The following is a 221,658-nucleotide window of genomic DNA, read 5'->3' as shown; positions in this document are numbered from 1 at the left end:
TCATCCTGCTCACGTGCAAAGAATCTCCTTCCCTCCCAAACACTGCCCCCCGCAGCCCCAGCAACACTCTCAGTCCCCCCTTGCACATTGCTTTCCCCAGCAGAATAAACGACATTTTTTCCTTCCCCTCCCCCCTCAGTCACACACGTTGCATTACCTGCAATCACCTGCACCTCAGCTGCACCACTCCCAGCCGCTTGCACCTCAGCTGCCCCAGCACTCACTGCCCCTCCCCCCTCACTCACACACATTGCATTACCTGCAATCACTTGCACCTCAGCCCTCATCCCACTCATGGCAGCTGCACACACACCATCAGTATTGGAAAGACCGTTACTATGCACAGTATCAGTAGCAACGCTACATTCTGCAACAGTTTTTGAAACCTCAGTCTCTTTGAGCAGTTCAGTGACTTTAAGCAGTCTCTCAGTAGTCACATTGCCTTCTTTCATCTGCTCAAACCTCTGCTTGTTGCCATACAGCTCCCTCCATGGCTCTATAACAGCCAGAATGTCTTTAATATAGATCTCAGTCTCTTCCAGCTCCTTATTGAGGAAAGTCACCTCTCTGATAAACCGAGTTCTCCTCTCTCCTTTCAGCGAATCCTCACTCTTTATCAGTCTGTCAATGTCTCTGTTTAACTTACTTTGTTTTTCCTCCAAACACCGCAGTTCTTTCAAGGCATTAATAATTGTATCATACTGTATAACAGTCTCAGTCCCTTTGTGCACTTCCCCAGCCTTCCCCAGGGGGCCGGCAGCCATTACCTGCTCACTGTCCTGGGCCACACGGCTTCCATGCACCTCACAGGCAGCAGCCATTTCCTGGTCACTCAGAGCGCTCTCTGCAACCTCCAGGGCCACACAGCTTCCATGTTCCCCATTGGCAGCAGCCATCTCCTGGTTGGTCAGAACACTTTCTGCAACCACCATTGCCATATGGCTTCCATGCCCCTCAATGCCAGCAGCCATTTTGCATCCATTAGACTCTCCTCTCACCTCCTGGTCTGCCTCTGTTGTAGCTCCGCAGCTCCCTGCAGTTACTCCAACACCGGCGTCCAGGTCCTCAGAGTCACTCTCCATGCCACTTTTGGAACAGCTTTTGCCTTTCTTTTCCTTTCCTTTATCAGAGCAGGAAACATTGCCCTCTGCAGTGCGCTCCACTGTCACCATGATGTTGGACTCAGTGGCCTTCCTGCTGCTTCTCAAACGGGTCTCAACTACCCGGCTAAATGGTTTCGCCTTCTTCCCCATTGAGTAGGGAAAAACAGTAAAAAACACAGAAAAAGTACCCACAAAACTAACCCCCAGACCCAGCCAGGCCTGGGAGAAAGTCACAACTCCACAGAGCACCTCCACTCAGTAGCAACAGCAATGAGCAAATGGCCTCTGGGAAGGGGGTGTGGCTGTGGGATAGCAGGTATAGTAGGGAGAGATGGTGCCTATAGTAGCAGTGGTGGGATAATAGCCTCTGGGAAGGGACTGGGGCTGGGGGATAGTAGGTATAGTAGGGAGAGATGGTGCCTATAGTAGCAGTGGGGGGATAATAGCCTCTGGGAAGGGACTGGGGCTGTGGGATAGCAGGTATAGTAGGGAGAGATGGTGCCTATAGTAGCAGTGGGATAATAGCCTCTGGGAAGGGACTGGGGCTGTGGGATAGCAGGTATAGTAGGGAGAGATGGTGCCTATAGTAGCAGTGGGGGGATAATAGCCTCTGGGAAGGGACTGGGACTGTGGGATAGCAGGTATAGTAGGGAGAGATGGTGCCTATAGTAGTAGTGGGGGGATAATAGCCTCTGGGAAGGGACTGGGGCTGTGGGATAGCAGGTATAGTAGGGAGAGATGGTGCCTATAGTAGCAGTGGGATAATAGCCTCTGGGAAGGGACTGGGGCTGTGGGATAGCAGGTATAGTAGGGAGAGATGGTGCCTATAGTAGCAGTGGGGGGATAATAGCCTCTGGGAAGGGACTGGGACTGTGGGATAGCAGGTATAGTAGGGAGAGATGGTGCCTATAGTAGTAGTGGGGGGATAATAGCCTCTGGGAAGGGACTGGGACTGTGGGATAGCAGGTATAGTAGGGAGAGATGGTGCCTATAGTAGCAGTGGGGGGATAATAGCCTCTGGGAAGGGACTGGGGCTGTGGGATAGCAGGTATAGTAGGGAGAGATGGTGCCTATAGTAGCAGTGGGGGGATAATAGCCTCTGGGAAGGGACAGGGGCTGTGGGATAGCAGGTATAGTAGGGAGAGATGGTGCCTATAGTAGCAGTGGGGGGATAATAGCCTCTGGGAAGGGACTGGGGCTGTGGGATAGCAGGTATAGTAGGGAGAGATGGTGCCTATAGTAGCAGTGTGGGATAATAGTCTCTGGGAAGGGACTGGGGCTGTGGGATAGCAGGTATAGTAGGGAGAGATGGTGCCTATAGTAGCAGTGGGGGGATAATAGCCTCTGGGAAGGGACTGGGGCTGTGGGATAGCAGGTATAGTAGGGAGAGATGGTGCCTATAGTAGCAGTGGGGGGATAATAGCCTTTGGGAAGGGACTGGGGCTGTGGGATAGCAGGTATAGTAGGGAGAGATGGTGCCTATAGTAGCAGTGTGGGATAATAGTCTCTGGGAAGGGACTGGGGCTGTGGTATAGCAGGTATAGTATAGGGGACATTGAGTTATTGCCATACCAACTTTCAGAAGTTCAGTGCTTGGCACCAGTGAGCCCAAATGAAAGCAGTAACACATTTGTTTTCATACGCTGAAGTGCCGCAGATACATAATTAATGGAAGTCTCATTTCTGAGCGGAGAATACATGCAAATGTACTCTATAAATGCATTCACTCATCTATAACTGCCGGAATGTGAGTGAGTGGCAGCCCCGCGTCCCTGTAACACAGAGTCATTGTCCCGGCGCTCATGACAAACAGCGGCGCCTCCGTTCACCTTGATGAGAGCAGAAAAGGAGCGAAATCGCAGAAATCCTCATTGAAATTCATAAATAATTTGCTGACCCCATTATCTTCCCTGTAGAGCCATTTAGAGAGCCCAGCGCGGCGTATTCATTATAAAGCAGCTCTTTAATTCCTCCCCAGATTGACTTGTAATCAGTCTGTTAAAAATGGATTTCCCTTATCGGTTAATGGAGGAAATTTTAAGGACATTGTCATTTTCTTTGTCCCCCATTTACATTTGTAATTCATGGCGCCGGCGGGTCTCGCTACACCGTAAATAGGTTTGTGCGAGTCCCTCGGAGCCGGTACTTATCCGAGCCGGAGATCTCATGGTGAATTTAGGTCTCAGCGTCGGGGGTAAATGTGTGGGTAGATAGCACAGGGTTTGTTTAAGTGGCACGAAAGGGATGGGCAGGGGGTGCAGGGTGGGCACAGCTCTATTAAAGAACTTGGGGCTCATTGCTCGAAAGAAAACCCTGTAGGGAATAAGATTATCCTGAAGGACAGGGGGGCTGGGGGACCTTTCTGGCTGCCAAACAAATAAGGCGATTGGGTCATTTGTTACAGCCTGTACGAACAGCGCCCCTGCATTTGGTCATGCCATTGTAGGGATCCCAAGATTTGGGCCCCTTTAGTTTGGGTTCCCCTTTAGACAGGCACCAAAGGGTGGCCTTATGGGATATGGACACCTAAGGGTGGTCCTAGCTGTTTGTGTGTAAAAAGGGAGTTTCCCTGTAGTTCTAACAGCAACCACTAGATGGGGGTGTGCTGCAGTATAAAAAGGGATGACACCCATTTTGTGTAAGGTCTTTTGTCCTGGGACCCAACCTATGTAAGAGGCTAGCTACAGGCTCCAGTTATAGAGTAAAGAGAGATCTGTTATAGTCACTCTAGGAGTGAGAGACTAGACAAAGATATCTAGAAAGGGCAGTCTAAAGCCACAGCAGGAGATAAATGCGGTTAAGATAGCGGTTCAGGTACACTAAGTGGCCAGCTCAGGTGGTAGCTAGGGACCACAGAAAGGAGATTGCCTAAGCAAAGGGTATTCTTGGTGTGAGTACCGGGGAGAGTCTGAAGGGAGTGTCTCTTGGGAACACCGGGGAGAGTCCGAAGGGAGTGTCTCTTGGGAGTATCGGGGAGAGTCTGAAGGGAGTGTCTCTTGGGAACACCGGGGAGAGTCCGAAGGGAGTGTCTCTTGGGAGTATCGGGGAGAGTCCGAAGGGAGTGTCTCTTGGGAGTACCGGGGAGAGCCCTAAGAGAGGGTCTCTTGGTGGGAGTACCGGGGGATACAATAAACAAGTTCATCTGGTTAATCAGCACTTCCAGTCTCCTGGTCAATTCCTCTAGGATTGGATCCTCAACTGCCTGGTAAGCAGCCACCCCAAGGGTGGCAAGGTCCTGGGAGTTGCAGAGAGTTTCCCAGGGAGGGGTGTTACAGATCAACCTGTCTCTACCCTGGGGGGAGGCACGCCAGCAATATTGTACCTGCCCCCCATAGTAAGCGGGGACACGGGGCTCCTGTTAGCGCCACACGCAAGGGACTTCGTGTTAGAAGTAAAACAGTAGCCAAAATTGGGTTACACCATTATCAGGCATATTGGCCCCAGTCAGGTACAGCACATATATATATATATATATATATATATATATATATATATATATACATTATATGGCCAGGGCTGTATTTTCTATATAGGAGCACAGGGGTCCAGCAACTTTGGGGGGGAGAAGTGGCCCTCAGGGTGCCTATATAGAAACAAAATGCTTTGCAAAAAATAAAATTTCCCCAGCGTGCCGCCGGACACTTTAGGGAAACCCAGCAGCGGAAATGAGGAGCAGTCACCGGGGAAATGGGCTGACGTTTGGGGCCAACACACAAAGCACAAAGGCTCGGGCCTAGGGTGGCAAAGATTGGGGGGGGGGGCATACGGCCCACTGGCGGCATCTCCACTGGGCAGGAAGTGACTGTGCTGACACAGCGGCAGGGGGCGGGACTAGCGGATTGGTGGGAGGGGTGCAAGGGGCAGAGGCAGTCCTAACCCAGACAGCCCGGTTTTTAGAAGGGTTTTTGTTTTAAATCAGCAGAATTCACAAAAGCCCCTTTGTATTACAGAACTTTCAAGCCTTACTGTGACAACCTAAGAAGATGGCAAAGCTCACTTACCTTAACGTTTAGTAAGTTATAGAATGTCCTATCCCTAGCAACTTTGCAACTGGTCTTCACTGTTTTATTTACTTAGGAATTCTGCCTCTTTCCAGCTGTCAGATGGGGGTCTCTGACTCCGGCAGCCAGAAACCTATTGCTCTGTGAGGTTATGATTTTCCTTACAGGCCCCTCTCCAGTTCATATTTCAGTCTCTCTTTCAAACCACTGCCTGGTTACTAGGGTAAATAAAGCCATAGCAACCAGGTAGCTGCTGAACTTCTAAGGGAGAAGACACACAGAGCTACTAGTAGCAGCTACTTGCCGTGGCTACTAAAATAGACAATGCTGATCATTTACTGATAATTGTCTCTATGTGAGGCAATTCTCAGTATTGTCTGTGGCAGGGGATTTTCTGGTGTTTAGTAGCTGTGAAAAAGTAGCTGCTACTAAGTAGCTCTGTGTGTCTTTATACTAAATCTAAGAGCTGCTGGCCAAAAAGGCTAAATAACTAAATAACCACCATTTTTAAAAAAAAAATAAAGACCAATAAAAAATTGTCTTAGAATATCACTGTTTATATTAATATCATGCTCCCTGTTAATTTAAAGGTGAACTACCCCTTAAACTCTCTGACATGACCAGAGGTGGGAAGCTGGGTCAAATGCTTTCAGATCCCCCAAGTGCCCAACCCCTTGGACTCCAGAAAGGAATGGGACCAATGCTGGCCCGGACTGGCAATCTGTGGGTCTGGCAAATGCCAGAGGGGCTGCTGTAAGGTGCCATAGACACTCACTATTTATTGGGCTGGGGGGCTGTTTGGGCCTCTGTGTACTTGGAATGCCAGGGGCTATTTTGAATCCCAGCCCAGACCTGGACCAATGAATATTATATATATATATATATATGTTATATCATTTAAGGGATTTCTAAAGAAACCACTAACTATGGAGACCCCTGTAATGGCTGCCATGAGTGAGTTACTATATGAAGGAGTTAAAAACCCCAAACACTTTGCTAATTTAGTGAGTTTGATCAAACAGAGAACCCAGGGGACACAGTGTGCATATGGATTGGGGCTCCCCAGGTTTGGAAACCTAAAAACAAAAGCATAACGTTATTAAAAGTCACTTTTGATCGGCATGGCAACCGAACATGACTTCCATTCACGGCTTTGGTTCTGTGCTGACAAAAAGCACATTGTGCCGCTCAGACATTTCTATTGCTGTACGGTGGGAGCCGGTGTGCGTCCAGCTGCTTACACTCTCCTTGCCGCTTTCTTCCACACGCCGACAAAAGAAATAAAAAACAGAAAGCCAGAAAGGGATGGGGGGGGGGGGGGAGAAACACGGGTTTGTTCCTCAAGCAGAAATCACAGGTTATTGAGATTCTGATTCAGTGACTTATAGTGTGAGCCCCCCCTGTATCTGTGCGGTGCATTGGTACTGGCGTATTGGTACTGGCGCATTGGTACTGGCCCATTGGTACTGGCGCATTGGTACTGGCGCATTGGTACTGGCGCATTGGTACTGGCGTATTGGTACTGGCGTATTGGTACTGGCGCATTGGTACTGGCGCATGGGTACTGGCGCATGGGTACTGGCGTATTGGTACTGGCGCATGGGTACTGGCGCATTGGTACTGGCGCATGGGTACTGGCGCATTGGTACTGGCGCAATGGTACTGGCGCATTGGTACGGGCGCATTGGTACTGGCGCATTGGTACTGGCGCAATGGTACTGGCGCATTGGTACGGGCGCATTGGTACGGGCGCATTGGTGCTGGCGCATTGGTACTGGCGCATTGGTACTGGCGCAATGGTACTGGCGCATTGGTACTGGCGCATTGGTACGGGCGCATTGGTACGGGCGCATTGGTGCTGGCGCACTGGTACTGGCGCATTGGTACTGGCGCAATGGTGCTGGCGCATTGGTACTGGCGCATAGGTACTGGCGCAATGGTGCTGGCGCATTGGTACTGGCGCATTGGTACTGGCGCATTGGTACTGGCGCAATGGTGCTGGCGCATAGGTACTGGCGCATTGGTCCTGGTGCATTGGTACTGGTGCATTAGTACTGGCACATAGGTACTGGCGCATTAGTACTGGCACATAGGTACTGGCGCATTAGTACTGGCACATAGGTACTGGCGCATTAGTACTGGCACATAGGTACTGGCGCATTAGTACTGGCACATAGGTACTGGCGCATTAGTACTGGCACATAGATACTGGCGCATAGGTACTGGCCCCCCACTGCCCCCCTCCAATGTCATTGCACATACACATGAGATTGCACACTGGGGGAGGCAGGGTAGGGGCCAAGATGGCGGCCAGGTTGACTAGGGTACCAGGTTGCCTTGGCCCTGTGTTACAGGACCCCTGGCCAGTGTTCTATATAAACTGTACACAAACTTATTTAGGTAAAATCTGATTCAGGGCACATATCCTTTAGCAATTAGAGTGGGCTCCTAAGCTCCTATGTCCTAAGTCTTTTTAGGGTGAAGACACACAGAGCTATTAGTAGCAGCTACTTGTCGTGGCTACTAAAACAGACAATGCTGATCATTTACTGATAATTGTCTCTATGTGAGTTTTAGCAGAGGCAATTCTCAGTATTGTCTATGGCAGGGGATTTTCTGGAGTTTAGTAGCCTTCAAAAAGTAGCTGCTACTAGTAACCCAGTGTGTCTTCACCCTTAGGCTCAAATAAAATATAACAATAGTCGCCTGTCCTCAGCCTGCCTTCAGCCTGCATCCTCCCAATCCCACAATTCCTTGCACACGTGATGTCAATAAGGAAAGGAACATCACAGTGCAATGCATTGTGGGTTATGTAGTTCCTGCACGCTGTGTGTAAGCTGTAGCCAGTGCAGACTCAGTGCCGATGCAGTCCCCACTTCAGATCATGTCGGGGGCCCATCATTAGCGCAGAGAGCGTTACTGGGATCTCTGCAATAGCAGAGCCTAATTTTTGTTTTAAAAATTGAAATTTAAAGTTACCAGAGGCAGCTATTAACTGGCCGCTCTTGCCACAGAATTTGCCACAGAATTCTCCCCTTGCCCCATGGCAGGAGCAGCCCTGGTTGTGGAGAAGTTGTTACAATTTGCCCCCTCAGGTGTAGCTCAGTGGGCAGGGGCCAAACTGCTTTATATCTTACCCCCTTGACATGAATGGAGTGCAAACTGAGTCTGTCTGCCCCTCCCACAGCGCTACAAACTGACCGGATGAAAAAATGAACAGTTGTGCCCCTTTGTGCAGAATTCCCCCTTTATTTCTATCCTAAAACTCTCAGAGCAGCTTTTCCAAATGAGCCGGGGACCAGCGCGTCTCCTGTTATTTTCATTTCTATTAAGCCTGATGCTAAAGCCATCGCACAAATCCCAGAGCAATAGAGATGATTAAGCGCTGACTGGTGGCCAAACAAGCCGTATTACAGCGTGCCAAGTCGGACCAACACACACACACAGGGGTGGCCCGGACTTGTACTGCTCCATTTATTGAAAAAATGTTTAATGTCGGTCTCATTAAAATATTCCTGCTGGATTGCGCTGGCCCAGTTCTGTCACTGCTTAATTAGGGCAGCAACAGGTGGGGGGGGAAGGGGGACCTGATAGCCATTTATCTGAATATGTTTGTAATATCTCCGGAACCCTGTTTCATTTGTGCTGGGGTGTGTCTCTTATAAAGGGAACAGCATTAAAGGTACAGGGGGGATAGGGAATTGGGCCAGACATGAAACAGAACAGGCATGGCCCCCCAGAATGCGGAACATGGAACAGTCCAGCTCGCTCACCTCCCCAAAGACACCTATGGGTGACTGCACTAAGGAGAGGTAAGTATAGGGGGGAGTTCCCAGCACTTCCCTACTGATGCCCCAAGCGGCCTCAATACAACACAAAGTGTGAGAGATATTCCTTGTCACACTGTGTATCCTCCCAGCAGCTTCTTCCCCAAAAGGCAGCAAGAGGTACCGGTAGCAGGTACAGTACTTCGCATAAAGTTTTGGGCTACTGGTCAGGATCTAAGAAGGGAATATATATGATCATGGTGCCATAACAACAACATTTGTCCCTTTTGGGCAAGCTGAGAAATCTCCCCTATGTAATACTAATCATATTGGAACAGGTGCCTGGAACAGGGATTCCAAATAGACCCTGGCATTCCCAGTACCCAGAGGCCCAAACAGCCCCCCCAGCCCAATAAATAGTGACTGTCTATGGCACCTTACAGCAGCCCCCCTGGCATTTCAAGTACACAGAGGCCCAAACAGCCCCCCCAGCCCAATAAATAGTGACTGTCTATGGCACCTTACAGCAGCCCCTCTGGCATTCCAAGTACACAGAGGCCCAAACAGCCCCCCCAGCCCAATAAATAGTGACTGTCTATGGCACCTTACAGCAGCCCCTCTGGCATTTCAAGTACACAGAGGCCCAAACAGCCCCCCCAGCCCAATAAATAGTGACTGTCTGTGGCATCTTACAGCAGCCCCTCTGGCATTCCCAGTACACAGAGGCCCAAACAGCCCCCCAGCCCAATAAATAGTGACTGTCTGTGGCACCTTACAGCAGCCCCTCTGGCATTCCCAGTACACAGAGGCCCAAACAGCCCCCCAGCCCAATAAATAGTGACTGTCTACACAGGCCCGGCTTTGTGGCAAGGCCAAAAAGGCCCGGGCCTAGAGCGGCAATGAAATTTTGAAATTTCTCACCTGCCAGAATCCAAGGATTGCCAGTCTGGGCTTTTATTGGAATGTGGGGTTTACTCTATTTCTTCCCCTTGAAATTACTTATAGGTCCTACTGTTGCAAAATGTGTTGCAGACCTGTTATGGTAGAGCTAGTCAGACACTCAATATAAATCATTTATTATATGGGTTAATGCATCCTCTACTGTAAATGATAAGGATATTAGAAGTCACTGAGTATCACTCATGTATTATAAGGGATAATGTACCCCCTACTGTAAATGATAAGGATATTAGCAGTCACTGAGGGGTTCTGTGCCCATATAAAGGCACAAGGCTGCAGGCTGAGTTATACAGGGAACTCTGAGTATCACTCATGTATTATAAGGGATAATGTACCCCCTACTGTAAATGATAAGGATATTAGAAGTCACTGAGTATCACTCATGTTTTATAAGGGCTCTGGTACACGGGGAAATTAGTTGCCCGCGACAAATCTCCCTTGTTGCGGGCGACTAATCTCCCCGATATGACATCCTACAGGCAAAAATGTAAATCGCTGGTGGGATGGCATAGGCGGCGGCATGATAGAGGCAACTTCGGAGATTTCCTCAAATTGCACCGCCGCGTATGCCATCCCCCCAGCGATTTACATTTTTGCCAGTGGGATGTCATATCGGGGAGATTAGTCGCCTGCAACAAGGGAGATTTGTCGTGGGCGACTAATCTCCCTGTGTACTAGAGCCCTAAGGTATAATGTACCCCCTACTGTAAATGATAAGGATATTAGCAGTCACTGAGGGGTTCTGTGTCCATATAAAGGCACAAGGCTGCAGGCTGAGTTATACAGGGAACTCTGAATATCACTCATGTATTATAAGGGATAATGTACCCCCTACTGTAAATGATAAGGATATTAGAAGTCACTGAGGGGTTCTGTGCCCATATAAAGGCACAAGGCTGCAGGCTGAGTTATACAGGGAACTCTGAGTATCACTCATATATTATAAGGGATAATGTACCCCCTACTGTAAATGATAAGGATATTAGCAGTCACTGAGGGGTTCTGTGTCCATATAAAGGCACAAGGCTGCAGGCTGAGTTATACAGGGAACTCTGAATATCACTCATGTATTATAAGGGATAATGTACCCCCTACTGTAAATGATAAGGATATTAGAAGTCACTGAGGGGTTCTGTGCCCATATAAAGGCACAAGGCTGCAGGCTGAGTTATACAGGGAACTCTGAGTATCACTCATGTATTATAAGGGATAATGTACCCCCTACTGTAAATGATAAGGATATTAGCAGTCACTGAGGGGTTCTGTGTCCATATAAAGGCACAAGGCTGCAGGCTGAGTTATACAGGGAACTCTGAATATCACTCATGTATTATAAGGGATAATGTACCCCCTACTGTAAATGATAAGGATATTAGAAGTCACTGAGGGGTTCTGTGCCCATATAAAGGCACAAGGCTGCAGGCTGAGTTATACAGGGAACTCTGAGTATCACTCATGTATTATAAGGGATAATGTACCCCCTACTGTAAATGATAAGGATATTAGCAGTCACTGAGGGGTTCTGTGCCCATATAAAGGCACAAGGCTGCAGGCTGAGTTATACAGGGAACTCTGAGTATCACTCATGTATTATAAGGGATAATGTACCCCCTACTGTAAATGATAAGGATATTAGCAGTCACTGAGGGATTCTGTGCCCATATAAAGGCACAAGGCTGCAGGCTGAGTTATACAGGGAACTCTGAGTATCACTCATGTATTATAAGGGATAATGTACCCCCTACTGTAAATGATAAGGATATTAGCAGTCACTGAGGGGTTCTGTGCCCATATAAAGGCACAAGGCTGCAGGCTGAGTTATCCTCATATTTTACAACAGGGGAACATTATTTTCTAGGCAGTACAATTTCTGGCAAGTGACATTATTAAGCACTTGATATACTGTATATTACAGATGCTTCATGGTTTTTGCATATTAAATTCATACCAAATAAATTTTCACCAATTTGAAAGCTTATTATAAAGCGCACAGTATACCTGCTTGTTCAGCATTAGTTCCGTGAGTGTTGCTATTTATGAAGGCTCCTATTATTTTAATTAAGAATCATATGTATTTTAATTAATTCACTAAACAGGTGATTATTGGGCCCATGTTGTATATAGAGGTATACTGGCACTTTAAGCACCACTAGCAGTCTCTCTCTATCTCTCTCTCTGTCTCTCTCTCTGTCTCTCTCTCACTCTCTCTGTCTGTCTCTCTCTCTGTCTCTCAAATCAAATCAAATCAAATGAGCTTTATTGGCAGGACCAAATACATTTAGCATTGCCAAAGCAGGTAGAGGGTGTAATGGGTGGGGTGAGGGGGACATTATATGGGAATGGGGGGGTTTAAGGGGTGGGGATATGGGGGTCAGTATATGGGGATGGGGGGGGTTTAAGGGGTGGGGATATGGGGTCGGTATATGGGGACAGGGGAAAGTCCTGTCTCTCGCAGTCTATGACAGTCAGTTATGTATTGTGCTGCCATTGTTGCTGTCGGTGCCTCTTCTCCCAGTAGGATGCGGAGTTTTCTCTTTTCTTCTATAGATGGGAAGTCTGGGATGTGATGGGAGAGTCTCTGGCAGTGGGTGTCTCTAATTGCTGAGTATTTGGGGCAGTGTAGCAGGAAGTGGGTCTCATCCTCTACTGCCCCCTGGTCACAACGCTGGCACAGCCGGCTCTCCCTGGGCCTGTAGGTCTGTCGGTGCCGACCCAGTTCAATCTCCAGGCTGTGGGCACTCAGTCTGTACTGGCTCAGGATCTGTCTGTCTTTGGGGTTATTTAGCCTTTCCAGGTATGGGGCCAGTTTGTATTCCCTCCCTAGTGATTGGTAGATCGTAAGCTTCTAGGAGTTTGCTATTTCTTTCCTCCAATCACAGATATATTGCTCTTTTGACTGGTTTGTTGTTTGTTTTACTTGGCCTTTAGTCAGTGGGTGGGAGGCTTGGGTGGGCAGGGTACTGATGAGTTGTTTCAGGGCACAAGGCTTTCCCTGGGTCTCATTGTGCAACATGGCTTTATGATGGTAGGTCCTGGGGTTGCTGTTGTGTAGGTGTGCCCAGTATGAGAGCACCCTCTGCTGGATGGCAAACAGTAGGGGGAATCTGCCCAGCTCAGCCCGACAGGCACTGTTTGGGGTGCTGCGGTGGACCTGGAGAAGGTGCTTGCAGAATTCCAGGTGGAATATTTCTGTTGGGCTAGAGTCCCATTTGGGTGGGTCTGGGTAGGTGATCGGACCCCACACTTTGCTGCCATAGAGAAGGATTGGGGCAATGACACTGTCGAAGATTTTAAGCCAGACTCATACTGGGGGTTTAAGGTGGTACAGATGTTTCCTGATGGCATGGAAGGTTCTGCACGCCTTGTCTTTTAGAGCAGCTACTGCTCTCTCTCTCTCTCTCGCTCTCTGTCTCTCTCTCGCGCTCTGTCTCTCTCTCGCTCTCTTGCTCTCTCTCTCTCGCTCTCTCTGTCTCTCTCTCTCCTGTCATATTTGAGAACCAGCTTGAAAAATATTCATAGAGATTTGATGCAGAATGAGGCGGAATTGGTGCGGCGGTTACAAAGTTTTCAGAGCGCCCAGGTTTGGTGAATAATAATTGTGCGTGTGAGTTCCCATCTGTACATTCTGGGGAAGGTGCCCCTTGTTTGATAAATGTAATTACTTACTGCACCCCGCTGGGATTTGGATTAGGTTAGTGAATATAGGGACTCACAGCAATGAAACACAAACACAATGAGGAGGGCAGGTACCATGTATGTAATACTGTGTATCATGTAGATGATATCGGGGGGGGGGGCACTCTAAGGGGTTGGAGAAGATTTTATATGTTTGGTTTTAAAAAATCATATGTACCTACAAAACCCCCACTATGTCTGGCTTAGGATAGAATTAAAAGGACATTTGCCCCAAGCATCAGAAGGGCTCTTTGGCATCAAACTGGGAAAGCGTAGATTTTGGCGAACTACAATTCTCAGCCTTCCTCCTCTGTCAGTGACCCTTTCCTGAGCTGCCTGTCGGACTGAACAGATAGGGGCAACCGCACTCACCCCACTCACCCCTGAAGGGGGATAAACTAATAAAATCTCTATGCTGCCCCACAGATTTACCTATATTGCAATAATAGGCAGTGAGTGTGGGATGATGTGTATTGTAAGGTACAATGGCATAAGGGGAATAGTGTGGGATAGTGTGTATAATAAGGCAAAAGGTTGAAAGAGCAGAGGCTGTATTTGTTACAAAAAGGCAAGTGGAGCATCCCTTTAATATGAGCAGCATGAATGTCCGCTCTCCTATCTCCACACACAGCAATGACCGACTAACCCCGTCCTGCATTTACATAGACAGCGCAGAAGTGCCGCCAATCTAGGCCAATTCATTTGTCCTGTCCCAATTTAGCAATTTCTTTCTTGTCCTTGCTCAGAACTAACAAGTATAAAATCCAGGCTACACGCTCAGGCAAACACTTCCAACCTCTGGCCACTAGGGGGCCTGTTGGGCAAGGCTTAGAGAAGCTCTCTGTTCCAACTCGCCCTCTCTCTCTCTGTATAAGATATTGAGGGATGAAGGCAGGTTCCCTCTCCTCTCCCCTCTCTGCAACTTACCAGCAAGGTGGGAGAATGGCAGTTCTATAAGGGCAGAGAAGTCTTCCAGGGCTCATCTCAAACACAAGGTCCAGCAACATCATTCTGCAAGTTCCCAAGGTAAGTACCATAGATGGTGACTCCACACCTTAGGAAGAAATCCCTTCCCTGTATTGGCTTTTCGTTGGATTCACATAAGTATCTCCATTGTAGGAAAGCTTAAGGAAAAACTTTCATTAATCAGCTCCCACTTTCTATAGAAGTCATTGGCACGGACAGGGTGGGATACTGAGGGGGGCTTGGGTTACCAATCATGGATATAAAATAGCTAAAAACAAGGACAGATGTATCTTCAATTCTTTCAGATGGAATTTAATTCCCTGGTACATCTGTGCTGGTTTAATCCCAGTATGGCACTGGTCTCGCAGCAGAGATTTCCATTACAAAGACCAGGCAGATTTACAACATAAGGCTGAATAGGGGGCTTTTTATGATATACCTGAAGAACAGTCCAGGGAAGAGATGAGGAAGGGCATATTGTAGGGGTATCAATGATGCTAAAAAAGCCCCAGCAGGGATGGAATGGAAATACAATCATCTTATGACTAAATCTGCCTTAGTAAGTGAATGTAGTCCAGCAGCTACAGGGTTAATGTGCCGTTAGGGACAACGAGGTGGAGGGACTTTGATAAAGCAGAGCATTACTCCAGAAAAGCTGCCCCCTGGAGATTAGAAGCCTGGAGATATCTACGGAAATAGCCCCTCACTTTGTTAAAGGGAAACCAGCAGCTCACACAATAAAGGGGCAGCTCTGTCCCCTTCTGTCTTGCAGCCTTTATGGACCCCTGTGCCGGACCCTCTGTGGATGTGTTGATGGCCGCTGGGTGTATTCTTCCCTGAGCTGAAGTGCTGAACTGCCTGCTGGAACTGGGAGAACCGAGGAGCATCGAGAACTTGAGCAGCAGCTCGGCAGCCTGGACCTCAGGACAATGGCGTCCATTGGAGACTTTGACCCTGTGCACAGCAGCGTTCCAGCAACTAAAATAGAGATCACCGTCTCTTGCAGGTAGGTTGGGGGTCTCTGAGCTCCGGCTTGGGTTGTTCTGGAGGGGGGGGGGGAGAAGTGCGGAGATTAATCTACAGGTGCAACCAACTTCCAGAGTCTCTCATTGAGATGGTGATTAAGAGTGTGGGGAACAGTCTAGAACAGTCTAAAGGATCAACTAGTTTATTGGATAATCCATGAAGCACCTTTTGTCCATACAGGGGGCAATTTTACACCCATAGGTTCCCATTTCATTCCATTTTCATGATCTGTGTTTAAGTCAAAATGGGGCCCTCCAGCTGCAGGTGAACTACAACTTCCAGCACCCACCCACACCTAAGCCTAGACGGCTAGACGGGAGTTGTAGTCCAACAACACACAGGTCACAATGGCTCCATGGTTATATGAACAAAGTTGTTGTGAGGAGTGGATGTCTCTTTAAGGGAGCTCGTCCATGTGTGTGTTGGCCGTAACAAGATTAATTACATGAAGGGAAAAGCAAAAAAACACCATGTTAATCGAATTAATGTCAATTGAGGAACCGTGAAAGGGATGAGTCTGAAGAGCTTGCAATCTAATGCCTATTCAGCCGGCACTTGCCCTTTATTTTCTCGAGTTAATCAGCGGAGCCACTCAGAGAGGGATCATTGCTGGGTTCCTTTTAATTACTTCCCTTGGCATCTGCACTCAGCGGCTCCTCATCCAATTAACCCTGCTCGGAGCACTCAGCAAGCGCTGGAGGAGAAAATAACCCCTGTATAGGGATGCTTATAAAGGGGGTTAAAGGTCACTAAATGGAGCTGACAATTAGATCTGAGGCAGCCGACAGTTGTGTGTGGGGGGGGAGCCGGGAGTTCCCATTAATTTCATTTCTGTTTTGCACAACATCATTGTGCTAACCCTTTGGGGGAGACTCAGGGAATGGCTGCTCAGGTGTCGGAAGGGTTAAACAATGACTTTTACTCGCTCGTACCCGGGAAGCAGCAGAGAGCAGCGCATTTTGCTTCACAAAGAGCTCAGCGAGTCGCTAGTGGGGGCACAGGGAGAAGCATATGGAGGGGCTCCCAGAGATCAGTCACATTGTATTAGTGGGAATAGACTGTCAGGCCACTCACTGCCGGAATGAATGGCACATAAAGGAATTCCCATCTCCCTCTTTTGTCCATAATTGTGTGTATCTGTCTGTATCCATGCCATGAAAGCGCCGGGCAGGGTACATAGATGATAGATGGCAGGCAGGTAGCTGGGGCCGGAATAAGCACGGGGCTGATGGGTAGGTACATAGATTAGAGAGAGAGATTGGGGGAGAGAGAAGGGAGATTGGAAAGAGAGAGAGACATAGAAAGATAGAAATAGAGAGACAGATTCATATGTACAGGGAGAGCTAGATGAAAGAATAGATAGATAGATAGACAGATAGATAGATAGATAGATAGATAGATAGATAGATACAGTATATAGTTGATAGGTATAAAGAAAGAGAGACAGACCGATTCATATGTATAGGGAAAGCTAGATGAAAGAATAGATAGATGATAGATAGATAGATAGATAGATAGATAGATAGTAGATACATAGATAGATATATAGTAGATATATGATAGATGATAGATAGATAGATAGATAGATAGATAGATAGATAGATAGATAGATAGATAGATAGTAGATACATAGATAGATATATAGTAGATATATGATAGATAGATAGATAGACACACACAGTATATAGATGATAGATATAAAGAAAGAGAGACAGACAGATTCATATGTACAGGGAGAGCTAGATGAAAGAATAAATAGATGGATAGATAGAAAGTAGATATATGATATATAGATATATAGATAGATAGATAGATAGATAGATAGACACACACACAGTATATAGATGATGGATATAAAGAAAGAGAGACAGACAGATTTAGAAGAGAGAGCTCACATCTGTAGTGGAACAATGCTGTATGACTTATGTATGAGCACCGTGGGTAACACGTATATAATGTATATATTATGTATGCATGCATGTACAGTGTATGTGTGTGTGGAAGAGACGGGGGGAGTGGGAAGGAATGGGCACACACACGTGTAGTACAGTAATGCCATATGACTTATGTATGAGCACCGTGGGTAACACGTATATAATGTATATATTATGGGTAACACGTATCTGCACATCACACACATGACAGCTCTAACATGTTGGGGAAATGATAAAGTGATGTCGGCTTTCTCTCTCTCACTGAATAGACGAGGGATAAGTGCTCATCCCACAAGCAAATGTGCGTAATTGGTGTGAAAGGAAAAACTTGTTACAGGGGGGCTCGGATTAAACTGCAAATCTGCAGATAAAGGGGGGCTCTAGAGAGGCCATTTAGGCACCACTGGCCACTACTTGGCTCCTGGGCCCTTCCTTGCAGGTAGCCCTTTATGAGGGATATTGAACCAACCCTAAGCCGTCTGTCTTCATTTTTAATTTTGTATTAGTGTTATTAGTGTTTCCAACCTGCAACTCAACATGCTGTTTGGTCGTCAGGGTCACTGACCCAACAACCGCAGAAAACAAATTCACTGCACGGCTTACATATTAATATTATAAGGGATGCTGGGATGGCTGGATATCTCTAGGGCTGGGGTTAGGGATGAAGTGCTCCCTGGCAATGCAGGTCCCATCTCAATGGGAAAGAAACATAAACCGGATAAGTCCAGCCTGTTGAACTACAACTCCCCGCCAACCCCCTTTGCAACTGCAGCGCGCTACACTCTTTGCCTCCTGTCTGTACCTCCCAGAGTGCGGCTGCATTACACCCCTATATACACCCATATACATATATATATATATACCTTCTGTAAATAATACACTGCACTGCAAGGTCCATTACAAAATCTACAAAGCCAGAGGCCTTTACAGAGCGGGCGCTAATGCTTTGCCAATTTGCATGTAAATGATTCAAATCATCGTTACAGTTGGTTTACAAAAGTAGCAATTATCCTTTTATTGGAGAATAAAGCTGTGGCTCCAGGCACCAGTTAGCATTGCATCATTAATCCAAACTGTTCTCTGTTTCCCAATGGCCAATTCTGTATCCATCCCTTTGCACAGGGCTCGGGGCAGGGGGCCTGGTGTAGCCCCCCAAAGCTCTGCGGGGAAGGGACCTCATTATCACCGTCTAACCTGTTATAACTGTACCCCTTGTGTGTTTATGCCTTGTATAGGTGTATTGGTGGTGCTATATACATATAAATACATACATATACACACACATACACACACACATACTGTACATTCATATACACACATACAAACATATATACATACACACATACATGCATACATACATACATACATACATTCACACATACATACATACATACATACATACACACATGCATGCATATATATATATATATACATACATACATACACACACATACATACATATAAACATACATACAAAGGCATTTCAATGCCCCACAATCTTCCCCGAGGCTCTGTAGTAGCACTTTAATAGGAGCTGGCCCCATCAAAAAATCAACCAATAACATGGTAATATGTAGAAGATTGACATTTAACACAGCAATAAACATTACCCAGAGGGTAAAATCAGACCCAGTGGCTGCCTGGGGGGAAGGGCAAGCGTAAGAGGTCTTTATCTATCTTTTATATATTATATTATTATATATTGTACCACCTATGGTGCTCAGTGAGGCCTTAAATAATAATAACTTAAATAATAATACATACAAGTAGTATTTTGTCATATAAAATGGTCAAGCTTTATAGAAAGGAGACAGGATTTTCAAAAGTGCTGACTTGGGCACAAGTGCTCTGAGTAGAGTCAATAGGCACAAGTGCTCTGAGTAGGGGCACTAAGGAACCCTTAGTATCTCTTTAACCTCTAAACCAGGGGTCCCCCAAGCTTTCTTACTCGTGAGCCACAGTCAAATATAAAAAGACTTGGGAGCAACACAAGCACCATAAAAGTTCATGGAGGAGCCAAATAAGGGCTGTGATTGGCTATTAGGGGCCTCTATGCACCCTATCAGCTTACAGGGGCTTTATTTGGTAGGAAATCGTGTTTTTATTCAACCAAAACTTGCCCCCAAGTCAGGAATTCAATAATAACTCCCTGGTTTGGGGGCACTGAGAGCAACACCCAAGGGGTTGGGGAGCAACATGTTGCCCCCGAGCCACTGGTTGGGGGTCACTGCCCTAAACCATGTCTTATTGACATTACTAGAACATGTGTTTGTGACTATGGGATATGGGGGTTTGTATCTCTATCACAGTCTGTTGTGCGGTGCCCATTGGCAAAGAGGACACACCACTCTCCTGGTGGCCCTGTGACCCTCATCTGTGCAATCTGGCCATACTGTGTATATGCTCGTCAGCCAATCCAGTAGTAAGAGAACTGGCTTGAGAGTGGTCAGGTTAAGAATAATAGTTAGTGGCATGGCTTATATTGATGTATCATAGTAACAACTCATCTGAGGCTGAATAAAGTCACGTGTTGCAAGTTTGGGGGTGGGGGTGATCCCTGGTGACCCACCCAAGTAACCCATTTATTTACAGGGGGGAGCATATACTTTTAATAAGTAGGAACGTGTGCCTATGGGGCCACAGCAGCAGCAGCAATAAAATGACCTTATGTTCCACACTGCGCTGCTGCTCCCCGGGGAACCTACTGTGATTAGGATATAAATACATTGGCAGCTATAACCTCATATATGATAAGATCATAAATTTCCTGCTGGGAGCTCGCGCTCTATTCAGGTGAGTCAGGCCGGCTGTAGCTTTAATGCAGGGACAGCAGATCCACGTCCCCTCCCCCCCTCCCAGTATAGAAAGCATCGCTACCACTTAAGGGGTTAATATCGCCAACTGTGCTTCATCTTAAAGGGACTTTACACCCAAGATACTCGTTTCTTCCAAAGGAATATTATATGATTCTGTGTAATTAAACTGTTAGCTAAAGTCCATTGAGCATTCAGGGGGTTATGTAATAAAAGGCATTAAGTTTGCCCAGGAGCAGTAACCCATAGCAACCAATCAGCAGGTAGAATTTACTGGTCACCTGTTTAAAAGCAAACATCTAATTGGTTGCTATGGGTTACTGTTGCAGGGCAAACTTAATGCTTTTAATTATATAAGGGGGTATAATGATAATATTTCCATGGCCTGCAGCCCTATTCCATTTGGGTCAGACCCCAATTCAATTGTCCTACCAAACCAGGAGAAGGAGAATAGCTACACCGAAGGAATTTCAGGGGGGAACGTGAGCCATAGCAGGGGTTCTCCTTAACATTGTACAGGTATGGGATCCCTTATCTGGTAACCCATTATCCAGAAAGTTCCGAATTACGGAAAAGCCATCTCCCATAGTCTCCATTATAAGTAAATAATTCTAATTTTTAAAAATGATTTCCTTTTTCTCTGTAATAATAAAACAGTACCTGTACTTGATCCCAACTAAGATATAATTACCCCTTATTGGGGGCAGAACAGCCCTATTGGGTTTATTTAATGGTTAAATGATTCCCTTTTCTCTGTAATAATAAAACAGTACCTGTACTTGATCCCAACTAAGATATAATTACCCCTTATTGGGGGCAGAACAGCCCTATTGGGTTTATTTAATGGTTAAATGATTCCCTTTTCTCTGTAATAATAAAACAGTACCTGTACTTGATCCCAACTAAGATATAATTACCCCTTATTGGGGGCAGAACAGCCCTATTGGGTTTATTTAATGGTTAAATGATTCCCTTTTCTCTGTAATAATAAAACAGTACCTGTACTTGATCCCAACTAAGATATAATTACCCCTTATTGGGGCAGAATAGCCCTATTGGGTTTATTTAATGGTTAAATGATTCCCTTTTCTCTGTAATAATAAAACAGTACCTGTACTTGATCCCAACTAAGATATAAGTACCCCTTATTGGGGCAGAACTGCCCTATTGGGTTTATTTCATGGTTAAATGATTCCCTTTTCTCTGTAATAATAAAACAGTACCTGTACTTGATCCCAACTAAGATATAATTACCCCTTATTGGGGGCAAAACAATCCTATTATTTTTATTTAATATTTAAATGATTTTTATCAGACTATCCAGAAAACCCCAGGTACCGGGCATTCTGGATAACAGGTCCCATACCCGTATAGGGTTGCTGGCTGTAAGGAGCTTTAGTTACCCTTTAACTGCTATGTTACTCTGTATTGTCCAGGATTTTGGTCACAAATTAGAAACAGCTTTTAAAATGCCCTGTTAATATTAGTTATTATTAGTTATCAGTTTAGTACAAAGTTCCACAGTAATAAGCAGTTGGGTGAGTAAATTGGCTGAGTTTATTGTGGAGGCTTTCAGTATCACTTGGTACCTGTCTGGGCCGGCATTATAAACCCAACCAGTTAGTCAGTCCCACCACTGCTGCTGTAAGGCCTATTCCCCGATTTACCCATAGGGGGAGCAAAAGCCTACGGGCAGTAATGCTGAGTGTGAGAGCTCTCCGTGGTGCTGAAGGGACAACTTGCTTCTAGATCATTTGATTTTCATGCACAATAGAATAGGATTGTACTTTCCCTTAAATGCAGTGTTACTAAGTTAAGTTTTAGTATGTTATAGAATGACCAGTTCTTTTCAATTGGTCTTCATTATTTACTTCTTATAGCTTTTGAATTATGTGCCTTCTGCTTCTAACCTTTTGCAGCTTCCAAATGGGGGTCACTAACTGCAGCAGCCAAAAACTATTGCTCTGTAAGGCTACAATTTCCCTGTTAATGATAAACATATTTTTCTATTCAGACCCTCTCCTATTCATATATCAGTCTCTCATTCAAATTGCTCCCCGGTTGCTAAGGTAATTTGGACCCTAGCAATCAGATAGCTGCTGGAACTCCAAACTGGAGAGCTGCTGAATAAAAACTGAAATAATTAAAACTACAAATAATAAAAAAACAAAGACCAATCACAAATGGTCTAACAATATAACTCTCTATCATACTAAAAGTTAACTCATAGGTTAAACAACCCATTTAATGTCTGACATTAGCACCCAAGTGCCACCTACTTCCCACCCCAGCACCTACAGAGAGATGCACAACTGTTTGAGAATTGCACTGGTGCTTTGAGCCTGTTTTTCGCACTTTGGACCTTGCCTGGGGGCCCCCCATGGGCCTTAAAAATTGAGATGCCCTGAACCTCTGTTTGGATATTAGGCGGAATCCCTGGATCTTTGGGTATGGATTCTGCAAGTACCAAATCTGAACCTGGAAGGGAAAAATCATAGTTTTGGCAAATTCTAATTTTTTTCATTATATAGGGATTGGATTGAATTTGACACAGATGTGTCTGCCCACAGCCCCCTGCAGATGTATCCCCTTAAGGTGCCCATACACAATGCCGATTCGGCAGCTTATCAACCCGTGTATGGGCACTACTAACAGTCATACCCGACCGATATCTGGTCTGAAATTGGGCAGATATTGATTGGGCAGGTTAAAAGATTCAGTCGGTTTGGGGACCGCATTGGCCCGAACCGACTGCCCCATTGCCGCCATTATAATTCGATCGCTTGGCCCCAGGGCCAAATGATTGAATTAGCCTACATGTTCCCCGATATTCCCCGTTGGCGACCTCGCCAAGTGAGCGAATCTTCACATGTATGGGGACCTTTACTCCCACTGGCTGCTCAGGGCAGATTCCCTGTAACTCCCAGCATTCTGGCCCATATGCTTTCCCCATTGGGATGCTGTGATATTTATCAGCTCCAAAATATATCTGCCACCCACTAATGTCATTCAAAGATGCCCAAGCTGCAACCTTTTACCTGTTGTTGGCCTCCATTTCCCAACAACCTATGGGTGTCAGATGCTGGGAGCTGCAATTCAGCATCAAGCAGAAAGCTGCAGGATGGGTATTCCTACCCAGCATTATAGACTATCAGTATAATATGTCCATTCTGCTTTATGTATGTATGTATAACTTTATTTATAAAGCGCCACAGGGGTACGCAGTGCTGTACAATCTTACAATATACAGAATTACACACAGGGAGGACAAGTGTTATAATAAATACAATAAATAAGTATAAATACACAGGGAGTAAGTGCCATGTGGTATGAGACACAGTAGAAAGGAGGTCCCTGCCCCGTAGAGCTTACAATCTATTTAAGATTTTCACCTGGAGTCCCTTGGTGTCCAAGTCCAAATCCCAACTTGGCCCTACCCCAGAAGCAGGCCCACCCGTGGGGTGCAGAGTATAACTGCTGATCTATTATCTACATAGTTACATAGGGTTGAAAAAAGACCAGAGTCCATCAAGTTCAACCCATCCAAGTAAACCCAGCACCCACAAACCTATGTTGGCACTTTATAAAAAAATGTTATAAGAATAATAATAACTGTGACCGTATATTGGCTGCGCCCCACACTTGCCCAGAGTTTCTCTCTGTACCCACTGGCCCCTCTAATAAGTGCTGACAAACAGCGAATCATTAGGCATTGCTGGCATAACATCTCATCAAGTGCTTGGGTATTCACGGCAGGGGCCCCATTACTAGGAGATAATTACCCCCTACGGACGTATATAATCCCCGGGGGGTATTTATCTGATGGTAAAATAATTTCTGCTGCCGCCATCTGCCCGTTTGGCCTCTAATCATAAGTGCCTTTATACTAATGTGTTAACTGTGTGATTTCCATGGAGCTCTGCGCCAGGCAGTCTCTATCAGCTCCCTGAATTGTTAGCGAGTGTCAGATTCACCACTGGGAACGTTATAACTATTATATATATAGGGCCCCGGGGTATTTTATAGCGCAGCTGTACAGGGAAAGAGAGGGTGGGAAGGACAATACAAATGTACATATGCCGGAACACAACATACAGACCCTTCTTGTCTCTTGGCTATGGCAGAGCGCACTGCTGCTGTACTACAAGTCCCAGCATCCTCCACCACACACTTATAGTCAGCTGCCTGGCGAGACAAGTCATGTTTTAATCAACTGATAGGGTATTGGTTTGCTTGGCTCAGCGGGTATTCCTTTCATCATGGAGAGGGGGTAAAACAGTATGGGGCCATTATGGAACTAGTTCCAGAGAGAACCTGCATTAGTATCCAATAAGCCCTCCTTCTCAGTTAAGAGCTTATTGCTCTAAAAGGCCCTCCTTATGGCTTATGTACCAACCTACACAGCCTATAACTAATGACAACCAATTAGACTGCTTAATGCTGTTTGGCTGCTATTGTAATAATGAGCGCAGAACTGGGTCTTCTTGTTTCCCTGTGTATACTTCAAGGGGATCGACACTGAAAATAGAATTGATGGAAAAATACTTCTCTGGGCATTTTTGCAATTTACATTCTTTTTCTGTTTTGAGCAGTTTCTGAGATATGTGCAGTTTTACACTGCCATTTGCAGGTCTGTAGTACAGCAGCTCTCTCTGAGAGTCAGTGTTAGCCACCCTAACTGACAATGGACTACTCTGCTAACCCTACGGTCACTCACACTCTCTAGACTCTGAAAGGTCAGGTATGTGCAGATAAAACTGCAAATATCTCAGAAGCAGATAGCATGTCCCGCCCCCTTTCATAATAGGTGCTGAATAAACCGCAGGTTTCTAGCCTGTGGGCAGTGGCGTTACTGTATATACAGTAGACCCCACGGTCGTGAGGGGGCCAGGGCAGCAGGGGGTTCTGGGCTGTGGGGTCTGCTGTATCTTAGTCCCCTCTCCCTACCTTAAATATAGCGGTGTGCTCAGGGCCGGGAGGGGACTGAGGATGAGGGAACAAGTTACGCCGCTGGCTGTGGGGTGCACACTAACACCTTCCTCTTTATTCTCTGTCACACTAACACATTGCTTTTTATTCTGTAGGGAGCACACTAACACACTGCTCTTTATTCTGAAGGGAGCACACTAACACACTGCTCTTTATTCTGAAGGGAGCACACTAACACCTTCCTCTTTATTCTCAGTCACACTAACACATTGCTTTTTATTCTGTAGGGAGCACACTAACACACTGCTCTTTATTCTGAAGGGAGCACTAAAGACCAGAAACCACACCCTGCATTAAAAGTGTCAGATTTGTGGTGCACTTCGGAATAATATTTTTGATAGCTGCACAACTTAGTTACAGTTTTATGTCAGAAATTCAATGTCGTCATTAGATCATAAGTCCCAGAATCACTGTAATTGTCCCATTGTTTTTAGGGACCATATTTGAGCATTTTATTTGAATGATTTTAATGACCTGCAGTAGGTGTGTGTCTGTGTGTGTGTGTGTGGGGGGGGGGGGGGGGTGACAATGACAAATATAACATGTCTTTAGCTCCAATGAGAATTGGATAATCTGGTCTGAGAGCCGAGTGGACAGTCTCAGTGGGTCACTTAGTCCTTATCTACCCTGAAACTGTCTCCCTGTGATTAATACGTTTGGTGCATCCACCCAAGGGGTCAGTGCCCTCATACTCATCGCTAGTGGCCCCTTCATCACTCTCCTACAGATCCTTATCTTTTTAACTCTGATGTCCTTTTTCTTCTATATCTTTTTTCCCTCCAACCCCCCCCCCCCCCACTCTGATTCATTTCTGAATCCTCATTGAAATCCCTGCTGCCCCCTTAGTGATGCTTCTTTCCCTCCTATAAATGTGTAATAGCTGCTCATAAATTAGTGAACTTCCTGGTCAGAATTTCATCTCCTGGTTGGTCGCCTGTCAAATGCAATCAGCGTTTGCTTGAGAGCGTCTCGGCTTTACCTCCACCTGCAGCTCTGGGAGCCGTGTGTTATGTGAATCCCTCTAGCGCTGCCTTCTTACCCCCTGCCTCCTCGCCGCTGCCCGGGCCGCACTTGCACATCTGCCTTACTTACACCACTGACTCATCTCCGATTGGGCCACTAGGGAGGAGGCTCTCTCGTTTCTAAGGGCCCTGTCTGAATTCTGTGAGCTGAGTCACTACATGATAACCCTCTTTCTCTCTGTATGGTGAAGAATTAAACAATATAAGCGGCTATCTATGTGCAGACTGGTGCCTGTACTAGGGGATAAGCAGTGTGGGATGCCCCAGACCTCCCCATAATGCAGCACTGTAGGCAGCAGGGGAGCAAGTAAACTCAGCTGAGTTCTGTGGGTTCCCCTAGATAGTGAGAAGCTATGCAGGCCATTGTACTGACTAAAGGTGGCCAGACACAGGCAGATTCTAGCAGCTGATCTGATCTGCCCCTTTGACCGTTTCGGCAGCTAATCGGCCCGTGTAGGGGCACCAACGATGGGCCTGCCTGACCGATATCTGGCCTGAAATCGGCCAGATATCGATCGGGCAGGTTAATACATTTAGTCAGATCAGGGACCGCATCGGCTTGTTGATTTAGTCCCCAGACCGACTGCGCCCATTACCGTTGTTTTAATTTGATTGGCCCTGGGGCCAAGCGACCGAATTAGCCTAAATTCCCCCGATGTCGCCCACCCGTAGGTGGGGATTTTGCAAGAAGATCCGCTCGCTTGAAGACCTCGCCAAACGAGCGGATCTTGACGACCTTGCCAAACGAGCGGATCTTGACGTGTATGGCTACCTTTAAGGAGGCCATACATGGCCAGATTTTAGCTGTTGGTTCGGCCCCTTCAGTCCAAGTCGGCAGCTTATCTGCCCGTGTATGGGCATTCCAGTGGGCCCACCCAACCAATATCTGATCAAAAATCTTTCCCACCTTGCCCATCACGAGATCTTCCAATGTATGGCCAGCTTACTATCTCTAGCCTATCTACCACCCCTGCTCCCTCCCATGCCTTACCCTTGCCCACCAGCTTACACTTTTATAGCTCCAGAGAGTTACTGTGATCCTCTATATTCAGAAATGTCAACCACCTTTTTTACCCCACCTCACACCCTGCCTCCCTCAGTGATAGCCTAGTAACCCACTACCAGTAATTTGCACCAAATCTCCACCATTGAAATGCATGGATAAGTCACCCAAATCATCAAAGAGCTCTGGGAGGGAGGGGCATGAACTGGGTGGAAAAGGGCATAAATAGGGAAGAATGGGCAGGTCCAAGATGCATCTGAAGGGCCCTGGGATGGCATGTTTGTATATGTATCAGTATAAGCTTCAGCCAGTATTGCTTTCAACCCCCCCATATCGCAGATATACAACTCTGAAAGTGTGTATAGTAATTCAAGATGGTTTTAGAGCAGTGATCCCCGACTAGTGGCTCGGGGGCAACATGTTGCTCACCAACCCCTCTGATGTAGGTGCCCATTTTTACTTTTCTGGCTTGGAGAGAAGTTTTGGAAGCACAGAGACCCAGTTGTATTCCAAGCAGAGCTTCCTGCAGGCCTACAGTCCCCATGGGGCTACCAAATAGCCAATCACAGCCCTTATTTGGCACCCCCAAATAACTTTTCATCCTTGTATGGCTCACCCCTTTGCAAATACACAGAAACTACACAGAAAACGTACAAATATTGACCTAGTCACGATGGAACCCCACTTCCCAGCAGGACATAGTTAAAGAAGTAGCCACTTTGACACAATTCCAGGCTGCAGAATCAGTGAGTCAGTAGCCGGCCATATTAGGTGCCTAAATGTGATGCCACCATCATCATCTGATATTTATGACTTTAATAATATCAAAACAAAGCACAAAGGATAATATTAAGCCGCCCTCGAGCCTGTCGTGCCACTGCGCTTAAACCAACAAAATAAGGAGTTAATCCCAGTTTATATACCAGCATCTGTGTGCGGCCCAGATTTTCTATACAATCTGTTTCCTTCTATTAAATTTGCTGCAGGATTATGTAAACCTTTACTGCGGAGGGATCAGATCTCTGCACTAATTAAAAAAAAGGCACAGAATGAGATTCACTGGGGGGAGCTGGGATATTACTTGGTTCCACAAAATAGATTGGCCCTGTGGCTTCAAATTAAAAGTAATAAGAATTCAAGTTGCAGGGAACTCCCGGCTCCATAGGATGTACAGGGAACCTCTCAAGGAAAGTCAACTCTGCTGAAAAGCCTGTATCTGGGGAGCTCTTACACACTTTTTGCACTTTTTGTATATCTTGCCAGGGTGTTCTAAACACTAGCAGCTCAGGACTCTCCACCACTCCTTCCTTATTCTAAGAAAGAGGGTATTTAAGTTGAGTTTATTGCCTACTCTTAACCTCAGCTTTGGTCATGATCTGCTGAGCCCCAGTTGCCTGTAGAAAAATAAGAAACTCAGTTCTGCACCCCAAGATTTCCTTTTTCAAGATGGAGCTAGAATGATGGCTTTGGTGGAATCTCTCCATGAGAGACGGAGTTCAGTAATAACTGGTTATGGCTTTGGTGGAATCTCTCCATGAGAGATGGAGTTCAGTAATAACTGGTTATGGCTTTGGTGGAATCTCTCTATGAGAGACGGAGTTCAGTAATAACTGGTTATGGCTTTTGTGGAATCTCTCCATGAGAGACGGAGTTCAGTAATAACTGGTTATGGCTTTTGTGGAATCTCTCCATGAGAGACGGAGTTCAGTAATAACTGATTATGGCTTTGGTGGAATCTCTCCATGAGAGATGGAGTTCAGTAATAACTGGTTATGGCTTTGGTGGAATCTCTCCATGAGAGATGGAGTTCAGTAATAACTGGTTATGGCTTTGGTGGAATCTCTCCATGAGAGATGGAGTTCAGTAATAACTGGTTATGGCTTTGGTGGAATCTCTCCATGAGAGACGGAGTTTAGTAATAGCTGGTTATGGCTTTGGTGGAATCTCTCCATGAGAGACGGAGTTCAGTAATAGCTGGTTATGGCTTTGGTGGAATCTCTCCATGAGAGACGGAGTTCAGTAATAGCTGGTTATGGCTTTGGTGGAATCTCTCCATGAGAGACGGAGTTCAGTAATAACTGGTTATGGCTTTGGTGGAATCTCTCCATGAGAGACGGAGTTCAGTAATAACTGGTTATGGCTTTGGTGGAATCTCTCCATGAGAGACGGAGTTCAGTAATAACTGGTTATGGCTTTGGTGGAATCTCTCCATGAGAGACGGAGTTCAGTAATAACTGGTTATGGCTTTGGTGGAATCTCTCCATGAGAGACGGAGTTCAGTAATAACTGGTTATGGCTTTGGTGGAATCTCTCCATGAGAGACGGAGTTCAGTAATAACTGGTTATGGCTTTGGTGGAATCTCTCCATGAGAGACGGAGTTCAGTAATAACTGGTTATGGCTTTGGTGGAATCTCTCCATGAGAGACGGAGTTCAGTAATAACTGGTTATGGCTTTGGTGGAATCTCTCCATGAGAGACGGAGTTCAGTAATAACTGGTTATGGCTTTGGTGGAATCCCTCCATGAGAGACGGAGTTCAGTAATAACTGGTTATGGCTTTGGTGGAATCTCTCCATGAGAGACGGAGTTCAGTAATAACTGGTTATGGCTTTGGTGGAATCTCTCCATGAGAGATGGAGTTCAGTAATAACTGGTTATGGCTTTGGTGGAATATCTCCATGAGAGATGGAGTTCAGTAATAACTGGTTATGGCTTTGGTGGAATATCTCCATGAGAGATGGAGTTCAGTAATAACTGGTTATGGCTTTGGTGGAATATCTCCATGAGAGATGGAGTTCAGTAATAACTGGTTATGGCTTTGGTGGATATTGTGATGTTTATCTAATTTGTCCACTGAAACTTAGGCCAGAGAGCAGAGAAAAGAACCAGATTTACTCCCAACAGAGCCTCCTTAAGGCTAAAAGCCCACACGGGGCTATCAAATAGCCTCTCATTTTGCATCTCCAGAGAACTTTTTCATGCTTGTGCGGCTCCTCAACACTTATTACATCTGAGTGTGAATCCCTGCCTTAGGCTAACAATCGGATCATGTGAGGCCATGGACTATATCCGCTGCTCAATGTTTACCTCAGCTGAAGGGAGTTTCCTGCCTTAACGATCAATATTTAAACAAGTTCTGATCAGATACAGATTGGCAAGGCCATCATTTTGATCCAATACATAAGCCAGAAGTTTAATGATGGATAAGTATGATCTGAAGGTCCTAACGTTCTACAGAAGAAGAATCTCTATATCCCAATATAATGGTCATAATGATGTTATCTCTATTTTTAGTGTTCTCTCTTGGGGACGCTAACAAGAATCTTCTGGTAGGACATTGTGACCAAATGAATGGGTAACTCAAGATCCATCTGTAGATGAGGACATTGTGGGTGTTTGGGAATGGCAGCTTCTGAATCTGTACGTGTCCATCAGCAGGCGTGTGCGGCGCTACATGATCAGCGCTGGTGATAACACACAAGTGTCGGATTAAATGAGATGTTGTGTCTGTCTTTGCACCAAAGCTGAAGCGCAAAGCTTTTATAATGATACAAGGTGTCTTTATACGTATAATGATTCTCCTAGATTGCTCTGTGCTGTCAGCCGTACGCGCTCACTGACAACTGGGAAAGCTTCTCTGTTATAACACTTTATACCCTGTCATGATGGTATGAGCCACTTTAATTGGCAGCGGGTCTGCTTGTAGCTTGGCACCCAGTCACAGAATCCAACGCTAACAAGCACAGTCAACCAGCCTGAGAGTCAAAAAAAATGAAGCTGTCAACTGAAGGGATCATATTGACTGAGGCACAGCCAGATATCAATCAGGACGGCTGCAAAACCCCCATTGGGTGAGGACCACGTTGGACTATGAATAAGGTCCTCTCCTGACACAGGGCCCCTATGTGATCTGCTTGTTGGTTTGGGAAACAACAACATTCAACAAATGAAATCATCTGGCAACTGGTCCAAGAAAGGCCAACTGCAGTGGTCAGATAATGCACCAATCAGAAGCACAGCACGGCCAACTGCAGTGATCAGATAATGCACCAATCAGAAGCACAGTACGGCCAACTGCAGTGGTCAGATAATGCACCAATCAGAAGCACAGCACGGCCAACTGCAGTGATCAGATAATGCACCAATCAGAAGCACAGCACGGCCAACTGCAGTGATCAGATAATGCATCAATCAGAAGCACAGCACGGCCAACTGCAGTGATCAGATAATGCACCAATCAGAAGCTCAGCACGGCCAACTGCAGTGATCAGATAATGCACCAATCAGAAGCACAGCACGGCCAACTGCAGTGATCAGATAATGCACCAATCAGAAGCACAGCACGGCCAACTGCAGTGATCAGATAATGCACCAATCAGAAGCACAGCACGGCCAACTGCAGTGATCAGATAATGCACCAATCAGAAGCACAGCACGGCCAACTGCAGTGATCAGATAATGCACCAATCAGAAGCACAGTACGGCCAACAGGTATCTCCTAACCAGCTGCAAGTGCTTTTGGATCTTGAAGCAAATAAGCGATGAAAGGAAATGGTAGGGGGGGCAGTGCCTGTTCTTTGGTCTAATAGCATCGTGAGTGAGAGGCTGGAAAGTGAAGGTGGCAGGTGTTAATGTAGCATGTACAAATGCTGAAATTGCCCATTTTTAAGCGCTCACCCTTAAATGAGTTACATACGCTCGTATATACCAGGCTCGCTGTCGCACTCACTGTAAAACACAGGAACACAAATAACTTATATCATGGGACTTCGACTTGTATTACCTGCTCCCAACTGAAAAATTGGCGTCTACTAGCATCATTTGTCATTGGGGTGGTACCACTTACCCATGTTACTGGGGTGGTAAGATCCAACCCTACACCCTAACTCCAATTCACTCAATGGACGTATACTAGAAGATCTGCCTGCATGGGGAGGTCTTAACCTGATTTGGCCACCAACATGCTGGGCCAAAATCGAACAATATGATTGCATGGCCAGCAGGCCAATTAGCAGATCATATGGGAGGCTTGTGGGAAGAGAACCACATCAAGCGCCAATGCTCTCCTCGCCCAATGGGGTTTGAAAACCCGCCTGATAGATATCTGCCTGATTTTCTGCCAGATATTGGTTGTACAGGATATCAGCGTCCTCTGCAAGCGACAAAAAACTGCTGACTTGGTTTGAATAGGCAAAACTGGAAGCTTCTATCTGCCCCTTATCAACTAGTAAATGAAGGTCTCAAAAATGCCTGGAGTGACCAATATCCAGTGGCATTACTATAGAGAAAGCAGCCCCTGTGGTCACAATGGGGCCCATTGGGCCTTTAACTGTTTCCTCTATAGTTTTTAAAACCTCCCCTCCCCAGCCACATTCTTACCTACCCTGGCCCAAGTGGTGGGGGGCGCAAGTGGGTGGTGGGTCGAGGGAGGGCTGGGAATAGGCTGCTGTGCACACACGACCCCTCCAAAAAAATATTTGCTGGAGGGGGGGCACTATTGTTCCGCCACTGCCATTATCACCCAAATGGCATAGGATTAAATGAGCAGCATTATACTGCGTTAAAAGTGGGCAAATAAACAAACCACAAAACAATTTGGCAGCACAATAGCATCATGGGTAGCAGCACAGGGTCCCTTGGTTTGATTCCAGCCAGGGCACTACCTGCAAGGAGTTGTAATATTCTTCCAGTGCTTGTGAGAGTTTCCCTCCCACACTCCAAATACATGCAGTTAATTGGCTCCTGATATGACTGACCCTAGCGTGTATGAATGTGATAAGGACCTTGTATTGTTTTTAAGCCCTAGGCCATTCTGCAGCCTCCGACTGCAACTCCCAACAGCCCACCAGTAGCCGAAGGGAAGAGTGTATTCCATAACACAGATGGAGCACGGCCCATAACAGTGTAGGTTATCCCCTTGCACGGAAAATGTGCTTTAGCAAAGTGCAAAGTGACCTATGTAATTCTGCAGAACTGAATTGGGCCACGGAAACCAAAAAGTCTCAGGTTCCCAATTAGTTAAAAGATTCTACGCTCGGAATTTCACTTTCTTGTGTCAATATCACATGCTTCCCTTATTTAATTTGCTCTGAAAAGCCTTCGGAATTTAATTTGTGTGCTTATTAAGAGGGGATTGGAGGAATCCCTGTCTGCTAATCACTTATAGCCAGGCGAACGCTATTTTTAAAACCGGTTTTGCATTTTTATGAGCAGAGCAATGGGGCAGGAATGAACGGGTCTCTTTATATGCGCCCGATAAGCACAAATGCAACTTATCTTGGATTTTTTTAAACATAATTTATTGTTGGACTTTATTAATCCAGTGAATGTAACTATTATTATTATTATTTATTTATAAAGCGCCAACATATTCCGCAGCACTGTACAATAAGTGGGTTACATACATTGGACATACAGAGTAACATATAAAGCAACCAATAACCGATACAAGAGGTGAAGAGGGCCCTGCCCAAAAGAGCTTACACTCTACAAACTATATAAAGTAGCCACTTCAGCCACTACAGTTCCCAGAATTCCCTGAAAGGCTAAAACTCATATAATCCTCATTTGGTGCCCCTTTGCTTTGGCACGGGAATCAGTATGGCAGTGCCAACTCTGATCTAAAGAAGGCAGTAAATAAGGCCCATCTGTCTGTCATGGTGGCCCAGTGGTTAGTAGTGCTGCCTGGCATAGCTGGGATCCTGAGCCTGGGGCCGCCCCGGGCACTGCCTGTATAGATTGATCTTCTCCCAGTGTCTGAGGCAGGTTAATTGGCTCCTGATAAGCAACGGACCCTAGTGAATGTTATAGGGACATTAGGTTGGTGCCCTCCAGTGATCAGCTGCAGCCCCCAGGCTTGTTGCACAAAGGAAAAATTGAGTATGTTTTGTTAATGAAAAGATATTATACTGCATTATCACTATTAGTTATGCCACAAAATCTCAAATGTTGCCCATCACTTAGATTGTAGATTCCACTGGGGCAGGGACTAATGGGAATAATCTCTGTAAAGATGAATATGCTGAATATGTCAGTACTATATAAATAAAGGATAATGTTCTGTCTACTGTTCCATCTGTCCAGATATGTCTCTCTGTGTACTTATTAGTGATGGGCACAGTGGTGGGCCCAGGGGTCAGTGGGCCCTTCTGCTCCTGACCATTTGGCCTGTTTCATGGCCATTCCCTATTTCTGAATGGGAAGGAAGAGTAGAAATAGATGGAAGAATAGAGGCTAGCATGTAAATAAAAGAGACTAGGAGAATAAAGATGTTGGGTGAGGAAAAATAGTTTGGAGAGTGGGCCCATGGTCTAATGTTTTCTGGTGGGCCCCTGGGGTCCCAGTTCAACACTGGATGGGCAGACCAGCCCATAAACCTGCAGGACTAGGGGGGCCACTACCTTGGGATTGAGTCAGCATTGCCCACTGTAGTTCACAGAACCTGTTAGTTTTCCCTTGGTGGGATAGTGTTCCCAGAGCCCACACCCCCAAGACGTGAGAGAGGCTTTGGTCCCATAAATCCTTCAAGCGGCGGGTTTGGCACATCTCTAGTACCTCTATAAGATTAAATAATATTAGAGTTTGAAGTTATTAAATATTATTAATAAATGTATTATTATAGTAATAATATTTTCATAATAACCCCCAAAATTAGAAAAAAATCCTCAAAAGAAAAATTCGCAAAATTCTTTTGAGAATTAGTTTTCTCTTTTTGGTGGGCATCACATGATGCCCAACCAAGCTCTGTTATTCTCTGGCCTTGCCCCTTTTATGCCCCTGAGCCCACCCAGTATTTAGATTCAGATTACTTAGGATAATCTGAGTGGGTTGCTAGGGGCACTTTACAGAGCTGGTACATCACCATTAAAGAAAATGCCCGTGGAGATACCGTGACATAATAGTGAAGCCCCTAGGGCTCCATCTGTAGTTATTTCCCAGCACATTGCTGAAGGGCTGCTGCATCTCCTCCATTCACAAAGCAGAGGACATTGGACATAAAAGGTTATATAACCCAGAGATAATCTTGGAGCTGCGCGCTTTGCCTGAGTTAGAATGGATTTTACCCGGAATGGGAGAATATGTCGCAAAAGCAAAGAATGTGGGCTAGGGAGGGCTGATTGTATAACCCCACGCTCCGAGGCTCACTGATCTCTGCACGGCGGCGGATATTCAATACAATCCCTCTGTTTAACATGAGTTAACAGTAGCATTAGTGCACAGAGTAGGTCACAGGGTTCTCCTAGTTCTGCCTTCTCTCTGCCGGAGAAATGATGGATAATAAATAGCACCGAGGGTGGGGGTGGACGACAGGTAGGGTTGGTTGCAGGGTAAGGCAGAAAGGGCATTTGCCTACCCTCCAAGATAATGGGTCCCATGAGGGGTTCAAATAGAAGTGAAAAGATAGTTTTTGCATAAACAGGTATTATATCCATTGTCCAGAAACCCCAGTGTCGGACTGGCCCACCAGGATATCAGGAAAACTCCCAATGGGCCCAGGTGTCAGTGGCCCCTCTTGCTTCTAATTACTTAGCCTATTTCTTGGTCATTCCCTATTTCTGTATGGGAAAAAGAAAGCTTGATAGATGGAAGAATAGAGTATAGTATGTAGAGAAAAGAGACGAGGATAATAAAGAGGTTGAGGGAGGAGAAAAGGTATTAAAGTTATGAGAGTGGGCCCATAGTCTAGGGTTTTCTGGTGGTCCCCTGGCATCTCAGTCCGACACTGAGAAACCCATTATATAGAAAGTTCTGAATTACAAAAAGGCCATCTCCCATAGACTCCATTTTAATCAAATGATTCAAATTTGTCCATATTATTTCATTTTTCTCTGTAATAATAAAACAGTACCTGTACTTGATCCCAACTAAGATATAATTACCCCTTATTGGGGGCAGAACAGCCCTATTGGGTTTATTTCATGGTTAAATGATTCCCTTTTCTCTGTAATAATAAAACAGTACCTGTACTTGATCCCAACTAAGATATAATTACCCCTTATTGGGGGCAGAACAGCCCTATTGGGTTTATTTAATGGTTAAATGATTCCCTTTTCTCTGTAATAATAAAACAGTACCTGTACTTGATCCCAACTAAGATATAATTACCCCTTATTGGGGGCAGAACAGCCCTATTGGGTTTATTTCATGGTTAAATGATTCCCTTTTCTCTGTAATAATAAAACAGTACCTGTACTTGATCCCAACTAAGATATAATTAATCCTTATTGGGGGCAGAACAATCCTATTGTGTTATTGTTTATCCTATGGTTTATTTAATGTTTAAATTATTTTTTAGTAGATTTAAGGCACGGAGATCCCTTATCTGGAAAACCCAAGGCCCTAAGCATTCAGGAAAACAGGTCCCATACCTGTACAAAATAGGGAGGTCCAGCCCACATTGTTCCATTTGTTTTTGGAATTTTCTTTTTGGGCAACACTCTCTGAGAAACGCACATTATCCAATAGCCTTGGATATTATTTTCATGTTGGCCACTATACTTCCATTTAAAGGTATAATGTGGTCAAGCCAAGTTAGCCTGCCGCCATTTTCCTGATAATGTGCCGACAGGGGGAGCTCTATACTAACGGCAAGTTAGCTACTCATAAACTACAATGATGAGTGCAAACTGTTACACGTGCAGTTGCCAGTAGCAACCAGTCAGCAGAAAAAGCTATGGGTAACTACACTGGGACAATTTAGAACCTACATTTGTAAATCAACCTCATAGTCTTTTTTAATTGGCAGGTATTTTATTGCCCCCTCCCCAACTCCCTGTCCATGAAGTGCAAATAGTTGCACCCTCTCCCCACACCCACCTACTTGCTGCTGAAAAACTGCAACTTGGTTCCAAGTACATTGCCCCCAATCTGCTAGTGTAATGGTTTAGCCCTGTTTAGTAACTCTTACGTGGATAGTAGAACTACATACGCACAGATTCTCAGTGGCCTCTGAGGGCTTTATAAGGCATATTAATATGTGAATAGACAAACAGCTCTTGATCTTGGACTTCATAGGAACGAGGGCCCAGCTTCTATAGGATTTAATTTTGTCTACATAAAAGGCAGCCGGTGCATAAAGCCAGCGTGTGAAGAATGGAGTGTGAAGCTCCGAGTCGGCTCTGTGAGGAATAGACGGCGAGAGCGGCAGCAGGCAGTGCCCTTGTAAAGAACCAGGGAGGACAGACGGAGCAGCCGAGCGATTCCCACAGACACTGAAGCCTATTGAAGTCTTTCACCGAGCAAGAAATACCCCCCTCTTTTCTTGGGCAAAGTCACTAAAAAGTCATTGAGAGATTTCAATACTCTACAGGTGGGGGATGAGACAGAATATTAACCCCTTCACTTCTGGGAGACACCGAGCATAATCATCCATCATGGACCGTTTGCCCCTCGGAGCACAGAAATGCTCGGATGCTGCCCCAGACATGTGTGTACATTACAACCCTACGGATATATTTTATTATATGTATCCTGTATAATCAGGGTCGGACTGGGAGGTGAAGGGGCCCTGCAGGTGCCCCCGCCGGCCATGCACCCTTACCCCCCCCGCAGGGGTCCCTCTAACCCCCCTCGCAGGGCCCCCCACCCAACGTCCTACCCCAAGCGTGTAAATTTAATGCGTCAGGGGAGGAGCGGTCGGGCAGGGGGAGCGCCGGCATGGGTCGGGTCTGGGCCGCCGGGGCCCACTAGAGGTGGCCGGCGTCCCAGTCCGACCCTGTATATAATCGTATAACATTGTACACGGTGCCAGTAGAGTCCAGGAGTACAGGCAGTACAGACAGGAGAGCTGGTTACACTTTGCACTGGAGAAGGGACTAAAGTCAGGAACATAACCAGGGGCGCTTCTGCCATTAGGCAAAAAGCCGCTCCTGGTAACTTTAAGAGCCGAATTTCCGGTTTTTAAACCGGAAATTCGGCTCTTCTAGTGCAGAGAGTGCAATTGCGCTCTCTGCATGTAACGAAACACTTACCAGCGCGGCGGGGACGCCCACCGCGCTGCCATCGGCGGGGACGCCCGCCGCGCCGTTCTCCTCCTGTGCCGGCTCCTTCCTAAGTGTGCGCGCGCATTTTCGCAATTTAAAGGCGCACGCACGCTCATGACGTCATCGCACAATGGCGCGAAATTCAAACTATTTAAAGGGACTTTTGCTTACATTCATTGCCCGTGATAGGACTCGATTTCCTGGTGCCTTCCTGAGCCTTGTGCATTCTTGTTCCTGTATTCTGTAATTCTCCTGTTTTGACCCGGCTTGCTCCTGACTATTCTGATTATCCATATCTGACCTCGGCTTATACTTTGACTACGATTTCGCCTCATCCTGCTGTATTGATTACCCGGTTTGACCCTTGCCTGTCTGACTATCCTTGATTGCTGCCCGCCCCGACCTAGCCTGCCTGAAGACGACCTTGTTTAACCCTATTTGTACCGTGATCTTTGGCCTAACTGACTTTCTACAGTCGTGCCCCATTGCTTGCCAGAACTCCTGCTTTGCACCTCTCGTATAAGTCCAGGTGGCATCCGAGTAGCTGAGGGCTCCTCCCGAAGCCAAAGGCGGTCACGCTACTGGTGAAGCACGAGCCGAGACCAGGGTGCTTGGCACTAGCTCTGGTATTGGGTGCCGACCGTGACACTGCACTAGCGATCTAACCGCCCCCGGACCCGCTCCTGCGCTCAGAAGGTAAGCGCTGGGGAGCGGGCGGATATGTCTAGAATCGCCCCTGAACATAACTAGATGTCCATAAGTAGCGATGGGCGAAATGTTTCACCAGGCATGGATTTGCGGCGAATTTACACGTTTTGCCATTGGCGGATTGTTACACGAAACGGATGAAAAAAATTTGCCGTAGAAAAATTTGCTGCGCGTCCCAAAATTGTTGCAAGCATCAAAAGAATTGTCGTGGCATCAAAATAAATAGTTGTGGTGTCAAAATAAATAATTGTGGCGTCAGAATTAATAGTCGCGGCGTCAAAGAATAGTCATGGCATCAAAATAAATAGTCGCGGCGTCAAAATAAATAGTTGTGCATCAAAATAAATAGTTGCGGCGTCAGAATAAATAGTCGCAGCATCAAAGAATAGTCGTGGCGTCAAATTAAATAGTTGTGCATCAAATTAAATAGTTGCTGCGTCAAAATAAATAGTCACGCATCAAAATAAATAGTTGCAGTGTCAAAATAAATAGTCGTGGCGTCAAAATAAATAGTCGCGGCGTCAAAATAAATAGTCGCGGCGTCAAAGAATAGTTGTGGTGTCAAAATAAATAGTCGAGATTTTCACCGTTTCGCAAATCTTTTGAAAGATTCGTGAATTTTTTATCCATAAACCCTTTGGACCTTTCCCCTTCACAAAAGACCTGCAGCGTCCATAATGCCAACCAAAAAGGCTGTTAGGGGCACCAAATGCCCAATTGGGCTCATTTAAGCAGGATACAATCTACACCACTGTCCCAAATGAACGCTCAAACCGAGCCCTGGCAGATATTCAAGGTTAAGTTCATGCTAACACTGCAGTCTATCCTGAATGGGTCCCACTGATCTTGGGTTCCTAGGCTGGGGAATGTCAACATCTAACACAGAAGATGGGTTGTCCCGTAAGATAACCTCTCCCATCCTTTTGCCCCAGGGAACCCTCACTGACAGGCTCCATAACCCACGTTTCTGAGAGGAACTAACAAAGGTGACACATATACAGAGGTAATGGCTTCCCATCCCTACAATTGTGTGCCATTTAGCAAATGAGACATTCACTAATAGAGTAAGTGTTGGGGAGCAAGTCCGCTGCCTTTAGAGCAGTAATTTTTAATCATCTGGAATGAAACAGGAGTGGAAGGAGCTTATGTAATGTCAGAATGTATTAATGTTCTTTTTTCTGTCCGACTGCAGCTCCCCAATGACCTTGCTTGAGTAGTGAGAGAGGAAAGACTGACTTTATGGCCAACGCAGCACGCACATTGGCTTTAATATACAGCTCTGCCAGATCTATATTTTGGGTAGGGCAGAAACAGCATTTGCCCCGGGGCCCGGCATCAAAGGGGCTTCTCTGGGGGAAAAATGCATAAACTAAAGGGGAAATCTCTTAAGTCTTATATACATATAGATCTTTCTAGAGGACCTTAGGGCCCCCTTGAGATTAGAAGAAAGGAGGTTCCATCATAAGGTGCACAAAGTCTTTTTTTTCTACATTTAGAGACAATGGGGAATTCTCTCCTTAAAATGGTTGTTCTAGAAGATACATTAGTTCCTAAATAGGGTTGGCTGCCATTTTAGAAAGGGAGACAATATACGGTTCCTCAACCTATAAAGCTGATTCAGGAAATGGTCTGATTGCCCTTTTGGTGTCAGGAAGGAATGCCCCCCCCCAGGCAAAATGTGTCCTTCCTCTGGATCAATAGGATTTACATGGATAAAGGGTTGGACTTGATAGACATGGCCATTTTTCAAGCTTAACTACTATGTAACGATATGTATTTAACAATCTTTTCCCATATACATTAGGGATGTCCAGCGCATGGCCCTCCAGCTATTATTGATCTGCAGTTCCCCAACATTGCACCAAAAGCATATGGCTGTCAGACTGATACTAGAAGTGTTAGTTCAGCAATGGCTGGAGGGTTGCAGGTTGGCCATCCCTGATTAAAGCATAAGAAAACCTTTTTTAAATCTATAAAATTACTCTGTACATACCCCAAAATAACATACCTTTCTCCCTGCATTTGGATTTAGTTTGTTTTTCTATTACAGCCAGGTAAACTACAGCTCTTTCACTGACTTCCTTGTCTAGCATGAAGCCCCCACCCCTTTTTCTTTCTGAGCCCTCCTTCTTTTTCAAACTATGATGACATGTAAGAGGTGCCTACTGTGCACGTCTGATTGATTTTGATTGGAGCAAAGGCAGTGAGCATGCTCAGTAGGCACCTCTTTGAGGGCTTCATAGTAGGAAAGAGGAGGGCTCAGAAAGCAAAAAGGGTCGGGGCTTTGCGCTAGACAAGGAAGTCAGCAAAAGAGCTGTAGTTGAACTGGCTGTAATAGAGAAATGAAATATATCTGCATGCAGGGAGAAAGGTATGTTATTATCGGGGATGATTAGAGTTATTTATAAAATAAAGGCTTACTTATCCTTTAATTCGATTCCCTGTCTCCTTAGACAGAGTCCAAACTTCCATGCTTTTCCGTGGGCCTCATCTACTGTAATGTTAATCTTTCTGTGGCTTCAGAACCTGCCGGCCTATAGTCTTATCTGAAAGCAGATCAAGGTAACTTTGCCAGCTGTGACTTTGTATTCTCTCCAGTACCAAAAAAAAAAAAATAAATAAAATCTCCCGAAGAGTCAAAAAAGGCTTAATGTGTAGAAAGGATTGAGGGAGATTAGCTGTGCGGCTGAATACAAAGCAGGCCTCTTTGCGGGGAAGTCTGTTTGCGAGCACATGCTCAGCCCCGGAACGCAGATCAGCTCATCCAATTGAGATCCAGAACATGAAATCTCCGGGATGAAGCACAAAGCACAATATACTGGAGCCTGATTAGAAGAGTTTGGGATTAGGAACGCGGAGAACAGTTACTTCTTGTATTGTCGCCGGGGGGAATGTTAAAGGGAAATAGGGGGAATAATAACCGTACGGAGAGGATGGGGATCAGCAGATCAATGATCGCCGGTGCCTGCGATGTATTCCATGATGATCGGATACGGCTACAATGCTGCACTTGTCTCATCACTTAGGGAAGCAGACAAGGATGGTTTTATAAAATTGGGGCAATTATTATTAAATAGGAATGCTGGGTCGGACTGGGTCAGTGGGACTTTGGCAGGGTCGGACTGGGGGGTGAAGGGCCCACTGGGGCTCCTGACCCAGGGGCCCCCGCCGGTTGCATCCCCTAATTGTCCCCCCAGGGGCCCCCCTGACCCCACTCGCAGGGCCCCCACCCGACATCTTCCCCCGAGTAATTTAACGCGTCAGTGTAGGAGCGGTCCGGGCAGGGGGAGCGCAGGCAAGGGTCGGGTCTGGGCCGCCAGGGCCCACTAGAGCTGGATTTTTCCCGGTGTCCCAGTAGCCCAGTCTGACCCTGGACTTTGGGAGAAAACTTGATGGACCCTGGCCCTTGTGGGCCCCACTGACCCAATCCTGCCCCTTGTCCCCGCTGGGAACTGTCTGTGGGCACTCCCTGGTGCTCCCCACTCCACCTTTGATCATGTCAATAAAATAGGCATATGTGTGGGGGGGTGGGGCAGGGGGCAGGATTAGCGCTGATCTTTCCCTGAGGAAAAGTTTGTGAATGGGGTGGGGGGCCCCTTAAGTGGCAGCCCCGGTGGCCTTGCGCACCCCAGTCCAACACTGTAGGAATGCAACTGGGATTTGAAAGTATTTTGAACCAATCCCTAATGTGCGGCAAAAAAAAAAACGCGCATCGAATTTTTTCGCGGAAAATTTTCACGGAAGTTTTGCGAAACAATTCACCAGTGGCAACATGGGGAAATTAGCTGCGAATCCATGATTATACAATAAATTAACCCTTGATCCACAAAACGGCCCCATTGATATTGTGGAGTCAGAAAGAAACTTTCTTGGATCAAATAGAAGGCAAAAAAGAAGAACTTTTCCAGCCTCAAAAGTCATCGGCTCTGGGACTATGATGCTGGGTGGGTGGGGAGCACGCTGGCCGCTAGCTTAGTTGGACCCAGCACTTTCCGGTGTATGTAACTCAATTAGAAGTTCAATTTCTCCACGTTTCATTAGCTTGCTTGGCTTGTAGCTTATTAGTAAGCAGGTAGGCGCAGATACCCCCCTGTAACCCCCCCCCACTGACAGGATGCACGTGGCGCCTCTGAGGGGAGATTCCACTCTGCCTCTTTATCAAGTGATCAATATTTTACTCTTGGCGAGTTTTACATCCCATTAGTGAGATGGGGCCTGTCAATCTGACTCCTCTCAGCGGAGAGCCCTGCCGACAGCCAATCTCTCTCTGTATCCATTAGAGAGTAACCCCCCCCCCAAACGAGTGCTTTAAGCAACAATTACCTTCTTCTCTTTATCACATTTGCTGCCATCTTTCTGCCCACGTGGTACATTGTGTGGCTCAGATAAACACCCCAGTCCCTTTGTGCCACATCACATCAAATTATCTCCCCCCGTTATTTCAACAGTTGAATCCCCCTGGCAGTTAAAGCGTAAATGCATATATTAAGTTTACCTGAAGTGTTAAAGGCAGAACCTTTAAAGCAATATGTGGCTACGGCTAAAAATATCTCTATTTTTAATAAGTAATTGGTTTTACGTGAAGAAATGGAGTCAATAAAATAAACATGAATATGCTTTAGCTCTGTGGTGCGGTAAATACATGTATGAAAGGGACGGGAGATGCCTTAAAGGCACACTGACTTTAATTCTCTACTTTGCTTCATTGTGCTCAGTGAAGGGTAATGTATGTGCCAGATGTACATCTATGTTCTCTCTCTGTCTCTCTCTGGGCAGCTTTTGCCTAAAATAGCACAGGTATATGGGATTCCTTATACAGAAACCCATTATCCAGAGAGTTTCAAATTACGGGAAGGTCATCTCCCATAGACTCCATTTTAATCAAATTTCCTTTCTCTCTGTAATAATAAAACAGTACCTGTACTTGATCCCAACTAAGATATAATTACCCCTTATTGGGGCAGAACAGCCCTATTGGGTTTATTTAATGGTTAAATGATTCCCTTTTCTCTGTAATAATAAAACAGTACCTGTACTTGATCCCAACTAAGATATAATTACCCCTTATTGGGGGCAGAACAGCCCTATTGGGTTTAATTAATGGTTAAATGATTCCCCTTTCTCTGTAATAATAAAACAGTTCCTTGTACTTGATCCCAACTAAGATATAATTACCCCTTATTGGGGCAGAACAGCCCTATTGGGTTTATTTAATGGTTAAATGATTCCCTTTTCTCTGTAATAATAAAACAGTACCTGTACTTGATCCCAACTAAGATATAATTACCCCTTATTGGGGCAGAACAGCCCTATTGGGTTTATTTAATGGTTAAATGATTCCCTTTTCTCTGTAATAATAAAACAGTACCTGTACTTGATCCCAACTAAGATATAATTACCCCTTATTGGGGGCAGAACAGCCCTATTGGGTTTATTTAAAGTTTAAATGGAGATCCAAATTATGAAAAGAACCATTATCTGGAAAACCCCAGGTCCCGAGCATTCTGTATAACAGGTCCCATACCTGTATATAGTTCTATTTAGGTTACGATGCCAGGTATTCAGGCTTATTTTTATGTCCCTTTCATGCACATCATACACATCAGTAAAAATTGCCCATTTACATCCTTTCCCTTGAGCCGCCATTTAGTGATGGGCTGTGTGCTCCCTCAGAGATCAGCTGACAGGAAGTGGCGGCCCTTAGTACTTAAAATGGCGATTTTTATTTAGGATTACCAAATGGCACATACTGCTAAAAAAGTAGTGAAAATATTTAGATGAAGCAGGGTTTTACACATGAGCTGTTATATGTATATATCCAGATGGTCCAAATCTGTGCAACTTTTTAATGGATTTTTTTTGTATTTTTTTGTACTTACAACCCCTACGCACAGCCAGGGCTGGATCAACATACTACATGGAGTACAACAGAGTTATAATAGATGTATTTGCATTTACTTGCCGTTCATTCACAGACTTTTTTTTCTCTCCATAGGAGCCTACTGGATATGGACACCTTCTCTAAATCTGACCCAGGTGAGTTTGATGCCACAGGATTCTTCTTGGGTCACGGAACTGAGGAAAAAGGAATTCTGGGACATTTCTTGGGTTTAGGAAACCACTGTAAGCCAAGACTGTAGCCGTTTAATAGCACAGGATTGCTTTTTATAAAAAGGATACTCCCCCAGCAATGGAGAAGAATTCCCCACCCTATGCCACCCCCAGTCAGGGTTGCCACCGGTAAATTTGTAATGCCCTATATATCCCTCCCTTCCTGACCCTCTCACTCTTTATAACCATGGGCCACCCTCTGCTCCGCCTATAACGCTGCCCATTTCCCCACCCATTTCCTGGCCCCAAACACCTTTGCCCCACCCCTTACATCATAGCCCCCCCAATGACATCACACCCCATCCCCAACCGGTATTATTGGCAGAAAAAGGTGGCCACCCTAGTCCCAGTCTGATACTGATGCCAACTAACTGACAGAGTGGTACCTACCCATTTTTTCTATCTATTCTATTTTCCTAGTACCCTAGATGTGAGCAATCCAGCCTGTACTGTGTTATGATGACAAAGTATTTAATATAAGAAGGAAGACAAACACAGAGAAATGAAGCAAGAGATTAGCAGCAGCAATGTGCAAGTCTGTATCTCCTGTGAACTCTCGGGGGGGGGGGATGGGGGTGTTAGAAAATAAAGTGATTATGGGACCCCAGAGCAGGTGATTATTCTGACTGTGCATTTACTTTAGCTGCCTATTGAAATATCTTCTGTCTTTTCCAGTGGTTGTTCTGTATGTGCAAGGAGTTGGCAACAAGGAATGGACAGAGGTAAGAGAACGAGCCTCTAATAGATGCACAATGTATGACAATGTACAAAGGTAGGGCCTTATTAGAATAAGCAACGGTCTGGCGTTTTATTGCCCTGTTTGAATTATTTGTGAGCAGGATGCAACGGTGCATTAGGGCTCGCCATGGCGCAGCAACAACGGCCATTATTTTCTCAGTAGGTGCTCATCAACACGCCTGGCGTGGGAGAGGCAGGGGTTATACAGTACATAATGGAAAAAAAACTAAAAAAGAATATGGATAGAAATGCTGTATTTTATACACTGCGTCTACTGTACCAGCCCAGTGGTGTAGCAGCCCTATAACAGTAATGAATGAGGGCTCCTCATCTTCTGATCTTGTTATGCTATCTACTGAGTGTCAGTGGCACTGCCCATGCTCAGTGGGCTCTGGGCTGCTGTTGAGAAGCTAAGCTTAGGGGTAGTCAAAAAAACAATCCTCAAATGTGTGGCTGCTGCTAATGCAAAATGCACTCGTTTTTAAGCTGCCATGTAATGTGTGAATCTAAATGAATTAGACTTGTGTCAGGAATATTATAGTGAATATAGTTTGGGTATTGTGGGTCAGCCCCCAAGGCTTATGGCGCTATATGTTTTCTCTTCTGGTATTGACATGGCACAATGACATGGGTGAAGCAGCCTGTAACTGAGCATGTGGGCAGAAAGTCCACACTTACTGGGGGTCATTTACAAACTCCGGGCAAATATGCACAAGGGCAGTTGCCCGTGGCAACCAATCAGATTTTTGCTTTCATTGTTTTACTTGAAGCTGGTGATGAAAAGCTAATCACTGACTGGTTGCCATGAGTTACTGCCCAGGTGCAAATTTGCCCCGTGTTTATAAATGAGCCCCCACTATGTGTCATAGTCGTTGGGTCCTTGGGCCCAGAGCATGTGCTGTGAACTGTTTCCAAATGCTGGTGAAACAATTACCATAAAGATAGATGACTACTCAGCCCCACATTTGGGGAAACCCTGTATCTATTTCCTGCTGGATTATATGTATTTGTTTGGTGCCGTGTATCAGCATATTTGTGGGGGCATTCTTCAGTAGGCTGCTTTGTAATTCAGTACAGTATATTAATATATATACATGCTGAAAGTGTGTATTACAACGATGGGAAGGATGCAGGCACACCAAAGCTGTAGGGTGCTCATTTACTGTCAAAATCAGCAAAATGGTGGTTTGCCAAAGGTCATGTTTAGCCTCATAGGCCACTACATGGAAGGGGATCAGGTGCTGTGTCTGGATTTAGTAGCCCCAGGCTTGATAATATCTCCAGTTCCAGTCTTTCCACCCTGCCCAACTCATATCTGAACCATGAACAGCTGAGAAGGGTTTTTGCCACCTCACCCCTTTAATACCAGCCGCATATTGAATCCATATCCTACATAACTAACTCCTTCCATTCCCCCCGTCCCGCAACCTTAAGGTCCCCATACACGTGAAGATTCGCTCGCTTGGTGACCATCTACGGGTGGGCCATATCGGGAACGTGTAGGCTAATTCAATCGTTTGGCCCCAAGCAAAGTCGGTTCGGGGACCGCATCAACAAGTCGATGCGGTCCCCGATCTGCCTAGATTTTTTAACCTGCCCGAATTATATCTGCCCAATTTCAGGCCAGATATCGGTCAGGTATGACTGTCGGTAGTGCCCATACACGGGCCGATAAGCAGCCGAATTGGTCCAAGGGACCGATATCGACAGCTACAATCGGCCCGTGTATGGGGACCTTTAGACTGCCAGCTTCCGGCCTCCTCATTTTATAGACGTGGGCCTGCCCCACCCCTTTCATGATGTCAGAGATGGGCGGGTCAGGCATGTATCTATTAATAGAGGGGTTGAGTAGGGCTGGGGCTGGGAGAGGGCAGGTTAGACCCCTTAGGTCAAAGACACGCAGGGCGATTGGTCGCCGCAAATTTTAAAAAACACAGTCGCGGCGACCAATCGCAACAATTCCCTCTTCCTTCACTAATGTACAAATTGCTATCTATAAGGGTTGGGTGCGGGTTGACTTTTAGTGGCCAGTATTACAGGGGTAAGGTGGCAACCCTAGTTTGGCCCCATTAGTATGGGCACATTTAACATAATAGGGCTTTCTGCTCAAAGCATTGCAGAGATTCTTTGCTAGACATGCCTAGTAGGAGCTAAAAAGGGGTTGTTAACCTTTAAAGTAACTTTTAGTATGATGTGGGGTGCTATTCTGAGACAGTTTGCAATTGGTCCTTATTTTGTACTATTTGCCATTTTTAAAGTACAGGTATAGGACCCATTATCCAGAATGCTGAGGACCAAAGGTATTCCGGAAAAGGGGTTTTTCCATAATTTGGATCTCCATACCTTAAGTCTATTAAAAAATCAATAAAACATGAAATAAACCCAATAGGCTTGTTTTGCATCCAATAAGGATTAATTATATCTTAGTTGGGATCAAGTACAGGTACTGTTTTATTATTACAGAGAAAAGGGAATCATTTAACCATTAAATAAACCCAATAGGATTGTTCTGCCCCCAATAAGGGGTAATTATATCTTAGTTGGGATCAAGTACAGGTACTGTTTTATTATTACAGAGAAAAGGGAATCATTTAACCATTAAATAAACCCAATAGGGCTGTTCTGCCCCAATAAGGGGTAATTATATCTTAGTTGGGATCAAGTACGGGTACTGTTTTATTATTACAGAGAAAAGGGACTCATTTAACCATTAAATAAACCCAATAGGGCTGTTCTGCCCCCAATAAGGGGTAATTATATCTTAGTTGGGATCAAGTACAGGTACTGTTTTATTATTACAGAGAAAAGGGACTCATTTAACCATTAAATAAACCCAATAGGGCTGTTCTGCCCCAATAAGGGGTAATTATATCTTAGTTGGGATCAAGTACGGGTACTGTTTTATTATTACAGAGAAAAGGGAATCATTTAACCATTAAATAAACCCAATAGGGCTGTTCTGCCCCAATAAGGGGTAATTATATCTTAGTTGGGATCAAGTACAGGTACTGTTTTATTACTACAAAGAAAAAGGAAATAATGTTTAAAATTCTGAATTATTTGATTAAAATGGAGTCTATGTGAGACAGGCTTTCCGTAATTCGGAGCTTTCTGGATAACGGGTTTCCGGATAAGGGATCCCATACCTATATTTAACCTTTTGGTCAGCAACACTCCGGTTTGGATTTAGGCAGCTATCCAGTTTAACCTAGTAACTAGGCAATGGTTTGAAAGAGAGACAGGAATATGAATAGAGGAGGGCCTAAATAGAAAGAAAATCAATAAAAAGTAAGAATTACAATACATTTGTAGCCTCACAGAGCAATTAATTTTTGGCTGTTGGGGTCAGTGACCCCCATTTAAAACCTGGAAAGAGTCAGTAGAAGATGGTAAATATTCATTCTATTACACACTAAAAGTTAACCTGAAGGTGAACCACCCGTTTAATGTCTGTGAATGTTGTTGTATGGAGGTGCTATGGGTTACGGCTCAGTGTCAGTGTCAGTGATAACAGCTGGGCAAGCACCTCCGAGCAGCTTCGGGTTGGGAAACGGGTCAAGACACCCCGAGCCCCTAATAGGATCTAATAAAGTTGAGCTGAAGACGTGGAAAGGAGGAGATAAGATGAGTGGTGCGTCCACTGGGAAATCTGACTGCGGTCACGCCAGCACAAACCAAATTGATGCATTTCTGCCTCACTCCTCTCCAGCCTGATTCAATTAATTAGCTGTCTTTTCCCATCTCTCTTCATTCACAGCGGCTTATATAAATATACTGCAGGGCGGCCGCCTTTTCTACCTTCTGATTGGACAGTCATGGCTCGTTTATGGTTAATTGGTTGCACAGGTAGGACTAGAAATTGGGACTGCATTCTGGATCTCCAAGGTTAACAAGCGCTAAAGTGCACGTCAATGAGGCTCAACTTGAGGCCGCTTGATAAGATCCAGCCAGTCAGTGTCATTAAGATGATGGGAATTGTAGTTTAGCAACAGCTAGAGAGTCACAAGGGGGTCACTGCGAGTCACTGCCCTATGTGCGTCATTAGTACATTCAGTAAAGGGGGTGTGCACCTTTGAGTCAACCTTTAGTATCATGTAGAGAGTAATATTCTGAGACGATTTGCAGTTGGCCTTCATGTTTTATTATATGTAGTGATGAGCGAATCTGTTCCGTTTCGCTTCGCCAAAAAATTTGCGAATCTTTCAAAAGATCCGCAAAATGGCGAAAAATTCGCGAAACGGCGAAAAAGTTGTGCGACAAAAAAAATTGTTGCCAATGGCTATTATTTTGTCGTGCGGCTATTATTTTGTCGTGCGGCTATTATTTCATCGCCAATGGCTATTATTTTGTCGCGCGGCTATTATTTCATCGCCAATGGCTATTATTTTGTCGTGCGGCTATTATTTCATCGCCAATGGCTATTATTTTGTCGCGCGGCTATTATTTTGTCGTGCGGCTATTATTTCATCGCCAATGGCTATTATTTTGTCGTGCGGCTATTATTTTGTCGTGCGGCTATTATTTCATCGCCAATGGCTATTATTTTGTCGCGCGGCTATTATTTCATCGCCAATGGCTATTATTTTGTCGCGCGGCTATTATTTTGTCGTGTGCGGCTATTGTTTCGTCGCACAGCTATTATTTTGTTGCCCACGACTATTCTTTTTTTACGCCAGCGACAATTTTTGGACGTGCGGCGAATTTTTTCATCCGTTTCGCGAAACAATCCGCCAATGGCGAAACGCGGAAATTCGCCGCGAATCCATGCCTGGCGAAACATTTCGCCCATCACTAATTATATGCAAGTTTTTAATGTAGGTTTATGTTCAGCAGCTCTTAAGTTCAGAGTTTCAGCAGTTATCTGGTTGCTAGGGTCCAAGTTACCTTAGCAACCAGGGAGTGATTTGAACAAGAACCTGGTAGAAGAATAGGAGAGGACTATTAAAAGGTATAAAAAGTGACAAATAAAAGGTATAAAAAGTGACTATAACAGTAAAACTATAGCATCTCAGAGGAATAGGTTTTTTTGCTGCCGGGGTCAGTGATCGCCATTGGAAAGCTGCAAGGAGTTAGAAGAAGAAGGCAAATAAACTATAAAACTATATAAAATAAATACTAAAGACCAAATTAAAAGTTGCCAAGAATTGGTCATTTTACAACATCCTAAAAGTTAACATAAAGGTGAACCACCCCTATACTACTATACTATATAGGGCTACTATAGTTTTTAAATTATTATTTGTCCTTTGTATTTGTCAGGTGGAAATATTAGGGTGGGGGTTTGGGTTTCTCTGGTGCATTATAAATGCTTGACCCAAACTTATGACTGTTTTAAAAATCTAGGCCAAATTGCACTAAAATTATTAGTGTATAGGGTAACTGACCTTAAGTGGCCTAGTGCTTGTATTGGTAAATAATCCCTAGATTTACCACATACCATACAGCTCTAAGGTGACATCAAATATTTACTTGCTCCTTGGTGCCCCCCATCCCTCATAATGTGCCAGATGTGGAGGGGTGATATCTATAGAATTTCAAGCACATAGAGAAACTATTACATCAATCTGTTTGGGTCTAGTAACCCATAGCAACTGACTGTGTCAAACAGAAGACCTGTAAATGCAAACTGCCCATTGATTGCTATGGGTTACTGTACCTGGAGCAAGATTAGCTCTTGTTATTCCTGCCTGGGCATTCATAAAATGTGTGCGGCATTGGACAAAGCCCAATAAGGCATCCAACGTGAATTTGTGCAACTGTGTCCACCTTAGAATTTATCATGTGGGGGAACAGGTCAGGCTATGATGCATAAACAGTTGTCTATGAAATTCAACTCCATCAAATAGTGTTGCCATTTTGAACACTATCCAACCAATGGTTCAGATTTGCCAAAAATCATCCTATGTGTCTCCAGCTTTTCTGTTGCTTCCATCCGACTAAAAGACTATTTTATGGTTGACTTCCCCTTTACATTTAACAGCTTTGCGTAGAAATGTGTTTATTCTTTGGTTTCCACGGAGTTAAAAGAAAATGAAACATATCAGAGAAACCCTTTTTGCTTTGAGCTGAAATATTTGGTTGGAATGAGTTGCACTCCAGAGAACCCGGGGGAGCACGTCCCTGTTACTGTCTGTTCTCCAAAGCTGGTGTATTGCGCAGAGCCTAGTCCTCCCCGCCATCTGCTCCGGAGTATGTCTCTCTGTTTTTCTCGGTGGCGCTTCCATTTCCTAAAGCTTGTGACTATGAATAGCCAACCAGTAAGCTGGATTTATTGGACGGGATTTCCTCCCTTCTGGGATTTCCCTGTATATTAATATAGCAAAGCAGACCCTGGCCGGCTGCGGAGATTTATTACATCTCGCTCACAAAGCTATAAAGCCATGGCAGTGCCGGGAAGCAGAGATACAAAATGTTATGTTCTGGATTTGAACAGCAACTGATAGTAACTTAATACCTTTACGGGGCAACTTGTTTTATTAGAAGGGAATAAGCTCCTAAGGGTTTGTTTCTCTGGAAACTCTCACTGGATCCGCATAACATTTAGGGGGGCATTTATTAACATTCCGATTTTTGTTGTTTTATATTTATTGAAACCCACAACTAAGCTCGTTTCCACGAACAGTGTCGGACTGGCTCACTAGGATACCAGGAGATCTCCCGGTGGGCCCAGGGGTCAGTGGGCCCTCCTGCTCACCCAACCATTTGCCTTGTACTGTATGCCTATACTATAACCATTACTCAATTCTATATGAGAAGAAATGGAGGAAAGGATAGATAATAGTATGATAAAAGAAGTAATTAAGAGACTAAAGAAAGTAAGTGAACAGAGAAGGGGAGAGTGGGCCTACGGTTTAATGCTTCCTGGTGGGCCCTTGGCACCCCAGTCCGACACTGTCCATGTCCATGTCAGTCATTTATCAAAAGATCCAAATAGAAAAAGCACAAAAACCACAATTTTTTTGTATTGTAGCACACAAGCCAGTGTAAATAAACTTGAAAACCACAAAGCAAAGGAAGATCTTCCAGTTGTAAAAGGGACGTCTGCCACTGATTCCTATATGGTCTCATCAGGTTTAAGATATCGTATTTGTGAATTTCTATTTGTCATGGTTTTGTCTCAGGGGAGGCAGGGGGCAATGCCAGGGTATCTGAAGGTAAAGTGACATGTTCCTATTAAAACTGGAACGTGTCGCTGTTGTTAGTGACACCTATTTGATAGAGGCAGAAGAAAAAATCAAATTGTAAAAAAAAAACAAAGACCAATTGAAATGTTGCTAAGAATTGGCCATCACATGCTTCAAATTAACTTAAAGGTAAACTAACCCTTTAAACCACACACCGTAACTGTGGGTTTCAATTACACTTTAGTCAATCTCTAAAAAAGGCGCAGGTTACATGATAAAAGTTCAGTAACAGTTTTCTGTTGTAGGAAGAAATGACACTGAATGAATTGGGATCATGGAGACCCACCCTAGACAGTTTGGGGTTCCATTGTGGATTCCGGCAAATAAATTAGGAATGTCTGGTCATTAAAAGTAACCGTAGGAGTAATTAAGCTATTGACCTTTCTGCCAACAGGAGAGAGAGGCTTATTCTCAAGCTTGTTCATACTTTAGACCAGAGTCGGACTGGGGGATGCTAATGCTCCAGGGGCCCCCACACCCCCTCAGCAGCGCCCCACCGCCTGTCCAACCCTCTCCCCCAAGCACATGTACAATATAGTTACCTTAGGACTCACTGGGGGAGGGAGATCAGTGGCCCAGGGGAGTGCAGTGGGATTTTCCCCCATTCCAACCCCCCTTTACACTCATATCTGAATTTTTTGCGTAATGAAGGCATATGCAGTCACTGAATTAATTCAATAGTCACTGATCTGAAGAGAAATCTAATTGCTATTTTATAGGTCAGGGAGGATTTGAACCTGGGAAGTTAAATCGGGATCAGCGTAGAGATAAATAGAGTAAATGATTTGTTTTTGTGTTTAGCCCCACAAAAGGGCTCATTTACCGAGTCAGTGCAAAGTGCAAAATATTAGTGCAAATTGCTTCATTTTTTTTATCAGCACAGCGAGTTTCACTTAGCGACTGACTGTATTGTTGTATTGCAAGCAAGTTTCTTCCTAAAATCTGTACAAAGCATCAATCTATTCACTAGACAGCTGCTTGTGTAGGCTTTCGTATTTTCATGGGCTAAAACTCCATTTTTTTGAGATCTAAAAACCACGAAAACCACTAATACAAAACTTTGCCATCTAAAAGCTGTCCTAGGCAAATTGAAACAATCTTACTTTGGGCTTTTAGAGTTTATCTGGGGAGGGGGGGATTCATTTGAAAGCAAAAATGGACAGGGGTAGGGCACTCTGGTGATCCAAAAGCAGGCCATTCCAATAGTTAAAAAGAAAAAGATGTATAGTCCTCTCCCTCTTTTTTCTCCTATTGGTCCTTTAAGCCTATGATTAAGTGTTGGATGGACACGAAACGCGTCAGGCTATTTGACATGAGTATATAATCAAGTCTTTTTCTTTTTAACTATTGGAATGGCCGGCTTTTGGATCACCAGAGTGCCCTTCCCCTGTCCATTTTTGTTTTGATGTCTAGCGGTTTGTCCGTTCCCTGGAGCTGGGGGTTTGGAGCACCGGGACCATTTGGTTTAGTTTGTTTAGCTTTTTACTGTCTATGGGTGCCGTTTTACCTAAAATATTCATGTATATGAGTTTTGTTTCATTTTTATTCGTTTGTGCTTTTTCAATTTGTATCCTAAATGACTAGGCATGGAAATAAATTTAGTCATGGTTTCAAGAGAACCTCTAAAACCACAAAAATGAGAATGTTGATAGATGGGCCTATCCAGGAACACTGACTGATGCCTCAAGGCAGAGGCAATACCAGAGGGACTCTTGTATCTATGCACTCTGGGCACAACAACACATTATATAAGGACCATGTATAGACACCAGTATCTGTATTAATAGTGTTAAAATGCACACAAAATTCAATGTTAATGTTATTACTCATGCTGGAGACATCTGAGATATTGTTTAATATGCACAGAAGGGTCGCTCTCTGCAAACAATAAGCTCTGCCCTCATACTGTCTAATAAAAGACAAATAAATGCTGCTTATATACACAGAATTAGTCAAATAATGAGCTGATTGGGATTCTCTCTCTCCTTAAACTCATCCTGACACGTTTCTGGCAATGATCACAATCACAAGTGAGTAGGGATTGCAGAGCGGGCTGGGATTATTACATTTTTATCTAGTCTTACTCAGCCCTTACCAGCAGCAGCAGAGGCCTCCAAAATGTCTCAAAGAGCCCATTCTGTCAGCAGGGCTGCCACTTGCTACCCAGCCACGGCTGAAGCCAATAAAACACAAGCCACGTTTTACAAATGTACTCGCAATTTAATTGCAATCTCTATCGTTCTGAACCTGGCCTGCCAGATGTAGCTCTAAAGCATACCACTCCCTGCTATTTTAGGCATCTTAGGGCCTCTCTGCTGGCCCTGCACCCAATCCATTTCATTTTTACCAAATGACCCGCCCCTTATGTCACTGCACCAGCCCCTAACATCATTGTGCTACCTCCTTATGTCATGTTAGCACCCCCTTATATCACCAACTGCCCCCCTACTACATCCTGATTACTGATGTGCTGGTCAAGAAATCCTCGACCCGCACCCAACCCTAACCCGCCCGCTCTCAACCCTAACCCTACCCGACCTGTCTCCCTTCCTCTATTTATAGACCCGCGTCCACCCAGCAATGATGTCACAAAAGGGGCGGGGCATGCTTGGCGCACACCTATAAATTAGAGAGCCGGAAGAGGAAGCTGACAATGTAAGGTTGCAGGTGGGGAGGGTGAGCAGAAGAGCTCAACCCGAACCCGGCTGCAACCCGCCATGGGCGTTTCTGACCTCAAAGCCACCTTAAGGGAGTTCCTGCAATGCTGCTTCCCGCCCACTTACCTTTTCTTGCACCAGAGGGGATTCAGGGGGAGAGAGGGGTATTTCCAGTTTAAACACTGAATATTCAGCTCTTAAAGCTACTTGGAGCTGCTTTTGGCCACCCCTGGTAATTTGGGGGGGCGCCTTCATGGCAGCAGTGCCCTTGCCCATATACTGATATCTATAACCATTCTTGTACCTATAAATGTCCATAGATATTATTTGATACATATAAACATTATAGATAATGTTTTTTGTGCCCATGACAACTTATTATGTAGTATTTCCCTTTACTATTAATGTTGTTTGGGGTTTCTCTATTATTATTTAGAATATACAAGTATTTCGTAAAAGGTTTTATGTGTTCCGGCCACTCGCTTGTCACATCTTGAGTTGACGTATTTACTCATTATTCAGTTTCAAATTTAGCGTCTCTTTTTCTGCTTGAATGGAGCCGTTTCCTTTCCGTGAAGCATGTGACTCATGAGCATTCTGACCCAGTCGCGCCCAGCAATCTGATTAAGGTTTCAAGCTTCCCCTATAGACCTCTCTGACCTGCACCGTTAGCATCTGACCTGTGTGCAAGAGAAAGACAAAGCCTAGTCCCAGTTATTTGAACATTAGAGCCGGAAGATAAGGCACACTGTTGAATTATGCAGCAGGTCTGAAAGCCAAATCGATAAAACACGTGCTAAATATTTATAAACAACATCATATTTAAGACTTAAACGAAAGGAAAAGTAAATAGGATTTTTAACGATGTTCTCTTGCACCAAATTCATTTAAGGAGATTGATGGTTTCAATATCTGCTAATTAAACGTTATTTAATAGAATCGGTGACCGGAATTGTTTTTGGTATGCGCAAAGATTTAAGGAGATGAGGCAAAGACAGGGAGTAATTTATATGTGGGGGGCAGATCTGAGCACTGGAGGCAGACAGGGGCGAGAGGCTAGATACAGACACGCAGATGGGTAGGGAGCGGATTTACAATGTGGATGAGGATTATAAAGAAACACGACTAAAATAAATAAACAGACAGCAACATGGAAAATAGAAATCATTACGTGTATTGTGGTTCCACATCCTACTCGCTTATCAGGGATCCATGTGCAAGATTTAGGGGCAGAATCTCTGGCTGGGATAGGCAGTAGGGTTCTTAGTTCTGAGGCGGAGTGCCCACTTGGACGGCTGAAGGGACTGGACTGGAGAGAGAAGTTTGAGGTCTTCATAGTCAGAGAGAAGTTTGAGTCTTCATAGTCAGAGAGAGAAGTTTGAGTCTTCATAGTCAGAGAGAGAAGTTTGAGGTCTTCATAGTCAGAGAGAGAAGTTTGAGGTCTTTATAGTCAGAGAGAGAAGTTTGAGTCTTCATAGTCAGAGAGAGAAGTTTGAGTCTTCATAGTCAGAGAGAGAAGTTTGAGGTCTTTATAGTCAGAGAGAGAAGTTTGAGTCTTCATAGTCAGAGAGAGAAGTTTGAGTCTTCATAGTCAGGGAGAGAAGTTTAAGGTCTTCATAGTCAGGGAGAGAAGTTTGAGATCTTCATAGTCAGAGAGAGAAGTTTGAGATCTTCATAGTCAGGGAGAGAAGTTTGAGATCTTCATAGTCAGAGAGAGAAGTTTGAGGTCTTTATAGTCAGAGAGAGAGAAGTTTTAGGTCTTCATAGTCAGGGAGAGAAGTTTGAGGTCTTCATAGTCAGGGAGAGAAGTTTGAGATCTTCATAGTCAGAGAGAGAAGTTTGAGTCTTCATAGTCAGGGAAAGAAGTGTGAGGTCTTCATTGTCAGAGAGAGAAGTTTGAGGTCTTCATAGTCAGGGAGAGAAGTTTGAGATCTTCATAGTCAGAGAGAGAAGTTTGAGTCTTCATAGTCAGGGAGAGACGTTTGAGGTCTTCATTGTCAGAGAGAGAAGTTTGAGGTCTTCATAGTCAGGGAGAGAAGTTTGAGATCTTCATAGTCAGAGAGAGAAGTTTGAGGTCTTCATAGTCAGGGAGAGAAGTTTGAGATCTTCATAGTCAGAGAGAGAAGTTTGAGGTCTTCATAGTCAGGGAGAGAAGTTTGAGATCTTCATAGTCAGAGAGAGAAGTTTGAGGTCTTCATAGTCAGGGAGAGAAGTTTGAGATCTTCATAGTCAGAGAGAGAAGTTTGAGGTCTTCATAGTCAGGGAGAGAAGTTTGAGATCTTCATAGTCAGGGAGAGAAGTTTGAGGTCTTCATAGTCAGGGAGAGAAGTTAGAGATCTTCATAGTCAGAGAGAGAAGTTTGAGGTCTTCATAGTCAGGGAGAGAAGTTTGAGATCTTCATAGTCAGAGAGAGAAGTTTGAGGTCTTCATAGTCAGAGATAAAGTTTTAGGTCTTCATAGTCGAAAATGTATCAGGTAGCAGGTAGGTAATAAAGACTAAACTGACAAGCATTAAAAGACAAGTAAACTCTCCCCAAAAACATGTAATCAGTGAACAGCCTTTTTGAAACCTTTAAACACCTGCCATTCCTGTTGTTCAAAGGTTAATAGTAATCCAGAAGCATTCTGGATAACAGGTCCCATACCTGTATAGATAGGAATAGGCACAGACGGTTTGTTTTCTGCGTCAGGTGATTTCCAATAAACGAGAATCCCCTCAAATTGCAACGTTTATTGCAGACATTGAGGTGAGCCCTAAATATTAAAAGGCTCGGTTTCCCCAGAGTGTAGTCAGTACAGCAGTATATTTCATTTTAACTGACCAGTAAAGGGGAGAAAGATCGAATATTCCATTTTTCTTTTTGCATCCCATCATAAATCATGAGCTCAGCCTATTCTGCCCGTGTCACATTGGCTTTGGGCAATTAATATTTAACAGGGGATGCAACTTTGATGTCTGACAGTGACATACAGTGCGATCGGCGAAACGGTATTCTAGCTGTCTCTATTATTTATGCCTTTGCCAGATGGTCTGTGTGCAGTTCATTGTGACAATAGTGGGGTGCTGCTGTACGTATGGGTGCTGTCACCCACTTGAGCCCTATTATCTGATATATACAGGTATGGGATCCATTATCTGGAAACCCATTATCTAGAAAGCTCCATATTAGCGAAGCCCTGACTCCATTTTAACCAAATAATCCTATTTTTGTTTTATAAATGTTTTCTTTTTTCTCTGTAATAATAAAACAGTACCTGTACTTGATCCCAACTAAGATATAATTACCCCTTATTGGGGCAGAACAGCCCTATTGGGTTTATTTAATGGTTAAATGATTCCCTTTTCTCTGTAATAATAAAACAGTACCTGTACTTGATCCCAACTAAGATATAATTACCCCTTATTGGGGGGCAGAACAGTCCTATTGGGTTTAATTAATGTTTTGGTGATTCAAATTATGGATAAACCCTTTATCCAGACTACCCCTGGTCCCGAGCATTCTAGATCAGTGCTGTCCAACTTCTACGGTGCCGAGGGCCGGAATTTCTCTAGCATACATGGTGGAGGGCCGCTAATGGAAGCCAATTTTGACCACTCCCCTTTTTGAAACCACACCCACTTCAAACCACACCTATTTTATCACAATGGTGGTAGCACAGCAAAATCCGAAATGCTTGGTCCTTACTGTGGGGATATCAACCATCATTCATATGTGAAAGAATTATGTCATATTAAGATATACCCTTAAATTCCATATGCCTCCTCCTCCCCTGTGGATAGCAGAGCAACCCCCAGTACATAATTACACACCTTAGGGACCAACTGCTAACAAACTCCCACAACAAACCCCTGCCAAGTTCACCTCCCACAAGCAGCATAGGGCAAGCAGAGTATGGCACACACAGGCAGCACTCTGCCTGTCCTATGCTGTCTGTGTGTGCCATACTCTGCCTGTCCTACCCTGCCTGTGTGTGCCATACTCTGCCTGTCCTACCCTGCCTGTGTGTGCCATACTCTGCCTTCCCTATGCTGCCTCTGTGTGCCATACTCTGCCTGCCCTACCCTTCCTGTGTGTGCCATACCCTCCCTGACCTATGCTGCCTGTGTGTGCAATACTCTACCTGCCCTATGCTGGCTGTATGTGCCATACTCTGCCTACAGTACCTATGTCTGAGGTGTGAAGAAATGAACAATGGGGGTGATTACAGTCTGAGCCTGAGGTGGGAACACTGCAGGGGGGAACAATGCAGGTATTAAAAGGTGTGAAAAACACAGGGGATTACATATTTAAACAATACAGGGGGATTACAGCCTGAATCTGAGGTGGAACCATGCAGGGGGGCCACACATTTAATGCTTACTCAAAGGTAATCCATCAAAGAAGCCAGACAGGTGGGGGGCCACACAGAGGGGGGTCGCGGGCCGCATGCGGCCCGCGGGCCGCCAGTTGGACAGCACTGTTCTAGATAATGGATCCTATACCTATATATATATATTGTTTGAACAATTTCCTCTTTCTTTCCAAACTTTTGGATAATTGACAGCTAAGTAAGCAACAAGCCCTTCACCTAATACTATTAGATTTTCTTTATTGTTTGCTTTATTTTTCTTTTTATATTTCTTTTTATTTATGTTTAGATATTTTTTTATTTAGTTTTACATTCCTTTTTATATTTCTTTTCTAATTTACAACCCAAAAAACGGTTCTGAATCAGTTATACGCCTTGTTTTATATTTAAGGAGGAATTTTCCGTACAATATGGAGGTGCATGGGGATTTTTGCACCCTGGCCTATATGTTAAGCATAACTTGCATATCTGCAAGGGCAAAAAGCTCAGTTGGAGGAACCACAGGAAGACATATAAGAACCAATAAGACCCAGAGCTGTCGAGGAGGGCTGTGATTCCTCCAGTTAAGGTTTTACAATGCAGTTCCATGACAAACAATGGTGATTGATGGGGTTGCATCCATAAAGGACTCTAAAGCTGCTTTGGGCTTATAGGAACTGGCGTTTAGTGCTACGTACTATAAATCAGACAGCAGAGTGATGGTACAGTGGTTAGCATTGATGGGCTGTAGCACGTGGGTGCTGGGTTCAGTTCTAACCCACCCAACTGGTGGATTAATTGGCTCCTGATGAAAGTGCTGAAGAACAGGTTAAAGATGATTTAATAATTAGAGACCTGTGTCCCTCCGGAATCCCCCAGCAGCCAATCATTGCTAGTATTATAGTTTGGTCCAATGCAGTTCAAAGGACATATTAGGGGTCATTTACTTTACACAATACAGTGTGCATTGGGCAGGGCCGGAACTAGGGGTAGGCAGAGGAGGCAGCTGCCTAGGGCGCAACGATTGAGGGGTGCCAGACAGGAGCCTCTCCTGCCTACCCCTAGTGCTACTTTGTCATTGCCTCCGCCGCTTGTCATTAGCGGCGGAGGCAATGACCGATCTAATCGCCCCGCCCCCCCTGCACCGCCTCCTGTGCTTTGGCGCACATGCACTGTTGGGGGGGGGAGGCGGGGAGGTGGGCGGAGTTGGCCGACTGGGTTGCCCAGGGTGCCCGGTCGGCTTGGCCCGCCCCTGGCATTGGGCATTTACGGAGTGGCGGTGGTGGGGTCTGTTCCTCTTGCTGAGCAGGGCACGGCTTACCCCAGGGTGCAAGTGCTCAATAAGTGAGCATTTAGGGGGCGCCCTTGTGCCCCTTAGCACTCTAGCACTAATCTCCTTCATATGCCTTCCCTCTGGCAATAATGTAAATCGCCGATGGGAAAACATTTGCATCACTTAGACTTTCTGAAGTCGCCCGAAGTTTCCTCTTGAGGCAACTTAGGGTGAGTTTAGAAACCCGAAGCAACGCAAATGTATTCCTGCCAGCGATTTAAATTATTGCCGGTGGAAAGGCATTTAGAGAAGATTATTAGCCCGCAATAGAGGAGATTTGTCATGGAGGACTAATCTCCTTGTTTGCTATAGCCCTAAAACAAATCTACTTTCCAGAAGGCATTGGGTGGGAGTGGGGGGTTATTGATCCCTAGCAACCAGATGTTATGATACAATTTGAAGCTGACTAACAAAAAATCAAACTATTCAAATAACACAAAAAATGTACACATTCCTAGGTGAATTTCCCCTTTAAATGTTTTAGGGGAGTATTAAGCAGGCAGAACTGAAGGCAAGATGGTTAATAAACAAGGAAAGAAGCAGTAGCAGCAATTACTTTCCCTGAATGAGGGAAAGAGGTGGCCGCCTCTTATGTAATGGGTCTTTATGACAATGAAACCAGATCGGGCCCATATGTCCCCCCAGCGCTTACACAGTAATGATCTCTGACTTCACTGACCTGCGCTGCTGCCGCTTCAACTGCCTCTTCTTAATCTTCCGCACATCCAGATTAGAGGCGAGTGGGTACAATTAAAAGCAGGCTCTGAATTAGAGGCTTTACTCATGATTAATTGCAGCCTGAGCAATAACAGCAAGCAATAACAACATGGCTGCCGCTTCGACTGTGTATCTGATCTGGATCTGGGAGATGTTGGACTTTTGGGGGAAAAAGTGCATTTTTTTTTTTTGCTTTATTCAAAATAATTCCCATCTGACCTGAAATGCTGCCATGTTTTGGGAAGTGGTGCCCAATGGTTATTTATTGGCCTTCTGACCTGCGTGTTTGTGCCCTGCTTCTCACTCCTTCCCCCAAATTGCCCCCCCCCCCAATTACCCCCAAGGCATGTGCCTCTGCTGCCTCCCCCTAGGTTTGGCCTTGGGGCCCATATTCTCGGAATAGATGGAGACAATGCCAAATGGGATAGGGATTATAAAGTCTTATTAGTTAAAGGATGGATGGGAATTGTCCCAGACTGGAGCCCATTAGGTGAACTGCTCTCTGGGGGTTACAGTGGTCGGGCTTGTGGGGAGTGTGGGAGTTTTTTTTTGATTGTGGGTGGGGTTTAGCATAATTGGGGCCTGGCCAGGGTCAGACTGGGGGGTGCAGGGCCCAACGGGGCTCTCGCCCCAGGGGCCCTGCAGGTGACCCGCCGGCTGTGTTCTCCCCTGAGCGCGCTTAAATATAACGCATCAGAGGAGGAGTGGTCGAGTAGGGGGAGCGCCGCCAAGAGTCGGGTCTGGGATTTGTCCCGGTGTCCCGGAGGCCCAGTCTGACCCTGTCAAAGACAGATCAGGGACATGACTACGTATGCAAGCAGCTTTATTTTTCACTGGGTCTCCACTTGTTGTCAGTGTCAAGTACTTAGGGGGCTAAGTTGACCAATGTGCCCTTTTGAGGGAGGGCCCTGCTAATTTAGTAATGGCAGCCCTGCCCATTAGGGCCTGGCTTTGACTGGTAGTTTCTTTGGTTCTCTGGCAGGTCCCATTGACCCTGGCTGTGCAGGGTGTGCACCTCCCAAGGTACCTCCCCTGAATGCACGTATGTGAACCGCATTAGGGGAGGACATTGGGGGCCAGGGGAAGCTGCAACAGGGTCTGGTCTAGGCTGCTGGGGCCCGCCGGGTACAGGCGACCCAGTCCGACCCTGACAGTATACTGAGTAGGTGAAACAATAGCTTACCTGAAAGCAGTTCTATTGTGTAGTGCTGGATCCTTGTGAAAGCTCAGACTCAATGCACTGAGATGACCAAAAAATACTTTTGTTGGTTGGGTTGCAAACACCTGATTGGCTTCTAGTGCTGGAGAAAGCTTTGTACCTTGTATTACATTAGCCCAAGTATTATCTGCTACTGTATGTGTCATTGATGTACACAGTGCTTTGTACATACATAATACATCTATAGGAACATCCCTTTGTGTTGCTAATAACACTTATTTCTCTGTGCAGTTTGGCCGGACGGAAGTTATTGACAATACCCTGAACCCTGACTTTGTACGCAAGTTTGTTCTGGATTATTTCTTCGAAGAGAAACAGAACCTACGTTTTGACGTGTGAGTATAACAAACCTGCCTATATACCAGGGACCCAGGGCAAAATACTATTCATAGGGCCACATTAACTATATAAAGTAAGAGTAACCAGCCTATGAACCTTTGTTTGTTACTGGTCTTCATCTAACAGTACTGTGAGTAGAAAGACTGAGGAAGAGTGGAGGGATAGTGGAAATAGTAGAGCCAGGTGGCCCTTCCGATGTTATTGCACTTAATTAAGCACCCACAGCTCTTTTACTGGGTGCTTGGTGTAGAAGTGCAACAACATTTGAACAGCCATCTTGTTTTTTGTTACTTCTACGCCCTCCCCACTATTCCTACCTAGAGCTGCTGCTCTGTGGGACCCCACTTTTTGCAATGTCTAGAGCTGTCACACCCCCAAATGAACCTTTTTGAATGAACCTTTTCCTTGCTGCCTGAGTAAATGACCCATGGCTCACAGAACACTACAGAGAACTTGTAGTCTGCCTAATCCAATGATGTTTGCCCACCGTATGCTGTTAATTTGCTCTCTTTGTTTTTTATTGCCTTTAACTTGTATTCTGTTTCTATTCAGTTGCATTGTTTTTGGGTGCTATGGCTCTAAATGGTATAGGTCCACACCGCAGCAGGGAAAGAAGTAACTACAGTATAGTGTGCATTGTATGGCAATAAGGTTTCAGTGATATTAAAGAACAAGTAAACCTTTTAAAAAGGTGCCTACTGGGCATGCTCACTGCCTCTGCTCCAATTAAAATCAATCAGGCATGCACTGTAGGCACCTCTTTGAGGTCATCATAGTTGGAGAGAGAAGGAGTATACTCTGTACTGCCCCCAGAATAACCAGGGCCAGAATGGTGCAACAGTGGGGGGGCGCTAGACATGTTCCTCTATTGCCTACCCTAGCCGAACCCTTATACCCCTCTAGTGTCCGCTTGTCCCCCCACTACCCCCATGACTTCTTGGCCAACCTAAGGAGCCCTAGGCATCCCAGCTGGATTGCCCCCACCCCCCCCTCCGTGGGTGCACAATGGGCCCGCACTAATGAACGCACACGGGGGTTACTGGGCCACTGGAGGGGGGTGATGTGTTGGGGGGAAAGGGCACAGAACTAGGGGTAAGTGAAAGAAGAGGCACCTGCCTGGCGCCCCCCCACCATTGCACCCTAGGCAGTTGCCTCTTCTGCCCACCCCTAGTTCCAGCCCTGGTTGCAGGGAATGGTGAGTAGTCAGGCTGCATCTGCAGGTAACAGAGCATAAGCAGGCCATTTTAAAAATGTGTTTCACAGATATTAGAGATTAATCTTCAAGGGGAAGTATAGTGTCACGGCCTTCCTATAGTTTTTATTTTGTGTCCTATTAAATACATTATCATCAAACATAATATTTACTGGCCAGGCTGGTAGGTGGCAACGTTGGATTCCATGGACTTATTAAGGTCAGAATGTGACCCGAGGGAATCTATGAGAGGTGAATGTGAATAAGAGAGAGCAAGCTGCTGCTATTATATACCTACTGATACCTAGGCAAGCTCACCTCCCTCAAGAAAGAAAACTTTTTTTTTTTAATAAAATTAAATATTAAATATTAATAGTAAGAACATTGTTAAATGTGCCCAATGCTAATCTGTTCTTTATTATAGAAAAGGTGGCACTGCTTATTTTGGTCCTGTTCCCTTGCCTTGGCTTCATACTTTATATAAGATGGCTTTGTATCTTTCTGTATAGCCAGGCATAAGTGGGACATTCGCAAGGAGAACCATTAGCAGATGTTTGTCACTATGGCAACAGCCGCACCGGTTCTGCTGGGAACTGGACTTCTTGCTTACAGTGCTGGAGAGAGACCCACGGGTGCCAATGAGGTTATGGGAAATGCAGAAAAATAAATATAATAACACATTTATTCTCTAACGAAGGAAACCATAACTTATGCAGTAAACTGTTCTCATTGGGTGGAAACTATAAGTATTACAGGAAAGTATTACAGAAAGCCCCAGAAACCTGCATTCATTTACTAAGTGCAAAAAACACCAGAGCAGTGCGCCCTGTTTGCTACCCATAATGCTGCATCATGGGAAAAAAATGTCAATTTAAAGCTAAAAACTGTACTTTGCACATTGCCCCTAATGAATGAATGCCCCTTGCATCCCCAATATAGTGCTACCAGCCCCTGTTATGATAGGGGTAAAACAAATAAAGAGCAGGCAGTAACCCTTCCAACACTTTCCCCTGTCCCTATATATTAGGTACCTACCTAGTGCTACCAACCCCTATTTCTGTAGGGAAATGAGAGCAGGGCAGGCAGTAACCCTTCCAACACTTTCCCCTGTCTCTGCCCCTATATATTAGGTACCTACCTAGTGCTACCAACCCCTATTTCTGTAGGGAAATGAGAGCAGGGCAGGCAGTAACCCTTCCAACACTTTCCCCTGTCTCTGCCCCTATATATTAGGTACCTAACTAGTGCTACCAACCCCTATTTCTGTAGGGAAATGAGAGCAGAGCAGGCAGTAACCCTTCCAACACTTTCCCCTGTCTCTGCCCCTATATATTAGGTACCTACCTAGTGCTACCAACCCCTATTTCTGTAGGGGAATGAGAGCAGGGCAGGCAGTAACCCTTCCAACACTTTCCCCTGTCTCTGCCCCTATATATTAGGTACCTACCTAGTGCTACCAACCCCTATTTCTGTCGGGAAATGAGAGCAGGGCAGGCAGTAGCCCTTCCAACACTTTCCCCTGTCTCTGCCCCTATATATTAGGTACCTACCTACATCTCCCTGGGTTTTACCCTAACCCTAAATTCTAACAGAGGCAGCCCGACCCTAACTAGCATATAATGGCAAATAGGAGGCATTATTAGGAATATAAAATGAAATTCAGAGTTATGTAAAAAAATATATTCTGACTAAAAGTATTTAAAGCAGTGCGTGACTGTATTTATTCACATGGGCATAATATGGCTCGTTGGAAGCATCCCTGCCTTACTGCGTGCCTATTTGCCCATGCTGATAAGGAATGCATTAAATGATTATTAATGGCACCTTTATACACTGAGCCAATGGGGGAAGGGGCTGAATAAGTTCAGAATGTATTTGGCTCAGCAAGAGTGCGAGTTCCTGTTGGAGGCAGAATATAAATATTTAGCAGCGTCTGGGAGGCTAACAAACCGCGGAAGAGTCTCAGCAGCCGCTGAGTGACAGTGCAAGACAATGATCCGACCATTTGAATCAGGCTAAAAGGTCACATTCTCCCTGTCTGCGCCACTGAATGGCCGCCCGCGTGGGACGGGAAGAGCTGACAAATTGTCACTCCATGACTTTCACAGAATTATTTTATATTAGATACAGGAATGGGACCCGTTATCCAGAATGCTTGGGCGGGGTTTTTCCACATAAGGAATTTCAAAGTAATTTAAATATAATTTAAACCCAATAGGGCTGTTCTGCCCCCAATAAGGGGTAATTATATCTTAGTTGGGATCAAGTACAGGTACTGTTTTATTATTACAGAGAAAAGGGAATCATTTAACCATGAAATAAACCCAATAGGGCTGTTCTGCCCCCAATAAGGGGTAATTATATCTTAGTTGGGATCAAGTACAGGTACTGTTTTATTATTACAGAGAAAAGGGAATCATTTAACCATTAAATAAACCCAATAGGACTGTTCTGCCCCAATAAGGGGTAATTATATCTTAGTTGGGATCAAGTACAGGTACTGTTTTATTATTACAGAGAAAAGGGAATCATTTAACCATTAAATAAACCCAATAGGGCTGTTCTGCCCCCAATAAGGGGTAATTATATCTTAGTTGGGATCAACTACAGGTACTGTTTTATTATTACAGAGAAAAGGGAATCATTTAACCATTAAATAAACCCAATAGGGCTGTTCTGCCCCCAATAAGGGGTAATTATATCTTAGTTGGGATCAAGTACAGGTACTGTTTTATTATTACAGAGAAAAGGGAATCATTTAACCATTAAATAAACCCAATAGGGCTGTTCTGCCCCCAATAAGGGGTAATTATATCTTAGTTGGGATCAAGTACAGGTACTGTTTTATTATTACAGAGAAAAAGGAAATATTTATTTAAAATCTGATTTGCTTTAGAATGGAGTCTCGTTGGGGGGTTAGTAATCCCCAGGTGACATTCCCCTTAGTATAAAGACCACATCCCTGATATGACCTGAATGACCTTGAATACTATAGGTAGGGTTGCTACCTGCCCAGTTTTGTACCAGCCCAGCCAATAAAACACATGCCAAGGGTGGGGCCGGTATAGCAAATTTACTGGCAATGTAGTTGTTGATAAATTTGGGATACGCTTAGGATTAGCATCTGGCCCGCCCCCGATTTCTTCCCAGATGCACTCCATTACCCTCCCTCCCTGCCCATTTTACATCATAGCCCCGCCCCCTTTTGTGCCCGAGGGATATCATCCCTATCTATAGGTAAAGTTGATTAAATAATCATTCAAGCCAAGTCTCATCTATTTTGACCTTCATGCAATCCACCATATCTGTGGTATTGTGCCCCCTGGTGGGCCAGGGCAAAATGACAAATAAACACAAAAACTAATTAAGGGCCTTCTAGATTACTCATTAGAGAACCAGCAAGTAGATTGCTCCTGCTGTGAATTTGGAAGCTGAATTGTGTAGTTTGACATTGATAGATTAGTTTGCTTGCTATTATCAGTAGTGAAACTAGAATTACTGGGCCCCACAACAAAAACATTTTAGGGCCCCCCTAAACATTGGGCATAAGAGATTTATCATAAACATATATTGAAACTGATAATCAGTCAGTGCCCCACCGAGCCCCTTATACCTTTTCCTGCTTTCTCTATAGTTGCCTATGATTTATACATATAATAATGATATATATACCTGTTTGGGATCTACAGTGTCTCGCTGCAGAACCTTGTTTTCCTATTGACTGAACTTTTGTCCACTTCAGTACATAATCTCCATAAAATACCATAGTAACAGCAGAGATATTCCTGTATCATACGGAGCCCAGCTTAGTATTTCCATCGGTGAGATAATCCATTAGCAGCCTTAACATTGAGCCGAGAGAATGCTCCAATGGATTTGTGTTTTCTACATATGCAGAAGTCTCATAAATAGAAGCCCTGTTGCTGGGGGGTGGCTGCAGGGATTACTCAGACTGCAGGGAGAGTATTCACTCCAACCCGCCTCGGGTATAGGAAGGGGAGGGGGGCTTGCTTCTATAGGAAAGGTGTTCATTTTTACCTGGAAACAGTGGACATGGTTTACTGGGTGACTGGGGTGTGCCTGCTCTTTTCCAGTCATGTGATTCTAGCTTGGTCTCACCCCAAAAAGTCAGTGGTCTGAAATACCTTTGTTCTCTTGCGACAACACCTGAATAGGGTTGCTGCCATTTTGCAATTAATGAGCAAAAGAGCAGAGTGGGCAGGGAAATGGGTGGGGCATATGCAGGAAATCCTTATTAGGAGGAATCTGGCAGCAGAGGGGGTCAGGGAAGGTAGGAAGCTCTAGCTGTTCAAATACTGGCAGGTTTATAACTTTACACCTTATGCCTTAAGGTCCCCATACACGGGCCGATTCTAACTGCTGATATGGGTCCCTTAGACTGATTCGGCAGCTAATCGGCCTGTGTATGGGCACTAACAACGGGCTTGCCTGATTGATATCTGGCCTGAAATTGGGCAGATAACGATCAGGCAGGTTAAAAAATTTAGTCGTATCGGGGACCGCATTGGCTCGTTGATGCGGTTCCCCGATCCGACTTTGCCTATACCCGTGGTTCTAATTCAAATGTTTGGCCCCAGGGCCAAATGACCGAATTAGCCTGGATTCTCCCGATATCGGCCACCCGTAGGTGGGGATATCGGGAGAAGATCCGCTCGCTTGGTGACATCGCCAAGCGAGCGGATCTGTAGGTGTATGGGCACCTTTAGGCATAGAGGCGGGGCAGACAATTACTTTCACTTTCCATTCAGCACTCAATTTTCTTCCTCCCTCCTCACCATGCAATTGTGTAGCCAGTGCATGGGCTGTGCTTTAGGCCCCTCATTCTGACATATAAACAAGATTTTGGGTTGACACAAAGCTTGCCTCATTACAGTGTCCACAAAATGGCGCCTTCCTGCTTGCTGTGATTGTGTAAACTCCAGGACTGAAGGAAACGATTGATATTATTTATATAGTGTAAGTGAAGTTTATTTTGCCTGATAAACACAAAAGAAAATAATTTGGAATTATTTCTTGGGGTGACAGGTCCTCTTTAATTTTCACAAAAAAAAAAGAGGAATTGGTAGGACTAGCCAGGTGGATCACATGTATATGGAACTAACATTATTTCCACTTTTCACCTGGTTTTGCCAGAGATCATATATGGAATGGCAGCCGGGTCAGACTGGGCTGCCGGGACACCGGGCCCCAGCAACCCAGACCCGATCACTGTTGTCGCTTTCCCTAGCCGCCAATGTCTTCCCCTAACCGCTGATGTCCTCCCCTGATGCATTTCACTTATGCGCTCTCAGGTGAGGACTTTGGGTGGGGGCCCCTGCAGGGGGTTAGAGGGGGGCAGCGGAGGCCCCTGCAGGGGGTGCATGTGACACGGCCAGTGGGGGCATTTTGGGGGGTGCAGGGCCCCGGGAATGTGGGCCCTGCACCCCCCTGTCCAACCCTGAATAGCAGAAATGGTTTTTTCAAGTGTTCACTTATAACTTTAGTTTTGCTGTCTTTTGAGTCAGAACTATAAAGGTTTGGGCTGGCCTTTGAGGCAACCTTGTGACGGGCATTGCTATTGGCTGCAGGGTCAAGTATTTTTCTTATGCTGAACCCATTGTTCCAATGAAAGCGTTTCCCTCGAGGGTCGCGCAATGGCCATGACCTCTGCAGCCCTAAAGCTCTTACATCCCCCAGCGTCTCTTTAAAATCCAAAAATGTATTCAGCCCTGAAAACCCAATAGAATTCAAATGACTGGGAAAAGCCGTGAAACTGTATAAATCCTCAGCCCCGACTTTAATTTGTATCTCTGTAGGAATGGGGATAATGATGTACTAACAGCGGCGTCCGTGGCTCATTCGCGCCAAGTACTGGGGTGGGGGAACCCAGAGTTTGTTTAACAGCCCCGAGATGCTTCCGGCCTCTTTAAAGCTCATTAGAACCGGGGGAGATTACTCCTGTTTGATTCCTGTGTCTCTATGTACCAACATTAATGGGATTTATATAATGGGATGTTTCTTCACAACATATATATTAATATCTCAGCATTTAGATTTGAATGTTTGTTTGCTGTTAAGCCTTAAGGTCCCCATACATGGGCCAATAGTAGCTGCCGATATCAGTCCCTTGGACCGATTCGGCAGCTTATTGGCCCGTGTAGGGGCAGAACCGAGGGGCCTGGCCGACCAATATCTGGCCTAAAATTGCCCAGATATTGATCGGGCAGGTTAGAAAATTCAGTCGGATCGGGGACCGCATCGGCTAGTTAATGCGGTCCGCGAACCGACTGCCCCATTGCCGCCCACATAATCCGATCGTTTGGCCCCAGGGCCAAACAATCAAATTATTTTTTTTTTACCTAAACACTCCCCGATACCGCCCACCCGTAGGTGGGGGTATCGGGAGAAGATCCGCTCGCTTGGGGACATCGCCAAGCGAGCGGATCTGCTCGTGTTTGGGGACCTTTAGTGTACTGCTCGGAGGGAAACATCTAGGTGCCTAATAGGAGTCATACAATTGGTGGTTATTCTGCTTATTTCTGTGGCTAGTAGTGCCCCAGTTAAAACCCTAGGGTTTTGCACTCACATTTGTAAACATTGAAATGCCATAGAGGGCATGCGTGTGTCTTGTCTGTGTTGTACATAGGGTTAACACAATGCCTACTGATGTATCGAGTTATAATTCACCAACGTTAAAGGGGACCTGTCACCCTAAGAAATAATACCAATTTATTTTCTATTGTGTTTGTTCAGAAAACTTAACTTCACATACTATATAAATGATATAAATCTTGTTTCCTTCAGTCTTGGAAATATACAATCACAGCCAGCAGGCAGCTGCCATTTTGTGGGCACTGTTATTAAGGCAAGCTTTGTATCACCCCAAAATCTTGAGTATGTGCCATAATGGGGGACCTGATGCCCAGGCCCATGCACAGGCTACACAATTAGGTTGGTAGAAGGGAGGGGGAATGTGCGTGCTGTATTTTTGGTGCTGCTACTTCTGCCCCTCACTGTATAATGTATTTAGGATCTGAATGCACCATTATTTACAAAAGCATACTGTATATATATCATTTACTGTACAAGCTAACTAGGTAATGGCACATGGGGACATTTATTCACAGTGTATTTTAACTGGCGGAAAAATACCTGAAGCTACCCTAAATTACTTAAAGGCAGTGTAGGCAGTTTTGCCTAATTACCCACTTGCTAACATTCAGGACAGTATCAGTAGTGCTGTTAGCCCATGGTGGCACTGTCAGTTCAGGCAGCTGAATCCTTTAGCACAAGTGTCAGGGAGCTGCTATCTTGTTACCTTTCCACTGTTCTGCTGCTGGGAAGTGGGGATATCACTCATAATTGCAGCTCAGCAGTAAAGTGTGACTGAAGTTTATCAGATCACAAGTCACATGGCTGTGGCCACCTGGAAAAGTAAGGCAATGGCTAGCCTTTTGTCAAATTTCAAAATTAAATATTAAAAAATCGGTTTGCTCTTTAAAAAAATGGATTTCAGCGCAGGATTCTGCTGGTGCAACTCTATTGACTGATGAGATTTGAAAAAAACATGTTTTCCCGTGACAGTATTCCTTTAAGTGATGGATGAAGTGATTGCCTTTGGTTTAAGTCAATACTTTCTTTAGAAAAACACTTGGAAGTTCAAAGCCGTATCCATGCTGCAAAGTCCATCTAACAAGCCGGACATGCTCACTCTCTGTCAGCCTATCACAGCACAGGGGTGGGGACAATAAATACAAACACTTGGGATGCCTGCGGCCAATGGAGGATTCTGCTGCTCATATATATAGCAGGCTACAAAGCCCTATTATGCTTACGGCAAGTCCTTGAAGTGCTGTTATTTAAAGAATTTTTAATAGATCTCAGGTCCAGTGGTCACACTGAAATATTCATTTGGGAGGCGGCTGCTCTCCTGCTGGTGCTGTGGGCACTGGGTCTGTGCTTATCAACAACAATAGCGACCATTATTATAGTGGTGTATAACATGTAATCACACAGGTATTTCCCCTTTAAATTAAATTATAGTCTAATGCCGCTGGGGAGATTCCTATACAGATTTCTAAATTAGTCTTAGTTAGTTTTTATTTTTATTTTTTTGGTTTTTGTATTAAAGGTATGGAATCCCTTATCCGGAAATCTGTTATCAAGAAACTTCCAAATTATGGAAAGGCCATCTCCAATAGACTCCATTATAATAAGCCAATAATTCTAATTTTTAAAATAAAAATGTAATAATAAAACAGTACCTGTACTTGATCCCAACTAAGATATAATTACCCCTTATTGGGGCAGAACAGCCCTATTGGGTTTATTTAATGGTTAAATGATTCCCTTTTCTCTGTAATAATAAAACAGTACCTGTACTTGATCCCAACTAAGATATAATTACCCCTTATTGGGGCAGAACAGCCCTATTGGGTTTATTTAATGGTTAAATGATTCCCTTTTCTCTGTAATAATAAAACAGTACCTGTACTTGATCCCAACTAAGATATAATTACCCCTTATTGGGGCAGAACAGCCCTATTGGGTTTATTTAATGGTTAAATGATTCCCTTTTCTCTGTAATAATAAAACAGTACCTGTAGTTGATCCCAACTAAGATATAATTACCCCTTATTGGGGCAGAACAGCCCTATTGGGTTTATTTAATGGTTAAATGATTCCCTTTTCTCTGTAATAATAAAACAGTACCTGTACTTGATCCCAACTAAGATATAATTACCCCTTATTGGGGGCAGAACAGCCCTATTGGGTTTATTTAATGGTTAAATGATTCCCTTTTCTCTGTAATAATAAAACAGTACCTGTAGTTGATCCCAACTAAGATATAATTACCCCTTATTGGGGGCAAAACAGCCCTATTGGGTTTATTTAATGGTTAAATGATTCCCTTTTCTCTGTAATAATAAAACAGTACCTGTACTTGATCCCAACTAAGATATAATTACCCCTTATTGGGGGCAGAACAGCCCTATTGGGTTTATTTAATGGTTAAATGATTCCCTTTTCTCTGTAATAATAAAACAGTACCTGTACTTGATCCCAACTAAGATATAATTACCCCTTATTGGGGGCAGAACTGTCCTATTGGGTTTATTTAATGGTTAAATGATTCCCTTTTCTCTGTAATAATAAAACAGTACCTGTACTTGATCCCAACTAAGATATAATTACCCCTTATTGGGGGCAGAACAGCCCTATTGGGTTTAATCAATATTTAAATTATTTTTTAGTAGACTTAAGTTATGGAGATCCAAATCACAGAAAGATCCCTTATCCGGAAAACCCCAGGTCCCGAGCATTCTGGATAACAGGTTCCATACCTGTATTTCGTTTTTTCTTCAGCAGATCTGTAGTTTGGAGTTTCAGCAGCTATCTGGCTGCTAGGGTCCGATTTACCCTAGCAACCAGACAGTGGTTGGTATGGCATGAATAGGAAAGGGCTTGAATAGAAAGATATGTAAAAAAAACAAAAATTGTAGCTTCACAGAGCTATTTGAAATCTGGAAAAAGTATAAAAAAGAAATTGCTGCTAAGAAAAGGACAAACCTACCCCTGTATAGTAGATAATTATAGATAAACAGAAAGTCAGGGGAAAGAATATATAATATCTGTCCATTTTCAAACTGCTGGCCCTTTAAGCCTTGTGGGCTACATAGAAAGTGAGCCCACTTACCTACTCTAATGACTGCTGTCTCTATGCTTTGGCTGCCCGGGAAACCAATATTGCGCTGCTTTGCAATGCAAATCAATTTTGCACCATTAACCCCTGCGATGGGGAGGGGGGCGAGAATGGTGCTGCCAGCTCCAATTTAGAATAACGCTGCAATAAATGGTAGGATTAGGGGCTGAGAGGCGAAACTTCACACTCTGCTAATGAATTACAAGGTGAGGACGATTTCACAGTAAATTTGCCAGAAATGTCTCCAGCACTTTTTTCACTGTAATTAATTAGCCAGGGAAAGAGGATTCCGGGTCAGGCAGAGCAGCTGAGTCTGAAAATACCCGCAAGTCCCATTAGTACGGCCTAGGGTAGCAGGCACAGGCACAGTGTAAGGAGTGGAGCTATAGGCCACCGAGATGGGGTTTGGGAATACAGATACTACCTGACTTCCATGGGCAGATTATGTGCTTGCACGGAGGGATTAGCGTACATTACGGCTGTTTGTAAACACTAATTAAAGGGGATCTCAACCCAACAACTGTGAAAGAAAATGTAATTCAAAGCAGATTTCCAATATACATTGTTTGCACATTTCCAAACAGTTTATTTGTTCATTGAATTGCTATTGAAACTATTTTTTCATAATTTTTTTCTGTTTCTTGGTTCTGACTCTGGAAACAATGCAGTAGAAGTCTGCTCTTCTCCAAGTCTAAAGGTGGCCATAGAGGGGGAGATTTCAGCTGCCGATTTGAGTCCTTTAGATAGAATCGGCAGCTTATGTGGCCGTGTATGGGGCCCTCCAACAGCCCTACCCGACCGATATCTGGCCAAAAGTGGGCCAGGTGTCAATTGGGCAGGTTTGATGTGGTCTTCACTCCAACTTTTCATATCCCCTAGATTGTAATATGATCGTTTGGCCCTAGGGCCGAGGTGGGCATATCAGAGAAAAGATCCACTCATCGACTTTTCATATCCCCTACATTGTAAGCACATAAGTACAATATCGCCCACCCAAGGTGGGTATATTAGAGGAAAGATTCGCTCATTTGGTGACCTCCTCAAACAAGCAAATCTTACTGTGTATGGTCACCTTTAGAATCAGCAAGGGGCAATTTTGTATACACATAGCCAGAGTTATGCCACTGCAATGTTGTATCTCTATATCTGCTTCTTATTCCTGCAGCTATTTGCTAAGCTTTAGGCAAAGCTTTAGGAAATGAGTGTATGCCCCCCCCCCACCCCCACACATATTGGGGTTCCTGCAGAACTAGGTGGGTTTCAAGGCATGTGTAATTGCTATATATATATATGCCTATACAGTGCTTATTGTACATGTATTGTATAGCATCTCTGCCTTTTAAAGGGGTTGTTCACCTTTAAATTAACTCTTAGCATGATGTAGTTACTCGTATTCTAAAACACTTTGCAATTGGTATTCATTTTTCATTATGTGTGGTTTTGGAATTATTGAGCTATTTGTTCAGCAGCTATACAGTTTGGAATTTCAGCAGCTATCTGGTTGCTAGCAGGCCTGGATTTGTGGCGAGGCCACAAAGGCCCGGGCCTAGGGCGGCACAATCTTAGGGCGGCATGGTGCCCCTCCGCAGTGAAACTTTGAAGTTTTGCTCCCGTACGGAGGAATCAGGACTTCTCCCCACTGCTCAGGATGGGAGTTTAACCGTGCTGCATGCGCAATCGCGCAGATGGGGGGGACACAGAACCGGGGTGGCCTCGGGGCACCCGGTTTACAAACCGGCACTGGTTGCTAGGATCTAGATTACCCTACCAACCAGCGTTGTGAATATAAATAGGAGAGACCTGAATAAAATGTAACTGTAACACTGACCCCCATGTGAAGGCTGGAAAGACGAAGAAAGCAAATAAGAAAGCAAAGAAGAACTGCTTATTATATAACACACTAAAAGTGAACTTAGAAGTTAACATGAGACTTTATTGCTTTATGAGACTTTATTGCTGACACTTATACATCATAGGGCTAATTTACTAATGGCAGGGCGGGGTGCACCCATAGAAGGGTTGCCACCTTTCTGTGGGCTTAGATCTGAGCAGGGGGCGGAATTGTGGCATCATGGGCGGGGTGTTATGTCGCAGACTAAAGTTGCCCATCTCTGCCCTGCTTAGGAGACAGTGGGTAACCTTGGCACCTCAGCCTTTTTTTTTTTTTTGCTAAGCACAGAGGCTGTTAGGGGATGCTGGGTTTGCAGATGTGTGCCACTGGCTCTCTATTCTCTCTGAACTGACACTGTTTTCTTTTGTCTTCATCAGCTTTAACGTGGATTCCCGGAGCTGCAACATATCAAAGCATGTAAGTGATTGGCTCGTGGCTAATAACCTGCCTGTGCCGCCGTGCCTTCTGGCTTCAGTGCTTCTCTTACTGAATGGTGTAATACGTAGGCTTTTCCCCCCGGAGATAAAGAGAGGATTTATCATTTGTTTATAAGAGATAATAAAAAGCTATGCATTTATATACATAGGTGGGAGATGTCATACTGTTTTCTTTACATGAAACATTGCATATTGTGGGATAGGAGCTGCCATGTTGTAGGGAACTGTGTGTGCGCAACCTTCCTTGTCTGTGTATTTGTATTATACATACAGGTATAGGACCCGTTATCCAGAATGCTCGGGACCAATGGTATTCCGGATAAGGGGTCTTTCCGTAATTTGGATCTCCATACCTTAAGTCTACTAAAAAATCAATAAAACATGAATTAAACCCAAAAGGATTGTTTTGCATCCAATAAGGATTATTTATATCTTAGTTGAGATCAATTACAAGGCACCATTTTATTTCTACAGAGAAAAAGGAAATCAGTTTTAAAATTCTGAATTATTTGATTGAAATGGAGTCTATGGGAGACGGGCTTTCCGTAATTCGGAGCTTTCTGGATAATGGGTTTCCGGATAAGGGATCCAATACCTGTATTTATTAGACCTGAAATACAGTATGAAGATATACCGACTGTTGTGTCAGGCAGCAGTCCCTATCTGTATACTGCGTTCATATACTGTATATCAGGGGGAGTTGCCATAATGATTGTATCCATTGTAACATTCTCCTAGGAAGCTGCTCATTTTGTACTTTAAATATTAACTGTTGCTATGTTTTAGCTACGGCAAGCAATATGGCACCTCCCTGTTCTATGTATAAACAAATATTCAGAGAAGGGGTGTTCTGTTCTCCTCTTCTCCTGAGGGAGACAAAGCACTTGAAAATACCCTGTAATGAAGCGGAATGGGGAGACATAAAACGCTTTACATGTAGCATTCTGGCTTAATTGTGTAAAAATGTGAAGAAAGGAGTTTTGCTATGATTAAGCCGGATGTAAAGTGTCCCCAGTCCTCTGCATTATTGGGTATTTTCTGACACTTTGTCTCAGGAAGGAAATACAATCTCCTGCGGGTAATATTTTTTCTCTTAGGCTCTATGGTTTAAGCAAGGATTCCCTGTGATGTGCCCCATAGGGAACAATAATATAACTGTCGAGCTCTCAAGTAATAATATAACTGTGTAGGTTTTACAAATAATAAGACTGTATAGCTCACTTCTAGTAATATAACTGTATAGCCGTCTACTGATAATGTCCTAGGAGAGCTTTCTACTACTAATATAATTGTATAGCTCTCTATTAATGATATAATTGTATAGCTCTCTACTACTAATATAATTGTATAGCTCTCTATTAATGATATAATTGTATAGCTCTCTACTAATGATATAATTGTATAGCTCTCTATTAATGATATAATTGTATAGTTCTTTAATAATATTATCACTTTATAGGTCTCAAAAAAGAATATAGCTGTATAGCTCTCTAATAGTAATATAACTGTATAACTATACTATTAATATAACTGTATAGCTCTCTGTTAATGATAAAGTTGTATACTGTAGCTCTCTCATAGTAATATAACTGTATAGCTATACTAATAATATCATTGTATAGCTCTCTACTAATAAAAGAATTGTATAGCTCTATATTAATGATATAGTTGTATAGCTTTCTAATAGTAAACACTTCTGATCATATAACTACACTATATAGCTCTCTACTAATTATATAAGTATATGGCTCTCTACTAGTAATATCTTTTTAAAAAAAAGGAGAGTTTAGAAGGTGTCAGGAATCAAATGCCGATTATAATTTACCTCTTTTTGGAAAATGATTTATTGTACAAGATTTGGCGGAGGTTACGTATGAACCTGTTATTCATGTCCCTAAAATAGGGGGATGTATTTTTTTAATTGATCCTTAGTGTTTTTATGTTTTGTTCCCTACTATTAATGCCCCTGTATTGCTCTCTACTAATAATGTCACTAAACAGCTCTCTCTATGGATAATGTACTGCATAGCTCTTTACTAACAATGTTGCTGAATAGCTTACTGCAGTCACAGTATAGCTCTTTACCAATTATATTGCTGTATAGCTGTTTACTAATAATGTCAATGAATAGCTCTCTACTGATATTGTCTCAGTAAATATCTCTTATATCTTTTTCTTCTCTTTTCTTATATGCATCTCTGCAAATGGCAATCACAGAAGGTAAATATTACTTTTGATCTGGAAAATTCATAATTTTGGCGTTAACAAATACCAATACTGAAAATGAACAAACCCTCCTAGCTTATATTCTTTAACTGATGCTTCATAGTTAGGGTAAGATCTGGGCAAGGTCTCTTTTCCTGATATTCCCTCCATTAGGTGAGCTATATTGGGCCTATGTGTTCATTTCATCTATGATCCAATGGGAAAATCAAACCTGCCCAATTGACACCTGGTCGATTTTTTGGTGAGATTTTGATCAGGGCGCCTGTCGGGGGCCCCATACACAGCCAGATAAACTCCCGAATCGGCAGCTTAAATCTGCCCGTGTATGAACTCTTTATATTTCATGACTGAACATGATACACAGTTTACAAATAGGACCTAAATTTCCAATGTTTCGATTGCATTAATGTGTTATTAAAGGGGAACTCAAAAAACACAACCCCCCCCAAACCCCAAACATTTATCCCTGTAATCTGTTCCTTCACAAAGTATGAATAAATATAATTTTTATATGCTGAAATCCAGCTGCATGTCTCTCTTCTCTGTCTGCATCATTTGATATCCTAGCAGGGGAGGAGGGACTAAAACACTGATTTCACTACTATTACATTATTTGAGTCACAAAGTAGTCGGCCAGATCAGCAGGGGATCAGGGGGCGGGGCAAAGTTGCTTGAAATTATGTTTACTTTTCAAAAATCTCAAGTTGTGTTTGGGTGGAGTTCCCCTTTAATATTGGCATGCATACTGATAGCTGGCAGTGTGCGCAAATGTATCTTTGTAAATCAGTGCTTGGGATTGTAGCTGTATAATGTGCCACATTTTGGACTGGTATATTTAGAAGGTCAGCCAGTATAATGACGTGCCCCAGTTTTTTTATAATGACGAGCCACAGTTTTTTATATACAGGTATGGGATACCTTATTCGGAAACCTGTTATCCAGAAAGTTCCGAATTACGGAAAGGTCATCTCCCATAGACTCTATTATAAGCAAATAATTCAAATTTTTAAAAGTGATTTCCTTTTTCTCTGTAATAATAAAACAGTACCTGTACTTGATCCCAACTAAGATATAATTACCCCTTATTGGGGCAGAACAGCCCTATTGGGTTTATTTAATGGTTAAATGATTCCCTTTTCTCTGTAATAATAAAACAGTACCTGTACTTGATCCCAACTAAGATATAATTACCCCTTATTGGGGGCAGAACAGCCCTATTGGGTTTATTTCATGGTTAAATGATTCCCTTTTCTCTGTAATAATAAAACAGTACCTGTACTTGATCCCAACTAAGATATAATTACCCCTTATTGGGGGCAGAACAGCCCTATTGGGTTTATTTCATTTTCCTTATCCGGAAAACCCCAGGTCCCAAGCATTCTGGATAACAGGTCCCATGCCTGTACTAGAATTTTACCCTAAAATATTTAAAAGCAGATGTTGAATAATGTTGTGGTGCCCCCACATCAGTTCAAACCCCACTTGAAGGTTCAACCTTCATCCAGTGCTTCCTTGAAGGTCCAGTCACAGAATACGTAGGACATGCGTATTAGCCCAGCTATCACCCTAACTGACTGGACTTTCAGGGTTCTCTATGGGAACAAAGGACCAGTCTCCCCAGTTCTCACCCAGAGATTTTCCCATGTTTTCATTTTAATCAGCTCTAGTCATTTCTTTTCTACTAAATTGAAAATGCTTAGCACTGCATGGAAACGTTCCACTGTTGCCGACACATTGGGGCACCCAGGGCTGTTTCTCTGGCTCTATAGGGGGATAGCGGTGGGAGTTTTTGGCATAGTTAGCTGGAGATTGCAGGAGTGCAAGAGAAAAGGGCCCTTCCTCATTGATTTTCGGCTATATTTAGTTCAGCCCCAGGGAGCGTAGGAAGTCCGGATCTTGCTGCTGCTATAATCAGGGATTATTAATGCTGCTTTTGGGCAAAGAAAAAAAAAATCTAAATCAAATAAATATTGCTGCCAGCCGCTAGCGCTACATCACTTGTACATGAACCAGGGTGTCATTCAACTTAGGCACGCAGAATTAGGTTTCTCTATTTACATGGTTATTGTTACTAAAATGAGCATGTTGTTGGGTTTTGCAGCCCCCCAAGTGTTGTTGATCTATCACCTTTCCGGCCTGAAAACTGACAGTTTTCTGTAACTGAATTTAATGGCACCTGCTGGTCTCACTAGATGTGCAATAGGCAGTTTTAGGCCTAAAATGGTTAAAAAGTGCATTTTTGGGATAAAAACCCACTTATACCAACTTTGACAAGTGCTTGCAATTAAGCTTGCTATTAAGACAAGTGGCATGGGTGTTGTTGGCAGTTTGCCTGCCGGCATGTAACGTTATCCTTAGGCTTTTGTCTGCTGCTGGAGTAGCTGCTGAATATCAGCTGGACCTGGAGGGCCTCCGATAGGACATCCCTGTACTTTGCCACTTGTTTTTATTTAAGTGCAGTAGTAGGGTTTAACATGAACAGAAACTGAAGCTGTTTTTTGCGTTTGAAAGGCTGTTCAGTAACAAGGCCTTGCTTTTCTGCTTTCCTCTTCCATAGACTCTTTCAGGTCTGATTCTGACCTTAGAAGAGAACTAAAGCCTAACTAAAGAAGTAGGGCAGACAAGTTGTATGTTATGTTTTAAGCTTCTGTACCAGCCCAAGGCACCCACAGCCCTTTAGCAGGGAAGATCTGTGCCCCATCTGTGTTGGGGGCACCTGCAGTGGGGTGTGAAGGCAGCAAGGGTCACTGGGGGTGCAGGGGCCCTGAGGCAGTCCCGGTGGGCCCTGCTCCTTCCAGTTCGACTCATTGATATGCATTGTGAGACCCCCAGTTTATTCTCTAAGATCTCCAAGATCTTTATTCTCCAAGATCTAGATCTCGTCATCTCTGGCCAACAGAAGTGGCCAAGAGAATGGGTAGAGACTAAAAGGAGTCTGCTCTGCCCGGTGGGGGTTACAGAACTGATCAGTAGCTGACTGGATTTACCAACAATTCCAAGCAGACAGCATAAGGAAATGAGCTAAATGGACATGTACACGTGGGAAGATGTCCGCCTCAACTAAGAGCCCCTAGAATTATATATTATTTTCTATTTTTTGCCACGTGTGCCGTTAGCCTCAGGCCTTAATCACCCAGCAGTGTGTGGCAGCAGCATTTCTCAAGCTGAGACGAGGATTAGAGGGGAGGTCAGGGGGACATTTGAGGAGGCCAAGAACATCTTCCTTGGCTACTAAATAGTCAGAATATTGATTGGATAAGAGTTTAACTTGTTCCATTGCCAACATACCTTCACAGAACCATTCCTCTTAAAGGCAAACTAGCATTTTTTAAGTGCTTTGATTTAGTATATCCAGAAAGAAAGTTGTATATACTTATATATTATATTATACTATATTACTGTATATACTATACTATACTTTTATACTATACTATATTATATATTATACTACACTTACTGTATATATATTATACTTATACTATACTTATATACTATACTTATATACTATACTATATTATATGTTATACTATACTTATATATATTATACTTATACTATACTTATATACTATATTATACTTATATACTATACTATACCTATATATTATACTTTACTTATATACTATACTATACTTATTTACTATACTATACCTATATATTATACTATAGTTATATACTATACTATACTTATATACTATACTATACTATATTATATTATACTTATATACTATAGTGGCCTTGCTTATCCGTAAACACAGCAGCTAGGCCACTCTATTCTGCATACCCCTGCCATAATAGACTTCCAGTCATGTTGTGACCTTAATGCAGTATAACCCCTGTTCAATGTCAATGCAATGAATAGGGCTTGTGCTGAATATTCTTTTAGCCTATTGTTTTAATCTATGGCATTTGTTATTTCTTGAGCTAAACAGGGCAACCAGGGAGACTGAGGCTACTCCATATTTGGACAAATAAACTCCCTGTTGGTAACAAACCAGTTCTGTCCACAGTTTCTTTTTCTACTATAGGAGCCATGGAAAGGGATCATGGATGCTTTTCAGACAGTTGGAAAGCCCCCAGTTTTAGCTTAAAAGACATGTAAACCCTACATTATTCTACCATTTGTATTAGCTAGGCCAGCGTTTTTCAACCGCTGTTCCGCCTGGTGTGCCGTAGGCAGGGCCCCAATTTTTACTTTCAAAGGGGGCCCGGCGATGCTACAGTTTTTCTTAGTAGCTCGGGCCTTTAATAAAATCCGGGCCCTGTCATTGGTTGCGCCCCGTGTGTACGGGTGACGTCAGTACGCACGGGGCGCAACGTTATAAAAGGGCCTGTGTGCGGTCGCGTGTAGGCAGAAGTGCAGAGGCGGCGCGCGTGAGGGGAAGATGCTGCTGAAGCCGCCGAAGAGCAGAAGTAAAATGCTGCTGGGCACCAATTAATAGGGGGGGCCACGGGGCACACTGACTTATGGGGGCACTGCTGCTGGGCACCAATGTACTAGGGGGGCTGGCTCTTGGCACCAATGTACCGGGGGGCACTGCTGCTGGGCACCAATGTACTAGGGGGGCACTGCTCTTGGCACCAATGTACTAGGGGGGCACTGCTGCTGGGCACCAATGTACTAGGGGGGCACTGCTCTTGGCACCAGTGTACTAGGGGGGCACTGCTCTTGGCACCAATGTACTAGGGGGGCACTGCTGCTGGGCACAGAGTTAAATTTTTTAACATTTTCTAATGGTGGTGTGCCTCGTGATTTTTTTCATGAAACAAGTGTGCCTTTGCCCAAAAAAGGTTGAAAAACACTGAGCTAGGCATCTCCCCCACCCAGACAGCATCATTTGAACTGCATATACCCCCTCATTAGCCAGCACAATCATATATTCCTAAAACAAATAGCAGCTTTCACCCAGCGGACATTTTTCCCTCTTCATCAGTAACATTTACATTTACATCTACATCTACAAACAGCAATGAAGAATGCAGGCTTACACAGGCAGAACGTACTTTGATATAAACTCCTGCTTAGATTGAATACTATAATGGTTAAGCTGAGCTCAAGCGAGGGGGTTAGAAGAAAAAATAGGAGCAGACAGCTAGAGCAGAGTTTCTATGGAAACCAGCAATGTTAACTCTTCATTGGCTGCTAGACTGGAGGGTGTGTTTAGTAACATAAGTTGAGAAGAACTGAGCATGCTCAGTAGCCAAGAGCCAAAGTCTTTTCCTAAGGGAGGGACTGAGTGGGTCAGAGAAGGAGAAGCAATCCTATGTGATTAAGGGGATGCTGCAGCCTTAATATTAACCTTTTAACAGCCAGAGTGGCAGGTGTTTAAAGATTTCAGGCTGTTTACTGATTCAATGTATTTGTGGAGGGTTTACATGTCCTTTAATGGTAGATTATAAAAAAGCAATAAATGGCTAGCTGATTTGGATGGTGTCGCTTATTTACAGTAAAAAATCTTGTATTATTATCCCTTTACATGATTTGAGCCTATATGAGTGCTAATAAATTGGCGAGCCAGCGAGGTGATAGATTGGCCACTGAGAGAGGCAATTGAGGCTTCTCATTTTGCAGTTATTTCACAGTTAAATAACATAACGTTTTCTAAAATTCTATAAACGCACCTCCCTTTTATTTGCAAAACAATTAGCGAGCTGCCTCCCCCGAGAGTTGATTCCTAATTTGAAATCATAAGCCGCAACTATTCATCTAAAACCGCAGGACGACCCGAATCCCAGGAGGCCGAACCTCAGGGGCCCCAGCGGCAGCCTGATGGGCTATTTTCTGATTCCACAAATGAATTGTTCATCGCCGAGAGATATAAATCGACTGACTGATTCCGTGTAAATCAAGATCTTTAGAAACATCACAGCCGGAGCGTTTTTTTTTTATTTATTTGCATTCGCTGTAATTTTCGGGTTTCTATTTATGGCTCGTCTACCCTGACAGAGTTTGCTCATGGTAAAGCTAATTGTTCTCAAGCGACTGCTTGTTATTTAAATAAGGGAGTTTTCTTCATCTGGCTCCAGTTCATAACAGAGCTTCCAAAACAAGGGACAGCTGGTTTTCCTAATTTAAAAAGATTCTCGCATCCGAAAATAAAATGAGGTCATAGAAATGTTAATTTATTTTGCTGTCACCCACAGTATATTATCATTTACATTCATGACAGTTACCCATAATTGAAGGTTGAATTGGGTTTAGGGCATAATTTCCAACCACCATCTTGTCAGTGGTATCCAACTGATCGGCCCACGGGACCAAGCTATATCAATGGTGCATAAACACCGGGCAGGATCATCTGGCCAGCATATACAGTCTGAAAACTGGTACCTACCTGTATATAACTTGCTTTATTGCCATGTTTCTCTGATCTGAAGACCTCAGGGTGGACAAGGAATTCCTGTAGGGGTCACTGTATGCCCTCCCACCAAGGGATCTTACCTAGATCTAAGGTTGGTTTCTAGTACCAGAGGATCACTCAGTTTTAGAAGGTCCCAGCCAAGAATAATTCCCATCAGCATTTAGCACTCTCTACATCTAATTGTTGTAAGAGTGAGCCCTTAAGTCAGACTCTATAGTGCACCCTCGGAGGCCTGGTCTGGACTGTGGGGAAGGGTAACCCTTTTGTCCCTCTACCACTGTCCTATATGCCTATACCAGTGATCCCCAACCAGTGGCTCGGGGGCAACATGCTGCTCCCCAACCCCTTGGGTGTTGCTCCCAGTGCCCCCAAACCAGGGAGTTATTTTTGAATTCCTGACTTGGTGGCAAGTTTTGGTTGAATAAAAACAAGATTTCCTACCAAATAAAGCCCCTGTAAGCTGATAGGGTGCATAGAGGCCCCTAATAGCCAATCACAGCCCTTATTTGGCTCCTCCATGAACTTTTATGGTGCTTGTGTTGCTCTCCAAGTCTTTTTACATTTGACTGTGGCTCACGAGTAAGAAAGGTTGGGATCCCTGGCCTATAGGGATGCTGCTTCACTGCTTTAAAACCAGTTGCATATTTGATCCAGTATAGGGTTCCCACTTGTGCCAAAATCTGTCTCCAGGTAAGGAGTGGGTGGTGATATCACAAGGGGAGGAGAGGGCTGGTCACCGATATCATGGGTTGGGAAGGTAACGTCACAGGGTTATGACATGGTGATCACCAATTGGACAATCACTGTGAGTCCTGTCTGGTTTTTCTAATTTGGAAAACTGGGCAGGAAGTTTTGGACCGGACAGCCCTTCTGAAAACTGGGCTGTCTGGGTCAAAACCAGGTGGCAACCCTAATCTGGTATCATCATGGCTATAATGATGGCTTATAATAGGATACCCAGCTTACTTATGTCCTGTTTTATATATAATGTATCCAAAAGGGGCAAAATAAAAATAATTAATCACCGAGATTTTAAAATCTAGTCACACCACATGATCGGCACCGATAGAGTAACTGCGACTTGTACCAGAGCGGGTACCTTTGCATGCAGCAACTTGCTGGTTTGAGAACAGAGGCGCCACCATTGGGTTATTAGTTGCCACTACTAGTTTTCATAAAAATTGTGGCGACTAATCTCCCCGTCTCTCTTCGCCCTTCGCCTTATATTGTGTATGATCACAATATGCATTTTGTACCATTAGCAAAATATATTACAGATATTGGGTATTTTATATAGAATGCTTGGAATCTAGGTTATGTGGAACACTGTGCCTCAAGGCAGTGCTTCCCCAACTGTCAGGCAGCCCTCCGGGAGCTGGTGCAGAGCTATGGCTTCGGGGAAGGCCAGAGTGAGGCCATTTAGGGTGAAATGTAGGGAGAAGGACAGTTTTTCCCTATAGATGTATGTATGTATAACTTTATTTATAAAGCGCCACAAGGATACGCAGCGCTGTACAATATACACAATTACACACAGGGAGGACAAGTGTTATAATAAATACAATAAATAAAGATAAAAGTATAAATACACAGGGAGTAAGTGCCATGTGGTATGAGACACAGTAGGAAGGAGGTCCCTGCCCCGTAGAGCTTACAATCTAAGTGGTTGGGTAACATACAGGCACGAATTGGAAGGTAAGAGGCACCAGGTATGGGCATTTGCCCTTAAGCGCAGGACTGGGCAAAATAATGTTTTAGTTCTCCAGAATGTAACAGCTGAGCTTTATCTTAAAGAGAGTGGATGAGTGTTCCCTACGAAGGGATTCAGGGATAGAGTTCCAGAGGGAAGGAGCAGCGAGATAGAAAGGTTTAAGACGAGAAAGCCCAATGGGTGTGGATGGTGTAAGAAGACGGAGGCTCTGAGAGGAGCGGAGGAGACGACCAGGAACGTGCAGAGTGACCAGTGAAGAAATGTAGTGAGGAGCAGAGCAGTGAAGGGCTTTGAATGTTAGCAGAAGGATTTTGTAAGCTACGAGGAGATTGCAGTAATCTAAGAGGGAAAGGATAAGGGCATGGATTAGTTTCTTAGTTGTTACTTGCGAAAGAAAGGGGTGTATCTTGGCAATGTTGCGGAGGAAAAAGCGGCAGGTTTTGGCAGCGTTATTAATATGGTTAGAGAAGGAGAGGGACTGGTTAAAGATGACCCCAAGGCAGCGTGCTGAATTAACAGGGTCAATGGTCATGCCCAGTTTAAAGGTTAATCAGAATGAGATTTGGGGAGAAAACTATGGCTGGTAAAACACTGTGTCCAAATTACTGGAACCTGCCAGGTGGGCCTGTACCAAATCTTGAATTTTAAAACGAAAAACATCTAAAAACGACTGCCTAGGACATATATCAAGCAGTCTAAAGGCCAAGGGAAGATAGAATCAGTGGGGTGCCAATTTGTTAGGTACCCCCAGTCATTCTAGTAGCTCTGCTTTTCCTACAAAAGGGCACCGATCTGGGTGCTCAGCACTACACTTATTTGCAGTACAATATCTGTGAGTGGGACAATATCTACATTTTTAAAGAAAAGCACCCCAGCTGGAGCGTTTTTGGAAGATGAGGAGCGGCAGCTGGAGGGGAAGAAGTAAGCAACCAGAAGCACTGGAGAGAGCCCTAGTACTTGCACCCCCAGCGATCTTTCCTTTACTTGTCTTTAGCATCTGGAGAGGTTGATGCCTCTGTATTAGATCTGCTTCTTCTATGACCAGGGAAAGATTGTGCACGGTGGGCACCTCCAAAGATTTTTTGCGGGGGGCATGCTGGCGTATTGTTATACCACTGAGAGTAGGTTTATGCCAGTCTAGTTGTATCATATTATAGATAAAAAGTAAAACAGCAACTGAAGACTTATTTGTCTAAATGGGACACAATGGGAATAGGCATTGGCGTAATTTAGGCTTCCGGCTTGTATATAAGAGATAATAGATCCCATACCTGCGCTCCTAAAAAGGGCAAATGGCAGAAACAAGAATTGCAGTAAAATTATAGGTTTTTCCTCGAGTACAATATAAGAAACCATTTTATAGCAATCAGACAAAATATCCCAATTACTCAGAACAAGAGTGACCTTCCCATCTCCTCCAAATACCCCGTGTTAACCATTTGCTTCCGTCACACACACGATGGCCTCTGCACTTGTTTGTGCCCGGAGCTGTGAGATATTCACTAAATGGAAATAAAATATATTTTTATTTTTCTCTAATATTTCTACTCTTTCATCCTTCAAATTGTGGGCAGCTAATAGTTGTTGAAGTCTACAATTACCCAGCGCTGTGATACCCATTTCCGCTGACACTCACGGGCAAAAATGGAGTCACCTGTGGTTAAATGTGCAGAAGGCAGCTATTCCCTTGGTACAAGAGGCTTAATAAAAGGGTTTTTAGAAGAGTTTTTAAATGAGCATTTTGAGCATTTCTAGGGTTATTTATTCATGACTAAAAGTAAAAATAACCAAATACGAACAAGTACAAATCGGTGCTGGCTTGGTAATATTTCTGTTCTTTACAATATTGTGTATAAATATGGGCATTGCGTATTAACATGGGCATTGTGTATAAATATGGGCATTGTGTATTAATATGGGCATTATGTATAAATATGGGCATTGTGTATAAATATGGGCATTGTGTATTAATATGGGCATTGTGTATAAAGATGGGCATTGTGTATTAATATGGGCATTATGTATAAATATGGGCATTGTGTATTAATATGGGCATTGTGTATTAATATGGGCATTGTGTATAAATATGGGCATTGTGTATTAATATGGGCATTGTGTATTAATATGGGCATTGTGTATTAATATGGGCATTGTGTATTAATATGGGCATTGTGTATTAATATGGGCATTGTGAATTAATATGGGCATTGTGTATTAATATGGGCATTGTGTATTAATATCGGCATTGTGTATAAATATGGGCATTGTGTATAAATATGGGCATTGTGTATAAATATGGGCATTGTGTATAAAGATGGGCATTGTGTATTAATATTGGCATTGTGTATAAATATGGGCATTGTGTATAAAGATGGGCATTGTGAATTAATATGGGCATTGTGAATTAATATGGGCTTTGCTTTGGATATAGGCTTTATGGGCCACTATACTCTATATAGTCTAAGTACAGGAATATAAACTCTATCTATACTCTATCTATACTGATAGTATAAGTGGTACTATGATATCCCTTTCAGAAATTTATGGACAGACTTGGGGGTTGTTAACCCTCCAAACACCCACAACCCTCACCGATTGGTGCAATATAATCTCTCTCAGCTCTGCCACTGGAAGTGTCCAGCAGTGCCCTGGGGCACCCAATGGTCCCTTTCTTTAGACCTGCCACCCTAGGCATGGACCTTTGGGTGACTGTGTAGCAACTGTGGCCCTGGCTATAGAATTAACATATAATTATTTTTTCTTCTTAACAGGAATTGTTTTTTGTACTCTAGTTAAACGAGAACTCAAATTAACAGGGGATGTGGGAAAGTGAATGTAAATAAATATACTCCATAGGGCGAGCCTAGCCTTCCAAGACAGGGAAGCCAAAGACCTAATAAGAAATAATGACAAACAATAGTAACCAAATGTCTCTGCTGTTCTTTAGGATTTCCTGGGACAGGCATTTTGCACACTCGGAGAGGTGATTGGATCCCCAAGGAGTCGACTGGAGAAGCCGCTAACGTGAGTACCTTATGGAAATCTATAACTCAGGTCCGATTTGTTCCTTCCTACTTAAAAATAATTCAAATAATAATAATTCAGAGAATTTAAAAAACAAGTAAGCCTTTTTATTATAAAATCCCCTAAAATTACTCTGTACAGCCCCCAGAATAGCATACTTCTCTCCCTGCATGCAGATTTATTTTGTTTCTCTGTTACAAGCAGTTGAACTGCAGCTCTTTTACTGACTTCCTTGTCAGCTGAACTGCAGCTCTTTTACTGACTTCCTTGTCTGCTGAACTGCAGCTCTTTAACTGACTTCCTTGTCAGCAGAACTGCAGCTCTTTTACTGACTTCCTTGTCTGCTGAACTGCAGCTCTTTAACTGACTTCCTTGTCTGCTGAACTGCAGCTCTTTTACTGACTTCCTTGTCTGTTGAACTGCAGCTCTTTAACTGACTTCCTTGTCAGCAGAACAGCAACTCTTTTACTGACTTCCTTGTCAGCAGAACTGCAGCTCTTTTACTGACTTCCTTGTCTGCTGATCTGCAGCTCTTTTACTGACTTTCTTTTCATGAAGCTCTGCCCTCTTTTGCTTTCTGAGCCCTCCTTCTCTCTCTGAGTGTTAAGACCTCAAAGAGGTGCCTACTGGGCATGTTCACTTCCTCTGCTCCAATGAAAATCAACCAGGCATGTGTAGTAGGCACCTCTTTTAGGTCATCATAGACGGAAGAAGAATAAGTGCCTGAAAAGCAAGTGGGGAGAAGCTTCATGCTAGACAAGGAAGTCAGTAAAAGAACTGTTATTGAACTGGCTGTAATAGAGAAACAAAATAAATCTGGATGCAGGGAGAAAGGTATGTTATTCTGGAGGATGTACAGAGTAATTTTAGAGATTTTAAAAAAGAAAGGTTTACTTATTCTTTAAACCTACAAATGAATATGACTGGACCTCACTGGACAACCCCTGACCTAAACGCAGTATTGATCCAGGCCTTCAAATTCGTCCACATCAGCTCCCCATTTTGGATCTTTTAGGCCACCTTTGGAGTGTCAGTGGCACTGCACATGCTCAGTGTGCCACAGAGATTTGTAATTGTGTTAATCATCAAACCATTAGAAGAAGTAAGATAACATTTTATGATACACTGGTTTCTATGCTGCCGTGTAATGTGAAACTGTATTAACTGCTAACTGGCCTTGTATTGCGCATTTAATATTGTACTGTATATTGTGTTACCGACAGCATCGCACAGCTGTGAAAGAAGGCCAGTGGGTCCCTGTGCCGTGGGCAGGCTGTGTGGAGCAGCCAGAATGAGTTGGGCAATAATCTACTGTGATAATTATCTGTGCTGGTAGCAGCGGTAATCATCAGGGGAATCGGGGTGTGCAGGAATGGCGGCCCCTTAGCTGGCTGGAAGCAGGGTGTGCAGGAATGGTGGTCCCTTAGCTGGCTGGAAGCAGGGTGTGCAGGAATGGTGGTCCCTTAGCTGGCTGGAAGCAGGGTGTGCAGGAATGGTGGTCCCTTAGCTGGCTGGAAGCAGGGTGTGCAGGAATGGTGGTCCCTTAGCTGGCTGGAAGCAGGGTGTGCAGGAATGGTGGTCCCTTAGCTGGCTGGAAGCAGGGTGTGCAGGAATGGCGGTCCCTTAGCTGGGGGGAGCCAGAAGTTTGGGCCCTTTGCTCAGGTCCTCTGTTGGGGCCCCACCTCTTCCTGTCCAACACTGTGGGTACAGATCTGTACTGCTAAGAGGGTTGGTTAGAACCCCCAGACAAGCTGAGCGTAGCTCCTTATGGCACTCCATTGATCTGCCGGCATGAAAACCCAGGTCAGTGCTGGGATTATACGGAAACGATTGCTCGACAGAGATTGACAGTTGAAACTGCTATATTTCCATGCACATTTTGTCATGATAATTTCCCTGGTGGGCAGTATAAAGAAGGAGCACTGTGTAATTACGCTGTACTTTCATACACACTGTTTTTCTGATTTACTGGGCACGAAGGTGCCACTCTATTTGTAAATCATGACCAGAAAGATCCGAGAACTGTTAATTTGATGCTCACCGGCTGCTTATTTGTTTTAGGCACATGTGCCGGTCTCTGGCCCCACCGTGCTGCCAGTTACTGATTGTAAATCAGTCTGGGAAACCAATGGTGCCGGCAGGGTTTGGCCAGCAATCGCACAATGGAGGCATAAGCCTTACTGGGCAAGGTATTGCCATGTTGTTTGCTGTATATGGATGAAATGATTTGGGATCTTCTTTATCTAGAGCACTCAGCTCCACCAGCTAGTTTTAATATAGGATCTGTTATCCAGAATGCTCAGGACCTTATATTCCTAATAACAGATCTTTACGTAATTTGGATCTCCATATTTTAGTTCTACTAAAAAAATCATAAACCCAATAGGATTGTTCTGCCCCCAATAAGGATTAATTATATCTTAGTTGGGATCAAGTACAGATACTGTTTTATTATTACAGAGAAAAGGGAATCATTTAACCATTAAATAAACCCAATAGGGCTGTTCTGCCCCCAATAAGGGGTAATTATATCTTAGTTGGGATCAAGTACAGGTACTGTTTTATTATTACAGAGAAAAGGGAATCATTTAACCATTAAATAAACCCAATAGGGCTGTTCTGCCCCCAATAAGGGGTAATTATATCTTAGTTGGGATCAAGTACAGGTACTGTTTTATTATTACAGAGAAAAGGGAATCATTTAACCATTAAATAAACCCAATAGGGCTGTTCTGCCCCCAATAAGGGGTAATTATATCTTAGTTGGGATCAAGTACAGGTACTGTTTTATTATTACAGAGAAAAGGGAATCATTTAACCATTAAATAAACCCAATAGGGCTGTTCTGCCCCCCAATAAGGGGTAATTATATCTTAGTTGGGATCAAGTACAGGTACTGTTTTATTATTACAGAGAAAAGGGAATCATTTAACCATTAAATAAACCCAATAGGGCTGTTCTGCCCCAATAAGGGTTAATTATATCTTAGTTGGGATCAAGTACAGGTACTGTTTTATTATTACAGAGAAAAGGGAATCATTTAACCATTAAATAAACCCAATAGGGCTGTTCTGCCCCCAATAAGGGGTAATTATATCTTAGTTGGGATCAAGTACAGGTACTTGAAAAATAAAATTAAAAAAATAAATTATCTGAATAAAATGAAGCTACTGAATAATGGGTTTCCAGATAACAGATCCCATACCTGTACAAAGATAATGTCCATACTGCATAATAAATACACTGTCTATAATACCACCCAGCCCCCCACAAAGGAAATTTCTTGTGTAATATGCCAATTTGAACACGATTCAGGTCACGTATAAATATGCCCTTTTGTGACATTATTTAAGACTGTCACCTCTTCATACAGCGTTGGATATCTCGCGCTCTCTAATGAGCATCCTATAATACATTGCATTCGGAACAGCCTTATATTTATATTTAGTTCCCCTTTAAGGAATGAGCCTACTAATTCCATCTGTCCATTTTTATCCCAGTTTATGTTGCTGTCACTGTTATTAATGAATAATTTAATGATGCACAAAGATGTGGATGTGTTTGAAGCCTCGACTCCCAGGCAGATAAGAGCTACTGGCCTCAGTGCCGGACCCCATACTAATAGCTGCACTGACTGGATTATGCAATAGCTCAAGTCCTATGTGTGACATTGAATTATACATATACAGGTATGGGATCCGTTCTGGAAACCTGTTATCTGGAAAGCTCTGAATTATGGGAAGGCCATAGTTGCTCCCAGATTTTATGGTACTGTATCTCTCTGTACAGGCTATGAGCAAACTTAGGGGGCTGTTCCTGCTGAATTGTGCTTAGTACAGGGGAATCCCTATGTGCCATAGTTTTATGGTATCTCTCTGTACAGGCTATGAGCAAACTTAGGGGGCTGTTCCTGCTGAATTGTGCTTAGTACAGGGGAATCCCTATGTGCCATAGTTTTATGGTATCTCTCTGTACAGGCTATGAGCAAACTTAGGGGGCTGTTCCTGCTGAATTGTGCTTAGTACAGGGGAATCCCTATGCTGCCATAGTTTTATGGTATCTCTCTGTACAGGCTATGAGCAAACTTAGGGGGCTGTTCCTGCTGAATTGTGCTTAGTACAGGGGAATCCCTATGTGCCATAGTTTTATGGTATCTCTCTGTACAGGCTATGAGCAAACTTAGGGGGCTGTTCCTGCTGAATTGTGCTTAGTACAGGGGAATCCCTATGCTGCCATAATTTTATGGGATCTCTCTGTACAGGCTATGAGCAAACTTAGGGGGCTGTTCCTGCTGAATTGTGCTTAGTACAGGGGAATCCCTATGCTGCCATAGTTTTATGGGATCTCTCTGTACAGGCTATGAGCAAACTTAGGGGGCTGTTCCTGCTGAATTGTGCTTAGTACAGGGGAATCCCTATGCTGCCATAGTTTTATGGGATCTCTCTGTACAGGCTATGAGCAAACTTAGGGGGCTGTTCCTGCTGAATTGTGCTTAGTACAGGGGAATCCCTATGCTGCCATAGTTTTATGGTATCTCTCTGTACAGGCTATGAGCAAACTTAGGGGGCTGTTCCTGCTGAATTGTGCTTAGTACAGGGGAATCCCTATGTGCCATAGTTTTATGGTATCTCTCTGTACAGGCTATGAGCAAACTTAGGGGGCTGTTCCTGCTGAATTGTGCTTAGTACAGGGGAATCCCTATGCTGCCATAATTTTATGGGATCTCTCTGTACAGGCTATGAGCAAACTTAGGGGGCTGTTCCTGCTGAATTGTGCTTAGTACAGGGGAATCCCTATGCTGCCATAGTTTTATGGGATCTCTCTGTACAGGCTATGAGCAAACTTAGGGGGCTGTTCCTGCTGAATTGTGCTTAGTACAGGGGAATCCCTATGCTGCCATAGTTTTATGGGATCTCTCTGTACAGGCTATGAGCAAACTTAGGGGGCTGTTCCTGCTGAATTGTGCTTAGTACAGGGGAATCCCTATGCTGCCATAGTTGTATGGAATGTAATTACACACAGTGCATCAGGCCAGTGTGGGTTGAGACGCAGCAGGTTAGGGTCGGTGTGAGTCAAAACATTTTCAACCCGCACATCCCTAATACCCTAGAGTATTGTTATTGCTATATTTCATTTCACTGATAATTTAGCTGTGGCTGTTATTATGCAGGAACCCCCTATCCAGAAAGATTTCTTCCTTATATAACATTCATTAAAAAAAAATATGGGATCTACTGCCCCTTTAAGTAAAGGAAATCCAGCGTGAGCGCAGGGAGTTAAAGCATTTCTGTGAATAAAACTCCCAGCTGTTACTATGGACACAGGGCCCAATCATTCCTGCCTGTGTGTGATTGCCGTTGGAAGCCCAGAATGGCTTTGTGCTTCAGATTACAAGGACATTTGTTCCTTTCTATAGACTCATTGGCTGACATGTGTTAGTAGCCCCGCAGCCGCTATTCCACTGGCAAATACATGGGAAATATTGCCATTTTATCATATGTTTCACGGCTGATCTACCCTTTATTGTGTTGGATTATCCACTGCCTCGTCATTTTCCTTACCCTTTGCGGCAGTTTCAGAGTCCCGGGGGAGCGCACAATTGTATTACACAGGGTGCCGGGCGGGCTCCATTTATAATTAAAGGTGCTATTCAGAGCCATTGCTTATAATGCTGGGAAATGGTGTCGGCTCATAAAATCTCTATTAACAAAATGACACATCTAATTAAGCTGACGAACTTCTCAAATATCCTCGATTGTGCTTGACTGCATTGAGCAGGGCAGTTTATTCCAATTGCAAGTTAGTGCCCGGCGCAGTTAGCACTGGTGTTGGGCATTAACTCTCCTCTGAATTCTTAATGCACATCACATTAAAGGATAAGTTAAACCTTTTAAACAAGTGAATGTAAAATTGATGAGTGTTTTTCTGCAATTTACAAGGTCCTGGACCTTTGTTTACCTTTACATGTTCAAGTCTCTTTTGAATTTCCTCCCGAGTGACCCACGCGTCAGTAGCTAAATTACTAGCACTGGGTATATTACAAGGGAAGCCTTCATTATCTGGCTCCTCAGATGTATAGACAGATGAAAAATAAGAGTTCAAAATTTCTGCTTTTTCCCTGTTCTCATCAACAAATTGATCCCCCTGTAGGTTCCCACCCCACAACAACAAACATTTGTAAAGCGCTTTTCTCCCGTAGGATCCAAAGCGCATACTATCTTTCTTACTTATACTCCTAGCTGCAATATCCCTTTCTATCTCTATTTTGCTGCTTCATTTGCTTCCTTGTACCCAATGAAATTCCCAGCTGTCCTGTAGTGTATCCACAAACACACATGCTCTCTTATAACAGTGACTAGGGAGTTTAACTAGGGGAAGCAGGGCACCATGTTGGGTGTCAAGAGTAGCCTCCTCCCCGTTCTGCCTCACTTTCCAGTGCTCTTTGGGTCTTCCAATCATTTCTGGGGCCTCCTTCTGCCTCCAAAGCAATCTCAATGCATATGAGTTGGTAGCTATAATGGCATCTTATAGGGAACGTAAGACCACTGGCAGCAGCAGTAGTTCCTGCCATCAGGGGAATAAGAAATATGAGTGGGGGCTGCTATATTATTAGTGCCTAATCCAACAACAGACAAAGCACTATATCTTCCTGGCCACCGTGGAGTAAATGTATTAAATTCTCTATAGCACAGGTGCAATTTAGAAGGCTTTAGCCGATATTTATAAACTAGATATCTAGTGAAGCATTGGTGTGCCCCCAGTAACAGTGTTGTCTTCATCTATTTACCATGTATTGCCTTGGGAATAAAACCTACTTACAAACTGGGCATACAGTAAACTGACACTTTCATAGATGACACCCAGTATTCCCAAACCTTGAATAAGGAGCTTCACCCTTTTTAATGTTGCATTTTTATTTTTGTATTAACTTTTTTATCGCATTTAAAGTAAATAGCACAGTGCAGTTTGTGCCGAGCTGCTTGCCATCCCTGCAGGTAACTCACTGACTCCTTGTTCTGTAAGGAGCTGCATACATCCTTCAGTCATAATAAGTATCATTCAGGAACATAACTGCAATGGCAAAGCTTAAGGAGCTTAAAATCTAAATGCCTTGAAAAGCTTGCAACATAATTGTCTAACTGGATGGCTCCTATAACATCCATCGTCCCCAGGCAACAGCCATAAGGAGAAAGCAGGGGTCAAAGCTGAGTATCACTCATGTATTATAAGGGATAATGTACCCCCTACTGTAAATGATAAGGATATTAGCAGTCACTGAGGGGTTCTGTGCCCATATAAAGGCACAAGGCTGCAGGCTGAGTTATACAGGGAACTCTGAGTATCACTCATGTATTATAAGGGATAATGTACCCCCTACTGTAAATGATAAGGATATTAGCAGTCACTGAGGGGTTCTGTGCCCATATAAAGGCACAAGGCTGCAGGCTGAGTTATACAGGGAATTCTGAGTATCACTCATGTATTATAAGGGATAATGTACCCCCTACTGTAAATGATAAGGATATTAGCAGTCACTGAGGGGTTCTGTGCCCATATAAAGGCACAAGGCTGCAGGCTGAGTTATACAGGGAACTCTGAGTATCACTCATGTATTATAAGGGATAATGTACCCCCTACTGTAAATGATAAGGATATTAGCAGTCACTGAGGGGTTCTGTGCCCATATAAAGGCACAAGGCTGCAGGCTGAGTTATACAGGGAACTCTGAGTATCACTCATGTATTATAAGGGATAATGTACCCCCTACTGTAAATGATAAGGATATTAGCAGTCACTGAGGGGTTCTGTGCCCATATAAAGGCACAAGGCTGCAGGCTGAGTTATACATATCATAAGGATCATCATCAAGGTGTATGAAGGCAGTATTATCCTTATACCCCACGCTGTGCCCCTTCAGTTGCTGTTGCAGTAGGTCTCTGGTCACTGATTTCACCCTCCCAGCAGCAAACCCACAGGGCTCGGCCTCTCTGCCGGCTGATGATAAGTTTAATTCTCCCACTCGGTGACTTGCTGTTTCCAATTAATGAATAATTAAAAGGTAGGACGTTTAAGTGTTTCGCGCCTGTATCACTGGCAGTGTTAATTTAAGCTGCCGAGCGACTCTCTCAAGCTGGAGGTGAATCTGCCGAGCTTCAAGTTTGACTATTTCAATTAAAATGAATCTAATTGTGCGATGGCCACGTTGGTCCCATCTGCAGGGAAGGGAAGATGAAGCAATTAGGTGCCGCATTATACCATAGAGCCTGTTCTACCAATCACTCGCATAGCGCAACCCCTGCACTCTATTGGGTGAAAAAAACAGGATTTTTCTTATATCTTTGCTATTTTGCATTAACCCCGAGGGGAATATGTCCCACATTAAATGGTGCAAATGCTTTCCACATAAATTACTACTGTATAGATTATAAAACATTGCTTCCGTGTTGTTGCATATGAGTTGCCATTTTATTTGCCTGCCTGAGACCTTGCCTATAGACTTTACTGCAACGGCTTGTATGCTTCTGGCATTCTAATTGCATTTTTGTATAGCCACATAATGCTGTATCAAACTGTAACATGATCTTAATCTGAATGAATATATATATAGTATGTTGCAAGAAGACAGGCACTCACGTATAAGTAGGTCCAAGGGAGCCTGGGTGCAGTCCCAAAATAATAGATGGAGTAGCTGTAGAGAGAGTCCGCACTCACAGGTCTTAAGAAAATATAGAGGTTTTATTCAAATCAACATCTAACGTTTCGGCTGCATCCACAGCCTTTCTCAAAGACCTTTGAGAAAGGCTGTGGATGCAGCGGAAACGTTAGATGTTGATTTGAATAAAACCTCTATATTTTCTTAAGACCTGTGAGTGCGGACTCTCTCTACAGCTACTCTCTCTATATATATATATATATATATATATATATATATATATACAGGTATAGGATCCCTTATCTGGAAACCCGTTATCCAGAAAGTTCCGAATTACAGAAAGGCCATCTCACAGAACAGCCACATTGGGTTTATTTCATGGTTAAATGATTCCCTTTTCTCTGTAATAATAAAACAGTACCTGTACTTGATCCCAACTAAGATATAATTACCCCTTATTGGGGCAGAACAGCCCTATTGGGTTTATTTAATGGTTAAATGATTCCCTTTTCTCTGTAATAATAAAACAGTACCTGTACTTGATCCCAACTAAGATATAATTACCCCTTATTGGGGGCAGAACAGCCCTATTGGGTTTATTTAATGGTTAAATGATTCCCTTTTCTCTGTAATAATAAAACAGTACCTGTACTTGATCCCAACTAAGATATAATTACCCCTTATTGGGGCAGAACAGCCCTATTGGGTTTATTTAATGGTTAAATGATTCCCTTTTCTCTATAATAATAAAACAGTACCTGTACTTGATCCCAACTAAGATATAATTACCCCTTATTGGGGCAGAACAGTCCTATTGGGTTTATTTAATGGTTAAATGATTCCCTTTTCTCTGTAATAATAAAACAGTACCTGTACTTGATCCCAACTAAGATATAATTACCCCTTATTGGGGCAGAACAGTCCTATTGGGTTTATTTAATGGTTAAATGATTCCATTTTCTCTGTAATAATAAAACAGTACCTGTACTTGATCCCAACTAAGATATAATTACCCCTTATTGGGGGCAGAACAATCCTATTGGGTTTATTTAATGGTTAAATGATTCCCTTTTCTCTGTAATAATAAAACAGTACCTGTACTTGATCCCAACTAAGATATAATTACCCCTTATTGGGGGCAGAACAGCCCTATTGGGTTTATTTCATGGTTAAATGATTCCCTTTTCTCTGTAATAATAAAACAGTACCTGTACTTGATCCCAACTGAGTAGAGTAGAGTGAATTATTTGCTATGTAAACAGTTTAATTTAGTAGTAAAACTATACCATAAAAATCATGACCTTCAAGTTGTCCATGAAAAGTAATTATAACTATAAAACTTTATTTGCAATAACATATATGATGAGTGGTGTTTAGAAAGGACACAAGGGTATTTCTTAAAGCAGAGGATGCCAAGCTGTGGGGCTGCCCAACCCTGGGGTGCTTGTGCGCTGGCAGGAAGGGTGAGATTTGGGTAGAATCCCTGTTTGCTGTACTGGATAAACCTGAATCTCAGCTGAAAGTCAGTCAGTGTAAGGCTATTGCCACATTTGGGCGATGCTGGGACTGTGGATAAACGCAGGCTGAGGATTCGCCCCTACTCACTAATAGCTTTGGGATGGGCCTGCACCCGGAACCATTGCGTCAATCAGGCAAACGGAGTGGGTCAGGGCAGAACTGCATACTTGAGAAATTTCACATTGAAATCTACTTGTGTGTAGAGTTACTAGGGCCCAATACCCTTTCCTTGACCCTCTCTGCTGATGGATTACCCCTTATAAGGCCAGACCCACTTATACTTTGCCCATTTTTCCACCCACTCGGTCCATTCCTTCACCCACACCACCCTTTTCCCCACCCCATGTGACACCCCTGCCTGCTCAGCCAACTCAAGGGCCAATATAAAAGTAAAAAAAAGTGGCAACCCTATCTGTGTGCCTGCGCCAAGGGAGACGCAATGGTGCAGGAACCTCAAGAAGTTTGTAGGAGCGCAGGGGTGGATTCTCGCCAGGCCAAGAATCTCCCACGTGTGGCAGTAGCCTAGGATTTAGTAAGTAAATGTAGTTTGAGATGAGATGTTCTCTGAGATGTTCTTGTAACCATGGCTGAATGACTGGTACAATCTACTGAATGACTGGTACAATCTACTGAATGACTGGTACAATCTATCTCTGTAACCTTGGCCATTGGCGCCCCCCGAGGAAAGATTGGACATCCAAATGGGACTTAAGATAAAAAGAATCCAACAAGCACTACATTAAAGGGTTTCTTGGAAGGGTTTGTGCCGGCAGATAGAGTAGACAGTTTGGGTTGGTTGCCTGATGTGCAACCCAGAAGCACAGAAATGTATGGGTATTGCTGCAAGCTGAGTGTTCTGATGCACAACCTACAATAATCCTTAGTCATATGTATTATTGTTACATGACTCATTTCTCTGCCATAATCCTTGCGCGTAAATTCCCGGATCCGTTGGCCCACTGATGTTCCGTAGAGGCGCGACGCTCTTATTAAGGCTGCCGTATCATTCCCTTGTTTGCCAATTAAACTTGCAGAATGTTAAGAGCCCATTGTGTGCCACTTACCGGCAGTAACAAACTGCAAACCAAATTACGCCGACTTATCGATGACTCCAGAGCTCATCCTTCAGAAGTGGCTCTCTGGCGGCGGCATCATTTGCCCACCCCATTGCATTATCCTGAGCAAAGATCATCCTCTCCACTTGTCCTGGAGAGTGGCTAGGAAATTAACTCTTCTTGTAGGGTTTTTTTTTTTTTTCAATACATTTATTTTTTTAATGTGTGTCTACAACGGTGATTGGGAGATTGTCAGCCTTGGTACCTGATTGGTTTCCATAGAAACTGATTTGCATTCTGTGCCAAACTGCTGCTACTGACTGGGAGTTGTTTTAAAGGGGAACTAAACTTCAGTTTTATTGATACAAACTATTTTTTATAGTTTTCCAATTATTTGCCTTCCACTTCTACATCTTTCCAGCTTTCTAAAGGGGGACCCCGACAGCCAAAAAGGATTACTTTGTGAGGTTACAATTTTATCATTATTGTTACTTTTTATTATTTTTCACTCTATTCATTCCTATTCATATTCCAGTCTCTCATTTAAACCGCTAAGGTAAAGGGAACCCTAGCAACCAGATAGCTGCTGAAATTCCAAACTGCAGAGCTGCTGAACATAAAGCTAAATAATAACAAAACCCACAAATAATACAAAATGAGGACGAGTTGCAAATTGTCTCAGAATATCGCGTCATACGAAAAGTTGTGAATGGCCCCTTTAATGAATGCCATTGATGAAGGAGTTTTCTACTCAGATATCAATCAACATGAATGTCCTTCCATAGGCATCTATAGATAAGTGCTCAGAGCTGTGCTTTATATGCAAGACTCTCTGTAGGGGGCGACAGTTGGTGAAGTTACCACAAAGGTAACCAACCCAGAAAGATGGCAGCAGGGTATATGTAGCCTGCTGGGAGTGAGAGCAAAGAGAGCAGAACATATAGACCAGCGGTTCTCAACCTGTGGGTCGGGACCCCTTTGGGGGTTGAACGACCCTTTCACATGAGACCATTAGAAAACACATATTTCCGATGGTCTTAGGAATAATTTTATGGTTGGGGGTCACCACAACATGAGGAACTGTATTAAAGGGTCACGGCATTAGGAAGGTTGAGACCCACTGATATAGACTGAAATGCCTGGACATAAGGGAGGCTGAGTGATACAGACTGAATAAGTATCAGCAGATGCACCCTGCCCAAATAGCGGGAATGATAAATGATACTTACAGAATAAATAATGGTAGATGCACCCTGTCTAGACAAAGGGCAAGGAGAGCATTTGATATAGAATAAATGATAACAGACGGACTCTGGCAAGACAAGGAGAATGGTACGTACAGAAGGAACCTGCCCAGACTGAGGGAAGGTGAGGGGCGCATACGGAATAAATAACAACAGATGCACCCTGCCCAACTGAGGGAATGGAGAGTGATACCTACAGCATAAGAACTATAGATGTGCCCTGGTCAGACAGAGAGTAAAGTGAGAGTGGTACCGAGAGAATTAATAATCACAGAAGCAACATGCTCAGACAAGGTGAATGTCCAACCACAGCTGTACCTGCCCAGACACAGTGCAAAATCAGTAGTACATACAGAATTAATAAACCCTGATGCACCATGCCCAGACATAGGACTGGTACATACAGACTGAGTAACCACAGATATACCCTACCCAGCCACAGGGTAAGGTGAGTAGCACAAACAGACTGAGTAACCACAGATATACCCTACCCAGCCACAGGGTAAGGTGAGTAGCACAAAAAGACTGAGTAACCACAGATATACCCTACCCAGCCACAGGGTAAGGTGAGTAGTACATACAGACTGAGTAACCACAGATATACCTGCCCAGCCACAGGGTAAGGTGAGTAGTACATACAGACTGAGTAACCACAGATATACCCTACCCAGCCACAGGGTAAAGTTAGTAGTACATACAGACTGAGTAACCACAGATATACCTACCCAGCCACAGGGTAAGGTGAGTGGTACATACAGACTGAGTAACCACAGATATACCCTACCCAGCCACAGGGTAAGGTGAGTGGTACATACAGACTGAGTAACCACAGATATACCCTACCCAGCCACAGGGTAAAGTTAGTAGTACATACAGACTGAGTAACCACAGATATACCCTACCCAACCCCAGGGTAAGGTGAGTGGTACATACAGACTGAGTAACCACAGATATACCCTACCCAGCCACAGGGTAAGGTGAGTAGCACATACAGACTGAGTAACCACAGATGTACCCTACCCAACCCCAGGGTAAGGTGAGTGGTACATACAGACTGAGTAACCACAGATATACCCTACCCAACCCCAGGGTAAGGTGAGTGGTACATACAGACTGAGTAACCACAGATGTACCCTACCCAGCCACAGGGTAAGGTGAGTGGTACATACAGACTGAGTAACCACAGATGTACCCTACCCAACCCCAGGGTAAGGTGAGTGGTACATACAGACTGAGTAACCACAGATATACCCTACCCAACCCCAGGGTAAGGTGAGTGGTACATACAGACTGAGTAACCACAGATGTACCCTACCCAGCCACAGGGTAAGGTGAGTGGTACATACAGACTGAGTAACCACAGATATACCCTACCCAACCCCAGGGTAAGGTGAGTGGTACATACAGACTGAGTAACCACAGATATACCCTACCCAACCCCAGGGTAAGGTGAGTGGTACATACAGACTGAGTAACCACAGATGTACCCTACCCAACCCCAGGGTAAGGTGAGTGGTACATACAGACTGAGTAACCACAGATATACCCTACCCAGCCACAGGGTAAGGTGAGTGGTACATACAGACTGAGTAACCACAGATATACCCTACCCAACCCCAGGGTAAGGTGAGTGGTACATACAGACTGAGTAACCACAGATATACCCTACCCAACCCCAGGGTAAGGTGAGTGGTACATACAGACTGAGTAACCACAGATATACCCTACCCAGCCACAGGGTAAGGTGAGTGGTACATACAGACTGAGTAACCACAGATATACCTGCCCAGCCACAGGGTAAGGTGAGTGGTACATACAGACTGAGTAACCACAGATATACCCTACCCAACCCCAGGGTAAGGTGAGTGGTACATACAGACTGAGTAACCACAGATATACCCTACCCAACCCCAGGGTAAGGTGAGTGGTACATACAGACTGAGTAACCACAGATATACCTGCTTAGACACCTGTAGTAGAGCTCATTTCTAAGGATACTTATTCTGTCATTTAGCAGTTTCATGGGGGGGACAGACAGGCAGACTTACTTACGTTGTGTCTTATTTAGAGCAGGGGGCACGGCCTAGAAAACTAAGATGGCATCTAGCAGGGCATTCATTTAATTTTTTAAAAAGTGTTGTTTTGAGACATGAGAAAAGTTCCCCAGTAAAGCATTTGCATCAGATATAAAAATAAATGTTAGAATTTCGTTCCACATAATTAGGCCTTAATATAATTCGTTCCACATAATTAAGCCTTAATAGAATTAAGGAGTCTGTTGGCAAAAATATAAAGTTTAATTTAAAGGAAATCACTGCACAGTCCATTGGTGCTTTTAAAGGGGAAGGAACACAGAAACCAGTCTAAGCTTTTTTTTCCTTTTTTATTTATTTTACCCCCAGATATTTATTGCACTTTGCTGTGTATTCATCCATTTTGGTTTTGTTATGCTGATAAAGGAGAGTATAATAACATTTACATTTCGGAATACTGTTATTTATGTTGGGTATATGGAAAACACATTTAGGAAGACACCGGGCAGAAGTGCAAAAGCGCTAAGTGGTGCAAAGTGCCAGGGAAATGTAAAAACTGCCTGACAGACTTTGTTTAACTCAAGCCAATGAAGAAAGTCAGTAATTCTAGACTTTTATGTCAGTGATTTTTAAAACCCACCTGATAAAATAGATTTTATTCTCTCAACTTCAATTGAAACATCTGTTTCTCGTGGGTGAAACGGAATTCCTCTGTGCTTTGTTGTTAGTAGATGAATTGTGCACCAAGGATGGTGTCAAACAACAGTTAAAAATAAAAATAACATTTAAGTTTAAAGGAAATTCTAACTAAACAGACACAAATGGTGCCCTTGGGGGCCCGATGGAGCATCTGTTGTAGGTGGGATCAGTCCCCGCTCTTCCTACTTACGGCAGATGTTTCTTATATGTGGGAGTCTGGGCAGTCACTCCTGTTTGGGGCCAATAAAGCGCAGCATAGATGGTGCAGTAGGTAAGTTGGCCTCATTCGTACAACATGAAGACACTGGGGCAAAGTGGGCAGGCCCGGATTTGTGGCATGGCCTGCTGAATGGGGCGGCCTCAAGGCACTGAGAGTGGGATTGAGACAGCAATGCAGGAAATCCTGTATATCAGTGTGGACAGAGATAAGAGGTCCTCTGCACTCACCTATTATCACTATATATATATATAGGACATTAAGGGTGAAGACACATGGAGCTACTAGTAGCATCTACTAAAATAGACATTGCTCTGCACCCAGTAACGGGAGGTAATTGTCTTGGTATAGTTTCGTTAGGTCTGAAGGAATCTTTACCCCTAAGTATTGGCTATTAGAGTTAGACCATTTGAATTGGAAATTCTTTTCAAATAATGTTTGCGAGGGTTTTGGTACATTGATATTTAGTATCTCAGACTTGCTAAAATTCACTTTAAAGTTGAAGAAATTTTCAGCACATTGGGTAGGGACTACTAAACTCCAGAAAATCCCCTGTCATAGACAATACTGAGAATTGCCTCTGCTAAAACACACGTAGAGACAGTTATCAGTAACAGATCAGCAAAGCCTATCTTAGTAGCCATGACAAGTAGCTGCTACTAGTAGCTCTGTGTGTCTTCACCCTAAAGGTGGCCAAAGAGGGGCAGGTAGGGCCGGATTTAACTTGTCGGCGCCCCGAGGCCACTCCCGCCCCACCACGAGTGCGCATGCGCACATTTAAACTCCCATACGGAGCAGTGGGGAGAGGTCCCGACTGCTCCGTATGGGAGCCAAATTTTAAAAAAATGTTGCGGCGGGGCAGCATGCCGCCCCTAAACTTGTGCCGCCCTAGGCCCGGGCCTTTGTGGCCTTTCCACAAATCCGGGCCTGGGGGCAGGGCAGATTTAAAGAAGGAGGAAAAGCACAATTACTGTGCCCCATTCATACCCATTGTAAGCTATTCCGCTCTGGGTCTGTATGTAACAAAAGCAATACAGCTGGCTATACAGTTTTTATTGGGCAAATGTGATGTTTAGTTGGTTGGAGTAGTATTTGAGTTTATGTCCTTTTTATCCTATGCCAGTCTGTTTCTGTCATGGTTTAAAAGTTTCACATACAAATATGTAATAACAGGTGCCTAGCCGGTACAAGAGGTGCTTTCACCCTAGGCAAGGAAGCCCACACCATCACCAAACTGCCCACCCGCTCGCTGTTGCAATGCCCAACAAGAGTGTTTAGGCACCCCCAAGAGTTGGACCCAAGGCACGCACCCCTAGTTTCAGCCTTAGGTGCAAAGGGGTCATTTCATAAAATGTAAAAATGATTTCTCTTCTTGGCACTTTTTTTAAGTTTACTTTTTCAGAATATATATACAGTATATCTTTATAGTATTGCAGTATTTTTATATATTACAGTGGTTTTTGGATGTTTTTGGTTCAAGTCCCTCTTTGTGGTCCAACGTTTGGTCAGGGTCCTTTTCCAGCTCATAACAATGTTACTTATGTATGGAAAAACATACGTTGGGTTTCTAGGAGTGTTAGTAGGAACAGATTCTTCCCAAATCTTACCTGAAATGGTCCTAGGGCTGCCCCCTCTGCCAATGCTCTGACCGGCCCAGCCAGCAAATCACCAGCAATATAATCTATATATATAATCTACCAGTAAATTTGTAAGGATGGCAACCCTACTTATAAATCCCTCCCTTCCCTGACTCTCTCTGTGGCCAATCATCCCCTTTTAAATAGAGGCCAGCCTCTGCTCCATTTCTCAGGCCTCTTCGCCCATTTCCCGGCCCTTTGATGTCTTCACCCGCCACCACTGCCGCCCCCCCAAGCTGAAGGCCGATATTGAAAGCAAAAAAATTTGGCAACCCTACTTATAAATCCCTTCCGTCCCTGACTGTCTCTGTGGCCAATCATCCCCTTTTAAATAGAGGCCAGCCTCTGCTCTGCCCTTTTCCCAGGCCTCTTCGCCCATTTCCCGGCCCTTTGATGTCTGCACCCACCACCAAGTCACGTCACTGCCCCCCCAACCTGAAGGCCAGCATTGAAAGCAAAAATAGTTGGCCACAGTTTGGAAATGGGTATTACTGGCCTGTGTTTTTCTCAGGAGACCTCTAGAGGCCAATAACTTCCAGAGAATCCAAATGGTTCTCAAACTTAACAAAGAACTGAAGCACAATAGTCTGAAGTGCTACAATTATTCACAGCATCCCTCTCGAATGTGCAGACCAAACGCATCCTAAGCCCTCGTTTCCCAATTACCTCGGTGATATAAAAATGATCATTTACGATGCATTTAATTACTGCTCTTCCATCCCACAAAGAAGCTTTTTGATATCCCGGGTAGCTGCTCGCGTGTATTTCTCCAGTGTATGCCGGCGCTAACGTTTCCCCCCCTCCCCTTTAATTGCAACGTGCAGAATTCCTGGGATATAGATACAGCATCAATAATAACATCTCTGAATTGTGATCTCCCCGTGCTGAGTGATTTAATTAGACGGGTGCAGGGGGGCTGGATTCTAATTCAGTACATAAAGCCTTGGTGTTGTCAGGTAAGAATTGCCTTATTCATATAAACCCTTTCTCTCACTCATTTCCCTTGCCTGCGGGGAAGAGCCCCTGAGTCTGTACATTACAAGCCTCGACGTGCACCTCTAGGGCATTTTGTCATATTTGTATTCCTGGGTCCTACTTTTTTTTCCTTTGCATCTTGAATATATTTTCGCTACATATCCAGAGAGCCATACTGAGTATTGTTCTATAAATAGGGCAGCATTAACCATTTTCCTACCTAAGAAACTCGTTTGTTGTCATAAATGTCAATAAAAGGCATCATTTGCAGTAAATACTGGGAATAATCTTGAAGGGATGGGAATAAGAAGCTTACCAGGGAGTATTGTGTGCCCCTAGAGAGGTAAAGGTGTTGGAATTCCTACATGGTAGGAGGATGTTTTAGACCAGGGGTGGGCAGATCTTTTTAATCGGCGATCGACCAATGACTGGGGAATGCGGAAGTGCGGCGTGAATGGGTATGTACGTGACGCAGCATACGGACGCATTCACGCAGCACTTCCGCATCCCCGGCTTCATCACGGTCCACCAGAAATCCACGGGGGATCAATTGGTGGACCGCAATCGGCGTATTGGCCACCCCTGTTTTAGAAGATACTGGGTGAGAATATGGTATGCCCACTATAGTGAGTGGGTTATAGTGCCAGGGTCCATGAGTAGGGTTGCCATCTTTTTTTCCTTAGAATACCGGCTTTGGGTTTGGGGAGGTGGGCAGGGATGTCATTTGGGGGTGGGCAATGACACTAAGGGGTGGGAGAATGGGCGTGTGGGAAATAGGCAGGTGGGGCAGAGAAATGGGCAGAACAGACACTGGGGCTTATTTATCAACAATGGTCACATTTGCCTGTGGGCAAAGTCAGCTGCAGGTAGAACAATGAATGCAACAATTTGATTGGTTTCCATGGGTTTCCATGGGCAATTTTGGCTAGTGTTGATAAATGACCCCCACTGTTTCTATTTAAAAGGGGCTGATCTGTCACAGAGAGAATCAGGGAGGGGGGATGTATAGGTAGGGTTGCCAGCCTGTATAATGCCGGTAAATTTGTAATACTGGCGCCGGCCCTAGCTGCCAATTTGCCAGCTACGCCAGTCAAATACAACCCTAGCCATGAAACATGATTAGGTGGGGGGAAAGCAGGGGTTAGGTTTTTGGGGGGGTGGACCCCTTTCCGACACCTATGTAGAGCACCAACTAATACAGACACCTACTCAGCCAGCCAGGCGAGCACCCATATAAAAGACAGTGAAGCTAATTTAGTCTCTTGGACCCATCAGTGAGGGGGGCAGATGGCCATAGGATGGTGAGATATAGGCCCCTATTCTCGTGGGATGGAAACCCTGTTGGTGTAGCAGCACAAGACAGGGAGAGATACAGAGGGAGCAGCCACTAGGGGGTCCATTTAGAAGGGTTAGAGGTGTCTGTAATCCATTGATTATTATCAGTACAGGGCCCCAAGTATTGAGTAGCGTCTGTTTGGCCCTGGGAACAAAGCCCCCCCCCCCCCCCCCCTATGCCCTGCTATTTCTGCTCTGCCTACTTTTATCTATGGCCAGATAGAACCCATGGAAATCCACCACTGGATACACCCCAGATGGGACAAGGCACTGCATATAAGTATTGTACCAATTGTACCAGTTGTTAAGGTATATTAATATATATGATAATAATTGGACATTTCAAAGAAAATTCTTCTGAATCAGCACGACAGCTTTGGCTCTGGGCTGCTCGGCGGCCCCTGTGTGTATTCTGCGGCCAGAAGCTTATTAATTCTCCTTGGGAGGCTGGCTAATTTCCCTGCAGGCTGCTTCATTATCCTGCAATGTGTAGGTTAACTTACTGGGGAACCAGCAGGCAAAGTATGAAAAGAGCAAAATTGCCTTAAATCTGCTTAATACAATTAGCTGTCTGCCTGGTCCCACACTTTTCAAGGCAAATTGGAATAGTAGTTAAAAAAAATCTATAAAAATCGAATGTAGTCCATAGTGCGAGGTTTTCTAACGTTGCTCATTGGGGGTTGAGGAGGCACACTAATTAACCATTTGTATCTCGGGAACTGTATGAAATCAAATTTGTGAAAAAGATTTATTAAGCGGCCCCTACATGTTGTGTGGATGTTTATATCAGTTCCACTTACCCTTTAATGCCCATTATATGAAGCCAACAAAATGGTGACCTAAGGCAGCTCCAGCTTTCACCATGGCATAATGGAGATTTCCCCTGGGAAATGATACAAAGCTGATTGTCCTTCTTAATATTTGACCCAGACACATTATGGGCCAATAGGCTAACTTTTAGTATGTTATGGAAGAGGCTATTCGTAGCAACTTTTCAACTGGTCTTCATTTTTTATTTTTTCTAGTTTTTGAATGATTCACCTTCCTTTTCTGACTCTTTTCAGCTTTCAAATGGGGGTCACTGACCCCGGCAGCCAAAAACGATTGCTCTGTGAGGCTACAGTTTTATTGTTATTGTCACTTTGTATTACTTATCTTTTTATTAAAGCCCACCTCTATTTATATCCCCGCCTCTCTTTCAACCCACTGCCTGGTTGCCAGGTTAAATTGGACCCTAGCAACCAGATTGTAGCCAAAATACCAAACTGGAGAGCTGCTGAACAAAAATCTAAATAAATCAAAAGCCTCAAATAGTTAAAAATGAAGACCAATTGCAAACTGTTTCAGAATAACACTCTCTACATGAGCTGAACTACCGCTTTAACCTATTGGTCACTACAGCAGTTGTCAGAAGGAAGAGGTTAAACTTTGAGTTATAATTCATTTCAATGTTATTTTACTCTTCAATTTGGGGGGAAAAAACGACATTTCAAACCAAATTTCACACGTTAACATACTTTTTGATATTCACCCAACGGCTTATTAAATCCTCACCTTTTCTTACAAATCAATGAATACATCACAATCCACATTGGACACCGAAGAGCTCGGCACCTTTCATCTCTGAAAGGCTTGTTAAATCCTTAGGAGAAATGTTGGACTGACAGAGCAGGATTTCTGAAATCCCTGTACAATGAGGCGCGCTGCGGTCGGGAAAATTTCCGAGCAAAAATCTTTATTTAATGCTGCTGTAAAGGTTCATTATGAGATCTTAGCCGGGAACAACTCACTCCCATCTGAGTGATAAAAGCCTAGGTGGTAGGGAGAGGTGACAGTTAGTGACAGTGAGGACTGGCCATTAAACATTCACTGCCCAGCCAATAGGCCAGCATTATTATGGGTATAAGGCCTTGTGCCAACTGGCATTTTATGGCATAATATAAGGCTTAATTAGTGATGAGCGAATCTGTTCCTTTCAAAAGATCCGCAAAACAGTGAAAAATTCGCAAAGTGGCGAAAATGTCATGCGGCAAAAAAAAATTGTTTATTCTTTTGTCGCCCATGGCTATTATTTTGTCGCACGGCTATTGTTTTGTCGCACGTTCATCCGTTTCGTGAAACAATCCGCCAATGGCGAAACGCGGAAATTCACCGCAAATCCATGCCTGCCGAAACATTTCGGCCATCACTAGGCTTAATCTGTATGAAGTCGAGGTTGTTTTACCCCTGAGTTGTGATGAGCAAATATTTGTGAATGTACTGAAAAAATTGGGAAATGATGAAAAATTCGCAAAATGCGGCTACTGTGTGACTTTTTTTTACGCAACTGTGACTTATTTGAAATAACCGGGACCACCTCCTTTTTGATGTGGGCACTAGTGATGAGCGAACCTGTTTATCTGCAAAAATGTTCACGCACGTCAAAAAAATGTAGAAAAAAATTAAGCCTGCCAAATTATTTCTTCGGTGAATTCTTGCACCCCTTTCATGAAAAAATCCGCCCCTGGCGAAGCGTTGGAAATTCGCGGGTAGTGATGAGTGAATCTGTCCCATTTGGCTTTGCCATAAAATTCACGAAACGGCGTGAAAATTCGCGAAACGGCAATAAATTCGTGAAACGCATTTGTCGTGAGATTTTCTTTTTTGTCTCCCGCATTTTTTGCCGTGACCACGCCTTTTTTAATGTGACCACGCCCAATTTGATGTGCAACAAAAATTCCACACAACAAATTTTTCTCGCTTAATTTTCTCTGAAGTTTTGCAAAACAATTCACCAATGGAGAAATGCGGAAATTCGCTGCAAATCCATGCCTGCCAAAAAAATTCTCTCATCACTATTCACGGGAAATGTATACCTGGTGAAACATTGTGCTCATCACTAATGAGCACGGAATTTTTGCGGCACTTTCACAAAGAAGTTTGCCAATGACAAAAATGCGGAATTATGCAACGAATCTATGTATGGCTGAAATCACTACCCATGAGCACTGGCGTAACTAGCGGGAATACAGAGCCTAACACTGCAGGGCGACCCAAGGGGAGTGGCGGGTTTGGTAGGGAATGGGTTATTTGTGAGGTTTGGTGATATTCATGTCACCAGGTCAGGGTCGGACTGGGCTGCCGGGACACCAGTTAAAATCCCGGTGGGCCCCGGCCCAGACCCGACCCTTGCCAGCGCTCCCTCTGTGCAACCGTTCCTCCCCAGACACGTTAAATTTACATGCACTCAGGGGAGGACGTCGGGTGGGGGACCCTGCAGGGGGTTAGGGGGGCCCCTGCGGGGTGGGGTTGGTAAGGTGACGCAGCTGGCGGGAACCCCGGTGGGCCCTGCACCCCCCAGTCCGACCCTGCACCAGGCTATTGCAAGAGGTGGAAGGGGACCCAAAATGTTAGTCCTGCTGGGGGGCCACTCGAACCCCTAGTCTACAGGAGAAGTTATGCTTTAAAGGACAACAAAACCCACATTCACTGGGAGGTGCCAGTTTGTTAGAGCGCTGATGCACCACCATCTTCTTCCTATGTTCTGCCCTGGGGTGGCAAATGCAAAGTATAGAAAAGTCAGAAAAATAACTATATTGCCCTATATGGGGGGAAATCAAAGAGGATAGAAAGTACCTTCCCAGTGAGTTTGGGTTTATTTTCTTGTAAGAGGAAAACAGTCTGCCCCCCCCCCCCCCCCCCCGCAGGTGAGAGAATGACTGAAAATACCCTTTCATTGACAAGAATGGTAAATGGGAAGGGTAAATAATAGGGCATTGTAGAGCATACTAAGTTAACCTAATGCTAAAGTACCATAAACGAGACATAACTTGCTATTTATGGTGGGACCTTTAATTGTGAACATTCTAGCCACTATCACGTAAATGGAAGAACAATCACAAGGGCCAGCCCTCCGAACGCTTTCAGAAGTATCTGTTCCATTGAGCTGATTATCCACGTCCCGCTCTTAATGTGCCGGAATAGATGGTACAGTCAATGCAGGGATCAATGGACTGTGCAGAGGGGGAACTTGTAATCCCCTGTCTCCTGGGTAATGGGATTTAATGGGAATCTGTCACCAAAAATGTAATTACATTGCCTTAACTGCCTGGGATAGAATAGTGCATGTGTTAGCTCAATTGTTACTGAATGTGAAATGATTAGACGAATAGGCCTGGAAACCAGTGCAGATCAGCAGCCCAGAGGGCAACCAGTTCACTTCTACGCCTCTCCCTTCCTTAGCTCTTGCATGGCCGTAATGAATTCAATGGGGAACTGTCACGACCATAAATATAAATGCAGATTTTAATTGTAGGCAAACTGCAGACTCGTGCTCGAATCAGCCAATCAGACCTGGGGAAATCTGCCAGTGACTCACAGCATGGTTGTGTGTTGCTTGCAGCTGGAGAAATGGTAGGTTGAGGAATACTTAGATTGTACGCTCTATCGGCAGGGACCTTCTTCCAACTGTGTCTCATACTAAATGGCATTTAGTCTGTGTATTTATACTTATTTCTTGTATTTATTATACTATGTGTCCTGTGTGTAATGTTTATTCTTGTAGCACTTTATAAATAAAGATATACACTTTACTATAAAGTGTCAGGTCATCAGACTGCAATAAAACAATGGGGGCAAATAGAACACTCAGCTAGGAGAGCTGTCCTGTATTTAAAGGGATACTGTCATGATTTTTATGGTGTAGTTTTCACTAAATGACACTGTTTACATAGCAAATAATTCCCTCTACCATTAAAATGTTATTCTTGAACCAACAAATGTATTTGTAGCTGTAATATTGGTGTGTAGGCGCCATCTCAGTGCATTGTGCCTGAGTCTGAGCTTTCAGCCAGCGCTACACATTAGAACTGCTTTCAGCGAATCTATTGTTTCTCCTACTCCCATGTAACTGGAGGAGTCCCAAGCCGGACTTGGATTTCTTACTATTGAGTGCTATTCTGATACCTACTGGGAGCTGCTATCTTGCTCCCTTCCCATTGTTCTGCTGATCAGCTGCTGGGGGCGGATATCACTCCAACTTGCAGCGCAGCAGTAAAGTGTGCCTGAGTCTGAGCTTTCAGAAGGAGCCAGGGCTACACATTAGAACTGCTTTCAGCTAACCTATTGTTTCTCCTACTCCCATGTAACTGGAGGAGTCCCAAGCCGGACTTGGATTTCTTACTATTGAGTGCTTTTCTCATATCTACCACTAGGAGAGCATGGGAGCATTTATTTTTGCAATAGAGGTATCAGTGATCTGCTATCTTGCTCCCTTCCCATTGTTCTGCTGATCAGCTGCTGGGGGGTGGGGAGGTTCATATGACTCCAACTTGTAATGCAACAGTAAAGAGAGACTGAAGTTTATCAGAGCACAAGTCACATGGCTGAGGTTACCTGGGAAACTAAGAATATGTCTAGCCCAACACCAGATTTCAAAATTAAGTATAAAAAAATCTGTTTGCTCTTTTGAAAAACAAATTTCAATGCAGGATTCTGCTGGACGAGTGCTTTTAACTGAGGCATTTTGAAAACAACCTGTTTTTCCATGATAGAATTTGCACATAAAGGACGGTAGTGGGCCATATGGGTTTTTTTGGGTTGTAAGTTTAGCGGTGCAATGGCTACAGAAAGCCCACCTACCTGCCCCCGCGGCTTGCCTGCACCCATACTGTACATCCGTAATGGTTCTGAATACCTTGACTTCTGTATTGTGAGATGTGTAAGGAATTTTATCTGGTTGCCATAACAACTGCCGAGTGTGACTCATTGGGCACAGATCAATAAAATAATAGTCTGTTTATCTGAGCACAATCTTGGTAATAGACGTAGGGCGGGCTGCGCAGAGAAGGGCACGGGGAGAGCAAACTGCTGGTTATCTCTGCCCATACTCGCAATATTATCTTGGAAAAACACCTTCACTTATAGCAACTCATAATAAAACTAGAAAAAGTAACCAATAAACTCGGCATAAATATATAGTTGTACATAGCCCAGTCTGCCAGTTGCCTTACCCTTACTGGGCTGTTTAAATGGCCAAAAACAATTGCTTTCCTGCCCTGTATCTGCACAGGGATCAGCCAGTTATCTATTCGGCTGGGATTGAAATCCCGTTTGGAAGGGGCCCCCTTGGGCTGTGGGTGCAATCCATCTGAATAAGCCCCTGTTGAGATCTTTTGGGGAGCCATGTTATCATATCAGCCCAAGTTGTCCTGCCGCCCCAGGGGTCCCACACCCCCCAAGGTGCCTCCTCCGGCCGCATCCCCCACAGGGGCCCCTGGGGGGCATGTGGCCGGAGGAGGCACCTTGGGGGGGGGTGGGACCCCTGGGGCAGCAGCCCCGGTGGGCCCTGCACCCCCAGTCCGACCCTGCCATTATAGAGTTAACTTAAAGGTGAAGCATCCCTGTAATTTACTCATACATGTAAAGGTCCTTTCATTTAGCGAGGTCCCCGAACAACTCCAATATGGCGGCAGGACAAATTGGGCTGATATGATAACATGGCTCCCAACAGATCACAACAGGGGCTTATTCAGACGGATAGCACCCACAGCCCAAGGGGGCCCCTTCCCAACGGGATTTCAATCCCAGCCGAATAGATAACTGGCTGATCCCTGTGCAGATATTGGTAAGAAATCTAAGTCCGGATTGGGACTCCTCCCTGTCATACGTCCTCCCCTGAACGCGTATGTGAAATGCGTCAGGGGAGGACATCGGAAGCCAGAGAAAGCAGCAATAGGGTCGGGTTTTTTTTTTTTTGCATATCTTTGATACCATTGGCTGACAAGATTTAGCCAATCGGATCCATGAAACACAAATGAAGCAAGTAACCAGTTTAGTGGCAACTTCGCCTTTGGGCAGAATGCAAGTTGGTGTCGGCGATCCCCTCAGGTCTGAAGGTGAACATCTCTTTTAAACTGGAGACTGAACAAAAAGTAAAAACATTTAAAAAACAAATAATAAAAAATGAAGACCAACTGCAAATTGTTTGAGACTATTACTGTTTATATATATTAAAAGTTAACTCAAAGGTATAGAACTCCTTTATATGTCCAGTAGTGATTAGCGAATCTGTCCCGTTTCGCTTCACCATTAAATTTGCGGAAACGGCGGAAAAGTTGTGAAACGCATTTGTCGCAAGATTTTTTTGTAGCTCACGTCTTTTTTTTTTTGTCGCCCGTGTCTAATTTTTGTCGCCTGCGTCTATTTTTTTATCGAACGCGCCTTTTTTGGTGTGACGAGACCGCACCCTTTTTTCCGCGACCGCGCCCAATTTGACCAGACCATTCCCTTTTTTGCCTCAACCGCACCCAATTTGACCAGACCGCGCCATTTTTTGCCTCTACTGCACCCTTTTTTCCGTGACCACGACCAATTTGACCAGACCACGCCCTTTTTTTGCCTCGACCATGTCCAATTTGACACGCGACAAAAAAATTCTGCGCTACAAATTTTTCCGCTGCAAATTTTCACGGAAGTTCAGTGAAACAATTCGCCAATGGCGAAATGCGGAAATTCACTGCGAATCCATGCCTGCCGAAAAAATTCGCTCATCACTAATGTCCAGTCTGTGTTTCCCAAATACCCAGAGGGAATTTCTGGGACATGTAGCCGGTCCAGGTAGGTTTATAACAGGTTTTCCATTCCCCCCCATGGTCAGTGGGGCAGGGAGCTGGAGTTCTTCCGCGGCTGGGGGAGTGAGGACTGGACTCATCTCAGAATCTCACAATGATATAGATGATATATTCGTAACACTCGTTTCTTTCTTTTGCATTTTTTTGTTTTGGTTAGAATTCTCTGTGCTGAATAGCTGTTCCCTAAAGGGCTAAATTAGCCTCCTTGGGACAAGGAGAAGCAAAAGTGCATTTCAAAGAGCTGCAAATGTTCCGGATTGAGGAAGAAATGGATGATAAATGCACAAAATGCATGGAAGTAAAAGCTTCATTTTCAGTAACCACAGGAATGAAAGAGTTGAAATTGCCCTTGAATATCTCCTGTACTATATGTGCAACACTGTTTTATCTCCCTGTACTGTAATCATCTGCTTCCCTGTCCCCCCCCTCTGACTCCCTGCTTCCCTATCCCCCGTCTGACTCCCTGCTTCCCTGTCCCCCCCTCTGACTCCCTGCTTCCCTATCCCCCGTCTGACTCCCTGCTTCCCTGTCCCCCCCTCTGACTCCCTGCTTCCCTATCCCCCGTCTGACTCCCTGCTTCCCTGTCCCCCCCCTCTGACTCCCTGCTTCCCTATCCCCCGTCTGACTCCCTGCTTCCCTGTCCCCCCCTCTGACTCCCTGCTTCCCTATCCCCCGTCTGACTCCCTGCTTCCCTGTCCCCCCCTCTGACTCCCTGCTTCCCTATCCCCCTCTGACTCCCTGCTTCCCTGTCCCCCCCTCTGACTCCCTGCTTCCCTATCCCCCGTCTGACTCCCTGCTTCCCTATCCCCCGTCTGACTCCCTGCTTCCCTATCCCCCGTCTGACTCCCTGCTTCCCTATCCCCCGTCTGACTCCCTGCTTCCCTGTCCCCCCCTCTGACTCCCTGCTTCCCTGTCACCCCCATCTGACTCCCTGCTTCCCTATCCCCCATTTGACTCCCTGCTTCCCTATCCCCCCGTCTGACTCCCTGCTTCCTTGTCCCCCCCATTTGACTCCCTGCTTCCCTATCCCCCCAGTCTGACTCCCTGCTTCCCTATCCCCCCGTCTGACTCCCTGCTTCCCTATCGCCCCAGTCTGACTCCCTGCCTCCCTATTCCCCCATCTGACTCCCTGCTTCCCTATCCCCCCAGTCTTACTCCTTGCCTCCCTATCCCCCCAGTCTGACTCCCTGCTTCCCTATCCCCCATCTGACTCCCTGCTTCCCTATCCCCCCAGTCTGACTCCCTGCTTCCCTATCCCCCATCTGACTCCCTGCTTCCCTATCGCCCCAGTCTGACTCCCTGCCTCCCTATCCCCCCAGTCTGACTCCCTGCTTCCCTATCCCCCATCTGACTCCCTGCTTCCCTATCGCCCCAGTCTGGACTCCCTGCTTCCCTATCCCCCCATCTGACTCCCTGCTTCCCTATCCCCCCATCTGACTCCCTGCTTCCCTATCCCCCATCTGACTCCCTGCTTCCCTATCCCCCATCTGACTCCCTGCTTCCCTATCCCCCCAGTCCTGACTCCCTGCTTCCCTATCCCCCCAGTCTGACTCCCTGCTTCCCTATCGCCCCAGTCTGACTCCCTGCTTCCCTATCCCCCCAGTCTGACTCCCTGCTTCCCTATCCCCCATCTGACTCCCTGCTTCCCTATCGCCCCCAGTCTGACTCCCTGCCTCCCTATCCCCCCAGTCTGACTCCCCTGCTTCCCTATCCCCCATCTGACTCCCTGCTTCCCTATCGCCCCAGTCTGACTCCCTGCCTCCCTATCCCCCCAGTCTGACTCCCTGCTTCCCTATCCCCCATCTGACTCCCTGCTTCCCTATCCCCCATCTGACTCCCTGCTTCCCTATCCCCCATCTGACTCCCTGCTTCCCTATCCCCCATCTGACTCCCTGCTTCCCTATCCCCCAGTCTGACTCCCTGCTTCCCTATCCCCCCAGTCTGACTCCCTGCTTCCCTATCGCCCCAGTCTGACTCCCTGCTTCCCTATCCCCCCAGTCTGACTCCCTGCTTCCCTATCCCCCCAGTCTGACTCCCTGCTTCCCTATCCCCCCCATCTGACTCCCTGCTTCCCTATCCCCCCAGTCTGACTCCCTGCTTCCCTATCCCCCCAGTCTAACTCCCTGCTTCCCTATCCCCCCCAGTCTGACTCCCTGCTTCCCTATCCCCCCATCTGACTCCCTGCTTCCCTATCCCCCCATCTGACTCCCTGCTTCCCTATCCCCCATCTGACTCCCTGCTTCCCTATCCCCCATCTGACTCCCTGCTTCCCTATCCCCCCATCTGACTCCCTGCTTCCCTATCCCCCCAGTCTGACTCCCTGCTTCCCTATCCCCCAGTCTGACTCCCTGCTTCCCTATCCCCCCAGTCTGACTCCCTGCTTCCCTATCCCCCCAGTCTGACTCCCTGCCTCCCTATCCCCCCAGTCTGACTCCCTGCTTCCCTATCCCCCCATCTGACTCCCTGCTTCCCTATCCCCCCATTGACTCCCTGCTTCCCTATCCCCCATCTGACTCCCTGCTTCCCTATCCCCCATCTGACTCCCCTTCCCCCCCAGTTGCTCCCTGCTTCCCTATCCCCCAGTCTGACTCCCTGCTTCCCTATCCCCCCAGTCTGACTCCCTGCTTCCCTATCCCCCCAGTCTGACTCCCTGCTTCCCTATTGCCCCAGTCTGACTCCCTGCTTCCCTATCCCCCCATCTGACTCCCTGCTTCCCTATCCCCCATCTGACTCCCTGCTTCCCTATCCCCCCAGTCTGACTCCCTGCTTCCCTATCCCCCATCTGACTCCCTGCTTGCCTTTCCCCCAGTACTTTGATTTTCTGCTACCTATCCCCTGTACTCTATCTACCAAACTCTTCTTCTTCTTAGTACTGGGGTCTCTACTTCCATACCGCCCCCCATTTGTTTGTTTGTTTATTGCTGTCGTATACCTCTGTACTGTAATTCTCTGCTTCTCTACTGCTGGGTACTTCTAATTCTTTGCCTGTTCTCTGCTTCCCTGCGGCTCTCATCACTTTCCTACACCCCCTGACTGTGCTCTGTATTCTGATTCTCTGCTTTTGTACTCAGATTCGTTGCTACCTGACCCTGCTGTACTGTGATGCAGTGCCTGGCAAAGTCTGCTGGGTGCCATGGGCAGATTGTCAGGTAAAGAAATGGGCGGTGGGGGGACAAGGCCCCAGACTAGAGGTAGGCAACAGGTTCATGCCTAGTGCCCCCCCCACTGTTGTACCCTAGGCCACTTCTGCTCCTAGATCTGGCCCTGATTCGCCGCTACCCTACCCCTACTGTACTGATTCGCCGCTACCCTACCCCTACTGTACTCTGATTCCCTGCTACCCTACCCCTACTGTACTGATTCCCTGCTACCCTACCCCTACTGTACTCTGATTCCCTGCTACCCTACCCCTACTGTACTGATTCCCTGCTACCCTACCCCTACTGTACTCTGATTCCCTGCTACCCTACCCCTACTGTACTGATTCCCTGCTACCCTACCCCTACTGTACTGATTCCCTGCTACCCTACCCCTACTGTACTGATTCCCTGCTACCCTACCCCTACTGTACTGATTCCCTGCTACCCTACCCCTACTGTACTGATTCCCTGCTACCCTACCCCTAACTGTACTCTGATTCCCTGCTACCCTACCCCTACTGTACTCTGATTACCTGCTACCCTACCCCTACTGTACTGATTCCCTGCTACCCCTACCCCTACTGTACTCTGATTACCTGCTACCCTACCCCTACTGTACTGATTCCCTGCTACCCTACCCCTACAGTACTGTGATTCCCTGCTACCCTACCCCTACTGTACTGATTCCCTGCTACCCTACCCATACTGTACTGATTCCCTGCTACCCTACCCCTACTGTACTCTGATTCCCTGCTACCCTACCCCTACTGTACTCTGATTCCCTGCTACCCTACCCCTACTGTACTGATTCCCTGCTACCCTACCCCTACTGTACTGATTCCCTGCTACCCTACCCCTACTGTACTGATTCCCTGCTACCCTACCCCTACTGTACTCTGATTCCCTGCTACCCTACCCTACTGTACTGATTCCCTGCTACCCTACCCCTACTGTACTGATTCCCTGCTACCCTACCCCTACTGTACTGATTCCCTGCTACACTACCCCTACTGTACTCTGATTCCCTACTACCCTACCCCTACTGTACTGATTCCCTGCTACCCTACCCCTACTGTACTGATTCCCTGCTACCCTACCCCTACTGTACTCTGATTCCCTGCTACCCTACCCCTACTGTACTCTGATTCCCTGCTACCCCACCCCTACTGTACTCTGATTCCCTGCTACCCTACCCCTACTGTACTGATTCCCTGCTACCTACCCCTACTGTACTGATTCCCTGCTACCCTACCCCTACTGTACTCTGATTCCCTGCTACCCTACCCCTACTGTACTCTGATTCCCTGCTACCCTACCCCTACTGTACTGATTCCCTGCTACCCTACCCCTACTGTACTGATTCCCTGCTACCCCACCCCTACTGTACTCTGATTCCCTGCTACCCTACCCCTACTGTACTGATTCCCTGCTACCCCACCCCTACTGTACTCTGATTCCCTGCTACCCTACCCCTACTGTACTGATTCCCTGCTACCCTACCCCTACTGTACTGATTCCCTGCTACCCCACCCCTACTGTACTCTGATTCCCTGCTACCCCACCCCTACTGTACTCTGATTCCCTGCTACCCTACCCCTACTGTACTGATTCCCTGCTACCCTACCCCTACTGTACTGATTCCCTGCTACCCCACCCCTACTGTACTCTGATTCCCTGCTACCCTACCCCTACTGTACTCTGATTCCCTGCTAACCCTACCCCTACTGTACTGATTCCCTGCTACCCTACCCCTACTGTACTGATTCCCTGCTACCCTACCCCTACTGTACTGATTCCCTGCTACCCTACCCCTACTGTACTGATTCCCTGCTACCCTACCCCTACTGTACTGATTCCCTGCTACCCTACCCCTACTGTACTCTGATTCCCTGCTACCCTACCCCTACTGTACTGATTCCCTGCTACCCTACCCCTACTGTACTGATTCCCTGCTACCCTACCCATACTGTACTGATTCCCTGTACCCACCCCTACTGTACTGATTCCCTGCTACCCTACCCCTACTGTACTCTGATTCCCTGCTACCCTACCCCTACTGTACTCTGATTCCCTGCTACCCTACCCTACTGTACTGATTCCCTGCTACCCTACCCCTACTGTACTGATTCCCTGCTACCCTACCCCTACTGTACTGATTCCCTGCTACCCTACCCCTACTGTACTGATTCCCTGCTACCCTACCCCTACTGTACTGATTCCCTGCTACCCTACCCCTACTGTACTGATTCCCTGCTACCCTACCCCTACTGTACTGATTCCCTGCTACCCTACCCCTACTGTACTCTGATTCCCTGCTACCCTACCCCTACTGTACTGATTCCCTGCCTACCCTACCCCTACTGTACTGATTCCCTGCTACCTACCCTCTGTACTGATTCCCTGCTACCCTACCCTACTGTACTGATTCCCTCGCTACCCTACCCCTACTGTAACTCTGATTCCCTGCTACCCTACCCCTACTGTACTCTGATTCCTGCTACCCTACCCCTACTGTACTGATTCCCTGCTACCCTACCCCTACTGTACTGATTCCCTGCTACCCTACCCCTACTGTACTGATTCCCTGCTACCCTACCCCTACTGTACTCTGATTCCCTGCTACCCTACCCTACTGTACCTGATTCCCTGCTACCCTACCCCTACTGTACTGAATTCCCTGCTACCCCACCCCTACTGTACTCTGATTCCCTGCTACCCTACCCCTACTGTACTGATTCCCTGCTACCCTACCCCTACTGTACTCTGATTCCCTGCTACCCTAACCCCTACTGTACTCTGATTCCTGCTACCCTACCCCTACTGTACTGATTCCCTGCTACCCTACCCCTACTGTACTGATTCCCTGCTACCCTACCCCTACTGTACTGATTCCCTGCTACCCTACCCCTACTGTACTCTGATTCCCTGCTACCCTACCCCTACTGTACTGATTCCCTGCTACCCTACCCCTACTGTACTCTGATTCCCTGCTACCCTACCCCTACTGTACTGATTCCCTGCTACCCTACCCCTACTGTACTGATTCCCTGCTACCCTACCCATACTGTACTGATTCCCTGCTACCCTACCCCTACTGTACTCTGATTCCCTGCTACCCTACCCCTACTGTACTGATTCCCTGCTACCCTACCCTACTGTACTGATTCCCTGCTACCCTACCCCTACTGTACTCTGATTCCCTGCTACCCTACCCCTACTGTACTCTGATTCCCTGCTACCCTACCCCTACTGTACTGATTCCCTGCTACCCTACCCCTACTGTACTGATTCCCTGCTACCCTACCCCTACCTTACTCTGATTCCCTGCTACACTACCCCTACTGTACTCTGATTCCCTGCTACCCTACCCCTACTGTACTGATTCCCTGCTACCCTACCCATACTGTACTGATTCCCTGCTACCCTACCCCTACTGTACTCTGATTCCCTGCTACCCCTACCCCTACTGTACTGATTCCCTGCTACCCTACCCCTACTGTACTGATTCCCTGCTACCCTACCCCTACTGTACTCTGATTCCCTGCTACCCTACCCCTACTGTACTGATTCCCTGCTACCCTACCCCTACTGTACTGATTCCCTGCTACCCTACCCCTACTGTACTGATTCCCTGCTACACTACCCCTACTGTACTCTGATTCCCTGCTACCCTACCCCTACTGTACTGATTCCCTGCTACCCTACCCCTACTGTACTCTGATTCCCTGCTACCCTACCCCTACTGTACTGATTCCCTGCTACCCTACCCCTACTGTACTGATTCCCTGCTACCCTACCCCTACTGTACTGATTCCCTGCTACCCTACCCCTACTGTACTCTGATTCCCTGCTACCCTACCCCTACTGTACTCTGATTCCCTGCTACCCCACCCCTACTGTACTCTGATTCCCTGCTACCCTACCCCTACTGTACTGATTCCCTGCTACCCTACCCCTACTGTACTGATTCCCTGCTACCCCACCCCTACTGTACTCTGATTCCCTGCTACCCTACCCCTACTGTACTGATTCCCTGCTACCCCACCCCTACTGTACTCTGATTCCCTGCTACCCTACCCCTACTGTACTGATTCCCTGCTACCCTACCCCTACTGTACTGATTCCCTGCTACCCCACCCCTACTGTACTCTGATTCCCTGCTACCCCACCCCTACTGTACTCTGATTCCCTGCTACCCTACCCCTACTGTACTGATTCCCTGCTACCCTACCCCTACTGTACTGATTCCCTGCTACCCTACCCCTACTGTACTCTGATTCCCTGCTACCCTACCCCTACTGTACTCTGATTCCCTGCTACCCTACCCCTACTGTACTGATTCCCTGCTACCCCACCCCTACTGTACTCTGATTCCCTGCTACCCTACCCCTACTGTACTCTGATTCCCTGCTACCCTACCCCTACTGTACTGATTCCCTGCTACCCTACCCCTACTGTACTGATTCCCTGCTACCCTACCCCTACTGTACTCTGATTCCCTGCTACCCTACCCCTACTGTACTCTGATTCCCTGCTACCCTACCCCTACTGTACTGATTCCCTGCTACCCCACCCCTACTGTACTCTGATTCCCTGCTACCCTACCCCTACTGTACTCTGATTCCCTGCTACCCTACCCCTACTGTACTGATTCCCTGCTACCCTACCCCTACTGTACTGATTCCCTGCTACCCTACCCCTACTGTACTGATTTCCCTGCTACCCTACCCCTACTGTACTGATTCCCTGCTACCCTACCCTACTGTACTGATTCCCTGCTACCCTACCCCTACTGTACTCTGATTCCCTGCTACCCTACCCCTACTGTACTGATTCCCTGCTACCCTACCCCTACTGTACTGATTCCCTGCTACCCTACCCATACTGTACTGATTCCCTGCTACCCGCTACCCCTACTGTACTGATTCCCTGCTACCCTACCCCTACTGTACTCTGATTCCCCTGCTACCCTACCCCTACTGTACTCTGATTCCCTGCTACCCTACCCCTACTGTACTCTGATTCCCTGCTACCCTACCCCTACTGTACTGATTCCCTGCTACCCTACCCCTACTGTACTGATTCCCTGCTACCCTACCCCTACTGTATCTGATTCCCTGCTACCCTACCCCTTACTGTACTCCTGATTCCCTGCTAACCCTACCCCTACTGTAACTCTGATTCCCTGCTACCCTACCCCTACTGTACTGATTCCCTGCTACCCTACCCCTACTGTACTGATTCCCTGCTCCCTACCCTACTGTACTGATTCCCTGCTACCCTACCCTCTGTAACTGATCCCTGCTACCCCTACCCCCTACTGTACTGATATCCCTGCTACCTACCCTACTGTACTGATTCCCTGCTACCCTACCCTACTGTACTCTGATTCCCTGCTACCCTACCCCTACTGTACTGATTCCCTGCTACCCCACCCCTACTGTACTCTGATTCCCTGCTACCCTACCCTACTGTACTGATTCCCTGCTACCCTACCCCTACTGTACTGATTCCCTGCTACCCTACCCTACCTACCTACTGTACTGATTCCCTGCTACCCTACCCCTACTGTACTGATTTCCTGCTACCCTACCCCTACTGTACTCTGATTCCCTGCTACCCTACCCCTACTGTACTGATTCCCTGCTACCCTACCCCTACTGTACTCTGATTCCCTGCTACCCTACCCCTACTATTCCCTGCTACCCTACCCCTACTGTACTGATTCCCTGCTACCCTACCCCTACTGTACTTATTCCCTGCTACCCTACCCCTACTGTACTGATTCCCTGCTACCCTACCCCTACTGTACTGATTCCCTGCTACCCTACCCCTACTGTACTGATTCCCTGCTACCCTACCCCTACTGTACTGATTCCCTGCTACCCCACCCCTACTGTACTTATTCCCTGCTACCCTACCCCTACTGTACTCTGATTCCCTGCTACCCTACCCATACTGTACTTATTCCCTGCTACCCTACCCCTACTGTACTGATTCCCTGCTACCCTACCCCTACTGTACTGATTCCCTGCTACCCTACCCCTACTGTACTGATTCCCTGCTACCCTACCCCTACTGTACTGATTCCCTGCTACCCTACCCCTACTGTACTTATTCCCTGCTACCCTACCCCTACTGTACTGATTCCCTGCTACCCTACCCCTACTGTACTGATTCCCTGCTACCCCACCCCTACTGTACTGATTCCCTGCTACCCTACCCCTACTGTACTCTGATTCCCTGCTACCCTACCCATACTGTACTTATTCCCTGCTACCCTACCCCTACTGTACTGATTCCCTGCTACCCTACCCCTACTGTAACTTATTCCCTGCTACCCTACCCCTACTGTACTGATTCCCTGCTACCCTACCCCTACTGTACTGATTCCCTGCTACCCTACCCCTACTGTACTGATTCCCTGCTACCCTACCCCTACTGTACTGATTCCCTGCTACCCTACCCCTACTGTACTGATTCCCTGCTACCCTACCCCTACTGTACTGATTCCCTGCTACCCTACCCCTACTGTACTGATTCCCTGCTACCCTACCCCTACTGTACTGATTCCCTGCTACCCCACCCCTACTGTACTGATTCCTATTTTATTAAATGCTGTTGGACTTTGTGAAGTTGTATATTAGGGAATCCTTGGGTACATATTACGTATGTTAGTGCCCTTCGGCCCCCCAAATACTTCCTATGAGTATGTGAGATACAGCAGAAATGACTCAGGTAGCCATGTGTCTATGAGACCGGCACGTTTCAATTAAATGCTTCTATATTTATGCCTCTCAGACAGGGAACAAATAGTGACAGCCCCTGGATTCTCCTTTCACATATAATGACATCTTATCCCCCCACTGGGAATATTAGGATAAGACCTGGTCATTCTGTGGGTCTGGAAGCTTTTCCTGCCCAGTGATAACCCTCAAGCAATGCCCGGAGCAGCAGCTAATGCGAAGCACAAACGGGGAAACATGGCACTGTATTTGTCTATTTCTGGACTGCTGGTTCTGACTATTAAAACAATTTAGCAAAAGCCATTTCTACTCAAGCCAAGACTCCAGTTTTACAATGCCTTGCATGCTTCTTTACAGGCTTGTAGCTGCTGCTGCTACATTGTTTCAGGAGTCAGAGCCAGAGAATAGAAAGACACAGGCAGACACTGCTTTCAATAGCATTTACATTTACAAATAACTAAATCCACTGCAAATGTGAAATTAATGAATATATAGTGAAAAGGTTGCTTGGAATTATAATTTCTTGTATTATGGCCTGACTTCCACATTGCAGGATAAGTAAACCTTCAAAATAAGTGAATGTAAAGTCGATGAGAGTGTTATTCTAAGCAATTTTGCAATTTACCTTTATTTTTTCAAGATTCCAAGATATTAAGAGAAATATGTACTGTAATATGAATGGATTTTATTGCTACAGCACCACCTGCTGGTCAGTTTCTGACAGAGATCAGAAAGTTACACAAATTGTGTAAGTTAAATATAAAGTTACGTTAGAACTAAAGCAATTTACGTAACTTCCACAAAAGTTGCCCAGAAAACTTGAGAAACTGGCGTAACTTGCCTAGAAACGTAGGTAACTTGCGTACAAGCAAAAGGCAATGTACAGATGGGGCAGAAGGGGCAAACTCCACTCACCACCAATGAATGAAACATTCTACTTCCCTCCCTGACGTATTAGCACATTTATTATTCATTTTAACTATTTATATGAACTGATTATTATTGTGAAAGATCAGATGTTTATTTTGGGAGTTAATTACTGAATTTTATCAGCGTCTCCTACATAAAGTTTCCAGCAGGGGAAAAATTACTGGTTATTGGGCCCCATAGCAACATCATTGGGCCCCTACGCTTACGCAAATTACGTAACTTATGCAAGACTTACGTTACGTTCAAAGAAACCTACATAAGCTTACCGATACACTCCACTGGCCCCCAATTAAAAGACGGTCTTATTACCACATTATTTTTACTACATTTTTACTATTTTTATGAACCACTGCTGACTAGTTATAGCCCCCCTACACTTACGCAGTTTACTTATGCAAAAACTTACGTAACTTTCATATCAAGCAATGGAGCAGGGAAAGGAAGGAGATTAAAATTAGGGCAAACTGACTCCACTGACTGTTAATGAACTGACTGTTAATTAGTGAATTCATTAATGCTTATTATAGGGGATATTAGCTGTTTGTATTGCTTAGACAAGGGGCATGGCCAAACGTTTGTCACTGTGCACTGGAGTTCATGGGGGGCCCTATATAAATAACTGGTATGGGTTCCCCAAAGTTTCTGATGGCGGAATCAATTGGGGACAGTACAAGGGACTATAGAGCAGTGGTTCTCAACCTTCCTAATGCCGCGACCCTTTAATACAGTTCCTCACGTTGTGGTGACCCCCAGCCATAAGAAAATATGTGTTTTCCAATGGTCTTAGGCGGCCCCTGTGAAAGGGTTGTTCGACCCCCAAAGGTTCCGACCCACAGGTTGAGAACCGCTGCTATAGAGGGAACAGAACCTGTGACTTCTGGACATGCTGTGGGGCCTAAAATATCTTCTAGTTACACCAATTGGGTTAATATCCAGAACAGTGACCTCTGTATATAAAGAGCCCCCGCTGGGCAGAAACTCATTGTCAATTTAAAAAAAACTGAAGTGGTGACAAGTAAATAGCGACAAATCCTGTAAGAAGTTCAGGCACAAAGATCAGTATAAATATCATTAAACACCAAGACGCCTGATGCCTTTCCCAAGGTTACAGATCCGGTAACTGGAATCGGCATGTAAACTAGAAAGTCCCTCTCTAGAGACCCTTCAAGAACAAGGCAGCCCCCCCCCCCCCCCCCCCCCCAGCATTTCTAATGTAATACATTGGCAATTATGCATTCTGTAGCAATCAGCCTCGCTTGTCTCTGCGCAAATCATCCGGGATCACTGTCTGAACCCAGTGAAATTGGAAGATATTGATTGGAAGCTCAGTCATTTGCCGCCAACTGATGGGCTGTACCACCGCCGACTTTGATCCCCCCCCCACCCCCCAGCAAAATGTGAAAGTCATTTTTTTGTGTGGACAGGAAAAGATTTTGTAGGCAAGATCTCAGGTGTAACGAATGGAAAAGGTTATTCATAGTACAGGCTGTAATTAGAGGGCATCCGTGCAATAAGAATTTCCGGCTAAAAGTTCTTAACTCTTTGTCTGCCAGCCAGGGATTGCACTTTGCCCAGCAAAGGCCATTGATTTACAAACATTCAGCTCAGGCCCCTGTCTGAAATCCCAACGCTTGGCTGGGGCCCCACTTTGCCCATAACAAGGTTACTAAAACCATCACTGTATCAGCCAGACTTCCAAATATATCTAGGGGGGCAAATAAGTGTTCCCTAACTGATATTGTTGCTGGTATCCTCTGTCTGGCATTGACTGAGCGGGGGTAGTTCACAGGTGAACTACCCCTAAGGCATATGTTTGGTCTGAATTGTTTCATATCTGCTATGCTGGTCTCTACACCATAAGGCTGGCTTGGATTTCCACCAACTACAGACTTTTGAGAGGATGGACATACTACATAGTGGCTGTGATGGCGCCTCTGTATTGACCTGTGTAACCCCTATTTGCCTGTATAATAGTCAAAACCCAGGCTAGAGTGGTTTAGAGCATGGGGTACATGTGACTGGGCCTTCGCTAGGTGGAAGAGACCATGCGGAGCAAGGGTGTAGTTAAACTACAACTTACTGTAGCTGTGTAGTGCAGATTTAGCAAAGATGGACGCCAGAAGGTTCTTGCAGTTGAACTATTGTACAGTTTGTTATCAAAGACAAATGAATTATGCAGGGTTATACTCAAACAAATGGTACAGATGTTAAATGATAGTAGTACTCTGAGGACAACAAGAGAGGATGCTACTGGTTTATCCCTCCTCTGTTAGGAGTCTGGGCGGGGTAAATCCACCTGGTCAGCTTGGCGCCCCTTTGGAAGCAGTCAGGATAGATACCTCGGGTTGATAACCCCTAGCTTGAGAGTCCTACAGCCGACTGTGGAACAGGGTTGAGATACTGCCTGTCTCCTATGTCTTACCCGTGGCCCTATGCTGAGGCAACAGTGCCTGTATGGAAGGATACTTCCAGCTACTTTCCTTGGTGGGGCGTGAAAACTGCCCTTGCTCCGAAACGCTATGAGACCCTTTTTCGAGTGATTTTACAAACCTATTGGAATCGCTGAAAGTAAAACCCACTGAGCGGGAGGTAGCTGCCATTTCCCCATTGGACTGAATGTAATGTCTAATTGTGGGTGGGGAATATGCCACCTGGATTTGTGGGAAATAGAATCACTCCGTTGTGGAAATCTCTAGTAATGGCTTGTTAGGAAAAGACGAGCGTCTTGTCGCTGGATCTCTCTACTAAATCTCCCTGTGGGACATTAGCTTTAGCATTTCTAGCTGAACCTTCCTTTTGGCTTCTGTTTTTCTTGCAGAAACACTTTCTCCGACTCTCGCCAGTCAATGTGTCCAATATAATTCTTACTTTTACCACTGAATTTATACTTGTGCAGGCCTGTCAGTGATACTGCACTCCACATTGCAGCTATACTAATGGAGTGTGTCAGCGCCCAAAGCGTTTCACTCGCCTGTGTCCAAGCCGGTACCTTGATTGGCCCACCTTGTCAGGGCTCTACTTTTCCCTATTGACAGATCTCTATCTGGAAGTGCAGATCCAATCAGAAAATAAGCTTTATGTTCTTCTCGCCGAATGCTCCTCCGAGTCATTAAGGCTTGATGAAAAAAAACAAATCTATTTTTTGATAGGCGACTTTCAAACCCAAGGTCTTTTATTTAAGTGAGACATTTTGTCAGCAGCCCTACCTGTCGCTGTATGAGGGCTGCAGTTATAAATCAGAGACTCGGAGGGACAAAGCTAAGGACTTGGTCATTGCAGAATATTTCCCTTGTTGTCTGGGAGAGAAGAGAAGGGGGCAGTTCATTGATTCAGTCGGAAAGGGGAATCGAGAGGGTATCGGAATGATGGAATGGCATAGGCTGAGGCTAACGTACTGGGGATGGGGAGGGAAAATTATTAGTGTAATGGTAATGGTGGGACAGTACTAAAGATTTGCTTCTATCTGTTACGAATACATTGCAGATAACAATAGGGTGACCCGACCACTTGAAAATGTAATAAATACATGGTGCAGGGCTGCACTGATTGCAATTAACTGAAATTGCAATCAGTGAAGTCCCTTCTAGATGGATTTTCTAGAAGTGTCCCTGAATTTTCAGGTAATCAGGTCACCCTAATACAAAGTCAAAGACTGATCCCCAGAAAACCAGGACAAATGGAGGCCCTATCTCGCTTTTTTAAAACTCTCGTCTCTCCACCCCCCCATCAATTTCTTTTCCTCGACTTCTTTCTCTTTACCTATGTTTTTCATCTCCGTGTGTTTTCTCGTTTGTTCCGGTTTGAACCCTTTTTTCTAAACCCTTTATTGTTCATAAACTGTTCTCTTCTGTTTTGGTTGGCAAAATAGTTGGTTCCAGTTGTAATCTCTCATTTTCAATTGACTTGATACCACTTGTTGTCTTCCCCCATCAGGTCGGTAGCAAAATTATTCTGAAGCTCCTATATGGCACAATTTGGGCAAATGCTAACAACAAAAGCTCTATGGAAAGATAAAATATAGGGTAAGATGGCAAACATAGAGCAAGTCAGTTATAGGAGGGCAAAATTGTGACAGTAAAGCAAGAACAAAGTAAAGTAAGATGCAATAATCCAGAAAAGGTTTCCTGAGGGATATTAACCCATCAAAATAAAAACCAAGGAGTGCAAACAAGGCCCCATCAAAGGGCAACCACAACAAACTCTCAAAAAGTATATAAAACTCTCCGAGGGTAAAATAAAAAATGACATTTATTAATCCATCATCTAAAATGTACAAACCCCACGCTTCTTAGCCTTATGCGTTTCGTGCCCGTATGCTACTTAATCATAGGCAGATGGTCACAATAGGTTCTACCAAGCAGAGCAAGATGATGACAGTATGGCAATACTGGAGGGCAATACAGTGACAGTAGATCCTACCAGGTAGGGAAAGATGGCAACAGTAAGGCAAGATGGTGAGAGAACAAGATGGAAACAAAATAACAAGACGATTGTAGGAGGACAAGTAGAACTTACCAAGCAAGCCAAGGAGGGCAAAACAAGAACAATAAGGTACAATATCAACAGTAGGGAAAATGTTGACAGTAAATTCTACTGAGTAAGATGCAAAAGTAAAGCAAACCAGTAGGGCAAGATGGTGGTAGGAAGGTGATATAGTGATGGTAGACTCTACCGAGTAAAGCAAGATAGTGAAAGCCTAGCAAAAGAGTGACAATAAGGCAAGATGGTAACTGGAGGAAAGATAAGCCAAGATGTCAACAGTAGGACAAGATGCGACACTTTGCATGAGTTTTGCCCAACCTGGTTGGTTCTGATCAAAGGGTATTCTATAGCAGTCAGAAAGCCAGCATACTCTTCCTCACAGTATTCCCCGCTGTACCCTGGGTACAGTATAGAGACACCAGCAAGTACTATGGATCATATACTATAGGCAGAGAGGGTCCCCTGTGCTATTAGAGTTGGAAGATGGGTGAGTAGGAAACATAATAATGAGGCAGCGGAATGAAAGCAATTGGAGAGTGGACTCTGGCTGTTTGGCGCCATGTCGAGTAAGAAATGTAAGATGGGACTCACGCAGGTTTTCAAATTGTACAATGAGCAATAGAGAAGAGTGCCTAACAACTATAATTTCCTGCAGCGTTTCCGTGACCGCAAGGCTCTGTTTGGTCCACACGCCATTAAATAGCTCAGTTCTTTCAACTGCTTCAGAGCACTTTATATCAGAGGCAGAATCGCTGGCGAAGAGGAATGGCTTATCCCATAGTAGTATCGGGTCACTGTGTAAAGTTTCATTGATGGGAATATGCCTTTGTGATCAATGAGAAACTACACCAAGTTAATCTGCTTCACATAAGCCTTTCTGGAAATGCTGGAGTGGGAAGGGGCAGAAAGATGAAGGAAGGACCCAGCAAGACTGGGCAATTGCTAACAACCAGATCTTGGCTTTTACTAGCCCATTTGGCTCACCATTTCTGAAGCCAGAATGGCCTCTGATCTGTCAGCCCATGAGCTTCTCCCCTTTATAAATGATCAGGGAAACCCTCTGTAAATTCAAATATCATTAATACATTAAGAGGTGCATTATATCACTGCTGAGATGGGTTTGGTGGACTCCTTGGTTATTTAAAGCACAGTGTAGCCACTGATGATTTTATGGATTGACGGCTGAAGATGCTGGGAGTTTGAGAGAAGCTGCAGAAAATATAGGGGATGGTGCCCAACCTGTGCCACATTAATGATTACTGGATCATGCTTTCAGCAGTAGCTAGGGATTCTGGGACTTGTAGTTTTGTGGCTGCTGGAGAGCCACTGGTTGTAGATCCCTGTTCTAGTCGGTACTCTGAAATGTTAGAACCTAGGAAAGATATTTGTTATTATTCATATAGTACCTACCTATTCTGCAGCACTTTTATCCCCTGTCCCAGTGGAGCTTACAGTCTAATCCCCATTTTGCATATATTAGTGTCAGTTTTATTAGGAGCCAGCTAAGCTGCCTGTATGTTTATGGAGGGTGGATGGAAATATAGAGACTTCTTGTATATAGCACCCTGGCTGGAATTGAACCTAAGACTACAGTGCTACAAGTAAATAAACTAAATAAACGTCGATAAATAGATTGTTTAACCTATTACATTGCACTTCCAGAGCTAAAAGTGTTGTATCTTCAAGGGTCACAAATGCACAAACAGATCCAGGGACTGGGGCCCAAATGGACCCCCTGGGCACATATAACATTTTGCTTTTGATGTTAAGCTTTTTGTGTTTAAATCTTTTCTCGTAAATATCTTTCAGGCTAAAAGCCATATTGATCTGTTTCTATTAACAAGGAAGTCTTTGCACAACCCTGTGTTAGTTGTGAGTCTCCCTTATTTAAGTCCCTTCCCCCTGATCTCCTCCAGTAGCAGGTAATTTGCACCCAAAACTGACCCGCTCCTTTGAACTGCATATAATCCTCACCCAAAATCCTCCGATACCGTCCAAAGCAGTGGAGCAGGGAACACGTAGGGGCGGGGGGCTCTGTTATCCGGAAATCTGTTATCCAGAAAGTTCTGAAGTACGGGAAGGCCATCTCCCATAAACTCCATTATAATCAAATAATTCTAATTTTTAAAAATAATTCCCTTTTTCTCTGTAATAATAAAACAGTACCTGTACTTGATCCCAACTAAGATATAATTACCCCTTATTGGGGCAGAACAGCCCTATTGGGTTTATTTAATGGTTAAATGATTCCCTTTTCTCTGTAATAATAAAACAGTACCTGTACTTGATCCCAACTAAGATATAATTACCCCTTATTGGGGGCAGAACAGCCCTATTGGGTTTATTTAATGGTTAAATGATTCCCTTTTCTCTGTAATAATAAAACAGTACCTGTACTTGATCCCAACTAAGATATAATTACCCCTTATTGGGGCAGAACAGCCCTATTGGGTTTATTTAATGGTTAAATGATTCCCTTTTCTCTGTAATAATAAAACAGTACCTGTACTTGATCCCAACTAAGATATAATTACCCCTTATTGGGGCAGAACAGCCCTATTGGGTTTATTTAATGGTTAAATGATTCCCTTTTCTCTGTAATAATAAAACAGTACCTGTACTTGATCCCAACTAAGATATAATTACCCCTTATTGGGGGCAGAACAGTCCTATTGGGTTTATTTAATGGTTAAATGATTCCCTTTTCTCTATAATAATAAAACAGTACCTGTACTTGATCCCAACTAAGATATAATTACCCCTTATTGGGGGCAGAACAGCCCTATTGGGTTTATTTAATGGTTAAATGATTCCCTTTTCTCTATAATAATAAAACAGTACCTGTACTTGATCCCAACTAAGATATAATTACCCCTTATTGGGGGCAGAACAGTCCTATTGGGTTTATTTAATGGTTAAATGATTCCCTTTTCTCTGTAATAATAAAACAGTACCTGTACTTGATCCCAACTAAGATATAATTACCCCTTATTGGGGGCAGAACAGCCCTATTGGGTTTATTTAATGGTTAAATGATTCCCTTTTCTCTGTAATAATAAAACAGTACCTGTACTTGATCCCAACTAAGATATAATTACCCTTATTGGGGGCAGAACAGCCCTATTGGGTTTATTTCATGGTTAAATGATTCCCTTTTCTCTGTAATAATAAAACAGTACCTGTACTTGATCCCAACTAAGATATAATTACCCCTTATTGGGGGCAGAACAGCCCTATTGGGTTTATTTAATGGTTAAATGATTCCCTTTTCTCTGTAATAATAAAACAGTACCTGTACTTGATCCCAACTAAGATATAATTACCCCTTATTGGGGGCAGAACAGCCCTATTGGGTTTATTTAATGTTTGAATTATTTTTTTAGTAGACTTTAGAGATCCAAATTATGGAATGATCCCTTATTCAGAACACCCCAAGTCCTGAGCATTCTGGATAGCACTCAACGAATATGTCCCATTTCGCAAAAAAATGTTTGCAAAACTGCTGAAAAATGTACGAACAGCAAAAATTTGCCAAATGCGCTACTGTGTGACTTTTTTTATGTGCGACTTTTTTACGCGACCACAACTTTTTTGACGCAACTGCAACTTTTTTGACGTGACTGCATTTTTTCTCTTCCGCTGGTTGCTGTGACTAGACTTCTCAGTACTACTAAGCAGTATATTAAAGACAGTCTGTTAAAAATAATACTGTATTGGAATATTGTTTATCCTAACAAAATCCCCAATCTTTGTAAGAAGATGCCATAGAATCCATAAGGGACCTCCATCCTCTTGTCTCTTTGATTCTTAACTTATTGCAACCGTACCTTGTATTTATTATCATACTTTGTATTTATTGTATTAACCCCCTGTTGTATTCATTTGTTGTTCTGCTGTACAGCGCTGCGTATATAAATAGCTCTCTATAAATAAAGATATACATACATAGATAAAGGACAGTATTGCTATCCGTTGTTTTTGCAGTTGGTGCAATGTCTATGGTGAGTATCAGGGGGGCAGTCGGAGCACTCAGGGGTTAATGAAAGTGCAATTTAATGAAAGAGCTGCTGAAGTGCCCAAAAGTGCTACAAACACACAACACAGGGGCTGATTATGTTCTCATTGCACAAAAGGGAAACATGAGAAGCGGAAGAATGAGCCCACAGTGTCCAATATAAAATCATAACACAAGATTTCCTCTAAGAAATGGCAGTTTATTGCTTTGGACTTGGGGCACAGTAATATTCTTGCACCTGAGTCCCGTATCTCGGTGCCACCCTACGTACTTGGGGACAATTGCGTGCAGAATTTCTCCACTTGCCGCTTGGCTAACCCTCCCCATCTCCAGCATCTGCTTCCCCCCCCCCATCCTTCTGCTCTACTAATTAATGTCATTCTTAGCCGGAGTTTTCTAATGGAAATTACAAGGTCTAGTCAGGTGTAGAGGGTTCTGAAAGTGCACCGGTAATAGGCTCTTTGATTTGATATAATCATAGGCTGCCCGGAATGCTCCCACTGATTCTGGACTTTAACTCTTTGAATAGTACTAAGCGTAGAATCTATGGCGTTGGTGTATGTATGTATGTTTAACTTTATTTATAAAGCGCCACAAGGGTACGCAGCGCTGTACAATCTTATGGTGTGCAAGTAACAGTGTGCCAATGTTGTAGAGTCCGTATTTCACGTATATAAAGGCAAGCTAATAGCCATTCTGCCTAAATATCACCCTAACTGGCATTCTATAATTAGGGTTGGCACCTATTTCTAATCATAATACTGGCCTTCAGGTCGGGGGGTAGGCCGTGACATAATTTAGGGGAGGAGCTATGATGTAAGGGGCTGGGAAATGTTTGGACTGGGCAGAGAAAAGGCAAATGGGGCTCATATATGGGCAGGCAAATGGATGGACTGGGTGTGGGAATAGGCGGGGCAGAGGTGGATCTGTGATTATAATGTAATAATAGAGTATTACAAATTTACTGGCAACTACATTGATGGTAAATTTGTAATACCCTAGCTGGTGATTTACCAGATATGCTGGTTAAATACCTGCCAGGTGGCAACTCTACCTACAATCCCCCCAGTGGGGGAGGTAAGACCCTCCAGGGGAAACACTCAACAGACAATTGGACCTTGCCATGTATGCTCAGCTTAGCCATAAAGCAGGACAGACAATTGGATCTTGCCATGTATGCTCAGCTTAGCCATAAAGCAGGACAGACAATTGGATCTTGCCATGTATGCTCAGCTTAGCCATAAAGCAGGACAGACATTTGGACCTTGCCATGTATGCTCAGCTTAGCCATAAAGCAGGACAGACAATTGGACCTTGCCATGTATGCTCAGCTTAGCCATAAAGCAGGACAGACAATTGGACCTTGCCATGTATGCTCAGCTTAGCCATAAAGCAGGACAGACATTTGGACCTTGCCATGTATGCTCAACTTAGCCATAAAGCAGGACAGACAATTGGACCGTGGACCTTGCCATGTATGCTCAACTTAGCCATAAAGCAGGACAGACAATTGGACCTTGCCATGTATGCTCAACTTAGCCATAAAGCAGGACAGACAATTGGACCTTGCCATGTATGCTCAACTTAGCCATAAAGCAGGACAGGCAATTGGACCGTGGACCTTGCCATGTATGCTCAACTTAGCCATAAAGCAGGACAGACAATTGGACCGTGGACCTTGCCATGTATGCTCAACTTAGCCATAAAGCAGGACAGACAATTGGACCTTGCCATGTATGCTCAACTTAGCCATAAAGCAGGACAGGCAATTGGATCTTGCCATGTATGCTCAGCTTAGCCATAAAGCAGGACAGACAATTGGATCTTGCCATGTATGCTCAGCTTAGCCATAAAGCAGGACAGACATTTGGACCTTGCCATGTATGCTCAGCTTAGCCATAAAGCAGGACAGACATTTGGACCTTGCCATGTATGCTCAGCTTAGCCATAAAGCAGGACAGACATTTGGACCTTGCCATGTATGCTCAGCTTAGCCATAAAGCAGGACAGACATTTGGACCTTGCCATGTATGCTCAGCTTAGCCATAAAGCAGGACAGAGGTTCTGATTTACAAGACAGAAAGGAAGGAGACATTAACTATTTGATTATATTTCCCTATACAAGCACTAAAGGGTCTGTCACATTTCTAGAATGAAGGCAATCTTTACCATTACAATTACTCAGTGTGTAAAATACATACACTGCCTGTTATAATACAAGCAGAAAACCCTGATCCTTCTGCCCCCAAGCACACTCAGTGTATTCATGTTATTTATTCCATGTATTTCAGAGATGGTCCATGTCTCATCATTTCCATCCAGTCGCTGTCAGGCTGACGTGTTCACTTCTGTACTGAGATTATATATAGGGATTTCCCCAAGGTAGAGACACACCAGTAAATACTGATACTCTGCCCTTAGCAGGGTACTCGCAGAGCGGCCAGAGGAGTAAAGGGTGAAGGAGACTTTAGCTTGCATAGAACAGAAGACAGTAATTTTATATTAAACAATATCGAAATATGCTTGTATTATGTTGGGCCAGTTTTAGGCCAATGGCATTGGGTTTCCAGGAGGCAAAATGAAAATGATATTAAACCAAATGAATTTCAACTTTAACCACTTGCCAAAAGGTCATGTTTAATACCCGCAGGGGTCAGACACACGAGATTCAGTTGCTCACGGTCCCCAAACTAGGTGTCAGCGGGTAAGGCATGTGCCCTGGGCACAGTTGGTAGGAGGCATGAGCGAGGGAATGGAGAGAAGAAGGGCAGTGAGGAGCAAGTGGAGCGTTGCAGGAGTGCCAGACTAATTTCTAACAGCCATGTCTGGACTGGAATTCAAAATAGGTGTTGGCATATCAGGCACAGAGAGGTCCAAACAGTTCCACACAGATCCAATAAATAGTGACTATCAATGGCATCTTACAGCAGCCCCTTTGTCATTTGCCAGAACCCACAAATTGTCAGTCCCAGCCTAGAGCCAGCAGCGGTGGGTTAGGTATGTGGACCGATAGGCGGTGGGTGTTATGTGCAAGTGGCCGGCAGGGCAACCAACTAAGTAGTATTTACCTTGGGATCCAAGGCTCTGCCTGCCCATCTTGGAGTAGGACAATTGTACCAATCTTAGGCAGCTCATGTGAGACACAGGAACACAGTCATGGTATACTGACATATACTAAATTGGCATATCATTCCCAGGATGGCACTGTTTAATTTTTCAAAACGTTCAGTCAATCAAGGGTCAGACTGGCCGGCTAGGATGCCAGGAAATCTCCTGGTTGGCATATCCCTACTGCAAGGCTATTTTCGTCACTGCTTAATATTTTTCAGTGTTTAGCCATGTAAATCCTACACTATTGAGCTTCTGCTTGTAATAATGGGTCCTGGATGTGAGGTGGTGCCTGATGTCTCTAGCGGAGACAGGGGAAAGCAAGTGTCACTACCAGTGCTGGACTGTGATGCCAGGGAGACCACCAGAAAACCTTAGACTGGTGATCCCCAACCAGTGGCTCGGGGGCAACATGTTGTATCGCCAACCCCTTGGGTGTTGGTCCCAGTGGCCTCAAAGCAGGTGCTCATTTTTGAATTCTTGTCTTGGGGGCAAGTGTTGGTTGCATAAAAACCCAGTGTAATGCCAAACAGAGCCTCCTGTAGGCTGCCAGTCATCATTGGGCTACCAAATAACCAATCACAGCCCTTATTTGGTACCCGCAGAACTTTTTTTATGCTCGTGTTGCTCACAAACACTGTTACAATTGGAATGTGGCTCACGTGTATTAAAGGCTGGGGCTTCTGCCTTAGACCAAAGGCCCACTACCCAAACAACTATTTTTCCTCGTCTGAGTATTTTGTTTTTCTAATGTGCCAAGCTGGTTTGGGGAGGCTTAGCCTCCCATAGCCTTGTTGGAAATCCTCCTACGCTCATCACCTGACTCAGCCACCTTATACAGTGAGTCTCCTTCCTTATATGCTAGACTGCATCCCTTCTTCTATTTTGCCTATTTGTTTTTAATCGAGAAATAGGGCATGACCATAAAATAGGCTGAATTGCTGGAAGCAAAAGAGCCACAGACACGTGGGCCCACTGGGAGGTTTCCTGGTAGCCTGGTGGGCCAGTCTGACACTGGTCACTACAACTCCCAGTGCTCCTTGTTGAGTTGGCTGTAGAAGTTCATGTTGCTAAACCCAATTGAGAAACAAACCCCCATATGTAATAAAAGGCACTAATTTTGCCCCGGTGCAGTAACTCATAGCAACTTTTTATTACATAACCCCCAAAAGTGTAATCCCCAGGATATTCGGTCCTGGTGCTGACAAACCAATGATTTAACAAGGAAAAAACTCTCTGTATCCCTTTAAGAGCAGACAGATGGAGATAAAGAAGCCGCACACGGGCAGTGAACCGCGCAGCCCCCTCTCAGGGGACATTCAGAAATACGACATCAGTTTCCTGCTAAAAATCTGTCAGAGTCATTGGAGCGAGCAGAGAAGGAAAAGGCCAGTGGTGATGTTTTAACAAGAGAAACTCATTCCCTTGGGGACTGGTGGTAAAGGACCTGAAAATATGCCACGTCCTAGTGGCTGCCATGAAACCTCTAGCCAGAAAGAGCCTTTCAGGGACAGGACAGTGCCGTGCTAGCAGCCCTAGTCTGACTGGCTGGGCCTGTGTCGGTTCCAAGGAGTGGGTCAGATGACCATAAAGCAGAAAGAAAGGTAAAAACTAAGTAAGCTTTATCAGAAACTCACAGAAACGCTGGACTGAGTCCTCTGTCAAAAGAAACAGGATTTGTTGTCTCTTTGTTTTCCTGTGCCAAAGACACGCAGCTCTCTCCTCTCTCCTGCTCCCCCCTCCCTTAAGAATGCTAAGAACTCACTCCCTCCCCTTAGGAATGTGGATCTGAGCCAATCAGCAGGAAGCTTCCTTATAGTCTTAATAAGTGAGCATGTACAGGGGTCTGGGTCTCGGTGCAGGAGTGAGGCATTATGGGAACTTTCTTTACAGAGCTCAGCGTTTTCTTTCCTATGAGGCTTCTGATCATCTGAACAGGAGAAATATGGGGAGACTTAAGGGCACTATTGAGAGAACTGAAGGTATGCCTGCAGCTTGGGATTAACTCTTTATTAGCCTTTCCTTCTCCCTTAAAGTACCTCTCTGTACAGAAAGCTGCCATTGCTTTCTATACCCACCCAGTACAGTTTGAAATAATCTTAAATACTCCATGTTTTGTCAAAGCAAAAAGCTTGGGGCCTGGGAATAAGAACTTTCTCTAATATATATTTATCTTTTTTTTCTCATTCTTTGAAGTATTCTGATTCTGCTGATATGGAAAATGCTCCCCTTGCGGCAGGGAGTTTGTACTTTCTGGCTCGGAGGCGCTTCGCACTTTTTGCAGGATTTGCTTTTTATATCTTCTTTTTACTACACATTTTGAGTTGGTTCCATGCTGGGAGCAGCGGGATTCGCTCATTAGCAGCGCTTTTGCGTCTCTTGGACAAGTCGTTTATCTGTAGCCTGTGGCCCAGTGAAACAAACTCATGGGACTCATGCAAAATTCTATATACAAATCAGTTGCATCACTGATCAGACACATGAAATAATGTACCCCCTACTGTAAATGATAAGGATATTAGCAGTCACTGAGGGGTTCTGTGCCCATATAAAGGCACAAGGCTGCAGGCTGAGTTATACAGGGAACTCTGAGTATCACTCATGTATTATAAGGGATATTGTACCCCCTACTGTAAATGATAAGGATATTAGCAGTCACTGAGGGGTTCTGTGCCCATATAAAGGCACAAGGCTGCAGGCTGAGTTATACAGGGAACTCTGAGTATCACTCATGTATTATAAGGGATAATGTACCCCCTACTGTAAATGATAAGGATATTAGCAGTCACTGAGGGGTTCTGTACATAAACTAAGATTTCCTACTGACCTTTTAATACCCCAAATGAAGCTGTCAGTTTCAGCCGTTGTGGGGTTTGGAGATTACAACTAGGATAAATACAGATGTGTGTTAAATGCTTCATAACTGATAAACTGAAGAAACTGTGTTTCTAAAGTCATGTAAATTCATTTAACTCATTTAAAAAAGAACTATACCCCCAGAATGAATACGTAACCAACAGACAGTTTATATTATGTTAAGTGGCCTATTAAAGAATCTCCCCAAACTGGAATATATATATCAGTAAATATTGCCCTTTTACATCCTTTCCCTTGAGCCGCCATTTAGTGATGGGCTGTGTGCTCCCTCAGAGATCAGCTGACAGGAAGTGATGCAGCTCTAACTGTAACAGGAAGTAGTGTGGGAGCAAAAGGCAGAACTCTGCCCATTCATTGGCTGATGGGGCCTAGCATGTATGTGTGCCTTGGCTTGTTTGTGTGCACTGTGAATCCTATGATCCCAGGGGCGGCACTTAGTACTTAAAAAGGGAATTTTCTAGTTTAAAATTACCAAATGGCACATTCTACAAAAACAAGTATATTTTTATGAAAATGATGTGTTTATATAAAGCAGGGCTTTACACATTAGCAAGCTAACTAGGTTTAAGTAAGTTAAATAAGTTTAGTTATTCACATGAACCAAAGCGCCGTCACATCTGAGAAAGATATTACAGTAATGTATCCCAATATCCCTTTAAAAGGTAATACATGAGACATAAATCCCAATAGAACAGATTTCCCTGGGGTATATGGAGTGTTACTGGGCTTTTTACTGCACGCTGTTCTCATTATTCTTCTCGTGCGTCCCCTACACCCTGCGTACGAGGCACAAGTGATGCAAGTGGAGCGGCCTGTCTCTGGCACAAGGAATCAAAGCCTCCCCGAGCAGCGTAAGGCACATTGGCACGTTCCGCGCTTCCAGTAGAATAGACGCTGCTGAATCTTCTTCCCAACCGGCTGCGCTACTAATACGCTCATTAGCTGAATCTGAGCAGGCACTTTACACAGAGTCGGCACATTTTGGCTTCTCAAATAAATGCATTGCTTCTCTTCTTGCAAACTATGTATCGGAGCTGATTAAAGGGTAGGGCTGAGAGGGCATTTGTTGTGCCCTCCAGGCCCGGACTGGCAATCTGTGGGTTCAGGCAAATGCCAGAGGGGATGCTGTAAGATGCCATAGACAGTCACTATTTATTGGGCTGGGGGGGCTGTTTGGGCCTCTGTGTACTTGCAATGCCAGAGGGGCTGCTGTAAGATGCCATAGACAGTCACTATTTATTGGGCTGGGGGGGCTGTTTGGGCCTCTGTGTACTTGAAATGCCAGAGGGGCTGCTGTAAGATGCCATAGACAGGGCCACCATCGTGGGGGGCACAGGGAGGACAGTCGTCCCGGGCCCGGGCGGTTTTAACTTTAGCATTTTCTTAGAAGCTCGGGCCCCCTTTAATCAATTCCGGGCCCTGTCATTGGTGGTCAGCAGGTAATCCTACGTTCGTATGGGGCGCAACCATATAAAAATGAGGATGCAGCGGGGAGCCGGGGGACATAGCTAGAGGACGCAGGGGAAGCCAGAGGATGCATCCGGAGAGAACGCAGGGGAAGCCAGAGGAAGTAGAAGGACACTGGCGGGGAGCTAGTGGAGGCTGGGGGGGAGCTGGACGATGTTGGGGAGAGCAGGAGGATGCTGGGGAGGATGCTTGGGGTGAGCTGGAGGATGCTCAGGGTGCAGGAGGATGCTTGGGGGGAGCTGGAGGATGCTGGGGGTGCAGGAGGATGCTTTGGGGGAAGCTGGAGGACGCAGGGGGAGCGGGGAGTAAGCAGCAGGGAGTGGGCCATCATATGAGGGCACTGGGGGAGGACCACCAATGTTTTAGAGGGCACTGGGCTGGCTAACAATGTTTCAGGGGGCCCTGGCCACCAATGTTTTAGGGGGCCCTGGCTAACAATGTCTGTGTGTCCATTGTACTGATGGGAGGGGTCATTGGGGGAAGTGCCATTGGGGGGCAGGGAGATGGGGGGGCCCAGAAAATTTTGCACAGATGGGGTGAAAAGCATGTGGAAAAGTCCATCTCAGATACTGTGTTTACCAAAAGCAACCCTCTGGGCCCAGGGCAGGACATTGCATAGGCAGGACAATATTTCTATTGTTTTTCTGAAGGGTCTCATGTGGGTTTTAGATTGGACGGAACATCTGGGCCTGTTCTGGTGGAATATCCCTCGTACCAGGGAATTGGCTGCTGCTGCTGAAATTGACGCTAATGACTACTAACATACGACTTCCCAGGGTTCCCCCCAGCTGGCTCATTAGCAAGTCTCCAGGCTGCTTGGCACGGCACAATAAAGAGAATATACATCAGTTTGTTTTCCTTTAAATGTATTATTGATCAGATTGCAAGCTCTAAAGGGAAGGGTTCCAGCTCTGTCATTTTAACCGGCAACAAATGTAAAACTTCCCAATGTTAAAGAGACACTCTCATCACATAATTACACATACACATACATAGATATATGGCAGGGGGGTAATTAGCTATACCTACCAGTGGTTTTGTTAGATAGAAGAATGGGTTAGGGTGGGCCCATTGTGGTGTCAGAACTGGAAGTGCCTAGTGTCTCGTGCTACCTACATAATCAGATACAGGGCCAGCGGGTCACTGGGAAAAAACCTGGTGGGCCCCCCCCAACCCAGACCCAATCCCTACCTGTTGCTCCCCTTGTTGCCACAGCCCAAAGTATAACATACACGCCCAGTTTTTCAAATTAGGAAAACCGAGCAAAACTTAGGGGCTGATTTACTAATCCACGAATCCAAATGGGAAAAATTTGGATTGGAAAACGAACATTTTGCGACTTTTTCGTATTTTTTGCGACTTTTTCGTAGCCGTTACGACTGTAACGACTGTCCTTAACAAATTCCATGAATTGTCGCGACTTTTTCATAGCCATTGTGACTTTCGCGAATTGTCGCGACTTTTTCGTATTGAGCACTTGAAAAAGTCGCAAAATACCGATCATTACGAAAAAAACGCATTCGGACGCTTTTCGGACGTTCGTGGATTAGTAAATGTGCCCCTTAGAATGACCATGACATGTCGGCCAATCATGATCGCCATTGCATAACTCCACTCCTGACATCATCTCCCACACCCCTGATGTAACCCATCATGCCCCCATGATGTCATGTTGTGGAGGAAGTTGTCAGGAGAAAGAAAGAGGGCTGGTCTAATGTTCTACTGGTTAAAAAGAAAAGTTACCTGAGTTTGCTAATGTTTTTCCTAAAGAGAAGAACCAGCCCTGTTTTTTTCTTCTGACAACTTCCTCAACAAGATTACAGTCAGAAACTGACCAGCAGGTGGCGCTGATTTAACCATATTCATTCATATGAACAGTTCATATTTCCCTTAATATCTTGGAATCGCAAAAGTGCTTATAATAGCATTCTCATCCGTTTTACTTTCACTTATTTTAAAGGTTTACTTATCCTTTAAGCTGGTTACTTATCCTTTGATGCAGATTAGTTATACCTGCCGTCCCTATAAGCTTTATAAGTTTAGAGTGTGTACAACTCAAGCCCAACCAACTAATTGGTTTCTGCTCTTTATATGCCTGTATACCTACCTGCCCAGTGATATCCCGTTCTCTTTCTCTTTATCATTTCTTTTTAAAAAATAAAGGGACCAGCACTGAACTAATCTTCTTTCTATTTCTTAACTCTACTTTATTTGTCTCCCTATTCTATTTCTTAGTTTCCTACTTTCTACTACTTTATTGCAATTACTGCTTTGGTTAGTGGATAATTGCGAAAAACTCAGAGGTGTTTTTTTTCTTTTCTCTCAACACTATTTTCGGTCTTATACTTTTTTACTATTACTGTATATACTCGAGTATAAGCCTAGTTTTTCAGCACCCAAAATGTGCTGAAAAAGTCACCCTCGGCTTATACTCGAGTCGGGTGCCATGGGTCCCTCTAGACTAGCACCCTCTCTCCTTTGTGTGCAAATTAGGCCCCCCCGCAACCAGACCCTCCAGTGCCCTGGCCTAGGCTCCCACTAGCAATACTTATTTGCCCTTACATCCCTCCGGGACTGGGTCTGCTGCCAGTTTGCCAATGCCCAATGAGCGTGGGGTAGTACTCATATTGTTTTTGTTGACCCTCTTCTCTGCTTACGGAGCTAGTTTATGGTTTTTCTTTGAAATAAATATTAAAAAACATATACCCCACTGATGCCTCAATTAATGTAATTTTATTGGTATTTATTTTGATTAAAACTTAGCAGTAGCTGCTGCATTTCCCACGCTAGGCTTATACTCGAGTCAATAAGTTTTTCCAGTTTTCTTAGGTACCTCGGCTTTTATTCGGATCGGCTTATACTCGAGTATTACGGTATATAAGCAAGGAGTGACAATCCCTACAATGTATATGCTTTTTTTACTTCTCTTTTCCCTGATTTTATGATATTATTATACTGTTGGAACCTCAAGATCAATAAAAATATTATATAAAAAAAAAAAGTTATACCTGCTTGAAACAAAGAGACCCCCCCCCCCCGACAAACTGTAGAGCAGGTCTATTCTCAGATCAGCAGAATCAGATCTTTGGAAGCTTAAATCATTTTTTAACTCAGCTCAGAGTTGTGTATATTTAGGTATCTGACGGAGGAGCTCATTCCTCTCCCAGAATCCCTTGCCCAGAACTGCACTTACATGTGACTGAGCATTTGTGTTCACCACCTCCATTAACGTAGCGAGTGAACCTTTACCCTCCCGGCCTCGGCTGAATGGCCAGAAAGCCTACTTTAGTGCAGAAAGTCTTTTGGGGAAAGAGAAATGTATAAATATTCTTTCAGGGAAAAACCCCCTTTATTGTGCGTAGGGAGGTTTATCAGAGCAGAGCGCTGTTATTACTGACATTTTCTGCTTTGTGCTTTGTCCAGTCTAACGTTCTATTGCTGGAGGCAATAGCACTAGCAGAATCCAACGAGGATTGCCATCTCACCCCTTTAAAGGAGAAGGAAAGGTACAAACTCAGTAAGCTTTATTAGAAAGGTCTATGTAAATACAGCCATAAGCACATAAGAGAGTCCTCTGTCAAAAGAAACAGGATTTCTTGTCTGTTTGTTTTCCTGTGCCACGCAGCTCTCTCCCCTCTCCCCTCTCCTGCTACCCCCGCCTAAAGAATGCTAAGAACTCCCTCCCCCCTTAGGAATGTGGATCTGAGCCAATCAGCAGGAAGCTTCCTCATGGTCTTACACACTGAGCATGTACACCGGATCTTGGTCTTGGTGCAGGAGTGAGGCATTATGGGAATTTTCTTCAGAGTGCAGCGTTTTTTTTTCCTGTGAGGTTTCTGATCATCTGAATGGGAGAAATATGGGGAGACTTAAGGGCACTATTGAGAGAACTGAAGGTATGCCTGCAGCTTGAGATTAACTCTTTATTAGCCTTTCTCCTTTAATACTGGCCACATATTAAATCCAAATCCTGCATGGCTAGTTAGCACTTAAAGGGGTTCTCCACCTTTGTAAAAAGATGTGGTCGGTATTAAAGGGGTGAGGTGGCGACCCTAAGTCCAACCTATGGCAATTCAACAGTTATTGAGCCAGACCAGCCACCCCCCCAACACCCTTTGGGTGCTGGGAGTTGTCTTTCAGCTGTCTTTTCCCTTTGGTGTTATCCGCCCATAATGTCACTATCTGTCCTGTCGATTGTCAGCTGTCACCATCTTGTCCTACAATAATTCCAGTCTATAACCCTTCCTACAACATGTGCTGCTCTCTGGGGAGAGAGAAATGTGCGGTTTAGCACAGTAATGTGAGATGTACTGCGGAAATAAATGAGGGGCTGCATGTCAGGGAGAACTGATAGAGAATGTAACTGCCCCAATATGTCCTACTGTCAGTATCTTGTCTCCCTCCTGGTGCTACTGATGCTGTCTTGTCCTGCTTTTCCCAACTGGCAACTACTGCTTTGCGGGGACCCAGTATATATGGGGAGAAACTGACGTTTTTGCAAATGTACCCTAACATAACCTCTCCGCAACATGACTATAAAGGGCCCCATTTAAAAACCATTGAAGTAGTAGGGTCACCCTACTACTTGTGTTGAGCAGGGAATTGCCTTTTTATAATATATCAAAAAGAACTTGGACAGAAATGTTGCCACTGCCCAGAACTCTATAAATATAGGGGCCTCGCAGAGCAGAAGCTAATATTATTAAGGGCAAGGGTAGCCGTGTTTGTTGGCGTATATCGGCTGTGTATGCCTGTACCCGGGAGGATTCAATGCAGGCACAAGTAGAAGAGTTTTTAAGAGTACGGGGTATTGTCAGTCTGCACTTATCCACTTACCCTGCCCTGTGTGCCCTTATCCTAAGAGTAACAGAGTAACATAATAAGTAAGGATGAAAAAAGACACATGTCCATCAAGCTCAACCTTTTATGTCTTCATAAAAACCTGCCTCACTGCTAGATGATCCAGTTTGGAGGTCTTGTGCGTTATCCATCAATGCACAATTGAGTTGGCTACATGTGGGCCCAAAAAACTGAGGTTCAAAACAGGCCATGGCATTTGAAGTACACAGAGGCCCAAACAGCCCCCCCTGTCTGTGGCACCTTACAGCAGCCCCTCTGGCATTTGCCAGAACCCACAGATTGCCAGTCTGGGTCTGGCTACATAGGAGGGCACCCTTGTGCCAGGGCACACAGCTGCTTGCTCCATGCATTGATTCTCCTGTGTGGGCAAAGCTGGCATTTGGGGAATTTGGCAGGTAGCGCTAGTAGGTGCAAGCACTGGAGTGAAAGCGCTTTTAGCTGTTGCGCTGATTTCTCCGCGCGCTACTAATGAGCCCCCTGTATGTTGTGCCCCAGCCCTACAGACTAAAGGGGGTTACGAGATTTCTGTTGCTTTATTTTCCTCAGCGAAACTCATTTCTCCCGTAATAGCTGCCAGTGCTTCTCATGTACGGGGTGATGGGGCACATATTCCTGCTCGTCTCTCGCTCGGATTCCTTCATTAGGCCAGTGCGCCAGGAAATGCCAGTCTCAGCGCATTGCTCTACCTTCCCTCCCTCTCTCCCATAATGATCTGTCAAAACAATGTATTTGTGTATAGAATGTATAGCCCGGCGATACGGGCACGGAACAGCAATGCTAACGAGCTGCTAATTTAGACAACGTAAGCTAATCCTTCTGATTTGTGCCAAGAGACAAGTCCTTCTATTTCCCCACTCCCTGGGCACCAATCTCATTATTGGGTTTGTTTGCAATTCACTAACAGCTACTATCAGGGGAAAAAATATTGACTTGCACTGCCTTAGGGCCGGTAGGGGCCTCCCCACAGTGGCCAATGAGTGCACTTACAATGCATTGATTCCTATATGATTAATCCACATATGTTGTCTCCTTATGGTGCAACCTGCACCTACACACAGCCAGGTACTCTCTCTACACACCTACACACAGCCAGGTACTCTCTCTACACACCTACACACAGCCAGGTACTCTCTCTACACACCTACACACAGCCAGGTACTCTCTCTACACACCTACACACAGCCAGGTACTCTCTCTACACACCTACACACAGCCAGGTACTCTCTCTACACACCTACACACAGCCAGGTACTCTCTCTACACACCTACACACAGCCAGGTACTCTCTCTACACACCTACACACAGCCAGGTACTCTCTCTACACACCTACACACAGCCAGGTACTCTCTCTACACACCTACACACAGCCAGGTACTCTCTCTACACACCTACACACAGCCAGGTACTCTCTCTACACACCTACACACAGCCAGGTACTCTCTCTACACACCTACACACAGCCAGGTACTCTCTCTACACACCTACACACAGCCAGGTACTCTCTCTACACACCTACACACAGCCAGGTACTCTCTCTACACACCTACACACAGCCAGGTACTCTCTCTACACACCTACACACAGCCAGGTACTCTCTCTACACACCTACACACAGCTAGGAACTCTCTCTACACACCTGTACACGGTCAAGTACTTTCTCTATACACCTGTATGTGACCAAGTACTCTCTCTATACACCTGTACGGGACCAAGTACTCTCTCTACACACCTGTACCTTATGAAGTACTCTCTCTACACACCTGTACCTGATGAAGTACTCTCTCTATACACCTGTACCTGATGAAGTACTCTCTCTACACACCTGTACGTGACTATCCCTCTACCTGCTACTCTGTGAAGTCAATGTCAGCCGCCCATATTAGCACCTCCTATAGACAGCTCTGAGACAGTCTGTGTCTGTATCTTAGGGCATGTGTGTTATTTTTCATTCCAACTGGCAGGAAATGTTGATGCCCCTTACATAAAGTCTAATAATCACACTACAATGCAAAGCTCCTAATGATCTGGGATATTTTTACCTGCATGACTGAAACCATGGTGATGTCTTTATTCTCTTTCCCTTTGCTCCACTTTCTTCATTTCCTCTGTGATGAAAGAAAACGTGGTTTTGTTGGGATCAAGGCAGATAATAATCAAGTTCTTCTGGTGGGATTAGTTGTGTGTAAGGGACTCGCCGTACGTTAGGGACTCGCTGTGGGTGGGGCAGAGGGGGCAGTTGTTTATATATATATATTGATAAGCAGCTGGAAGTTCAGAGGCTGAGTTTTAAATCAACAACAGCTGGAGAGCCATTGGCTGGACATCTTTCCCTTTAATTTGGGGGCCCCAGCCTCCGTGCTGTACCTGAGGAGCCACAGAGCTTAGCAGCCTTACCCATACCCCTTTAATTAATCTACTCTCCAGAAGAAGCCATGGTCATCACCATTCGTTTTTTAATTAAAAGCCCCTTAGTTAACACATTCTTAATAAGGTCAAATGCAATTATCATTTAGAGAAGGTGTCTAGCCTTCAGAGACAGCAGAGCATGTGTTTCCTACCATACAGGCAAGCACTAATGGTTTAATCCATATGAGGACAAAGTCACCCTTGCTATTGACTTGTACGTGTTCTTGTCAGGTGCTAATGATCTGTGCTGTTCAGCCAATAGCCTAAAAGTCTGTAACATACTCAGCCACAGGGGAATCATGATGGGAAAAGCCCTGATCTACAGTTGGAATGAGTAGAAGGGTGAGTCGGACATTTGAAGGTCACGTCTTCAGAACAGCTCAAGGCCCAAAGTGGTCTGACTCTGCCATTGGCTCTCATTAAGGCCTGGCTATGGCATGTCTGCGAAATATGTATTTATATCATGTTATTGTTGCCCCGGAGCTTGTGTGGCTCCAAAAGTCACTAACCAGTAGGCGATTGCCTGGATATAGCGTAGAGTAAATTACTTTTCACTGGGAAAATTATCTTCGATCTTCAACCTTCAAGCTCTCCAACAACTGCTGAACTACAACTCATATTAGGGTTGTTTATGGTGCCACCGGCTGGGTTCTCACATTATCTTGTGATAGCTGCACCCCTAGTTTTATAAGGTAAGGCTTTGCAGACATAAGGGAGAGATTATTCCATGTATTGGGCTGGGGGGGGGGAGGAAAGGCAGATGGGTCTGTTGGCTAATGTAATCCTTTCCCCAGTGATCAAAATCAAAAGGTCACAACGATTTATTCTAGGAGTATGAGTGAGATGTATTTATCCCTTTCAGAGAAATAGGCTAAATGAAGTGTAGATGAAACAGACCATCACGAATGCAATCTAATAGCGAGCCGGAGACGGCTGTGTTTTATCCCCCTGTTCAGTGAGGTCCGGTCCCTGTAGGATCTCTGGAATTGCTATATATTTATTCAACCCGTGTTGTCATTTACCTGTAACAAGTGTTAAAGGGGCAACGGTGAACCTTGTAGGGGCTCCAGTAATTGCATGTCTTCTGCACCCAAACGTGCCTAGCCCTCAATCTGTCACCCTCCCCGTGCATTTATATGGGAGAGAAATCAGCTGTCCTCGGTGATGAATGGCCATGTTTTCAATTTGCCTCTTCTCCTTATTTTGTCTCTCTCTCAGGGGGATTCCGGGAAAGAAATGTGGCACCATTATCTTATCAGCCGAAGAGCTCAGCAATTGTCGGGTTTGTATTAAATACATTTACCAGATCGTATTGCAACATACAAGTAAAGCAAGGATGTTGGGCGGGGGGGGGCCCTGCCTGTGTCTGTGACATCCATCCTATAGGTTAGTCAGCAGGACACAACTTGACCGCCCCATTGAACATCAAGTTTCCAATGAAGATGTCATAGACTATAATGGGATTTCCACTCTCTACATCTACAGCTCTACTATCTACATAACAAAGCAATTGTTGCCAATATGACTATGAAGATTTTCATTCATCCGGGTCATGGTATATCCAGTATAAATAAATCTAAAGCAACTGGACTTGTTTGGTAATCATTGAAGACGTTTCACTACTCATCCGAGCAGCTTCTTCAGTTCATATGAAGAGTTCATTTGCTGAGGGCTTTCCATACCAGTCAGTTGAACTGAAGAAGCTGCTCGGATGAGCAGTGAAACGTCTTCAATGATTACCAAACAAGTCCAGTTGCTTTGGATTTATTTATACTAGACAATTGTTGCCAACTGTCCCTCATTTCCCGGGTCTGTGGGTTGGTTTTGTGCTTCTGTCTATTTCGCTTGTCCATGTCTCTGTTTGAAACTGACCAGCTGCAAAGAAGTATTGGCAATCTTGGAGCAGATGAGCGTCAATGATGATAACTGTTAAGCTATGAACTTGGGATTTAAAATTACTTTGGCTCCAAATGCATTTATTGGGATTAAGTTAGGCAAATCTTTGATGGGGAAGAACTTGGGGAAGCTTGTGGATATTGAACTTGGTTGTAGCAAGCAGTGCCAGCCAGAAGGACCAGCAACGTATTGTCTTGCATTAAAATGGGTATAGACTGGGAGACGATGGTCATCCCCCCCATTCACAAAGCACTGGTAAGGCCCCATCTAGACTATGCAGTGCAGTTTGGGACTCCAGTGCTTAAAAAGCATATTCATGAAATAAGAAGGTCCAAAGAAAAGCATCTAGGCTGATAAGGGAATGGAAATTATGAGAAAAGTCTGGCCAAGTTGGGATTGGTTATACTGTAGAAGAGGAGTTCAGCCTCTTGACTGCCATTGATGTAGAAATGACATTATAGGCAAAAGGTTAATGAGTCCCAGCAACCAAGATTCTACATTTCCACATTTTTATTCTAATCATTGGAAACATGCCAAGTCAGGGGGTTACGGGGGGATATGATCACTAGGTATAAGAATAGGAAAAGACCATACAGTAAACTCTATTGTTCACCAGTAAGTCCATCCCAAATACACTGTCTATATGAAAAGAAATGAGGTTTTATTTTAAAGTAGAGACTGGCACTGATATAACTGGGAGGCCCCATACAATGCGAGATATGCATGGTTTCCATCTTAGAGATAAACAATTTGCTTGAGACTGTAATGTTGGGTGCAGCAGCCCAAGGGAACCACACACCACATCAGCTTGGGTCATCAGTCAACATGGTTTCTATATTTTGGCCAATAAAATTTGTTTAAGTAGCTCAGATACGCAAAGAATCATACTTTTCAGCTGAAAGTTGCCTCACCCTCTACTGAGAACTATTGTCAGGTGCCATTTGTCATCACTGTATCCCATGTTACGTTCACAGCAGGTATGGCCTAAGCCAGCGATGGCAACAGATGGTTAGCAACAAGCCACATCTTGAAAGGCAGGAGAAGAACGGTCAGATGACTCAGTTTTAATTCTTTCCTTCTTTATCAGAAAGATAAAGCCTTAATGTACTAGGAACTCCATAAAGTGATATTTTTACCCCATTTTCCGTTAACATCACTTTTTCTGGTACCCTGTGAAGGCGGAGTGTGTTTATCTGTAATGCAGAATTGGCAAAGCTCTGACTGCCGCTGACTTACTGCTTCCCTCACAAGTGCCGGCAGGGGATAACTGTATAAAAATAATTGAAGTGCAGGATACTGACCCTTGGGAATAATGTAATAACTGGCACAAAAGTGCTTCTACTCTAGTTGCCCACAGCAGCCAATCAGATGTATACTTTCAGAAGGCACCTGCTGATTCGTTTAGTGATTGGGCTACTAGAACTGGAGCCGACTTTGGACCTGTAATTACAGTGGCATAGACTCTCTTCTTAACTTGTGAAACAGGAGATTGGGGTTGTAGATACGTCCCAACACCAGTGCAGTTCACAAGATGCGCACTTATACGCACGCTTACACTGTATCACTCATTGTTCTGCCCTGCAGCCATTGGGTAAAATCCAGGGCCGGCTTTAGACTTGCACAAGAATGGCTTTTACACTGGCATCATGGACCCCCTGTAGGAACAATCTATCGCTGGTAGATATTTTCTGTATGTGCTCCAGCCTGCAGCCCTAGGACTAACCTCTGTTTGGTTCCTTCCGCAGGACATTGTCACTATGCAGCTGTGCGCTAACAAACTGGACAAGAAAGATTTCTTTGGCAAATCTGATCCCTTTCTGGTCTTTTACCGCAGCAACGAGGATGGCACGTAAGTAGAGGTGTAGCAAACACAATACTGAGTGTAAAGGCATTCTGTTCTTTTTTTTTTTTTACAAATAAAAAAAAAACATTAGTTAATAGTGCTTCTTCAGCAGAATTCTATACAGAAATGCATTTAAAAAAAAAAGTTAAAAATATTTGAAAAAAATATTTAATTTTGAAATCTGGCATGAGACTAGCCATTGCCTTACTTTCCCAAATGACCTCAGTCATGTGACTTGAGATCTGTTAAACTTCAGTCTTCCTTTACTGCTGTGTTGCAGCACCAGATCAGCATAACAATGGGCAGGTAACCAGGTGTCCTCTGCTCAAGGATTACTGCATGAACTGATAACACCTCCATGTTTCTATGCTGCTGCCCTTGCTCTGCTCTGGACTAATATCACTGCTGGTACCTTTCTGAATTTTAGTAAATGATAAATATGAGAACAGCACTCAATAGTAAAAATCCAAGTCTGGCTCAGCCAAGTCACAGTTGCACTAAGAGAAACAATAGGTTACCTGAAAGCAGTTCTAATGTGTAGTGCTGGCTCCTTCTGAAAGCTCAGACTCAGGCACACTTTACTGCTGAGCTGCAAGTTGGAGTGATACCACCCCCCCCCCAGCAGCTGATCAGCAGAACAATGGGAAGGGAGCAAGATAGCAGCTCCCAGTAGGTATCAGAATAGCCCTCAATAGTAAGAAATCCAAGTCCGGCTTGGGACGCCTCCAGTTACATGGGAGTAGGAGAAACAATAGGTTAGCTGAAAGCAGTTCTAATGTGTAGCGCTGGCTGAAAGCTCAGACTCAGGCACACTTTACTGCTGCGCTGCAAGTTGGAGTGATATCCGCCCCCCCTCACCCCCAGCAGCCGATCAGCAGAACAATGGGAAGGGAGCAAGATAGCAGCTCCCAGTAGGTATCAGAATAGCACTCAATAGTAAGAAATCCAAGTCCGGCTTGGGACTCCTCCAGTTACATGGGAGTAGGAGAAACAATAGGTTAGCTGAAAGCAGTTCTAATGTGTAGCGCTGGCTGAAAGCTCAGACTCAGGCACAATGCACTGAGATGGCGCCTACACACCAATATTACAGCTACAAATACATTTGTTGGTTCAAGAATAAAATGTTAAATGGCAGAGGGAATTATTAGCTATTTAAACAGTGTCATTTAGAAATAAAATCTACAACATAAAAATCATGACAGAATCTCTTTAAAAAGTCCCTGAATGCAATCTGCCTGGGGTAATTGTTGTTGTGCATAATAAATATCCACTCCACTGCATTATTTATTGAATGTACAATCTATGGGGTGCTAAAACTGCCAGACACCCCTAAAAGAATTTGCGTGCCAAGATGATTGTGTCAGTTCCAGGTCAGAGGAGGCAAAAGGCAGCAGCATTTAGTCCCTAACGTGAGTGCCTGGGGGGTATCTGGAGTACGATTATCCCTAATCCCCTTGTATAGAGGGCACGGTTTCTTTTTATATATGAAGCATAGTGGTAACATGTGGAGTCTGTCAGTATGGCTCAAATATGTACATGAATAAAAGTACTTACATTTGAATTATCAATAAAATCCAGTGATAGGAGCCTATACATTAACTTCTACTTTCTACCTATTTGCTATTATTCCCCGTAATATCATCAGGGGAAAGCGTGTTCCTTTTCTCCATACTGTTTCACTTGGAGCCAACGTGTGTGAGAATATAATCACCTTGCAATGAAAAACCCGTCCCTCATCAGTTCATAGCTTTTTAATACGTTGAATGTAAGATTACAATTCTAATTATAAGCCAGGATTTACTGAGGTTTAGTATTGTAAACTCCTGTTTATTGATTTCTGAAAAAAATACTTAAATAGATTATTCCACGGGTGTCTTTCTCAGAAACCAAAGTATTTGTACCAATGAGTCTCCCCCTATGCGTTACTTAGGAAATATTGATGCTAGTGATTCACACGCGGATAGTTTTAAATGCAGGGCTGGAATTAGGGGTCGTTTGGGCACTACTTGGGGGGCGCAGTTGGAGTGCTTTTGTATCTATCCTGCCTCTTCTAGGGTTGCAACCTCTTCTCAATGTTAATACCGGCCAGAGCAGGGACAGGTCCACAAGTCTGCAGGTCCATTATGTCAGGGGTGGAGCTTTGACATAATTGGGGGCGGGCATTATTTTGGTGAGCCGCATATAAGGGAAATAGCGACGGGAGCAAGCTGGAAAAGGGGCTGGAAGAGGGGGGATGGGAGAGGGGATAGGAGGCGGGTCGGGGGTGGATCAGAGGCGGGCCGGGGGCAAAGGACAAGTTATTACAAATTTACCAGCAGCTACATTGCCAATTTGGAATAACCAGGCCTGCCTGGTATTTTACCAGTTAAGCCAGTGAAATACCGACCAGGTGGCAACACCAACCCTGCTGATAAATGGTGTGCTACTGCGTCTATTGACCCTGGGGTACCCTGGAGCTACTGCCGCCCATTAATGGGGTAAATCAGTAGGCGCTAGAGACTAATGGCATGTTTTACACACTTGCTGGTAGTGACACAATCAGGGCCGTTTTTGGCTGCCTGAGGCGGCTCCTCCAACACCGCTCCCCCCCCCCTCGGCATCACTAATGTAGAGATTGCGCTCTTTGCGCTAGGAAAGCTGAATTTCCGTTTTAGAAACCGGAAATTCAGCTCTTAAAGTTACCAGGAGCGCCTTTTTGTTGCCCCTGGTAACCTCGGGGGGTGCTGCCGCCTGAGGCGAGTTTCTCAACTTGCTTCATGGTAGCAGCGCCCCTGGACACAATCCTGAGTCTGAAAATGCCAGCTGCAACTTCCATCTATTCATCGAAACCTAAATTGTGAGGTGCAGTAACGCAGGAATTCTGGGAACAAATGCTGTATTGTGGAGAAAAAACATGGCATTGCGCCTCTAAACTACACTTTGCACAACCGTACTCATGAGAGGTATCAATTGGCTGGAGTACCTATATTTGTGGGAAGGCCTGGGAATAGGGGCTCTGATCTTTGGGGAAAAAGCTATCCCTAAATATAAAATAAAGAATGTATTTGGGACCCTGCTTATCAAATGATCTAATAATGATCCGATTGGAACAACTGAACCATCCAGTGTAAAGGGGGCCACACACTGACTGATTGTAGCTGCCAATATGGGTCCCTTGGACTGATTCGGCAGCTTATCGGCCCGTGTAGGGGCAGGGACGAGGGGCATGCGCGACTGATATCTGGCCTGAAATTGCCCAGATAACGATCGGGCGGGTTAAAAGATTTAGTCGGAATGGGGACCGCATTGGCTCGTTAAAGCGGTCCCCAAACCGACTGCACCCATGGCCGCCATTATAATTCGATTGTTTGGCCCCAGGGAAAGGGAAATTCACTAGTTCTAAGAGCCTCCAGATCCCTAGTGGTCTCCCCGGCACAAAACCAAACCTGCCCACTATTTACATTACTCAACCAAATCCCCGCGGCCTCTGCTGCACATTTTTTGCAATCACACAATATATAAACATGTCACATTTTAGCTTCTACTTCATATCCCCTTCAGAACATGAGCGGAGATGTCCCAGATTCATTTGAGACTATCTAGCTCACTATAAATGTAGCGCTTATGGGTATATGTATAAAGATGGGTAAAAAAACCATTCAAATATTCTGTTGCTATATGCATGGCCTGTATTAAATGCATTACCAGCCTAGAAAACTTGCATTAAAACTAGGGGTGCAGCAAATCTAGGATTCGGTTCAGGATTCGGCCAAGAAGTAATATTTCTTACTGCATTTTTTTTTTTTTTTTTGCAGATTCACCATTTGCCACAAGACAGAAGTAATAAAGAACACACTGAATCCAGTATGGCAGCCGTTCACCATCCCTGTACGAGCACTGTGCAACGGTGATTATGACAGGTCTGGGAGCCCCAGTATTCATTCTGAAGGTTATTGCCTTGCCGTGAAATTAAAACTTAGAACAGTACTTGTCTGAATTTTTCAAGTCAGGGCCCCATGAGGTTGCAGCTCAGCCATAGTTCCATATGGTTCCATAGTGGCCAACTTATTACATTTGGTGCCCCAGTTGTAACAGAATGTTGCAGGACCAGATTCAATTAAAATGTTCATGTCATATAATAAGGTTGCCTCCTGTCCTGTTTTGACCCAGACAACCCGGTTTTCGGTAGGCCGGTCCGGGTTAAAACTACCTGCCCATTTTTTCCAATTTGGAAAATCAGGCAGGATTCTCTAAGATTGATGCAGTGATTGGCCAATCAGCAATTGCCACGCTATTGCCTGCCCTGTAGCAGTGTGAGCGCCCTGTGACATCATGCCCCTCCCTCCCTGCCCAGAGTCTTTGGGCAGGAGAGGTGACAACCCTATCATATGGTAAAGTCTATGGAGCCTCTGAGCAGTCTGGGGCCATAAAAATCTTTAGGAGGGCCACATTTGGCCCACGGGCCAACAGTTGGACAGCCCTGATCTAGGATATTAAAGAAGTATTCACCTAAAACTAAACAACCCTTGCCTGTGCCTATCCCCTGTGGCACAATGGAAGGGTAGGGGCTTCTGTATGCCTCCCCCCCCCGGCTTTACCCTACTTCTAGCCACTTCTAGCCACACTTTGCCATTTATAGCACCAGCAGCAATAAGTGCAGTCTCTATGTACTGGTTCCCATCATAATAATACTGTAATATTCTCTTCTGCCTGGATTGTATTCTTCTCCCATTAGATATAAAATTCCTGCCACCCATCTCTCCTACAGAATCCAGAGATAGGAGCAAAATCTAAATAAAAACCCAATCCCACCAGAGGGGTCGGCCCACTCTATTGGCTGTTAGATTGGATGGGATAGTCTAAGGCTTGTTTATGTGAGCTCATTGCAGGACTGCATGTAAATTGCCCTGACTAGAACAGGAATCGTTCCACATAGAAGAGCACAAATTACACTTATTAGATTTGACCCATATTCAGCCTTCCGACTGGTGACCCATTTTTGCCGTAACCCATTTTTTACATTCTTAGACTTAGATTATGAAACCGGCTTTATTAAATATGAATATATGTCCAAAGCTGTTAAAGGGGAACTTTGGATTATTAACTAAAATGTGTTAAAGAGCCCCACGCAACACAGAAACCCCTAATATCCCTATCCCTATAATCTGTTCCTTCAAAAAATAGGAATAAATACCATTTTATATGCTGAAATCCAGCTGCAACACAGTTCTTCTCTTTCTGCATCATTTGAAATCCTGGCAGGGGAGGAGGGACTAAAACACTGATGTTACAAATTGTAACAACTTCTCCACAGCTTACAGACAGCATGCAGGAACTACATAACCCACAATGCATTGTACTGGGATGTTCCTTTCCTTATTAACATCACGTGTGCAGCAGGGAATTGTGGGATTGGGAGGAGGCAGGCTGAAGGCTGGGGACAGGCGACCACTGTTACATTTTATTTGAGTCACAAAGTAGTCAGCCAGACCAGCAGGGGAACAGGGGGCGGGGCTTAGGGAACTGTCCCAACCCATATTATTACATTAAATATCATGAAAAGGCTGCATATTTATTGATTGATGTATATTGCAAAATTACTTGAAATTATGTTTTTTAAAAAGCTTAAGTTGTTTAGGTGGAGTTTCCCTTTAGTGACTGATAAGGTCTTATTACATGTATTACAAAATGTTTAAGAATAATTCTCATTTATTTCATATAGCGATTTGTGGACATGTACATACGGTGTCCTTTGTTTGCACTCAGCACTTGTTTCATGAATAAGCCTTTAATGGGGATGGGTGCTAAATGGCAGATATACATTGGGTGGACAAACAGCTAGACAGACCTTCTGCTTCAGATGCATACAAGTGGAGAGGAATAATATTGGCCAAACATATTTCAGTTATGAAGCAGTGTGTTATGGGAAAGGAAGCCAGCCAGCCTGGAATGGAAGACAAGGGCCTCTGGTTCTGTTCAAAAGTGCTAAGAACCTGGGGCAGTGGGATTTAGCAGGGGTTCCTGTGTACTTTATTGTATTAGACGGCGCCTCCTTCAGGTCCTGGAAACCAGTGTATCGGTGCATCAACCATTCAGCCACAGTTCCAAGAATATCCGGCACAGCAAATAAGTTTCCACTCCAAATTTTTGTCATTTCATTACTGAGCTATTTTCCGCAGAGCTGGTCAGTCCCAGCAGAACTCTAATCTGTTTCCAGGCAACTCGAGTAGCCCCTCTGTAAGTAATTCTGGGCCCCGAGCATCGCTTCCCCAAGATGAGACCTTAAGGCACACAGGGACCGGCGCGGATATAGAGTGGGTGTATCTGGAACGCATACGGAAGAAATATCCGTGACAATTGAATGTCATATTGAGTGACGGGCTGAACAAGGGTAGGTGAGACGGCTTGCTAGGATGTTGACAGGATTGATGAATGCTCGCGTGCTTAAATAGGAACATTTGCGGTGATGGAATAAAGCCGGGGAAGATCTAAGAGGGAATACCTGCATACAAATGAGCGCTGATCACTTACAAGGAATGCCATGTCTGCAGGGGACAAGGGAGGCTAAATACGGCTGCCTGAATATCTGGGAGCAGAAACACTTCAGCCATGAAGGCAAAATGAAGATACAGAAAGGAACCGCCAAGAGCCAAAGGGCCTGATTCACTAAAGGGCGATAAAACGTGCACTATTCTTATTGTGCGCTAAAATTTTTACCGCCGCTTAATTTTGGCGATTTTTCGCACGATTCACTATAAGCATACTCGCGCTTTTTTACGCGCGATATTGCATGCGTTATTTAACTCGCGAAAGACTATTTCAATGCGGTATTTGCCTGTACATGCGCTAAATTACGCGAATAATCGCCGAATATGAATGGTAGCATAGAAATAGTGTATAAAAATTGTCGCCGCATATAAATGGTGGTATATAAATATTAGCCACATATAAATGGTAGCATATAAATGGTAGCATATAAATAGTAGATGCTTATAAATAGTAGCCCCTAGTGATGAGCAAATGTGTTCTGGTTTCTTTAGTGAAAAATTAGCAAATCTTTCGAAAGATCCCCGAAACGGCAAAAATGTTGTGCGGGCAAAAAAATTGTTGCCCGTGACTATTATTTTTTGACACTTGTATCAATTTTTGGATGTGCGGTGAACTTTTGCGTGGCGAATTTTTTCATGCGTTTTGCCATTGGCGGATTGTTTTGCGAAATGCATGAAAAAATCCGCCGCGAAAAAATTCAACGCACGTCCAAAAATTCGCTGCGAATCCATGCCTGGCGAAACATTTCATCACTTGTAGCCAAATAGAAATAGTCGCGCAAATGAACGCACGCCATGTTAGCCATACACGCCAATACTTGCGGAAAATTACTGTATTAAAAATGAACATTTCGCTGCAAACTGGCGGCTGCGTCACTCTGGGGGAAACACAGACTTGAATAAATAACACTGTAAGTCCATATTTTATTGCAAAAACTCATTTACTGTACTTTTGTATAATTTTTCGCCTGCCTGTAGTAGGTGTTAATTTTCGTATAGCCGAATGCGATATTTAGCGCGCAAAAGTTATAGTGAATCATGCGATCGTATTCTTTTCAGCGCGGAAATTAACGCAAAACGGTAAAACTAGTGCGAGAAATACCCCATGCGAAAATGCCGATTTTTCGCACGCGATAATACTATGGTGAATCGCGCGCAAGTTATTTTGCGTTTTTTAACGCGAAAAAGCGTGCGATAATTTTTATCGCCCTTTAGTGAATCAGGCCCAAAGTGAGAAGTGCAACCTCAACTGTCAGTGCCAAACTGAGCACTATTCATTGGTCTTCTTATTTCCTATTTGGGGCAACAGTTTGGGGAAGGCGCTTTACTGTTTCAACCCCCCCATCTACAAACTGAGCTCCATACAGAATGGGCTGCTGGGATGGGAGGGGAAGAACTTGACTGAACTGCACAGAAACCAAACCTCAACCCAATGCAACATCCCTGGGATGAACTGGCGCACCAATTAGACACCACGTGCACAACCTCTCCAATATCATTGCAACTAATGTCTGACACTGTCTGAAAATGGGCTTCATGTGGGATAATTACCCACCATTTGACAAGTTTGATATTAAAAACCAATGTCACAAAAAGAGGTCATGGGAGATCTTGACATGATGCTGGGAGCCACACTCATAGGGCCACATCTGCGGGTCTAGAAAACTTGTAAGAAGCCAAGAGGCTGTTAGGCAGCGAAGGGAGGGGTATCTTCTTATTGATCCCCTTGGTTTGGGAATGAGATGTTGGACAGGCAGGTGTCCCAATACTTATGGCCATTTGTTTGTTTGCAGTATTGTTACTACGCCTTACTGTCTGTGCGCTTCTTCATTTATAGCTTATTGGGTCAGAGTTAGAGATAAAGGGGCACCTGGAAATGTAGGGAGGCTGTGAATACCATCCAAGGGAGAGAAATAGATATATTAGAGATATTTAATATGCCAATCCCCAAACTACAACTCTATTGAGCCTACTGAGCTGTGAAATCCTGTGAGTTGCAGTTCAGTTATAGCTGTTGGGCCACAGGATGGACATCTCTAATGTATAATTTGAAAATATCAAGAAAGTGCTACACAGTATTGTGATTTTATTTCCCCACAAAGGGGCCTCTATGAGGCTGTGTTGTTGCTGCCAGAAAGGCTTGTGTGTGCCCGGCTGGGCTAGCCGCGTGCCAATGACTGGCAGAAGGGAAATGACTATAGAGAGGGTGAAGGCACCCTGGGATGGGGAGGTGGGTAGCAATAAAAGAACATGTAGCAGGGAGTCCTTTGTCAGCCAGTGGGTGCTGCAGGGTGCCATCTAAAGGTACGTAATCAAGCACTGGGGAAATCTGCCAACTAATCAGGAATTACAGAGCCTGCGGGGCTTCTACCTGCTCAGCGTGAGCCGCTACTCTGTTCATCAGGGAAAATCTGTCCGATATAATCAGTCAGCATTGCCTTGGGGGTTACCCTCTCATTCTCTGAGTATAGAGAGTTTGTATATGTGTTAGACTGTATCAAGCCATAGTGGCATGAATTTGGCATTACCCACATAACTCTAATCTGTAAGAATTATGTGGAAAGTACTTTGGTAACATAAACTGGTTAGAGAAAATGTACCCCCTACTGTAAATGATAAGGATATTAGAAGTCACTGAGGGGTTCTGTGCCCATATAAAGGCACAAGGCTGCAGGCTGAGTTATACAGGGAACTCTGAGTATCACTCATGTATTATAAGGGATAATGTACCCCCTACTGTAAATGATAAGGATATTAGAAGTCACTGAGGGGTTCTGTGCCCATATAAAGACACAAGGCTGCAGGCTGAGTTATACAGGGAACTCTGAGTATCACTCATGTATTATAAGGGATAATGTACCCCCTACTGTAAATGATAAGGATATTAGAAGTCACTGAGGGGTTCTGTGCCCATATAAAGGCACAAGGCTGCAGGCTGAGTTATACAGGGAACTCTGAGTATCACTCATGTATTATAAGGGATAATGTACCCCCTACTGTAAATGATGTAAAAGTTTTATTTTCCAGACATTTATTATTGTACTTTTTTTTCTGCTCAAAACTTATTTCTCACAAAAAATTTATTTTGGATTGGTGTCAACTTTGACAATATGCTGTGCAGAAATAGACATTTACACAGAATTACATAGTTTGCAGGCAATACTTAACCAATCATACGTATGACTATAGGATTTAGGAACATTACAAGATTCTGTCTGTAAAGACCCACAGTAAAATCACTGAGCATCTCATATAACTTAGAGTGCAAGCTCTGTGGGACAGGGACCACTGTTATGCATCTTTTATGTATTTTTTTGCAATGTTTTCCTGTTTGTTCTGTTATTGTACAGAGAGCTATATAAATACAGATATATGTGAATGAATACATATATGACAGACTCCACTGACATGACTTGGTGGGAAGGTGTAGATATGTATCAGGATGAACAAGAAGCAAACAGATAGGGGGCGCTGTCACTTATACAGAATGTAACCATTACGTCTGTTCTATGTTACAGGACAGTGAAAGTGGACGTTTACGACTGGGACAGGGGAGGAAGGTGAGTGGCGCCTCTCTATCGTTTCTCTAGGACTTCTCTTAATAAAATAGTTCTATCACCCACTGGGCTTTCAAAAAATTGCAGGTTTTTTGCAACCCCAGCAGGGCCCCCAAGTACACTAACTAACGCACATCTAGAAACATACTCAAAATCAGTGATCCCCAACCAGTGGCTCGTAAGCAACATGTTGCTCCCCAACACCTTGGGTGTTGCTCCCAGGGGCCTCAAAGCAGGTGCTTATTTTTAAATTTCTAGTTAGAGCCTCCTGTAGGCTTTCTGTCCTCATAGTGGCAATTAAATATCCAATTATAGCTCTCATTGGCACCTTCAGGGGTATAAATGGTTGGGGATCCCTGCTCTGTACAGTGACTAGATATCTGTTAACAGCTAGTAAAGTGTAAGTTAAAAAAAAAATGTGACCCCCCCCCCCCCAATATAAAAAAAAGTAAATCTAAATAGAATATGGCTGATAACACCCCAACCTGCTTCAGCCACGCCAAAAGCTCCCTCCTGCACCCCCCCCTGCAAGACTTGCACCTTTGTTGATCTTTTTTTTTGTCCCAAAATTCAGGACTGTTTCAGGAAAATGGTACAGTAGTTACGTAGGTACAATAGGCATAGAAGGGACCTCCCTACTACTCCTATTGTACCTACCTACGTAGCTACTGTACCATTTTCCTGAAACAGTCCTGAATTTTGGGTAGATAGAGGAGGCACAATAGATAGTAGATGCAGTAGGCATAATAATAGATACTATATGCATAGTAGGGAGGTATAGTAGATACAGAAGGCCTAGTAGGCAGATGTAGTAGATACAGTAGGCACAATAATAGATACAGTAGGGAGGTACAGTAGATACAGTAGGCACAATAATAGATACAGTAGGGAGGTACAGTAGATACAGTAGGCACAATAATAGATACAGTAGGGAGGTACAGTAGATACAGTAAGCAGATATAGTAGATACAGTAGGCACAATAATAGATACAGTAGGGAGGTACAGTAGATACAGTAGGCAGATATAGTAGATACAGTAGGCACAATAATAGATACAGTAGGGAGGTACAGTAGATACAGTAGGCACAATAATAGATACAGTAGGGAGGTACAGTAGATACAGTAGGCAGATATAGTAGATACAGTAGGCACAATAATAGATACAGTAGGGAGGTACAGTAGATACAGTAGGCACATTAATAGATACAGTAGGTAGGTACAGTAGATACAGTAGGCACATATAGTAGATACAGTAGACACAATAATAGATACAGTAGGGAGGTACAGTAGATACAGTAGGCACAATAATAGATACAGTAGGGAGGTACAGTAGATACAGTAGGCACAATAATAGATACAGTAGGGAGGTACAGTAGGCACAATAATAGATACAGTAGGGAGGTACAGTAGGCACAATAATAGATACAGTAGGGAGGTACAGTAGATACAGTAGGCACAATAATAGATACAGTAGGGAGGTACAGTAGGCACAATAATAGATACAGTAGGGAGGTACAGTAGATACAGTAGGCACAATAATAGATACAGTAGGGAGGTACAGTAGATACAAAAGGCACAGTAGGCAGATACAGTAGATACAGTAGGCACAATAATAGATACAGTAGGGAGGTACAGTAGATACAGTAGGCACAATAATAGATACAGTAGGGAGGTACAGTAGATACAGTAGGCACAATAATAGATACAGTAGGGAGGTACAGTAGATACAGTAGGCACAATAATAGATACAGTAGGGAGGTACAGTAGATACAGTAGGCACATATAGTAGATACAGTAGACACAATAATAGATACAGTAGGGAGGTACAGTAGATACAGTAGGCACAATAATAGATACAGTAGGGAGGTACAGTAGATACAGTAGGCACAATAATAAATACAGTAGGGAGGTACAGTAGATACAGTAGGCACAGTAGGGAGGTACAGCAGCTTCATTAGGTACAGTGGGTAAGTACAGTAGATACAGTGGGTACAATAATAGATACAGTAGGGAGGTACAGTAGAAACAGAAGGCACAGTAGGGAGGTACAGCAGCTTCATTAGGTACAGTGGGTAAGTACAGTAGATACAGTGGGTACAATAGTAGATACAATAGGCATAGTCAGGAGGTACAGTAGATACAGAAGGCACAGTAATAGACACAGTAGGGAGGTACAGTAGCTCTAAAGAAAACCTATTCCTATTCCATTCCTTGCTGCTTTTTACCCAGTAACTGACACTCTTAATAAACTCTTTCAATGCCAACATAACAAAATCAAGAGCAAAATGGTGGCAAAGTAGTTCATATCAATTGGCTAGCAATGGCGTAAGGTCACTATGGGGCACTACAAAATCACATGTACATGTCAGTATGGGGGTAAGTTAATGGCGGGTGTATTGTTTTCCAGCCATGACTTCATAGGGGAGTTCACCACAAGCTACAGAGAGTTATCCCGAGGGCAGAGTCAGTTCAGCGTATACGAGGTAAGGACTTTGCTTTGCTTGTGTGTTCTGAATGGAAGTGAAGGAGTGAATTATTACCCTTATATAAAATTAGGCAAAAAAAGGGCAAAGGATTGGAGAAAGAATATCAAATAAATATTGTATTTTATATACTGAACTGTATCAGCTCAGACATTCAGCAACCCTATAGCAGTAATGATCCAGGGATTGAAAGCTGTCAACAGAAACTCCCCATCTTGGATCTTGTTAGGCCATCTTTTGTGTGTCAGTGGCACTGCACGTGCTCAGTGGGCTCTGGGTTGCCGTTACAGAAGCTAATCCTAGGGGTCGGTAACAACCATTAAATATCAACGGAAAGGGTCACATCTGTCATAGAAACTGACATTACAGGGCTGAGTGTTTATCAGTTCTGATGCAGAGAGTTCCGGTTTCTATGCTGCCATGTAATGAATCTAAATTAAATACTAATCAGCCTTGAATCATACAATGTATATAGCATACTGTATATAGTTACTCAGTCTCTACCTACCACCCTGGGCGCATATGCACAGTGACGCCATCTTAAACAAACAACGCCACTTCTGGGGGTGTGCGCTCACATCGGGTGCACCTTCCACCTATGAGTACCACCGGGCCGGGTTGAGGGGCTCATTTTTTTTTTTCCTAGTGATACTGATAATATGTAGGGAAGAAATATCCAAGTGCTCGTTCCTTTGAAGGAAAATAAATGCCATGAATGCCTGTTTATAAATAGGACATATTCCGCCTTTAAGGGCCATGATTATTTCCAACTGAGCCGGATCCTTTGGGAGCCAACGTGGCAATTTAGCCCGTAACCGTAACTTTTCAGGCCCCAGGGGCCCTCTCCAAGGCTGATGGCTGACACCTCTAGGAACGCTCAAGCTCTGCCGTATGCTGTTCATTAAAGGCTACAGATACACTGTGCCCCTACAGAAAGCAGATATGTGAGCCTTTTATGGAGAGATCTATCAAATACACCCAGTCATTTCGGGGTTAAGGCCCCCATACACGGGCCGATTCTAGCTGCCGATATGGGTCCCTTTGACCGATTCGGCAGCTAATCGGCCCGTGTATGGGGACTACCGACGGGCCTGGCCGATCGATATCTGGCCAGAAATCGACCAGATCTCATTCGGGAAGGTTAGAAAATCTAGTCGGATCGGGGACCGCATCGGATCGTTGGCGCCAATATAATTTGATCGTTTGGCCCCAGGGCCAAATGATCGAATTAGCCTGCACGCTCCCCGATATCAGCCACCCGTAGGTGGGGATATCGGGTGAAGATCCGCTTGCTTGCCGATCTTGCCAAGCGAGCGAATCTTAACGTGTATGGGCACCTTTAGGCATAACTGGTGTGTGAATGGAGTTAGGTAGAGTTAGGTTGGCCAGATTTTCTCTGTTACTCATTTCATATATAGAATATATATATATGCTGCCTTCTGCACTGATTTCTATGCAGCCATGCAGAATGTACGTAAATGAATTTCCAGCTAGCTATTAATCATCTGAAGTTTGTATGTGTGATGGGGCCATCCTAGCTAACGGGCTGCAGGTTGGACATGCCCAATATCGACTGTCAGTTCCATCTCATTATTCCCCCCGCTGCGTGTGTGCTGAGTGTCACAGTAATTGTGGGGCCTCGCAGGTAGGGGCCCTCGTCCAATGCTGATGAATGTGTTACGCCGCTCACTAATGAAGATGAATTCGCTGGCGCTGCTGCTGCTTAACGCAGGGGCATCCTTGATCTGTCATTTCTCTGTCCGTAGGTGCTAAATCCAAAAAAGAAGTGCAAAAAGAAGAAATACATCAATTCGGGGACGGTGAGTAATTTTTCTTTTACTTTTTTGGTAAAATGGTCCCAGTTGCCTTTCCGTTGGCCTAAATGGTCATCGCCTGGGCCCCTATCGAGGTCCATGGAGGGGCAATAGTAATTAGTCTGAACAGGATAGAGGGATTGCCAAAGGTTTTGCATAGGAGCCATCAATTCCACTGACTGCCAGTCACTTGTAGGTAGGTAGCCAATAAGGTTGGAAAGAGCTGTTCCAGTAGCCTGTGGGCTGAACCCATCCCATTATCCGAGCGATTACTATCACCGTAATGGAAAATAACAGTGGGAGGCACACGTGCAGTTTATATTTAGCAGCCAATGTCTGATCATGATTATTATGTTTCTCATGTTCCTCTCTATCTCCTCTTCCAGGTGACACTCCTGTCCTTCAAGGCTGAATCCGAATACACATTTGTAGATTATATCAAAGGAGGGTAAGTCATTTCCTCCCTGTTTAACGACCCTATGCGTGTCACTGCGCCTTGGAAGGAATATGTCTCATGGGTGCGTTTCTACCCTGCGCCCGTATCGCTGTGCGAGGGATTCTGCAAACAGGGCAATGAGGCTCATTATACTCAAACAACAAAGCAGCTTAGCAGTGAAACACACAAACCATTTAATGGTTACAGATAATTACACAATTAAATTAATATACCTAGTATCTAACTAGTAGTTAGGCAGGTTATATATAGGCATTATGGTTGAACGTGATGGACGTATGTCTTTTTTCAACCCAACTTACTATGTTACTATGTTACTATGTTACCAAATGACACAGTTTACACATTTTGATGCATCAACTGCAACTGCATCAAATCCAACTTTGCCTCGCGCCGCAATTATTGAAAAACTGCTGCATTCTTGGTAAAAAAAATAAAAATACTGCAAATTGTGTCTAAAATTGCACTTTCTACACCGCACTTGCAAGTAAATGACAATGAGGAATCAACTCTCCTGCTGCCAAGTCCCCACAGTACCTGGCTGACCTCTGGTATTCTTTGCCTTCATTGGTCAGCAGTCATAGAACCTGCAGGGCATTGTGGGGATTGTAGTCTTGGCTAGAGGAGAGCTGCTCACCGATACAGTGTTGCAGTGGTCTAGATTGTCAGGGGAAGGAAAGAAGTGCAGGTCAGTCTGAAAAACCTCGGGTCAGGTTCGGCCCGACATTCGCCCTGTTTGCTGGCCACAGGCAGGATTGGGTTGAGCTTTTCCTTCTGCCCTCCCCACCCAAGACCTTCAGCTGGCCATACACACACCCATATTATCTTATGAAACCTCGTTTCGTACGATATTCAGTGCGTGTATGGCTGCTCGATGAGGCGACTGATATCGCAAAAAGCAACTCGTCGATAGGCCAGGTTAAAAGATTTTGATTGGGCGCCATTGAAGGCGTCTGACCAAAATCTACCTTCAGGGCTGAATCAGCAGAAGGAGTCAAAATCCTATTGTTTCTACCTCCATATCTGATGGTTCAGCCCTGAACGTCTGTGGAAGGTGGGAAAAATCTTTCGTGCGAAAGATCGAAAATCGCTACTCGTATGGCCACCTTTACTGTGCCAGGCTTCTGCCTCTGGCAGCCTTTGTTTATAGGCTCACGCCTTCCCCACCCCCTTTGTGACGCCCGAGATAGGGCGGGGCAGGTGTGAGTCTATAAACAGAGGTGGACGGATGGGTCAGGTTGGGAGTGGGTGGTTTGGATCAACTTTTTGTGATGGTGATAGTGAGCAGAACCTCAATAGGATATTGAGTCCTTGGCCATGTGATGCAATTTGTACCCTTACCCCCCACATCTTTAGCTAGTCACCAGACCCAACAAACTGTACCACAACAACTACATCTCACTCCTGTGCCCCCATGCCCAGTGAACCTTGCAGAGAGAGTTCGGTTGAGCCAGTAGGAACTACACCCCACCCAAAAACAATTGCAACTTGCCCTAGGCCCTTTGTTCCAGCCCTGACAGTGGGTTGCACTTGATAATGCCACCCAAGGCAAGCCAAGTACGTCTTTCTAGTTCCATCATTGCAGCCCTCTTCCAGTTCCCCCAAGTCTCGGCATATACACAGTATGCCACTTGGAGTGTAGGGCACATCTAGTACCCTGAACCTGGTCCAGGTGAACTTGCATTTATCAGAGCTTGGTGATGGTGGGATCTATGGCTACACAGTTTGGGAAACTGGTTGGGGAATGTGGCACCTTGTTAGCCCCACCTAACCACAGCTCTGAGTAGATAAGTCACTGCCCGGTGCTTCTCGTCTGACCTTGTCTGTGTGACAGGAGCAGAACTTGTACGTACAAACCGTGTCCCACTGTGCAACCCCGGCCCCTCTCGCTCCGGCAGGAGAGCCCTAATGAGCCACAATGGAAGCAGTCACTTGTCGGATCTGAGGGAACGTTGCTTTTCAGAGGATCATTTGATTGCCTTCAATTTGTAAGAGTGTACAAGCTGGGGAATTATCCAGCCATCTCGTCACAGCCAGCCGAGGAGCTAGACGGAGATTCTGCAATTACTTTTCTCTCCTTTTTTTTTTCTAGGACGCAATTAAACTTCACAGTAGCCATTGATTTTACAGCATCGAACGGTGAGTCTGGAGAGCTATTTTTTCCTCCCTGCAACTTTTCCCCTCCGTTCCAATTAATTGTGGGCTCTCAGAAACCTGAATATAACATAGGTTATGTGTTGGTGGGGGTACGGCAGGCTTGGTTGCTATGATAACTCTCAGGCACAGGTTGTCGTCGAGGGCCCGCTCTGAATGTGGAGTTGCAGATGGCTTTCATTCCTGCTCTGGCTTTAATAAACCTGCTCAATTGACTCCCAGACGTGTGGCAGCAGCTCTTGAGCCCAGGCTATTTCTGGAAGCTGCGTATGGGAAAGGCCTGGTGTAGAAGATGCATTTAAATGTTTATCATCCCCGGGCTATCAAACTCTGAGCTATTTCAGTCGTCTGAAGCAGAAATTCATTACCGAAGGCAAAAAGGGAATTTGTCTAATACACTTCCAATCCATCTCTGCTTTGATTCATTTTATAACCAGGGCATATTGCAATGCCAGCACCCTAACAGGGAAAAACTCCATAAATAATAACTCTGCAACCTTCAGCCCTGCAGTTCTTGTTGAACTACAACGTTCAGCTGCCCCCACCAAGGCTGGGATAGGCGACATTCAGCACCCATTGCTCAAGAGTATTATTTGCTTTGGGGTCTTGCCTTGCTGAATCTGCCAATTTAGGCAGAACAGACCCAGTTGGAAGACCCCAAAAGAGGTAAGGGTTGCTGATATGGGTTTAGGGTGTACTGGGGCAGGTGTTACCATAATGGCACTGTCAAGGCATATCAGGGAGAGGCATAAAGCACCCTGATTTGGTTTGAACCAAGCTAGTTCTGAACTATATGTGGGGATTCCTACTGGTCTGAGAGAAAGGAAAGTACCATTGGATTTCAGGCAAAGACGGTTGGACAAAGTAAACAAATTGTGCAAGAGTATTGGAGAAAGTAAACAAATTGTGCAAGAGTATTGGACAAAGTAAACAAATTGTGCAAGAGTATTGGACAAAGTAAACAAATTGTGCAAGAGTATTGAACAAAGTAAACAAATTGTGCAAGAGTATTGGACAAAGTAAACAAATTGTGCAAGAGTATTGGACAAAGTAAACAAATTGTGCAAGAGTATTGGACAAAGTAAACAAATTGTGCAAGAGTATTGGACAAAGTAAACAAACTGTGCAAGAGTATATTACGGGATAGACCTGCCTAAATCTATTTTTCTTCCTGTTTCTTGTGTCTCCCCAGGAAACCCTTCCCAGCCCACCTCTCTGCATTACATGAACCCGTACCAGCTAAACGCATATGGCATGGCACTGAAAGCCGTCGGAGAAATTATCCAGGACTATGACAGTGACAAACTGTTCCCAGCGTATGGCTTCGGCGCCAAGATCCCGCCAGATGGCAAGATTTCCCATGAGTTCGCTCTGGTCTGTAAATGCGTTCTTGTACTATTTATTCATCTCGCTGTCACTCGTATTCCGTGTGTAAATGATCTGTTAAAAGAAAGGCTTTGTTGGGGATTCCCATCTTCAGACCTAACTATTGTTGAACTGTCCCTTTGGTCTATGTCCTACAGTCACTTTCTGGCGATGATGGTAGATCTGATTAGTAACATCTAAGTAGGCATCATAGGCACTCATAGCCATGGGACCCATTTGGGTTTCAGTAGGCTGTATGGCATATTTGAGGCCCTGTTGGTTACGTAATGTGTTTGGGGGCAGTGAGTTGTGCAATGCTTTTGGGCATGTAAATAACATATTGCATTTGGGGTACAGTCAATTCTGTAATGCATTTAGGGAGCAGTTAACTATGTAATGCATTTAGGGCTCAGTCGGCTGTGTAATGCATTTGGGGTACAGTCAACTGTGTAATGCATTTGGTGGTACAGTCAACTGTGTAATGCATTTGGGGTACAGTCAACTGTGTAATACATTTGGGGTACAGTCAACTGTGTAATACATTTGGGGTACAGTCAACTGTGTAATGCATTTGGTGGTACAGTCAACTGTGTAATGCATTTGGGGTACAGTCAACTGTGTAATACATTTGGAGTACAGTCAACTGTGTAATGCATTTGGGGTACAGTCAACTGTGTAATGCATTTGGTGGTACAGTCAACTGTGTAATGCATTTGGGGTACAGTCAACTGTGTAATGCATTTGGGGTACAGTCAACTGTGTAATGCATTTGGGGTACAGTCAACTGTGTAATGCATTTGGGGTACAGTCAACTATGTAATGCATTTAGGGCTCAGTCGGCTATGTAATGCATTTGGGGTACAGTCAACTATCTAATGCATTGGGGTGCAGTCAGCTATATAATGCATTCGGGGCACAGGGAACAATATAATGCATCTGGGGAGAGTTAGCTAAATGGTGCATGTTGGCACAGTGCGTTTCTCAGTGCATCTGAGCAGGCTGAATGCTAAAATTCGATTGGGCGAAGTAAACAAGGGCCACAAACAGACCTACACTGGCTCCTCATTGTCTCCCTTTTCACCAAAACTTACTGACTGTAATAAACATCATGAAGGGTTAAAGGTTGATGCTGAAGGCTAGGACCCCCTAAGAGATATACTCCAAATATATTGCAACTGCTGAAGAACCACATGGGAAGTGCAACTGTCAGTCTGGGCCCCGCTGATACAAAATCCCATTCTATAAGTAAAGTGGACAGGTGACTGACAGCTCTGCGCCCTCTCATGTTCTGCAGTCGGAAAAGCTGTAACCGCCGGAGACTTCCTACGTTCATCTGCCTTTTTCTAAATGTTGGGGAGTATGGAGGAGATATGTGAAAGCATGGTTGATTTCTCCAGGTAGGGGTAATAAGGAGAAGCCTGAAGGCCGAGGCTGGGCACTTACCCCCACCACTGAGCTTTCAATAAAAGAGAGTAAAACCTGGCTATAGGGGTGCAGAATTTTTTTTCATAATTCCTGACCAAACCCCATACTGCGGATTACAGCCGGCTAATGTAACGCCACCTTTGCCATTTATAAGGGTCTCCTTTCCTGCCAGCCCACAGGAGAAGCCCAAGCAGAAAATGTTCATCCCTAGCTACAACCAAACAGTTCTAAAGATGGGACTAAGCTGAATAACTCTCCAGTGTGGCTCCTAGATAGAGGGGATATATACAGAGGTGATAAAAGCTGCCAACGTGGCCCCTCCAAGTGAAGTCAGCAGCTTATTGGCTTACGTATGGCACCCTATGGCCCGCCCAGCTGATATCTGCCATAAAATTGGCCAAATATCTATTGGATATAGTTCCTGTTGTCCTGTTGATCAGCACGGAGGCTTTATGCACAAAAAGAGGAAAAATGCCCAATTACATATTAAGAGATCTTTACAATGCACCATGCAGTGTGCAAAAAAAAAAGTTATTGAACTTTGCACACTGCGTGATGCATTTGAAGAATGTGTTTTTGCAGTGCAGAGAGATGCAGAATGCCCCTTCAATCGAGTGCTATGTGGCCCACCCCTAACAATCGAGTCATTCGGATGTGCAAGTTATTGAGCATCAGGATCTGCAGCCTGCAAGTCTGCCCTATATGTACAGTTATTCACGATTGAGCTTCCCCTTTAACACACAGCTGTTTGTGTGTCCCCAGCACCACAGAGACCTTTTGGGAGAAAGACACAAAGCAAAGCGTATGTTCTGTAACATTAGTTATATACACAGTATTCGTACTGCAGCCCCAGCTGTTATTAGATTCTTACAGGGATCTGGGAGTTATGGGTTCAGCAACAGATGGAGGGTTGCGGGTAGAGATGTAGCGAACTGTTCGCCGGCGAACAAATTCGCGCAAACATTGGGTGTTCGCGAACGCGTATGTTCGCAAACTTTCAGCGTATGTTCGCAGTTTGGGTTCGCGCCGCGTTTTCCGCCGCGTTTTTTATCGTCGCAAAAGCATTGTACAATACGCCGCACAAGTCACACATGGCGTTTTTCCGCAAATCCCGTTTTCATGGTGTTTAAGCGCGACATAGCAAAAAAGCAGCGTATTTTCGCTAGAATAGCTTGCGTTTTTTGCGCAACGCTGTGCCAACAAAGTATTTTTCAGGGAAGTTTTTGCCCTTGATCCCCCTCCTGCATGTCACTGTCCAGGTCGTGGCACCCTTTAAACAACTTTAAAATCAGTTTTCTGGCCAGAAATGGCTTTTCTATTTTTTAATGTTCGCCTTCTCATTGAAGTCTATGGGGTTCGCAAAGTTCGCGAATATTCGCGGGTTTTGGGGTATGTTCGCGAACATGTTCGCAAACTTTTTTTTTTAGGTTCGCTACATCCCTAGTTGCGGGTTGGGTTTGGGATGGAAAGGCTGTATCTGCGCATAGCTGGGCATGGCCATGGCAGGTCAGGTCCCCACTTTTGAGCTGTTGATGTTCCAATACAGGTATGGGATCTGTTATCCAGATAAACCCGATATCCAGAAAGCTCCGAATTACGGACAGCCTGTCTCCCATAGACTCCATTTTAACCAAATAATTTAGATTTTTAAAACTGATTTCCTTTTTCTCTGTAATAATAAAACAGTACCTGTACTTGATCCCAACTAAGATATAATTACCCCTTATTGGGGGCAGAACAGCCCTATTGGGTTTATTTAATGGTTAAATGATTCCCTTTTCTCTGTAATAATAAAACAGTACCTGTACTTGATCCCAACTAAGATATAATTACCCCTTATTGGGGCAGAACAGCCCTATTGGGTTTATTTAATGGTTAAATGATTCCCTTTTCTCTGTAATAATAAAACAGTACCTGTACTTGATCCCAACTAAGATATAATTACCCCTTATTGGGGGCAGAACAGCCCTATTGGGTTTATTTAATGGTTAAATGATTCCCTTTTCTCTGTAATAATAAAACAGTACCTGTACTTGATCCCAACTAAGATATAATTACCCCTTATTGGGGGCAGAACAGCCCTATTGGGTTTATTTAATGGTTAAATGATTCCCTTTTCTCTGTAATAATAAAACAGTACCTGTACTTGATCCCAACTAAGATATAATTACCCCTTATTCTAGGCAGAACAGTCCTATTGGGTTTATTTAATGGTTAAATGATTCCCTTTTCTCTGTAATAATAAAACAGTACCTGTACTTGATCCCAACTAAGATATAATTACCCCTTATTGGGGGCAGAACAGCCCTATTGGGTTTATTTAATGGTTAAATGATTCCCTTTTCTCTGAAATAATAAAACAGTACCTGTACTTGATCCCAACAAAGATATAATTACCCCTTATTCTAGGCAGAACAGTCCTATTGGGTTTATTTAATGGTTAAATGATTCCCTTTTCTCTGTAATAATAAAACAGTACCTGTACTTGATCCCAACTAAGATATAATTACCCCTTATTGGGGGCAGAACAGCCCTATTGGGTTTATTTAATGGTTAAATGATTCCCTTTTCTCTGTAATAATAAAACAGTACCTGTACTTGATCCCAACTAAGATATAATTACCCCTTATTGGGGGCAGAACAGCCCTATTGGGTTTATTTAATGGTTAAATGATTCCCTTTTCTCTGTAATAATAAAACAGTACCTGTACTTGATCCCAACAAAGATATAATTACCCCTTATTCTAGGCAGAACAGTCCTATTGGGTTTATTTAATGGTTAAATGATTCCCTTTTCTCTGTAATAATAAAACAGTACCTGTACTTGATCCCAACTAAGATATAATTACCCCTTATTGGGGGCAGAACAATCCTATTGGGTTTAATTAATGTTTTATTGATTTTTTAGTAGACTTAAGGTATGAAGATCCAAATTACGGAAAGACCCCTTATCCGGAATACCCTTGGTCCCGAGCATTCTGGATAACAGGTCCTATACCTGTATATGCAAGTTGATTGCTAACATGAAATCCCTATTCTTGCTCTTACCTGCGCCTTTTCTTTCTGTAGAACGGTGATATAGAAAACCCCAATTGCGTGGGAATCCAGGGAGTGCTGGAAGCGTATTTTAAAAGTCTTCGAACAGTTCAGCTGTATGGGCCGACCAACTTTGCTTCTGTCATCAACCAGGTGGCCAGGTAACTGCTTCCATTTCTATGAATTTATTATGGCTCCAATGAGCTGCACCTCGAACATTATAGTAATGTGACTGGGGCGGACTCATGCCTGCCTGCTAAGAAATCAGTGCAGTCTGCAGCATGCGTCTAAGTGAACTGCTAATTAGCTCTGTAAGATAATACAGTAGATTTAATACATGTCCATATGTTAAAAAGCAGGGTGGCATTAGCACAGGTGACAGAGAGACAGATCTCCTTCCCCCAGCATAGGGTCCATTGGTTCAGTACGTGTCTGGCCCTCTTTATTGGTGCCATGTACAGAAACAAGTGCAGCCTGCAGCACGCATATAGAATACGCTGCAATCAGACAGACTTTTCATACAGTTGATCAGTTTCTATTCAAGCTCTGTATTAATCCTGGCTTGGGTGGTCTCCATAATGATCAACTGGGCAGATCTGGCAGCTCAACCTCTGATCTGACTGAAAATTCAGCTTGACACAGGCCATGTATCTGGTCTCTAGTGAGTCTGGATCTCTGTGGGCCACACTCCTGGGTAGCCACACTCCTGGGTAGCCACACTCCTGGGTAGCCACGTGATAAGCCTGGATAAGGGCTGGTACATCAGGTAGGTGCAGTCTGGCCTTCCAATGGGGTAACACATGTATGTGTATATGGCAGCAGTGCTCAGCGTTGGTCCCATTGGGTCTGGGTGCTCATGCCCTGACCATGCCACGTGGGTGGCCACATTGAGCTAATATCTAGCCCTTCTGGGTAACTATTGGAAACCGAACCTATATGCTGTTAATGAATTGCTTGAGCTGCTCGTTTAACCTAATTATGACAATCCAGTCATTCAGTTTCTGGTCCAACAATCAAAATACTTATAGATCCATGGCTCAGAGACATATCCATGGAGGCACCCAATGTTCCGTACAGGTTTTGGACCCCTTATCTGGAAACCCATTATCCAGAAAGTTCCAAATTACGGAAAGGCCATCTCCCATAGACTCCATTTTAATCAAATAATTCACATTTTTACAAATGATTCCCTTTTTCTCTGTAATAATAAAACAGTACCTGTACTTGATCCCAACTAAGATATAATTACCCCTTATTGGGGGCAGAACAGCCCTATTGGGTTTATTTAATGGTGAAATGATTCCCTTTTCTCTGTAATAATAAAACAGTACCTGTACTTGATCCCAACTAAGATATAATTACCCCTTATTGGGGGAAGAACAGCCCTATTGGGTTTATTTCATGGTTAAATGATTCCCTTTTCTCTGTAATAATAAAACAGTACCTGTACTTGATCCCAACTAAGATATAATTACCCCTTATTGGGGGCAGAACAGCCCTATTGGGTTTATTTCATGGTTAAATGATTCCCTTTTCTCTATAATAATAAAACAGTACCTGTACTTGATCCCAACTAAGATATAATTACCCCTTATTGGGGGCAGAACAGCCCTATTGGGTTTATTTAATGGTTAAATGATTCCCTTTTCTCTATAATAATAAAACAGTACCTGTACTTGATCCCAACTAAGATATAATTACCCCTTATTGGGGCAGAACAGCCCTATTGGGTTTATTTAATGGTTAAATGATTCCCTTTTCTCTGTAATAATAAAACAGTACCTGTACTTGATCCCAACTAAGATATAATTACCCCTTATTGGGGGCAGAACAGCCCTATTGGGTTTATTTAATGGTTAAATGATTCCCTTTTCTCTGTAATAATAAAACAGTACCTGTACTTTGATCCCAACTAAGATATAAATAAACCTTATTAGAGCCAAAATGATATTACTGTGTTTAAATACTGTTTCAATATTTTTTTTTAGTAGCCTTAGAGTAGGAGATCAGAATGACAGAAAGACCCCTTATGCGGAAAACCTCAGGTCCTGAGCATTCTGGATAACGGGTCCCATACCTGTACGTCGCTATGGCCCTGCCTGTGCTGCATATGGATAATGATCCAGCACTTACTCTGACAAACCGTACCCTATTGCTCTTTACCTATTCCTGCATGTAGAAGGGGAAAGGGCTGTAAATGTCAGAGTCATTATCTGACTGTTCACGGGGGCCCCCTACTTACATGGGGTGTAGGGGAGAGAGCAGGTAATTACACTGAAATACTCAGAGATGCAGCTGATGTTCCCACAATATCAGAATAAATGTCTCAAAACCTGACTCGGCCGGGCAGAATGTGCTACAGAATAATACACAACTGCTGCCCAATCGGCTGGATAATACAAAGATACATAGAGCAGCTGAAAAAAAGACACGTGTCCATCAGTTTAAACCCACACAAACCCCCATATGTAATAAAAGGTGCTACATTTGCCCAGGAACAGTAACCCATAGCAACCAATAAGATGTTTGCTTTAAAACAGGTGATCAGAAAAATCTACTTGTTGATTGGTTACTTTGGGTTACTGCTCCAGGGCAAACTTAGCACCTTTTATTACATAACCCCCAATGAGCATGAAAGGAACAATAGCACACACACACACATATATATATAGAGAGAGAGGGACATGCCAGCCTGTATCAGATAAAGAACTCTTTAAGGGTGAAGACACACAGGGCTACTAGTAGCAGCTACTTTTTCATGGCTACTAAACGCCAGAAAATCCCCTGCCATAGACAATACTGAGAATTGCCTCTGCTAAAACACACGTAGAGACAATTATCAGTAAATGATCAGCATTGTCTATTTTAGTAGTCACAACAAGTAGCTGCTACTAGTAGCTCTGTGTGTCTTCGCCCTAAGGGCTCTGGCACACGGGGGAGATTAGTCGCCCGTGACAAAACTCCCTGTTCGCGCAAATCGCCCCGCCGCGTGTGCCATCCCGCCGGCGACTTACATGTTCGCCGGTGGGATGGCGGGTCATGGCAACTCGGGGAGATTAGTTGCCCGCGAACAGGGAGTTTTGTCGCGGGCGACTAATCTCCCACGTGTGCCAGAGCCCTAAAGGGTGACAATGAGAAACAAGGCGAGCCTTTTCAACGTGCTTTTTCCATTCCGTTCTTTGTGCCCCAGGGCCGCCGGCGATGTTACCGATGGATCCCAGTATTACGTTCTGCTGATCATCACTGACGGAGTCATTTCTGACATGGTCCAGACCAAAGAGGCAATCGTTAATGTAAGTCGATCTCTGTTTGGTTATTTGCGTCTAATTGTCTCTGGAGTTGCTAATGATTATTCTGACCCCCCCAACGTAACCGGGGCAAGGTCAGGCTTCTCTAACGCACACACTGGGAATCCATGAGTCTCAGTGACAATAACGAGCAGGGCTTCTCCAATAAAATCTTCACCTGTCAGCCTAAATATGCTTATTTAACCGTTCATCTGCCGAGGGGGACGACAGTGGGACAAATCTATCAATTAAAATAACTGAGACTTGCTCACAAATGGGATTAAGGTTAAAGAGACGTATAGGATAAATGAGAAACCTCTGATCTTGAAGGCAAGTATGAAAACTATATGGTGCTGGCCCCTTTATTGGAGATCCCTATAGATCCTCTCAGGTCCCTCTCTGAGTTTCAAATGAGGGGTGGGCGTGTCCAAATAGTCCCTGCCGAAAGCTCAGTAGGAGGGGGAGAGCCAATCACAGCCCTGTAGTCACACAAGCAAACACAGGCTTCAGTTCCCTATCAGGTCAGCCAAGCTGCTAATGGTTCCTATCCTACAGCGCAGTGTGCTGGGTGCCTAGGGCAGCACTGGATCTAAATACGCCCCTGGCAGGAAGTGGAACAGATGGGCGGAACTAGTTGGGATTTTGCAGAAATAACTTACCCAACCCATGCCAGCCATTCTCTAACTCTCTCGGGAATTGGGCCCCTCCCCCCTTTATGCCGTAGGTAGGTGCCTCTGCATGATTCTGGGTCGGAACGTTGTTATGAGTGATGAGGAGCCGACCTAGGGTTGTCACCTTTCCTCAATATTTTTACTAGTAAGAGCAGGGAAAGGTCCATGAGGGGGTGGGTCGGGACATTAGGGGCGGAGCTGTGATGTAAATGGGGGCCGGGCATGACCATATAAATAGTGAGGGGGCAGGCTAGAAAGGAAGCTGGGAGAGGGGGATAGGATGGGAGGTGGGCCGGGGGCAGAGGACAAGGTATTACGAATTTACCGGCCAGTGGGCAACTCTAATCCCACCCGAAGGTTGATCGGCAATGGGCAGATTAAATCCCAAACAGATCTCAGACCTACATAAATACCATGCAAGGACTGTGGGGAATTTAGGGTAAATATTTTGTGGTCTGAGAATTATATTCCGTGCTCAAAAACCAGATGACTGACATCCCGTATTTTATTTCACACATAAAAGAACATCTAAGAAAGCACTGGAACATATAAAGTATTTCCTCTGGGCAATGTGGGAGGGAGGGGGGCCAGATAAGCCAATATCCTAAAGAGAGGGAATTGTAATTAGTACTTAGTATAATGAGCCTCTACAATACGTCCCTTCCACAGGGGAAGGGAATAAGGAGATATTGCTGAAGAAAATCAGGTTTCATGGAGAAGTGATATTAATTCCAATTAAAATGAGAGGGGGAGAGGGGGAGGGTCGGGCTTTAGAACACAGAAGGTTTTAGGAAGAATCACAGAGCTGCTGGATGGTTTGGCCCCTGCTCTGTGTACAGATAATGTGGATATTAAAGCCCTTCTCTATTAGTCTGAAATCTCCTCTGAACCCTGCAAAGCTCCCAATACATTAAATACCAAATAAACCGTCAGGGAACTTCTTAAAGAAAGATTTATGAGGCGACCAGAGATCTAAACTGTGAATTTAATAGCAAATGCAGTATGGTGTTACCCTATAGCAGGAATGCCCAACCTTTCTTACTTGTGAGCCACAGTCAAATATAAAAAGACTTGGGGAGCAACGCAAGCACCATAAAAGTTCATGGAGGTGCCAAATAAGGGCTGTGATTGGCTATTAGGGGCCTCTATGCACCCTATCAGCTTACAGGGGCTTTATTTGGTAGGAAATCTTGTTTTTATTCAACCAAAACTTGCCCCCAAGTCAGGAATCCAAAAATAACTCCCTGGTTTGGGGGCACTGAGAGCAACACCCAAGGGGTTGGGGAGCAACATGTTGCCCCTGAGCCACTGGTTGGGGATCACTGCCCTATAGAATATGGGACCCCTTACCCAGCACCCCTGTATTCAGAATGGTTCATAAGCTCCACCCCATAACTGACGGGGGGGGGGGAGTCAGTTGCACACTAGAATTGGTTTGGTTTACACATACATTCATCAGGGTATCTGCCCCACGACCCCCACAGGGTCACAGGCTGGAGCTACTTGGGACCCCAAAATACCTTCCAATTACCCAGATTTGGTTGGGACATTTCTGATCTGAAGACCCTCACCTCATACCATGTTCCTGCCAAGGGAATTCTGCAATATGGCTGTTATAGTTACCTAAAAATTTTGCCCCAAAAAATTAACCATAGGCGAAATGCAGAGTCGCAGCCAATCCGTGCCTGCCGAAATACTGCACTCAGCGCTACTAAGTAGCCATTTGTATTGGTCTTGGGAAGGGTAATGGTATCAGCCGCGTTGTTCTATCAAAAAGTGACCGACTTCTGAAAGCCTCTCTCTCTGCTTTTTCCAGGCTTCGTCACTACCGATGTCGATTATTATAGTCGGAGTCGGCCCGGCAGAATTTGATGGTAATTAGTCTCTTCTTTCTAGAAACGGGTCCCTCTGCCTTGGAGATAATTATGGTGCATCAATGAATCTGAGAAATGATCAATGATTCCCAATCGTTATTACAGTGTGAGCTTTGTTTCGCCGGGGGGGGGGGCACTCCGGGATATTCCCTGTACCCTGGTAGGTCAGTCTGACCCTGGAGCTGGCAGCTACTAACTGACACCCAGGGCCCACAGATGTAGATAGAGCCAAAGTCCCAGGGTAATGACCACCTTTACATTGGACAATGAAAGGTTGAGGTTAGTGAACCTACTGGTTAATTCTGGTTAAAGAAGTAAACTGATTCAAGCAACTTTACAATATACATTAATTAAAAAAATGTGCAGCCTTTTTATGATGTTTAATGTAATAATCTGGTTTGAGACAGTTCCCTAAGCCCCGCCCCCTGTTCCCCTGCTGGTCTGGCTGACTACTTTGTGACTCAAATAAATGTAATAGTAGTCGCCTGTCCCCAGCCTTCAACCTGTATCCTCCCAATCCCACAATTCCCTGCTGCACACGTGATGTCAATAAGAAAAGGAACATCCCAGTGCAATGCATTGTGGGTTATGTAGTTCCTGCATGCTGTCTGTAAGCTGTGGAGAAGTTGTTACAATTTGTAACATCATTGTTTTAGTCCCTCCTCCCCTGCCAGGATTTCAAATGATGCAGAAAGAGAAGATCTGTTGGATTTCAGCATATAAAATGGTATTTATTCCTACTTTTTGAAGGAACAGATTACAGGGATAGGTATATTAGGGGTTTCTGCATTGTATGGGGCTCTTTAACTAATTTTGATTGGAAGCCAGAGGACAAGTGCTGCTTGGTACAAGTAAACATGGATAGTATCAAGGCGACTATCGTTCCATCATGCGGCGCCATTACCCCAGGGTATCTGTGTGTGGGTGACCAGCGCCAGTGAGAGAGAAGCATTTCCCCCCCCAGAGAACAGAGAGAGTAGATATTTGCCATTTCATTATATTCTCCACCTCTGGGAGCGGAACATGTAAAGGATTAAAAGATTGAAGGCTGCCAGAGCAGATAAAGTATAATGAAAAGGGATAGACAAAATGTATCATATTTTAGTGGATATAAAGATTCGCCGGCGTCGGTTCGGAGCGGCGCTGGGAATGTTCCGAGGCTATTAATCCTTCAAGGACATCAGGCGCTTTGTCATGTTCCCTACAATACAAGCCATTGGGAATCAGAATGATAATGGGTCACAACTTTACCACGTGACACCGGAGGAAGGCAACTTTAACCTTTTCTGTCACCGCTGCTAGATGGGGATTTATGAAACCGCTCCAGGCTGGGGGCCACATAGTCATACAATGTATATTCAGTGTGACAGCATGGAGCACAGGCAGCCGCTCTTGGGCTGGGGGATCACTCTCAGGTCTTCCCTAGAATGCAGGGAACCTAGGCCAGTCCATTCATTCTCCTGTACCCCCAGGGTCGGACTCACCACTGCAGGTGTCCCTCCCCTTCACGCGTTTCACTTACACATATTCAGGGGAGGACATTGGGCAGTGGCTGGGGCCCCTGTTGGGGGTGGTTACGGGGTGCTGTGGGGGCCACTGCGGGTGAGGTGGCCAGGGTCAGACTGGGGGGTGAAGGGCCCACTGGGGCTCCCGCCGCAGGGGCCCTGCAGGTCTCTGTGCCCATAGCCCCCCCCCTGGAGGGGCCCCCCTAACCCCACCCGAAGTCCTCCCCCGAGCGTGCGTAATTTAACGCATCAGGGCAGGAGCGGTCGGGCGGGGGATCGCCACAAGGGTCGGGTCTGGACTGCCAGGGCCCCCTAGTGGACACCCCGGACGTGGCCAGCAGGGCCACCTTGGGGGGGGGTGAGACCCTGGGGCAACTCAGACTTTAGTTGTTGCCACTGTGCCTTGTGCTAGAAGATAGATATCTATCTCTTTCAGGCAAACAGTTAGTCATGATAAATAGGCCAGCAGGGATTACTGTTTCATTTTAGTTCTTGGAAGTTGACTGGTCAGAGCAAAGATGCCTGCTGCCAGCAGGGGTGTTTTTGGCCCCTGGGCCGCCCAAGGTGGATCATCCAATGCTGTCCCCCACGCTTACCTTTACAGCACTGGGGAATGGGTTGCAGAAAACAGACATACCCTGGGCCATCAAAAATTTCAGAAAAGTGAATTTTGGCACCTTAGGCACTTTGGCACTACTTTAGTGCAGTGACTAGGACATTAGGCTGTTGCTAAATACATAGATCAGTAATGGCCGTCAATCAGAGGGGACAGACACTAGTTTTAAAGCATATGAATACCAGCAAGTGTTGCAAAGCAGAAGGCAGAAATGAAAAATGAGGCACTGATTGCTTCACTTGCAAAGATTCATCTCAAAAATGTTTTAATGTGTATCAGCAGTAAAACAATGTGCATTGAGATTAAAAATTTAAATATTTCCCAATTTTAACACTCCAGCTACATTAAGGGCCTTTTTTTCAATAATTGAAATGGTTTTAGATTAACTTTCATTGAAATAGGTCACTTGGACCGTGTACTTAATATAATACAGACAACCTTGCTCTCGTGAATTGGATTTAGATTTACTGTATCTCTATAAGGCCTGACTTGTTATAGAGGCTCCTTTTCTGCTCGACTGCTTCTTTACTTCTGTCTCCATAATGGAACCATTTCCGCAGGACCAGTCATCTGAAAAAATTGAAAACTGTAGAATGAGTTCAATAATTTATGGCTAAATTCAATTTATTCCATATATATTTGTTTCCACCAAGTGACCCAGATTATTCCTATTTAGCAAAGGAACGGATATTGCTACTGATGGGTTCTGGTTGAGTAGCAGATCAGGATTAAGGGATAGCCCAGGAGCAGGAATAATTATCCTTTTATGTATAACTGACCCGAGTGTGTGTGAATGTAATAGGGACCTTGGATTGTAAGCTCCACTGGGGCAGGGACTGATGGGAATGTGATAGGGACCTTAGATTGTAAGCTCACTGGGGCAGGGACTGATGGGAATGGGATAGGGACCTTAGATTGTAAGCTCACTGGGGCAGGGACTGATGGGAATGTGATAGGGACCTTAGATTGTAAGCTCACTGGGACAGGGACTGATGGGAATGGGATAGGGACCTTAGATTGTAAGCTCACTGGGGCAGGGACTGATGGGAATGTGATAGGGACCTTAGATTGTAAGCTCACTGGGACAGGGACTGATGGGAATGTGATAGGGACCTTAGATTGTTAGCTCACTGGGACAGGGACTGATGGGAATGGGATAGGGACCTTAGATTGTAAGCTCACTGGGGCAGGGACTGATGGGAATGTGATAGGGACCTTAGATTGTAAGCTCACTGGGGCAGGGACTGATGGGAATGGGATAGGGACCTTGGATTGTAAGCTCCACTGGGGCAGGGACTGATGGGAATGTGATAGGGACCTTAGATTGTAAGCTCACTGGGGCAGGGACTGATGGGAATGTGATAGGGACCTTAGATTGTAAGCTCACTGGGGCAGGGACTGATGGGAATGGGATAGAGACCTTAGATTGTAAACTCCACTGGGGCAGGGACTGATGGGAATGTGATAGGGACCTTAGATTGTAAACTCCACTGGGGCAGGGACTGATGGGAATGGGATAGGGACCTTAGATTGTAAGCTCCACTGGGGCAGGGACTGATGGGAATGTGATAGGGACCTTAGATTGTAAGCTCCACTGGGGCAGGGACTGATGGGAATGTGATAGGGGCCTTAGATTGTAAGCTCCACTGGGGCAGGGACTGATGGGAATGTGATAGGGACCTTAGATTGTAAGCTCACTGGGGCAGGGACTGATGGGAATGTAATAGGGACCTTGGATTGTAAGCTCCACTGGGGCAGGGACTGATGGGAATGTGATAGGGACCTTAGATTGTAAGCTCCACTGGGGCAGGGACTGATGGGAATGTGATAGGGACCTTAGATTGTAAGCTCCACTGGGGCAGGGACTGATGGGAATGTAATAGGGACCTTGGATTGTAAGCTCCACTGGGGCAGGGACTGATGGGAATGGGATAGGGACCTTAGATTGTAAGCTCACTGGGGCAGGGACTGATGGGAATGTAATAGGGACCTTGGATTGTAAGCTCCACTGGGGCAGGGACTGATGGGAATGTGATAGGCACCTTAGATTGTAAGCTCACTGGGGCAGGGGCTGATGGGAATGTGATAAGGACCTTAGATTGTAAGCTCACTGGGGCAGGGACTGATGGGAATGGTGTTAATCTCTGTAAAGTGCTGCGGAATATGATGACACCATATAAATAAAGTATAACATATATTTATATATTTCTAGTGGCTTAATTATTAATGCCCTGGAAGCAAGTGCTAGATCACTAGGGGGTGCTACATTTTGCCCCTTCAGAGAGCACTAATGTACATGGGGCCCCTCTGCAAAAAAATCTTTGAAGGGACCCAGTGCCCAGGGATCTATACTAGACTTTATACAGACTTTATATTGTTACATTAAATCCAGGTTTCCCTTACGCCCCACCAGATCCATCCCTGAGTCAGTTCCCCCGGGTACTTACCCATAAGCAGAGCTTCCTGCCCCTAGGGTTGCCCCCCCCCGGCCAGTAAATCCCCTGCGATGGGCAGAGCCGCTATTACTAGTTAGCCAGCAATATAACTGCCTGTAAATTTGTAACTCCCCCTATTTCCTAAGTTTCTCCCCCTGTGCAGATATTTTTAACTACTCCAACACGCAAATTTGCCCCCCTAAAATACCCACCCCCTGTCCCCATGGCGTCAGCACCACCCCTCCCTCAACTAGGGTTGCCACCTATCCGTTTTTGACCCGGACAGCCTGGTTTTCAGAAGGGCTGTCCGGGTCAAAACCTCCTGCTTGGTTTTCCAAATTAGGAAAACTGGGCAGGACTCATTGAGATTGGCCAATTGCCGCATCATAGCCCCACCCAGTGCTGTCACTACCCCACCTATTCCCTGCCCCCGCGCAACAGAGGGGGTGGGGGGGGGGCTTTGGGCGGGCGGCCTAGGGGCGCCCATAAGACAAATCCAGCCCCACCTCTTTCCCGCCCCCATGACATCCCCATCCACCCCCTGCCCGGCAAAAAAAGCCAGCAGAGGAGGCAACCCTACCCTCAGCACTGGCCGCTATACTGGGAGGAAACCCTAATTGCTCCTGGGCTGCTCTCTTCCCCACTGTCCAGGCAGGAGGCGGGATTTGGTCGCTGCTTTCCAGGCTGGGGTTTTCCCATCTCTAAAATGACAATCTTGAGAGGTGAATTCTGGATTCCTTGTATCCCTAGGCAACACAGGTCTTTAGCATAAGTCTTATGCGGGGTCCTTTATATATATATATATATATATATATATATATATATATAGCTGCTTATGGCTTGCCTCTATCCATTAATAGTAACCCGCCAGCTGCACCTTCATGTATACTATATAGGGCAATACGAGAGGGATGGTTTCCATGTTGTTCATTTGTATAGTTACTACATCCCTCTGAGCTGTCACGGGACGTTACAGGAGCTACGGGTGCCACCATGCTTATTACTCATGTACATACGGCGGCGCTCCTTCCTCGCTGGCTCTGGCGCATTGTGATCACAATATCCATTATTTCCTACATGAGAACAGCTGCTCCCTCCCTGCTTTGTACCTGGTGTAGTTTAAAGGGGCAGAACAGGCAGCTGTTCCATATAAAAAGCCTAATAAATACAGTTTAGCTCAAAATCAAAATGTGTTAAAGAGCCCCACGTAACAAAGAAACCCCTAATATACCTATCCCTATAATCTGTTCCTTCAAACAGTATGAATAAATGCCATTTTTATATGCTGAAATCCAGCAGCAAAACAGTTCTACTCTTTCTGCATCATTTGAAATCCTGACAGGGGAGGAGGGACTAAAACATTGATGTTACAAATTGTAACAACTTCCCCACAGCTTACAGACAGCATGCGGGAACTACATAACCCACAATGCATTGCACTGGGATGTTCCTTTCCTTATTGACATCACGTGTGCAGGGAATTGTGGGATTTGGACGATGCCTCCTGTCTTTTCCCAGTTGCTTGTGTGGTTAATAGTTTCATTATAGAAATTTTCCATAGGTGAAAGCAGGGTCGGACTGGGCCCAGACACAACCCTATTGCTGCTTCCTCTGGCCTCCGATGTCCCCCCCTAACGCGTTTCACATACACACTCAGGGGAGGACATCGGACAGGAGCTGGTGGAGTTTAAGGGTGCGCGGCGGGGGACTCGGCCGGAGAAAACACCAGTCTGACCCTGGGTGAAAGGGACATGATTTAGTTATAGGGTAGGAGGAATGAAGGTAGCAGTGTAACTATAGAGGATGCAGAACCTGCATTTGTGAGGGGGGATAGGGGGGCCCAGAGGTTGGGGTCTACTTTCTCTATAGCTCTAAGGAAGCCCCCCCTCCCCAGCCGCTTGCTTAACTACCTGGCACCAGGCTCTGGAGAGCGGGGAGGTGCGAAGATATTGTTGTGGGGGAGGCCCGGTGCCGTTTGTTATGCCACTGGATGAAGGAAATGGCAGAATGTAAGGTAACCCCAAGGCACTGGGCCTGGGGACAGGGGGTAATAGAGGAGCCAATCAGTGTAGCAGGCACTACTGGGATGTTATGGGTGTAGGACGGGGGGGGGGTTAGTTCTAAACGTTGCTCTCAGTTACGCAGCTTTGCCTTTGGGAGGTAATTGTATTTCTATATGTGATTATGACGTGTAGGTGATGGTGCTATTTATACAGCACCAAGGGCTTTTGAAACCTGGGGGCTCACGTCCTCGGGATCATTCATGCGTTGAGATGCACTTAATTGTTTTCAAGGGGAAATCCTTTTAGCGGGATTAGTTTGGAGGGAAGCGATTGCCTCTGAAACCATAATGACCCATTGCTACAGCAATATGTTGTGCAGCCATGGGGATAGGAGCAGGGGGATAACGGGACTAGCACAGACCTGTTTCCTTGTAGATATATTTATAGCAGAATCCCTGGATTAGAGAAACCTACTTGCTTTACGTGTAGCAGAACTCTATGGCTGGCCCTGCAGAGCTTTGTTTGCAGCTTATTCCACTTGAAATTCAGTATTACGGCTGTTCATTCAAATCGTGATGCCCCCTTACCTACAATGAAACAACGGCCCCTGGCTGAGAGGGTGCTCCATCTGTAACCCCTATACGGCCCTTACAGGAACATAACCAATAACGTGGAGCTACTGAAGAAATAATCTCACCTAGTGGGGGGGGGGTCCTTGTGGAACAATACGGTTGTCTTGGTTTCTTTGCCCAAACTATTATAGGGGTTAGAATTGCCAAGGGGGAATTGGGGGTACCCACCATTGCACCATGTCAGGTACCCACAAAAAAGCCCTGATGTCCTGTCTGTGTGGGTGGTCGGTGGGTACCCAGCAGAGGTAGTCGATAAAAGATTGAGCACCCCAGTGATCAGTCCTGTCAGTGGCCTCACCTCCAGATTCCCTGCGCCCAGCCTATCCCACTATCCCAGCCTATCCCAGCCTATCCCACTATCCCAGCCTATCTCACCAGTGATCTAAAAGGTTATGGTCACCCACTGTAGCCAGTGATGATGAGCTATAGATCAGTGTAGGTCACCCATAGACAAAAGGACCCATTGCCATTGCCCTCACAATATTGTGCTCCTATATTCAACAACCAGTTCCTTCTGGCCAGTTTAGAACTTATCTGGGGCCCAGACGGGGCTTTAAATCAAACACTGGAGGCCCAAACCTCTATGACCTCTATAACTAACTTCATTGCCCCGTTCATCTTTGCAGCAATGGAAGAGTTAGATGGCGATGAGGTTCGCGTCTCTTCCCGAGGGCGTTTTGCAGAGCGAGACATTGTGCAGGTACAACGGCAAATGGTAGACTCTGTTGTTATGCCAGGCTGATCCTGGTTTTTCCCTTTTCACCATACGACTTGTTCTTTTGTTGCAGTTTGTGCCATTCCGCGATTATGTGGATCGTTCCGGCAACCAAGTCCTCAGCATGGCTCGACTGGCCAAGGACGTCTTAGCCGAAATCCCAGAGCAATTTCTCTCCTACATGAAATCCCGTGATATCAAACCTCGCCCTCTGTCTCAGTCTGGCCCGGTGCAGGCCCTCCCTATGCACATCTGAGCACGAGCTACGCAGGGTCATTTTGCACAGGATGGGGATACCCCCCCCCCACAGTACTTTTAAAGACAGGGTAAAAGCTTTGAGCTGCCCACAACCCCTTTCCTAGCCCTGGCATCTACTTAGTAGAAGAAAAAAACTGCTTAATCCCTATCTTCCAAGGGCAATGCCGAGCGATCCGGCAACCTCCACCCATTGATCCATCCAACGTGGGACTATAAACGGTGGGCGCCACCTTCACAGGTCCAATGAAGCACATAAGTGAAGAACTTGCAGCTGATGGATGCCCATGTGCAGGATGGGTAACTATTGCACTTGGAAAGTACTCAGTGCTTACCTGGAAATCTTGTACAGTATTTAAGGACTTTTTTCATGAATATACAAATACAAATATTGTACATTTTGTGCTTACTGAGGCATTGTATAATGTAGTCCTCTTCTGTCTCCAAATATCTCCAATAAACCCTTTACTCTACACCGTGCTCCTCTGATAAGCAACGTCATGACCGACTGATAGGATCTCTGAATGCCAGTTGTGCCCATGGGCGTAGTATTGAAACTTGTGTGGGGTGCCCACGTGCCCAGGAGGAGTGCAGAGAGATTCCTTCAGATCTAACATGGCGTCTAGTATAATGCCACCGGCCATTGCATACTCTATGTGCTTGCATGGCATTAACAGTGTGGATTTATTAGGTATGTTTCTATGTTATTTTGAATTCCAAACATTGGCACCAAAGCCTCTCCCTTGATGTATATTCCTTGATAAGTACTGGCATAAGGCATTGGCATTACCCATTCGGTGCACAAGTCCTTTCAAACACCTACAGGGTCACTAAGGCAATGTAGCCACTGGCACTGATAATTTAACTCTTATTAACGTATTAACTTGTATGTTTCCATGCAGAAACGTGGCCCTGTGGGTCTAGAGACTTGGGAGTAGCCACCGAGGCCACTTCAGAGGATGAAGACTTTTTTATGTTCACTGATAATATTGATCGGTACAGACCCAGAATGCAGTGCTTTAGGCAGGAACGTGTCTTTGGGTAAATGGCCTGGGCTAGTAAAGGCAGTGATGCCAAAAAAGCTAAGGTCTTCATATTCAATTCCCTGCACTTTGTTTGTGTTCCTCGGACCCCATTGCCAGGCTGCAGAGAGCCCCTTGCAGAGCTGATAGGTATTTAGAACACAGTGGTGTTTAAGTGTAAATACTAATTATTATTATTATTATTTTTATTGCCATCATGGTCAGTATAAATGGGGAGAGAACAGCCAGAAACCAAACAATTGCAAATGAGGGAACAAACATAAAGACAAGAGGTCAGGGGGCCCTGCCCCGCAGAGCTCGCAATCTAACGTGGCCACGTGCTATTCTGCAAATATACAGGGTGAAAGCCTTTCTTATGCAAAATATTCTGCCAAGAAATGCTGATGTATGTACAAAGGCATGGGCAGTTACATATAAAGCCTCATTTACAACCACAATGGCAAGTGTGACAGGAATGGAGGCAAATCTGTGCACATATTGGCACCCCTGCACCCAAGCGCACCCCTCACCCTCCCAGCCTGTTCTGATGAATACTGTGCCCCTACGGATGCTAGGAACCCCCTCTGTGGATAGGGCTGCAATACAGTGTGAGATGCCAATAGCTACAATGCAAGTCGGTCGTATACAGAGTTTATTTTCTATAAATGTATATTAACAGTGATCGTAGTATTAGACCGACCCAGATGAGCCAGTCTGGCCTCCAGTAAAATCATAGGGCAGTCTGTCACTGGCCCCACCCTTAGGGGCCATATATGCCCAGAAAGCCAGGCAGGATGATAAATATCAGCCAAACTCATTGAGCAAATTAGGGCCCTGTAGCCCTGCCTATGCCGACTCCTCAATCCTCTAATGATTAAAGGGCACATAATGCACTTCCCATGATTAGAAGTCTCGTGCCAGTTCAGCCCGAGCATCCCCACACTTATCCCATGGGCCCTCCTTCTCTAACACCCAAGTGCAGCGCATACACACTGGGGGTCATTTATCAAAACTGGGCAAATTTGCCCGTGGGCAGTAACCCATAGCAACCAATCAGCGATTGGCTTTTTTCAGCCAACTGCAGGTAAAACAATGAATGCAATATTTTGATTGGTTGCCATGGGTTACTGTCCATGGGCAAATTTGCCCAGTGTTGATAAATTACCCCCACTGTGTTACCTTGGGGTGCAGGGTACTCAATGCACTTGAAAAGCAGACAAATGTGGGCAATGCCAGTGGGGAAACCCATGTTTATTGGGGGAGCAGAGGAACCATTATGCTGGCACAGACTGATGGTATCTCATTGGGCAGTGGGTATTATAGGGGATACTTATAGTTCATAGCTGTATGATACCTACCTGCTCCAGGGTCTGTTTGCTTTGCTGCCCCTCGCACCCAGGCCTTGTGCCTTATACATAATGTACTGATAACCCACCCACAGGAACCCCACCCACATAGATCTCTGTTTGTCCCCGGGTACAGGAAATAACAGCCCATAAGTGATATGTTGTACCCCAGGGGTGGGCAAACTTTTTGGCTCAGGGGCCACATTGACTTAGCGTTACGCCGTTTCCACTCGTCAGTCCCCAGACGCCAAGTCTTGCATGATGAGACTTGCAGAGTCGGCGGGCCGGATTAAACAGACCAAGGGGCCGGATGTAGCCCGTGGGCCGTAGTTTGCCCACCCCTGGTTGTGCTCATACACTGGAATGCAGGGCAGCTCTGTGGCACAGAATTCCATCAAAATGAGTAATTACCCAGCATGCTGGGAAGAAATGGTTATTTGTACCCTATAGTACCAAGGAGCACTCAGCTAAGTAAATGCTCCACATGTAATAAATAATAAATAACATTAGGTTTTTGAGTAACTTGGGGGGGGGGGGTGATACCGAAATAAATAGTTCACAGCCATGTAAATGTCTTTCCTTTTGAATAGTAAATCTGCCCAACAAGAGACCCATCATGTCCAACAGGGGGGCACCTATGGCCTCTGCTTTGGAGAGAGGGAAATAATCTCTAACCAAGAACAGCTCTGGAAGGATCGGCAGCCCTGGAATTATTCTAAGCAATAAAGCAAGTCTCCCATTGGACTTTTTCCCGCAGGTTCTTCTTTCCATTGCTGCTAATACGAGGGGGGGGGGGAGAGGCGGCTCTTCCATTATTAAATCAGTAAATGAACAAAGTATGAAGAATCATTTTGATGTCTAAGCAGGAAACTTCGACTGAAATAAGTTTTATTAAAGTGAATGAAATAAATATGTAAGAAACTTGCCCGTGTGTGTTATTTAACTTTGCCTTTAGAAACCCCCCGCAAGGGGAACTCGCTGACACTGGAAAGAAGAAAGGCCTAGAAAGGTTGGTTCTATTGGATCAGCTCACAATACCGAGGGTGGTACTTGCTCAGTTCAAGCTGAAGACTCTATGGGCAAGGGGGTTTTAAAGGCCTTGGTGGCCCTGGGCAAAGATCCTATTGCTGGGCCCCCTTTATATTCAGCAAAAGGTTTTTCACCACACCCACTTTTAGGCCACACCTCTAAATACCACTTGCATTTTACCAAAACATAACCCAGAAGTATGATTACTACAGAGAATGGATAATGAGCATATTAACCCCAGACATGCCAGTATAATTACTACAGAGAATGGATAATAAGCATATTAACCCCAGACATGCCAGTATAATTACTACAGAAAATGGATAATAAGCATATTAACTCCAGCTGTGCCAGTAACAGTACTCACTGTAGAAATGGCCATTGGGCACTCCATTAAATCTTAGGCAAGCCAGTAAGATCACTGACAAATGGGCAAAGAGCACTCCATTAACTCCACGCATGCCAGTAAGATCAGTGGCTAGGGTTCAAGCATTACATGCACTTGCACAAGCAGAATACCAATAGCAAAGTGTCCCCCCACGCTGCCTGGCTCTCTCTCTCAATCACTTGCATCTCTCATCAAAGAAAAGAAAGTTATAGAATCCTTTTTGCCGTTAGAGTGGGTGATACATGGAAAGAAACACCATGTTCGCAACCAAATACATTTCCTACGTGATTAGGGCCGGCTCACCCCTTTAATACCAGCCTCATATTGAATCCTAATCCTGCATGGCTAGTTAGCAATTTATTAAGATGCATGAGGCATGGCTTCCCATAAATCTGTTCAGTCTGCGGCATGCATCTAAATGACTTGCTAATTAGCCATGCAGGAGGTGGATTCAATATGTGGCCGGTATTAAAGTGGTAAAGGGAAAACCCTATCTGTGATTTCTACAAAGCAGGAAGAATGTAACTGCAGGGGAGCTGCCCAAGGAGTCCCAGGCGCCTAACACAGAGCAGACTGTTAGTTTCTAGCTGAGAACTGAACCTTAGATGGGTTTTACATAGTAACATAGTAGCTTAGGGTGGAACAAGACACACATCCATTGCGTTAACCCTCCTTCTTACAGCAAATGTACATTTAACTGCACAGTCACCGGGTACCGGAAGTGGTGAGTCTCACAATACTCTATGTCAGTGATCCCCAACCAGTGACTCGGGGGTAACATGTTGCTCCCCAACCCCTTGGGTGTTGCACCCAGCGGCCTCAAAAGAGATGCTCATTTTTTAATTTCTGGCAAGTTTTCGTTGCATAAAACCCAATGTAAAGCCAAACAGAGCTTTCTATAGGCTGCCAGTCAACATATGGGTTACTAAGTAGCCAATTATAGCTCTTATTTGCACCCCAGGCACATTTCCATGCTTGTGTTGCTCCCCAACTCTTTTTCCATTTGAATGTGGCTCAGGCCGGGGTATAAAAGTTTGGGGATCCCTGCTCTATGTTGTGTATGTGACGAACACTGGGGTAATTACGCACCCAGGGAATTTAATGACCGGGGCCAATCGCCAGGCAGAGCTGCTCCAACACTTCTCCAGTTGTGTGGCCTGAAATCAAGTCCAGACTGTCCTTCAGAAGATGCTCCTCATCAAACCCAATTCACCTGATGCCTCTGGTGCCCAAAGTGCCCTAAGCCCATAGTGAGGTGGCCAAGGTACAATGGTCAAGGGCGCTCTCAGGACCTGACCAGCCTGTAATATCAAAACATTGGTGTGAGGTCTGTTCTGCTGGGCAAGGATGTCACGAACACTGGGGTTATAAACCTGTTAGATCCAAACTCACGGGGCAATAGCAAAGGGACCTGGGCAGTAAAATCTGGTCATAGGTTGTACAGAGACCCCAATACAGGGTGGGCTGCGAGTGGGCAGGTAGTGACGTAAATGGGAGGGGCAGTGAAGTGACGGGGCAGAGTTGTGACATCAAAGGGGGAGGGGCTAGGCTGGCAAGGACTTAAACAACATGGGATTTGGGAAGCGCTGGAGCAAAAAGGGGCGGGTTGGAGATGGGTCAGGGAATGATCGACAAGTTATTGTAAATTTACCGGAAATCTACTTGGTGGTAAATTTGTAATAACTTGGCTCCATGCACTATGATAAGGTACGAGAGAGAGGAGTTATAAGCCCATAGAAACCAGCGCAGAGATGCAGTTGTTAAGGAAAGATATTAATGTTGTATAACATCAGGTCTCCAGAGCTTGGGCTGGGAGAGTGAGTTCTTATGTGAATTAATAGAAACAAAATTACAGGCAGAGGGGAGTTCTGCTGTGGCACATTCTGGATTTTCCCATTTATTGGTTGCGTCATTGGTGCAAATGGGGGTGAAATGGTGGAAATGATCGTTTTTCTTTGCTTCCTTGTGCAGAGTGAAGCCCCGCCCCCACTTCCTGTTCAGTTCTCTCTTCAATTCGACTACTGTTGTCGACTTGGAGAGCCTTCTGGGCATGCCTGGGGGCAGCAGGAGCCTGGGCATTAGCAGGGGTTTTTCTGGTGAGAGACCTGAACAGGAAGTGGGGGCGGGGCTTCATACTGCACAAGGAAGCAAAGAAAAACAAACACCTTCTGACTGAGGAACCAGGTCAGAGAGAATGCTGGGACAAAGGTAGGTAATTCTGGAGGCTGTTAAGAGTAATTACTGATAGAAAAAAAAGGTTTACTAATTCTTTAAATGCAGAGTATAATACAGACTGACACTCCCCTGCGGGCAGGAATCTCACTTCCCCTCTGCCCCACCCCGTAGTGGATCCCTCAGGGAATTCTCTACCCTGATTCCCTATTCACTTGGATCCCTACACTACAGGCAATATGGCCTGGGATAAATATCTCCCTAACTGCCTTACACCCGCTGTTCCCCGAGCCCACTAAGGGCCCACCTCCTTTACTAGGCCCAGCATCCCGGCCCCCAGCAGACACCCACCCTGTTCCTCAGGTGGAAGTGCCACTCCTTTCCCAGCACTATATCAGAGTGAGGCAGGAAGTGGTCACCATACCTGCTAGCCAATAGCACGCGTTTGTGAATGAACTTACTTAGAAACATTTCCTTCCGCCCAGCAACTGCCCAAGGGAACTGAACCTGTAGGGGCTTAATAACCTTATGGGTCCCTACATGTAACATTATATGTACCCAGACCGTGACCTGACCCAGACCCGCTGCCCACAGCCCACAACCCACTGCAGGCCTCTAACCTAGATCCATCTAGGCAGAAATAATAATATCTGACCATAGAAGAACAATGGCTGTGTAACTAAGGAAAGAATCCCTAAGGCAGAGGCACGGGTGGTGGCATTAATGAAATAATTGCAATTAAACATGTAGGGAGCCATAGAGCCCTACACTTCCCTATCTGTTGTTACTAAGCAGAATGTTATGTTTCAACATTAGCTATTATTGGCCTTAGCTAGGGTGACCACTTCCTGTAAGCTTCAATACAGTGTTATGCAGGGCTGGGCACTTCCTGTTTGGCATTCCCATCACCAACAGAAGGTTGTGCCCATTGAGCCTGGGACCCAACTAGGCCCAGAGGCCTGCGCCCTAGAGGAAGCCAATCCATCTAGTCGCGGGTCAGGGACCCCGTGAGTGAGGTGAAGTTATTTGCAGGTGAGATTCTGTAATAGCAGCTCTAGGAGTGGGACTTAGCTCAGGGCTATTTAGCAAGAGCAGCTGTGGCTCCAACAAAGGAGAATTTAGTGGGTTTAGTACCCCCAAGGCTCTGCTGCTTTATTGAACGGACCAGTCAGACACAGGTTTCAGGCTAGTATTAACCCCTGAACCACCGTTGGCTGTAGGGATCCGGGCCAGTAAAGGCAGACACCCTTGGGACTCCTGGCTATTATCCCTCATCTGTCTCCACCATAGTGCTACACTGTTCTGCTACCTTGCAACTGCATTTGGCATTTGTGCTATTCTACCTCAATGCTGTGAGTATAAACCCTGCATATGCTGTGTACCATCAATAAACCAAGTTCTAGTTCAATACAAAAGAACCTCTGGCGTCCATAATTACATTATATACAGGTAGTAGAGAGTTATAGTCCTGCAACATCTCACAAGTGCATACCTTCCATTTTGCGAAGGCCTCATCTGCGTGTTTGAGTCACATGTGCCCGTGCTCATACCTGCTCAAATACTGGCCAAAGTAGGGTTACAAACACATAGGTGCTCCTAACTACATCTCTGGGTGAGTAGGACCCCGGGGAGATATTGCTTTTATATTACCATGGTGCAACCCAGGCAGCAGATTGGGGGGAGAATGTGGTTCAGCTAAAACATTTTTTACTTAAAAATGATCCCAGTGGCAGGATTATTGGATGTGGAACCCAAAGCCCTAAAGGAACGAGCAGCAATGTACATGTTGGACATTTCCCCCAGTGTTTGCCTTTCCCTATACAGAGCCTGCAGGCTGTGCCTGTGCATTTACTGCCACTTAATGGTAGAAGCTCAGAGCTGCAATTGTGGCGGAAAATTTAGTTTTTTTAGCATTGATTGCCGAGTGTTTCACTAGATTTATCAATATCACATTCTTACTGTGTTTATTGTGTAATTATCAATTCAGGTTCCCATCATTGGTATTTAAATGGTGTTACCCTTCATGGTTACCATGGTGCACAGTTGATGAACTCCTGGTTGCCCTATTGGAGATGGCGGTGGTTACACCTTGTCTCAACCAGATGCTTGTTCCCTGAAATATGCCTTTACACCACATACACCGCCAGTTAATGGGGTGACCGACCCCCTTCTTACATTTCTAAGGCTAATATTTGGGCCCATATTAAGAGACCCAGTCCTGTGTTGCTCCTATGAAGACTTGTGTCGGGGGATTTTAACTTATGGACATTGGCAAGAATCGTGCTTAGTCACTAAGTTATATTGTCCAGAACCGGACACCATGTTAGTAATGATAAGTTAATTAAATGTGCAGTTCTTACCTGGCAGGATTCCTCTGCAATTACTCTCAGGGCACGTAGCCGGTGGCAACCAGACAAACCTCTGTGGCACTGGTGGAAGAGGCTGGTAAGATAGGTATTTATATGAGCCGGGTATCTACACACTGGGTTTTGAGGGACCCTACACCTTGGGGATAGGGTTGCCTCCTTTTTTTGCTATTAATACTGGCCTTTAGGATGGGGGTGGGCAAGGATGTCACTTGGGGGTAGGGAAATGGGCGGGTTAGGCAGGGAAATAGGCAAATGGAGCAGTGGAATGGGCATGGTGGGGATAAAGGGCGGGGCAGAGGCTGGCCTCTATATAAAAGGGGGAGATCTGCCACTGAAAGAGTCAGGGAAGGGAGGGGTTACAGGTAGGGCTGCCACCCTTACAGATTTACCGGCACATATATTGCCAATAAATTTGAAATACCAGCCCCGGCCCTGGCTAGCAATTTGCCTGACTAGGCTGGAGAAATACCGGCTGAGTTGCAACCCTACTTGGGGAGTCCCACTAACAGCAATATAATTAAACCTCAAACTTTATAAAGAAATGTATTATTTATAGAATACAAGTTGGACTTCCAGGTAAGGGATCTGTGCAAATACCTACAGAAACTTTACTTCTTTCCCCTGCCTCCCAGCATTCCCCAAGCTGCTCACCTCCCGCCCAATCAAATCATTTCTCCAGAGGTGACACTTCCTGCAGGGGCAGATGCTGAGCAGGGTTGGACTGCCCGGCAGAATACTGGAGGAACGTACAGATCTGGGGGGGATAAGAAAGCTCTGTCCCCACACTCACAGGCCGATGGCAAAATAGCTATATTTTATCACTTTAATTTCTGAAAAGATTAGTTCAATGTTAAGATATAGGATTTTCTATTCTTAGCAACTCTTTAACTGGTCATAATTTATATTCTTTTGTAATTTTTGCATTATATGCCTCCCTCTTGCAATTTGTTTCCCTTTTGCAATTCACATATATAGGGGTTTTTTTTAGATGTTGCTACATTAGCACTTTTATACTGCTACTATCATGAATGTGTAGCTAGAGCACCCCCTGCTGTTCTGTCCAAGTGAGGCCTGAGCAGTTATCTACTGCTACGGGGAGAATCTCTTTTCCCCCCACTTAGCTTGGGGGGGGCGGGGTAATATATCAATGTTTGAATTTTTTCCAAGATGCGAGTAGGGAGTTGCCCTAAGCAAAGTATATGCTTTTTTTTTTTTTCAATTCAATTTTTATTGAGTTTTTCAATGTTCATTTTTGTGAGTTTCCAGACCCACTGAAAATGATGAACATAATACAAATTATTTGCATTCACAAGTTTTTTTCACGGTATTATTCAATTCTTTGAGTTTTCTATATTCTAAATTTGTAATGAGTGGGGCTCAGGTAGGGCTGCCTCCTTTCTAAAATATTTTTACCACCTGGTGGGGGTAAAACAAAAGGGGGCGGGCTGTAATGTAATAGGGGCGGGGCAGTGATGCACAGCTGATAGAGAACGAAAAGGTAAAATTGGGGCAGATCGGGGGTGGGCCAGGGTATATTTATAATACCGACACGGCCTTGGTCATCTAGGCTAATTTAAGAATGCTGACTATTACCCCTTCCTCTGTGGTCACTGTGTGTACAGTCCCTCCTACAACCTAAACGCTCAATTCCCTTTCTGATGCACACTTTGCCTCAGGGGCTCTACCCCCCCCCCAAGTCCTTGTCGGGGCACCAGGCTGTCCTTGCTAACTAACCTTCTCACTCCTAGAGTGAACTCACTTGTCCCTACTATCACTAGCTAGCCCAGGTACTAGCCTGCCCAGTAGATCGGGCCACAAGAACTTGCTGCTGCCTCTAATGTTCTCAGGCCAAAAAGGGAAAATGCACAGCTGATGCACTGCCTCATATGGGCTTAAAGGTGGGCTTAGCGCCACCTACTGGCTAAACTACATATTGCTTTAACTAGTTTCATTAGTAAAATAAACTTTTTTACTTTTAATCCTTTACTCTCAGAAGATAATTTAAGCCTTAAGGTGGCCAAACGCAGCAGTATATCGGCCCGTGTATGGGCACTAGCAACGGGCCTGCCCAACTGATATCTGGCCTTAAATCGCCCAGATATTGATCGGGTAGGTTTAAAAATTTAGTCGGATCAGGGACCTCATCGGCTCGTTGATGTGGTCCCTGAACTGACTGCGCCTATACCCGTCGTTCTAATTCGATCGTTTGGCCCTGGGACCTGGGGGGCCTAAACCGACTGCACCCCAGGGCCAAATGATCGAATTAGCCTGAATTAGCCTGATATCGCCCACTGTCCGTGGGGATATCAGGAGAAGATCTTGCCCAGACTCAACAGCAGAGGGGGACCTGGTAAGACATTCATTATACTAAAAGTGTAAAACTGCTAATATCATGAAATCTAGAAACAAATGTAATGTAAATTGCAGAAGTGCACACTGAGTTATTATTGTTATTCTTTGGGTTTGTGTCCGCTTTATTGTCAATGCCATTCTCTAGATCCCTGCAGAGGCAGCAAGGAACATGCTGGGAATCTGTTTGTCTTTCAGGCGCTTTGAAAAACAGAATATTCTTCAGATCTCAGGATCAGAAATCGCTTGTGTTTCAGACTGAATCCAGAGAGAAATGTTTCTTTAATGAAAATAATTACCCCCCCCTCCCCGTATACTAAAGAGGGAGGACAATGTTCCGGGGGCCTGCCAGCTCTGGTCTCGCTAAACTATTTCCATTTCACATGTTATTTTGAACATTTTGAATCGTTTCCCTGCCAGCAGGATATTCCTTTTAAACAGATTCAGTGGCAGAACTGAGGGCTCACTTTCCTCTGTAGCTTCGAATAGTCGTGTGCAGCTCTGCCACTAAATGCTTTCTTATCTGCACTGGCGCCCAATCAGTTTGGCGCCCAATCCGCTTGGCGCCCAATCCGTAGTTTGTCGCCATCTCATTATACCCCATTGCAGACTTCCCGCCGCAGCTTGAAGGCTCCTACAAAGGACACAATGTTTCCCGCTCACAAATTCTATACACAAAGGATACCAGCAGGACCCTGTGAATGGAATCCCTCTCATTCTATATAATGTCATTCTAGCTCAGGGATAGAATAATGCTACCGAGTAGCAACATGATTAAATTATTACACGAACCAAAGGCTGGTTAGCAGCATGTCAGATTACAAGTTTATATTAGTAGTATTATACTATTATTACTAAGACTAAATGCAATGATTTGGGAACTGAAAGCAGAATTTTGCCCATAAAGGATAAATAAACCTTTAATATAAGTGAATGTAAAATTGATAAGAGTGCTATCCTAAGCACTTTTGGAATAATTAATGTAAATTGCAAAAGTACTTGGAATAGCACTCTCATCAATTTTAACTTATTTTATAGGTTTCTTTATTCTGTATTCACTGTCATTAGAAAAAAGGTTCCAGGATTAAAGAAGAATGAAAGACTGCTTGACACCTTGGTCTCCTAGAGAGACCTCCCTGTCCCTCCTGAACTGCACCACCAGGGGTTGGCAAGCTCCATCTTGTGGCCTTGGGGGCCTCATCCCAGTGACAGCCGGCCTGGGGCACCCTGGGACTGGATAGCCCTCAGCTGCACGTGCTCCGGCCAAGAGACATCAGAGAAGAGGGCCTGAAGTGGCTCTAGGTGGCATTTGCTAAGTGGCAAACCAACTGTGCTGCTCTGTTCACTTGGTGTACATTTCTTGTCATTTCTGGTCTGTTTCTCATTTTGCAGATCCTGAAATCTAGAAGGATTTGCACCTGATAGAGACTGGGGCACTGGAAGGTGCCAATAGACAACAACAAGAGATCCTCTGCACTCCCCCATTACAAATATCAAGATATTCTGTGCATTAAGCTACAAGCAATGACCTCCCAGGGATTGTTTATCTATATATTGCAATATATTCAAGCTGACCGACTATGTGCCCATAGAGCTTGCCATGTAGATAGCACACACCAAGCCCAGGCTCATATGATGCTAGACAGTAATGAGTCAACTTTATGCCGTATGTATAATTCTTGTATCCAGGCCCCTTTGTATATGAGATATTAGTTACACAGGCCAACAGGCAGCATTTATCAGCCTGTGTATGGCCCCTGTATAGATGCAGTCTGGTTGGAGTGCCACTATAGGTTGAGCATATATCCAATACCAGGCAGAGTAAAGAGGGCAGAGCCATAACTAGGGGTAGGCAGAAAAAGCACCTGCCTAGGGGGCAACTATCGGGGGGGCAGGCAGGTGCCTCTCCAACCTACCCCTAGTCCGCACTCCCTTGTCAGTGCCCCTGCCTCTTGTCATTGCACAGCGGGGGCAGGGGTGAGCTAGTCAAGTGGGTTGTCTAGGGAGGAGTCCGAGATTCTATTTCACTGATGGTGCGGGGTATAGAATCCAGTACCCAACTGGCAACCAATTTTCTCAAACACAGACTCATCTCAAAGAACCTGGGATCTGATTCCATTTGGGCTCATCCCCTTTCCTATGAATTGGTTGCTTCCTTCTACTGTCTAGCCAATGCCTGATGTACATGATGTGCACATAACCCCACTGATTGGCTGGATCAGCACTGTGTATCTTGCTAGTGATCCATGTGCCCTTGCCATTAATCCCTTCCCCAGAATCTTGTACCTATTCCATATGTTTCCCCCCCAACCCAAACCTATAGTTGCCCGTGCCACTTGGCTTACAGCCTTTGTTGGGGAGGTGGGGACAGATGTCCAACGTGACTTTTGCTTTTCTAATATTTAACCATAGGGAGAGCATTGCCCCATATACAGACAGTAAGGGGGGCATTTGGTAAAGCTTATTTTTTGTTTTTTTCACAGCTCTTTTTTATTAATGCAAAAATCTGATTTTTTTCATTTTTGATGCTGTCATTTGTGCGACAATACGAGAAAAGTCACGGTTTTGTGTTTTTCTGCATCTTTTTTTGTTTGTGCTTTTTCAGTTCAGATCTTTTAATAAGTGACTGGACATTCGTAGATTTTGTGGAAATGAGTTTAGTCGTCATATAAAAAAAACAACCACGAAAATCCTGTGTAACTGCTTTAAAGAGTATCCTTTGTGGGTAAATATGGACACACACACAGGTAGCCATATTGGCAAATACCTAGAGTTGCTATGATACCGTTTTGATATGACAATATATAGGGAATTCCCAACATTTCTGATCAGTGATTGCACTAATCAGATCCATGTAGGAATGTGGGTTGTTTGGGCCCCAAACACACGGGCCAATGCCAGATTGCTGGAAATCCAGCTGACTTTATCTGTGAGATGCGCAACTGTACATCCCTGCCACCCCAGTTTCTATGCCCTACTGCTTCTTTCCATCTCTGTCCCTTGGGCTGTGGAGTTGTATTTGTGAATATCTTTAGGAACCAGGGCCATCTTGTGGCCAAAGAGAATATTTCTGCTTTGCTTAAAGTCTTTTCCTTACAGAAATACCAACCCTGGGTATAAGATAAGCGATTACAATAACTGGGGGGGGCATTATGCCACTGCTACTATAGGCACCATCTCTCCCTACTATACCTGCTATCCCACAGCCCCAGTCCCTTCCCAGAGGCTATTATTCCACTGCTACTATAGGCACCATCTCTCCCTACTATACCTGCTATCCCACAGCCCCAGTCCCTTCCCAGAGGCTATTATCCCACTGCTACTATAGGCACCATCTCTCCCTACTATACCTGCTATCCCACAGCCCCAGTCCCTTCCCAGAGGCTATTATCCCCCCACTGCTACTATAGGCACCATCTCTCCCTACTATACCTGCTATCCCACAGCCCCAGTCCCTTCCCAGAGGCTATTTCTCCACTAGGGCGAATTGGTGCCTATAGTTAAGGTAAATTATTACATTATTAGTACATTAATAACTATTTTAGAAACTATTTAAATGAACTGCTTATTAGAGAGTAACATTAGGGGGTATATTTATCATGCTGTGTAAAAAGTGGAGTAAAGTATTACTGGTGAGGTTACCCAGAGCTATTAGATTTCAACAGTTAGAAAATCAAATCATAGCATCTGATTGGTTGCTATAAACAACATCTCTGGTGATGTTTTACTCCACTTTTTACACAGCATGATAAATATATCCCTAAGTGTTTATATTGGGAGCTATTTACTGAATGATATGTACTTTCCAGCAGGGGAATGACTGGTTGTTGGGCCCCACAGCAACACCATTGGGCCCCTACGCTTACGCAATTTTTGTAACTTATGCAACAACTCACGTAACCTCCATATCAAGCAATGACAGCGCAGAGCAGTGGCAGGTAGGAGCGTAGGGTTCAAACTCAGGGAAAACTCCACTGACCCGTATGAACTGGCTGTTAATTAGCACATTAACGAATAGAACTCTTTATATGAACTGCTTATTATAGATTCATATCAACTGTTTATAATGCACACACAAGGGCTGAGGCCAAAATGTTAGTACTTTATGCTTGTGTTAATGGGGGGGCATATAAATAACTTGTACGGGGAACCTCATTTTCTCTTGGCGGCCCTGTATATAGGCACCCAAAGGCCCGTTCCTTCAGTTGCCTATATAAAAAAATAAATGAAAATATCACCAATCTGATGCCTCCACTCTGTACAAGTCACAAAATGGACTGTAACTTTCATTTTGAGATAGCGGCATGTGTGACAAAAGCCACAGGAGACATAAGAGGTTTAAGACTGGAGGGAGCAAGTGTAAGAGCACTAAGGGGCGCTGAAGCACTTGTGGCCCCCCATGCTGCCTTTGGGCAGGCTGTAAGGACAGGGCCCCACGCGGGCTCCTGTTGCTCCAAACCTTGCATGTCTGAATTTAAATGCTGAGAAATAATTATAGCAAATAAATAACACCTTGAATTTATTTATTAAAATATTAAAATAAATCCATAAATCATAAGTCACTGATCAGGGCCCCCTAGTCTTTTATATAGGGGGCCCTCCTCCCACCCTCCCTGCTGTTCTTTCAGCTAGATCTTCATCAGTGACTGCTTAGGGCCTCCTAGTCTTCTATGTAGGGGGCCCTCCTCCCACCCTCCCTCTTGTTCTTTCAGCTACATCTTCATCAGTCACTGCTCAGGGCCTCCTAGTTTTCAATATAGGGGGCCTAATGAACATATTACGTCATGTAGCTGGATCTCTCTTTACTTTCTTCGTTGATAGACTCCAAGGGTGACCCTGCTTGGCTTGTCTATCACTTAGGCTTTGTAATTGAAACTCCTCTCACTATTAGATTTTCTTCTGAATCTTTAGGTTCTTCAATTTCCGGCTACAAACAAAGTACAAGATAATTTAGAAACGAGCTCAGTTCAATAGCATTCAATTAAACATTCCCATTGTGCGTAAAAAATGTCATCCCCTGTATGTTACGTGACATGAACCAAAGCTTTACACTGTATTTCCCACATTATTTTTTGTTATAATTATATAATGTTAATAAATATAAACAGATGAGTGATGAAAACGTTCCTAACTGTGAGGCTCAAAGCAATGTATGGGGCAGATATTGTAGTCTTATTTATTAAACAGGAGGCTTCCCCCCCCGTAGCCCAACGACTCACATTATCCCTTTCTATATACCTATGATACATTAACAATTTCTTTTATCAGTATCTACATTTACCTGTTGATATATAAGCTCGTAGTCTCCCACATCGCAGTTAGGGTCATCCTTACGGTCCAGAACAACTCTTAATGTGTCTTCAACCAGGCTGTTAAAGATGCCTTCAGTCACTACTGTGGGAGACGTTATATCCGGCTTGAGATTGATCTCAATCAGCCACGGATGAAAGTCTTCTCCAAACATAAAATCAACTCCATAAAAGTCGAAGCTGTTTTTCCTTTTCATCACTGTAGTCTGGGAAGCCTGCATGGTATGAATGATGATTGCCTTCATCTCTGGCACCATCACCTCTTCCCAGGCATGTTCTGCCCCTATCATACATAGGTACTCTTGCAGTTGTACACTGGACCATACGTTGATATCTGGTAGGTCAGGGTGACGGGTTGGGCAGTTCTCGAGGTGTTTCTGTATAGACCTGTTACACAGGTGTATAGAGCTGGAATGATAAAGACAGAACAATGGTCAGACTTTTGTAAGATCATTCAACTTTGTTGTCCAGTGACTTTTCCAAATATTTCCATAATGATCCCTATAGAAATGCAGCTAGGCAACTGCATCTATACCTTCAAAAGTATAAATCTTTGCCCTTCATTATTAAAATAATGGACAGTAAAGACTTTTGAGGAACTGTATCAGGGTTATGTATAATGTCAACAAGAACATTAAGAATAATGCACAAGTAAAGCAGCAAACATCTACCTACCTGTCTAGTTTCTCCAAGGTAAAAGGTTGTGATGAGAAACGGAGGTAGCTCTGCTTATAGAACCAGATTGTTAATGGGTTCCAGTCTGTAACTAGGAAGAACTGGCGCATATCAATCTTGGTGCCATAAATAAGCAGAGGCCTCTCAATGTATTTCTGTACTATCCAGTGGTTTCCCACTAACTGGAGTATGTCCTCCAGTCGATTTGAGCAAGTTATTCCTGCAAAAAAGAAATGGCATAATCTGAAGCAGTTTTTCTATGTCGGTTTCACAGTTTTAACATGGATTGGAAATGCTACTTTACTTTATACTCCTGTACATATACAGGGACATATTTATTATAGTGTGTAAGCAAACATCGCCAGTGATATTGCCCTTACCAACCAATTGTCAGTTTGATTTGAATGGTAACCCTTACCAGTTAGAAAAGAAAAGCAAAGATCTGACTGGTTGCTATGGGCAAAATCGCTGTTGATGTTGGCTTACACACTATAATAAATACGCCCCTGAGAATTCATTCTCCAGTGTAATTTAGGGTCATGCAGTTTGAATGTTCCCTTACCTCTTCCTCTGGATAGAGCTGCTGGTTTTAAGATCCAGACATTATTTTCTCCATCTATACCCAACTGTGGGTGCACTGCCTCCATCTTCTGTAGAACACGACGGCATAGGCCAACATACTGCTCGGAGTGCTCAATGCTGGCACCGTCACTGTAACAAAACATGGATACACATTAGCTATAAAGGCTTAAGAAGGCACAATTTTAGGGGTGGCAAGCTGCCCAGCTGTATCTCCTCCCTAATTCCTACAGGCATACAGAGGAATAAATATAAGGGTGATTATGGGGAGGGACAAGGGGAGAGCAGTCAGAGACAAGCTGGACAAGGGGAGTGAAAAATACAACTCCAGCTCTGTAACTCAGTCTGCCTGATCTTCTATATGAGCTGTAGCAAACCTAATAATCTACATTCCATATACTTTGTACACTTTGAACTTACTGCATGATCTGATAGTAGCAATGCAGAAATTCTGTCCAATCAATCTCATTGAATTCCACTTCTATGTCCTTATGCTCTTTGCTGTTCAGGTACATAGCACAGGCATAAAGGGCAGAGGCAATAATTTCCTCTGGAACAGATTCAGCATTAGTGCAGTTTCTCCTTGTCATGTCTGGAAAATATAATATAACAATAGTTGGTTAAAGAACAAGCAAAAGCAAATGTTATTTTCGTTTTTAAAAGCCATTATCAGCCCATGTGTAGTCATTGTCAGCTCATGTATAGCCATTATCAGCTCATTTATAGCCTTTATCAGCCCATGTGTAGCCATTATCAGCTCATGTATAGCCTTTATCAGCCCATGTGTAGCCATTATCAGCTCATGCATAGCCATTATACGCCCATGTATAGCCATCATCAGCCCATGTGTAGCCATTATAAGGCCACATGTGGCCATTATGATCCCATGTGTAGTCATTATGAACCCGTGTGTAACCATAATCAGCCCATGTGTAGCCATTACCAACCCATGTGTAGCCATTACCAGCCCATGTATAGCCATTATCAGCCCATGTGTAGCCATTAATAGCCCATGTATAGCCTTTACCAGCCGGCCAACACAGCTATTGGGTTTCTGCTTTGCACTTACCTGACAGGGAGACAGCACTGCTCGCACCCTTCTCTTCCTGACTGGAACAAATATCTTCTTCTTTAATGGGCTTCTCATTCATTCTTATAACCCATTGTAGGATACCACGGGCTGCGGTCATCCTGAAGTCCTCTATATAAAGACAAGGCAAATATTAGAATATTTTTATGTGCAGTGAGATCAGACAGGTGCCCAAGATGGGCAATATTCTTTATTTTGTTGCATTGCATCTCTAAGCAATTGGAATAGCTTTGTGTTCCATAAAATAGCCCTGTATCAGGGTCCCACTGCTTTTAATCTTTCAGTCTCTTTTAAAAAATTCAATCATTTACTGCTGCTCTCTAATATCATTGGGCTTATAATAGACTAAAGTAATAATGGAGTGTGGCTCCATCCTTACCAATGAATCCCAGCTTGTCTTCTTCCTCTATCATATTGTAGCAGCGCGGGAAGAATGTGTCCGCATCCACATCAGCAAACCATTTTAGTTCACTTAATGTGTTGTACAGTCCCACCTAGCACATAGAAATAGAATACAGACAATTTAATAAGTGGCATATATTCAGTGTACTTACTTCAGGAGCCATAATATGGGATAGTCATTATCATTAGTATAGATCAAAGCTATATAGGTGCAAATTAAACCCTCTAGTGGCCAAAGAGGGATCAATTAACAAATATTTATCTGCACCAATGCAAATGTTAAAAAATATAACTTTATTACAATCCATAAAATAAACATATTCAGTGTAGCAAAAGTCAAGAGGGTTCATTTGCTATGGCCCTGATGGAAGTGCAAGAGCACTGGCATAACTGTGGAAGCAGACCTTGGGTCACAGTGGGGCCCAGGAGACAGAGGAAATATAGCTTCCACTATAGTTTCAAATAAATTCCCCCCAGTAGCTCACCTACCTTTGGATAGGGAGCAGGGGATGTGAGGGATGGAGGCAGGCGGGGTGAGGATGGGAGTGGGCAGTTGGGGGGCCCAGGTAGGAGTCCCTGTGCACTGGGCCCCTCCTAAGATTAATCTGTGGGGGCCCAGCAAAGACTCCATTGTGCAAGAGCAGTAAGAAATGCAACACTGTCTGCCTTAGTGGTTAAGCTACAGAGCATTTGCATCTGGGGCATTGCTGCCTTCTGGCCCTTGTGCCAGATTTTTCATCTTACTGCCAGTCAAATTAGCGAGCCGGAAGGGCCTTGCCCTCGTACCACCATGAAGTCATGAATACAGTGATGCTAAATGCAGGCAGCACTGTATGCAGTTTTAGAAATGAAGGACTTTGTGCTCAAAGACCTGTGAGTATGGTACAAAGTGTGGGCCCGGGTACAAACTGAAAAAAACACAATGGTTTGCACCAACTGTGTTTTTCCACCATGAACTTTGTAAATAAGCCCTGATGGCCAGGAAGAACATTATTCCCTCTCTCTCAGCACAGATTATATTATCTATTGCCCAATACAATAAATACAAGTGATAACCACCAACCACAGCACCCAGAATGAGCACAGCAATCTAAAAAGGAATATGCTATGACAACAGTGTTCCGGGGATTGCGAGTAGCTGACTCACCTTACTGGTGAACTCCTCGTTTACAAAGAAGTTTGCAATCTGATCCTGTTCCAGAAGCTTGAAGTCCATTGGTTCCAGTGTCCAGATGAGAGTGGGCTTCACTTTAAAGGGAACGCTCACCTACATAATACAAACATAAATAGAGAAGGAATTATGGAAAGAAGGTAATTGCACTATAAATCAGTGATCCCCTCCCCAGGGAATGAGCGTTGGCCCAGTTACTAGTTATGCACATTGATTGGCCTTTCTATGCAGGTCTGTAAGCTGCAGGTAGGGGCAGTTTTCTATAGGGGCAATTGATGGGACAGGGAATGGCAGACCAGAATCCCTTGCAACGTGAGCTGATAGATTACTAGGGCATAGCTTGTGCTCCATATCGCTTATGCTCAAATATGAATAAACCATCGCTGATTGGATTAAACTTTACTGGGGGGAATTTACCCTGACTCTAAGCAGGGCAGATCTTTCAATTTCTAGGTAACTGGGCAATCATTCTCTACTGGGTTGGCCAATGAGATCACTGTAGCCTCACAGAGCAATAGTTTAGCAATAATCAGTGACCCCCAATTTCTAAGCTGGAAAGAGGTAGAGCAAGAAGGCAAATATCTCAAAAACGCTTAAAAATAAACATTGAAGACCAACTGCAAAGTTGCTATGACTAGGCCATTCTATAACATACTGAAAGGTGAACCACCCCTTTAATGCTTTGGGAGAGGGAGTCAATTGTGATTGTTGCTAATAATTGAGTTGTTGTCCCCAAACACAAATCTAAGAGCACACAAATTACTGAATGGGGCCCCATATCCCCATATCTGTCCACATGTTGCCAACTTAACATAACCCACTTATAGTTTCTGAAGGTCTTTGCTTTTTGTAACAAGAGAGAAATTTGTATTTACCACATTTTGACAAAAGCTGTTTGGGTTGTAGAATCCGGTTTCCTCAGCATCGGCATCTGTTATGGAAAAAAGAGGACAAATCGCATTAATGCAGAATTTCATTCAGTGGCGCAGTAAGGTTCTTATGGCGGCAGATTGTGACAGTTGGGAAGGGAATATTATACAGGCTCTTCAATCAACAAGGAATGATCACTTGATCATACAAACACCCCCGCACTATGTACTAAGTGCAATGCAGGCGCAGGGCAGAAATCCTACAATGCACCAAGTTTCAAAAGAATCTCCATCATTTATAAGTGAAATGAATTGTACACAGACTTACCAAATGTATTGGAACATTTCCGTACCCATCCTCTACTCTCTAGGCTTTCACAGAGGGCAGGTAATTCAAAATACAGCCAGAAGATTTTGTTTGCCTAGTGGGTTTCAAAGGAGAGACATTAATGTATTCATTTGTACAAGGGAGATTCAAACTCTTAACTCTAATATAAATCCATAACTTTTCACTGGTTTTGTATCGGGTAGGGCTGTATTTTTATATAGGCGCCCAAAGGGCCTGTGCCTAGGGGTGGCAGCTTCAGAGGGGCAGTATTGATATATAGGAGCCCGAGGGCCTGTGTCGGCAGCTTTAGAGGGGCAGCCCTCATGTGTTTATATATTTTATTAAATAAAAATAAAATAAAACAACCCCCAAGATGACACCTGGGTAAATCCAGTGGCGGAGCTGGGGAGTGAGGGTGCAGAGTACGGTGCCTAGGGTGGCCTAAATACAGCCCTCCCGTTGGAGTAACCTACCCAGTATTCAACCTTATACAAAGCTGGATCTAAAGCCAAGACAGGGGTCATCTTGTTACCCTGCTAAGAATTTGTGACTGGCCAATAAGGTGGGGAACATTTGTGGGTGATGTTATATATAACTAGCCGGGCTCCAACAAATAATTATGTTAAGTTAAAAAGCTTCAAATAGCCTTATGTGTCACAGCATGTGAAAATGAATAATTATACAAATCCCTGGTGCAGTGGCGCGACTTCTGGGGAGCAGGGGGGAAATTGCATCTGGGCCTTCCCAATAGAACCTATTGGAGTGACCGCAGCATACTACATGGCCGTGGTCCCCTAGTTACACCACTACCCTAGTGCATGTAGATCACTCACCTTAATTGCTCTGTCAACCTTGGCTTTAAAATAAACTTGATGCTCTGTTTGAAGGCCAAATCTCTGCAGTTGCACCTGTGGATATACAAAATACATTTTACTTTGGTTTTTCACCTGATTGGCCCATTGGTTAACAATTTAAGAAAACCCAATTATAGTGTGCCTATATTTGGATTTACCTTGAGGCCCATCAATATTTCTTCTCTACCGGTATTTAATTTTCTTTCCTCAGCATCAGCATCTGTTATGGGGAGAAAAATTGCATCAACATTAACACCGAATTCCATTACATTACATAACAACGGGCTTCTGACTTTGTATCCTAAGGAAAATTATACTGGCAATTTAATATACACTCGGGGGTCAGGGCTATTTTAACATTTTGCTGAATGCTGTGACAAGTGTTGGGAGTTGTAGTACAATAACATGCAGGCTGGACATCTTATATGTAAAGTATGGAAACCTGACTTTGCATAGAGACTGATTTTTAATGTGGGCCATGAGATTGTATCTGAGGGTGTTTATATGAGAGTTTATCATGTCTTACTATAGGGCTCATTTGTGAATGGAAACACAGCAGGCAAAGCGCAAAAAAGGCAATAGTGGCCTTGCCTGCTGCATTTCAGCGTTCGCAAATACCCGCAGACCTCTGCACTCTTTCTAAGTTTGGAGGCCTGCATACTGCCTGTGCAGCCTGTGTTAGGCCATCCGCCATTCTAAAGGGGTGGGCAATGGAGGCACATAGGCATCCTCTCCCCACCCTGACTTGTGTATTATTCTGAGGCACACGGTGTGAGTGGCCCACTCCTCTGCCTGCCTCCCTCTTCACTGATCACAGCCACAAAGGTGGGCACGTGGGCAGGGCAGACGATGGAAGGAAGTTTTTAAACCATGACTTACCTAAATTTAATTTCTCTACCTCTTCTATCCTCTTTATATCTTCTTGAAGGGTAGGGCAAGGAACTACTATCTCCTTTTCCTGGCAAGTTTCTGGTTGCTGTTGTTCAACAGGGGCCTCCAGAAGAATCTGATTTAAAAAAAAAAAAAAAAAAAAAAGAGAACTGATGTTAGCATGTTGTAGCAATAAAATAAACTAGTTAAGCTGGTCATGTGACTTGGCCACCAAGGTGGTGGGCCAGATTGGGTTAAATCAGCAATTTAGTCCCCGGGCACCATAAGATCATAATAGGGTACCATGAATATATAGCCAACGGAGAAGCCCACATCCTTGGGCTGATGTGATCCTTACCCCAATAGGATTTTAACAACAGGCTGATCATAGGCCAATCAATCGCTCTCAATTTCTATATACAAGTCTTATTGGCAGCCTCCCCCCAATAAAGATCCCTAAAGCTACTAAGTTTGCAGTTAATGTCAGCCTGGGTATAACTTTAAGCTTTATTTGTTAATACTGAATATTTTCTGCTTACCTTGATTTCAGGTGAACCAGATTTCTCTGATAACCTCTAAATAAGAGACAAAACAAATATTAGCAGTTCATAGCAGAAAATTGGTTGCTACTTTACAGACACATTACAGTAGGGATGCACCAAACCCACTTTTTTGGGTTCGCCCGAACCCCCCCCCCCCCGACGGATTCTACCGAATCCGAAATAGCATATAGCCCCAAACCGAATCCGGGATTTGTTGCATCCCTACATTACAGAGAATAATACTTTGCCTTACCTGTTTCACACATGGCAACCAGCTGAATAAAAATTTAAAAATTTTGGATTTAGATCCCATTGTTGTATTCACTTGATTTTCTGGAGGGAAAGAAAAGATGTGAGAAATCATTTTTGAAGCTATTAGGCTTCCATAAAATATTACTGAATGTTTGTATTTAAACATGTGAAGGAAATGATACGGCTCCATGTCTTAATCTAATGAACTGTAGCTTCCAGCCCTCCCAATATATATTTTGTAATACATATATAGGTCTTAATAAACTTCAGTGGGGGTTCTGACGTGTTATTGTTGTTTTTGCTGATTTGTATTGGAGTTTTTGTTGATCCCTAGTCGGTAAAGGTTTAGATATTTGTGTGGGGTTCTGTCAAGCAGAATTGCCCCATTCAAAGACAAATTAGAAAGCCAATACCGGTATTATTGCAGCAAATGGGGTGAACGTAGCACCTTGGAATAACCGCGTTTGCTGCAGTAATACAGGTATTGGCTTGGGCCAGAGCGGATACCTTCACCCCCATATAAATCAATTTATTGTGAACCCCGTACCGCATCTTTCTGCCCATGTACCTGAGCTCAGTAGACTGGGAAGCCAATTGAATACTATGTGTACATTGTGCCATCAACACTGTATCTGATTATTATGACTGGTGGTTAAAATGATATACAATTTTTTTATTGAATTAAATGTAATCGAGATAAATAGTGGGTACACATGCTGATGTTTGGGAAAGTTTGTGCCCAGATAATACAGTCTAACCCAAAATGTACCCACCCATTTGTCCCCAACACTCACCTCAGTCGCCTGAAAAAACCAAATGACTACTCTGACTATGTGTCTGTGCTATATGCCCAGAGTGTTACCTAGCAACCATTGTGACATCATCACTGGGTTTAAACATAAGCTCACTGTAAGAGACCATTATGACATCATCACTAAATGTGACAATCATAGAATTTGTGGTCCCAGTTATATATATAATATAATATAAATACACACATGGGTATATAGATGTGCTGAGAATGAGAATGTGTTATCCTGTTGACTTGTTTTCATACTGTATGGCGATTTTAGCTGTTTGATGTTTTGTTTTGTTTTTTTGTTATTTTCAGAGTTAAGTATTTAGATCACTAGTGAATAAAAGTGCTGATGTTTGGGAGAGTTTGTGCCCAGATATTACAGTCTAACCCAAAATGTACCCACCCATTTGTCCCCAACACTCACCTCAGTCGCCTGAAAAAAACCAAATGACTACTCTGACTATGTGTCTGTGCTATATGCCCATAGTGTAACCTAGCAACCATTGTGACATCATCACTGGGTTTACACATAAGCTCATTCTAAGAGACCATTATGACATCATCACTGAATGTGACAATGATGGAATTTGTGGTTCCAGTTTTATTTATAATATAATATAAATACACACATGGGTATATAGATGTGCTGAGAATGAGAATGCTTTATTCTGTTAAATTGTTTTAATATGGCGACTTTTTTGTGACTTTTAGGGGCTGATTTACTAACCCACGAACGGGTCGAAATGAGCCCGATTGCGTTTTTTTCGTAAAGATCGGTATTTTGCGATTTTTTCGTATTTTTTGCGATTTTTTCGGCGTCTTTACGAATTTTTCGTTACCAATACGATTTTTGCGTAAAAACGCGAGTTTTTCGTAGCCATTACGAAAGTTGCGTAAAATCTTGCGATTTTTCGTAGCGTTAAAACTTGAGCAAAAAGTTGCGCTTTTTTCATAGCGTTAAAACTTACGCGAAACTTCGCACCTTTTAAGTTTTAACGCTACGAAAAAGGCGCAACTTTTCGCGTAAGTTTTAACGCTACGGAAAAATCGCAAGATTTTACGCAACTTTCGTAAAGGCTACGAAAAACTCGCGTTTTTACGCAAACATCGTATTGGTAACGAAAAATTCGTAAAGACGCCGAAAAAATCGCAAAACATACGAAAAAGTCAGAAAATGTTCGTTTTCAAGTCGGAACTTTTCCAATTCGGGTCGGATTCGTGGGTTAGTAAATCAGCCCCTTAGGGGCTGATTTACTAACCCACGAACGGGTCGAAATGAGTCCGTTTGCGTTTTTTTCGCAAAGATCGGTATTTTGCGATTTTTTCGTATTTTTTTCGATTTTTTCGGCGTCTTTACGAATTTTTCGTTACCAATACGATTTTTGCGTAAAAACGCGAGTTTTTCGTAGCCTTTACGAAAGTTGCGTAAAATCTTGCGATTTTTCCGTAGCGTTAAAACTTGCGCAAAAAGTTGCGCTTTTTTCGTAGCGTTAAAACTTACGCGAAACTTCGCACCTTTTAAGTTTTAACGCTACGAAAAAGGCGCAACTTTTCGCGTAAGTTTTAACGCTACGGAAAAATCGCAAGATTTTACGCAACTTTCGTAAAGGCTACGAAAAACTCGCGTTTTTACGCAAAAATCGTATTGACCCCAGTGAGTGTAGTAATTTGTTTTTTTCCAGGCACTGAAAATTCAGCACTTTTATACACTAGTGATCTAAATACTCAACTCTAAGGGGCTGATTTACTAACCCACGAATCCGACCCGAATTGGAAAAGTTCCGACTTGAAAACGAATTTTTCGTTACCAATACGATTTTTGCGTAAAAACGCGAGTTTTTCGTAGCCTTTACGAAAGTTGCGTAAAATCTTGCGATTTTTCCGTAGCGTTAAAACTTGCGCAAAAAGTTGCGCTTTTTTCGTAGCGTTAAAACTTACGCGAAACTTCGCGCCTTTTAAGTTTTAACGCTACGAAAAAGGCGCAACTTTTCGCGTAAGTTTTAACGCTACGGAAAAATCGCAAGATTTTACGCAACTTTCGTAAAGGCTACGAAAAACTCGCGTTTTTACGCAAAAATCGTATTGGTAACGAAAAATTCGTTTTCAAGTCGGAACTTTTCCAATTCGGGTCGGATTCGTGGGTTAGTAAATCAGCCCCTTAGAGTTGAGTATTTAGATCACTAGTGTATAAAAGTGCTGAATTTTCAGTGCCTGGAAAAAAACAAATTACTACACTCACTGGGGTCATTTATAAAATTCACGCAGCACAGAATTATTCACATTTGCCCTGCCCGTGTTTATATTTATAAAGCTGGACAAGACTGGTGCATTTAATGTGCAAACATAATTGCAAAATGTTTATTCGCAGTGCGGATGTCCCTAAAGCTTTTTAAATATAACATATTCCCAATATTTACACATGTCTGAGTTACGCCGCAACTAAATGACCCCCATTATGTTTCTTTGTTACCTAGCAACCATTACGACATCACCATCATCATAGGATTTTAGGGCTCAGAATTATCATTGCAATAATGTTTGCACCATGAGGATCAGTGGTTTAGTCGATGGGACAGGTTGGAAGATGTTGGATGGATAAGGATACAATCTGTGCGTGTATCTGGCGATACCCTTGGGGCCCTACAGTGGGAGGCACTTTCATACGATTGGTGCTGCGACTATTTCATGTTCAGAACATCCCCCCATTTGTATTTTTAGGGCTTTATCCTACAATTTCAGGCTGAATGTTAGTTTTAGATCATTGCGTTTAAACGTACAATAGATATCCGAAGGTTCCTCAGAAGAAGACTATGGGCAGCTTAAAAGACCATTATGACAATAAAAATTGCATTGCGCCATTACAACAGAATTATTAGAATTTGTCTGTGCGTTTTCTTTCTGCAGCAAAAAATCTTTCTTTTTTTTTTTTTGCACCAGGAAAAAAAAATGCCCATTGCCTCTAATGCATTTGGCACAAGAAAGAATATGGAAAAAACACCCATTGACATTGAAAATTCAACCAAATTTAAGCCATTTAGCTAATTTTTTCTTGGTTTCGCTAAATGTTCAGCAAAGCGAGACAAGCAGCTTCACTCATCACTAATTAAATCTATTGCTGTTTTTAATGCATATTGGAAAGTTGCTTAGAATTATATTCTAATTCACTCTGCTCCCTTTAAGCTTATCCTTGTAATTCAAACCCTTTGGCCTTTGTTTCATTTTATTTTATGATATCTGGTCCCTAAAGTCTTTGCAGATCTACTTTATTTTTTATTCTTTAAATCTGTAACTCATACCCCTGGTGAAGTCTAGCAATTTACAGATATGGGACCTGTTATCCGGAAACCTGTTATCCAGAAAGTTCTGAATTACGGAAAGGCCATCTCCCATAGACTCCATTTTATTCAAATAATTCAAACTAAGATATAATTACCCCTTATTGGGGGCAGAACAGCCCTATTGGGTTTATTTCATGGTTAAATGATTCCCTTTTCTCTGTAATAATAAAACAGTACCTGTACTTGATCCCAACTAAGATATAATTACCCCTTATTGGGGGCAGAACAGTCCTATTGGGTTTATTTAATGGTTAAATGATTCCCTTTTCTCTGTAATAATAAAACAGTACCTGTACTTGATCCCAACTAAGATATAATTACCCCTTATTGGGGCAGAACAGCCCTATTGGGTTTATTTAATGGTTAAATGATTCCCTTTTCTCTGTAATAATAAAACAGTACCTGTACTTGATCCCAACTAAGATATAATTACCCCTTATTGGGGGCAGAACAGCCCTATTGGGTTTATTTAATGGTTAAATGATTCCCTTTTCTCTGTAATAATAAAACAGTACCTGTACTTGATCCCAACTAAGATATAATTACCCCTTATTGGGGCAGAACAGCCCTATTGGGTTTATTTAATGGTTAAATGATTCCCTTTTCTCTGTAATAATAAAACAGTACCTGTAATTGATCCCAACTAAGATATAATTACCCCTTATTGGGGCAGAACAGCCCTTTTGGGTTTATTTAATGGTTAAATGATTCCCTTTTCTCTGTAATAATAAAACAGTACCTGTACTTGATCCCAACTAAGATATAATTACCCCTTATTGGGGGCAGAACAGCCCTATTGGGTTTATTTAATGGTTAAATGATTCCCTTTTCTCTGTAATAATAAAACAGTACCTGTACTTGATCCCAACTAAGATATAATTACCCCTTATTGGGGCAGAACAGCCCTATTGGGTTTATTTAATGGTTAAATGATTCCCTTTTCTCTGTAATAATAAAACAGTACATGTACTTGATCCCAACTAAGATATAATTACCCATTATTGGGGCAGAACAGTCCTATTGGGTGTAATTTTTACTTTGGGTTTAATTTACTATTCAAATTATTTGTTATAAGGTATGGAGATCCGAATAACTGAAAGACCCCTTATCTGGAAAACCTTGATACCCCCCCCCCCCCCCCCTCCCGTGAAACCAAAATCATGGTGGTGCATCTTTATCTAAATGGCAAATTTAGGAACATAAGCGCAGGCTCTGAACAATGTGGATTTGATGGTTCATGGGTTTATGATATGTGGATAAAAGTGATGAAATAGCTAACTGGAAATAAGGTACTGTACTTTAGATGGAATATTACAATATATGCCTGAAAATAATTCATTATCCATTGTGTATAATGTAGGGATGGATGAAATGAAAGTGAGTTCTCAAGGTAAAAAATATAAGGCTAAAGGCTAAAGACTTACATCCATCTATGCCAGGATATGTGTGTAGTGTTCACTGTAGATTCATTATGGGACCACGAGGAAGATACTGGCATTCCAAGTCCACATTTTGATCAGTAAAACTTCTTTGGTCCTGTTGGGCTACTTTTGCAGTACCAGGCCCAGCGTCAGTGGCACCCAAGGAACACCCCTTGCCCTTGATGGCCCTCATTAGACAACTCTCGCCACAGGGAACATGTGAAATGCAGTATTTTACTGGGTTATTGGCAAGGTTCCGGCAGTGCAGCAGTAATATGTACACTGTCGGGGGAATTAACTAATGTTTGATTTGTTTTTCACAATTGGTATTTTTTTTGCACAAAACTACAATTTTGTCATGAAAAAAAATGCAATTTTTTGGCCGTTCATGTGTGACAAAACTGTAAAAAATCCAAAGAAAAAAAACCATAGACCTTCCTTCACTTCATGGTTTTTACAGGTCTTGTCATGGTTTCGATTGTGCAACAACACGAAAAAGTTGCGTTTTTCACATTCTCTCTGCATCATTTTTCATGCTTTTTCAGTTCCGATCTTTTAATAAATAACTAGACATTCCTGCTTTTAGTGGCAATGAGTTAAGCCGTAGTTTTAAAAAAACCCAAAAACTGTAAAACCACTAAAATCAGAATGTCTATAAATCAGATGCACAAGGAACCCAGTGTGGGATTAGTGGCTGGCCACAGGGGGCGCTAACTCATTGGAATTTGCTGTTTATCACAGGACAAAACCCCATCAATATCTATAAGGGCAATTCAACGTCTTTAATATTCTCTAAATCTGTGCAGACAG

General features: G+C 44.5%; 2 protein-coding genes across 3 annotated transcripts; one reads left to right on the top strand and one right to left on the bottom strand.

Annotated features, from left to right (window-relative positions):
* Positions 1-14,396: 14,396 nt before the first annotated feature.
* Positions 14,397-192,147, top strand: cpne5 (copine V). 2 transcript variants are annotated; one of them, NM_001102940.1, is given in 22 exon segments: positions 14,397-14,532; positions 15,245-15,478; positions 44,945-44,985; positions 45,736-45,782; positions 63,469-63,572; positions 76,740-76,779; positions 78,590-78,592; positions 90,043-90,119; positions 152,346-152,409; positions 154,769-154,872; positions 158,661-158,765; positions 164,912-164,953; positions 167,358-167,433; positions 169,200-169,253; positions 169,634-169,695; positions 171,794-171,840; positions 173,048-173,229; positions 177,715-177,842; positions 180,872-180,974; positions 183,456-183,513; positions 191,331-191,404; positions 191,493-192,147. In NM_001102940.1, coding segments are annotated over 21 exon segments (1,671 nt in total). In that variant the 5' UTR covers positions 14,397-14,532; positions 15,245-15,401; the 3' UTR covers positions 191,676-192,147.
* Positions 192,148-206,982: 14,835 nt separating this feature from the next.
* LOC101730911 (tubulin monoglycylase TTLL3) lies at positions 206,983-216,146 on the bottom strand. The gene is made up of 15 exons (XM_018093224.2): positions 215,292-216,146; positions 215,036-215,071; positions 214,506-214,632; positions 213,785-213,846; positions 213,606-213,680; positions 212,773-212,866; positions 212,451-212,506; positions 211,552-211,671; positions 210,382-210,496; positions 209,982-210,113; positions 209,333-209,504; positions 208,896-209,044; positions 208,334-208,553; positions 207,631-208,066; positions 206,983-207,276 (listed from the first exon to the last, which is right to left on the bottom strand). Exons 1-15 carry the CDS (start codon positions 215,478-215,480, stop codon positions 207,202-207,204), a joined length of 2,058 nt encoding a protein of 685 aa, XP_017948713.2. The 5' UTR covers positions 215,481-216,146; the 3' UTR covers positions 206,983-207,201.
* Between the last annotated feature and the right edge of the window lie 5,512 nt (positions 216,147-221,658).

This window comes from Xenopus tropicalis, chromosome 4 (assembly GCF_000004195.4).
Source record: "Xenopus tropicalis strain Nigerian chromosome 4, UCB_Xtro_10.0, whole genome shotgun sequence".
NCBI lineage: Eukaryota > Metazoa > Chordata > Amphibia > Anura > Pipidae > Xenopus > Xenopus tropicalis.
This window is presented reverse-complemented; position numbering and strand designations above follow the sequence as displayed.

What these genes read in the sequence shown, in the direction of transcription:
- cpne5 (XM_018092894.2), top strand. Translation starts at nt 158,712, where the DNA reads ATGGCAGCCGTTCACCATCCCTGTACGAGCACTGTGCAACG. An exon ending in GACTGGGACAGGGGAGGAAG is followed by an intron (nt 164,954 to 167,357) that starts GTGAGTGGCGCC and finishes ATTGTTTTCCAG; the next exon opens with CCATGACTTCATAGGGGAGT. An exon ending in CAGAGCGAGACATTGTGCAG is followed by an intron (nt 191,405 to 191,492) that starts GTACAACGGCAA and finishes CTTTTGTTGCAG; the next exon opens with TTTGTGCCATTCCGCGATTA.
- LOC101730911 (XM_018093224.2), bottom strand. Translation starts at nt 215,480, where the DNA reads ATGGAGCCGTATCATTTCCTTCACATGTTTAAATACAAACATTCAGTA. An exon ending in ACGAGGAGTTCACCAGTAAG is followed by an intron (nt 210,497 to 211,551) that starts GTGAGTCAGCTA and finishes TCTATGTGCTAG; the next exon opens with GTGGGACTGTACAACACATT. An exon ending in ACCTTGGAGAAACTAGACAG is followed by an intron (nt 208,067 to 208,333) that starts GTAGGTAGATGT and finishes TTATCATTCCAG; the next exon opens with CTCTATACACCTGTGTAACA.